This window comes from Parasteatoda tepidariorum, chromosome 2 (assembly GCF_982258835.1).
Source record: "Parasteatoda tepidariorum strain Cologne lab strain chromosome 2, Ptep-v5.0, whole genome shotgun sequence".
Classification (NCBI taxonomy): domain Eukaryota; kingdom Metazoa; phylum Arthropoda; class Arachnida; order Araneae; family Theridiidae; genus Parasteatoda; species Parasteatoda tepidariorum.
The window spans coordinates 111,239,887-111,528,244 of NC_141756.1; the positions used below are offsets into that span (position 1 = coordinate 111,239,887).

Sequence of the window (288,358 nt, forward strand, 5' to 3'; positions counted from 1 at the left end):
CAGGTTAATTCCATCAAAAAGCCTTCCACGAAAGCAAACATTTCTCCCAATATTTGATCTAGGAGTTCCCTTGTCTTCTGGATTGGGTTCAAAATTACAAAGCTACGGAGTTGAACATTAACAGTCGAAGCCCAAAAAATAGAGTCGGCTGTTCAACGACCGTTATAAATTAAATAAAATGAACAATACTCAAATGCATTATACACATAATACATTATACACATATACATTAACAGTGTTGTAAATTTGGCAGTATTATTTTAATTGTTCCTTTTTAAATACTGATAACTTATTTCGTTGTTTGCATTTTGCAGGACATGTCTTCAAAAGAGAAAGATCTGTAGAAAAATATTTTCATTTGCATCATAGTTCTGGTAAGAATTTTTTTAGTTCCTGCTTCAGAAATTTTCAGGATGCTCAAATATAACGAAACTTTGTGGTTTACTTATTTTTCTGACAATGAGGCAAGAAAGCTATAAGTAGTGATGACGCAGGACACTAAAATTTCCTCTATTTTTTCTTGGCTCACGAATTATTACAATACCCTAACATTTGAACGTAGAATACTGACTTGTGTTTCCTGAGTTACAATTTGCATAAACTTTTTGAGTTAAATCTTTTTTGTCTTGGGGGGAGAATTAATAGAAATTTTTGTTGAGATACCAGCTCTAAATATTTTCTAAAAACAATTTAACGTTTGTAGGCAAATTTCAAATTTGTAGTTTTCAGCACGTCCAAGAGAAATTTAGTATAAACTTCCGAGAGCTTGAGACACAAAGAAAAATCCGGAATAGTCCTCGTCTACAACTATTCAAATGCCATGGCCAAAACAAATGTGTAAAATCTGAAGGATAAAAAGTACTTCAGGCTGTAAATTTTATCAAACCAACGTCGAATTACGATTTCTTATAGCATTATCATTAAGAAGAAACATTGCACTTTCTAGGCAAAAAGTTGACTAAAAAATGTTTGTTACTCAGTGTTAGTTGGCTTGCTAAAAGATTTATTTACTTTCACGCTATATCTATTTTACATATGTGGTTTATACATGGAAAAATTTACTAAAATTTTGGTTTGACCAAAGACAAAAGTTAGTCCAAGGTTTTACAAAAGTTAGTTTTGGCCGTTTCTTTTAATTGATGAAGATAAAGCCAAATTTGTTTGTTGGGCTAACAAATTCCTACACTGGACTAGCGCTTGGAAATGAAATTGAAATTTGTAATTAGATCAGAATATCGTGAAAACGTTTTAACGGTAAGGCTAACAAAAGTTTATTCTGCTAACATAGAGCTAACATTTTCTTACAATAAATTAACGTTTGAAGGTAAATATCAAACTTGTGTTTTCTCGAGCATAAAGGAGAAAACATTTGTTCTGGCTTTAACTTATTTTGTTATTTGGATTAATGAAAACTTTTGTTGAGCTAATGATTCCTCAGGCTAAGTTAATGTTTAATGGAAAAATTCGATGATTTTTCTTGGGCTAGCGTATTATTACAATGACATAACGCTGGAAAAAGTTCAAACTTGTCATTTTCAAGTCATAAATTAGCAGAAACTTCTTTGGTCGTAAAATTTTTTTACTGCTTAACTATTGAAAAGAAAATTGATATTCTCATCGTAACGACGTGATTTCTAGATTACGATTCCAAAATTAGTGGGCTATCGTTTGGAAGAAAAATTTAACTTTTATGGTTTAACAAGTTATGGACCTTGTTCTGGATTTTTCACATTCTTCTCCCAAACATAGCGAAATAGTATTGTCGGATACCATGTGATGAAAGCGGAGTCAAGTGCCAACTCCTGGTGAACGAACTATAGTCATGATAAACGGACAGTCCTATTACAGGGACAGACAAGTTCCAATGGAATATTTTGTTCCGTTTTAAGGCTTTATTGAAATAATATTAGTTGGACTTAAAAGACCCATCGGTACGTAAAAGGTTTATGCAGAATCGAAAACTTATAAATATTATTTTGATGAGAAAAAATGAAGAAAAAATTATTCTTAATTCTTAAAGCGAAACTTAAAAGCCAAAAATTTTAGAAAAAAGCGACGATAGAAAAAGTCTGTAAGAAACCACCTAAAAAATGCGCCTGAAAAAAATTACCGTTGAAAACAATAATTTAGAATATAATTCTAATAAAAAAAATTGTTTTTAATTCTTAAAAGAAACCTTTAGCATTGCAACTCTCAGTTTTTCGTATTGCTGCAAGTGGAGAAGATAAAAAAAAACTTTTATTCTTCATTAAAACCTTATTTAGTAATCTTGTAACGTCCACCAAAGAAAGAATACGTGGGTGGATGGAGTAGACTGGTTGGTAGAAAGTTGGACCCTTGTGCAAGTGGTCGTGAGTTCGATCCCCGCCGGCCGAAGACTTCTCGAGTAGTAAATGGTGACTGGTGCACGTTAAATCTGACGGAGAACTAAACTATTCATGTTTCCATCACAAAATATACTTCTGGGAGAACTGAACTGAAATAGATCGTTCTCTGGTTCAGGTCAAAATTATGATTTGTGGATGTGTGAATGGGACCACCCTTTAAACGGGCTATGAGGTGTGCGTGTCTGAATTCGTAATCTTGGCCGTAAATGGCGCTACTGAAAAACAAGAAACGCACTTTCTGCTTTAAAATTCGCTTAGTTACACCCAGCAGGCTACTGGTATGTGCAAGTGACATTAGAAACAACAACAACAAGAATGCGTGGAGCAAAAGTTTCGGTGAAAATAGCACCTTTCTTGCGTAATACAAAAAGTCGAAATTGCTGATTTTGAAGCACATAGCGCAATTTTGGCCGAAAAAAGTCGCGTCAGGTAGCTAATGACAAGCATTTGCAATTTTTTATATATCTAGTTTCCCTGCGGCCGGTGGCGACTGATATTGAGGGGCTAACTTTGGATGACAGAGGTATGGGAAAGAATCGGACTCATATAACAGTTTTGTAATAAAATTTTTCTTTGAACAGTTATGTAATAGTGACCACCTATTCATATGTGTCGTAAATTTATTATTCTTTTAAAAGGCTGATATCTTATTCATATCTTATTGATTACTTTGAATTTTATAGGACAGGATGTTGTCTTAATGATGGAGAATAGTATTTTGTGATTCATCATAGCTCTGGTAAGAATTAAACTCTAGTGCATCAATAAATTTTCGGGCTGTTCAAATATAACAAAAGCGCCTAAAGTCAGAAAGGGATTTGGAATTTGCTCACTTTTTCGGGCAAAGAAGAAGGAAGGTTATGAATGATTTATGATAACAAAAATTGAAATTATTTGAAGCTCAAATTTACTCATATATCATAATTTACTTATGAATATTTCAAACGCATCTTGTAAATAAATAACGTGTAAATTTGGTTTGAAGTTATGACAAGCCCATAAACTGTTCTAACTCAGTCCTTAATTATAAGCTTTGTTAACAGCTTATACTTAAATCCAATTATTTTAGTTTCGAGCTCGAGATACTGCAATGAATTTACGTTTAGAGGTTAAATTCTAATTTGTCGTTTCTGGGTCACAATTTGGCTAAAACTTTTTAGTCTAATTTTTTTGGTGTAAATATTAATGAAAATTTTTGTCAGATTACCAATGCTATTATGTCCTACAACATTCGAATTCAAATTTCAACATTACAGTTTCTAGGACGAAAGTTACCTAACACTTGTTTTGCAAAACTTTTTTTCTTTTAGAAGGGCTAACATTTACTTAAAATGAGTTAAGCGTTTAGTCGCGAAATTCAAACTTGTGATTTCATACATATCAAGTCGTAGAACCGTGGTGGACAGAGCGTTCGTCTTCCAACGAAGTGAACCGGTTTCGAATCCCAGCTAGATCTGGTCGAAACGAATTCCGCATCCAGGTTGCACCGACCACAGTGCTGGAGTAAAACACCTTGACGGATCATGGGTTAGAGTCCCTTTGCCGTCAGGGTAACCATGGTAGATTGTCGCGGTTTGCCTTTCCATGTAACACAAATGCTGGTTAGTTTTGTCAAAAAGTCTTCCACAAAGGTAAATTTCTCCCAATACTTGATCCAGGAGTTCCCTCGTCTTTTGGACTGGATTTAAAATTGCAAGGCCATGGAATATGATCATTTGTAGACATAAACCCGAAAAATTGGCTCAGCTGTTCAACGTTGGTTATAAATATTAAGTTGTACATTTTGAGAAACTTGTATTGGCCATGACTTTTCCTGGTGAAAAAGTTAACAATGCATTTTGTTAAGGTAGCTCTAATAATTTTGTGAAGTGAGCCTATGTTTAGGGACATAATTTCTTTCTTGATTAAAGTTAGCATAAACGTGATTTAGCTATTTTTTTTTCCTACGTGGGCTAAAAAAAATCTTCATCGCACCAACAATTTCCTACAATTTTTAGCAAAATTTCACAGTTTTCATGTAATTATCTAAAATTTATTTTGGCCATACTTTTTAATTATTGATTGGTGTGATAACAAAACTTTTTGTTAAGATAACGATTTCCAACAATGGATGATTATTTGAAAATTTTTCTGACTCTAAAACTTAATTTTTTGTTGATGGAATAATGAAAATTTTCGCTAAGAAGATAATTTTTTTTCAATGGGATAGGTTCTTGATGTGAAATTAATATATGCTGATTCTAGGTCAAAATTAAGGTAAACTTTGCGTTAAATGTTTTCGGATGGTTGCTGTAATGGACAAACATTTGACTGCGAAATTCAAGATTGAAGTTTCTAAATAATAAATTGACTGAAATTTGTTTTAGTCAAAAATAATTTTGTGGACGGGCAATCAAAAATTTACGTGTTGGTCTTCCGATTTCCTTGAAGGGGCAAATGATTGGAAGGGAAATTTAAGAGTGTGGTTTATCGATCAGGAATCAGCTGAAGCATGTTTTGATCATACCCTTTTTGTTTTTACAGTTTCACAAAATTCAAACTTTAGCTATTTTAAAGCATAGAAGCTAAAGTTTTCATTAATTTTGTAGGATGAGATTACTTTTAGGTCTAACGTTTGTTAACAAACTTGTACAAAATGTTGACATTTGGAAACAAAATTCTAGCTTGTGATTTTCAGAACATAAGTTAGTTATAACTTGTTTGCTTAGCTGGCAAACATAGGTTGTCGTAGACTTGACACAAAGTTGCTCATGTGATCTAATTCTTACAGTATTTGTTTTCAAACATATAAATTGTACCGGCAGGAGAATAATCATTATGCGGTACTAAATTTATTAAAAATATTTTTATTTAAAAAAACCTTTTGAAACATTAATAATTTCATGCATTTTACAAAATAGGTTGCTTTTAATGATGAGATTAATTTACGTCATAGAATTGATCGGTATTTTGTAATACAATACATCATAGTTTTAGTAAAAATTTCAACTTAAATGCCTCATCAATTTTAGGGATTTTGCAAAGATAGCGAAAGCTTCTAAGTTTCTTTTTTCAAAGGAGAGGAAGGTAATGAGCAATGCTTATGAAATAGACTAAATTTTCCCTCATTTTTATCGACTAACAACCTACTACAATGAGCTAATGTTAAACACTTGCTGCTGGGGTGAATGTGAGAGATCTTCGTGGTTTTCTTCTACCTGTAACTCAAAAGTAGGTGAGTTCCATCAAAAAGTCGTTCACGAAGGCTATAGTTTGTCCCAATGCTTGATCGGATATTGAACATTGGCTACAGATTCAATGTTCAACGCCAGCAATAAAATAAAATGAGCTGATGTTTAAAGGTAAAATATTAACCTATGTCTTATAGGCCAAAAGTTATCTAAAACTTATTTTCACACGACCATTTTGGCACTTATCACGAGCTAACGTTTGACGGTAAAATACAAATTTGTTGTTTTGGTGTTTAAATAGTGCATTAAAACAAGGAAATTCGAAGACTCTTTTCAATGTTAACTAACGGTAGGGTATCGGACCTTAATATTGACCTAAAATTTTTAAATTGGACCACGTATTATATTACAAGGTGATAGTGTACCCTACCACAGAAAATAATTATAGGTCAATTAGGGGGTACACAGCGTGACCCTAAAGTTTACTATGTATGCCTATGCGAAATAAGGGGTTCTGAGAAGCTTAAAATGAAGAAATAAGCGTTCTAAAATGCTTTAAAAATTCAAAGACATCTTTCAATGGTTAACTAACGCAAGGCGCAATATCAGACCTTAATATTGACCCATAATATTTAAATTGGACAAGGTATTATATTACAGGGTAATAGTGTACTCTACCACAGGAAATAATTATAGGTCAATTAGGGGGTACACTATGTATATTTTAAATAGTGCATTAAAACAAGGAAATACGAAGATACTTTTCTATGTTAACTAACGGCACGGTATCGGACCTTAATATTGACCTATAATTTTCTAAATTGGACCACGTATTATATTACAGGGTAATAGTTTACCCTACCACAGGAAATAATTATAGGTCAATTAGGGGGTACACAGCGTGAACCTAAAGTTTACTATGTATGCCTATGCGAAATAGAGTGTTCTGAGAAGCTTAAAATGAAGAAATAAGCGTTCCAAAATGCTTTAAAAATTCAAAGACATCTTTCAATGGTTAACTAACGCAAGGCGCGATATCAGACCTTAATATGGAACCATAATATTTAAATTGGACCAGGTATTATATTACAGGGTAATAGTGTACCCTACAACAGGAAATAATTATAGGTCAATTAGGGGGTACACTATGTATATTTTAAGGCTACACAGTACCCTAAAATTCGCAAAAATATGCAAAAAAAATATTTTTGCATTTTTGGGTGGCTAATGTGGTTGGGAAGCAAGTTGAAAAATTTTGCATCTGAGATCTAATTAGTTTTAGAGATATTAGGATTTTTCCGAGTTGTGTCAGACTCACAATTTGACAAGCGAGGGGGCGTGGTTAGTTTCGTTTTCTTTTAAATCTAATTTTAAAACTTTTTTTTTCAAAAAAAGACTTATTTTATTTCGATGATTATTAATTTTCACTTTCTCCAAAAGTTATCAAATTTCACTTTCACTTCTTGAAGCATTGTTGTTTATTTATGTTCGGTGTTTGATGGATGCGTTCTAAAGTTGTGTTTTTACTAAATTTTTATTTATAAAAAGTCTTTTTTAAGACTAATATTTTTTAATTTATAAATACATTCGTAACAGAATATTTGTTATACTTGATTGACTGAATATTTATGTAATTATGCTAGCTATTTCTTTAATCCTATTGCTTTGTTTGTCTAAACCATTGTTACGTGTATTTTAGCCGATACAGGTTACATATAAATTTTAAATGTGAAAAAATATAATACTATTAATATTCAAGTAAATTAGTGTTTTTGGACCAGCAATAAGTTTGTTTATAATATATTAAGAAAGTAGGACTGTACAAGCATTTTTAGTTTTGGTTTTATGGTTCTCTTTACTTTAAAAGTCATTTTCTCAGACTTTCTTTTTTGTTGATGCCACTGTTTTCGATTCCCTAAGGCTTTTTTCCCTTTAAAGATAAAGCCTTGAAATTTTTTGTAGAAACTTCTATGTATATACAGACCAAAAGTTAGTATGGATTTCAGTGTGAGATGTATAATTTTTTTTTAATAAAAATTTGAAGTTGGAGTTTTTAGAATTTTCGGGTTTTCCACGTGTTTAGTAACGATAAAAATAATTAAGATTCAACTAAGTATCAGAGCATCAAATCCATACTAACTTTTGTTCCTAATAATCTAAGATATTTATATTATTTAAAATAACTGAAAAATTTTGAAAATTAAAAAAGTTATAAAAATTTAAAAAAATCTTGAATTTTTTAAAAAAATTTAAATTTTTTAAATTGTGGTTTGTCGATTTCCCTTTTCTTTTTGAAAATCAGTTTAATAATATAATACAAATGAAAATCTATTATTACTTTTAATATTACAGGCCTTAAAAAATTTTTTTACAAAAGGGTACCGTGTAGCCTTAAGTGATATAGGTTCTTTATCTAGTTTATAGGTTCTTACGTTAATATCCTCTTGGTGATTTTATAAGCATTTTAACTAGTAATACAATAATTTATTAACGAATTTAAAATAAATCCATACTATTTTATAAGTAAATAAAATTAGCTAAAGTAATGTTCCCTATACAAGGTATCCGCTCACCTGGAAAGTCATGAATTTCGGTATTGAACAAAATTTGTCATGAAATGCCATAATTTTTACTATTTTTTAAAAAAAAAATCATGGAAAGTCCTGGATTTAGGTCTCCGAAAAATCTAATTTTTAAAATGGAATCTCCCTCCCCCCAATTTCATCCTGTTCCGAATATCTGAATTTCTAACAAAATCACCACTCAGTCATATTTTATTTGAATATAAAATGATTTTATCATGTTCTTTAAAAATTATGGTGTTCTTTCAAAAAATGAAAGAAAAAATATCATTTCTGGAGCGAATTATCCTTTAAACTCTCTTCTGTGATTTAAGAATTTTTATTATTTACTTCTTTATTTTAACAATTTAAAATTCTAGTTGAAGCAAACCAGCTATTGGCGATATTTTTTTATTCCGAAATGAACAGAAAAATCAGGAGTATTTCTTTCGTTTCTGATGAAAAAGAAAAGTATCCTTTGAATATAATTCTGCAGGAAAAAAAAATTTGCTTTTGTATTTTTTTCAGCTATTTTATTGTTTCAACTCTTTCCTTACTCTGTTTTTTAAGTTTAAAATCTATAAATATGAAGATGAAGAGCGTAATAGTTTTGGTTATGCCTATTTCGAATAATGTTATTGTAATGCTTTTCTTAATTTATTGTTGCGTTTTTGTTGGAGAAAATAGCAACTTCGTTAAGTCATGAAAAATTCTTGGAATTAGTCATGGAAAATGATGTAAAGTCATAAATTTGAAAATCTGAAATGTAGCAGATTCCCTGTATATAATACGGCTTGACCAAGTATTCGATTTGTACTTTGAATACCGAAAACTATCTTTATAATTTTTTTAATCCTCTTAGAAAAAAAATTTATATTTGATACAGTATATTGCATGGTTGTCATTACTTAAAAGTTGAAACATGAAATGTAAGATTGAAATTGTCTGTAAAAATTGCAAAAAATTGAGAATTTTATCTAAAAGTAAACATATTTTTAAACTCCATAACATTGGTATACACTACAAATGAGAAAAATTCAATTCATATATTCAATATTTGTTTATTAGAGAAATAGATTTATATATCTGTTATATATAGAATGTCATTACATTTTCAACCACAAGCTAGATAAATTTATTAAATTACCTGTGTTTATATGTTTATCATTTTATAAAGAAAAGATTTGGCACGATATAGTAATAGGTTACAAATTTTTTCTTTCTAAATTTAATATTTTTGCTTCTAATTGTTATTGTTAACTGTTTCGAAAGAAACTTTCAACATGTTTCCCAAAGTGCCATTAAAAGACAACCAATGTCGAATATATCTTTTCACCTACACATAAAGCCACAACCTTTGCATCGGGAGAAAAACCACGGAAACCTTACATGATTAACCCGACGGTGGGGGGATTTTAACCCATGACCCATTTACAGTGATGATTTTTTTACTTTAACTTTCAGGTCAGTGCAAGGCGTGATAGAACCCATATACCCCAGTCATCGAACCCAGGAAACCTCGTCGGGAAGGGAATTGTTTTTTCACTGAGTAAACGTGACTCCTCCTTAACAATTTTATTTTATTTTATAACCGTCATATTTATGATTTACGACTACCAATGTTCAACTACGTAGCCTTGTAATTTTGAACCCAATCCAGAAGACAGGGGATCGAGTATTGCAAGGACTTTTTTTTAATGGAATTAGCCAGCATTTGCTTTTCATGGAAAGGAAAACCACGAAAATCTCCCTCAGTTAAGATGATTGCAAGGGGACTCTAAGACGTAATCCGTCTGACACTGAGGATACTTTAGGCTAGCACTGTGGTCGATGCGAGCTTGAATCGACCAGCCATCACCGGGATTCGAACCCGGTTCACCTCACCTATCCCCGGTTACCATCAGGGGATTAAAACTATGTCTTACATATTGCTTTCAAATATACTGATTGGCAATTTCCTTTCAATTTTTTTACTAGTAACATATTAAAACCCGCCATGAATAAAAGGAGCTGTGAGTGAATGTTAAGTATAAAATTATGCTTCGCAAGAGCTTAAAGTTGGTAATGTGGAAACGCCAACATAAGAAAAAAAAAGTGCTTAATTGATCAGATCTTAGATATTAGAAATTCGAATATTATTTTCCCTACCAGCCACTTATCAAAGCAAAAAATTTCAACCCCTTTTAAAAGAAAGTATTTAAATTCTTTTTTGGAGCTTTTTACTAGTTTTGATAAGAAAAATTATATTACTAAGTGTTATTAACTAATTATCCCACGCAAAGGTTACTAATTAATTTCGTGGATAATTGTTTCTCAACATTAGGCTATAAATTTTTAACAAAAAAGTGCGCACGAGTTTGCTCTTAAAAAATAAATGTGTTCAAATTCAATACTTAATCAGTTTCGAAAACGAAAAAAAGTACCGTATTCAAAAATATTTTTAAAAAATTGAAGTATCTAAGACGTTCTCGTTTTTCATATTTTTATTTTTAAGTGATAAAATGTTCGCGACTTTACAGCCATTTCGTACAGATTTATTCCATCAATGCAAGTTATTGTTTACAATTATTATTACAAGTATTGAAATTAATGTTATAAGTATGTGCTATAGTTATTGTTACAAGTATTGTTAATGCAAGTTATTGTTATATTTCCAAACGATAATCTAAGGAATCTTCAAATGAGTTTTTGAAAGATTTTATAAAATGATCAGCAGCAGTGATTATTGTGAAAAAATAGGTTAGACATTTTTGTAATCACCGAATTATAAATAACAATGTTAAATTTAACGTCCTAAAAGGGAATGATGTTTTCTAATAATAAAAAAGCCATTTCGAGATTTATCACCTGTAATATTAATTAAATAAACGTTTCATTCAAATGTCTCGATAAAGAATGTTGCATTATTCAATTAAAATAAAACAGTTTCTAATTAAATCCCAATGTAGCGATGAAACAAATTTATTGAGCTGTGGATAAACCTTGTTCATTTTAACAGTGATAAAATGAGCCAAAAAAATAAAATTAACTATTGTAAAATAAAATAAATGTTTCTGTTTTGCTTATAAATAGCTAAGTAGAATATTTTTTGCGGTATCTTCGAATATGGTTAGATTGTTTCGTGAAAAATGATTAAATCAATGAATTTTAGATTCAAATGTCGTGCTGAAGTGTCCAAATAATAAATGATGCGTAATCAAAGTAAAAAGTTAAGCATTAAATAAAATAAAGCATAAAATTTAAAATCAAGCGTAAAATAAAAATTGCGTACACTAATGCAAAAAATATAAAGTAAAGCGAAAATAGTAAAATATTTAATAAAGTAGAAGATGTATAAAATAAAAAGCATTAAATGAAGTAAACTTAAAATATTAAGTAGAAAATAAGTAGTAGTAAAATGTGAAGTATCAGGAAAAGTTAAAGCGTGAAATATGAAATAAAAACATAAGGCATGTGGGAAGTGTTATGTAAAATGTGAGATATAAAGTGAAGCAAGAAGTGAATTAGGAAAAAGTCAAGCATATGTTAAAAAGAGTTAAACGAAAGCGTAAAATATAAAAGCAAAGCGTAAAGTAAAAAACTGATGGTAAAAATCGAAAAGCATAAAAAGTGAAATCTAGAAAAAAAGTAAAGCATAGCGTAAAGTAGAAAGTATAGTCAAATGTATAATATAGTAAAGAGAAAAAGTAAAGAAGACCCTAAATTTATATATAGTAAAAAGTACAGCATAGTTTAAAGTAAAGTATAAAATAGTAAATAAAATACAATTATAGCGTAAATCAAAGTATAATGTAAGGCTAAATTAATATTGTTTAAAGTCAAGAGTAAAACATAAAGAGAAAAGTAAAGTAGAAGAAATTAGAAGGTGCAATAAAACGTGAAATATAATTTACAACAGTGTTTACCAACTGGCGGCCCAAGGGCTGCATCCAGCCCGCGAAGCCTAAAAAATCTAAATGGATTAGAAGTACTTTTCTTCGTTTAAAAACAACTTAATTTCTTCGTTTCTGTGAAATTGAACACACCAACGGTGCAAAAAAATTTATTTCTCAGGTTAAATTCTACTTCTTATTTAAATTAGTAATTCAATACTTTTGTTTTGTATAACTTCATAAAAATCTAACAGTAATATTTAATGCTCCTTCAAACATGAAACAGTTCTATGTAAAATTTTGATAAAGTAGCGGCCTGCCATTTGACTGGTGTTTTTAATTGCGGCCCCCGGCCTCATGTAAGTTGGAAACCCCTGATTTACAACGTAAGATATAAAGTAAAGCGTGAAACATAAAGTGAATCGTAATGTTCCCATGAGCTTTACGCAAGAATAGTTAAATTATATTCTTTTATTCAGGTTAAAGCTATGCGTAATCAGTTTTATTAATTATCTAAGCTTTAACGAGTTGAATTAATTTTATTTGAAAGTTTTCAATTATTATAAAAGTGGTTCTTTTTCAGGATCTAAAGAAAAAAAATGTATCTGCCTGATATTGTAATAGTAGAATAATATAGGTAAGTTTTAATTTATATTTTCTGATCGACTCTTTAGGCCGGTTCCACTTATTGTTTTATGCATTCACATGATGGTATGTATTTCCTTACATAAGGTTACTTTTACTTTTTGATCAAATAAATTTCTTTTTTCATTTTTTTTTTAAAGTTAGATAACGTTTCTGATGCAATTCTATTAATTCATATTTCTAAAGAGGTAAATAGTTCGTGCGTATTTTACATAGTTAAAAACAATTAACTAAGTTTAGTCCAGTTCTGTTTATACCGGTCTTTAAAATTTTTGTTCAAGCATGTACTCTTTTTTTTTTTTTTTTTTTTTTGTTGGTCAGCCCCTTTTTTGTGCATTCTTCTACTTTTTTTTGTGGCTAAATCATTTTATCATTTTAACGGTAATTTCCGTTCCTTTAGTTTTTTTGACACAAATTTATAAATTTTTTTTTACTACCACTTGAATTATGTGTCTACGTAATTCTTTAACGTCTTTTTTTTCTGTAAAATTCTAATTACGCAGCTACACTTCTTTACTACAATTTTCCATGTTTTTTTACGTTTCCGTGAATTTTATTTTTGTTTCCTTTTTCCATGTTGGTTGTTCCTTATCATTTTATGATAGCAGTGCTCTGCTTTTTGATGTTCGCTTTTTCACTTATTCATTTATCCGGGTTTTTTTTTCTTTTATTTATTTTTTATTTTATTTTCCCTTCTTTAACGCCCCACTTACATTTGTTATGAACATGCAATGTTTTTGGAGGCTATTTTCCTCTTGAATTTCTCACGAGTTCATTTCTTTCCATTTATCCATATTTTAGTTCGTTTCCGTGAGTTTGATGTCTGTTATTCATTGTTTTCAATGTTCGTTTTCCGATGTTTTGCTTTGCGTCTTCAAATTGCGTTTTAGTCTTCCATTTATTCGTAGTGTTTTGTTCATCGCCTTTTCTTAGTGTTTATTTTCCATGCTTTCATTATGTTTGTTTTCCATTTTCTTATTAAGCTTATTTTTCGTTTGCTCGTGGTGGTTCGTTCTTTGCCTTTTCATCTTGTTCGTCATCCGTTTGCTCGTGGTGGTTTCTTTTTTTGCCTTTTCATTGTATCTGTTCTTTCGTTTGTTCACGGTCCCTTTGTTTTTCGTCCTTTCATTGTGTTTTGAGTTTATGGTGTTTTATTTTCCGGTTTCTAATTAATTTTTCTTCTTCATTTTTTTTTTGTTTGCATTTATTTTTTTATTGTTTGCCTCCTGTTTTTCTAACTATTTTATATTTGGTTCATGATATTTACTTTTTCCCTTTTTTAATGTATTTGTTTACTGTTTCTTAATGGTGATTTGTTTTTCGTGTTTTTACAATGTTTGTTTTCGTGCCTTTTCATTGTGTTTGTTTTTGATGTTTTCCAGTTTTTTATCTTGTTTTTCCTGTTTGTGACAGGGGCTTTCAATACTTACTCTTTCAATATGTTTACCTTTATTCACCGCGCTTCGTTTTTCATCTCTCAATTGTGCTCAGTTTCTGTTTGTTCATGGTGTTTTGTTTCCTGCTTTTTAATTATGTTTGTTTTTTCACTTTTTCATTGTTTGTATTAGTTTTTTCATTGTTTCTTATTAGTTTTTTGATTTTCATTGCTTTCTGATTTTATTTATATTTTTTTTTGTTCATGATATTTAGTTTTTTTCTTTTTCAATGTGTTTGTTTTCCGTTTGATCACAGTACTTTTTTTCGCCTTTTCATTGTGTTTGTTCTCCGTTTGTTCTTGGTGTATTCCGTCTTTTTTATCATGCTTTTTCCCATTTGTTCGGGATGGCTTTGATTTTTGCTCTTTCAATGTGTTTCTTTTCCGTTTGTTCATAGTATATTATTTTCCCTTTCACGATGTTCACGATGCTCACATTTCCCTTTCACGATGTTCATATTTGTTCACGATGCTTTGTTTTTCGTCATTTAATTGTGCACGTTTTCTGTTTGTTCTTGGTGTTTGTTTTTTAATTATGTCCATTTTTCATTGTTTCCCGTTTTTTCATTTTTTTTTTCGTATTTCATTGTTTTTTCCGTTTTTTTATTGTTTAATTCTTTTTGTTCATAACGTTTTGCTTTTCGTCCTTTCATTACATTTTTTTCATTTGTCCTCCGCTGCTTATGTTTCGTCTTTTTATTGGTTTTTTTTTATTTGTTTATGGAGTTTTCGTAGTTTTGTTTATTTGTTTACGGAGTTTTTTTCAATATTTGAATTCAGTTTTTTTTTCATTTCCTAATTTATTATTCCCATTTCCTTTGTGGTGTTTTTTAGTTTTCTTTCTATCATTCGTTTTTGCATGTTTCTAGCACTCTATTTTAATCTTTACATAGTTTAATTTTTCCAAGTTTGCTTTCGATCTCCTGCGAAATGAATAATTTTTAACACGTTATGGCATGTTATTTTAATGCAGCTTGTTTCAGTTTTTATAGGATTATTTTGCTCAGTAGTCTAAGTAGTTAGGACCCGTTTGGATGATTCAAGAATGGTTAATCAAGTGTGGAAACTAATGGACATATTTAGATACTGACCTATCAAATTGGATCAATTTTGAAGACTCTAAAATTAAACTATTTATAAAACTTTTGCTGTAAGTATAGCATTTTTATTCCTTCTCATTTTTTAACTGCTTTCGAAAACTACAGTATATAAATTAAACTATTTATAAGCTGTTGAAACCGATTTGTGCAGCCTTAAGCAGCATGAGAGTAAAATAGTTCATTTCTGACCATTCTGGTATGCGTCGAAATCCGAGATGATTGTCTATTATTCTCCTCTAATTCAAAAATAAATCTTACTCTGTTCTGAAAAAAAATGCCGTATTCCAAAGAGTTTATAAGAGTTGGAAGTGCCTGCAGCATTCTCGTTTTTTATATTTTCCTAAAGGTCAAATTGAGAAAACAACAATGAATAATTTAGTTTAATGAATAATAGAATAGATAAAAATTGGAATTTCTAATCCTTTTCAGAATAACGTAGGTTCCGGAAAATATTTAGCTGAAATGTTCCTTCCTTTGTATGACCTTTGACACCTTTTTCAGATAGTTAGGTTAAGAAATAGTGTAGAAACCATTATAAAATTATCAGGGAGAATAATATCGAAAAAAAGTTTATACATTATAAACTTGTTAACTTTTAACATTTTCTGCATTAAAAATTTTGAATCGGCATTTTTCATTGTTATAGTGCCTTCCATCCATTAAGAGTAAACTCTCCTTATTTTCGAATGAACAGAAATTAATTACGAATTTCTATTTCTGTTGTAAATTATTAATAAAATTTGTGTTATTCTCACAATGAACCATGTTTAGAAATAACATCGAAAATAGAAAGGAATGTTTATTGGACTTTTCAAACAAAGTATGCTTGTTCTTTTCTATTCTGGACACCTAGTCACTGAAAATAAGCATATCACATCCTATGCTTAAGTAAGAATTTAACAACGTGGCATCTTGCTCTTGTTTTAGCTATTCTTGAAGTAATCTAATTTTAGAACTCAAATGAACAAGGTAACTTTTCAAAAAAAAATTAGTCGATATTTCAATTCATTTTATAAAATTTTGAGAAGAATATTCATTATTTCTATTAAAACTCTTGATCTCTGAAACACATAACAGCTACTAATGTCCGCCTTTTTCTTTCTTCAAACTTTTATTTTAAATATGAAGTAATTTCAATTCACTATTTTTTTAAGAAAAAAAAATTAATGTGATTTAAAAATAACCCACCCCTTAATATCCTTATATAATGTTTGAAAGATCCCTATAATGTTGCATAAATGTTTATGTAATAATAATAAATATGTGATATTTTTTCAGCTTTCGAAAACTTCATGAAATACAAATTGAACAAAGATTCGACATCCTAGCTTTTTAACGGTAAGTAATATAAAAGAAGAGAGTAATAATTTTCGTATTGATATGAACCAGCATTATTATAAATTTTTAAGGAAACAAAAGGAAACCGCAATATAAATAGAGAGATTAATAGCAAGCAAAATTGCGTACGCTAAAAGGAAATTGAATTCAAGACGTACATTTTCGACAAAAAGACAATATATTCGTCAAAATTTAAAAAGCATTATGAAAAATTTTGAGGCCTTCTAATCATGTTGAAGTCATTTTTAAAAACGTAAGTAATATTAATGCGGAAAATAAATCCACGATATAAGGAAATTAAAATGATTCATTTTTCTGCTGAACGCATTTAAAAATCTTGACGTAGACTTACATAAAATAGGTTAAAAATTTTGAGTTAACGAATTATTAATAGCAAAGTTAACATTAACGTCCTGATAGGGCACGGTGCTTACTGATAATAATAATAAAACTATTTTAAGATTTAATTGCCTGTAATATTAAATAAAATAAACGCTTTATTGAAATATCACGATGCAGAATGGTACATTATCCAATTAAAATAAACGAGTTTCTAAATAAATCTCACAGTAGCGAAAAATTTAACAAGGTAAACTGCAGTTATACCTTCTTCATTTTGACATAGAAGTAAAATGTGGTAAAAAAAAATTCTTGAATACCGTGAAATTAATGCTTTTTTTTTGGCATAAGTAATTAGGTAGCATTTTCTTTATCGTATTTTCGAACATATTCTTATTTTTCATTAAAAAAACTCCAATTGATAAATTTACAGCATAAATGTTTTGCTGAATCATTCCGATATTAAATTGTGCGTAAACCAAGTTAAAGTTAATTTAAGCCTAAAATAAAGAGTAAATTTTTATATAAAGATTAAAATGAAAATTGTGCATAGTAGTAATGTATAAAATACAAAGTAAAGCTAAAAATATAAAGCGTGCACTTTTCTTACGTTACTAAATATTTTGCTCTTAAAAATAAAAATAAAAGCGTAAAATGAAAAGTAGAAATTATAGTGAAGAATAAAGAGAAGTAAAAGTAAAGTACCGGGTAAAGTATAAGCGTAAAGTAAACTAAGCGTAAAATATGAAGTGTAAATTAAAGTGTGAGTAAAGTAAAGTAAAGCGTAAAATGTAAAAAGCAGAAATGCAAAGTATAGAAGAAATAAAGCATAATATAATGTATAACGTAAAGTAATGCATAAAATATCGCAAAACGCCAATAAAGGGTAAAATAATGTAAAAAGTGAACTATACAGGAAAGTGTAAAGTGAAGTGTTAATATAAAGGTAAAATATAGAATAACGTAAGCAATATATAAAATAATGTATCCAAAATGCAAATAATGTAAAACCTGCAATGCAATATAAAATAATAAAGTAATCATGAACATAATATAAACTAATGTAGGGCGTCAAATATAAGCTTAACATACGAAGTAAAACGTTAAGTGAGAAATAAAGTATGAAATAAAGAGCGTGTAAGGTGAAAATTATAAAAATTGTATTATATCATGCATAAAATAGAGCCTTAAATATAAAGTAATGAGCAATGTAAAAAAAAAATATGTATAGTAAAAAGAATACAATAAAATACACTATCGTATAAAGTAAAGCGTAAGGTAAATTTTTAAAACGAAGCGTCATGTAAACTAAGAACAAAGCGTGAAGCAAAACACAAAGTGTATAAATTATATCGTAAAATGAAATGTTGAGAAAAAGGGTGTAAAATAAAGAGCAAAGAATAGCAAAAATCGTGCACAGTATATAGTAAAGTGTAATGTAATTCAATGTGAATAATAATGTAAATTAAAGTAGAAAGTAAATAATTTAACAAAACTAAGTTTGAAGACTATAAAAAAAAAATTTGAAAGATTAAAAAAAAAAACGTAAGTAAAATGTAAAAAATAGAGTATGTGTGGGGTAAACTAAAGCGTGAAATATAAAATGTATACAGTATTTAGTTCAAAGAAAAGTAAAACGCCTATTCAGTAAAAGTTGCTTTCAGTAAAAAATAAAGCGTAAAACGAAAAAAATAGAGAAAAGCTTAAAGCAAATTCCAAGCATAATTTCTAAATGAGAGATAAAAAGTAAAGCAGAAAAAAGTTAAGCGCAAGATAAAATGGGAAATAAAATAATTATAATGCATAAAATAAAGTTTACCGAGAAGTATGAAGTAAAGTAATGCGTGAAAAGTAAACGAAAACATTATCAAAAACTAAAAATATAAAAATGAACTATAAAGTCTGTTAGTAGCGCGTAAAAACAAAATTAACGCATAAAAAGAGTAAACGCGTATAACGTATAAGAAAAGTAAAAGTAACGCATAAAGAAATTAAACGCGTACAAGAAACACATAGAAAAGTAATTGTAATGCAGAAGGTAATAAAGTAATGTAAAGGTAATAAAGAAATGGAAAACGTATATTACATAAAAGAGAATATAGCAAGGCTTGAAAGAAAAGTAAAAGCAACGCATAAATACAGTAAAAAAAAAGTTAATGCGTGAAAAACGCATAAGTGTAAAACAAAGTAAATAGTGTAAACTAAAGAATAAACAAAAGTAAAGCATAAACTAATTACGCGTTAAAGTAACGCTTAAGAAAAGTACCATTTAAAAAAACGCGTGAAATATAACGCGAAAATTAAATGTATACGCAAAATCAACGCACAAAGTATAGGGAAATAAAAAACGCATAGGAGAAATAAGCGCGTAAAAACTACGGTATAACTAAAATAAGAGAGTAAATGTAGCGCATAAAAGTAAAAGTCATTCATAAAAAAAGCAAACAAATAAAAACAATGCATAAAAAAGTAAAAAATCATAAGTAAAAGTAACGCATTAAGAAAAATAAAATATAAAACAGATAGTGTGTAAATTAAGTAAAAATAAATAAAAAAACAATTAAGTGGGTAAGAATAATGTAAAAAAAAAATTAAACGTGAAAAAGTAATGCTTAAGAAAAGAAGCGTAAATGTAGGGCATTAAGAAAAAAAAACCTAAAAATAACAGTAAAGGAAAGCGTAGTTAAAAAAAAGCTACGCGTAATGCGTGTAATACATTAGAAACGAAAACAAGTGAAAGAAAGTAAGACAAAAAAAAGGCGTAAAATATAATAACGCTTAAATTTAAAAGTAACGTATAGGAAAAATAGACGTGTAAATGTAACATATTAAAAAAATGAGTCGTAAAATATCATGACGCATAAAAGTAATATGTAAAAATAAGAGACACGCAAGACAATTTAAAGCGCAAATATAAAGAGTACCTAGTAAAATATAAAGTTTAGAAACGCCTAAAAGTAAGGCTTAAAAATGTTTCTAAAGAAAGCGTAAGAAAGTCAAAGTGCATATGAAACGCATAATGAAAAGAAACACAAAAAATAAAATGCACATAACGGGCGAAGTAAGGCATGAAAATGAACGCTTAAAATTAATGCATAAGAGAAACGCGTAGAAATAACACATTAAAATAAATGTATAAAATAAGAAATGCGCTTCCTAAAGCGTAAAAAAAAAGTAAGAAGTAAAAGCAACGCATAATAAATTAGACACCAAAAAAAAGGATAAAAGAAAGTAAAAGTAAAGCGTAGAAATCACTTAAGAAAGGTAAAACTGCGTAATAATATTAAAAGTGAGGCATACGAAATGCACCGCTGAATCAAAAAATAAAATATAAAGCAGATAGTGTGTAAATTAAGTAAAAAAAAAAAACAATTTAGTGGGTAAGAATAATGTAAAAAAGCATTACCTTTTCACGTTTAATTTTAAGAAAAGAAGCGTAAATATAGGGCATTAAGAAAAAAAAACCTAAAAATAACAGTAAATGAAAGCGTAATTAAAAAAAGCTAGGCGTAAGTGCATGTAATGCATTATAAACAAAAACAAGTAAAAGAAAGTAATACATAAAGGAAAAAAAGAAGTAAAATATAATAACGCTTAAATTTAAAAGTAACGTAGAAGAAAAATAAACGTGTAAATGTAACGTATTAAAAAAATGAGTCGTAAAATATCATACTCATAAAAATAATATGTAAAAATAGGAGACAAGCAAGACAATTTAAAGCGCAGATATAAAAAGTAACTAGCAAAATATTAAGTTTAGGAACGCCTAAATGAAAGGCTTAAAAAAGTTTTTAAAGAAAGCGTAAGAAAGTCAAAGTGTAAAAACAACGAATAATAAAATGTAACACAAAAAATAAAATGCATATAACATGGGAAGTAAGGCATGAAAATGAACGCTTAAAATTAATGCATAAGAGAAACGCGTATAAATAACACATTAAAATAAATGTATAAAATAAGAAATGCGCATCCTAAAGCGTAACAAAAAGTAAAAGCAATGCATAATAAATTAAACACCAAAAAAAGCGTAAAAGAAAGTAAGAATAAAGCGTAGAAAACGCTTTAGAAAGGTAAAACTGCATAATAAAATTAAAAGTAAGGCATCCGAAAAGCACCGCTTAATCAAAAAGAGTGTAAAATATAATATCGCAGCATAAATAGACTTATAAAATTCAAAGTGTAAAAGCAACGCATAATTGAAAGAATCGCAAAAAATAAAATGCATATAACGGGGGAAGTAAGGCATGAAAATGAACGCTTAAAATTAATGCATAAGAGAAACGCGTAGAAATAACACATTAAAATAAATGTATAAAATAAGAAATGCGCATCCTAAAGCGTAACAAAAAGTAAGAAGTAAAAGCAACGCATAATAAATTAAACACCATAAAAAGCATAAAAGAAAGTAAGAGTAAAGCGCAGAAAACGCTTAAGAAAGGTAAAACTGCATAATAAAATTAAAAGAAAGGCATCCGAAAAGCACCGCTTAATCAAAAAATAAAATATAAAGCAGATAGTGTGTAAATTAAGTAGAAAAAAAAAAAAAAAAAAAAAAAAAAAAAAAAAAAACAATTTAGTGGGTGGGAATAATGTAAAAAAGCATTACTTTTTCACGTTTAATTTTAAGAAAAGAAGCGTAAATATAGGGCATTAAGAAAAAAGAACCTAAAAATAGCAGTAAATGAAAGCGTAGTTAAAAAAAGCTTCGCGGAAGTGCATGTAATGCATTATAAACGAAAACAAGTAAAAGAAAGTAATACATAAAGAAAAAAGAGAAATAAAATATAATAACGCTTAAATTTAAGAGTAACGTATAAGAAAAATAAACGTGTAAATGTAACGTATTAAAAAATTGAGTCGTAAAATATTATACTCATAAAAGTAATATGTAAAAATAGGAGACACGCAAGACAATTTAAAGCGCAAATATAAAGAGTAGCTAGTAAAATATTAAGTTTAGGAACGCCAAAATGTAAGGCCTTGAAAAAGTTTTTAAAGAAAGCGTAAGAAAGTCAAAGTGTAAAAACAACGAATAATAAAAAGTAACACAAAAAATAAAATGCATATAACATGGGAAGTAAGGCATGAAAATAAACGCTTAAAATTAATGCATAAGAGAAACGCGTATAAATAACACATTGAAATAAATGTATAAAATAAGAAATGCGCATCCTAAAGCGTAACAAAAAGTAAGAAGTAAAAGCAACGCATAATAAATTAAACACCAAAATAAGCGTAAAAGAAAGTAAGAATAAAGCGTAGAAAACGCTTTAGAAAGGTAAAACTGCATAATAAAATTAAAAGTAAGGCATCCGAAAAGCACCGCTTAATCAAAAAGAGTGTAAAATATAATATCGCAGCATAAATAGACTTATAAAATTCAAAGTGTAAAAGCAACGCATAATTGAAAGAATCGCAAAAAATAAAATGCATATAACGGGGGAAGTAAGGCATGAAAATGAACGCCTTAAATTAATGCATAAGAGAAACGCGTAGAAATAACACATTAAAATAAATGTATAAAATAAGAAATGCGCATCCTAAAGCGTAACAAAAAGTAAGAAGTAAAAGCAACGCATAATAAATTAAACACCATAAAAAGTATAAAAGAAAGTAAAAGTAAAGCGTAGAAAACACTTAAGAAAGGTAAAACTGCATAATGATATTAAAAGTAAGGCATACGAAAAGCACCACTTAATCAAAAAATAAAATATAAAACAGACAGTGTGTAAATTAAGTAAAAAAAAACAATTTGGTGGGTAAGAATAATGTAAAAAAAATTAAACGTGAGAAAGTAATTCTTAAGAAAAGAAGCGTAAATATAGGGCTTTAAGAAGAAAAAAAACATAAAAATAATAGTAAATGAAAGCGTAGTTAAAAAAAAGCTACGCGTAAGTGCATGTAATGCATTATAAACGAAAACAAGTAAAAGAAAGTAATACATAAAGAAAGAAAAGAAATAAAATATAATAACGCTTAAATTTAAAAGTAACGTATAAGAAAAATAAAAGTGCAAATGTAACGTATTAAAAAAATGAGTCGTAAAATACCATTACGCATAAAAGTATTATGTAAAAATAGGAGACAGGCACGAAAATTTTGAAGCGCAAATATAAAGAGTACCTAGTAAAATATAAAGTTTAGAAACGCCTAAATGTAAGGCTTAAAAAAGTTTTTAACGAAAGCGTAAGAAAGTCAAATTGCATAAGAAACGCATAATGAAAAGAAACAAAAAATAAAATGCATATAACGGGGGAAGTAAGGCATGAAAATGAACGCTTAAAATTAATGCATAAGAGAAACGCGTAGAAATAACACATTAAAATAAATGTATAAAATAAGAAATGCCCATCATATAGCGTAACGAAAAGAAAGAAGTAAAAGCAACTCATAATAAATTAAACACCAAAAAAAAAGCGTAAAAGAAAGTAAAAGTAAAGCGTAGAAATCACTTAAGAAAGGTAAAACTGCGTAATAATATTAAAAGTGAGGCATACGAAAAGCACCGCTTAATCAAAAAATAAAATATAAAGCAGATAGTGTGCAAATTAAGAAAAGAAAAAAAAAATTAAGTGGGTAAGAATAATGTAAAAAATATAGAACGTGAAAAAGTAATGCTTAAGAAAAGAAGCGTAAATATAGGGCATTAAGGAAAAAAAACCTAAAAATAACGGTAAAGGAAAGCGTAGTTAAAAAAAAAAGCTACGCGTAAATGCATGTAATGCATAAGAAACGAAAACAAGTGAAAGAAAGTAAGACAAAAAAAAAGGCGTAAAATATAATAACGCTTAAATTTAAAAGTAACGTATAAGAAAAATAAACGTGTAAATGTAACGTATTAAAAAAATTAGTCGTAAAATATCATAACGCATAAAAGTAATATGTAAAAATAAGAGACACGCAAGACAATTGAAAGCGCAAATATAAAGAGTACCTAGTAAAATATTAAGTTTAGGAACGCCTAAATGTAAGGCTTAAAAAAGTTTTTAAGGAAAGCGTAAGAAAGTCAAAGTGTAAAAGCAACGCATAATAAAAAGTACCACAAAAAATAAAATGCATATAACGGGGGAAGTAAGGCATGAAAATGAACGCTTAAAATTAATGCATAAGAGAAAAGCGTAGAAATAACACATTAAAATAAATGTGTAAAAAATGAAATGCGCATCCTAAAGCGAAACAAAAAGTAAGAAGTAAAAGCAACGCATAATAAATTAGACACCAAAAAAAAAGCATAAAAGAAAGTAAAAGTAAAGCGTAGAAAACACTTAAGAAAGGTAAAACTGCATAATAATATTAAAAGTAAGGCATACGAAATGCACCGCTGAATCAAAAAATAAAATATAAAGCAGATAGTGTGTAAATTAAGTAAAAAAAAAAAAAAAAAAAAAAAAAAAAAAAAAAAAAAAACAATTTCGTGGGTAAGAATAATGTACAAAAAATTAAACGAGAAAAAGTAATGCTTAAGAAAAGAAGCGTAAATATAGGGCATGAAGAAAAAATTCCTAAAAATAACAGTAAAGGAAAGCGTAGTTAAAAAAAGCTACGCGTAAATACATGTAATGCATTAGAAACAAAAACAAGTGAAGGTAAGTAATACCTAAAGAAAAAAACGGCTTAAAATATAATAACGCTCCAATTTTAAAAGTAACGTAAAAGAAAAATAAACGTGCAAATGTATCATATTAAAAAAATAAGTCGTAAAATATCATAACGCATAAAAGTATTATGTAAAAATAAGAGACACGCACGACAATTTAAAGCGCAAATATAAAGAGTACCTAGTGAAATATAAAGTTTAGAAACGCGTAAATGTAAGGCTTAAAAAAGTTTTTAAAGAAAGCGTAAGAAAGTCAAAGTGCATAAGAAACGCATAATGAAAAGAAACACAAAAAATAAAATGCACATAACGGGCGAAGTAAGGCATGAAAATGAACGCTTAAAATTAATGCATAAGAGAAACGCGTAGAAATAACACATTAAAATAAATTTATAAAATAAGAAATGCGCTTCCTAAAGCGTAAAAAAAAGTAAGAAGTAAAAGCAACGCATAATAAATTAGACACCAAAAAAAAGGATAAAAGAAAGTAAAAGTAAAGCGTAGAAATCACTTAAGAAAGGTAAAACTGCGTAATAATATTAAAAGTGAGGCATACGAAAATCACCACTAAATCAAAAAATAAAATATAAAGCAGATAGTGTGTAAATTAAGTAAAAAAAAAAAAAAAAACAATTTAGTGGGTAAGAATAATGTAAAAAAGCATTACTTTTCCACGTTTAATTTTAAGAAAAGAAGCGTAAATATAGGGCATTAAGAAAAAAAAAACCTAAAAATAACAGTAAATGAAAGCGTAATTAAAAAAAGCTAGGCGTAAGAGCATGTAATGCATTATAAACAAAAACAAGTAAAAGAAAGTAATACATAAAGGAAAAAAAGAAGTAAAATATAATAACGCTTAAATTTAAAAGTAACGTAGAAGAAAAATAAACGTGTAAATGTAACGTATTAAAAAAATGAGTCGTAAAATATCATACTCATAAAAGTAATATGTAAAAATAGGAGACAAGCAAGACAATTTAAAGCGCAGATATAAAAAGTAACTAGCAAAATATTAAGTTTAGGAACGCCTAAATGAAAGGCTTAAAAAAGTTTTTAAAGAAAGCGTAAGAAAGTCAAAGTGTAAAAACAACGAATAATAAAAAGTAACACAAAAAATAAAATGCATATAACATGGGAAGTAAGGCATGAAAATGAACGCTTAAAATTAATGCATAAGAGAAACGCGTATAAATAACACATTAAAATAAATGTATAAAATAAGAAATGCGCATCCTAAAGCGTAACAAAAAGTAAGAAGTAAAAGCAACGCATAATAAATTAAACACCAAAATAAGCGTAAAAGAAAGTAAGAATAAAGCGTAGAAAACGCTTTAGAAAGGTAAAACTGCATAATAAAATTAAAAGTAAGGCATCCGAAAAGCACCGCTTAATCAAAAAGAGTGTAAAATATAATATCGCAGCATAAATAGACTTATAAAATTGAAAGTGTAAAAGCAACGCATAATTGAAAGAATCGCAAAAAATAAAATGCAGCATATAACGGGGGAAGTAAGGCATGAAAATGAACGCTTAAAATTAATGCATAAGAGAAACGCGTAGAAATAACACATTAAAATAAATGTATAAAATAAGAAATGCGCATCCTAAAGCGTAACAAAGAGTAAGAAGTAAAAGCAACGCATAATAAATTAAGCACCATAAAAAGTATAAAAGAAAGTAAAAGTAAAGCGTAGAAAACACTTAAGAAAGGTAAAACTGCATAATGATATTAAAAGTAAGGCATACGAAAAGCACCACTTAATCAAAAAATAAAATATAAAACAGACAGTGTGTAAATTAAGTAAAAAAAAACAATTTGGTGGGTAAGAATAATGTAAAAAAAATTAAACGTGAGAAAGTAATTCTTAAGAAAAGAAGCGTAAATATAGGGCTTTAAGAAGAAAAAAAACATAAAAATAATAGTAAATGAAAGCGTAGTTAAAAAAAAGCTACGCGTAAGTGCATGTAATGCATTATAAACGAAAACAAGTAAAAGAAAGTAATACATAAAGAAAGAAAAGAAAGAAAATATAATAACGCTTAAATTTAAAAGTAACGTATAAGAAAAATAAACGTGCAAATGTAACGTATTAAAAAAATGAGTCGTAAAATACCATTACGCATAAAAGTATTATGTAAAAATAGGAGACAGGCACGAAAATTTTGAAGCGCAAATATAAAGAGTACCTAGTAAAATATAAAGTTTAGAAACGCCTAAATGTAAGGCTTAAAAAAGTTTTTAACGAAAGCGTAAGAAAGTCAAATTGCATAAGAAACGCATAATGAAAAGAAACAAAAAATAAAATGCATATAACGGGGGAAGTAAGGCATGAAAATGAACGCTTAAAATTAATGCATAAGAGAAACGCGTAGAAATAACACATTAAAATAAATGTATAAAATAAGAAATGCCCATCATATAGCGTAACGAAAAGAAAGAAGTAAAAGCAACTCACAATAAATTAAACACCAAAAAAAAGCGTAAAAGAAAGTAAAAGTAAAGCGTAGAAATCACTTAAGAAAGGTAAAACTGCGTAATAATATTAAAAGTGAGGCATACGAAAAGCACCGCTTAATCAAAAAATAAAATATAAAGCAGATAGTGTGCAAATTAAGAAAAGAAAAAGAAAATTAAGTGGGTAAGAATAATGTAAAAAATATAGAACGTGAAAAAGTAATGCTTAAGAAAAGAAGCGTAAATATAGGGCATTAAGGAAAAAAAACCTAAAAATAACGGTAAGGGAAAGCGTAGTTAAAAAAAAAAGCTACGCGTAAATGCATGTAATGCATAAGAAACGAAAACAAGTGAAAGAAAGTAAGACAAAAAAAAAAGGCGTAAAATATAATAACGCTTAAATTTAAAAGTAACGTATAAGAAAAATAAACGTGTAAATGTAACGTATTAAAAAAATTAGTCGTAAAATATCATAACGCATAAAAGTAATATGTAAAAATAAGAGACACGCAAGACAATTTAAAGCGCAAATATAAAGAGTACCTAGTAAAATATTAAGTTTAGGAACGCCTAAATGTAAGGCTTAAAAAAGTTTTTAAGTAAAGCGTAAGAAAGTCAAAGTGTAAAAGCAACGCATAATAAAAAGTACCACAAAAAATAAAATGCATATAACGGGGGAAGTAAGGCATGAAAATGAACGCTTAAAATTAATGCATAAGAGAAAAGCGTAGAAATAACACATTAAAATAAATGTGTAAAAAATGAAATGCGCATCCTAAAGCGAAACAAGAAGTAAGAAGTAAAAGCAACGCATAATAAATTAGACACCAAGAAAAAAGCATAAAAGAAAGTAAAAGTAAAGCGTAGAAAACACTTAAGAAAGGTAAAACTGCATAATAATATTAAAAGTAAGGCATACGAAATGCACCGCTGAATCAAAAAATAAAATATAAAGCAGATAGTGTGTAAATTAAGTAAAAAAAAAATAAAAATAAAAAATAAAAAAAAAAACAATTTCGTGGGTAAGAATAATGTACAAAAAATTAAACGAGAAAAAGTAATTCTTAAGAAAAGAAGCGTAAATATAGGGCTTTAAGAAGAAAAAAAACATAAAAATAATAGTAAATGAAAGCGTAGTTAAAAAAAAGCTACGCGTAAGTGCATGTAATGCATTATAAACGAAAACAAGTAAAAGAAAGTAATACATAAAGAAAGAAAAGAAAGAAAATATAATAACGCTTAAATTTAAAAGTAACGTATAAGAAAAATAAACGTGCAAATGTAACGTATTAAAAAAATGAGTCGTAAAATACCATTACGCATAAAAGTATTATGTAAAAATAGGAGACAGGCACGAAAATTTTGAAGCGCAAATATAAAGAGTACCTAGTAAAATATAAAGTTTAGAAACGCCTAAATGTAAGGCTTAAAAAAGTTTTTAACGAAAGCGTAAGAAAGTCAAATTGCATAAGAAACGCATAATGAAAAGAAACAAAAAATAAAATGCATATAACGGGGGAAGTAAGGCATGAAAATGAACGCTTAAAATTAATGCATAAGAGAAACGCGTAGAAATAACACATTAAAATAAATGTATAAAATAAGAAATGCCCATCATATAGCGTAACGAAAAGAAAGAAGTAAAAGCAACTCACAATAAATTAAACACCAAAAAAAAGCGTAAAAGAAAGTAAAAGTAAAGCGTAGAAATCACTTAAGAAAGGTAAAACTGCGTAATAATATTAAAAGTGAGGCATACGAAAAGCACCGCTTAATCAAAAAATAAAATATAAAGCAGATAGTGTGCAAATTAAGAAAAGAAAAAGAAAATTAAGTGGGTAAGAATAATGTAAAAAATATAGAACGTGAAAAAGTAATGCTTAAGAAAAGAAGCGTAAATATAGGGCATTAAGGAAAAAAAACCTAAAAATAACGGTAAGGGAAAGCGTAGTTAAAAAAAAAAGCTACGCGTAAATGCATGTAATGCATAAGAAACGAAAACAAGTGAAAGAAAGTAAGACAAAAAAAAAAGGCGTAAAATATAATAACGCTTAAATTTAAAAGTAACGTATAAGAAAAATAAACGTGTAAATGTAACGTATTAAAAAAATTAGTCGTAAAATATCATAACGCATAAAAGTAATATGTAAAAATAAGAGACACGCAAGACAATTTAAAGCGCAAATATAAAGAGTACCTAGTAAAATATTAAGTTTAGGAACGCCTAAATGTAAGGCTTAAAAAAGTTTTTAAGTAAAGCGTAAGAAAGTCAAAGTGTAAAAGCAACGCATAATAAAAAGTACCACAAAAAATAAAATGCATATAACGGGGGAAGTAAGGCATGAAAATGAACGCTTAAAATTAATGCATAAGAGAAAAGCGTAGAAATAACACATTAAAATAAATGTGTAAAAAATGAAATGCGCATCCTAAAGCGAAACAAGAAGTAAGAAGTAAAAGCAACGCATAATAAATTAGACACCAAGAAAAAAGCATAAAAGAAAGTAAAAGTAAAGCGTAGAAAACACTTAAGAAAGGTAAAACTGCATAATAATATTAAAAGTAAGGCATACGAAATGCACCGCTGAATCAAAAAATAAAATATAAAGCAGATAGTGTGTAAATTAAGTAAAAAAAAAATAAAAATAAAAAATAAAAAAAAAAACAATTTCGTGGGTAAGAATAATGTACAAAAAATTAAACGAGAAAAAGTAATGCTTAAGAAAAGAAGCGTAAATATAGGGCATGAAGAAAAAATTCCTAAAAATAACAGTAAAGGAAAGCATAGTTAAAAAAAGCTACGCGTAAATACATGTAATGCATTAGAAACAAAAACAAGTGAAGGTAAGTAATACCTAAAGAAAAAAACGGCTTAAAATATAATAACGCTCCAATTTTAAAAGTAAAGTAAAAGAAAAATAAACGTGCAAATGTATCATATTAAAAAAATAAGTCGTAAAATATCATAACGCATAAAAGTATTATGTAAAAATAAGAGACACGCACGACAATTTAAAGCGCAAATATAAAGAGTACCTAGTGAAATATAAAGTTTAGAAACGCGTAAATGTAAGGCTTAAAAAAGTTTTTAAAGAAAGCGTAAGAAAGTCAAAGTGCATAAGAAACGCATAATGAAAAGAAACACAAAAAATAAAATGCACATAACGGGCGAAGTAAGGCATGAAAATGAACGCTTAAAATTAATGCATAAGAGAAACGCGTAGAAATAACACATTAAAATAAATGTATAAAATAAGAAATGCGCTTCCTAAAGCGTAAAAAAAAGTAAGAAGTAAAAGCAACGCATAATAAATTAGACACCAAAAAAAAGGATAAAAGAAAGTAAAAGTAAAGCGTAGAAATCACTTAAGAAAGGTAAAACTGCGTAATAATATTAAAAGTGTGGCATACGAAAATCACCACTAAATCAAAAAATAAAATATAAAGCAGATAGTGTGTAAATTAAGTAAAAAAAAAAAAAAAACAATTTAGTGGGTAAGAATAATGTAAAAAAGCATTACTTTTTCACGTTTAATTTTAAGAAAAGAAGCGTAAATATAGGGCATTAAGAAAAAAAAACCTAAAAATAACAGTAAATGAAAGCGTAATTAAAAAAAGCTAGGCGTAAGAGCATGTAATGCATTATAAACAAAAACAAGTAAAAGAAAGTAATACATAAAGGAAAAAAAGAAGTAAAATATAATAACGCTTAAATTTAAAAGTAACGTAGAAGAAAAATAAACGTGTAAATGTAACGTATTAAAAAAATGAGTCGTAAAATATCATACTCATAAAAGTAATATGGATAAATAGGAGACAAGCAAGACAATTTAAAGCGCAGATATAAAAAGTAACTAGCAAAATATTAAGTTTAGGAACGCCTAAATGAAAGGCTTAAAAAAGTTTTTAAAGAAAGCGTAAGAAAGTCAAAGTGTAAAAACAACGAATAATAAAAAGTAACACAAAAAATAAAATGCATATAACATGGGAAGTAAGGCATGAAAATAAACGCTTAAAATTAATGCATAAGAGAAACGCGTATAAATAACACATTGAAATAAATGTATAAAATAAGAAATGCGCATCCTAAAGCGTAACAAAAAGTAAGAAGTAAAAGCAACGCATAATAAATTAAACACCAAAAAAAGCGTAAAAGAAAGTAAGAATAAAGCGTAGAAAACGCTTTAGAAAGGTAAAACTGCATAATAAAATTAAAAGTAAGGCATCCGAAAAGCACCGCTTAATCAAAAAGAGTGTAAAATATAATATCGCAGCATAAATAGACTTATAAAATTCAAAGTGTAAAAGCAACGCATAATTGAAAGAATCGCAAAAAATAAAATGCATATAACGGGGGAAGTAAGGCATGAAAATGAACGCTTGAAATTAATGCATAAGAGAAACGCGTAGAAATAACACATTAAAATAAATGTATAAAATAAGAAATGCGCATCCTAAAGCGTAAAAAGAAGTAAGAAGTAAAAGCAACGCATAATAAATTAGACACCAAAAAAAAGGATAAAAGAAAGTAAAAGTAAAGCGCAGAAAACCTTTAAGAAAGGTAAAACTGCATAATAAAATTAAAAGTAAGGCATCCGAAGAGCACCGCTTAATCAAAAAATAAAATATAAAGCAGATAGTGTGTAAATTAAGTAAAAAAAAAAAAAACAATTTAGTGGGTGGGAATAATGTAAAAAAGCATTACTTTTTTACGTTTAATTTTAAGAAAAGAAGCGTAAATATAGGGCATTAAGAAAAAAGAACCAAAAAATAGCAGTAAATGAAAGCGTAGTTAAAAAAAGCTTCGCGGAAGTGCATGTAATGCATTATAAACGAAAACAAGTAAAAGAAAGTAATACATAAAGAAAAAAAAGAAATAAAATATAATAACGCTTAAATTTAAAAGTAACGTATAAGAAAAATAAACGTGTAAATGTAATGTATTAAAAAATTGAGTCGTAAAATATTATACTCATAAGTGTAATATGTAAAAATAGGAGACACGCAAGACAATTTAAAGCGCAAATATAAAGAGTAGCTAGTAAAATATTAAGTTTAGGAACGCCAAAATGTAAGGCTTGAAAAAGTTTTTAAAGAAAGCGTAAGAAAGTCAAAGTGTTAGAGCAACGCATAATAAAAAGTAACACAAAAAATAAAATGCATATAACGAGGGAAGTAAGGCATGAAAATGAACGCTAATAATGAATAAGGCATAAGAGAATCGCGTAGAAATAACACATTAAAATAAATGTATAAAATAAGAAATGCCCATCTTAAAGCGTAACGAAAGGTTAGAAGTAAAAGCAACGAATAATAAATTAAACATAAAAAAAAGCATAAAAGAAAGAAAAAGTAAAGCGTAGAAAACATTTAGGAAAGGTAAAACTGCATAATAATATTAAAAGTAAGGCATACGAAAAGCACCGCTTAATCAAAAAATAAAATATAAAGCAGATAGTGAGTAAATTAAGTAAAAAAAAAAAACAATGGGTAAGAATCATGTACAAAAAATTAAACGAGAAAAAGTAATGCTTAAGAAAAGAAGCATAAATATAGGGCATGAACAAAAAAAACTAAAAATAACAGTAAAGGATAGCGTAGTTAAAAAAAGCTACGCGTAAGTGCATGCAATGCATTAGAAACGAAAACAAGTGAAAGAAAGTAATACATAAAAAAAAGGCTTAAAATATAATAACGGTCCAATTTTAAAAGTAACATAAAAGAAAAATAAACGTGCAAATGTAACATATTAAAAAAATAAGTCGTAAAATATCATAACGCATAAAAGTAATATGTAAAAATAAGAGACACGCAAGACAATTTAAAGCGCAAATATAAAGAGTAACTAGTAAAATATAAAGTTTAGAAACGCCTAAATGTAAGGCTTAAAAAAGCTTTTAAAAACGCGTAAGAAAGTCAAAGTGTATAAGAAACATATAATGAAAAGAAACACAAAAATAAAATGCATATAACGGGGGAAGTAAGGCATGAAAATAAAAGCTAAAAATTAATGCTTAAGAGAAACGCATAGAAATAACACATTAAAATAAATGTATAAAATAAGAAATGCGCAGCCTAAAGCGTAACGAAAAGTAAGAAGTTAAAGCAACGCATAATAAATTAAACACCAAAAAAAGCATAAAAGAAAGTAAAAGTAAAGCGTAGAAAACGCTTAAGAAAGGTAAAACTGCATAATAAAATTAAAAGTAAGGCATATGAAAAGAACCGCTTAATCAAAAAAAGTGTAAATATAATAACGCAGCATAAAGAAACTTATAAAAGTCAAAGTGTAAAAGCAACGCATAATGAAAAGAAACACAAAAAATAAAATGCATAAATAAATTTATAAAAGTCAAAGTGGTAAAGCAACGCATAATGAAAAGAAACACAAAAAATAAAATTCATATAATGGGGAAAGTAAGCGCTGAAAATGAATGCTTAAAATCTGTGCATAAGAGAAACGCGTTGAAATAACACATTAAAATAAATTTATAAAATAAGAAATGCCCATCTTAAAGCGTAACGAAAAGTAAGAAGTAAAAGCAACGCATGATAAATTAGACACCAAAAAAAAGCATAAAAGAAAGTAAAAGTAAAGCGTAGAAAACGCTTAAGAAAGGTAAAACTGCATAATAAAAGTAAAAGTAAGGCACTGCTTAATCAAAAAAAGTGCAAAATATAATAACGCAGCATAAACGCGTAAAAGTAAAGCACACAAAAAGTAAAATCATAAAATTAATCTCATTATGAAGAGAGTAAAATTTGTATCGCATACAAATTGCAGAGGATGAGCATAAATTACGCGTAATAAAGTAAACGCATAATTAAAAGTAACTCGTAAAATGTAAAGGAAATTCTAGATTAAAGTAAAGAATGTAGCATTTAAAGCGTAAATGCAACGCATAAAATGCAATGACATTTAAATTAACGCGTAAAAGTATAAGTAAAGCATTAGAAAAGTAAAAGTAACCAGAGGAAATCTAACGCAGAAAGGAAGTCGCAAAATTTAATAACACGCAAAAAAAAGTCTTGTAATAACGTTTAAGAGTTACGAAACTATGAGAAATAAATGCGCAAAAGTAACCTACGAAGAAATAAATGTAACGTATAGAAAAGTGAAGTAAAAGTATATAACTTAAAAAATAATAAATAAACGTAACACATTAAATAGTAACGGTCAAAAACACGAAAATGCAAAGCTTAAAGAAAAGTAAGGCGTAAAACCTAATTATGCGTTAAATAAAACGTAACGTGTAAGAAGAAAAAAGGGAAAAGTAAAATGTAATTAAGAAGGAAAACAAAAGCAACAACAAAAAAAGTAGGCGTAAAAAATGCCTGTAACAAGTAAAAGTAACGCGGAAAAAATGTAAACGCGTGGAAGTCACGCTGCAAATAAAAGTAAGCATTATAACGCGCAACATTAATTTTAATGCACTTTGTAAGAAAACCCGCTCAATATAAGAAAATTCAAAATAACGCATAAGATTATTCAACACTTAAAAGTAACGCATAAGAAAATCAAACATCTAAAAGTAACGCATATGAAACAAAAGAAAAAGTAACTTATAATTTTTTCATGCGTTAAAGTAAAGAAGGATTGATAAAAATTCGCAAACTAGTTTACTTCGGTTTCAAATGTAGATCTCTATTGATGTGAATAAAAAGCTTTATTGTTTTTACGCCACTGAAACCGGTTTGCACTTGTTTACGTTCGTGTATCAATTGGTTAAGTTAGACGATAGGTAATATAATTTCGACGATTGGACAAATTAGACTATAGATTACATAAATATTTATTATATCCGGTATTATACTAGCATATCATAATATTTAGACCAAATTATTAGACGCATTGCAGTGTTTTAATAATTGCACGAGTGTAAAATACTTTTATATTCATATATACAGGAGATTTTTTTATATATTTCCTATTTGTATTTATTTTTAACTCATTGATACACGAACGTAAATAGGTGCAAGCTGCGTAAAAACAATAAAGCTTTATAGTATATACTGATAATTAAGATTTTACATAGAATCTTATAGTAAGTCTGATAATTTGTCCAGGGACTCTATTATAAATAGGTAAAATAGTGTATTTTTTATTACAGGATCTTAGAAGAAATAGATCCGTAGAAGTGATTGTTAAAATCGATAAGTAGCAGAACTATTTGGAACACTGTGATGCGTCAAGGTATATACCATCCTCGTCGTGATGAAGTTCAACCGTAAAGTGCTCGACTTCGAGCGCAGGTCATCGGACTAACAAAGCAGGGGAGCCATCCCCTCTGCAATGGATCAAAATTACGATAGTGTATGTCTTCGAATCATCCTCAGTGATGTTTGCCAGACGAATGCCCATTGTGAAGGTCTAGTAAATAAAGTACCGGCCTACCTCAAAGCCTATAATAACAAAAAGATATGAGTTGAAAGATTCTTGAACGAGACAAGAAATGTAGAAGATAAAGTGAATTTCGAACCATGTTAAAATACATCCTACGAAATATAATTTTAGAGAATTTTTTTACAGTCTTAGTATATTTGAAATACGATTTAAAAAAAATATGCTGTAACATGATTGAAAAGACCAGATTCAACGATAACCCTGATATTTAGGCTAAACCTTTGTATTACTAATAATATTGTAAAGTATACTTCATATAAGTGATTTTATATTCATGTATGAATTGCGAATAGGGCTAAGGCAGTGATGTAATTAAAAGATTATTTCGTGTGTGTGTCATTTTTACAACTTTTAACAAGGAAAAACTTTCGAACTGAGGAAAAAATAATTGGTGGAGACAGACATGTTTAGATAAGTCAAATTTTAGTGTAAAATTTAATTCAAAAAAGAAATTTGTAAAAAGGTCAGCTTTTGGGAGCAAAATACCCTCTCTAAAATAGAGGTGGCAGCTTAAGAGACAGACATATAGTGTTAGGAAACTAATAATGAGAGCTATAATTAAAATGAAAAAATATCTATTAAATTAAGTTCAAAGGTAACGGTAAAAAACACAAGTAATCGCTGACTGAATTTTCTTTCAGAAAATAAATGTAATATTTTCAATTAGAGAGGACAATAACAGGAGATAGGGGTTTCTCGTAGGGTAATCAGGAGCTTTTTAGTCAGGTTATTTTCTGTTGAAAAGAAAAACAATTTTTTAGAGAGAAAAAAATTAAGTAAGTAATTTTTTTTTCTTACAAAATTCTGTATGCTTAAAACAACTCGATTTATTTACAAGAAAATGTTTTTCACCACTATCTCATTTATTTTAATATGCAGCACACGTCACCTTACCGAAGTGTAACTCACGGTAACAGCCGAAGCAACCCAATCCCACCGTGTTACCAAAATTGACTTGGCTTAAGCAATTATCATATTATAGAAGCATCTAACATTTAAGTAACCCGTATTCGTAAATTTAAAGAAATAGGAGTTTCGATTATTGATCAGATATAGTAAAATCCAGTACCGAAAACAAAGCGTCAGAAAATAATTAAAAGTATTAGTATCAGACAAATATATAAATAATAGGTTACACGTATTTAGCAAATGTGAGCAGGTTAAAAAACTGCTTGAATAACAGTGGAGGACAATACTGATCGGATACAACACGGTTATACTAACTCACCGAACTATAACAGGTTGTATATATATAAAATAGGTACTGATACGTCAGGGCTAAAGAGAATAGAAGGGCTAGTTCACTCCGCTCTTAGAGTTGAAGCTACGATTTCCCTCCTCATGACGTCACTGTGTCCACAGATCTCGGAGATCGCAAGCAAAAATATTATAACTTTGCATCTTTCTTTTTGTAAAAATAAGTTTACGTGATTAACATATTATTTCCGTTCGTAAACATAGTTCAAAAAAATTTAAAATTGAAATTTTTTTTAATTATATTTAAAAAATACCATTTTAAACTTATAAAAATATTTTACTAGTTGGCGAAAATGACACTATAAATACTTGATTTTTAAAAAGTTCAGTTTTAACGTCAGTTAAGAAAAATGAAAGCATATATCGACACTTTTTTGTCTACATATTCTTTTATAACAATAAGTTGAGTTAAATATAGAATCCCTGATTTTAAAATATGCCGTTAATAGCAATTTGTTCATACTTAATCATTAGGAAACATCAACCTTAAACGCTAATTACTGAAACAAAATAATAATTTAGGTACATAATGACATTAGAAATTTTACAATTGCTTATAGATATTTAAGAGGATATAATTTATAGATATTTAAGAGGATATAATTTATAGATATTTAAGTTTAAGAGAATATAATTTTTTTAAAAATCATAAATATTTAGAATAACTACATTAAAAAATATGTTATGAAATTAGGAGAATTTCAACTATACACTATATATTTTATTTATACTTTTTATTTACGTTTTAATTTTCTTTGACTTTATCCATTTTTTAATTTTTTTCACCTGCCTTTCTTTTTGAAGTAACGAGGCTGTTTCTATTTAGATAATGAATTTTTATAAAAGTTCTTAACGATAGAAAAAACGTATTGCTGTTTTATATTAACTGTGTCATTTCGGAATCTATTCTTTACATAGTTGTTCATTTACTTTAAGGAACACGCGGAAAATTATGTTTTTTCCTTTTGTTTTACTATCAAAATTTTTGCAAGTTGAAATCGCGCAAACTGGCATTTCGTTAATAGTTTTAAATTTTTGTAAATTCACTGTAAAAACTGAGGAAAGTCATTATTGAAAATAACAAATGTCTTAGAATATGTCGCAAAAAGAAATGCCCCAATTTTAGTTAGAGCTAGTAAGGCCGAACGCTCTGTACTTGAAGTAAAAGTGCGAGCTTTGCGCCAAAGTGACGTCACTAGAGAAAATCGGAGGGTTGGCGCGGCAAGAGTTTCTTCAAAGGAAATCCTTCCAATCCAGTCCTTCTATTCTCTTTAGCCCTGCTGATACGTACGGTTCAAGTATTAGTCAAAAGAGTTCGTGACAAGTCCGAGAGAAAAGTAGCAAGTTCAAGTATTGAATTAAAAATACTGACCAATTAAGTCTGCGAATCGAATGCAATATAATGGACCTTACCTAACGATAAAGAGTATGCATTAAGCAAAGCCTAGAGTGTTTCAATTCCCTATATACAGATAGCGAGCTTCGATAAAGAGTTCAAACGATAATAGATTAATATAATAACTATAGTACAAACAACGTTTGTGAGTTCGAGCTCGAATGAATAATGATAACAGGTTTGAGAACAGAATAAAATAGAATACTGGCACTATTTTAAGCACAACCTCCTTTTTATCTGTTCTCACAATCGCTATCTGATGACTAGTATTCGCAAACACTATCATTGGTTTTCTAATTCATTTAATCAGTACTCAAACCTATAGGTTTGAGTTGATAGGTTGCGAGTTTATATATAAACTCGCAATCGGTTCTCGAATCTATTCCCTTTTGATCAGTATTCAAAATGGATTGTATTTAAACTCGCAATTGATACTTGATTCTGATATAATTAGTAGCTTTTGAATTATACTCAAAAAACTATCACTTCATCAACCTTTTTTATCGGTGTTCGCTCCCAGTGTGTCCCAGATACTTACCTATCTTCTGTTTGAACGGACTCCCGCCAGTATTTGAATTATAGCGAGATAGAAAGATATTGGGTTTAAATCATGATTAAACAAGATTCGTTTTGAAAATTGAGCGAAGTACAGCAGGTTGAATTACTGATAGATAGTAGTTTCGATCAAAGGAGACTGCATTTGAAAAGTGATCAATTGATAAAAGATTCGAGTGCTGGAATAATAATGTTGTTAATGGGCACGATTGATGAATTAGAGACTAGCTTTGATAACTAAACTAATTGCAGGTTCGAGTATGTATCAGAAGACTAATTTTTGAAAACAACAGTTAATAGCAGGTTCGAATACCGATAGAAACATAATGGGCTCGAGTATTGAACAAAGTGACTGAAGAGAATAATAAAACAATTTGTTATAATCAATCAAGGATACTTAAAATTGAGTAACTAAGTTGGAATTTTAAAAAAAATCTAACTTGAGGCAGAAGTTTCAAGCTCCTTAACTCGGACATTCAGTTGTCAATGCTCTAGAAACTATTAAGAATAAAAGAAGTTTGAGAAGGCAGCTTCGGTAATGACGTTTGGTTCAGAAAAAAGGGATATTTTTTAAATCCCTTATTGAGCAAACGCAACTTACGATACGTATATAAACCGAAATACACCCGCACATATATAGATAAGAGTAACTTTTTTTTAATGTATGACACAAAAAAAAGACATCAAACAGAAGAAAATTATTTTTCACAATCAAAATTATATCTTTTACTAACATTCAATACACAATTATCCAAACTAAAACATCTTGATTCTATGATACATTGCGATGCTTCTTTTAAGAGGGCGCATCGTGCGCCCACCTTCCCCCCTGATGGGGGCCACTGATTGAGAACTTTCGAACCATCTTTATTCTTATCAATGGGGCAAATTATGATTTATTAGGGACGGCAGAATAGAAGAGAGTAAATAAGTTTTCCTTCCTATAAATATAAATATGATAAATAGTGCTAACTAAAATAACAGTATAACGCAATGACTTTTCGACTGATTTATCAAATTCCGCACAAAATTCAGCTGGCGTCTGACGCGACTCTCCCAAGTCCCGCAGCGACAACGATTTGTAGGATTTTTTGCATTAGTAAACCGGCTGCTAAGACTAATCTTGTTTAATTAGATACCTAGGTACTTTGACATTACAGAAATAAGCATTAATGATGAAATTTAAATTCCGTTTTTGGCAACAATCTTTAATATTTCTCAATAAACAAAACCCTAAAATCTATACATACTAAATTTTTTTTATAAAACTAACTCTTTGCTTTGGTTTAAGCAATAATTATTTTCAAGCTTTATTAACTTTATTTTACTACTAGTTAGATGCTAGTTTACTACTGGTTGGCTGCTGTGAAAAAATTTTATTCAATGTCGTGAACGTGAAAATAACTACTTTTAACTGCATTGTATGATTTCCTGACATTTTATTTTTGTTCTTTTTTTTTTCTTCTAATGAAATTTGATGGATTCTAATTATAAAAATAAATACTTAAAACTTTCTTTCATATTTAGATAGAGTCTGAAGAAAATAGCTGTAATATAATGAAAAATAAGTGTAATATGATAGTTAATTGGTAAAATTAAAAAGTGTCAAAAAAAATCCTACATAAAAGTTTGGAACTATGGTGTGTCAATCAACTGAAAAAGAGAAATGTCTTCAAAGTCAGAAACGATTTTTAAATTATTCATATTATGAAATTTTTATTCAGTCATATCGAACACGCGGACCTAACTTGGGGGAGATTTCTGTATCCTGATCTGTGGCAGAATAATCGCCAAGTCTGCGAAACTTCCGAGCAGCGGCTCGCGAGAAACTGAAAAAAAAAGAAAAAAAGAAACATCACAGAAAGGGACCAGCTCGAAAGTCATAACCACCCTGGGGCAACATCTACATGTTTTTTTTTTTTTTTTTTTAATTTGCAAGTTTAAAATTTGTTTGACAACTTGGCGATTGTAGTTGGCGCAGCAGATCACGATATGGATGTCATTTATATGCTGCTTACTCATTTCTTTAAATTACAATTTTAAAGCTAAATAAAATAGTTGCGTTACAGCTCTTAAGTTAGATATTTATTTTAGAAATTATTAATCTTTAGAATGTTAAACATTATCTATGTATTATCAAAAATTGCGAATGTATTTTTATGAAATTGTGAGTTTCTTTTTGCATAAATAAAGGTTATCTGAGTTGGACACTGTACTAAAATAATAATTGCCAAGTTTGGGCAATTGTCAGATAGTCGCATATAAAGTATTAAAAATAAAAAAAAAAACAATCACTGAATGGAGCAAACTCTAAGGGGAGATTTATCTTTCCTTATAAATAACTATTTCTCAAATGCAATTGCCAAGGTGTAAGAAATTTTGCAATCTACACTATGGCCACGTTTTACTTTTAGATTTTGTCTATTCTGTGCAAACTTTTCCCAATTGGCAAATGGGTCATGGTTTGGGTTTCATGGAGTGGATTTTGGATGTCATCACACTTTTTAACTGTGTTCAAGTGTAATAGTAAACAATGCACATGCATCGTCATTGCATGCTTTGCTATGAGGACTGCTGCTGTTTGATAATTTCTTTAGAATTCTTTCTTTCTTTTTATTTTCACCAGCAGTAATGTATTTACATAATAATGATTTAAAGTATTTTTATATTCTTTTTATAAAGTATTTTTATAACTTATAATTACTGTCTTGATGGTGATTTCAATATAAATTTGAATACTGAAGAAGAAAAAGTATTTTGTGACGTCTTGAAACACGTACATTGGCAGGGTATGAAAACCAATCCGACAACAAACATCCATTGAGATAGTTTTAGCAAACCACAATTTGAAATGTTGTGGCGTTTATCGGAGTTAAACCAGAAAAAAAAAGCATTTGACCTATGGGTAACCAGTGATCGTAATAAAGTGATCACAATTGCTTTTTTTTTGTCCTTTTAGTTTTGCACATTGCAATGCTGGGTTTTGGCCTAAACTGATCAATCATATCTTCCTTCCTGGGCAACTATTTAGGCTTTTCATTGCAAGTGCAAAATCTGGACAGTGGCACTGATGTGATTGCAGTTGGCAGAATCAGGATTCTATTGAAAAATGTATTATAGAATGAAATGGAAAAATGCTTTTAAAAATGGTAAAATATAGTGATATAATGATTTATAAAGTATATAAACCTCTCCACTTTTTATTTCAATACCACTTTTATAATAATAATTAAGATTTCTTAAGAAATTTTGGTAATACTATTTTTATTACAGAAGAAACATGGACATTGAAAGAAATCATGAAAGAAATGACAATTTTCATCCTGTTTTGATTCTGAGTGAGGATGAAGAGAAGATAGCTCTTATGAAAGCTGCCTTGAAGGCTTACACTGATGAATATGAACGTCTTTTACTTTCTATGCAGGTATGTATGTAGCAGCAGGAATTTTTTATTTTTGAAAGAAAAAAATTATGGATCGATATCTGTGAAATTCAGGTATAAGCTTGAAAGAAAGGTAAAGTACATTATAAGGATTGGCAATTACTTAGTTACCCATAATCTAAATTGTCATTTTTGACATCCGAGATTGTCGCAGAATATCATTGTCATGGTGCATAGCATTTTTATAAAGTTCTTAAAGGGGCTTATTTTCGTTTTTTAAAAGCCCTTAAAGGTGCTTTTTTCATTGGATGTTTTTAAAAAGTGCTTAATTTCCACTTTTCGAAAATGATTTTTTTTCTTCGTTACCATGTCGATTTTTGCTTTGTACTATACAGAAGTGTAATTTTCACATTGCCCTATTCAACATTTTTACAATTCATTCAACCACAATCGATCTCGGCGTGCCGTCGGTCCTTAGCGTACAAAAGCGTCAATCATGTTATGTGCTTGATGAAATATTTACAAGTCCGCATGTGCGTCTACTGAGTTGGGTTCGGTGAGATTCTTGCACTCTCATCTGCAACTTTGCTCCATTTTGCAAGCCAACTTCAATTTCAGGCTTCCTTATCCACTCTCTGAAATCAAACCGAAAATCTCTAATTTTTTATGGTGGCTAATATAATCAAGAAAGGAGTTCTTTGTCAGAAACAAGTTATTTTCTCATGATCATGTAAAGTCTTTGAAAATTATTTTGCATTTTCCTAATGTATATAGTGCTCAAAAATATTTTTTGAATGCTTGAAAAGTACTTTAAAGGTGCTTATTTTTTGTTGAAAAATTTGGCTATGCACCCTGATCTTAATTTTGAGTCTTCTAATTTGTTAAGAAGATGTAAGAGTGTCGACTCAACTGTGTGTAAACAGCTGGTTCATAATAGGAAGGAGAATCTAGCAGCTTTTTGGTCATGGGTTGCTATGTTATACACATTCTTTATGGTGTGCCCTACCTCATCCTCCTAGTTAGTTTATGTAGTTCAAATGTCGTGCCAGGATTTATTATATCAGAAAAAAAATCAATATTGTTGAATTTTTAGCCACATTTAGTAATATAATACTTTAAAATCAAGAAATAAATAGCTTTTATATCAGAAATAGAAATTATACCTTTTCTTATAAATACTGCAACATTAACAAATTAGTGTAAATTGTGTTATTGCTGTTCCATGCTATATATAAAAATTTATAGTCATAAGATTTACTATATGTATATGGATGATCAAGACTGTATTAAGATTCACCAATTTGAGTCTTTACTTTTGCTACATGATTCATATTGTTCTGTCATGCTATTGAAAATTTGCTTTTCAAATTATAGGTAAAAGGATTAATTATTGGATTAATTTATCATAAAACTTTATAAATTACACATGAGATTAAGGAAACTTTTCAAAGGAATATATTATTACATTAGCAGCTTATAATTTAAACTTATATATTATTAAAAAATTATTTAATGTAAGCTTTAGTATTTCATTATCTATTATATATCAAGCAGAGTTCTCCCTACAAATAAAAATAGGCAGGGTGCTTCCTCGTAGAAAAATGGACTTTGAGTTTTTAAAGGGCACTCACCACCATTAAAATTTTTCAAAATATGTAATATTATGTAATAACTGAATTCAATCCACAATTTTTAGATTACCGTCTTATTTTATGTGTATATTTCAAAAAACGATTCTTCCTCATTCTCAAGGTAACAGAAAAATTTAAAGCTTTTTAGTGATAATTAAAAGCAAGCTAAAAGACAATCTCTGTGTTTATGAACTAAAAATTATGAGAAAATAAACATTTCAAGGTTCATTTTTAAGTAAAAGGTATTTATTTTTTTTAAAAAAATAAATAAATAATGGTAAAATTTAAAACCTCTAAAAAAATCATTACTATTCCCCCTTAAATATAAGATGTGAATATCTCTGGGCCCAAATATCATGCAAGTTTTAACTTTATAGCTTGACAACATAAAGAAAATCTTGCTAAAATGAAGAAATCAAATTAAAGTTAAATAATTATCAATCACTAAATAAATCAGAAGTGAACTTTTCATTGAGACAGGTGGTTAAGAAAACAACCTTTTCTTGAAAAAATAAAATAAAAAGGCAGTGTTTTTAAGGTGACGGTTGGCTTATTTTTGCAAAAAGGCAAGGAGGGTGCATTTATAGGGATCAATGGGCAAGCGAGGCGGGCCGCCCTTCTAAAAACTTTTAGGGTATCAAACGCTAACACTGATTAAGGGCATCTTCGTAGCATTATTTCTTTTCATGAAAATGACAATAATATATATAGAGCTGTGATGGCCTAGGTGATCGAGCGCCTGTCTTCCAATGAGGTGACCGGGTTTGAATCCCAGCAATGGCTGATCGATGCGAATTCTGCATCCCGATTGTACTGAACACAATGCTGATGTAAAATATCCTTAGTGGTAGACAGACCATGGGTTAGAGTACCCTTATCATCAGGCTAACTGTGGGAGGTTTTCCTCTCATGTGATGTAAATGCAGGTTAGTTCCATCAAAAAGTCCTTCTTGAAGGCAAATTTCTCCCAATACTTGATTCAGGAGTTCTGTTGTCTTCTTGACAGGGTAGGGTGCAAAATTACAAGACTGTGGAGTAGGGCTGGACGATATAGAGATTTCTTAAATCGATATAATCAACCCTTTTATATCGCGATATTAGGTTATATCGATTTAACAATCTAAACGACAAAACTAAGAAATAAATCCACAGTACCCCTTCCTCTATTCAAATGTATTGTTTTTTTTTTTTTTTTTTAACTCACTTACAGTCAACTCCTAGTCCACAGAAATTTTGACAAAGTTGTTCTGATTATGAATAATTTTTTGCAGATATTCAAAAGCTTATTTAAATACTACAATTTACTAATTTTACTCTGTAACTTTTCACTAAAGGTATTGGAGAATATTGTTTACCTTTTTCTTTTGCATTTATTTTATTAGTAAAAAAAGTAAAAACTTTCACTTTCTCTGTACATATATAAATAACTATACATTAATATTTTTATTGAAAATATGCTTAAATGAACTAAGACTAGTTTAAAATTCATCATCATGCCTGCGCCCTAGTTTTTAGATTGCACCTGGAAATTTCCCATTCCTATCATAATTTTTTTACTTTAATAAAAAATATACTCTGTAAAAAGTCACTTTTGAAAGTTTGCTGTTAAAATATATATATATATATATATATATATATATATATATTGAAAATTTGAAATTCATATTTTTTTCTGAGCAATGAATCAAACTATCTTACTTGATTTTATAAAGTGTATTACTATTTATAATTTGTACTAAGTGGACAATTTTTAAAAGTATCAGGAATATAGTGCTGGAGAACTTTAAATGGAATTCAGACTTTTTATTATTTCCAAAGTAATTTTAATCATAATAATAAAGATTTTATTTAGTATTCAGCATCTCCAACGACGAAAAAAAGGAAAAAAAAATTTTTAAACAACCAGTATAATCAAAAACTGTAAATGTTTTTAACTTTTACAACATGTTATAGCTTTGATAAAAAAAAGTTTGGATGAATTTCAACAGAAATAGCATGTATTTTCACGAAAATATAAACATTTTTTTTTTATACTTATGTTCATTGCTATCTGTTTGTTTCAACTAAATGATTTTTTCTGTAAAAGGAAGATGCAATTTTCTCTAGTTACCAAAACAGCAATTATATGTTTGGGACACAGAATTTAAAATTTAATGAAGTTAATAGATTTAGTGATAGATTCACCCCCCCCTTCCCGGCAATGACAAAAAAGAAGTATATCAGTAATAAGATGCAATTTCCTTTTATTCCAAATTTAATTTTTTAGTTGTTATTGTTGTTGTTAATTTACGTCGCACTAGAGCTGCACAATGGGCTATTGGCGACGGTCTGGGAAACATCCCGTAGGATGATCCGAAGACATGCCATCACAATTTTGACCCTCTGTAGAGGGGATGGCACCCCCGCTTCGGTAGCCCGACGACCTGCGCGCAAAGGCGAGCACTTTACGGTAGCACAGTTTAACGAGGACCAATACCGCACACCCTCGGTCCCTATGCAGACTGATCGAAGTGGTCACCCACCTGCACACTGACCGTAAACAGTGATGCTTGACTTTGGTGATCTGCTGGGAACCTTGTCTTAACGATCAGTCCTCTGCGGGGCTTAATTTTTTAGTAAAATACGTTTAAGGTAAGATTTTCCATATCAGCACCAAAGTAATCGCTAAGCATCGGTGACTTCCGGCAGCAGCACGCAAGAAACTAAATAAAAACAACACCACAAAAAAAGGCTAATTTGAAAGTTAAAAATCGTTAACTTCCCCTTTCAATATTTTTTTACAATTGATTCCAAGTAAAACAAAACTGCAACTTCAGTTGACGCAAGAAAACAGGTACCGAACAATACGAAAATAGACCAGTAATGCACATGCCTTAAAAAGATAAATCTCTAAACTTAACATTATGCACGCGAGAAAATACAAAAAAAAATAATAAATTTAAAAAAAAAAAAAATCACGATACACGTTTTATTCGAAAGGTGAAATCTTTTAACTGCGCATGCATACCGAACGATACGGAAATAGCCCCGTAATGCGCCATAAAAAGATAAATCTCCCAACATTTATAATAAATACGCAAGAAATTAACAAAAAAGAATAATAATAAATAAAAAGATCACAAAAAAAGGCAGTTACAAAAGATAAAATTAGTAAATTTCCTAAACATTTTTTTACAATTTATTCCAATTAAAACAAAACACCAATTTTATTTAGCGACTTCAGTTAGCGCGAGCAAACAGAAACCGAACGGTACGGAAAGAATTAATGTAACATACACGCTGAAAGAAAACCCGGTAAGATATTTAAAGATATTACGGTAAGAAACTCCACAATGCATGTGCCTTAAAAAAGACAAATCTCTAAATTTTATAATACACACGCGAGACACTGCAAAATGATAATAAATAAAAACATCACAAGAAGAGTTTAATTCGAAAGGTGAAACTCGTTAACTCCTTCCGGACAAGTCACTAAATATTTTTTAACAATTTATTTTAAGTAAATCAAAACACCAATTTTATTTTGCGTTTTCAGTTAGTGCGAGCCATAAAAGATAATGATTTCATGTGCCATAAAAGATAAATATCTCAATTAGATAATAAATATTTTTAATAAGGATTTTATATATAATATTTGAAAAATATTAATTTTTTAACGCTATATTTGTAAGAAATTTCTTTAAATAGTTTGAAATGATTAGTTTAAAAACAAAATTCTCAATGCAAAAGAGGAGAAAAAATATAACAGTTACCTATTTCAGAAATCAGGATATGTAAAATTGAAGATGTAAATTTTCCCTCCTGCACGAGCAAGATATCCTAAAATCGGAATTCTAAAGAGAAGACAATCACATACACTTGGTGGTAAAAAATCCTCCGCAAATATCGATATAAACTTGAAATCTGAATGAGGAGATTCAACCGCACCGATCCCTGCTATATCGATCTGAATGAGGAGATTTAATTGCACCGATCCCTGCTATATCGGAGTTTTTTTTCAACCGCCAAATATCGATATAACCTAGTGAATTAGTTTTGAATGAAGAGATTCAATGGCCCATTCTGATTTAACTATACCAACCCCTGCACCAGATGTGATTTTGGCAAATAGCCAAAGAAGTTGAGCGCACGTGTTACCAAGAGAATGAGTTGATAGTTGACCTTGAATCTTTCCCTTACGCTACGGCAGATCGGACTCTGTTCTGTACATTCTCGCAATGATTAAACCGGTGTTTCACTACATCGGAGAGAGCAACATCGATTTAGCGTTTGCTGTCATGAATAAATCGATTTAGTAGAGTCGAAATGCTCACTCCGGAATTTTGTTGAAGATGAAATGGGTAAATCGGTATTACGATGTTGGAGTTAAATCGATATATTGTCTTACATCGGTATAAAGCCCAGTCCTACTGTGGAGTTGAACATTAGTAATCGTAAACCCGAAAAAATTGGATCGGCTGTGGAACAACGGTTATAAAATAAAATAATGTGTATAAAATTTCTACTGGTAATAAATTTGGCGATTCTCATGTTAGGAGAAAAATTGATAATTTGTTAATATTTTTTAAAAGAGAACGTTATTTTTATAAAATTTAAAAACAAAATCTAATTTACGAATAAATAAATTTATTTTCTCTCTTCTTATAAATAATAATTCTCTAAATTAAAAATATATTGTAAAATAGGTAACTCTGTGCTTGTAAAAGCCAAATATATAAATAAATTTTCTTTGTCTCTAAAGGAAATGTAGGTTCACTTTTTATCAATATATTTATATATTCTTACATGATATCAGATTTGATTTGATTAATTTGTTTCACCTCGGGACTTTTTTAAAATGATTCTATGCATTCCTTGACTGTTTCTTTTTATGTTAGATATAATTTCCAATTGATTACGTTAATATTATATCAGGTTTTGCTTTACCCTAAATTTGACACAACATAGCTACATATAACTCTTGTATCATTGCACTGCACATTCAATCAACTGAATTAATTTAATTATTTTTCTTATGTTTATTTTTTCTTTTAAATATGCTTTCTTTTTCTTACATTAGTTAGTTTTTTAAGACTAATTTGTTAGACTAGGTTTATTGTTGAATTCTTTGCATTGTTATTGGTTATTAAAATCTTTTTTTTTTTTTCTCTTTTCAGAGAAGACTCATAGCTGGTAAGTAATTGGAAATGTTTTCAAAATTGCTCATAGCATTAGTATATTTGATTTTTCTTAAAATTGTGTTTGTGTGTGATACATAGTAATTTTTACAAAATCTTGACACAAGTTAGGACACAAATAATTTATTTTGCTTAATATAACCCAACAGTGAACATTGGAAAAACAACTTCTTTTTTTAAAATTTTATTCCCTTACATTTTTACCACTTATATTTGTGTAAAAACATTTTTCTGTGATGATTATTTTAACTAGTTCATATTTTTAATACATATAGTGCTTATTTTCTGAAATTCTAGTAAAAAGGAATGCAAAAATGGCACAAGATGCATTACATTGGCCCCTTTAGAATGCATTTTTTCTAAAAACAGCAATAATCCTTAATAGTTTATTTTTTTAATTAACATTCATAATAATTTTTTTTTAAAGTTCTCTTTCAAGAAATGTCTTATAAAAAATTTAAACAAACTTCTCTTCTTAAATTAACATCAACTACAAAATAACAAGGGGATTATCATGAACAGCAACATTCAAGATGATCATCATTAACTGCAAAATTGATACATCAATTTTAAGATAGAAATGCTAAATGTTTGATTTGCTGTAATTATGTTTAAAATTACAATTAAAATAAATTTACAATTTTAATTGTTAACAGGTTGGAAGTCAATTAAACAATTATTGTGATTATTTCTCTTTTTAGTACACATTTTCAAAAAACAAATTATGTAAATGAAATTGTTAAGCAAATATTATTTGTCAATTTGAGAAAACTATATAATTCTGCTCTCTCTCTTGCCTCTGACAAAAAGAATAATAAATCATAAAATCTTCTAGACATGTACTATTAAGAAAGGGCATTTTTTATTTTGTTTATGAGACTAGTGCTACAAAAAAATATACAATTATAAAATTGTTGGTTCTTCAAACAAAAATTAGTATTCAATAATTAATAAACTTTCTACTAACTAACAATATGTTTATTGTTTTTAAAGCTCATAAAATATAAAATTACATACAAATATTTCAGCCTAGATCTAGAAATATTAAAGTATTAAGTTTATATTTTTGACTAGGTATGTAATGAATAGTAATTTGGCCGAATATTCGGCCAAGAAAAATCAGCTAAATACCTGGTATTTGACGGCCAAAATAGCAAAATTAAAAAAAGAAAAATAATAATAATAATAATTAATAAATATTCTTTTTTTATATCTAAATAAGTTTTGTCATTATTGAAAATTAATATAAACTTAGCTGTATTATTTTTGGAGGATAAAAGGGGAGGGGGGGAATGTAATAGTTATTTATTAGAAATATTTAAGCTGAATAAAAACTAACAAATAGCTGTTAAAAAAAATTGTTAAGTTAAAAAGAAAAAGAGAAATAGCAAAAAGAAAAAAAATTAAGCTTGTAAGCTAAATGCAATATTTCTCCAAAAAAGCATACATAAAATGTGTTATCAGAAACGCTTTTAAAAATACTGTGCTATAATAAAAATTACACAAAATCAAAAGATTATATTCAAAAGTAAAACAGAAAAAATAAATATCAATCTTAATTTTCGAAAGAAAATTTTAAGCCTTGAGCATCTCAGTTTTCCAATTATACTGCATTTTCAAGAAAAAGTGAAGATAAAAGAATTAAGTCTAATAGAAACCCTTTTAATTGTAAATACGTCAACAACAAAAAAGTGTTGATAAGAATCAAAAGTTTTTTTTTTTTTTTTTTTAAAATAAAGTTAGATTGAAACCAAAACAAAATTCAATCTTAATTTTTTAAAAGAAAATTTAACGCTAAACATCTCCATGGATTTTTTTAACATTGTCAGGGTTTTAGAAAAAAGTGATAATAAGAGAATAATGTTCATTACAAACCCTCTTTAAAAAATGTTGTGTCATAATAAAATCACTAATTATAGAAAATTAAAATAAAGAGAAACGGTGAAAAAGATTCTTATTCTTTAAAATATAACTTAAACCTTGAAAATCACAGCTTTTTTGTTTCTGTATAGAAAAAAAGTAACAATAAAAGAATAAAATATAGCATAAAATGTTCCATTAAAATGCCAGTGTATAATAAAACCAAATAAAAAAAAAAGCATTCTCAATTTTTAAAACAAAGGTGTTGAATATAATATGTTATATATGTACGCCTAAATATAATTGAAAAAATCAGCAGTACAAAACATGTGGTTCAGTATAAAATAATCTAGCTTCATTTCTTGAAATTTTGCTTTTCCGTTTGTCTTCTAGAACATAAATTTGCAAGCACATGAATTTTAAAACTTAACAAATAGGTGTAAAACCTCTATCAGATAATGTATAATAAAAATACTGTTTTAGATTATTTTTTATTTAATCTATTAAAACTCTTCAAAAAACCTTTGTCAAAAAATACGTTTCCAAATAATGCTTGGACGAACATTCGGCGAACCAAATATTCAGAGAATGGGCTGAATACCAAATAGTGGCCGAATATTCGTTACATGCCTGTTTCTGACTGTAATAAATTATTGTAGTATGCTAAATTAAGATTGTTTAAATTAATAATAATAATTTAAACAATTCTTAATAAGTTTTGAGTGTCTAAAAAATTATAATTTTTCTCATGGCATTTTGTAAATTTAGGTAAAAAGAACATTGATATCTGTTGTCAAGAATCAAATGAAATTGAACTACTACTTAATGCATTAGAGAATAAAGTAATTGAAGCACAACTTTTGGCTCAAGATTCCGAGACTGGTATTGAAATGATTTTTCCACTACCCTTTAGTAGTATTATATTGTTTATTTTACATTTTACGCATAATATTTTTTTTTATAACTAATAGGAACTTTTTTCTTAACTTGTAAAAATGCTATTTGTTTCAAAATTATTTCAACTTATTGAATATATGTATATATATCTTAAATTCTGTGTAAGCATATTATATAGGATATGCTCTTGCATATAATGCATTTTTCAAAAACATATTTTAAAGTTAATGATTTGTTTAATGGTACAATTTTCTTCTATATCTAAATATAATGTACTAACTTCATCATCATATCTCTTTCCAGAGGCCCTCCAAACCATTAAAGATAATCGTATGATCAAAAGAAAAATTATTGCTTTGAAGAATGATATTGAAGAACAAGAAAAGTAATCAATCACTATTTGTATTTTTAATCTCTTTAAGACACTATTAACAGTTAACTTATATTTCTTTAAAAAAAAAAAGTACTGTGTATTGTGATTTTGGCAAAGGTGTTAAACATATACTTATAATTAAATTTTACAGAAATAAATAAATGAAAATTTATTATATTTTTACAAATCCTATTATTGAATTGCTTTAAAAGAAACAATATCTTTCTAAAGATTTATTGCGACCAAAAAATCCCTATTTTTTAAAATAAAAATAGCACCAGGCTTCTTAACCTGTGAAATATAGTTTGTTGTGTTTTTTCTAGTGTAGGAAAACACTACTCATGGAGGTAGGCCAAATAAATAGTAGTCTGAAAAGTCTAAATCAGGGTTATACTAGGGATAGTCCAAGTATTTCCCTTTTTAAAGTTCTCAAGTAGTTTATAGGGCCATTGGTCTGAATGACACCTTTCAATAGACAGGGTTCCCACGGGTCAGGGAAAACTTGGAATTGTCAGGGAGTTTTATTTTAACCCCGAGAATCATGGAAAGATGCAATTTTTTCTTTCAAAAACCTGGAATATTCTTATATCATACCTGGAAAGTAACCAGTCTTAAAATTGTCAGTAACAGTAATCAGTTATTGTGATTAGAGTTAAATAATTCTAATATCTATTACAATTATTTGTTGTTAGAGGTTCTCATTTTAGTCAAACAGAAATGTTCCTTTCCTCATTTAATATCATTTTACACCGAAAATCTAATATTTCACATAATAAAAGAATTCCCCTTCATAATACACTCCTAATGACAAATAAAAGAAGTTTCCTGATGAAAATATGGTCTCAATTTTTATTGAAATTTACCTGGTATACCTGGAAAAGTCAGGGAATTTTTTTTCTGTAATTGAGTGGGAACCCTGATAGATGAGAATCTGCTCTGAAATAAGTAGATGAACTTTTAATTTGTCCTAAATAAAATATAGATTAGCATAAAATTATGTACAAGCAAGCCATTATACTTTTATGAACTTGGCCCCAGCAGCACAGAAAATTATTAACTACATAAAAACTCTTGGGTTTTAAAGAGAAACTACAATTTTTAATATAATTTTGTACTGTATACACAGTGACTCTTACCCTAAATGTAAACTGTACCAGTTTACTAATTTCACTATCTTCATATCTCAATAGAAATTATTGAAAAATATCAATTACAATGTTGTAACCTTCATTTCAAGTCATTATTTCCTTATGGCCTGGTTTCTTAGGACAGGACACCGTCAGCTGGAAATCAGCGCTAACCTCTGATTGGTCCATTTGTGACTTTGATAGTATACGTCATCGAACGCTCATCTTGAACTACAATTGCCGTCCAACTTAGCTGCATTACAACGTGACGTTAACCACAGAAGTAATGGCGGACAACATCCAATAGCACATTGAAACCAGCCAAGATTTTGATTTTCACATTAAACATAGCTTCTTCATTAAACATAGCACTCTTCATTTAGCTCGGCTATAATATGTTTTTTCTTGAACAAAGTCATTATTTATTCTCTAAAACACTGGTCCACAATAACAAAATCAATACAAATTCAAAATAAATATTTGTTTACGTTATTAACGCATGTGCAATGAGAGATAACATCTGCGTTGGACCGACTGCTCACGCTGAGCTAACAAAAAAGTATTTTTTTGGGCGTACGTAATTTTTTCGCTGACGCCCAGATAAGGCGCTTGTCCCTTGAAACCAGACCTTTAGATTTCAAAATATGTGCATACTGCAATATATATTTCCAGTAGTTACGCATGAGCTAAAAAGTTGATGTTTTTAGTTTTTGTCAGATCTTCATTAATTATTTTTGTGTCATCTATTAATAATAAAAATATTTTGGAAAATAAGCTATATAACTTTTTATTCTGATTCTGTTAGTTGAAAATGGTTAAATAGTTATCAAGAAATAAAAATGCAGTCTCAAAATTAAATTAATTACAGTTGTATTTTGACATTAAACAGAGTTCCTTGAACCTTAAAACCTACCTCTCCACAATAGTTTTTTTTTATATAACCATTGTTGAACAGCCAACCCACTTGAGGGTTTACGGCTACTAATTTCAACTCCATAGCCCTGCAATTTTGAACCCATTCCAGAAGACAAGGGAACTCGTGGATCAAGTATTGGGGGAAATTTGCCTTTGCGGAGGACTTTTTGATGGAACTAACCCACATTTGCGTTACATGGAGAGAAAAGCCACAAAATGCTTCCACGGTTAGCCTTACGGCAAGGGGACTCTAACCCATGATGCGACTACCACTTAGGATAATTTACGTCAGCATTGTGGTCGGTGCAAGCCGGGTGAGGAATTAGAATTGACTAGCTATTGCTCGAATCGAACCTAGATCGCCTCATTGGGAGCCACTATGGTTTTCTCCACAATATTTATAAAGATGTAATTTAAATTAAGCTAAGTAACCATGTTTTTAAAATTTTGCCAATACTTAAGTATATAACAAATATTAATAAAGCCTATTGAAGTAAATGTAAATATGAATGAAGTTATTAAATGTAGTAGTTTGTCAAAATCATTTAGAAGCAAATGTTGCGTAAATTTTACTGCTTTAATTATTAGGGAATTTATCATTTCTCTAATGAATATAGAATTAAATAATTGTATTGTCTCACAAAGAAATATCTTTTTATTTTTAGATTACTGAAAAGAGCAAATGAAACTATGCAAACGGTGAAGATGACAGCTCTTAACAAAAAGATAAAAGTGCTTAATGATGTCACATAATGTTTTTGTTTTCTAACTTCACTTAATTTTGAAAAAAATATGTGATCTTTAAAATATGAGTTTCTACCATTTTACTTGATTGCACTTTCAATCTGTTATGTTTTTCACTAAATTTATAAATTATATTTCTAGTAATCCTTTGGATTTCTTATTTTGATGAAATAAAATTTCTCAACCATACAAGAGTGGTTAAGTTGTCCAGTTGTAAAATTTATATATGTTTTTTAATTGTAGCTTGGAATGAATATAGATAAAATAACCATAATAAGCAAGCTATATAAAACATATTTGTTACTTTTGCTTCATTTAAAATACTTAAGGCTCACCAACCCTGATGATTATTTTGCAATGATTATAATATTATTTTGCAATAATTATAATAATTATTTCTTAGCAGAAAACAGTTTTTCTACTAAAGTTAAAATTATTCACTTAACATATATGTACTAAAAAGAATTCTGTTTGCTCACGCTTGTGCCTCCACTCCCCACGTCCAAATATTATTATTTTTATTGAAATCTATTGGTGAACAGAAGTAATTTTTCTAAGTAATAATTTTTTAAAATAACATTTATATTGTTCAAACAAATTTGATGAGTTCCCAACTGTAGTTTAATATTTACGCTTACCAAATAGGCGGATCTATGAAATACTGCTTCAGATTTCATTTCATTTTGCATGAAGCTGATCGTTAAGTTCTAAATCGTTTAACAGATCTCTTTTACTGTAATTCATAATAGTATACTAATGCTATTTGCACAAAAATAATAATTATAAAACGGTTAATAAGATTAGACCACCTCCTTTAAAATGTACTGCAGAATTACATTCATTCTCTTAGTTTTAAACTCTAGAATTTAAAGCATAATAATAGCAGTACAGGAAAATATCTTTAAATTAGGGATACAAAAATATTTATAAAGAAACAATAACTGTATGACTTTTATTAATTTTATGCTGATGACAACCATAACAATATTTAAATGAATGAGGAAAAAGTGGATCCTACCACATGATATAACCATAATGGATCCACCAATAAAAATGCATGGACAACAATGGAAAATTGCAACACCATCTTTAGATTTTTATATATTATGTATAGTAAGAAGTAGTTTTATATATTGGTGAAATGTTTTTTTTAACATAGCTTTTATAATAATTTGCTATTATTGCAATATACCATGGTTAAAAAGAGTTAAGTGTTTTTTAAATTTGTGTACATAAAATGTGCCTTTTTTTTCAAAAACAGAAAGAAAATAATACATGTGTCAAAAAATTATATTATTTTTAACTTAAAATTTAGTTGTAATCTTTTCATATAATCAAAAATAAATTCTATTCAGATTACAAATAATAATCTTTTAATGGGAGAAAGAATTTAACTTATGTTATTGTCTTTTTAGGCTATAAGTGGTGAAGGACAAAATTATATCTTGACATGGTTATGATCTAAAATAATTTGATTTCACTAAATTTTATTTCTATTAGTGAAATATTCCATGAAGTGTTATTTATTCTTCAAATACAAGCTTAAAGGGTGGGCAAAACAAAGTAGCTTTTTTTGAACTCTGAAGAAAGTGTAACTAAAGAAGTATAAACAACAAAACAGTTGCCATAATACCACTAGTCTTCTATAACTTTTACGAAGAAAAAATACTAATAATGTTGTTGTCTTATGTCACTTGTCAATACAAACAAGCCTGCCTCAAAAGTAATTACAGAAAATTTATTTTTTAAAGTGACATGACATTTGTAATAAATAATTGGAAGTTTTATAATAAAAACACACAGAACAAAATACTAAGTTTATTTACATAAATAAAATCACAATTTTTTAAATATCTAAAATCAGTCACAACACAATTAATCTCTCTCGATATATATATTTTACATTTTGAGATCACTTCAAAAATGACACTATAAAGTTGTTAAAATATTTATGCAATTTTAATAACAAGATTATGAATATTGTTTGACAAATACATAATGTATGTTTAAAAAAAATTGAGAAAGCTTTCGAGTTTTAAAACTATGAACTTTATTTCTGACACTGTGCCTTTTCTGTATGTAAATATATATATAAATTTTTTAAAAAGACGTATAGCATGAATTTTGGCATTAAAATTAGATAGACAGATTCATTAAATTAAGAAAAATTAGAAGTTTTTTGTCCTTCTGAATCTTTACTCTAAAGACTATTTCAAGCTATAGTATGTTCCACAATCACTTCCCTTAATATCAGGGTATATTTCTTATTTTTATGAATTTTCATAATCAGTGGAATAAATTTTATTAGTAACTTTTCAGTTATTATTCTTATAAATAAAATATATTACAAAACAATTAGACATACTTGCTGTTAAGAGTTGTAAATAAAAATTTTAAAGAAAAAAAAATATGAGCAAATTATTTTGGGGAAAAAATTTAGGAAATTTAGCAACCCCAAACTCAAATTAATTCAATTTCCCTGACTTTTCGGGTCTTTAACTAAAATTCCTGACATTTCCCTGATTTTTAAAGATTGATTAACTTCCCTAACTTCAAAATGTTTTCCCTGATCTGTGGAGCCATCCTGAACTATATATTTTTAGAACCCCTGTCATAAATGATATCAGAAAAAATGCAAAATATATGTAACAAACTAAAATTTAAGCCAAATATAAAAACTTTATTAAAATATAACCCATTAATTTCAGGGCAGGTGGAGTTAAAAACACCAAAACCTGTTTAATTCCCAATCAAAACATGTAGGTGTTTCTAAAATTTATTCTTCAAAATCTTACATTTTCTTTGCAGTAGTCAGGATTTAAAAATGTTGTTTTTTCTTTTCTCATTTAAATAGTAATTAATCCTTAATAAATATATTTTTTGACAAAAACTTTAAAAATATACGTTATCAGTGGTGTGTCCAGACATTTTGTGAAAGGTCCTGTTTTTGTAAAATTGCCAAAAAATTACTCGGATCTTGTGAATATAAAATAAACGTTAAGTCACATTCTTTCAACCAGGGTTCTGCTTTTGTGAATTTGTGAAAGGTTTAGGGTCCAGTTATTGCAAAAAACTTTTTCAAGGAGTTTTTAAATTGTAAATAGATACAAGATTATGCTCAACACTATAAAATTATAATAAAAAAAGTAAAATTTTCAAAAATAAACAGCAATTGCTGCTACTAAATTAGAGATGAAACGAACAAATATTTGGTATTTAGCCTATACTGCTGAATGCAAAATATTCATTTCGGACGAATAAAGGAAGAAGCGTCTGCCGAAGACAAAACTTAGTTCGTTTACATCGGTCTTCCTCCCCCCCCCCCTGGGAAGGGTTTATTTGATTAACAAAACAATAACGAAGATAAACAAATTTGCGAAGGGTCCGATTAAGAGATAAATTATTTCGTGAAGGGTCCGTTTTTAAGTTAAAATATTTTGTGAAGGGTCCGTTTTCAAGTTTTAATATTTCGTGAAGGGTCCATTAACGTACCCAAATTTATTCTAAACAGACCTCTGATTATGGACAGTGATTGGAAGACGCTATGGATACTTGAATGTTATTTTATTAGAAATTTATTTGGAATGTTAAAACACGTGTAAAATTTTAGTAAAGAAGTTTTATTTTTTAAAATTTTTACAAAAGCAAGTCTTACCTTAAGTAAGTAATCAGCACTAGATCTCTTAACACTAACACTAAAAAGTCAACATTGTTTTCTTCCATTTATTGTTCTACGATGCCAGAGAAAAATTAAGAAAGAAATTTTAAGTTTTGTTGATTGTTGTACACTTGAGCTTCTGTACCTTTTACATTTCTGAATTAAACTGTTAACTAACAGATGTCAGAAGCTATTTGTTCCACTTCCCTCTTTTTATAAAGTTTTAAAAACCTGTGTGTGCATATCAGTATTCTAAAAAATAACAAGTATTGTATAAAGAAAAATTAAAGTTTTTTTTAAGCTCCAACTAAATGTAATTACAGAAGAAAAATCAACAAAATTCACAATTTCCAAATATAAATAAGTTGAAGCACTACAAAGGTGAAAACATTAACAAAATGCAGTAAGCTTTAACTCAAATGATTGACATGAAATACTTGAAATGCCACAAGAAAAAAAGGAACAAAAAAGAAGACTTAATTCTTGAATATTCATAAATCCCCTTGAATACGCAACCATTGTGGTATCTTCACACCTTAATTTAAAATGAACTTAATTCAATGAGTCTGGGTTTAAAAAGAGGTTGATATGTTACTTTTTAGAAAGGTGAGTTCATCCCCAATTTGGTACAAAATTCCAGTCGAGCCCTTTTCTGCTGCCGGACATTAATTCTAAAAAAGAAAAGAATGCTTAGTGTACTTCTGTATAATGTACTCTTTATCAATGCCTTAGAAACAAATTTCTAAAGGAATATAATCATAAATGTTTACGTGTTGCAAACTCCTTTGAAGAAAAAACTTTTGGGGGTCAATTTTTACCGACTTTTATTTTGCACCTTCTTATAGGAATAGGTAATATCATAGAAATGATGCTTTTTCTTTAAAGAAACAGTTATAATAACTCACATTTTTAAAATTTCAAAACTCTTTTTCATTGAGCCGACTTAAATGCATGGTTATTGTTATATTTTGTTGCAATGTTATTATTTTTCCCCAGAAACAATGCATAAATTTCAGCAACTGCCTTTTCATAAGTCACAATTGTTGCAACTAGTGCATTGTTTTTCAAAAAATAAAGAAGATTTCTGTTTCTTTTTTTCTTCTTTTTGGTCTTTGATATGAACCAAACATGGCACAAAATCAGGGTGGCTTTATTTAAGTGGGAAACACTGTATAAGAATGTAATCTACATGGAGGCATAAATCTTAAATATGCTTATTAATTATTACAGCCAATATAAGTTACCAAATTAGAAACTAAAACATACTTTTTCTGAATAAACTTACCTTTTTTTTAATGAATTCAATGTTTTGATTCTTATAATATAGGAGTGGCCAAAATAAAGAAAATACAATCTGAATGGTTTGGTCAAATGTTTCACAGGCTGCATAGCCAGATTTTTCAACAAAAAATAAGCACCTTTTAAGTACTTAAGCACTCAAAAAATATTTTTATTCACTTCGCAAAAAAATCATAATTAGGATCTGTACAGTAATAAAAAAAATAATTTTCTTCTATCATTTAAAGTTCTTAATTTATAAACATAAAATCAACAAAATTTAAAAGCATTACGTAATCATGATAAAAGAACTAGTTTCTGATAAATATTGCAGAGAAAGTTGTGAAAATCATACTTTTTTTGTAATTTAGCACGGCAATGAAAAAAATCTATTTTTAAAAGTTAGAAAATTAAGTACTTTTTACAAACCTTGAACAAAAAAAGCACCTTTAAACACTTTTTAAAAACGCTACGCACCCTGGTTTCAGATATCAGGCCTTTATAACCTTTTTATTTTTGCATATTTCTCGATATTATCGGAAGTAATAAATTGTCAGAATTTATGGTAGGAAAAACTTTAAATGGCAAATTTTATATCACATTTATAGGTATTTATAATGCAAGTTTGGAGAAAAGTAAATTCAAGTAAACCTAGGAAACCACCAAAATTTTTAAATGCTGAAAAATGTTTTTAAAATGTCAAAACGCATACAAATTATTGCAGATTAACTTCCCCTTTATATGATCCTTAAAAATCCTGCCATAATTTGTCTGAATTTTAATATTTCAAATTTTTTTCAGCATTTAAAATATTGTTGTTTACCCTGGACTTAATTTTTCTCTATATTAAATTACTAATGTAAGTGAAAAAGGATTTGCCATGAATGGTTTCTCTGGAGGTATATGTTCATCTTAACAACACAAGTGTTTGATTCACATAACCCACCTTAATATATGCTTTAAAGATTATTGAATGTTGTAAAAATGAGGAGAAACTATAAAAATTTGCAAACAAAATGTTTATTAACCTTTTAACTGTCATGCCCGTCACTGCACAGACACAGCACCGGTGTTCTAAAATGTCATGCCTGCATACTCCTCGGTGTAATTTTTTTTTAGTGCATCGTATTGTCATATTTGAATATTATATTAGGAGAAGTTAGAAGTTATTTTGGCTTTATCTCTTTGTCAAACTTGAATCTACCTAGTTAATTTAAATGCTATTTAGAACAATAGATGACAGCACTTTACTGAAGATTACAAAAGATAGAGGTTTATGATTAAAGTGCGCGAAATTTTTTTTTGTTGCAAAATGGCATCCAGTTCTTTGAAACGTTATATAGATATCAATTTTTTTTTTAATTTTTAGAAAATAATGCTCCACTAGAAGCGAACTTTATCACTGCAGCCACCTCAAGCGAATATTCAGTGGCTACAAGATCTAAAAACTTTTCTGCACGTAATTGAAATTATCATTTTTTAACAACTAAGTATATTTATATTTTGTACTAAATATTCGATTTTTGCAACAAAAAAAATTGACAATTTATATACCCAAATTATCAAAATAGCTTGACAGTTAAAAGGAGGCAATTAAAACTTACCTAATTTCATTGCGCTTGACAAGCTCATTTATAGGAAGTACTAAAAATGGCCAAATTGAACACAAAAGCCATACATAATATGGAATATGACTTAAAATGGTGGTAGGTTTAAACTTCATATCAACGTGCAGTGTAATGTCTATCACACTAAACATCAAATGCAGGACAATGCTGGAAAAGAAAAAAAAAAGATTAATTTTTGTTCATAAATAAATAGATTATTTTTATAAAGAGAATTTATACTGAGTGATCCAATGATAATGGGACAAAATTTTGAGGGATGGTTGACCTGTGTTTTTTGTATAACAATGTGGGGTCTAAAGTGATGTGTTGTAAATAAACAAATTTTTTCTCTTGTGACATTTATTGTGTTTGTGCCTAAACACGTCACTTAAGAATCTACATTCTTATACGTAAAATACATGTTTTAGTATACTCAATCAATCCTCTAAGTTTGTGCCACGATTCCTAGAATCATCCTGCGCAACAAATAAGTTTTACACTATAGTATTTTTTTAATCATGAAAAATATGTGTTTTTAAGACAATTTATTGGGAATGCAGATTAAAAATTTACTTGAACATTTTTATGGTCATTATTAAAAGTCATATTTTGATGGAAGTTTAATATTCTTTTAGCAATCTTAGTTATAAAGTTTTGACTATCTTCAACTACTATTTTTCCACTTATATGATAGATTTATTACCGTAAAAAAACTAAGGGATTTGCAATTAGTATTTGTGTGGCTCGTTTTCTTAGATACGTTCAGCATTAGAACTGATTTATTTTAAAAAAGTGCAAATGAAAAAAAAAAATCAATAACTTCAATCTTATCTGTATTTGCAAAGATCCTTATTTATTTATTTGACAACAGAGAATGTTCCTTTGAGATTCTTGGTGAGTTCCAACACAAAATTTTTACTATATAGTAATTTTTTATTATTTACTGTTTAGTAAAAATTTATACATAACTTGGATGTTCAATAAAAATAATAAGCATACTTTGAAATATTTAAAACCACAAAAATTGTAATTTATTACCTAAAATAATAAGAAATCCACATTTACATATGACAGGCTGTTAAATTTTTATCAATGTGTAGAGTAATATAGGCTTAATAAATGATAATAACTAAGGTTATAAGTACTGATTTTACAGGAGTTCTCCAATACTTTTCCATAAGGGTGCTTAATTCCTATCAATAGATCAAATTTGGTTTTAGTAAAATTATACACTTACTTAAAAAAAACTACATGGATTTAGAATCAGCTCATAATGTTTATTTATTTATTTATAAAAATGCAAAATATTTAAACATAAATTTTTTTAGATTGAAAATATTTAGTTACGATGTAAACAAATTTTTTAATTTTCTAACTCTATTAGTTTTACTAAAATAATATGTCTACTAAATAATAATGTCTACTAATAATAATGTCTACTAAAATAATTCCAAGATTTAATTACTTTTAAAAAAATTATTACATTGGATGTTTAGTTAGTAAATTTCAAAAATAATAATTTTTTTTTACTCAAAAGTATTAAGCAATACAACTACATAAAGTGAAATAAAATTGTTGCTGTTTCACTTTGAAGCAGTCAACATTTTATAAATGGTTAACATTCTATAAATTTAATATATGTGAAGTACTTCACAAATCCTTAAACAAAGAAAATATTACTAAGTTTTAATAAGAATAAAAAAAAATCGTAGTTTAAAGGGAAATAAAAAAATATCTATACTCCTCTATATAATATTCGAAATATTTATTTTCTATATTTCCTTAGATTAATTGGAAGGCAAACCCTCAATAGTTTTCAACCAAATAAAAATATTTACAGAGGACTTGATATGATTTTTCTTATTTCATGCACATATTTTTATAAGAAAATATACATATTTTTTTAAAAAATTTTAATTATAAGAGGGAAATTAGCTTATAAATAAGTTTTAATTGTTTTTTTATAATAAACTTTGAATGGTGGCAAATTTAAATAAACAAACAGAAGAAAAACATGAGTACAATACTTAAATCTACAAAAGTTTATTATATAAATGTACAGCAAATATAGTTTTAAATTCTAGAAAGAAAAGTAAATATAAAAAAAGTTCTTTTCATCAGGGAAAACTTTACAAAGAATCTAAGAAATTGGGATTTAAATAAACATTGGAATAATGCATAGTAGAAACTAATCAATGAAACAGAAGTATAATTTTAGTACTCATCATTTTTGGATAAAACATGCAAAAAACGTATTCATTATAAAAAATTTATGCTCAATGTATGATTTAAAATCAGAAACTTGATCAATTTTTTTTTTTAAATATTCACTTTAAGCAAAAATAGTAAAGAGAAATAGAAAAAGGAATGCACAAAGCAATGCTCAAAACATGTGTATTAGTTCTTATAAAGTGTTACTGTGTATACTCTTATCAGTGACAAAACTAAAAATAAGCTACTGACAACAATTCTGAAATCATGCATATGGCCCATTACTCAAAGCCCTGCCTCATTCCTTTTTTTTTTCATGGGTATAAATGTTGTTTGACCCTTCAATTGTTAGTTATCAATTTTATAACTGATAAGAGTTCCAAGAATGTGTTATATGATGACTAAATAAATGGCAGAGGATAATTTATTCCTATTCATCACATGAAGGCAAGACTGAAAAAACTATATTTAATTTTAAAAGTTTCCAAATGGGATTAAAAATCTTAATCTTTTTGGAATTTGGAAATGCTGGACAGTAGACATTGATTTTTCAGTGTAAAAATAAATGTTTCAAACACAGCCATACTTACACAGTGATTGCAGTCAATATCCAATATTTATTCTGGAATGGATTGCTTTTCCATAGGAGATGTGAGCGATGGATGAAACTGATGGATATGAAAACTGGAAACAGAATAAAAATAATATATTACATCTTAGTCATTACAATATGATGTGCATTCATTATTTTTATTTGTTTAGTGATTTTTTTAGCTATCTGAAAATACTTATTCAGATTTAGAAAACTCTTTTATTTATTTAAGACATTTATATGAATGTTTATACATAAGGAATAAGTTTTGTGAAAATTATTTTGCTGAAAATTGTTTAACAGCCTCATTAAATACTAGCATACATTATTTATGTTGCTGTGGATTGCCATTAATTTTTAACTTCTAATATAGATTTTTAACATTGTTCTTTACCATCCTCATCAATGGCTCGACAGCCCAGGGTGGGCCTTGGCCAGAATAACCTTTTTCCTGCTAGTATTTTCCAGTTTTTAAGATCAAAAGGTCTTTTTCTAGGTCATCCATCCATCTCAAACTCGGCCTGCCTCTTTTCGTGTGCCAACTGGTTTGGCATTGAAAACACTTTTTGTGGTACGGTCTTCGTCCATTTTGATAACATGGCCTGACCATTTTATTCTTTGTTGTTTAATAAAGTTAATAATATCAGGTTCATTATATGAGTGATAAAGCTCCAAATTTGTTCTTCTAAGCCACACACTATTTTTTTGAAATTCCTCCAAAAATACTTCTTAAGACCTTTCTCTCAAAGTTACCCAACATAACCCCATCCATACAAGATATGGTCCAGATTTCAAAAGCATAGGTTAAAATTGATCTTAAAAGATATTTATATCATAAAACTTTTGTTTTTCAATGAATTAAATTAGATTTTATGTATTTTCGAATTCCATTAAAACATCTATTGGCCATAGTGATTCTCCTTTGCATTTCCGTTGTAATATTGTTCTTGTTGTTGATTACAGAACCCAAGAAAACAAAACTGTCCACAACCTCAAATTTATATGCTTACTGCGGAACATTCAATATGTAGTTTTTTATGATACTCCCCCACAAAGGTTAGACAAGGATAAGCTGGTAATTACTTTAAAGAAAAGGGGTTGAAAATAAAAAACACAAATTAAACATTAAAAATTCACTTCAAAATTAATATGAAGTTACAACAATTTAAATTCCTTATAGCTTAACCCTTAATTTATCAAAATACTGCTATTTATTCAGCAGAATAAAAAAAGGCAAATTAATTCCCAATTATACTTTAAGCATTTGAATTTAATTTTTATATTATAATGAATTTATAGCACATTTTGTTTCAACTTCCATCTATAGAAAACTGAAAACCAAGCTAAAAATTACCTAAAAGTTTAAATTCAATTTTATTACAAATAAATAGATAATTTTTCACAAATAAATAGCTAAGATTTTTCAGTTTTTATCCTGTAACATGAAAATTATAATCCCTGTAAGATGAGCTGTACTGATTCAAGGGATATAGCATTCACCTCAAAAGGAGGTGTACCTGCTTTGAATCCTAGCAATGGCTGGATTTAACCTCTGATTTTATTCCTTTACTTACTGAATTTATTCATTACGGGGATGTAAGCAATGACTCTATTAAAACATGAATAATGTATTTTATGTCTAAATTATGCTTTTTAGTTTAAAACATCACAACTGTATGATATGAAATTCAAATACATTGTCTCATATAATAAATATTTTATTGTAATACTTCCAAATAATTTCTGGTACCAGAATGATTTTGTTACCAATTTTCATCTTTGGAAACATTCAAAACTCGTTTTATTATGAAAAACAATAGAAAGCAAAATTGAAAATTAAAAGTATTTTCTCTTCTGTCACATAGACAGAAGAAAACTCTAAAATAAAGAAGTATTTCTGCAAATGAGAAAGACTGGGTACGCATGCAATATTAGTAGTAATGTATTTTATAACAAAATTATTTATATATTAATCTTACTTACCAAAGCAAAGAACTAAAAAGAATGAAAGCACATTTTGGCTTACTGTTAATACAGCAAACCAAGATTCAGCACTTATCTTCTTTTCAGGTTTCCTTCATGAAAATAAAAAGTAAAATAGTTAAAAAACAAAACATTTTAAATTAAATAACGTACGTAAAGTAAAATAGAAAATAATTTTTCAATTAGAAATCTTGAGGTAATGAGGCAAGAAAATACGCCCCTCTTGTATGAATTCCATTTATGTGAATTCTAAATATTATTTAAATTCCTTTAAATTAATTTAAATAAAAATTTTTTTGCATCGTAGCAACCCTGTACACTATATTTATAATCCTTATCATTTACATCCAAAGGAGAATGTAAAAGAAATCGCATCAAGAAAAAAAAACAAAAAAAAACATATTGACTCTGAACACTATTGTTATTAAGTAATAAACATAAAATAAAAAACATAAAGACTAAAAAAACATTTTCCTAATTTCAATTATTTTGGAAATAATAAAGTACTAGTAAAAAAATAAAAGAATAAAAAAAAATGCAGATCCAGTTTAGTTTAGTGGAATACACTGTGAAATAAATTAGGAAATAAAATTTCTTTTAAATCATCTGTTTGGTTCTATTTAACCCTAATTGCTAAAGAACACTATTTTTATTTATGTTATTCACCAAAATATATAGAACATATTAAAAATGTGAAATAAATTCTCAAAAAAAAGTAAAATCTCTAATAAGGAAATAAAAACTACTTAATCAAACATCTTGCTACAATCAATTTTAAACAATTAAAAAAATATATTTATTTTAACTATAACAATCCACTTATATATTGACACTACAATTTTATCTTTTGCATGCAAATTGTCTGAGAAAATGAAAGATGCATGTTTACAAAATTTTACGTAAATCAATTAAGATTAAAAATCTTACAAATAATCAATCAGAAAAATTATTAGCAAATTGAATTGATTGTATTAAATCACACTGATTAATGGTTAAAACAAGCAAAAGCTTTATAAAACTTTAGAGGTTTAGAACCCTGACTAACACATAATTATGATAAAAAATATTGCATCATAAATACAGGGTATCTGCTTGCTTTAGATTTTCAAATCCATGACTTTTCGTGATTAGAATTTTCATGACTTATCGAGGTTACTATTTTCTCCGACAAAAACACAACAATAAATTAAAAAAAGCATTATAACAACATTAATTGAAATGATAGGTATAACCAAAACTGTTATACTCTGCATCTTTGTATTTATAGATTTGAAACTTAAGAAACAAAGTTGAGTAAAGAAAGAGTTAAAGCAATAAAATAACTGAAAAAATACAAAAGCAAATAACTAAAATCTGTCAGATATATGTAGTTATTTAAAGCTGTTTTATTTCTTCTTTAAATTAAGTGTAACATAAAAAGCTTAAACTAGAATTTTAAATTGATAAAATAAAAAAATTAAATAATAAATAAATAAAAAAAATTCTGAAATCACAGAAGTTTAAAAGATAATTTGCTCTAGAAATGTTCTTTCTTTCATTCTTTGAAAGAACACCATAATTTTTAAAGAACAGGATAAAAACATTTTATATTTTAATAGAATATGAGTGTGAGTGTATTTTAATAGAATATGAGTGTGAATTTGCGATAAATTCAGATGTTTGGAACATTGGAACACTGTGAAATTGGGAGGAGGGGATAGATTCCGTTTTAAAAATTAGATTTTTAGGCAACTTAAACCCATGATTTTATCAAAAAAATAGTTAAAATCTTGACAAATTTTGTTCAATACCGATATCCATGACTTTCCAGATGTGCAGACACCCTGTAAATAATTGTAATTCGAACAGTATCATTCAAAAAATCTAGGTATTAGAATACATAAAGGCAAAAAAGAACATAAAAGCATTCTTACACTATATCAAGTGTTACCCAACAAACAAGAGCATCACTTTCCAAGTAGATCTTGCAAGCAGTAGACATGACACAAGTAAACATTACAATTGCAATCATCAAAGATGGGCAAAATTTGGCACAATAACAAACAAGGAAGAATAAAATTGCCTGCAAATGATAAAAAATAAAATAAAATAATGATACAATTACACTATTTCATTTTCAAGTCTTACATATTTACATGAAAGTGTTTGCTTTTCTTTGCTCGTTCAAACAAATGTCACAGATAAGTTAAGGAAGGCGGTAATAATTAGTCTCTTTCTTTCCATTTTCCTTTCTGATCAATGAAATAGAATCAAAAAGTATCCAGTTAACAGTTTGTTATAGTTTTGTGTGGGGAGAGTTGATATCGACAATACAACCTTCATTTATGAAAAGGTATCCCAATATAGAATCAAGTTAACATGTCGTAGGGAATTGGAATTGTATTTTCTTAGTGGTAGATACACTACAGTTTCATAAACAAGGTTGTTTCGTAGACAAATACATATTTTATTTAAAAAAAGCATTTTCTTCAACAAGGATGTTTTGTAGACAAGGTGATTATAAAAAAAAATGTATTTACGTTTATGATACATTAATTTAATGCTTTAAGAATCGAGTCCAAGATCAAAATTGTATTGAAATTTCTATACTACACGCTACTTTTCAACTATACAGCAAAAGAAAAACCAGTTTTTAGTTTTAGGAAAGCCACAAAATTTAAGTTTGGAAAAAGCAAAGACTATTATTGCTCAACGATGTGAATTGAAAGAGGATGAGTATTAAAGTTTTTTGTTAAAAACATACTGAATTAAATCATTGATCTACAAAACTTGAATTCTTCAGATGCAATGATTTTAGGTTATGCAATTAAAAAAAATCTGATCTTCCATTCAAATGTTATGTTTCTTATCACTTAAGGTAGTTTTTTCCTTCCAGTTTTTTTATTTTATGGAATTTTGTTATTATGACAATTGCAAACTAAGATACTTTGGAAGTTTTTTACTAGAAGAATTTAATCAAATGTAATGTTTTATAGTACTTAAAAGAGTTTTTTTTTTACATATTTTGTTTATGAATTTTCATTTATTGTAAACTAAGATACTTTGGAGGTTTTTTACTAAATCATTTATAGTATCACATCATTTACCCCCTATTTTGTGCTGAAAATTAATTTTTTTAGACGTTTAGTATTTGCTGACATTTAGAGGGGAAAAAAATTAACAAACTAAAATTTAGGTAACCAGTATTTTTGTTTCCTTTAAAAATTATATAAAAATTACATTTATTAGAGAATAATATTTATTACATGGTTTTTTCCTCTCATAACTTTAATGGATATTTAACTATAATATTAAGGGTAAATATTGGGCCGTGCATAAATGCGGTATATTAAGCAAGAATTTCTTCATTTTAACGCTATTTAACACACTATTATACATATATACCTAGCTACATATAGTGCCACATAGGCCGGGATAGCCCAACTGGTAGGGCAATGGGCCCATGCCCATGAGATTGTGGGATCGATCCCAGTCGGCCGAATACTCCCCGTGTAGTAAATGGTGACTGATGCACGTTAAATTTGTTGACTCGCAAAAGTCCTCCATGTTCCCATAACAAAACAATACCTCTGGGGGTACTGATCCAGGAGTTTCCTTGTCTTCAGGATTGGTTCAAAATTACAAGGCTACAGAGTTGAGCATCAGTAGTCGTAAACTCAAAAATTGGGTCGTCTGTTCAACAGCGGTTGTAAAATAAAATATAGTGCCACATCAAGGGCTCCCTAATTGGCCTACATTTATTTCCTTTGGTATGGTACTATAGTACCTTGTAATATAATACCTGGTCGAGTTTGAATATTATGGATTAATATAGGATGAAATTAAATATGATTCAATTGTGAAAAGTAGGCATGCAATTTTATCACCAGCCACAGACCCTTTCAAATCTTTATGGTCCCCTTATTTTGAAAACACATAACTTTGATAATTTTACACCTTTATTTGAGATTTGATGCAGATTAGTGACAATTGAGGGACTCACTTGCTTGTTGGCAACTTTAACGTTTTTTCCTGTGGCCAACATCATGACTTGAGTATCCAGTGGATGCCCCATAAGGGATAGACTGAGCAGAGGAACTTCCAGGCAGATGAGCCACAGCATATGGGAGAGAGGAAGAGCGAGAGGGAGGAAGAAGAGAACAGCTAGAACTTGGAGGAGGGCGATGCTCAAGAGGCAGCAAAGCATGAACTCCAAAGAATTACGTGCACTGCACATAAAATGGCGGGCCTAAAAAACAAAAATTATAAAATTTATCAAATTATGAAAATCTAGTCATAAATATATAGAGAGAGAGTTAAAGAGCAACGACATCCAAAATGACTTGAAAACCTTAAAGATTAGAAATTGGAAGGGAGTTGCTATGGATAGGAGGTGCTGGCATTTGTCAGCTGTTGAGGCAGCCAAGGCCGGCAAGGGGCTGTTGCGCTGACAAAGAAGAAGAAGTTAAACAGCAAAGATCAATTTTGGAAATACCAATGAACTCCATTCTGAAATTATCATTATATTAGTCATAGGGGGCCATTAAAATTTTATATGAGAACAAAATGAGGGATTGTAATTTGCTTATTTTTGCTGACAAGGAGAAGAAGGGGTATGAATAATGCTTATGTAAGAAAGTAAAATCATCTTAATTTTTAAATTTTTTTTTCTAAAAGCAACAAACAAAAATGGTAAAAAAAAATTAGTAAAAAAGGAGATTTAGGAAAATTTCTTACTAAGTTTGGAAAAAGAATAAAAATTTCTTCTATGACTTTTTAAGGTCAAGAATTTAGAACCACAGTTAAGTTTTTGCTATTAAAAAAATTTAGGTACAGTCTAGGTATGTAACAAATATTCAGTTAGCCGGATATTTGGCCAAATATTCAGCTGAATAATCAACAATTATTCAGGTAATTATATAATGGCAAAGTTTTTTTGAAAGAGATCAGTATCATACAATACATTTTAAAAAACTAGAATTTTTTTTGTATTTTTGGTCTTTCAAAAATAATGTAAAAGATTTAAATTAAGTAAATTTTAAAATACTTAAATGTAACGAACTTTTTCATTCAACAGTGCACATTTCTAAATATTAGCTACCTCAGAAAAACCTTTATTTTTATACATAATTAATAAATTTATAGTAAAATGTTTTTAATTAAAACAATAATTATAAAATTTTTAATTATTTTATAATAATTATTATAAAATAAAAATTTACAAAAACTATTATAATAAACTTATAATAGTATTTTTTAAGAAAATAAATTTCTTCACTTTACAAACTTTTTCAGTCTGCTTGCATTCTAGGGGGCAAGATATGTAATATTACAATACTGAATGTCACTTTTCAGAAAAAAATTTACCCAAGGTCTGTTTTTTCAGAAAATTTACCTGTCCATTATTCCCAATTTATAAACAACCCGATAAGGATTATAAGATTTATAAACAACCCGTTATTATTGAATACATAAGAAATAAATAGAATGAATTGGATGGCCCACGTGTTTCGAATGAGTGATGACAGTACAATAAAAAATATGCTGCTTTTTAAACCCAGTGAAACAAGAAAGAGGGGAAGGTCGCGGTTGAGATGGGCTGACTCGGTGGAGTCTGATTTTCTTCCAATTAATGAAAAGAAATGGAGTTCGAAGATAATTAAGAAAAGAATTCAAAATTTTATAAGCAATTAAAAATAATAATATTTCCTATGAAAAAAACGCGCAAAGCAGCTGTGAATCCAAAAGGAATTGAAACAGGAGAAACAATGATATATGAAAAATATGGAAAAATAATACAACCAAAGCTGACGTCTTTAGGGGGCACCAGCTCCGGAAGACATAAAAGCAAAACCTTTTCTATCAAGAGAGCACAACATAAGTCTAAAATTGCTCTCTCTGTACCCCAAAGGTTTTGCCAAAGTCCAGACAAAGAATATAATACATAATATAAAATCCATAAAGCTAATACAGAAGAATAAAAACAAGACAAATACATAAGAATAGTACATACAAAATCTTACATGAAACAAAAATCCAATAACCAGATAACACAACTGACTGTGAGACATAACTAAATTTGATCAAAGATAAATCGGAAGTCATTATGGAGAACTCTTCAGAGGAAGGCATTGGCCCACATTGGGCTGTCTTGCCAACTATGATGATGATGATAATTATCCCCAATTTAAGATCAACATATTGCATAACATTGTGAAACAATGCAAAGTCTGTGAAGCAAAAATTTTTAAAACCAATTTTTTTCAACAATATTAACTAATGAGTATTAAAGGAAATGCAAAAATATTACCTCTGTTATCAAATGATATAGACTAATGGGATCCTCTCGGTGGAAGATTATTCCACATGGAAGACTGTTTAAGGCAGAGCTAATGTGGTGAAATGCATTTTGTTCACGTGTTCCATTCATTGATTGCTGAACACACAAGTGAGGTAACAAAGGCTGAATTGCAATGCTGAAAAGAAAATTTTCAAAACAAAATTAGTCTGAAAGAAGAACAGAAAGTTGTAATAGTATTTTTTACCAATAACTTTTTTTTACTTTAATGGCAGGTACTTTCGTTCTTCACCTCGAAAGATGACGGAAGTGTTGCTCATGTTTCTCATTTAACGTTACCCAGTGGGCACCTGTGAACCTCAGTCACGAAGGTTAGCAACATTATCCCCGCCACACTGCCACAAATACCCATTCATAGGGTGGGCCACATTCACACAACAGAGGACAACACATAGAGAGAAGCATCCATGCCCAGAGCGGGATTCGAACCCGCAGCCATTGGCCACCTGGTCGGCTTTTTACCAATAATAAATGAAAAGCTGTGATGGCTCAGGGGATAGAGCGTTCGCCTTTCAATGAGGTGGACCAGGTTCGATTCCCAGCGATGGCTGGTTGATATGAATTCTGCACCTGGCTCATACTTAACACAGTGATGACGAAAAATATCCTCAGTTGTAGACGGATCATGGGTTACAGTCCCCTTTCAGCCAGGCTAACCCATAGGAGGCTGTCTTATCCTTGTAACACAAATGAGGGTTAGTTCTGTCAAAAAGTTCACCACAGAGGCAATTTGTTGCTAATGGTTAATCCAAGAGTTCCCGGGTTTCCTGGATTGGGTTCAAAATTTCAAGGTTACAGAGTTGAAGATTAGTAGTCAAAAACCCAGAATTTTGCCGGCTGTACAAGAACGGCTATAAAATAATATTATTAATAGGGGCTGTGGTGGCTCAGGGGGATAGAGCGCTCGCCTCCCAATCAGATGACACGGGTTCAAATCCCATTGATGGCAGGTTGATTCAAATTCCGCACCCAGCTCACACCAACCACATTGTTGACGTAAAATATCCTTAGCGGTAGACAGATCATGGGTTAGAGTTCCATTTCTGACAGGTTAACCGTGGCTAACTAAAATTACAAGGCTACGGAGTTGAACAGTAGTAGTATAAACCCAAAAATTGGGTCGGCTGTTCAACGATGGTTATAAAATATAAAATAAAATATTATTAAATTCAATAATAACAAACAATTATAATTCTTAAATAATTTTTATGACTTAACAGTTAAGTTTTGAGAATACTTAATAAGCAATGTTTTTTTGCCATTACTTTAGAAGTTTTTTAAAGTAATGAAAAGAATCTAAAATTTTCGATTTTAGTTTTAAATATTTATTTTCGCTTTCATTATTTTCTAAATTAATTTTTAAAGAATGGTTGCTTTTGATGAAGTAACAGGATGAAACCATTTTCCTAAATTCCAATTGGATAAAAAGTTTATCAGTACACGAAACAAATACTACAGATGAAATAAGTTGCACAGCAACGATAGAAGTATCTATATTAGAAGAAAACTTAATACTTTACACATAGATGAACATAGAACAGTTCTTGTTAAAAGTAATACAGTTGATGCCATGCTAAAGCCATATTACTGAAATATAAATTTTTTGTGACTGTGTGCAGCCGTACTTTACTAGAAACATTTAAATGCATGTAAGTTGAAAATGATTTAACTTTACTCAATGAAAAATGCATACGGTAATTTTCTAATCAAGAGAAAAAGTACCTGGCATCAGCTTGAAGAAATATAGGAATATTTTCAGTATTAGCAGAACTTCCAAGACAGCAGACAACCTCTCCGTATTCTTGCATAATGCAGATCATTTCTCGTGTTGCTTCTGCAGTGCAATCAGTAAACAAAGAGACTTGCAGTGGAACATTGTCAACATTCTCAATGTGGGGTCGGATGTTTTCAGTCCCCTTTGGCAGTTTTGCCTAATGTAAAAAAACACAATGTTAAAAAACAAACAATTTACTATAAAAATTAATTAAATGAAATATATGGATGAAATATAAAATGACATAATAGCTGGAAATAAATTTAGACTGTTTTCACAATGTCTGATCATATTAATGCCAGTAAAAGTTCAATTCAATGAATCAGAACCCGGTCTTGTCGCGAGAGCAGAGGTTATCAAAACAACAAAACAGAACAAAGCTACTATTGGACTTAACGCTTATCATTTGTTAGGGTTTGAACCTTTAATAAACATGTAATAAGCTGGATAATAATAAACAATAAATAAGGTTAGTTTAAAAACATAAGAACATTAAGGAGTTGATTTAACAACATGGTAGGTCAATTCTCATTTTGACTAGTGAAGTGAAATTAAGAGTTTGTCTGCAAGAAAACTGAACCAATTTAGAGACCATAGAGGTACCCTATCTCCCCTCACTATCTTATCTTACTTGACTCTCCAATCAGGGTGCGTAGCCAAATCTTTTAACAAAAAATAGGCACCCTTTAAGCACTCAAAAAATATTTTCAACCACTATATACATTAACTAACATTTAAAATAATTTTCAAAGACTTTACATGATCATGATAAAATAACTAGTTTCTGACAAAGAACTCTTTTCCTGATTATACTAGCCATTATAAAATGATCAAGAGATTTTTTCGGTTCAATATCAGAGGGTGGAAAATGAAGCCTGAAATTGAGAATCTCTTGCAAAATGTGGCAGAGTTGCACATGAGAGTGCAATAATCTCACCGAAACCAGCTCAGTAGACGCACACGCAGACTTGAAAGCATTTCATCCAGCATGTAAAATGATTGACGCCTTCACACGCAATGGACTGGCGTTACACTGAAATAGAGTGTGGTTGAATGAATTGTGAAAATGTCGAATAGAACAATGTGAAAAGCACACTTTTGCATAATACGTGGTGAAAATCAACATGGTAAAAAAAAATAATAATAATTTTTGAAAAGGGAAAATTAAGCACTTTTTAAAAACACCCAATGAAAAAAAGCACCTTTAAATGCCTTTAAAAAACGAGAATCGAAAATAAGCACTTTTTAAAAACGTTACGTACCATGCCAATATACTATTTACTGATGTGCAACACTATTAATTTAAGAAGACATACCCTATTAGACATGTCAAATGTAACAGGGGCACTCTGGTCAGTACTTTCGGTTATGTGACTAGATCCCCCCTCTTCACATATCATTATGTCCTGCAGAGAGGATTTCCTGTAGGACTGGTCTTCTAGGGAAATATCTTGAAATAGGCTTTCTGTTCCAAGGTGTGTCCTACGAAAACAGACACAAATCATTGCATACATAAGTAACAGCAAATTCAAAAGCAATCTGTAATTCAAAATCATGGGTATTCAATTTAATGCAACCTTTTTCTTTTACTCCTTAGTTGTAACAGTTTCTTTTAATCAAACAATCAGATCTTTACATACTAGAACTCAATAATTTGAGGGTCTTATCTTAAATATGCTAATTAATTAGTGCAGATGATGCTTTAAGTTATGAAATAAAGCACAAAAACTTACTTCTTTCATGAATGTGACTTTCTGACCCTCAAAATAAGGAGGATTAGTTGCAATATGGGAAATATGGTGCCAATGGTTTAGTTAAAGATTCAAAGGAGCAATATTACTCCTTACTCTTATTAAAATAATTATTAAAATTACTCTTTGCATATCCATGCAAAAAGTAATTTTTAAAAATTATTCTTTTATTATTGAATATAATAGTCAAAAAAGTTTTGAATTGTAAGCTATACACATTTTTACACCATTTTAAATAATGTAATTTTACATGGCAAAATATAAAAATTGAACGAAATCTGCCGAATAGTTCTTGAGAAGTCCAATTTCAAATACAGGCATTTTTTTAAAACTTTTACATCTCAGAAACCATTAGACCAATTTTGTCCAAATTTTTCATTTTTCATACAAGCTTACATTCCTAAAAATTATGTAAAAATTTGAATACCTTACAATTCAAATTTTTATACTATTATTATATATATTAATAAAAAAGTAATAAACAATTATTGAAAACTATTTTCGCATGGAATTATCTTTAGAAAAATTAATATCATAAATGAGTGCAAAAATTTTTCAATTCATTGAAAAAGTTCTCAAGATATAATGAAATAAGAACAAATTAAACTTTACATTTAGTGGTCCAAACTTCCGTCTCTTCTTTTGACCGAAGTGTTGGAATCACATTTTCCAAATTGCGAATACCCTCCCCCTCCCATTTTGAGAGTCAGAAATCCAAATCCGCCAAAAAAGGCAAGTTTATTCAGAGAAAGTATGTTTCTTTTTGCCTGATTTTAAAGCTTAAAATAAGCTGGCACAAATTAATTAGCATATTCGAGGTCACTTCTTTAAACCATTAATAATGAATCATAGTAGACGCAAATCTAATCATTAGATCAAAAGTTATTCATCGTGTTCCTTTTTTTGTGCACTTTACAGCATTACAATATGAAATTAAACAACTGTACTACAAAATAAAAGTACTTAAAAAAAATAATAGAACACAATCATTCACTTTTCCAGCAATAATAGCCAAATTAGAATTTTAATTCAAACTAATTACCAGAAAGCTAGAAATTTAATTTCACTTTATGAATCTCAAATAAGAAAAACGGGAGTTTGTGACGCTTTCTGAAGTGAGCTAAACTTTTGAGCCAAAAAGCTACTAATCTTCAGCACATCTTAAGTTTTTACCCTCTAACATCTAAATAACAAATCATATGCCAAACTTAGACTTGAAAAAAATAATTAATCACAGTTTTTTTTCTCATATTGAAAGAGGAATCTTACAAAAAGAGGTTTTCTACTTTATAGAATTAGCTGAGGTATTCTGTTAATCATGTAAGAAGAAAAATTAAGACCACCCTGTTTAGCGTTTTATTTTCCTTTTGATACTAAAGTTTTATTGTTTATTTCTAGTTTCCACAAAGATTGGATTAAGAAAATCATTAAGCGGCCGATTTATTTATTTACATTATTGCTTTCTTGGATTTCAGTAACAAAGCAACAAGAGGTTATGAAAAAGGCCTTTTTTTCAGACAATTTAAAAAACCTATTACTAATAACAAATAGTAATAAATAACGAGAACGCCACATCACCAATGTTAAATTCAATACAGCAAGAAATTTAAAAAAATTATTCCCAAAATAAGGTCAATAATTAATATATACCCTATTTAAACAAAACACTTTTTTTTATAAAACACCAATAAGCTAGCTAGTCACTTTTTCAGCCGCATAATCTTGAGAAATTGAAAAATAGTGATGTTTCAAACACAATCTACAGATTTATATGAAAAAAATATTCCATTTGAAGTTCATACTTGCTTGAAGATATATTATAAAGAGATGTTGAATCTTCACTTTTAGAATGAGTACTTAATTCTTCAGATTTCACTTTATTTGGTTCAAGATTAATCATACTGGGAGCACTCGCATGGCGAATAGGAATCTAAAAACAAATAATGCACTTTAACTGGCAGTATATGTTAATTCAACAAAACCAATTGAAGTCTAGTCAAATGCTATATTTCACATAAAAGAAAATACAGTCAAACCCCGCTATAGTGAACACGGTTTATAGTGATTCAAAAATATATTAAATGCCGGATATAGTGAATAAAATGTTCGCTCCCATGTCTTACTACACTCGTATGTTATTTTTTGTGGATATAGTGAATGAAAAAAAAAGAGAGGAAGTTGGATATTAGGAACTTTTTCATGTCTTCGACTGATTTTCATTTTTTGTAATAATTTTGAAATTTCTACTTCAAAATAAATGCAGATATCGATTTTTAAAATCATCTATAGCATGAAATGTAGCAACAAGCATTTATTCTTGTTTGCTTCATTATTGAATTGGTTCAGCATTCAAAGAAGCTGCTGTCTTCCAGTATGTGGACAAATGTTTAAGTCGAAGCGGATGAATTTGCTAAGCGATTTGGTGGTATTACTTTCGTGTAGGTACTTGAATGGCTGGTTAGACAAGTTTAGAAAGCGGAATAACATAAATTCAGGAAAAATTATCGGAGAGTCGGGAAGTGTTTCCATATCTGATGTTGAGGATTGCTCATAAGCTAAAAAATACTAATTTTTTTTACATGCAAGATGAAGAGTAATAACAAAAAGAAAAGTTAAAACATTTTTTGTTACTACATATTATTTTTCAGTCATTTTTGCAATTGGTGTGGAACCATTAGTTAAAATTGTTTGCTGAACGGATATAGTGAAGTCCCGGTTATAGTGAACCGAAATTTCAGTCCCTTGAAAGTTCATTACAGCGGGGTTTAACCGTACTAACAATCTAAAATATATAATAATATAGAGTATGCAATTATATCAATAATAATATACTTTTATACTTTATCTTTCTTTCCCTTTATAATGCTATTATCTTTAATAATACAGTACAGAACCCGTTATCCGGAAATCAGAAAACTGGAAAACCAAAAGACCGGAACGAAATTCCATAAATTTTCGCGCCATTTTTAAAAAAAAATTTTTTTTTCCTCATAAGATTTTAGGATTTTTTTTTCTTTTTTGAAAGATGTTTACCTTACCATCATTTTGGAAATAATCATTAGTGTATTCCTTCATCGTTTTTTCTTCTTTTTAAGATTATTTCCAAAACAACACATTTTTTGTTAGGTTTAACAATAAACAAACGGCTTTTTGTAGAGATTCAGAAAACTGGAAAAATCAGTTATCCGGAATAGCGATGGTCCCGATTGTTCCGGATAATCGGTTCCCGACTGTACCTAATTTAAATTTTTTATATACGTTTGTAGCAGTTCAAATCAGTTGATTCAAACAAATTAAAGGTAGATATGAAAAATAATACACATATATACAGTGCATATACTAATCTATTATTTAAAACTACTGTGTATTTCAAAAATGATAAAAAGCAAAAGATGGATTGAAAATAAAATTAATGGGAGAAGACCGAAGTAAGATGTGCAGAATTTTGCATAGGAAAGGAGATCCCTATTCTAAACAAATTTCAAACATTTTACAAAGTTCATCACTGAAAAATATACAATAGTATTTTCAGCTGCTTGCCAAAAAATTCAGAAATATTTACATGGATGACCGTTGACTTTGTCTGGTTATTTTATAAGCAATGCTCAACATTTTTTAGTTATCAGCAACATCTGTTGGAAAACTTTGAAACTAATTTTAAAACTTAATGATAGTAAATTCTCTGGTTTTCTCAGAAGAATGCAGCAATTTAAACTATCTCCTTTGGTAATGGATTTTTTGAATCAAAGGGCTTTTTTGAGACATCCAATAATTAATGTATAAATCTTTACACCAAGTGAAAATGTTAGTTCTTTTAATTGATGATCAGAGTCTCAATATGCATATTGTACAGAGCAAAAAATGTACAGTATTAGAGCATACAAACCTCATTTCGAGAATCAGATGCACATGTTTCTTCTGTAGAGGGAGGAAAAGCATAGTGGCGAGAAAACTTCAATGGAGAAACAAGGGAATTTGGACCATTTTTCTCACTGCAAACAATATAACAAAATTAATTAATAAATTAATCTTAACTCTTCCATGGCTTATGCATCAGCAAATTATACACTTTAACATGGTATGACATAAAAACTTTTAAAAAAGAAAAATAATTAATTTTCTTCTTTTTTCTTTTTCTATTTATCTGATTGATGAAATTGATAAACACTGATGTAATGTAACAACCAAAATTTAGAGAAGTAAGCTTGGCGCAACAGTTTTAATAATTATAGTTATCGCTAATAAAAGACAACAGAAGCTGTTCCTTTTAACTACAAAAATTCTTTACTTCTCAACAGATGTTGGAACTAAATTAGATGTTACACTAAAAAGTAATCTTAACATCAGTGTATTAAAATTTCCCAAATATCATGTGCAAAAAAAAAAAAAAAAAACAAATAAACAAACATTTCAACAAATTTATGTTCTAATTTTGTTTAAAAAAACTTGTAAAAGTAACTAAACAATTCTTTCATTTCCCGAACTCTGCTTTTGGGAACAAGCCTCACAATATCAGATAGAAATATTTTGAAGTGCTCCTCCCTTAATTAGATACTTTTTTATAATTATAATAATATTATGAAATAAATATAAGATTATAATTGTTGTTACGCTCACAAATGTATTAAAACACATCAAATTCAAAAATAAAATCTGTTACATAGTGAACATTTTTGAACCTTGTTCATGTAATATAAAGAAATATATGACAAGAGAGGGGTTCAGGGTATAGTGAAGTGTGACACTTGTGTGAAAAAGGAGGGAAGGGGTCAAAAATTTAAAAATAAGGTGACATCATTACGAACCGCTACAAAGATAATAAAAGCAATCTAGTAAAGCTTATTACCATTTATCGTCACTTAGTAAAGAAATATGGCAGTTCCAGCCAGATTCAAGACCCATCTTTTCTGAAAATACCTGAAATGGAAAAATAACATAAGAAAAAAATAAAATATTTAAAAACTCTAAGAACAAAAATATTTTGTTATAGAACACATCTTTCTTTCTGGACATTAAACCACGATCTTTTCTATTAATAGTGTTCTCAGCTTACTATTTCCTTTCGATTTTTTTTTCATCAATTCTTTACAAAAATATCATCATTCCTTTTACTTTTAAGGAAACCTCAGTCATTAAAATTTATTCTTAAGAAAATTTTTACCATTTATTTTATTCCTAAAAAGAGCAATATCATTGATTTTATTCCTAAAAAAAAGCTTTTTATTCACATCACCATACGCATCACCATACCGAAACGCATCACCATACCGTTTCTTTTTTAAAGAAAAAACATTTAACATTCCTTTTGGTTTAAGAACAGCATTTTAATCTTAAAGAAACTATTTCCAAATTTACTTCTTATTTACAGAATAACGAGACAAAAAATTAAAGATGAATGTATACAAAGAAAGTTATTACATCAAAGGCACTATTTCCATTTCATTAAAAACACATACAACGAGCCTTGTTACCGCATGAATAAATCAGTCAACTGGTTTCAGCACAAATGCTTCTTTTATGCTTCTTACAAATGCTTAAGGCTAATGATACCTCTTTATTTAAGTTTTGAAAACAAAAGATTCTTGCACCTATCATTCAGGAATTTTATCCACATTAAAAAAAAGTTAAAAATGTTTTATTTTGAGAATAGTACCTAACTTTTTATTCTAAAGAAAAGGAAGAAAATGATGATTTAACACAGTTTGGGGAGAATGCCTCTAACACCACATTTAATATTTTCACATTTAGTATTTATTCATGAAAATATTGAAACTTGTAGTGTGATGTCAGTCAAAAAAAGGGTTGCAGAAACTGTAGAAGTACAAAATAAAGTGATGAAGATGGTGAAACATAACTACAACATATGCAGAAGGTGTCATAGCTTTTAAAACTATGTGGTACAGAAAAAAAACAGCAATCTATCACCACTGTTGAAAATTTATTACTTTTATTGGGAAGAAAAGAAGTTGTTTAAACCAAAATTTTCTATATGTTTTGAAGAAATAAATATGTTTCTTCTTTTTCTTCTTCTATTAAATAAAAATTTTATTGTTAATTTAATAATTTTCAAATCCATTTTTCATTATTACAAGTCATACTTTTTGAAGTTGCTATTTGATATTTTATGTTGACCTGTATTCTCATACCTATTGTGCCCTATTAAAATGTCACACCTATCATTCACAATGAAAGGTGGTATTGAAAAACGATCAATCATGGTTCTACTGTTCTATGTATTACTTAAAATGGATATCTAACATTTGAAACCTGGCCGCTTATAAACTATGATGACAGTTTATTTAACCAGTTTATTTTTATCAATACTGTTGTCCTATGCGTCCTGTTGTATAAGTCGACCAATTGTATAAATTGACCTGTTGTATAAATCGACCAGTAGTATATATCAACCCATACTATAAGTAGTCCTGTTAAGTTGATCCTCCAATTCTGATTACAAGATAGAAAATTTCTGGTATATCAGGGGCATAAGCAGACTGCTGTCAATAAGTCAATTATTATTACGATAGATGTCATGTGCCAAATGATACTAGATATGACAAAATAGGGATTGAAATATCATTGCAAAATCTTTTAAAAAAGTGTAAAAGTTCTTTATGGTTGCAAAGATGGTGTTTTGTTGGACTCAACAAATGAAAAGTATAATCTATTGTAGAATGAGATTCACACGACAAGACTGTTAACATTAGTGCATCCAACACAGATAATATTGTGGAATCTTTAAATTTGTAGCTTTATGATATGTTTTAAAAGTTTTCATTGCTTCATATTTATGAAATAATCCTGAACAAATTAACTTTTCTTATATATAATTTCAGATTAATTTAAAGTATTAATTTTAATTATTGTTTTTTTTTTAAAAAAAAAAAAACCTTTACGTGTAAAGAAAATTAGATTAGGGAAAAGGGGTAAAATTAATTTCATATAAAATATTAAAAATAATTTTTCAAGTGGGTAAATTGATACAGAGTTATTCATATCCATCTCATTACTTATAATGCATCAATATTTCACAATCAACAGACTTTCATTAATCGAAGGTACTAATTTTCGAAAAAATTTTGGGTTCAAAAAAGTCAACTCATACATCAGGATATATGGTAATTAATTATAGATCTACATAATATATGAAACAATATAAAATATAATCAGGCGTGATTGTGAGTTCAACTAATAATTCCTGAAAATTTCTTGAGTAAAATCATTAATGACACATTTCAAAAAATTAATGTCTTTATAAATTGAAATCATTGATATTTTCAGAACATTAAATTTTAAATAAATTATATACAGCATAATTTAAATGAATGATTATGTATAAGTTTATTTTTATCTTCAATCACATTTATTATTCTACCAGAAAAAATATTTACAAATGAAAGATGCAAAGTATAAATTCTAGTTCCAATATTTTTTAATAAAATATACAAGAATTTTTATACATAAATCTGATTGATGATACATTGAAATTTCTGGACCTAGGATTTCTGGAAACTTCCGAAGCGCGGTTAAGGAAAAATCCGGAAATCCGGATTTTTTCCGGAGCACAATCACCTCTGTATAATTTTATTTTTCAACCAAAATTCAAGGCAAATATACTTTAATGTAACTTAACTTATTTAATTTTAACAAATTATTTATTCCAGGTTTAATTATTATTACCAAAAAATTAAGATTCATACTATTAAAAATACTTACAATCCCTAATGAATAACTGAAACTTTTATTGCACCCTTTTTTCTTTTTTTTAATTAGTACTGTATCACCACATGAATTAAATTCATTCAATCACAAACCCCTATGAATCAGAATCATTCAATGAACATACCCTGCTTCTCAGTTCATTTTCTTTGGAAAAATGTACAAATCGAATGCAAGCCTTATCCAACTGCTCAATCAACCGAACAAAATCCTGAAAATAAAAGATTTTTCATAAACATTCATTGCTTTCAAAAACTTAATAATAATTTTTGCTATTACAGTTTCTTCTTAACTGTTCATTTCTGGTTTAGACAGCAGAAAAAATAATAATCAAAAACGCATCTTAATATACGTAACAATTAACGAAAATAATCGAATTCTTTTGCTGAAAGTTGCAATTCTTATCACTCAAGAAATCCAATATGTTAATTTGTTTGAGCTAATTATAATTAAATTAGATAATTAGACAAAAACAAAATTTTTCTGGATAAAAATGAATTTTCCTTCATGAATTTGTGACTATTAAAGAATAAGAGATATTTAGTAATTATTTTGGATAGTTAAACCAAATATCTAAACCAGAAGAGCTGACTTGAAGCTTAGATCCCCTATGCTATATCTCTAAAGTAAATTTTTGCATTGAGTTTTTGTCTTCCATTTTATATCACTAAAACCTTTTATCATACTCAGAAAATTTTATTGACCGAAGAAAGCCCACTGTAAATTTAAATATTTATAATTATTTATTACTTTTGTTTTCAGAGAAGACAATTTTCACGAAAAAAAAGCTGTGCTAGTTCCAGATCTAACTGAAAAAATTACTCCAAACTCCATAAAAACATAGTGCATACTCCATAAACACATGATTAAATGCCTAATTTAAAAAATTGTCATTTTTTAATTATTCTTTGTCTAATTTAACCTAAATAATTTAAACCAGTTGAAAACCTCGACTCTAAGCTATTCCCCAGTTTACTTAAGCTCTGTCTACTAGAACTAAGTGATCTGAAATATCAATATATTTATTTATTTATTGCTAGAATGATATTCTCACGCTATATCGTAAATACAATAAATGTCAACAATCCTATCAAATAATACCAACACTCGATAGATACCGACGATATCATGACCAAAACTAATTTCTATTAAGAACAGAGAAAAAAATCTTTATCTTCATATAGTGTTTCCTAATTCAAACACAATGACATTTGAACTCTTGGGTGTAGATTTGCTTGGCACTATTTTATGTTTCAAATTGTACTTTTTCTCTTGTTTTTTTTATAATATAGATAAGAAATCAATATTAACTCGAAAAAATACTAATTTGATACTTAAAAATTTGCGATTTTATTTATATATTACCACAAAAATCATGTTCCTTCTGTAGCTCACTTTACATATCTTTAAACTTTTAAAATTTTTCAGTAATTTTTTTAAATTATGACTATTAAAAACATTTTTAGAAAAAAATGTTTTTAATTTTCTTTTAAAAGAAAAAAAATTGTCCAATATAAAGAAAAATATGAATTAGTTACAGTGAAATCTTGATACATAAATCTTGATTGAAAACACATTGAAATCTTGATACATTGTAAATTCTTGATATTTTTTAACAATATTTTGTGATATTAAAAAATTTTATACCACCCATCACTAGGGCCAACATACAATTGACCACCTGTACTTTGAGATCAGCACAAGTGTTTTTACCATGAGTGCAAAAAATTATTTTTAACTCATTCTTTCAAATTTCACAGAATCATCCTTAATTCAATTGCTTCATTATAGATAGTTTTTATATAATAAATAATATTTGCATATTTACACTCTTATATACAGAATGTTTTAAACAGTCTACAATAAATTTTAACAAAAACAGAGAACTTAAAATAACAGAAAAAATCTAACCAACAAGGATTACCAAGGATCAAGGTGCACAGAAAATTAAAATGATACAAAATAAACTTGACAATAACAGACAATGACAATTAATACTCAATGTAATGCGTGCAAACAACAAATACTTAAATTAAAAAAATCAAGCAAATTCAAGCATAAACTTAAGTGTATATATATATATATATATATATATATATATATATATATATATATATATATATATATATATATATATATATATATATATATATATATATATATATATATATATATATATATGTGTGTGTTTAAATTAACAAACAGAAGATTTGCATTACTTTTGATCTAAACATCAGATTTTCATTTACTATCAGGCTTTTTTAACCATTTGAGGAATTGATTTTAAATATGCTGATTAATTTGAGAACCGAATTAAGTTTCACAATCAGAAACAAAATAGCACTTTCTCTAAAAAAAACCCCTTTTTTTTCCAATTAGATTTGGATTCCAGATTCATAAAATTGTAGTGTAACATCAAACTGGAAAATATGGTTCAAGTAGTTAAATCAGAAGAGCAGTCAAAATTCACATCCTTTAGTGTTAATTTCTCTTATTGAATACTTTGCTATATTTTTGTAATTATTTCAGTGAATCAATAAAGTTTTGAAAATAATTATAAGACTTGCATTCTAAAATAATGCAGTCAAGCAAAAGTTAGTTTTTAATAATTTTTCTTATTTAAAGGAATAATGATCAAACAATGTTCAACTTGTAAAAATGGTACAAATTTTAACAAAATTTTAGTTAATTATAACTGACAAAATCTAAAATGTAAATAAAATTAAATGAATAATTCAAGAAACTAAATTAGCAAGATATTACTTTATTAGAGAGAAAAAAGATGAAAAACAGAACAAGAAAAACCATGTTCTTGTTTCGTTTTTCTTCCCTTTTCTCACTCGGCTACTGTGCTTTTTTAAGTCTTGTTTCTCACCTTAAATTTTCTATTTTTGTTGACAACTTTACGTTTTATACTTAAAATCTCTGTTTTTTTTTCCCAATCATGTCTGGCAAATCTTGAATTTTGGGGGGTTATTTTTTGAAAGCTTGAAACATTCTAATTTGTATATTTTTGAAGTGAATTAAGTTTTTAATCAAGTAAAAGAAATTAGTCAAAAACTTCCCCATAAAAGAAAGTTTTAAAATTCATTAAACTTTTTTTTGATGTGAAAAGAGTTGAGTATTACTGAATTACTGTACTCAAGTAGGTGAACAATGTACTGTAAAAAGATTTTTGCATTCATTAAACTGTGTAAATGCAAACAAAATCGGTCAAACAGTTCTCTAAAAAACAACTCTTTCGAAGTGTATTGTTGATCACTGTACAGTTTTTCCTCAGCAAAAAAGAAATGCATTGGGAGGAATTTCCTGATTGTTAGTGTGTGTGGGAGGAGAGAGGGTCAGTTCATACATTGAAAACACCATACCAATAAAACTAAGACATACAGGACAAGCTTGATACTGCATTGTCACCATTCCAATAAATATTTCATTTCCAAGTTGCTGGAGGCAATTGTTCACACCAATATCTTCCAGTTTCTTTTCCTGATCAGGAAGAATCAGGGAGTCGTTGCTCAGGTATCGATTCATCGAATGCTGCTGCTGGTTGCTGATGTTGCTGCCAACGCCCTCAATACTGGAAGGATCCCAGGAGCTGTTCCCGGAAAGATTAATTGAATATACTTCTTATCAAAATTATTAGATTTTTCACTGTATACTTAGGTTAGTAGTTTAAAAAGTTAAAAATAACCATTTTAAGTTAGCTAAATAAATGTCAAGAAATACCAGTTTAAAAGCACTTTTACTAAACTTACAGTGCCTAGTTAAAAAAACTTTTTCTCTGCTATACTCCTCTAATTATCATTCATGGTTAAAATTTCTTTGGTTAATACAATATAAAAAATTTATTAAACATTAATAATACAATTTTTCTGGTTTCGCTCTAAAATGTCTTCTGTGGCAATTCTTTAATTCAATATTCAGCTTTTTTAAAGTTATTTAAAATTTGAGCACATCAAATAATTTTTTTAATGTGGACATAGAGAGAAAAGTCCAGCAAATATGATGAAAGAATAATTGATAGCAAATAAAAATAAAGCACATTTTTAAGGAATGTACATAAAGGGTAGGGTAATGCATTATTTGTTTTTAATAAAGAGTTTTTATATGCAAGGAAATATTATAAATTTATTTTTTTACATTTATTTGAAATAACTATTATAAATTATCAAAAACTACAATTTATACTGTGAACACACCATCAAGTCATGTTTCCATAAGTGACCATAAAATGTTGGTTATGAGTTTTCTCTTCAATTAGAAACTTTACTATTGGTATTTAAAAGGTTACAATACAGTGATCAAATTTAAAAATCAGAATAAGAAAGTCATTTTTTTAAAGTTATAAATTCCTAAGCTTCTAAAAACTTTATATTTCCTTAAATCTTCTTTTTTTCAGGATAATAACTTTTTTAAAGCTAAATTAAAACTCTAACGTTTGTAAGTCATTCAAAATATCGTAAAAGTGATTCATCCAACTGTATTTATAATCAAAGATTTGATTAGCAAAACTTAGATTTTCAATAAATTATAAAGTAAAATGGGCATTTTTACGTATATTATTTTCTAAGAAAAAAAAAAAAAAAACTAACTGCAAAAATAAATAACAAATAACATTTTAAGAACATTGTTAGTTGTTTTTAGCCTTCAGTGAAATGATATCTCCAGTAGGGGAATGTCATACCAAAATAGGCATAACATACTTCCTACACTATAAAAATTAATTTAATATTTCAGTAATCACTTCTCAATAAATACAATTGCTCATACTTTTTCTCAGTAATTTTAGCATGCAAGCATAATATATTACTAATATATTACTAATATATTCTAATAATATATTACTTTAAAAGACATCTTCAACACTCACATAAAAATTCAAACATTAAAAGTCAAGGATAAAATTTTTGCAGCCCAAAGTTTTCCATAAAATCCACCACCACCATCTTCTGAATTCTAAAGTCAAGAAAGGGAAAGAAACTTCGAAAGAAAGAACCTTGGCAATAACAAATTCCATTTTCATTCTTGGTGAAGTGTTTTATAGCATATAAACCACTTAACTTAATAATTTCATAGCAGGCGATGTATGCTATCTCGATTGACACTTCTCTTTAATTGTTAAAATAGGTATTTAGAAATGTTTCCTGGATAAGAATATCTTTTAATTAGTCAACAGAAGTAGATCCTTTCTTTTAGTATTTAGAAAATAAAAGTTTTTTCCTATTAATATTTGCTTCATCAAGAGGTATTTTATTTTCAATATATTATTTTATCCGCAACTTATTTTGCCTCAAACACTGCCAACCAATGACTGCAACATTCTTGGACAGTAAAGACAAAAATTGGCTTCTTTAATTCAAGTCAACGATTTTCTTTTTACCAGCAATAATCTTCTGAATAAGGCAACTTATCCACCTAGTTGCATCCCCACACAAAAAAAAAAAAAAAAAACCAGAATTTAAAAAACTGATTTGCAAAATAAACATCCAATGCATAAATTAAAGAAAAATATTTATGAAATCTGTCAAACACTGAGTTAGAACACAAACAAATATATAATTCCTTAAAAGTAAAAATATTTATCCAGGGTGCATAGCTAATTCTTTCAACAAAAAATAAGCACCTTTTAAGTACTTTTTAAGCACTAAAAATAATATTTTTAAGCACTATATACATTAACAAAATGCAAAATAATTTTCAAAGACTTTACATGATCATAATAAAATAATTAGTTTCTGACAAAAACTCTTTTCTTGATTACATTAGCCATTATAAAATGATCAAGAGATTTTTTGGGTTCGATATCAGAGGGTGGAAAATAATGTCTGGAATTGAGAATATCTAGCAAAATGCAGCAGAGTTGCACATGAGAGTGCAATAATCTCACCGAACGCAGCTCAGCAGACGCACATACGGACTCGCAAGTGTTTCATCATACGTGTAAAATGATTGGCACTTTCATACGCTATGGACTGATGGTACGTCAAAATGGATTGCGGTTCAATGAATAGTGAAAAACGTTTAAAAGAACAATGTGAAAAGATACTTGGTGACATAATACTTGGCGAAAATTGACATGGTAGAGAAAAAAAATATCATTTTCGAAAAGGAAAAATTAAGCACTTTTTAAAACCACCCAATGAAAAAAGCACCTTATAGGGCTTTCAAATAACGAAAATCAAAAATAAGCACCTTTAAGCACTTTTCAAAAACGCTACACATCATGTTATCTATAGTCTCTAAATTATAAATCATTTATCTAATATAGAGAGCATTATTATAGAGTTAAATGAATTTTACCGAGGTGAAGATGAAGAAGCCTCCAAGACTGAGAAAAGATGATACCCTTCTGCTGGAAGCTCAAAGAACCAGTTGGAAAAATCTTTGCTCCGCATAGCATTGCTCAAAGGACTATATGCATAACCCATGCAGTGTGCTGTCAAGCTTGATCTGTGGTAGAAATCTAGAATCCTCTTCCTGAAATCAAGAAAAAAATAATAATGCAACTAAACAAACATGCACAATATGAATAATCAGAAATGATAAGTGCAGTTTTTGTTACAAAATATGATACTGATATGAGAAATTTTGTTAACAAAAATAAAATCAATAAAAAATAGAGTAACGTTCCAAACAATGCAATAGAGGATCTATATAATGCAGTTCTATAAACGTTAATTCTCTATAAGCCACATTAACTTTGTGGGTGTAAAGAATGATAAGCATACTTAAAAAATTTCTGAAACAGAGCAATAACTATTAACAGTTTGCTAAATACAAATTTCCTTCAAATAAGAAATACTTAAGCATGTTTTTAAATTATTCGGACCAAAAAATTATTTTAAAGTATTTAAATATTTATCTTTTCCAGATACATAAATTGCATTTTTTAATGGATGAGCTTAATGATAGGTAAAATAATCTATATAACTATAAAATAATCCATAATCTCTAAATATATATATTTCAAAGTTTTCAATATAAAGACCTTCAACAACATTTTATCTGAATTATTCAAAATCTCAAGGTGTTCTATAATCACAGAGTGTTTCACAAAACTTGTCAATGATGTTAATATCAGATAAAATAAAAATAAATATTTTCAGAATTCTTGTCAAGGTTTGCCAATTGATATTTAAGCAAGCAAGAAACATACACATTGTATAAAACTGATATATCACTATAGAGTAAGGCAAGATTAAAAAGAACAAAACCAGTTAGAAAGACAGGTGACTCTTTAAAATATTTTAAATTATCGTTTCACACTCTCTCTTAGTTTCTTCAAGCAATCAAGAGGGTAAGTCTAAGACAATTGTCCCAGGATCTGCGACTAATAAAAGTCTGGTCAAATTTTCTTACACAAAATGTAAAGATTTTAATTAGATTTTTTTAAAAATATTCCTTTATATATCAACATCAAAACTACAATTTTAAGTAAAAGTTTTTAAAATTTTCTGCAAAATATGAAAATAAGACTTTTTGTGCTTTGAGGAAGAGGGCCACAAAACATTTTGTCCCGCAGATTCTACAGATTTTGATTTATTTTATTTTCCTTGATTTATTTTATTTATTAATTTGTGACTTTTAATATATATACATACCTGCCAACTTTTACGCATTTGGCGTAAAATTTTATTATAATGCATGATTTCTATATATTCTTTGCATTTATAAGCTTAATTTATAATTTTTTTGATCACCACTATTTTTAAAAAAAAATAAGCAATTATGAAAATGTGTAATATTGTCTGTCACTACACATCAGCCCTGTCAAAATACGGCGTAAGTTTCTGCCTAAAATTGAAATCCCATTTTACTACCACTGGTGAAAATCATCCTTGAAAGGATTGAAAGTTGGCAGGTATGTATATATTTACATCATATTTAACAAGAAATTTTAAAAATAAAAATTAAGGGTGGTGAATACAAAACACCATTTCTAGTTTAACTGAAAATAGTAATTAAAATCCTTTCAACATTGGTTTCAACATGCAATGCATCATATAGGAAATGTCTTTAGCAGATACATAAAAATCTGAAATATCAGAGAAGAACTTTTGATATAAAAAAAAAAACTATCTAATTTATTTTCATTATTATTCATCATTATGGCAAATTAAGGAAAGATTTTTTTTACAAATTAAAGAAAAAGATCACAAACATAAGAGTCATTATAAAAACAACAACAACAATGAAATAGACTACATGAATCAAACATTATCATATCATTTATCTTTGAAAACTATTTTTTAGAATGAAATTAAGCCTTGGAAAGAATACTACTGAGTATTTTTGAAAGCTTTCCTCAAGAGCTCAAAACCCTTCAAAATAATTATGGAGTTCTTAAAATTTTGACTATTACTATTTATTTATATGAGAATGAAACATTGAAATAGTTATTTCAACTCTAATCCTTTTTAAATTCATAAGACAAACAATTCAAAGTTTGAATGTGTAATAGAAAAGTTGAAAGTGATGTAATATTTAAACCTTAGCTTTCATAGGTCATGAAAGGGAAGTTTTTCTTCTGCGGAATGGTTTTGGAAACTGGATTTGTTTAGCCAAAGGAAGAAAACTCAGCAAATGAGAAAACCTTTCATAAGTTGAGAAGAGATATATTCAAACAAAATAAATTCTTAGACAATCAAAAGTAATTTTAAGTCACATAACAATCATTTTAGTAAAGTAACTGAAAATAAAAAACCTGTCAGATTCAGTGAGAACTCGTATGTCATTGCCATCCCAGTACTCATAGCAAGCATCTAAAACCAAATCAGCAGTGCCTTGAGAAAATAACTGATTGCTACCTGAAAGCAAAAATGTAAGAAATTAACATCATAATTATCGATTTTTTCTGAATAAAAAGAGTGAGATTTTTTTAAAAAAAGTGTGGTTAAAACAAAACCAAGCATACTTTGCAACTCTATTAATACTAATGTTTTGCAAAATTAAATTGATATTACTTTAACAAACTTTGATAAAAAAGAATCTAATTATGCCAAATTTTACATCATATCTACACAAGTCTCTTGGTGGAACTTGTTATTCCCAGAACTAAATGAAATTCTAGTAACACCTTCATAGTAAACGATTTTATGTCAAAAAGTAAAAGCTTATATGTCTGTTGGGCTAATCAGCACCAAAGCAAGACGTTTGGTTCAACTTAGTTGAACAAAAGAAGAAAATCTATAGACTGTTAAAGACAAATTGATATCAAAATTTTTTTTTCTTTACCAACAAAACTCTTTTTAAAGGATTTTTTGCAATTAAGTGATGAGTAACTATATTTATTAATAATGAAAACTAATATTTAACTAGTTAAACTAATAACTGAAACTCATGATCATCTGCTATAGGTTAATACATATTAGTATTCAAAAAATTTTATATTAGGTTTAAAACTCAAATAAATTAAAATCTCCAACTATCGAAATTAAATAATTTCAAGGAATAAAGCTATACTAAACAAAGTTTGATTTAATAGTTTTCTACTCATAGTGCTACTAAACTATATTTACTTTAAGAGCTGCTATTGGCTAAGATCATACACATCATATACTTAAAAAAGAACAAATGAGTTTCTTTTAATAATGCAGAGTAAAATAACTATGAACGTGTGGGGATAGTTATTATCGCCAATGTCAACCTTCATCTAGGAAAAGGTACTCCAACATAGAATCGAGTTAACATGTCTTATATACTAGTGAATTGGAATTGTATTTTTGTAGTGGTAGACACACTACAAACGTATAAATCACAATAAAATGTGATTTGAACATTACTTTGATTTCCATCACGATAAAATGTGAACAGTGATGATAAATGCTTGTGTTTTTAATCAAATTCGAAACTTATAAAACATGCAACTACAATCAGTGAAACAGTAGTCATGACAGATAAGTGTGATTTCTAATTTATATTCGGGAGAACTTCACTTAATAACAAGGTTTGCTTGAAAGTATGGGATAAGAAAGTGTGAGTAACAGTAATGACTGAAGATGAAAGGATTCGCTTTAACAAAAGAAAAAAAAATTATTAACATTTTTACAAAACAAAACACAACTAAAACATATCACACAAAGAGGAATAATGACAAAAAAAAATTGATAAAAGAAAATGATTACCTCTATGGAGATCTTTCACAATCACACAAGACATATTAGGGAATGGCATTTTTAGACGAGGGAAATTGAGTGATTTAGCCAACTTGCCTTTCTGAACAACTTCTGGGTGCTACAAAGAAGAAATATTTAAATTGAAGCTTAAATATAAATATTTTAAATGCATAACAGAATGTACACATTATGGAAATAATAGATTTTCCAAACTTGCGAGCAAGTCTCCTGTTTTATACTTTTCTGAACATGATTATTTCATATCACTTTATTTTATCAAAGTTTATAATAGCTCGCAATAAGTTGATAAGCTTAAATGGAAATTTGTACCTGGAAAAATACAATCTCAAAATACCCAACTTTGATTTTCATTAATCCACAGGATTAAAGTTTGTTTTACTAGTTTTTAAACATTTACAAAAATGTATGAGAGACTTTTTGGCTGCGTAATTATTTTTCAACTTTCTAAAAACTATAAAAAATCAGAGAATTTAAAAAAAAAATGAATGATAAAAAATGAAGAAATCATGGATCAAAAGAAGAATCTTCTGTAAATTATAAAATTTTGAATTAAAACAAAAACATTTTTTTGAATAATCACAGTAATTAAAACAATCACAATTAAGCAGGGGTGATTGTGAGCCCAAGTCAAAATTCCGGAAAATTTCTTGAGTAAAAAAAAAAAAAAAGTTTAAATCGCAAAAAATTTAAACAAGGCTTTTTCATTTTTCTCAATATTTCTTAGTTTACTTAAAATATATTTAAAATTTTACACATACCTATGATGACCTGGAGAAGTAATTGAAATTTACAAACATGTCTTTCTTTTTTGAGTTTATGATTATAATAACTATTTACTGATAGAAAATGAATATTAATCTAGAATATAAGCTTGTAAAGTGTCTTTCTGGCGCTCCCTTACAAACAAATAAAATAAACTGTGTTTTTAAGTTCCACCTTTGAAAATTTGATTTCCAGAAACTTTTGTGATCAAGGATTTTTTGAAACGTCTGAACCTTCGATCTCCGGATCATGGTTAGCGAAAAATCTGGAAGTCCGGATTTTTTCCGGAGCACAATCAGCCCTGATTAAGTAAAAAAGCATGCAATTTAGAAATTATGCCTTTCTCTATCAAACCACACGCTGTTATTGTCAAAACACAACTTATTATCAGATAAATGATATACTTTATTCCCGATTCTGAATTACAGACAATACATGCTCATGTAAGAGACGATGCACTCCAAAAACACAAATAGGCAGAAACACAACAATAATTATTCACACAGGTGAACTTGATAATTATAATTTTAAAAAAATCCAGTAAAAATACAACACATTGCTAGCTTTGAATACTAATATTATTGTAAATAACTCACCACATGTCTAAATATTCCTAGCTGTTGCTCTAATTCATAAAAATCTACAACTGAATCTGAAAATCCTATTTGCTTTGCTAACACACAGAGGCACCTGAAATAATTATAATAAAATAAAATAAAAATTTCATTTTAAATAAATTAATTTGCAAACTAATTAAAATTAATATACAATAAATTAATGTCTAATAAATTTAACTCAGTATACAATAAATAAATAATACAAATAATTACAATAAATTAATTTACAATAAATTAATTTTAATAAATCAATTTACAATAGATTAATTTTAATAAACTAATTCATAATAAATTAATTTTAATGTGTTATTTGTCAAATAATTTTGAAGTTTCTTATATTTAACTAACTATAGCTTCATCTCTTCACTTTTATAATGTATAACCTACTTATAACTCAATATATTTTAATTACAACCTGATTATAACTTTGTGGAAATTATTTTGTTCCATACATAATTCTTTCAATCAATTTTTAGTAGAACAGTTCTCATAATCAGTTTATAACCTAAAATTTTTATTCAAGATTAATTTGACAGCAATTGTTATGATTAATAGGAATATTTTTAAGACTTAAATATTAGAGAAAATTTCAAAATTTGTAAAACATTTTCATTTTAAAAAAAGACAATATAATACCCATAGGGTAAAATGCAGATTTATTTAACGCTGAAATGCTTGCTAACAATTGGTCTATCAAAATATACTTTCAGCAACTCATTCTATAATTAATTATCATTTTACACAAATAAATAAATAATTTTTCATGACAGTTATTCAATATTTTCATTTTCTAATACCTTTTGTTGACTACAGGTACAGCTGCATCATTATACAAAGATTCACACGCTATGTGATCTGAAAACTTTGTGTAATGTTCTTGCATATTTGGATTACATGTATTCAATAAAATTCCCAACCCCTAGAGAAAAAGAAAGAGAAAGCTATTAGTTTAAAAAAGAAATGATTGATTTTTCTTCGATGAAATAATACTCAGAATAGTGTAAAACATTGCTTCAATAAAAAATATTTAATTCAAATATGTTGCAACAAAAACTTTTAATATGTTGGCAAGTAAGAAAATAGTATTTCTGATAAAAACAACTATGGAAATATAATTTGAATAGTAAGAAACTAAAGAGAAATATCCAACTATAAAACAGTCGTTTTGAGCTTTATATGAGCAAAGCTAAATAATGTTTAAAAAAAATAATAATACAGTCGAGCCTTGCCACAGTGAGCCCCCTTTGGATTCAGCAGTAAGTCCACTATAAACAATGGTTTATATACAAATTCATTTAAATAATATGTCTCCGGATTCTGTTTTTGGAACTAGTAATTTCAATGGCATATAATTTCATTTAATTTATTAATTAACTTCATAAGAACAGGGATGAGAGTAGTCAGATAGTAAAAAAGAGGAAATCCAAGAATATATATATAAACAAAAATTTGACAAAAAAGTGCGATTTTTAAACTTGTAAACCATGTGATTATAAATCCCGATATGAGTCTTTTAAATCACGTGAATATGAAACTCAACATCGAATTTAAAAAATGCGAAAATACAAATCATGATGCGTAATTTTTAGAACACGATGCATAATTTTTAAATCGCGCAATATTACAACCGCAAAAACGAACCCACGACATTGGATTTTAAGCTCGCGTAGCTACATAGAGTTTTAAAAGCTCGTAAATACAAATCACGATATTGGTTTTTTAAATCTCGTAAATAAGAATCGCAATGTACAATATTTAAATCGCCTGAATAAGAATCGCAACGTTCAACTTTTAAATCAGGTAAATACGAAAATCGATGTTCGATAATAAAATCACGATTTTAATAAATACAAAACACGATATTGGACTTTTAAATCTCGTAAATATGAGTCATAATGTACGATATTTAAAAGGCGTAAATAATAATTGCAATGCGCAACTTTTAAATCAGGTAAATACGAAAATCGATGATTGATATTAAAATCGCGTGAATAAAAATCGAGATATTTGCAGAGTCTGAATTTGGGATTTCTAAAAGGCTTGTTCGTATTGTTTTTTGTTTAGACATAATAAATAAAAATTTACAAGATTAATTGAATGAGCATGTAAATATTTTCACCGCAAATCCACCTCTATTTTTTTTCTCTTTTTTTGTTTGCTTTCACTCCAAAATACAAGAAGCAGCGACGTCTGAATTACGAAAACACAAACTATCCCGCCGACGGATAAAAAATACGGAAAATCTTATTTTCTGTGCTTGAAATCGGAGAAATTAGAAAATATAAGTAAAAATGCGGAAGTGTTAGCAGCTAGGACGTAGTTTGAATTTTCTGTTTTTCTTTGAAAATCGTAAATTAGTATAATTATTTTACTTTAACAACTGAATTTTCAAAAAAAAAAAAAGCGGGATACTTATATAAAAAAATTTAAAAAAAACGAAACTTTTAGAGAATCGGAGTTTTTAATAAAAAGGCTGAAATTCGAGAGACAAAAGCGAAAAAAATCTCATCCCTGTATTAAGGTCAACCAGTTTTATCCCAAGGAAATGATTTTTAGAGAAACTTCAGAGGGAGGAATGAGCAGTTCAATAATTTCGCTCTGCGGAAAATTAAATTCCTCATAAAATATTTTAACTTGAGCAAAAAAAAAAAAAAAAAAAAAAAAATCCAGCGGAAATTAGGTGAAAAAATGGAAAAATCTGAAAAAAGGCGGAAATCCGCGGAAGAATCTAATCCCTGTAAGAAGTCCCCAAAAACATTGAAATTCCATAATAACAAATAACAACCTATAGTGAAATTTCAATCGGAGAGTTAAGTAACATGTAAAATATTCTCCATTTAACATAGTATTTGTCTCGCTAAAACAAATTTTTCGGTCACTTATCTTCTCTGATTTTTGACGTATTTTACAAAAGAGAATTCCAAATTATGGATTCTAAATCCTTTATGATAAGTATTACATTATTTTGAATTAAAAGTCACAATTATATATTTCGGAACTTATTGCACCGACTAAAAATTTCGTAATATTTATTTTAAAGGATTGCTAAAAGTAAATTGATACCACTATTAGAATTTAAAAAGAAGTAAACAATGAAAAAATGAATAAATATGACAACCGAAGCTGACGTCGTCAGGGCGTACCAGCCCCTGAAGTCATAAATGCAAAACCTTTTTGATCGAGAGAGCACCACAAATGTCTAAATTGCTCTCTGTGTACACCAAAGGTTTTGCCAAAAGTACAGGTAGAGAGAAATAAAATACAAATTACAAAAAACATATACAAAAGTATAATACTTAAACTAATACAAAAGAAATCAATGTTCAAAAACTTACTTAAAAATAATAAAAGATTAATAAAATAATTAATCTGGAAAGAAAGAGTTTTCCTTTTAATTTCTGTAATATTGAATTTAAAATTAAAAATATTATTAAAAATTATTAGTTCTGTTTTCTTTTAATAGGGCATGATCGAGTCTTAGCTGAGTTGCCCCAGTCAAGCATTTCTAGTAATAATGGCAATTGTTTTCTTGATCCTTTTTTCTTCCTCCTGCGCATTAAATTAGGGGGCGTTGTTTTTTTCTTTTTTTTTTGTAAATTTCAACTTAGTTGAGGACTTGTAGTCTGTTCTGTTCTTCGGTTTCGGATTTATTATTATTTATTACTATATCGGTTTCAATTTTCTTACAAAATTTCTTTTGCGTAGTGCGTTTTTCCACTGGAAATGTAGTTTCTAATTGCTTTTTTAATATTTTCGATTTCTCTTCTTCTATTTATACCACTATAAAGGAACTATCAATTTCTCAGTACTTCACTATAAGCATATTAAACAACATCAGTTAAATAGCATCTTAAAAACAGTACACTACAACTACATGTTTAATACTTATGGGTGCAAGCTTAAACATAAAAAATCTACATCAGTGTCTGAACACGGAAATAGTTCTTTATTACAGAACCAAAACAATTATATATTGTAAGTTACTCTATGAACTTTGTAACGTTATTTAGCTTTAATCAAGAACTACAGCTAAATGCAGCATTAAAGAAAAAATAAATAAAATTTTACATGGAGTTGATACATACTAATGGTTTTAAGTTTCCGAGAAAGAGTTTCCAGTTGGGATCATCAAACTGAATACCAAATGGGCTGTGCAGATTGTGGGTCAAATCTAATACCTCAACCTGGCTGCCTGGATGATAAACTAGTAAAAAAAAATTAAATGGCTTATACTTCCATACATAGGTTTAAATTTAAAAATTAACTAAAAGACTTCACATTGACCATGTCACAGGAATAAGTGATTACTGAATAAAAGAGCTTCTGGCAAATACATTGATCAGTCAGATTTTTAAAGCATTCCAATAAAAAAATTTTAAGAGCAGTTTTGATGATAACTTTATGATTTTTGCATAAACGACAAGTTTTTTTGGTATATTTTGCGGCGAATCAAAGATAAATCAAAATTCCTATTGTGTATCTATCTGAAACTAATACAAAGGGACAGATTGGCTAAAAATGTTGGTTAAGAAAAAAATATGGCTTGATGTGATACATAGTCCCAAGTACATCACTTCATATAAGCATCCCAAGAGACTTCATCCAAGCTGTTTCTTGTCGTATATTCTGCTAAAAACAAAAATCACTTTATGTCAAAAACTACTAGTCATTTAGTTCCTCCTTTAAACTTTTGGAAATATTTTACTGATAAAAACAAGACAACAACAATAATATTTAGTTGCACACATTAAATTTGTGCAATGGCTAATATAAATGTGGCTGCAAAATTTCCTATGAAACAAATTTCAAAATTAATTTCAGTTTTTGAATAATTATAACATCCTGAGAAATGTTGAAATGAAAAACATATACATTCAATATATATATTTAATATTTATTTTGTTTCCTGTCATAGGTATTAGATAGAAAGCATTTTTTTAGAATCAAAATTTGAGAAAAAGATTTTTTAAAGGAAGAAAAATAATTCGAGAATTTGGAGATATCAAAGTAATTTATTTTTAGCCAATCACTATTTATTAGAAAATTCAACAGACAGGAAGGAAGGAGAAGAAAATGAGTGAATTTTATATCTATTATCTGCACACTGAATACATTTTTATGTTTTGAGAATGCCTATAAACATGCAAATAAAAGGATAAATTTACTTGAGAAACTCAGTTTGCTAGCATTATTCTGTTGTATATATTTTAAGCTAATTCGAAAATCTGGTATTTAGAGAACTACCTACCTCTTTCTTTAGTCTCATCGCAACGTAACATTGGCAGTTTGCAAAGAACTAGATTTTTAAATTAGCCCATGACATATACATCTTTTCAGTCATCCTACACATGCTTTAAATCACACAAAATATGATTTAAATTGCTTTTTTAACTTTACATTCATCACTAACAAAAAAGAATACCTGTGGTTTTTAGAGAAAAAAAGCAATTAATAGTTAAGTGCTATTAATCAGCTAAGTTGGTGACTAGGAAAATTAAAAAAAACTCATTTTGACATCAAAATAATTGTTATAATAAGTTTTACATACATACTTATTATCCAATTACATGATATTAGTAATTACATACTTAGTTTATCTATCTTAACTACAAACAGCAAGATACATTCACAAAAATTGAATCATTTTTCAAAGTCATTCAAAGTCATTTTTAAAATTACAGTCAATTTTTACAGGTGCATCCTTTTTTTTTCTCTTACTTTTGCTTGTGGCAAGGATATAATATTCTTAGTTTTGCTTTCTTTTAATAAGTTTCAAAAGTTATATTTTTGAAAGAGAGAGAGAAAAATAAGGCAGATGTGATAATTTTTTGAGGTGATAAATTCTAATATAATGATGGTATAAAGTTAGGTAGGCAAATTTTTGCTTTTATTTTTATAAACTAAAATAACTAAAATTTTCGTTTGACTCACTATGATCTTTAACATCCAATCTTTTATTCATTTTGGTGAATCTTTTAATCTCCAATACTTGTTCATTGAGAGGCTGTAATTCTTCTGATGATTCTTGATCAGCATTTTCACACATTTGGGTGCTGTCTTCTGAGTTCGACTTGCTTTTCGGAGACTTCAGGAAGAAAACTTTTTCAGCTGTAGGATTAGGCCAAGACAGAATTCCCTTTTTATCCACACAGCAGAGAGCCTAATGTAGGAAGATATATTTTTTATGAAATACTATAAAAGTCTGCTTTAATGACCATTTGTAATAGCATATCAATTTGCTGTTATAGTGAGCTTGTCGCTATTAGCAAGTACACATATTTAATATCTAAATAGCAATAAATATTTATTTAAATAGAAAATGAAATAGTTATATCATAGCTGCCAACATGGAAAGGAAAAAAATCCAGTAGATTTCACTAACTAACAGAAATTGCATAATAATTGTTGCATAATGCACTAAATATTTTACACAATTTTAGGGATTTTTATAGTTATTAAAATAGAAAAACTGCAATAATTTCTAATTATGATTAACATTAAATGAACTTGAAATCTTATGTATTATATTGACTCATAATTTCGAATATTAATAGACATTTAATTTATTTAAACATAGTTAAAAAATTTTTAAAATTTATTTTAAAACAGAGTTTTGATTAAAAACAAATTAAACATTTTAGAACAAAAAAAGTTTTGAACTGATTTCTATAAATGAGATACACTTCATTATGTATTAGTAATACTTATTTAAATATCTAAGCAAGCAAAAATCTGTACAAAAATTCCATTTCAATAAAGATTTTTTTAAAAGGAAACTTACTCAATTTTAGAGATTTGTCAAAAAAGTACAAAAACCAGAAGAATTTAAATTCAACCAGTAGACCAGGAGAAACTGACAAAATCGAGTAGTCTACTGGAAAATCCAGTAGAGCTCGCAGCTATGTTATATTTATCTTTTTCTAAATTTTATTTTATTTTGAACAACTATTTTGATTCAAAATACCTATCTAGAGCAGAATGCTTTTGTTACAGATTATAGATTGAATAACGTAGCCTTGTACTTAGAAGGCAGAAATGTCTGGGACAGGAACGTTTGAACAATAAGTTTTAAAATCGTAACAAGTTTGTGCAAGAAGAATATGAAATGAAGGGCAATATCTTTGAACATCATTAATAACATGTTGATTTAAATAGTAAATAGGGAAACTAAGGATTGTAAAGTTATAGTTTGTGGAGAAAGACCATTAGACAATGCCATCCTTCATCTATCAAAAGGTACCTCAAGATTAAATCAAGTTAGCATGTATTATATACTAGTGAATTGATGCTTAATGATCGTAGTGGTAGTTAGGCCACAATACACCCCCACCAGAATTTTATCAGGGATGAAATTCCATGAACGGATACCACTAGTTGCTGTATTTGTGAAAGACCGGGAGAGCTGGATTAAGGTCACCGGGTTTTGAGCTTTAGCCATGAGAGCTGTAATAAGTTCATGGTTGGGCATGAGGACTCTCCTGTGTTATTATGAGTCGAGTGTGGATACCGTTGTGTATAAATGTGACTGAGAAGCAAACGGTGCGAGGAGGACGATGACGCAGTCAGAAATAGAAAGTCAGCTGTTCATTCTGGGCCATCCATTGAAGTAGTCGTGATCAGATCACCAATGTGGGGAAAGACCATTAGAAAATGCCAACTTATTCATCTATCAAAAGGTACCTCAAGATACAATAAACTTGATAGATACAAAAATAAAAATAGATAGAAAACCAAAAATAGGTACAAAATGAAAAAAAATCTTACTGTTATGCTACCAAGTACTTGAAGAAGATTGGCAGATCTCCAAAGATATCCTCCAGTTCCGAAAAGAAGGCAGCAAATGAGGCTTTTTAAGTCAGTCCACTTAACACAGCTTTCTATGACAGATGGTACCTCCGTCTCTTCCATCTCATCAAATGGATCGAGCGGCTTCTAAAGAATTCAATTCAGTTTCAAATTTAGCATAGTAAAAAGAATATCCTAAAAAATATATTTTATCTCACAATAAAAACTGAAAGAAACTATACAGCGACTTACTACTAATAGTACTTATAGTATTAATCAGTACACAGGATCTATTGATTAATACAATTAAATATATAATATCAAAAATATATAATACAATCGATTATAATATTTAATAATGTTAATAAAAATTTACAGTATGTAAGGCTGTAAGGCCCTCCTTGAGGTACATCCATGTACACCCTTATCTCAGCGGTTCCCAATTTTTTTTGGGCCGCAGAACCGTAAATAAACGATCTTCTTTTGGTGGAACCCTTACTTTGTAAATGAAGTATAAAAAGACAATTATGAACTTATTAACCAATATATATTGAAAATATTTAATAAGAGGATTGAATTTTTTCTCTCGTTATACTGTTATGTTTAGGTTATGTATTTTAAATTATGCTTCATGCCCCGACAGTTGAATTCACAGTCTAGAAGCTGAATGTACTCTAGTAATGAATTTGTTTATAGTGTATATGTACAAGGGTAACTATGGTTTTTGTTGAAATGAAAACTTAAAAGAACTTCTATAATGCTTAAAAATGGTTATTAAGGAAACATATTTTCTTATTAACGAATTTAATTACTTTTATTATGATTTGAAAAGCTCAATGGAAAACGTTAACGTAATTATTAAAAAATAAATGATTTCCATAATTAATTTCGATTCCATTTACTGTCATTAAAAAATCATATATTCTTTTAAAAAAATATTACCCTCAACTTTTCATTGGTATTTTACATTAATAATTTCATGAACACAACCGATACACTAAATGAATAATAAATAGGTTTTTAACAGGGTCTAAATGTATTCGTTAATAATTTCTTCAAGTTTCAAAGTTGTCAAAAAAATTCCTAACCATCAGAACCCATATAAGCCTTCAGCGGAACCCTAGAATTCAGCGAAACACCATTTGAAAACTGCTGTCCTAGTTAACACTAAATCCACTACGATTGCAGAATGCAGAGCCATGGCAGGCCAGGGAGAAATTTCAAGATCTCTACAGTCTGTTTGCTTAGTCATTTCAGTTTGTTTAAAGTTCTTTGTTCTTCATGTGATTGTGCATGTGTTACATGTGCTGACTACATACTTATTTAAGTACACCTTTCCCACATGACGGTGTGCATAAGACAAACACATTGTATAATTTATAAAAAATACCTTTATTACTCTCTTTGTTCCACAGCTAAAATTTCTTTGCATATCAGTCGAATGAAACGTACAATACGAAAACTAAAAAACGGAACATTTTAATATCTTTAAATCTAACGACAGAATTTTCACACTGACTTGCAATCTTTGTGGTTTGACCTCAAGTATGCTAATTAATATGGGTTGATGATAATTTAGGTTAGAGAATCAGACAGGAAAAACACACTCTTTCTGAATAAGCATACATTTCGTAGTTGGTTTCAGAGCTTTGACCATCAAAATATTGAATATTGGGGTCTGTGGGGACAGTAGTTATCGACCATGTCAACCTTCATCCATGAAAAGGTACCCCAACATAGAATCGAGTTAACATGTCTTATATACTAGTGAACTGGAATAGTATATTTGTAGTGATAGATACACTACAGTACTCCGCCACCACACCAGAATTATATCTGTGACAGAATTCGATGAACTGATATCACTAGTTGATTCATTGCTGTTTTGCGAGAAACCGGGAGAGCTGTATTAAAATCACCGTGCATTTTGATAACCATGAGAGCTGTATTAAGTTCACGGTCGTGGTTGCTCCTGTGTTGCCATTAGCAGTCGAGTGTATGCAGGCTGACGTTGTGTTTGATTGAGACTGAGTAGCAACAGCGGGAGGAGGTGGATAATGTCGTGGTCACAAGTAGCAAGTCAACTGTTCAATGTGGACAATCCTTCGAAGTAGGCTTGTTCAAATAGAAGTGCGAATTTCTGCCAAGGTAGGCGTGTTTACATCACGTCCGGGTCACCAATGTGGGGACAGTAGTTATCAACCACGTTAACCTTCATCTATGAAAAAGGTACCCCAACATAGAATCGAGTTAACATATCTTATATACTAGTGAACTGGAATAGTATATTTGTAGTGGTAGATACACTACAGGGTTCAAAACAGTTGAGTCAGGTGAGCGGCCGAACGTTTGGCTACATTAATGTTAATTTCTTCGCAAGTTTCTAGATGTCTTTGGAGCGAATCAAAAAAGCTTACATACGATTATTAATTGTAAATTAATTTATCTAAAGATAATTTCATGAAAAATACAGGTACATATATAAGTTCCTTGTAAATTTTTTTCTTATTTATTTTAATAATGATCAAAAAGTTTTTGAATACAAATTTTCGCATCACTTTAAAATATGTAATTTTTAATGACAAAATTCAAAATTTCAAATATAGTTCTTCAGAAATGAATATTTACGAAAATCGATTTTTAAAAATATGAAAGTTGAAATCTTATTACTCTGATACTATTCGATCGATTCAAATGAAATTTTGGAGTTCATCTAAAATTTTACAGTTTAAAATGATGTTAAGCTTTGTGTACTTTACTACTCACATTTTTTTGATTATTATTAAATAATAAGAAATGATAAATACTTTTATTTATTAAAAAAAAAAATTCCGTGAAATTATCTTTGGATAAACGAGTCTTATTTAGTGAGCTAAATTTCTAGATTCATATAAATAATTCTAGAGATACTGAAATATAACTACGTAAAGTTAACATAAGAGGGCTCAAATTTTCAAGCAGAAGCATATTTTTTTAGAATGCTTTTCTAACCCATACTTGGATAATCGAAAATTCGAATTGGAAATCCCATATTGGGATAAACTAAATCCGTCACAAAAAAAAAGAAGCTATGTTTAAATAGAAAAAGTACGTTTTTATATATTATTCCCTATCTTAAAAAATCATCTGCGCAAATTAGTTAACATATTACATCAGGTTAGACAATAAAGAGTGAATGTTACTACATGATAATTCAATAACATAACTGCCAACATGGATACGAAAAAATCCAGTACATTAGGGGTGCACAACCTGCGGCCCGCCGACAATTGAAGTGCGGCCCGTAGAGCTTCTAAACACAATAAAAATTTAACAAAAATTTTAAAAAAATGTCAAAATTTTTTAATCGCACTTTTGAGTCATCACGTTTTGACACGATCAATTTTAACAGATTCTATAGTAAATGTATGTTTAACGCGCTTTCTTTAAGCCGATTTTATGGAAAATATAAATGCTTTTTTAAACAGTTATTTCAGCTTTTCCACATGATTTCGAAAATCCAGAATTTTTATTACGATATTATTACGACACGCGAGTTTCAGATCGACATTTAAATAATCACTTTTTGGTGCAATTTATTTGTGATGTTTTCATTATAAATCTAAGTGATTTTTTCTATCTTTTCTTTTTTGCAATTCTTTCTTCTTTTTTTTTCCAACTATTTTTTTCGGCAGTTACTGCTATGCATTCCCACGTACTGAAAAAAATTTCGATAATTTTATTACGACATGCGAATTTTCAATTGCGTATTTGACACGCTTTATTCGTGCCGAGTTCAGCATATATTCATTAGTTCAGCAGTCATTGTTCAGCTTTCATCATCATCAGTTAAGCATTCATCATCAGCAGTTCAGCATTCATCATCATCAGTTCAGCATTCATCAGTTCATACATTCATCAGTTCAGCATATTTTTTTTTTCAATTTTTGCTATACTTTTCCACGTGATTTTGACGATCCCGTTATTTAACTACAATGTTATTACGAAACGCGAATTTTTCAAACACGCATTTAAATAATCACATTTTGATACGGTATTCCGGTACAGTTTTATTGTAAATCTTAGTTACTTTTCCTTCGCTTTTTCGGCAATGAATACGATTGGGTCGAATGTGGTGATGAATTGTGATTTGGGTCGAAAATCGAATATTCGAAAGAAAAAAAATCGACCAAATACCATTTTTCGGGATCATTTTTTAGCAGCATAGCTACACTCAAACCAAAATTTCAATGCTTAGAATAATATTTTCTGGAAAAACGTATTCATAAATCAATTTGCATTCAACCATTTGACATGATTGCAAAGCAGCAAATCTTTATTTCCTTCAAATAAATTGCACCAGCTGCATTTCAAAAAGCCAACACTTTCCATCTCTTATTTTAATGATAAATTTCACCACAAGTTTGAAATCTTTAACACCGTTCATATATTTTCCACACAATCTTCAGTAATCTTTACGTAATCCACGTAATCTTTCCCACACAAAGCTCCCCGATGAATTATCGGATTTTTTATCTTCTCTAAGCGATCTAGTATATTTTAATAAATGGTACATCCCCTAGGAAAATTTTCGTGGGCTAATTTTGTGGCTTTCGTTTTTACGCTGATTTTCATGGTAACGGAGAAAAATATACGATTGAAATCCAAATAGATTTTCAGGAAAATTTTATCACAATAAAATAACAATCTTTTTAATTATTAATATTTCGGTTCGCAGGTCACCAAAAAAAAAAAGGCATCGTCGGCTGCCAAAGGAATCACTGGTCATCGGATGCAGTGCGAATGGACCCTATAGGCTAACTGGATGGTGGAAGTGTCCACTTTATGAGAACATATGAAAGCTAATTTATTTTATACCTTATTTTATAACCGTCGTTGAAAAACCGACCCAATTTTGGATTTACGACCACTGATGTTTACCTCCGTATATAGCCTAGTGATTTTGAACTAATCCAGAAGCCAAGGAAACTCCTGGATCAGTACCCCCAGAGCAATGATTTGGTATGGGAACATGGGGGACTTAATGACTCATCAGATTTAAAGCGCATCAGTCACCTTCTACTACAAGGGTCTACTATATACAAAATCATTTAAGCTAATGAGGATAGTAATCTCCATTCAAATCAACAATGATCTGCCAGCGTTTTAGCGACATTTCAATCCCTTTTGTGAAGAATTGTGGCGTGCGCGAGTCCAGAAAGCGATCGACCTCATTTATGACCTCATAATTTGAATGGCAGATTGTGCCATCAAGATACAGCTACAGATGTAAAAACAGATAGTAATCCGAAGGCTCCATGTCAGGATTGTAGGGTGGATGTTGCACCCAATCCCACTCCGTGTAGAGCATCCAGTAGGTTACCGCACTAACATGTGGCCAGGCGTTATCATGATGAAAAGAACCACCTTCCTTCTAAACTCGTTTTTTCGTGAATGGCATAGCTAACTTTGATTAGCATATTTCTGTATATTGTACAGCTTATTGTTGCTGTTGTAGTTCATTTACGTCGCACTAGAGCTGCACAATGGGCTATTGGCGACGGTCTGGGAAGCATCCCTGAGGATGATCCGAAGACATGCCATCACAATTTTGATCCTCTGCAGAGGGGATGGCACCTCCGCTTTGGTAGCCCGACGACCAGCACGCGAAGTCGAGCACTCTACGGTAGAACAGTTTAACGAGAACCAATACCACACACCCTCGGTCCCTACGCAGACTGATCCAAGTGGTTACCTACCCGCATACTGACCTCAGCCAGTGATGCTTGACTTCGGTGATCTGCCGGGAACCGAGTCATAACGATCAGTCCACTGCGGGAAAATTTACTGTTGATAGCCTACCCGCTTTTTAGGTACTCCCTATAGATAATTCCACAACAATCCCATCAGATACAGAGAAGCACCTTTTAGTTAGTTAGCATTCGTCTTGCAACTGAACTTACTGATTCCCCGAGTGCTGACCACCCTTCTTTACGGCTTCTATTGTTAGTACACCCATTTTTCATCATAGGTTACAATTCTGTCCAGACTGTTCTCTTTTCTATGATCTCTGAGCAGGGCCAAACAGGTCTCTTTTTTTTCTTGCTCTTGTTTCTTGCTCACCAATCAATTCGTGAGGCACCCAGTGGTTAAACTTAAATGTTAGATTTATGCGTTTGAGAGCATTAACTATTGTTTTTTGGCAAACGTCAAGCACTAACTCAATAGTTCGTCTCGAGCAATGATTTGCTTCAACTAATCACAATAAACCTCAATAGGGCGGCCAGAACGTGGCTCATCTTCAATGTCGAAATTCTCAGCCTTTAAACTTTCGAAACCAAACTTTTACTGCATCATAAAAAAACAGTACTGAAACCTAAACTTTCACAAATTTTTTTGTGGCATTCAATTGCACTGAGCTTAGTTCGAAGTTCATAGTACATAAGCGTTCTGCTCCGTTGACGTGATAGCTCCTTTTTAAACACTTTTATTGAACAAGATGATAAAGTTTTGACAAACAAATAACACAACTGTGTAGTTCGAACTTTCAGCTTTAGAATGCAAAAACCCGTTAGGACAAAGGTTAACTACCACGGTAATGGCTGCTGTTGGCGCGGAGGTATCTCCCTTCGGCGAAAAAGTTTTTACCCTACGCGATATATTAAAAATAATAAAATTGTTGTTTTTTAAATATTAAAAAGAAGAGGAAAAAAAGCAATATTAAATTAATTTGAGCCCGAATGAAGCTTGTGTTCCCCAGAAATTTTGGACACTCGTAAAACAATTGAACGTTCCGAAATGGTTACAGCTTTCCCTTAGAATAAATATTACGAGATGCTGAAAGTACGTGATCTAGAATATATGAAGTGCATTTTTGGCGAATAAAGTGGCGATCGGGTTGCATATGAAACAAACTATTTAATGCCATTTGTCACATTTATTTAAGTGATCGGTTAATTTTGCCCTATGCAAGATTGCTTAGTTCCCGTTATTTTATGGCAAAGTGTTTGTACACAAAGCTAGGCTGATCTGGCAAATACCTTGAAATCGAAGATGCGAAATAGAAGACTATTTGAACTTAAGCAAACTAATTTTTTAAAAATTTCTGAAAGCTACGTACGTCTTCAAAGTTAAAAACAAAAATATAACATGAATTTTGTTACATGAAAACGAGAAATGTAGGGCACATCTTCATTTTTAATTAATTGATATTAAAAAAAATTAAATTTCTGTGTTTTATGAAAGAGGTGTGACAAATATAGAATAATTTTCTTCTTTTTAGGTCACTTGAAAACATAATTTTTATTTTTTTATAATATTATCTATAATAAGTGTGTATAATAAGTTAGTATAGTGTATATATTATCTATAATAAGTTAGTGTGTCTCTCAAAGAACACCAAAGCCATTTGTGCTAATGTCCTGAAATTCATGAGTGGCTACAAGTGGCAATTTTAACCCCCAATCATAAAAAAATCGTTTTAAATTTTCCATTATATCACTCACGAGAGACGATTAAAAAATGGAATTTTCTCCATGGTTTAGTATTAGTAATTGTTAAAAAATAGGTTTTTTATTCATTATGTCAGGTAAAATCACTGATCAACGAGGATGTTATGTGACGGCTACGTCATAGAATCAGTAGTCTTAAAGTTATTTGAAATTCTACATTTATTATGTTAATAGTCTTTTAAAACTCTTTTCCATGAAACTAAATAATTTAAAATCCATTAATAATTAGTAACTAATATGGGAAAAATAATTATGTACTAATAAGCAAAATTAATGCGGGAAAGATAATAAATCTCTTTCTAAAGAACCGTAAAAAATCTCCCCCCCCCCTACAAAGAAAGTTTTTACAAATTAAATTAGAATAATCCTTTTTTTTCTTCTTAAATAATGTACGGGAATTACAACAATATGTAAGTGTAAGGACCAATACAGTGAAGCATTAATGCAACAATGATTAAAAAAATTTTTCTTGCTTAATCGTTTGTTAAAATGAAATTGTTAACAATGACAACCGAAGGTATTAAAAAGCTACTTTTACAATTATTACAACCATTTTGAAAGTTAGCGTCTGACTTTTAAAGCTTTAAGAATTCATTTGATAAAATGAGCGAATTGTACAAAAATACTTTGATACACCACTGGAAGTTGGAGAGAATGAAGCACCCACGACCACGACCCCCGGAATGTAAGTATACATAATATTATTACGTATATTTCATTAAATTTCTAATCTTTCTTAAGAATGATAAGCAAGTGCTTGATTTTCACCAAACATTTTACAAATAAATAAAAAAAAAGGTTTTCAGTTTTTTTTCTTTTCTATTATATGTATCAGGTAATTTATATTTATAGTACAAACTAATGTGACTCTAAGTTATTGAAAATAATTTTATAGAATATGGTCTCACTGATGTACACTAGTTATAATTAAATAAAGGGAAAATTACAAAAATAGCGATAACTCTCCCCGAAATAAGTTCACCCCAATGAAATTTGAACATGCTGTCAAATAAGAATTGCCAAGTAAACCTGCAATATGTAAATTAGTGGCACTGTAATGAGAATAAAATTATATGTACCGCTGCGAATTTCTTTGCGTTTTCGAAATTAGAAGCTTGAGATAGCCAATTTGAAACAATGTCCTCCAGGCGTCATTTGTCTGAAGAACTGCGATGGAGATCTATTGGAAGTCTAGAGGCAGGACAATGTCAGATAGCTAAATGTGAGTCTGTGGCTCATGGACATTGGCGACAATTTCTAACTAGAGGTTCGGCATCCAGAAGGCTCAGCCAAAGACTGCCAAATGCTGTGAAAAACACAGATGATCGACATTTGTTGTTGCGTGCACGACGGAATAGAACCGCAAATCCGAGTCAACTCTGATTTTCCCAACGTCTACTGTGCGTAGACAGCTTCACGAACGATATATTTGTTTACTAGGCAACCAGACATTTGCGTACTACTCTTATCACGCCATAGAAGGGAATACTTGAAGTAGGTGCAACAACATATCCATTAGATGGCTGTTACTTACACAGACGAGTCCAGGTTTAGCTTCTAAAGCGATAGCAGGCTTTCTGTCATTTAAGAGAGAACCTGGAATCAGATATAATCCATCAAACATCCGTAAAAAAGATGCATACCAATGAGGCAGTGTCTCTGTGTGTGGGGTGGTAACACTTTAGGTGGACGCGCATAGACCTGCATATCATCTCTATGCTCACGAGAATAGAGATGACATCCTTGATGTTTATATGCGCTCTTATGCTGGTGCGCAATAGGTAAGGATTAACTAACAGGTCGGTAACCATCGTGGATGACTATCTTCAGCAACAAACAATTCAGCACGTGGAGTAGCCAGCACGATCACAGGACATGAATCCTATCGAGGATGTTTGGATTGCTTTAGGAAGACGTGCATCCGCTCTCAATCACCCGCTTCTGACCCTTGCAACTGCTTTGCAAGAACAATGGCTCGCACTTGTAACGGTTCTTATAGACCGCATAATTGAAAGCATCACTGAAGGCATCACTGTATGTGCTGTAGTTATTTTAGACATTATTATATGCACTATAATGTTCAATTATCTTATTTGTAAGTAATCCAGAATGGAGGAGTAACTTTACCAGGGCACATTTAAAACCTATTTTAAAAAATGTAATTGGAGTTTTGAATTTTTTTTACAGAGTTTTGCACCATACAAAAAGTGCACAAAAATAGCTCGCAAACTTTCTATGGGTCACAGTAAAAAAATTGAATACAGTAGAACCTTAATTTATTGTTTCTCATGGAAGTATTCTTTGCGAACAATAGATATGGGAAACCAATAAATGCTAAATTAAATAATTAATAATAAAAATTCATTACTAACCGATTGTTACGAAAATTCTCAAAAAACGTTTTTTATATTACTCAACCATATTCTAAACTACAAAATCACTATAATTAAGAATAAATCGTAATAGTTGCCACAACTGCATAAGTAATCTTAAACAAGAATTTCTGCTTTTCAGACAAAGGGAGTGCATGGATCGAGGAGATGAAAAGAGCCAAATCACTTGAGCTGAAAAGAACAAATCGAAAACGTCACCAGGACATGGATGAAACAACTCTTATAAACAGCCTCTTTGGCCGTACAAAAGTGGAAAATATCCTGGACGCCTCAACTTTTGAGGAAATTGAGAAAAAACCGAAAAAGAATTGGTTTAGTCGATTGGGCTTTTTATCCAGGAAAAAAGATGAAAAGAAAGTCACAACATCTGACAAAGATGAGCCAATCAATGGATCATCATCTAAAATTGATTCTAAAAAAAGAAAGAGTTGGTTTCATGTTCCAAAAGTCCTTCAACAGAAGAAAGGGAATAAAAAAGTGAACCTACCTGAAGTGTTCACTGCCTTTCAAAATTGGATAAATAAGAGGAGATCCAGAAAGGGTAAATATTAATTTAAAAAAATGAATATTTGTTTAATGTTTGAAATCTAAAAATAGACTAATAAAACGAGGTAATACTATTATTTAAAAGAAATATTGAATAATACTTGATAGACATAAATTTTCTCCAAAAATGCTTGAAAAAAAATTAATATAAGAATAATGTATTACATGTTTTTATACAAATCAAATTTTTTTCTTTTTCAAAGTATTGCAAATAGACTTAAAGCCAAACTTTTTTTCTTTATTGAATGAAATAATGATATTTAAATAAAAAAATTTATTCTTAACCCAGTTTCTTTATTTTGTAGATAAGACGAAATCTAAGAAGTCCAATCAGGAAAATGGAGACATTTTATTGGTTGAAAACAGAAATGTGCTGTTAGACCAAAAGCTAAAAAGCTCTACTGATGAACTTCAATCCGATGACGGTGAGATTAAAATCTATGATGACGAAGAGTACTTGAAGTACACGGAATGGGTTGAAGTGGAGTACGAACGTATCTTGGCCCTTTTTAATAAAGAGGATAACACCAAGAACAAAAACTAGAACATAGACAGCCCAAATATTGACAACCCGAATATTGACATCACGAATAACGACATCTCGAATAATGACACCTTGAATAATGACCTCTCGAATATTGACATCCCGAATAATGACAACTCAAAAATTGAGATTATTGACATCCCGAATATTGACCTCCTGAATATAGACGTCTCGAATAGTGACAGCCCAACTATTAACATCCTGATTATTGACATCCTAAATATTGACAGCCCAATTATTGACATACCGAATATTGACATCTCAAATATTTAGAGCCTGAAGAGTGACTACACAAAAGAATGTGAAAACATTTCAACCATGAGTGAAAAGAATGGGATATTCAGCTCATTAGATGATTTGGATAAACTAAGGTAAAATGAGATTTTCAGTTGCAGTTTGATTAGTTCTAAATATTATTTACTCTTATAATACAAATAAGTACAATATATATGCTATGAAACATAAATAATATGTTAATATTTGTAATGTATCAAATTCTATTTTTTTTTCTTCAAATTTTATATTAATTTCAAAAGATATTAAAATTACAGTACATTTTTCAAATCAAGCAATGAATATTATTTTTTTACTTGAAAATAAAAAAGTACACATTTTTACAATGCTAAAACAAACATTAAGACCTTGAAAAATCTCTATGTAATGGAGGGCAATTATACATGTCATCAGAAATTATCACATTAAATTGTTATACTAAACATGCGCATTTGTGTTAAAAATAGTTTAATATAGAATTGATTTCACAAAGCCTTCAAAAGTTTTATAAATCCAAAAACAATTTTTTTTTTAAATTTCATGAAGTTAAAAAAAAAAACTTTTATTTCACAATATATATAAAACTTATATTATATAAGAAAAATTTAACTTAATTTATCTATTCATAAAGTTAACTTAAAAAATAATAATGTTTTAAACAATTTAAAATTTAATTTTACTACTTATCTCTTTTTTAAAACTCAAAAGGAAAATTATTTAGGCATTCTTCTTTGATTTAATTTTATATTTTAAATGAAACACCTTTAAAAAGTATGACAAAATTGCAGTTTTGCAACATATTTTTAAAACTGTCCTAAATTACTATTACAACTTTGAGAGAATAAAATGTATCAAAATTAGAAACTAAACTAAAATTTTATGTTTGAATTATTTAGATCAATAAATAACGCATCTTTCCTCATGTCCAAATGGATCTTAATCTTTATGTGCTCACCTTAACTAATTGTAATTTTAATTTTTTACTTTTGAAGTACTAGAAAGTTATTTTAAACAAAAATTAAATAAAGATTTATGACATATACTTTAAAAAAAACTTCTAAAAATATCACATTTAGAATTGCAATAAAGGTAATTTTTAACAAAAAGCTCAGATTCTGTATGTCATTTTATATAATGAACCTAGTACTTCGAAATTCGGATAACATATTTCTGTGCAAACTTTTTTTAACAAAAATAAATATGCAAAAATTCAAAAAACAAGATAACTAGGAATTCTATTAGGTATGAATATGCTTTAGAATATATCCTTCATATAATTAGGAATGAACCCTAAAGATTTTTATTTTCAGCACATTTAAAAGCTTTTAATCATTGAATCTAAATTTTAAGATGCTATACATTAATATAAATATTTGCATAAATAAAAATTATAATTAACTTCTTTAATTTCAGTGATAAGGAGAAAAAGTTCATAGTACAACTGACAAATTCATTACAGATTTATATGATGGATAATGAATTGATTCGATGATGAATTTTCATGGATTTATGGATGATTATGAAGTATTTATGGCTTTAGAGAAGGATTTACACAAATAAATTTATACAACGACATTCCTGATTGGAACAATTACTATGAAGGCACACTGATTTATATGAAGACTTAAAAAAAAGCACGACTTTCTGAATCGGTGAAATTTGCATTTTATAGAGAGTGAATTTATACAAGAAAAATTCTATATTCCTGATAGAGACAATAACTATGAGGATATAGTGATTTGCTGAAGCAATGACATTCTGTGTGAATTTATGTGAGGACATTCCTGATAGGGACAATTACTATGAGGACACATGGATTTATACAAAGACCTAAAAAAGTGACATTAATTTTCTGAAATGATGATTTTCATAATTTTACACTGAGTGAAATTATACAAGGGTAATTCTATATTCCTGATAGGGACATTTACTATGAGGAAATATCGAATTACACAAAGGCCTGATGAAGGCAAATTGATTTACTGAATTGGTGACATTTATAATTTTATGCTGAGTGAATTCATATGAGGATATAATTCTATATTCCTTATAGAGACAATTACTATGAGGATATAGTGATTCATCCGAGGACTTGATGAAGGAATACTGATTTTCGAAATTGACAACATTTAGAATTCTCCACAGAGTGACTCTCTATGAAGATCATTCTATATTCCCAATGGAGACAATTGGAAACATTTGTTTAAAAGAGGACCTAAAAAATGCATATAGATTTATCGAATTGATTAAATTTATATCAGATGGATTTATATAAGAATAACTTTATATTACACCTTGAATGCAGTTATGTGGAGATAATTAATTTAAATGAGAATTCAAATAAAGCCATATAGAGGTTACTGTTGTATATGTTTCTTTCATATTTATTTTGTCTGAATTTCTAAAAAACACAAAGTTATATATAAACTAAGTAAATAACAATTAACTAAATAAATAGAATACAAATTTTAAAAACTTTGTTAAACTATGTAACTAGGACCAGGAAAGAAATAATTTTATTTATGCAAAATATTAATAATTTTGCTTTAAAGACAAAAAAATCTTAGAGTTTTATCATTTTCAAAAGACATGGTAATATTTTCAGCAGTGGTTGAACTTTTTTTTAGTACACTTAAAATAAAATAGTTCTTAAAATTTTGTTACATATTTTTTTTCTTTCTTCTTTTTTTGCATACTTGATCAAAGAACTATCTGCAAACCTTTCTTATTTCCAAGTAAATATAAAAGTAAATCCAATATAATGCAGCGTTACCCCTTTACCTTTCAAACTAAAACAACGCATTTCCTAAGACTTTATGATAAAGCATTGTAAAAGCCCTATTTCCCAATTTAATAGTCTAGATTTAATAGTCTAATTCCCAATTTAGAGTCTTTCATTTAAGTTAAACCCATTTACAGCTCAGTTTGATTCATAGCAGGAGTTATACGGGTAGCTGACTCCCACACAAAATTCAGTTTCGTGAAAGTGATACTTTTTATTTTATTTTATAATCGTCGTTGAACAGCCGACACAATTTTAGTGTTTACGACTACTAACGTTCAACTCCGTAACCTTGTAATTTCGAACCCAATCCAGAAGACAAGGAAACTCCTGGATCGAGTATTGGGAGAAATTTGTCTTCGTGGAGGATTTTTTGATGGAACTAACCCGCATTTGCGTTGCATGGAGAGGAAGACCACGAGAGCCAATCACGGATAGCCTGACGGCAAAGGGGACTCTAACCCAGGATCCGTCTACCACTGAGGATTTTTCACGTCAGCACTGTGGTCGGTGCAAGCCGGATGCGGAATTCGTATTGACCAGCCATCGCCGGGATCGAGCCCCGGTTCACCTCATTGGAAGACGAACGCTCTATCCCCATAGACATCGCGGCTCAATGTGATACTTTAACAAAAATCATGTTAAAATAATTACTATTAAATTAAATTATTGAAAATATTGTTTAAAATATTTGTTGAAAAATATGAAAAACGCAAAAGGGTTCATTTCTGAAATTAAGAAAAAATTTATGACCTCCACTAGTGGGTTTATGGCTTATGTAGTGTATATAAAGTTTTTAACAAATAAAATTTAAGGTTCGGAGTTTTGAACTAATAATGAAACATAAAATTCATGTATATTAAACAACATAAAATGTATACGTAACAATCTGAAACAATTATAAACACAATGATCATACTATTTAATCTACTTTTAAATATTAGAAGGTAAATATATTAAAAATAATAAAATTGCTTCTTTTTAAAGATTAAAATTTTTTTTTTACATATTTGAAATCTAAACACTTGAATTAGGGGGGGTAGGCAAAATTTTGAAAAAATTGGGTCGTAAATTGGGTAGCAAAATAAGTTTATATATTTGGCGATAGTCCAGAAAACCGCCAAAAAAAGTCGCCAGCGCAAATGAATATTTTAAGATAACCCATTGACTAATTCAAAAACTTAATGCTTAATTTTACTAGGTTGCTAGGCAACCTAGTGAAAGAACTCTGAATGTAAAAAAAAAAATGAAATAATGTTCTGTGATTGCTGGGAGAGGTTTAATTAATTGTTAATAGAAAATATATCGAAGTTTGAGTATGAATGTGAGAAAATATCTCGAAGTTTGAGTATGAAATGATTTATATTTCACAAATGTCCTAGACATTATATATAATGCCGGATGCTATTTAGGCAAGGTATGAAATAAACGTCCTCATGAGGTTATTATGTAAATGATGTGCATGTTACTGTGAATGACCTAAATCGGTGGTTGTTGACTTTCACCGGTGAATGTTGACAATCACATAGTCGCTTTGGTGAAGGTCTGAAATACGTATATTTATTATATCCGATTTCATATTAATTTATTCGTGGATATAATTACATTTATTCGATATTTCAATACTTACTGACGATATATTGGAAGAAACATCAGTGTTTGGAGTATCGGGCAAATTTATACCGGATAATGATACTTGACCTTAAAAAAATATCAGTGTAGGATATACCGGGCAAATGTATACCGGGCAGTGGCACTTGACCTTAAAAAAACACCAGTGTAGGGTATACCGGGCAATGGCACTGAACCTTAAAAAAACTTCAGTGTAGGATATACCGGGCAGTGGCACTTTACTAGACCTAGTATTACTAGACCTTTGGTAAATGTCCGAAATATATACTAGGTCTAGTTAAGTGCCACTGCCCGGTATACAATTGCCCGGTATATCCTACACTGATGCTTTTTTAGGGTTCAGTGCCATTGCTCGGTATACCCTACACTGATGTTTTTTCAAGGTCAAGTGCCATTTCCCGGTATATATTTGTCTGGTTAATAGATATATAATAGATTAACATATTATTGCAAATCTATGCATACTTTGGTATATTATTGAAATTGTATCAATTATTAAAAGAATAAACGAACAGTTAAAATAAAAAAAGCTGATATATAATTACATTCTACCAGAAACATGCTGTTATAAAACTCAACATTCGTTAATTCGTTTTTATTCAATAAAATGTTTTATTCAAATCTCTTTATTTAATTAAGAATAAATTTTTAGAAAACCAAAAAAAAAAAAAAAAATAACATTTTCATCCACAATGAAATTAAATAATAAAAAATAATAAATAATTATTACAAATTATTTTTTGCATGAAATCATCTTTGGGTAAATGGGTTTTATAAGTGAGTGCAATTTTATTTGAATTGCTTTATTATTTTAAAAACTATGACTAAAAACGCAAAAAGTGAAATTAACATTAAGGGGTCCGAAATTTGGATCGCTCTCCTGACCAAACTATGGGGACTACATTTCCCAGATTGCGGCTACCCCCTATATTTTGAAGGTTAAGAATCCAAATATGTTAAAAAAATAGATGTTTATTCAGAGAAAGTACGTTTTTGTGTCTAATTTTGTAACTTAATTACACTAATTAATTAACATATTTGAGGTCACCCCTAGGAACCATACACTTAGTTCGTGAAAATCCGACCATTAGAACAAAAGTTATTCAGTGTAACTCGTTTTTTTTTTTTTTTTTTTTTTTTTTTTTTTTTTTTTTTTTTTTTTTTTAAGGATTGTACGTTACAAAATACTTTTTCTTCTTCAGTATTCATATTTATATTAAAATAACCGTCAAGCCAGTAATTATACGTTAATAATAAAAAGAATATAAAAATACTTTAAATTATTATTATGCAAATACATTACTGTTAGTGAAAATAAAAAGAGAGCAGCGGTCGTCATAGCAACGCATGCAATGACGACGCTTGCGCATTGATTTCTATTACTCTTGAACACGGTTGAAAAGTGTATGGACGCCATCAAATTCAAACCAAGACCCATTTTGCCAATGGGTAAAAAAAATTCGTTCTAAGTTATCCATTATATCGTTCGAGAGAGACGATTGAAAAATGTAATTTTCTCCATTGCTTAGCCTCAGCATTTCTTAAATTAAATTGTATAAAATTAAATTTTTTAACGCTTACAGCTCTATTTAATAAAAAAAAGTGTAGTGTTCCCCCCCCCACATTTAATTATTTTTTCATTGGTTATTTCAGGTAAGATCACTGATCAACGTGGATGGCATGTGACGGCTATGTGACAGGATGAGTATTACTAAAGTTATGTGTAACTCCACGTTTATTTCGTTAATTGTCTTTTAAAACTCGTTTCTATAATACTAAATAATTTAAAGTCCAATAATAATCAGTAACTGAAATGGGGGAAAAAATTCGTAGGGGAGAGGGGGGCACATGTGAACATGGTATGTTTTACCAATATGATTTGAAATAAATGATAGTTCTAGTCCTGCCTGTCTGCCAAACTTTCAAAACAATGAGCTATTTTGTTGTACTATTCCGACAATTTCTTTGTATCGGCTGGTATTGTATATACTTTTATCACTCGCTTCTTCAAGTGAAAAATTAGTATAAATCAACTAATAAGCTAAAATTAACTATTGCAGACCAGTATATAAACATTTAGGTACGTTTATGACAAGCATTATTATTTTCTACGTAATAAAAAATTATTTATTTTTCAAGTTGGGTTTAAGAAAGATGATGGGGCACTTGTGAACAAAACATCTGGGGCAGATGTGAACAACTCACATATGCCCATACATATTATTAAGATTATTATCCTCATGAATTATAAGTTTAAAAAATATGTACGCATTTAAAATTATTATTATTTAATTTTCCATAATTAATTAATTAATTGTTAATTTTTTCTTTAAAAATTTATGATTACTAATGGTCATTAGTAAATTAAAAATTTACTAATGGTCAGTCAGAAATTGTTGACAATGATCTTAACAGTAGTGCCATCAGTACTTTTCCTACACCAAAATCAATCCGATAATTTCAAAGAGTCCAAGTGAGTAACTTAAAGAAACGAAAACGCGAAAAGGAAAAAATCACGCATATTAACTGATACACCTGAGAAAGATAGAATTACTAAAGCTAAAAATGAAAAGATAGAAAAAATGAAAAAAAAAAGAAAAGAAAATAAGAGTATCAGAGAAGAAAGAAAAAGGCCCATTACAACTCCTGAGGAACATGAAGTAGCGAAAACCCCAATTGATGAAATTAACCCAATAAACTCACATAAACAAATAAACCCAATAAATTCACGTAGTAAGCTACAACCCCTTTAGTATAATGTGTTTCTATATCTGTTATGGATGGGTGGCCTAATGTAAACAATAACAAGCGTCCTTAAACCGGAAGAAATTTAGAAAATTTCCGGTGTATCCCTCCGCTTATGTTATGACTACGAAGCGATGTGTGAACAAGCCTAATATTTTAAGCAGTTTTGTTATTGTAATTTGGGTTCAAATCTAAACATAATTGTACCATTCATAAGAGCTTTCAGAAATGTATTGATTCTCAGAGGTCGTAAGGCCAAAATTTTTTTTGGAAAGTTAATATATCATTGTGAATAAGTCTTAAGGTTTGCCATGTTTTGTATTTTATCCCTTATTTGGCTACATTTGAATAAAATGTCGCCAAAAATATCTTTAAAAATATCTTTTTAAGATAGCCTAATTAGAAAATATTCTAATGATTATAATATTAATATGATAATGATGAAGTTTAAAGGCTGAAAGAAAGAACTCGGTACATGTGAAATACTGCGAAAGATATGATGCAATAATATGATGGCGCGTTTTTTCAATCTGCAGCGTAAAAATATATCGGAAGCAGTAACCCGGAAGTCTTGCGAGAGCAATTAAACCACTAGCGCCACCCCCTTAGCTTTACACGATCACCCATCCAAATTAAATATTTTTTCTTTTAGATACGATGATTGCTTTGTTACTTCAATTGTTCACATGTGCCCCTATAGGGGGGTACATGTGAACAATTGAAGTCATTCTTCTAAAATATCTTAAAGAAAATAAATATTTTATTGAAAAATCTTAAAAAATTTCATAAGACAAAGAAAAAACTATTTAAACACATAGACTTCTTTACTGTGAGAAATTTATGATATTTTTTGAAAAATGAAGAAATAAAAAAATTGTTCACATGTGCTTCCCTCTCCCCTACTAATAAGCAAAATTAATGCGTTAAAGATAAAAACTCGAGGAAGAATTTTAAAAAATCGCCTTGCCATATTGACGCCAATGATATTTAATTAGTTTTGGTGACATGTACTAAGATGATAGAATGGTAATTAGTGCTTCAAATATTCAAATGTAGGTAACAAGAGACCTACTATAGGTATTGAGGAAAAAACTTTATAAAGGGCTCCCTAAAGGGAGCCGTTAAAAAAAAATGATGTGCAAGAGAAAATTGCGTGATTGTTGCAAATTTCGACTATCATGAGCTGGTTTCGAACAACAGCACTGTGCCAAACGTAGTTTATCTTTTTTTCGAGGGGATAGATTTCGAAAACGTGTTTTTCTTAGTCTAATAACATAAAACCACCGTTTTATGGGCAACAAATAAAAATAAAAAATTAACAAATTATTTCAGCTTTATTAATTGAGTCGATTCATGTCTTTCGATTTTGTGCATGATTTTCAAATGTCGGTCGATACTCATTTAGTAGTCATCATCTCTCCCCCCCCCCCATCCCAACAAAGAAAGTTTCTACAAATTAAATTAGAATAATCTTGCTTTTTCTTAAATAATGTACGTGATTTATAACAATACGTTAAGTTTAATGACTGATACAATGAAGCATTGTTGCAACAATGGTTAAAAGTTTTTTTTCAGCTAAAAAATAAATTGTTAACAATGACAACCGAAGGTATTAAAAAGCTACTTTTTCAATTATTACAATCCTTTTGAATGTTAGCGTTTGACGTTTAATGCTAAGATTTAATTTAAGATAAAATGAGCGAATTGTACAAAAATACTTTGATACACCACTGGAAGTTGGAGAGAATGAAGCACCCACGACCACGACCCCCGGAATGTAAGTATACATAATATTATTACGTATATTTTATCAAATTCCTAATCCTTCTTAACAATGATAAGCAAGAGCTTGATTTTCGGCAAAACATTTAACAAATAATACGAAATAAGTCTTCAGTTCCTTTTTCTTATGTATTATATGTGTCAGGTAATTTATTTTTATAGTACAAACTATTGTAACTAGGTTATTGAAAATCTTTTTATAGAATATGTTCTCACTGATATACATTAGTTATCATTAAATTAAGGAAAAATTACAAAAAAGCGATAACTTTCCCCGAAATAAGTCAATTCAAATGAAATGCCGTCAAATAAGAATTGCTAAGCAAAACTGCAATATGCAAATTAGTGGAGCTGCAATGGAATGACTTCATCTGCAATTAGAAAAAAATTTTATGTTTGATCGAAAGGCTACGAATTTCTTTTGTGTTTCCGAAATTAGAAGTTCGAGATAGCCAATTTGAAACAATGTCCTCCAGGCGTTGTTTGTCCGAAGAACTGCGATGCAGATCTACTGGAAGACTAGAGGCAGGACAACGTCAGATAGCTAAATGTGAGTCTGTGGCTCATGGATTTAGGCAACAATTTCTAACTAGAGGTTCGGCATCCAGAAGGCTCAGCCAAAGACTGCCAAATGCTGCGAAGAACACAGATGATCGACATTTGTTGTTATGAGCACGAAGGAATAGAACCGCAATTCCGAGTCAACTCAGATCTTCCCAACGTCTATTGTGCGTAGAAACCTTCAGGAACGATATATTTGTTTGCTAGGCAACAATGTGTACATTTGCGTACCACTCTTGTCACGCCATAGAAGGGAATACTTGAGGTAGGTGCAACAACATATCCATTAAATGGCTGTTACTTACACAGGCGAGTCGAGGTTTAGCTTCCAAAGCGATAGCAGGCTTTCTGTCATTTAAGAGAGAACCTGGTATCACATATAATCCATCAAACATCCATAAAAAAGATGCATACTAATGAGGCAGTGTCTCCGTGTGTGGGGTAGTATCACTTTAGGTGGACGCGCACAGACCTGCATTTCATCTCTATGCTCACGAGGATAGAGATGGCATCCTTGATGTTTATATGCGCTCTTATGCAACACCTCCTAGAAGTCTGAAGGCCTCAGCACGGATCAAGTTAGTAGTCCGATGTGACGAAGTTAACTGCGCAGTTGATGAAAAATAAGAAAGATGTCATTACGTTCGGGGTACTAAGCTGCGCAGTGGTTGAAAATACGAAATATGTCATTACGTTTGGACTACTAAAGGATATTTATGGTAACCCGTGCAGAGGCCTACTCTTTTCTAGGAGGTGTTGTCTTATGCTGGTGCAATAGGTAAGGATTAACTAACAGGACGGTAACGCATCGTGGATGATTATCTTCAGCAACAAACAATTCAGCACGTGGAGTAGCCAGCACGATCACAGGACATGAATCCTATCGAGGATGTTTGGGTTGCTTTAGGAAGACGTGCATCCGTTCTCAATCACCCGCTTCTGACCCTTGCAACTGCTTTGCAAGAACAATGGCTGGCACTTGTAACGGTTCTGATAGACCGCATAATTGAAAGCATCGCTGTATGTCCTGTAGTTATTTTAGACATTATTATATGCACTATAATGTTCAATTATCTTATTTATAAGTAATCCAGAATGGGGGAGTAACTTTACCAGGCACATTTTAAACCTGTTTCAAAAAATGTAATTAGAGTTTTGAATTTTTTTATAGTTTTGCACCATACAAAAAGTGCACAAAAATAGCTCGCAAACTTTCTATGAGTCACAGTAAAAAAACTGAATACAGTAGAACCTTAATTTATTGTTTCTTATGGAAGTATTCTTTGTGAACAATAGATATGGGAAACCAATAAATGCTAAATTAAATTATAATAATAAACATTCATTACTAATCGATTGTTACGGAAATTCTCAAAAAAGTATTTATATTATTATATTACTCAACTGTAATCTAAACTTCGAAATCACAATAATTATGAATAAATTGTAATAGTTAGTACAATAATCTTAATAAGTAATCTTAAACATGTATTTCTGTTTTTCAGACAAAGGGAGTGCATGGATCGAAGAGATGAAAAGAGCCAAATCACTTGAGCTGAAGAGAAAAAATCGAAAACGTCACCAGGACATGGATGAATCAACTCTTATAAACAGCCTCTTTGGCCGTACAAAAGTGGAAAATACCCTTGCCACCTCAACTTTTGAGGAAATTGAGAAAAAACAGAAAAAGAATTGGTTTAGTCGATTGGGCTTTTTATCCAGGAAAAAAGATGAAAAGAAAGTCAAAACATCTGACAAAGATGAGCCAATCAATGGATCATCATCTAAAATTGATTCTAAAAAAAGAAAGAGTTGGTTCCATGTTCCAAAACTCCTTCAACAGAAAAAAGGGAATAAAAAAGTGAACCATCCTGATCTGTTGACTACCTTTCAAAATTGGATAAATAAGAGGAGATCCCGAAGTGGTAAGTATTCATAAAAAAATTGAATATTTGTTTAATGGTTAAATTCCAAAAATAATAATAGACTAATATAACGAGGTAATACTATTATTTAAAACAAATATTGAATGATATTTGTTAAACAAAATTTTCTCTAAAAATGTTTGGAATTTCTTTTTTATTTAAGAATAATGTATTGCATATTTTTATGGAAATCATAATTTTATCTTTTTCAATATTAAGTTATTGCAAATAGACTTAAAGCAAAACATTTTTTTATTGAATGAAATAATGATATTTAAGTTTAAAAAAATGTATTCTTAACCCAGTTTCTTTATTTTGCTGATAAGACAAAATCTAAAAAGTCCAATCAGGTTAATAAGGCCAAGACCGATTCTGCTGAAAATGGAGAAATTTTTCCTCAAACCGAGGACGATGAGTTTAAAATATTTGATGACGAAGAGTACTTAAAGTACACAGAATGGGTGGAAGAGGAATACGAACGTATCTTGGCCCTTTTTAATAAAGAGGATAACACCAAGAACAAAAATGACAAAAAAGACGAATAATGACATCTCGAACATTGACATCCCGAATATTGACACCATAAATAACGACATCTCGAAAATTGACAACTCAAATATTGACATCTTGAATATTGACAGCCTGAATATAAACATCTCGAATATTGACAACCCAGAAATTGACATCCAGAATATTGACATCTTGAATAACGACATCACGAATAATGACATCTCGAATATAGACATTCTGAAAATTGACATCACGAATATTGACATCACGAATAATGACATCCCGAAAATTGACATCACGAATATTGACATCCTGAATAACGACACCTCGAATAATGGCAACTCGAATAATGACATAACGTATATTGACATCCTGAAAAACGACATCACGATTAATGACATCTCAAATATTGACATCCTGAAAACTGACATCCCGAATATTGACATCATGAATAATGACATCACGAATAATGACATCCCGAAAATTGACATCACGAATATTGACATCCTGAATAACGACATCTGGAATATTGACATCTTGAAGAACGACAACTCAAAAATTGACATCTCGAATATTGACTTCGTGAATAATGACATCCCGAATATTGACTTCTTGAATAATGACATCTCAAAAATTGACGCCTGAAATATAGGCATTTTGAATATTGACAGGCTTAATATAGACAGCTAAAATACTGACAATTAGTTTATTGACAGCCTAAATGTCAACTGATCAACTATTAACATCTTCATTATTGACATCCTAAAAATTGACAGACCAAATATTGACATACCGAATATTGACATCTTAAATATTGACATCCTGAAGAGTGACTACAAAAAAGAATGTGAAAACATTTCAACCATGAGTGAAAAAAATGGGATATTCAGCTCATTATATGATTTCAACGAACTAAGGTAAAATGAGATTTTCTATTGTAGTTTGATTAGTTCTAAATTTAATTTAATGCTATAATACAAATAAGTACAATATATATGCCATGAAACATAAATAATATGATAATATTTGCATTAAAACATCGAATTCTTTTTTTTCTACATTTAATATTAATTTTAAAAGATAAAACTTCAGTACATTTTTCAAATCAAGCAATGAATAATATTTTTCTACTTGAAAATAAAAAACGTAGAAATTTTTACTATCTTAAAAACAAACATTACGTTCTTAAAAAATTGCTATGTAATGGATGATAATTATACGCCTTCAGAAAATATCATATTATATTGTTATACTAAAAATGTATATTTGTGTTAAAAAATAGTTCAATATAGAATTGATTTCCCAAAGCCTTTAAAAAAATTTCATGAAGTTAAAAAAAAAACTTAAATTTTAATATATATCTTGGGTGTACGAATTAATTCGCTCTCTTTTTTGTGATCAAAAATGCATTTATTTCAGAACAAAATGAATGAACAGATTAATCAAAGTATTGCCCATCGCTGGCTACTACTTTTTCCCACCTCTCAGGCAATTTTTCGAATTCCATCTTGAAAAAATGTCTCGTCTTTTGAGGCGATCCAAGTTAGGAGCCAATTTTCGATTTTTGCAAACGAAGTGAACTGGTGACCTGCCAAATCGTGCTGCATCTGTCAGAACAACCAGTAATCAGAAGGAGCAATGTTCAACGAATACAACGGGTGTGGTAAAATAACCCACTTGAGTGTTTCCAAATAATTTTTTATGACTTTTGCGGCAACAAGGCCGACTGTTATTTTACAGAAGAATAACTTTGTCATGTCTTTGCTCGTATTCCAGCCGTTTTTCTCACAATGCACGTCTCTCAAACGAATCCACTATAACCGATTTCCCGTAATGGAATCACCAGGTTGTAGCAGCTCATAGAATACAAAACCATTCACCATTCTTGAAGCGTCGAAACCGTTCCCTACATGATTTATCAGTTGGAGCATTGTCACCATAACCTTCTACAAGCATTCATGCGCTTCAGCTGCACTTTTCTTCCAATTAAAGCAGGAACATAAGCTTAGTTATCACAAAATTTGACATATTCAACAAAGTAAAAAACAGGGTTTTTGTATGAAACTCAAAGCGATATAAACTGAATATTATTTACAGATGTTTATAATCTCTGAAACCACCGAAACCAGCCGTCACTTTGAAACATTCATAACAGTCAGAGCCATCTCTTAAAAACGGATCGAACTAATTTGTATTCCCAATATAAAACTTATATGAGAAAAACTTAATCTATCACTTTCATGAAGTTAACTTAAAAAATAATTATGTTTAAATCAATTGAAGATTTAATTTTACTACACATTTATTTTTTAAAACATAAAGAGAAAATTATTTGGGGCTTGTTCTTTGATTTCATTTTATATTTTAAGTGAAACATATTTAAAAAGTACGACAAAATTGCAGTTTTGGCAACATATTTCTAAAACTGTCATAAATTATCATTAGAACTTTGAGAGAATAAAATGTATCAAAATTAGAAACTAAGCTAAAATTTTATGTTTGAATAATTTAGAATAATGCATATTTCTTCACGTCCAAATGGATCTTAATCTTTATATGTTCGCCTTAACTAATTGTAATTTTAATTTTTTTGCTTTTGTAGCACTGGTAAGCTATTTTAAACAAAAATTAAATAAAAATTTATAAGAATTACTTTGAAACAAACATCTAAAAATATCACATTTAGAATCGCAAAAAAGGTAATTTTAAAAAAAAACTCAGATTCTGTATGTCATTTTATATAATGAACGTTTTAAATTCTGATAATATACTTTTGTGCAAACTTTAACAAAAATAAATAAATAAAAATTCAAAAAACATCATAATTAAGAATTCTAATAGGTATGAATATGTTTTGGAATATATTCTTCATATAATTAGGAATAAACTCTAAAGGTTTTTATTTTCAGCACATTTAAAAGCTTTTAATCATTGAATCTAAATTTTAAGATGCTATACATTAATATAAATATTTGCATTAATTAAAATTATAATTAATTTCTTTAATTTCAGTGATATGGAGAAGAAGTTGATAGTAGAAATGACAAATTCATTACAGATTTATATGATGGTTAATATATTGACTAGATGATTTTCAAGTAGATTTATACCACGAGATTCCTGATAGGAACAATTACTATGAGGACACATTGATTTATATGAAGACCTTAAAAAAGAACAATGACTTTCTGAATTGGAGAAATTTGCATTTTATACGGAGTGAATTTATTAATTCTATATTCCTGATGGAGACAATTACTATGGGGATATAGTGATTTGCTGAATTACTGACATCTATAATTTAAGATTGTGTGAATTTATGTGAGGACATTCCTGATAGAGACATTTACTATGAGGACACATTGATTTATACAAAGACCTAAGAAAGGCTTATTAATTTTCTGAATCGATGATTTTTATAATTTTACACTGAGTAAAATTATACAAGGATAATTCTATATTCCTGATAGGGACATTTACTATGAGGAAATATGGAATTATACAAAAAGCTGATAAAGGCATATTGATTTGGTGAATTGAAGACATTTATAATTTTATATTGAGTGAATTTATATGAGGATATAATTCTATATTCCTTTTAGAGACAATTACTATGAGGATATATTGATTTATACGAGACTCTAAAACTGACACGTTACTGAATTGATGACGATGACATTTATAATTTCATAAAGAGCAAATTTATTCAAGGATAATGCTATATTCCTAATAGAGACAATTACTATGAGGATATAGTGATTCATATGAGGACTTGATAAAGGAGTACTGATTTTTGAAATTGACAACATTTATAATTTTACACAGAGTGACTTTCTATGAAGATAATTCTATATTTTCAATGGAGACAACTATTAGGAGGAAACATTTGCTTAAATGAGGACCTAAAAAAACGCACCGAGAATTCAAATAAAGCCATATAGAGGTTACTGCTGTATATGTTTCTTTAATATATTTATTTTGTCTGAATTACTAAGAAACACAAAGTAAGACATAAACTTAGTGAATAACCTGAATAAGTAGAATACAAATATAAAAAAACTATGTTTTTTAGAGGACCAGTAAAGGAAGAAATAATTTTATTTATGCAAATAATAATGTTCTAAAGACAAAAAAAACCTAGTGTTTATCATTTTCAAAAGACATGGTAGTATTTACAGTGGTGATTGATCTTTTTCTAGCACACTTAAAAGTCATAGTTCGTAAATTGTTTTTTTTTTTTTTTTTTTTTTTTTTTTTTTTTTTTTTTTTTGCTTACTTCATCAAGGAACTATCTAGAAACATTTCTTATTTCCAAGTAAATTTAAAAGTAAATCGACTACTAACGTTTAACTTCGTAGTTTTGTAAATTTGAACCCGATCCAGAAGACAAGGGAGCTCCTGGATCATAAACTGGGAGAAATTTGCCTTCGAGGAGGACTTTTGGAGGGAACAAAACCGCATTTGCGTTATGTGAAGAGAAAAAAAACGAAAACCTTCCACGGCTCAAGGCAAATTTTGGACATAATGATAAGTAAACAGTTTAAATTATCAATAACGCAAAGCAATCTACATTCCGCAATTTATTTATTTATTTATTTTTTTTGATCATAAGTAATTCACACAAGCGCCCAAGACTTCTAAACCCAAAATATGATATACCAAGGGAGAAGCTTTTCGGGATAAATTCTGTTTCCCCTCCACTGGAAATTAATTTTTTTTTCTTTTTCGTTTTTAAAACTGAAATTTTTTTCTCTTTAAAGTATCAAAATGCAAACCAATTACGGCCTGATTACTACCCTACTGCATAACCACGAGTAATCCTAACCATAATTTGTTTGCTCTTAAATATTTATAAAAAAAAATAAAAAATAAACATTTGAAACTTCTGGTCCCATATCTCAAAAATAAACTCACCAACTTAATGCATAACAAAATTAAAAGTGAGAAAAAGAATTCTAAAAAAATTATCAGACAGCAGCAGTCGCCATAGCAACGCAAGCAATGACGACGCATGAGCACTGCATATACTATTAATCTTGAAAGTGGCGAATACTTTTGATATTTGGCTAATAATATGAAATCCTTAGCGCAGGCCGTGACAATGAATCTATGGACACAATACAAAGGGTCGTTATAATGAAAAGGTCAGCATAACGAAGTGTTGTACTAAAAAAAAGCATAAACTATATATATTGAACTGGTGAAACTTCATTGGGGGAGAAAAATAATGGGTCATTAGAAGAAAAACAAAGGATCTCTGCTGATGAACCTATTGCTACAAACGAGGACAGCGAATTTAAAATATATAACGATGTTAGGTACTTAAAGTACACCGGATGGATCGAAGATAAATATGACAAAATCTCAGTCCTTTTTCGTAAAAAGGATGATATGGATGAAAACTTGAATATTGACAGTCCTAATTATTGACAACACAAAAGAATGTGGAGACATTTTTGCTGTGAGGAAAAAGAATGAAGAAAAAGTCCATTAGGCAATGCCAACCTTCATCTATCAAAAGGTACATCAAGACTGAATCAAGTTAGCATGTATTTATATACTACTGAATTGATGATTAATAATCGTAGTGGTAGTTACGCCACAATACACCCCCACCAGAATTTTATCAAGGAGAGAACTCTATGAACGGATACCACTAGTAGCTGTATTTGTGAAAAACCGGGAGAGCAGGATTAAGGACACCGGGTTTTGAGCTTAGAGCTGTATTAAGTTCATGGTAATGTATGAAGATTTTCCTGCGTTGCTATTAGCAGTCGAGTGTGTGCAGAAACCAGTTGTGTGTAAATGAGACAGAGAAGCAACAGTGTGATATGGACAATGACGTAGTCACAAATAGCCAGTCAACTATTCAATGTGGACAATACATGGAAGTCATTGTGATCATATCACGTCCGCAGATCACCAATGTGGGAAAAGTCCATTAGACAATGCCAACTTTCATCTATCAAAAGGTACCTCAAGATGAATTGAGTTAGCAAAGCCTTATATACTAGTAAGTTGATATTTAATAATCATAGTGGTAGTTACGCCACAATTCAATTCATTAGATGATTTGGATAGTGAACTAATATAAAATGGGATTTTCAATTGTATTTTGTTCAGCTTTATTTTAATACAAAAATGAACTATATATACGTAATAAAACCTGATTAAAACATGAAAATATAAAAAAAATTAACTTTTCTTAATAGTACAACCTTACTTATAAAAAAAGGGATTGTAAAATTGTAGTACCTAATACGTTTCTTTAAATTAAACAGCGTACATGACACTTTTTTCGCACTTGGAAATAACACACATCAATGATTTAACATATTTCACTCTTTTAACAATATAATTTTAAAATAAACATACAATTGATACAATGTTAAAATAAACATTATTATCTTGACAATTATTCTACGTTACAAAACTATGTTTCTTCTTGTTTTAAGTATACTCTTATAATTAATATACACCGAAGAGCCATTACATTATGCCCACCCTGCTAATAACATGTAAGACCACCTTTAGCCCTCAAAACTGCAAGCACTCGGTGTGGCATTGATTCCACAAGGTGCTGATAGGTAATCTGAGGTATCTGGTACCAAGCTCTCACCAACTGGTCCTGCAATTCCCTCACATTGCAAGGGGGTAGCATGGCAGCACGAATTTGGTTTTCCAAGTAGGACTACAAATGCTCTATTGGATTAAGGTCAGGTGAATTTGGGGGCCAAGACATGACTTGAAAGTCACTGGAATGTTCCTCGAACCAATCCACGACGATTCGACCCTTATGACATGGTGCATTATCCTGTTGGTAAGAACCATCCCCCACAGGAAAAACTGTTGCCATGAATGGGTGAACCTGGTCTGCAACTATGTTCAAGTAACTTACAGACGTCAGGGATTGTTCTATGAGGATTATGGGATCTAATATGCCCCATGAAAACATTGTTCCTGGGCGAGAAACCATGAAAATCTGGGCGAGCCCCAGATGGAGGGTGGTCATAATGTAATGGCTCTTCGGTGTATATAATTATAATATATATAATTATAATATATATAATATAATTAAAATATTATTATTATTCAAAATTTGATATTTTAAACTATATAAAAAAACTTTTTTTTACAAGTTTTACAAATGAATAATCTAATACTATAAATAATATATATCTCATAATGTGTTCATCTTAATTATTTATGTAGTTAATAATTAGTATACGCAAGCATGCGTTAATTTAAGAATCATTCAGTAGAGTATAGTTTGCTTATGTTAAGAACTCCCCTAGCCGTTTGACTGGAATAGTAGCTATGACTATGGGTACGAGGCTTAACTGTTTCAAACAGAGTTGTTAGGCCATAATTTAAGACAGGATCTGACCCGGTTGGGTGAGAGAAAGGGAATCAGGAGTGAAAGAAGCCCCCCTCTTTGAAAGGCGCTACTGTTTGTTTCCATAGAAGGAGACGGCTTTAGACTTTGTGGCGAGGGGAGTTCTTTCTATAGACAAACTATATAGTGCCTACTGCTGCAAATTTGTTTAGAAAATAATAAGGCTGAGATTTTAGAGCAAAAGCGTAAAATAAATTTTGTTAATGGTCAGAGGCCAACAATGGAAATAACATAATACTTTTACAACATACTTTTTTGATAAACATAATTACTTTTGAAGTATTTTTCAAAATATGGAAAATGCTACAGGGTTCATTTCTGAAATTAAGAAAACATTTTCTGACCCCCACAAGTGGGTTTAGGTATTATAATTGTATATAAAGTTTTTAACAAATAAAATTTAAGGTTTGAGTTTTTAAACTAATAATGAAACATAAAATGCATGCATATTAAATAATTATAAACACGAATGATGAAATCATACTGTTTACATTACTTTTAAATACAAAAATATAAATATATTAAAAATAATAAATTTGTTTCTTTTTATATATTAAAAAGAAACAAACCAGACAATATTACATTAACTCTAATGAAGCTTGTGTTCCCCAGAAATTTTGGACCAGCGTAAAAAAATGGAACGTTCCAGGAATGGTTACAGCTTTCCCTTGCAATAAACAATACGAGATGTTGAAAGTACGTGTTTTAGAATTTATGGAGTGCATTTTCGGCCAAAAAAGTGGCGATCGTGTTGCACATGAAACAAACTATATGACGCCATTTGTTATATTTAGTTGCTAAGTGGTCGGTTAAATTCGCCCTACGTAAGATTGTTCAAAGAATAGTTAGTCCCCACTACTTTGTACGCATAACAAAGCTAGGCTGATCTGGAAAATACCTCGAAATCGAAGACTATTTTAACTTAAACTAATTCTTCTGAGAACTACGTCTACAAAATCAAGAACAAAAATATAGCATGAATTTTGTTACATGAAAACAGAAAAATATCGGGAACATCTTCATTTTTAATAAATTGATATAAAAAAAATAATTTAAAAATCGTTCTATGTTTTATGAAAGTAATCAGCCTGTTTTAGAAGAGAAAAATATAGAATATGTTTCTTATTTTTAGGTCACTTGAAAAACATAGTTTTTATTTACTTATTTTTTTATATAATATTATCGATTATAATGAAAGAAAAAATTTGCGTGTCTCTCTAATAACACCAGAACCATTTGAGCTAATGTTCTGAAATTCATCAGTGGCTCATGTGGCAATTTTAACCCCCGATCCAAAAAAAAATCGCTCTAAGTTATCCATTATGTCGTTTGGGAGAGGCGATTGAAAAATGTAATTTTCTCCATGGTTCAGCATTAGCGTTTGTTAAATTAAACTGTATAAAATTAAATTTTCTAACGCTTACAGCTCTATTTAATAAAAGAAGTGTAGTGTTTCCCCCCACATTTAATTATTTTTTCATTGGTTATATGTCAGGTAAGATCACTGATCAACGTGAATGGCATGTGACGGCTATGTCACAGGATGAGTATTACTAAAGTTATGTGTAACTCCACGTTTATTTTGTTAATAGTCTTTTAAAACTAGTTTCTAAAATACCAAATGATTTAAAATCCATTAATAATCAGTAACTGAAATGGGGAAAAAATCATGCACTATCAAGCAAAATTAATGTGGAAAAGATAATAACTCGTTGAAGAACTGTAAAAAACCGCCTTGCCATATTGAGGTCAATGATATTCAATTAATTTTGGTGACATGTACGAAGATGATAGAATGGTAATTAATGCTCCAAATATTCAAATATTGGTAACAAGAGACCTACAATAGATAGTAGGGACTTTTTTTTAACGGTTTCCTAAAGGGATAAGTGCAGGAGAAAATTGTGTGATTGTGGTAAATTTTGACTATCATGAGCTGGTCTCGAACAACAGCACTATGCCAAATGTAGTTAATCTTTATTTTGACGTGATAAATTTCGAAAAACGAGTTTTTCCTTGTCTAAATAACATAAAACCACCGTTATGGGCAACAGATAAGAATTAAAAACTAATAACAAATTATTCAAACTTTATTAATTAAGTCGAATCGTGTCTTTTCGTTTTCTGCATGATTTTCAAATGTACTACTCACTTAGTAGTCATAATCCCCCCCCCCAACAAAGAAAAATTTTATAAATTAAATTAGAATAATCCTTTTTTATTTTAAATAATGCACGCGAATTACAACAATACGTATGTTTAATGGATGATACAATAAAGCATTGTTGCAATAATGTTTAAAAGTTTTTTTTTTATAGCTAAAAATGAAACTGTTAACAATGACATCCGAAGGTTTTAAAAGGCAATTTTTTCAATTATTACAATTCCTTTGAATGTTAGCGTCTGACGTTTAATGCTTAAAGATTTCATTTGAGATAAAATGAGCGAATTGTACAAAAAAACTTTGATACACCACTGGAAGTTGGAGAGAATGAAGCACCCACGACCACGACCCCCGGAATGTAAGTATAAATAATAATATTACGTATATTTCATTAAATTTCTAATCCTTCTTAACAATGATAAGCAAGTACTTGATTTTCACCAAACATTTTACAAATAATAAGAAATAAGTTATCGGCTCTATTTCATATATATTATATTTATCAGGCAATTTATTTTTGTAGTACAAACTAATGTGACTCTTAAGTTATTGAAAATCTTTTTATAGAACATGTTCTCACTGATGTACACTAGTTATAATTAAATAAAGGGAAAATTACAAAAATAGCGATAACTCTCCCCGAAATAAGTTCACCCCAATGAAATTTGAACATGCTGTGGAATAAGAATTCCTAAGTAAAACTGCAATATGTAAATTAGTGGCACTGCAATGGAATGACTTCATCTGCAATGAGAATAAAATTGTATGTTTGATCGCAAGGCTTCGAATTTCTCTGCGTTTCTGAAATTAGAAGCTTGAGATAGCCAATTTGTAACAATGTCCTCTAGTCATCATTTGTCCGAAGAACTGCGATGGAGATCTACTGGAAGACTAGAAACATGACAGTGTCAGATAGCTAAATGCGAAACTGTGGCTCATGGACTTAGGCAACAATTTCTAACTAAAGGTTCGGTATCCAGAAGGCTTAGCCAAGGACTGCCAAATGCTGTAAAGTACACCGTAGATCGATATTTGTTGTTATGTGCACGAAGGAATAGAATCGCAATTCCGAGTCAACTCAGATCATCACAATGTCTACTATACGTTGATATCCACTAGACGGGTACAGGTTTAGCTTCTAAAGCAATAGTAGGCGTTCTGTGGTTTAGAGAGAACCTGGAACCAGATATCAACCACCCGTAAAAAAGATATATACCAATGAGGCAGTGTCTGTGTGTGGGGTGCATACCTGCCAACATTGGAAAAATTATTTAACGGAGATTTTACTAGTGACTTTTTTTAGGCTATGAGTAAAGTTTTGACATATCACGCATAATCATTTAAGTCAGAAAGAGAAACTCAAACTTGGGAATAATATAAGCATTTACAGCTAACGAAGTAAAAAAAATTGTATATAAATCTTAAACTAAAGAAGATTTTTTAAAACCATTATTCTTAAACTATTTTATTTTATAACCGTTGTTGAACAACCGACTCAATTTTGGGTTTACGACTACTAATGATCAACTCCGTAGAAAAACCTTCCCCGGTTAGCCAGAGGGCAAAGAGGCTCTAACCCGTAATCCGTTAACCACTGAGGACATTTTACATCAGCACTGTAGTCTGTGCAAGCTGGATACGGAATTCGTATCAATCAGTCAATGGTGGGATTCGAACCCGGTTCACATCATTGGATGGCGAACGCTCTATCCCCTGAGCCATCACTGCTCGACTTAAACTATTAACACTCAACTTACTGTAGTACTGGCAATAGCACCATGTGTGGAAGAATAAGAGAAGTATTTTTGCCATCAGTGGATATTTTATCACCAAAAATATTTTTAAAAATAATTTCTTTAACAAATGCGGAGAAATTTGAGAATATACGGGAAACGAGTGATAGTTGTAAAATACAGGACTCTTCGTTTAAAAAACAGGCAGATATGGGGGGGGGGGTATCACTTTGGGTGGACGCACAGACCTGCACTTCTTTCCACGTAGAATCGTGAATGCTCACTAGTATAGAGATGACATCCTTGATGTTTATGTGCAATAGGTGAAGATTTCGTGCTATAGGACGCACATGGACTCGCATCGTGGATTATTTCTTCAGCACACGGAATGGCCAACTCGATCACCGGACTTGAGTCCTGTCGAGGATGCTTGGGTTGCTTTAGGAAGTGTGCATCTGCTCTCAATCATCCTCTTCAGATCCTTACAACTGCTTTGCAAATACAATGGCTTGCACTCGGATCTGGTAGAATGCCTAATTGAAAGCATCATACATCGCTAGAAGTGATCATACTCCATACTGAAGATACTTTTTCTATTCTGAACTGACACATCTGATTCATTCACTTCAAATATATGGTGTTTTCTGCACCCCCATAATTGTCTGGTTAATATTTATTTTATACATTATTATTTGCACTATAATGTGTGTCATTTTCATGAAATTCTGTGCCTAACTTTTTGAGTTATGGTCATTTTTGTGATTTTTCCATTATTTATGACAACTATTGAAGATTGGGCCAGGATAGCCTGGTGCGTAGGGCACTGGGCCCAGGTACAAGAGGTCCAGGATCCGATCCCCTACAACTAAAGACTCCCCGTGTAGTAAATGGTGACTGATGCGCGCTAAATCTGTCGAGTCTCAAAGTTCTCCATGTTTCCATAAAGAATCATATCTCTGGGGGTACTGATTCAAGAGTTTCCTTGTCTTCTGGATTGGTACAAAATGACAAGGCTACGGAACTGAACATTAGTAGTCGTAAACCCGAAATTGGGCCGGCTGATTAACGACGGTTGTAAAATAAAATAAACTATTGTACATTACTGGTAATTTTTCCATATGTGCAGATTCAAGGGCCGCTTGGTTCGGCGATAATTTTCGTTCAGTTTCGTGTGAAACCCCGATGGTGGTTACTATGATAATCTTTGCTGCTTTTGCTTTCAATGATGTCACTTTCGGTTAACAGCAACTTTTGCTTGACGTTATGTGATTTTTTTCTTGGTTTACTTTCATATATAATGCATTTTATTTTCATATATAATGCATTTATTTTCATACATTATTTTCATTTCATGTTACCATAAATATCAAATTTCTTTGCGACTGCAACAAAATTACATTTTAACTTTCAATTTCTTTGTGGATGCAACAAATTACTTTATGTCTTTTTTTAAAAAAATTCTTCTGAAAAGTATTAATTAAAGATAGAAAATTGAATTATCAATTAAAAACAACAAGTTAGATTTACTGATTTTACCTCCTGCCATTTTTCGAATACCCTCTTTTTAGGGCAGGGGGAGGTGTTTTCATACTTCTTATTGATTATTTTGTATCTTCCATAACGAAAAAGTATGTAATGTTGCTTTTTAATATTTTTAAATTTTTCAGGTTTAAAAGCTTGTTATAAGTGGCGATATATAGAGCAGTTTGAGCTTAAAAATATAACCTTTTCTTAATGTCAGGATTTCTATATTATAAGTTTTCCAAACATTGAGCCAATTATTGAATAAAGAATTTCCAAATCAAAAATAAAGAGTTTTTAAATTTAATCATAAATTTTGAAATTAAATAACCAGTTTTAAAATTCAATAATCAATTTCAATTTTTAATGGCAAAAATAAATAAATTAATTTAATTTAAAAAAAATAGTAATATAGCACAGTTTAGTCTTAATATTTTGATAAAATCAATGTCTACAATTTTTAACAGCTAGAATAATGGTGCATAATTTGCACGCTATGCGTATGAACTTAAAATCTAAAAATTAAAAAGAAATAAAGAAGCTGCCTTTTAAGTAAGCTATCATAAAAACAACACAATTATGTTCAATTATCTTATCTAACATGTAATCCAGAATTGATGTGGTAACCTTACCAGTACACAATTCCAAAAAACCAGGGCCCTTTTTGAACCTATTTTAAAAAAACGTACTTGGTGCCTTGAAATTTTTTTTTTTTTATAAAGTTGCATTATACAAAAAGAGCACAAAAATAACTGGCTAACTTTCTATGAGCCACTATACAAAAACTTAATACAGTAGAACCTTAATTTATTATTTCTCATGGGAGCATTCTTTGCGGACAATAAATGTGGCAAAACAATAAATGATAAACTAAATAATAATAAAAATTTATGTTTAACCGATTGTTACGAAAATTCTCAAAAAACGTATTTATATTACTCAACTATAATCTAAACTACGAAATCACAATAATTATGAATAAATCGTAATACTTGGCAGAGTTACATAAGTAATCTTAAACAAGGATTTCTGTTTTTCAGACAAAGGGAGTGCATGGATCGAGGAGATGAAAAAAACCAAATCACTTGAGCAAAAAAGAAAAACTCGAAAACGTCACCAGGACATGGATGAAACTCTTATAAATAACCTATTTGGCCGTACTAAAGTGGAAAATACCCTAGACGCCTCAATTTTTGAGAAAATTGAGAAAGAACCGAAAAAGAATTGGTTCAGTCGATTGGGCTTTGCGTCAAGGAAAAAAGATAAAAAGAAAGTCAAAACATCTGACAAAGATGAGCCAATTGATGGATCATCATTTAAAATTGATTCTAAAAAAAGAAAAAGTTGGTTCCATGTTCCAACACTCCCTAAACAGAAAAAAGGGAATAAAAAAGTGAACCTTCCTAAAGTGTTCATTGCTTTTCAAAATTGGATAAATAAGAGGAGATCCCGAAAGGGTAAGTATTCATAAAAAAAATTAATATTTGTTTAATGTTTAAATTCCAAAAATAATAATAGACTAATATAACGAGGTAAAACTATTATTTAAAACAAATATTGAATGATATTTGTTAAATAAAATTTTCTCCAAAAATGTTTGGAATAAAAATTAATATAATTACAATGTATTACACATTTGCATGAAAATCATAATTTCATCTTTTTCAATATTAAGTTATTGAAAATAGACTTAAAGCAAAACTTTTTTCTTATTGAATGAAATAATGATATTTAAATTAAAAAAGTGTATTCTTAATCCGGTTTCATTATTTTGTAGATATGATGAAATTTAAAGAGACCAATGAGGAAAATGGAGACATTGTATTGGTTGAAAACAGAAATATGCTGTTAGACCAAAAGCTAAAATGCTCTACTGATGAACTTCAAATCGATGACGGTGAGATTAAAATCTATGATGACGAGGAGTACTTGAAGTACACAGAATGGGTTGAAGAGGAATATGAACATATCTTGGCCCTCTTTAATAAAGAGGATAACACCAACAACTCGAGAAGTGACAGCTAGAACATAGACAGCCCAAATATTGACAACCCGAATATTGACACCTCGAATAATGACATCTCGAATATTGACAACCTGAATAACGACTTCTCGAATAATGACATCTCGAATATTGACATCTTGAATAATGACATTCCAAATATTGACAGTCAAAATATTGACCACACAAAAGAATGTAAAAACATTTCTATCATGAATGAAAACAATGGGCTCATTAGATGATTTGGATGATGAACTTAGGTAAAGTGGCATTTTCAATTGTATTTCGTTTAGTTCTAAATTTTATTTGGTATTATAATAGATATATGTACAATGCATATGCAATATATATGTACAATATATATGTGCAATATATATTGAATTATGTTAATATTTGTAAATGTATCAAAAATTTTTACTTTTAATATGAAGGATTTTAAAAATACAGTTCATTTTTTTAATCAAGCAATGTTTATTATTTTCTACTTGAAAATAAAAAAATAAGTAACACAAAAAATGAATTAAATAATATATTTTCACAATAATTAATACATTTTTACAATGCTAAACAAAAAACATTGCTTCTTAAAAAATTTCTCGGCAATCGTAAAACATTGTTGTGCAAAAATTGCGTATTTATGTAAAAAATTAGTAGAAATATTTTTAAAAAAATAAAAATTTCTTAAGTTTTTTTTAAAAAAAACTTTAATTAAAAATTTTGAATTCAATTAAAATTACTGGGCTCAAAGATTTAAGGAAATGGATAAAAATCATTTGAAATCCTGGTGCTCTATTAAAACGTGCAATTGTTATGAATTTTTATGCAAGTAGTTTTATAATGATTGACTTGACCTAATACTAACTTTTCTTGATTTAAATATGATTATTCAATTAATATATAAAATAAAATACAACTATATTAATATATGAATATTCTTAATGATTCTTGATACAAAAATTATTCTTAACTCTTAATTTAATCATTATTCTTTGACCCTTAATGGGCATGCTTTTTTAGTTCCACTACTTAAAGACTCTAAAAATCAGTATTTTCAATAGGGGATAATATTGAACAATATGTATACTTAAAAATAAAAGTTTTGTAGTTTAAAATTTTTTGCATGATATTTCGAAAAATTTGAAATAACATTATTAGAACTTAAAAAGAATAAAATGCATCAAAATCAGAAAACTATTAAATGTTTTACATTTGAGTAACATAAATCAAATAAAAATAACGCTTAGTTCAAGCTCAAAGGAATCTTAATCTCTATATGTTTGCTTTAATTAATAATTAATAGTAACTTTAATTTTTATTTTCTGTAGAACTGGATTTAATAAAGCTTTATGACAATTATTTTGTAAAAAAAAATCTTTAGAAAGTATCACATTCAGAATTGCAAGATAGGTTATTTTCAGCAAACTGAATGTCAAATAATTTTATATATTGAGCATAGTACTTTGAAATACTAATAATGTATTCCTGTACAAACTTTTTTTTCGCAAAAAACATTGTATTTAAGAATGATTATGTTTTGGAATATATACTTCATATAATTACAAAAAAAAAGAAACCCAAGGTCTTTATTTAATCTAAATCTATTAATCATTAAATCTAAATTATAAATATTAATATACTACACATTGATAGAAATCTTTGCGTTCCTTCAAACTAAAATTAATTACTTTAATTTCAGTGACATTTCGAAGAAGTTCATTGATGAACTGACAAATTGATTATGGACTGCCCCAATATTGACATCTCGAATATTGACATCCCGAAAATTGACATCCCGAATATTGACATCCTGAATAACGACATCACGACTAATGACATCACGAATAATGACATCTGAATATTGACATCACGACTAATGACATCACGAATAATGACATCTGAATATTGACATCACGAATAATGACACCACGAATAATGACATCCCGAAAATTGACATCACGAATATTGACATCCTGAATAATGATATCTCAAATAATGATATAACGAATATTGACATTCTGAATAACGACATCACGAATATTGACATCCTGAAAATTGACATCACGAATATTGACATTATGAATAATGACATCACGAATAATGACATCACGAATAATGACATCACGAAAATTGACATCATGAATATTGACATCCTGAATAACGACATCTCGAATAATGACATTCCAAATATTGACATCTCGAATATTGACATCTTGAAGAACGACATCTCAAAAATTGACATCCCGAATATTGACTTCTTGAATAATGACATTCCGAATATTGACATCTTGAATAATGACATCCCGAATATTGACTTATTGAATAATGACATCTCAAAAATTGACATCTCGAAAACTGACGCCTGAAATATAGACATTTTGAATATTGACAGGTTTAATATAGACAGCTAAAATATTGACAATCAGTTTATTGACAGCCTAAATGTTGACAGCTCAACTATTAACCTTTCGATTATTGACATCCTAAATATTGACAAGCCCAAATATGGACACACCGAATTATGACATCTCAAATATTGACAACCAGAAGAGTGATTACAAAAAAGAATGTGAAAATATTTCAACCATGAGTGAGAAGAATGAGTTATTCAGCTCATTAGATGATTTGAATGAACTAAGGTAAAATGAGACTTTCAATTTTAGTTTGATTAGTTCTAAATTTAATTTATTGTTATAATACAAATAAGTACAATTAAAGTATCAAATTTCTTTTTTTCTACCCTTAATATTAATTTTAAAAGGATAGTAAAACTGCAGTACATTTTTAAATCAAGCAATGAATACTATTTTCCTACTTGAAAATAAAAAATTATGCATTTTTCCAATGTTAAAACAAACATTACGACCTTGAAAAATTTCTATGCAACGGAAGATAAATTATATATGTCTAGAAAATATCACATTACATTGTTATAGTAAGAATGTGTATATCTACTAAAAATAGTTCAATATAGAATGGATTTCACAAAGACTTTTAAAGTTTTATAGATCCAAAAACAATTTTTTAAACAATTTCTTGAAGTTAAAAAAACTTAAAATAATAATGCTTAAATCAATTTAAAATTGTATTTTATTACATATCTCTTTTTTAAAATCTAAAGTAAAAATTATTTTAGGGACTGTCCTTTGATTTCCTTTTATATTTCAAATGAAACACCTTTAAAAATTATGACAAAATTGCAATTTTGCAACATATTTCTAAAACTGTCCTAAATTATTATTACAACTTTGAGGGAATAAAATTTATCAAAATTAGAAATTAAACTAAAATTTTATGTTTGAATAATTTAGAACAATAATAATGCATATTTCTTCATGTTCAATTCTGTATGTCATTTTATATAATAAACCTAGTATTTTAAAATTCTGATAATATATTCTTGCTCAAACTTTCTTTATATAACAAAAATAAATAAGTAAAAATTCAAAAAAATATATAATTAGGAATTCTAATAGGCTTTAGAATATATCTTTTATATAATTAGGAATAAACCCTAAAGGTTTTTACATTCAGCACATTTAAAAGCTTTTAATCATTGAATCTAAATTTTAAGATGCTATACTTCGATATAAATATTTGCATTTATTAAAATTATAATTAATTTCTTTAATTTCAGTGATATGGAGAAGAAGTTTATAGTAGAACTGACAAATTCATTACAGATTTATACGATGGATAATGGATTGTTATGATGATGAATTTTCATGGATTTATGGATGATTATGAAGTATTTATGGCTTTAGACAAAGATTTACAAGTAGAGTTATACGACGACCTAATAAAGGCATACTGATTTGCTAAATTACTGACATTTATAATTTAAGACTGAGTGAATTCATGTGATGACATTCCTGATAGGGACAATTGCTATGAGGACACGATTTGTATGAAGACTTAACAAAGTGACATTCATTTTCTGAATTGATGATTTTTATAATTTTACACTGAGTGAAATTATACACGGATAATTCTATATTCCTGATAGGGACATTTACTATGAGGATATAGTGATTCATATGAGGACTTGATAAAGGAGTACTGATTTTTGAAATTGGTGACACTTATAACTTTATAGAGTGAATTTATATGAGGATAATTCAATATTCTTAATAGAGACAATTACTATGAGGATATATTGATTTATAAGAGACTCTAAAACTGAAACGTTACTGAATTGAGGATGATGACATTTATAATTTCATTCAGAGCAAATTTATTTAAGGATAATGCTATATTCCTAATAGAGACAATTACTATGAGGATATAGTGATTCATACGAGTACTTGATAAAGGAATACTGATTTTTGAAATTGACAACATTTATAATGCTAGACAGAGTGATTTTCTATGAAGATAACTCTATATTCCCAATGGAGACAATTATTAAGAGGAAATATTGGTTTGAATAAGGACCTAAAAAAAACGCAAATTGATTTGACAAATTTATGACATTCATATCAGATGGATTTATATAAGAATAGCTTTATATTACTACTTGAGTGCAGTTATGTGGGGATAATTGATTTAAATGAGAATTCAAATAAAGCCAAGTTACGGTTGTATATGTTTCTTTCATATTTATTTTGTCTGAATTACTAAAAAACGCAAAGTAATATATAAACTAAGTAAATAGCAATTAACTAAATAAATCAAATACAAATTTTAAAAACTACATTTTTTAGAGGACCAGAAAAGAAGGAAATAATTTTATTTATGCAAATGATAATATTCTAAACATAAAAAAACCTGGTATTTATCATTTTCAAAAGACATGGTAATATTTTCAGTGGTGATAATCTTTTTTTAGCACACTTAAAAATTATGTTTCTTAAAATTTTGTCATATCTTGTTTATTTTTTAATTAGTTAATTAATTCATTTATTTTTTTGCATACTTGATCGAAGAACCATCTGTAAACTTTCCTTATTTCCAAGTAAATGTAAAAGCATTTTCTAAGACTTTATGATAAAGCATTTTAAAATCCCTATTTCCCAATTTAATACGTGTCTTTCATATTAAATTGGGAGTTAAACCCCTTTTCAGCTTAGTTTGATTCATAGCAGGGGTAATTCGGGTAGCTGACTCCCATACAAAATTCAATTTCATGAATCAAAAATCATGTTTAAAAAATTGCTCCTTCACAAAATTAAATTAAATTAAAGAAAACTGCACTTTCATAACTCATAAATGAATTTTTCATATTTTAAAATATGAGTATTTTTAGCAATTTATTAAACTAATGCACATACTAGCTTTTAAATACTTTTGATATTAATTGTATAATATAGATGCTGATAAAACTTAAAGATTTACATGGTTAAGAAATTTTTAGAATAGTATTTATCCCAACTAGATAATTTTTAATTTTAAAAATGAGCCATAAAATTAAAATTTATGACATTTATAACTTTATACTAAGTGAATTTAAACTATATTTCTGATAGAGACAATTACCATAGGGAAGGAAACTTTGATTCATACAAGGACTTAAAAAAGGTACATAAATTGATAACATTTTTTTATTTTATATAGAACAAATTAATATGATACTATCCATACAATTCAACTTTTGAGTCAAGCTTTAAATTTCCATAAAATGTTCAAAATAAGCCAACAGCACGCTTAGCCCTTTTATTTAAACATGAATTTAAATATGGGCATGTATACCCATACATATCATTTCAGCATAGTTGTTTTTAATTTATCACCAATTTATATAGTTTATTTATATAGTTTATCCTTCCATATAGTTTAATTCATCACTTGATACTAAAATGAAATCAGATAATAAGGCTATAAAAAATTTATGCATTTGAACAAATAGTTAATTTTTAATTTTGATTAAAATTTAATTTTGTCTTAGAAGGAAAACGAGCACTTTCTAAGAACAACTAAAGAAAAATAAGTACTTTTCATAGTTCCTCTAATTGGAAGGTTAAAATAAATACATATAAGCACTTTCTAAAGGCCTGTTTATACAGTACATGTTCTTGAAAGTGTCACTGATTGGTTAGGTGGAAAACCAGCACATGCACATTGTTAATATTCAAGATTATTAAAACAATACTTACATGAAGGCAAAATTACAAAATAAAGTTAAATAAAATCGTAATAACAGAAATGGATCCTAACAGATTAATTTATTTAGACTTGAATACATGAAAATTTGCAGCAAAATAAAAGGATCAACAAATGATATCCGCTCGCTGACATCATAAAACATTAGAAGCAGATTAGTTACAGAAGGAAAAACTTGGATGGAAAGAAGAACATCTTCTCTTTTCTTCCAAAGGCTTTGACCAAGAACTTGGATGATCGTTAAAACAATCTAAGCTCCAAGCAAAACATGTTTCCATCCATTTCAAACAATCTTGGACCAATATGTATAAACAAGACTGAATAAACAGGCCTTAAAGGTTTGTTTTATGGTTTCTTTTGGTGTATGGTTTCTTTTAGGCCAAGAATAGAAATTTTATAAAATGTGGTAATATTTTCATTGAAATATGCTTACGTTACATTCATTAAGATACAAAAAAAATTGTGTGTGAAAAATTATATTTTATAAAAGAAATAAAATGCTGCCTATAGGTTGAACACCTGCTTTTTTATGAACTTTGTTTCATTATTTTTTTTATTTACTAACTTACTACTTTAATCCATCATACAAACATATGATGAATTTCAAAAGGAATAATTATTCATTTTCAAAAAATTTTGTTTGTCATTAACTGTTTTAAGTTAAAAAATTTGAATAGTTCGAGTTTTTCTTTTTTGCTCAAGTGATTTGGTTTTTTTCATCTCCTCGATCCATGCACTCCCTTTGTCTGAAAAACAGAAATCCTTGTTTAAGATTACTTATGTAGCTGTGCCAACTATTACGATTTATTCATAATTATAGTGAGTTCGTAGTTTAGATTATAGTTGAGTAATATAAATACGTTTTTTGAGAATTTTCGCAACAATCGGTTAAACATAAATTTTTATTATTAATTATTTAGTTTATCATTTATTGTTTTGCCACATTTATTGTCCGCAAAGAATGCTCCCATGAGAAATAATAAATTAAGCTTCTACTGTATTAAGTTTTTTTATAGTGGCTCATAGAAAGTTAGTCAGTTATTTTTGTGCTATTTTCGTATGATGCAACTCTATAAAAAAAATTTTAAAGCACCAAGGACGTTTTTTTAAAATAGGTTCAAAAAGTGCCCTGGTGTTTTGGAATTGTGTACTGGTAAGGTTACCACATCGAATTCTGGATTACATGTTAAATAAGATAATTGAACATAATTGTGTTGTTTTTATGATAGCTTACTTAAAAAGCAGCTTCTTTATTTCTTTTTAATTTTTAGATTTTAAGTTCATAAGCATAGCGTGAAATTTCTCAACAGAAAGTGGTTATTCCAATTGAATTACTCATAATTTATGGATGTCTTCAGAACCCTCGACAACAGCAGAAAGATGAAATTAGTGAAAAATATATGTCACAGTGTTAATAAATTTTTTTTACTGAAATAGTGCGTTTGCACACCTTTGGCTGAAAATGGGTTAAGACCAGTAGAAACCCACTAAGAATCAAAAAATTTAAAGCAAAGAATTACGTTGCTATGAATAAACTATCAACTTAATTATTTGGTAAGTCTATAATCAAACAAATGTTTATTACTTTTTAGTAGAAGAGATTTAGAACATGTTCCATTGAATCTACGTTACATAAGTTATCATAGAGACAGGGTGCATAGTCAAATCTTTCAACAAAAAATAAGCACCTTTTAAGTACTTTCCAAGCATTCAAAAAATATTTTTAAGCATATACATTAACAAAATGCAAAATAATTTTCAAATACTTTACATGATCATGATAAAATAACTAGTTTCTGACAAAGAACTCTTTTCTTGATTATACTAGCCACCATAAAATAATCAAGAGATTTTTTTGGTTTGATTTCAGAGGGTGGAAAATGACGACACTGAAATTGAGAATATTTTGCAAAATGCAGTAGAATTGCACATGAGAGTGCAATAATCTCACAGAACCCAGCTCAGTAGACGCACACGCAGACTCCCAAGTATTTCATCAAACATGTAAAATGATTGGAGCTTTCACACGCTATGGACCGACGATAGGCCAAAATGGACTCTAGTTGAATGAATTGTGAAAACATTGAATAAAACAATGTGAAAAGCACGCTTTTGCATCATACGTGGCGAAAGTCGACATGGTGAAGAAAACAAACACATTTTCGAACAGGGAAAATTAGCACTTTTTAAAAACACCTAATGAGAAAAGCACCTTTAAAGGCTTTTAAGAAACAAAAATCAAAACGAAGTGCCTTTAAGCACTTTTTAAAAATGTTACGCACCATGAGAGAGGTGACAAAACAAAGAATGCAAGACAATAAATGTTTAAATTTATAATTTATATTTAATACTCACTAGACACTGTTTGGAGTTGACAATGGCTAATAAATATGAGTTTCCAAAAGCATTCAATATAATCCAGCACAAAGGAAAAGAGATGGGGACGAGGGGAAGGAGAGCACAAACGGGGCGAAGTAAGAGATGCTCTGCCCATTCATCATGCTCCGATTCAAAATAAATGCAACGAACAACTCCAATGCACATAGTGACAACCTGCATGTAAAAAGAAATCATTCATATATACATGTTCCGTTGAGAAACGTTCTGCAAAACATATATAAAAAGTAAAGTAAATAGGGAAAAATTAAAATTAAGAGCTTCAGATAACATTAAAAAGAACATGTCAGTATATGTTTAAAAATTTAACTTCAGTTCCTGATCAAATTATTGGACGCACTATGTGATTCCATGTAAATTCTTAATTATCAGGTGATACTACAGAGCTGAATTGTTTTTAAGCGACAGAGACCTTGTTGTTAAACTAGATAATATAAATTATAATATAAATTCGACGATTGGATAAGTTAGACGATATATTATATAAATACAGAATATTTATTATATCAGGTATTATATTAGTATATTACAATAATTCGACCAAATTATTATATGCACTGTAGTTTTTAAATTATTACATGTTTTGCACGAGTTTATAGGCAATACTTTTATATTTAAACATACCTGCAATGGGTTTTTTTTCAGGAGATTTTTTATATACTTCCTTATTGTATTTATTTTTAACGTATTGCATTACAATATTAACCAACTGATACAGGAGCGTAAACAAATGCAAACCGGTTTCATCCGAGTAAAAACAGCACAGCTGCATAGTATCACCTGATAATTATAATTTTACATAGAATCTTAGAATGTCTACATCTTATAATGCTGAATATAGGTCGAGAGTGTTTGGAAACATTTTAAAAATTTGAAGTGCCCTTTCCCCTTCATAAAGCTATTATTATTAGCCACTACTTGACCCATAATTAGATTGTTAACTTTGTAAAATTCTACATGAACACTAACAAAAATACTTTTCTATTGGTTGATTGCTAAACATCACAAAATGGCATCTAGCATAGCACACAACACAATGGCCTGAAATAATAGTTTAACATAAAAAGTCCGCAAAGAAATTTATAATCCAGCAGAATTTTCCTAATTTATCATTAACAAATACATCAAGTTTACTTTCAAGTTTATACAAAGTTTGCTTTAAAAAAAGTTACTTTCTAAATTTAGTTCACTTTCTTATTATCATTTACAGAAAAATAAAAGGAAAACTTTATTTTAATAAAAGTTTCTTTTACCATTCATATTTTGGTAATTTTCAGTTAGCCGGACGTAAGCAAAAAGTTGCCAAAAAAGAAGACCAAATGTTTTTTTCTTTTTTTAAACACATAAAAATTAAATAAAATATAAATTAATTAAAAATCGCACCCATACCTTGCGCTTGACTATCACAAAAATACCCATACATAGCAAAACAAAAAAAAAGCAGAGAATTGTATTGCTGTGATTTCAAAAATTATATTACAAAAAAATTAATCTAGATGGTTTTCTAGAGTCACAAAGAATTGAGTCTTTATATCAATCAATTTTAACTTGATTAGTCTTTAGATTATTTAGAATATTAAATTGCTTTCAAAATTAAAAGGCAAAGTATATGCATAGCATTAAAACTCTTGTATACTTTGTCTGTGTTATCAAAATTAAATTCTAACAGGGTTTCTACTTTCTTTACAGAAAAATTGTTTGCCTCTTTATTTTTAAGATAAATCTTTAAACTAGATGCTTTTTGAACATAATTTGGCTTTAAAAAAATTAAAATGTTCTATGCATAATTTAAATTTAAACACTTTGTCTTTGTTAAAATTCTAAAAGGTTTTCCACTTTCTTTACAATAATATTGCTTGCATCTTCAATTTTTAAATAAATCTGTAAACTACAAATGTTTTGAACATATTTTAGTTAGAGGACAGTTCTTTGAAAAAAATAAAAATGTCAAATGCATGATTTAAACTTTTGCACGATTTGTCTTCATTCTGAAACTTTTGATATTGAAATAAACATTAAAGTACATACATTTGTTTTGAACATGTTTCTATTAAAGAAAATTTCCTTTCAAAAAACTGAAATATTAGAATATTTAAAATTAACATTCTGAATTAAATCATCTACATAAAAAAATTTAAGGTTATAATTTTAGTTTTTTTTTCTTTCTTTTTTTTTTTTTTTTTAAATATTGAAATCAGTTGAAAAACAGTTTAAATTTATTTTTATGCTACTTAGTCTTTTCTAATTAATTATTGGTTAGAAGACAAGGTACTGAAAATTGAACATTCAAGGATTATATTTAATTTTCAGACCACAGATTGCACACCCCTACAATAGGAGATTTTAAGTAATTGATTACATTTCTTTAGTTGCTTCAGTAAGAAAGAAAATTTTAAATGAGTCAATATTATTTATGCAAGCAAACAATTTCTTTAGACTTAGTTATAGGTGACTATCTTTAGAAGGAGGTATACAAATTTAAAAAAAAATATGACAAATTTCAAAAAAAAATCTCAGCAAAATGCAAAAGAAGTAGTAATAATAAAATATAACTTACCAAAACAATTGGTATTAAAATTTTTTCAAAATAAAAAAACACAACTGCTTGATATTCTTTGTTGAAAAGAGTAACAGGTTTTCCAAGAGAATTTTTTAATGCAAACCTGAAAAGTTGGTTAAATTATACATTAATATATGCCAGTGTTAATTTTAATTTGGAAATAGGTATTTTGAAATATAAATAAAGTATAATTCTCAAACACATTATGCAATACTTTGCCAATAAAAAATGATTAATTAAACAACATTGTAATGTACTGTGTGCACAAAGATGCATTTATATTTTGATAATGAAGAGTTAAATCAACAAAACATGTTTCATGTAAAAGCTTATTACGTCTAAAAGCTAAATTCCAGTTACCCAGTTTGAACGAGAACAAGCCCAAATTACATGATAATATAACTGGATAATTAATTAAGTTGCTATTATTAATCATTAGTTATTTTATCAATAGGAAAATAAATGTTATCCCTGAGTGATAATTAATTTGTAAGAAAAAAAATGTTAAATTTAAATAACAAATTAATGAAATTCAGAAACAGTAAATTCTCTCTTTATAGCAGAATTAGTGAAAATATAATTTTTTTTAAATCTTTTTTAATTGATTTGATTAAAATTTTTTTAATTTTATTAATTAGTGTGTACTTTTGAATTGTGTTTCTATATAATTCATTTTTCATAACATTTACATTTCAATTTTTAATTGCTTTTTTTTTATTTCGTTAAGCCATTATGGAACCTCGGGATGCAGTCAGTTTTTGGTATTACCACTGGCGACAGAAAAGCTCCTGTATGTTGGCAGACAGAGACAGCATGCTCCCTGATGAAGTGCTATTTTGCTAACATACATATCTTTAAATATTCTTTGTTTTCTGCTTGATTTGTGTTTCTAACAGTACTGTCTATGTAACACAAACTAATTTTTAAAAATTTTGATGAAAAAAATTATTTTCTTTTCCTTCAACAAATTTGTAATTAGATCAAAAATATTTAATTAATAAAATCTGAATGTAGAAAGGTAGAGCGTACTTGTTGATAATAAATGTAATAATATCAATAATCATGAAATGATTTTTGCTTGTTATACTTGTATTAATCATGTTCTAAACTTAATAATAACTACACAGTTGACAAAAAAAAAATGTGTACTTAATGTACATGTTAATGAAAAGGCATTTTATAATATGAAGACAATTAATTCAATGTTTTATAAATATTGCTTTCAATTATAATCCACTTAAATATGAGAAAATATATTTGAATGGTTCAAATTCATGTGAACCATGTGTGCATCTTATTAACTCAACAAAACAACCACAGAAAAGTAGTTGCAGTATGATTGAACATTAACTGTAAAATCTGTTTGCTTGTTGGTCTTTAAAATTCATTTCATACGTCAGTTAAAAACACAAACAAACGAAAAAATCTTGATTCAGTACAGGTTTTTTTTTCTTTTCTTTTTTTAAAAAAAATTAAAACTTTATTTCTAAATAAAATTACAAAAAATACATATTCTGCTTTAAGCTATTTTAAAAGATCTCTCATATACTCTCAAGTTGCCTTCAATACTATTTGTGGTTGAATATCAGCCTACATTAAAACAACTTTATTCTATTTGATAAATGCGACTACTAATGCTCAACTCTGTACCCTTGAAATTTTGAACCAATGCTGAACGCAGGGAAACTTCTGGATAAGTACCCCCAGAAGTATGATTTGCTATGGGAACATGGAGGACTTTGTGACCTGACAGATATAACGTGCACCAATCACCATTTACTACACGGTAAGTCTTCAACCTGCAGGGAGAAAACCCACAATCTCTTGGACAGGGGGCCAATGCCCTACCAACCAGGCTATCCATGTCCCACTTTAAAATAATTGTAAAAAGGAAAATTTGGAGCAAAAAAAAAAAAATGAAATATTTATACATAAAAATATTAAATTTGGCATTTTGTTGAAACAAGTCCAAAATAGATCATACTGAATGCTTGTGCAAGTACTTTGAAAGATTTCATTGAATTCAAAAGAAATTAATTAAATTTTTCATTTAGTAATAGAAGGTCAGTAAAAGAATCTAAAAATATAATAAATAAATAAAAATAGTATAGTAAGTGAAAATTAAATTCTGCACATAATTATAAAATTGTGGATAAGAATAGTTGTAAGTAAAAAAAGAAATAATAATTAACCTTAATCCATAAATAAAAGGAGTTTCCAGCATCACAAATTCCAATGATTCTGCAGGCTTTCTCAGTCGAGGACTATTGAATTCTTCAGAGAATTCTTCATCAATAGTTGTAAATATTTGACCACGCTTTAGATGCTGCTGCACACCATTTGAGGACTACAATAAAATAGAAAACATTATGCATGTACTTAATTATAAAATCTCTCAACAGTTTAATTTTCTAAACTAGTAATAAGTTTTTCAATTAAAAGAAAAAAAGAATTATATGCAGGGTATCTGCTACATTTCAGATTTTCAAATCAATGACTTTTCAAGACTAATTCTAAAAAATTTTCATGACTTAACGAAGTTACTATTCTCTCTGACAAAAACACAACAATAATTTTAAAAGAAAAAATAATTGAAATGATAAGTATAACCAAAACTGTTATATTCTGCATCTTCATATTTATAGATTTTAAATTTAAGAAAACAGAGTAGAGAAAGAATTGAAGCAATAAAATAGCTGAAAAAAATACAGAAGCAAAAAATTCTTTTTCTGCAGAATTATATTCTAAAGAAACTTTTCTTGTGTATCAGAAAGAAATAGTCCTGATTTTTCTGTTCTCATTTTCAAATAAAAAAATTTCGCCAATGACTGGCTTGCTTCAGCTAGAATTTCAAATTGATAAAATAAAATAAAAAATAACAAAAATTCTGAAATAACAGAAGTTTAAAAGATAGTTCGCTCTAGAAATGATGTTTTTTCGGTTGAAAGAACACCATAATTTTAAATGAGCATGATAAAAATATTTTATAATATTAATAAAATATGACTGTGAGTGGGGATTTTGTTACAAATTCAGATATTCGATATACCATGAAATTAGGGGGGGGGGATTCCATTTTAAAAATTAGACTTTTGGGCTACCTAAATCCATGACCTTTCATGATTTTTTTCTTTAAAAATAGCTAAAATCATGACATTTCATAACAAATTTTAATGAACTTTAAATAAAATTAAAATAAACTTTTTTTTGCTAAAAAAGAACTGAAGAAAAAGATTAAGAAAGCTATTTTTGACTAATTAGGATCCATTAGTAGGTATCATGAAGGTTTGATTAGTCATTCTTTTTGTCCTGTTTGAATGAAAGATATGCATTTGATTAAACAAAAGGATGGCTATGAATGGGTTTGTCTTGGAGAAATGTAAAAATGCTCATTGTTGTAAATGGTCTCTGAGGAAACTGTGGTTATTTGGCATAATTCTTGTAAAGAAGTGTGTATTGATATACGTGTGAAAAAGAGTAAATTTATTGGAGGTCCTGGCATGGCTGTGAAAATTCAAAGTTCAGTAAGAGAAAATATAATTGTGATAGATGAGTGAATGGTAAATATTTTCTGGGGTCTATAGAAGATTTCATGAAAGAGACTTTGCTTGAAATTTGGAATGAAGATTCTCTGCATCAATCTGATAGTGGATAATCATTCATTGAACTCAGCTGATCTTGGGACTGGTGACTATCCCAATAAAATTGAGGGCATGTGAAGCCAAATCAAATGAGAATTATGCAAGCAAAATTTGTGCCAAGAAATCCGAAGAAATCTTTGATTGTGATTTTGTTGAATTTATGTGGAGAGGTTTGTACCCAGATTCGATGGAACTTGAAAGATTGCGAACAAGACTGAAAAGACATTTTAATGAAGTTCATATATAAGATCTATTTTCATTGATTTAAAATGATTTGCGTTAATGATATTTGAGTAATGAAAACAAAATTACAATTTTCTTAACTATTTTATATGGATGTTAAAATAAAATCCATATTAAATTAACAGTCCTATTAAATGTTTTAAATTTTTATTGTAACTATAAAATGCTCTAATGTGTTTTAAACAAATTTGTAAAAAGCATAACGAAAATGTATTACTTTTTGGTGCCAACCTTTGTATAAAAAAAATCACCAAAAATAAGAGGGGATTCCTATTGTAAACTATAACCTTCTACCCTTGGTTTATAATATTCAAAGAATGTCCAATGTTTAATTTAAAAAAATATTGAAATTAACATGCTATTTTTAATGGGATTTAATCTAGATCTTCATTGGAGATGAAAATTGACAATGTTGACTGCATATCATGTGATGAAAAAGCTTAAAAGTTAAGAATAACACTGACTTGGTAAAGAGACCTGCAGTAACCAGGAGCTGGATGCCCAGGTCGCATCAAAATGATATCACCTTCTACTAAGAGAGAGCAAGGTAAATTCAAAAGCTGGCCACTGCGATAAGTCCACTGCAATGAAATACAGGGAGATTGGGGAGCATGCAAATTGAGAAACTGATCACCCTTTGGTTCGACATTTCTGTTTCCTGTAAAATTAAAAAACACAGATGTTTTAAAAGAAAGATTAACTCATAAGGGAAAAAGTAAAGCACAATCAACAAAAAAAATAGATTGTTTTAGTGGGGAGAGTAGATATCGATAATGTCAACTTTCATCTATGAACCCCAAGAGAGAATCGAGTTGACATGTTTTATATACACTTCTGAATTGGAATTTTATTTTTTGTAGTGGTAGATACGCTACAATTTCTTTGTAAAGTGGATAATTACAATCAATATTAAGAAATGAAATCTAAAGACATAAAATCTAAGATGTAAACTCCAAAACGGTTTTATAAAGATTAGAACACAAAATATCAAGTTTCATTTATTTCATAATTAATACACAAAAAACTATTAGTTCGTTATTTTTTATTTCTAACTTGAAATTTCTGAAGTAATTCAAATATTTGTGACGTTATTGTAAATGGATGGAACAAAATGGCAAAGATAAAATAACTAAACTGAAAATACCATTCAACATTTATACTTCCTATTGTAATTGATTGAATAAATAAATGAAATAAACTAGAACACGATAACAAAATTAGCAGTTGAACAATTAAGATGTCTTTATATTTAGACAAAAGTAGTAAAGTTATAATAAAAATTTGATTTTTAATCAAATATACACAGTCTTTTCTTCACAGCATGTGATTAACTTTAATTACTTTCTAATCATCCCAAATTAACTATCATAATGCAATTTAATAATAAACTGATTTTCATCCTTATTAAAAAAATCTGTCCTATTAACTTCTGTAGGAACATATATATAAAACTCATAGAATGACACAAAAATTTAATTCGGGGTTAATAAGCCAAATCTTTCAACAAAAAATAAGCACTCTTTAAGTACTTTTAAAGCACCATACACTTTAACAAAATGCAAAATAATTTTCAAAGACTTCACATGATCATGATAAAATAACCAGTTTCTGACAAAGAACTCGTTTCTTGATTATATTAGCCATTATAAAATGAAGAGATTTTTCAATTCGATATCAGAGGGTGGAAAATGAAGTCTGAAATTGAGAGTATCTTGCAAAATGCAGAAGAGTTGCACATGAGAGTGCGAGAATCTCACCGAATCCAGCTCAGTAAATATGCACACACGGACTCGCAAGTTTTTTATCAAACGTGTAAAATGATGGGCGCTTACATACGCTATGGACCGACGGTAAGCCGTTATAGATTATGGTTGAATGTAATGTTAAAACATTGAATAAAACAATGTGAAAAACACGCTTTTTCATAATACGTGACAAAAATCGACCTGGTAAAGGGGAAAAAAACTCATTTTCGAAAAAGAAAACTAAGCACTTTTTAAAAAATCCCAATGAAAAAAGCATCTTAAACGGCTTTTAAATAACGAAAATTGAAAATAAGCATATCTAAGCACTTTTTAAAAACTCTATGCATCATGTTTAATGGTATGGGAAATACACACATTATAAGCTTTTCAATACTAGAGAGAAACAAATGAGTACCTTCAAGTAATTTCAGCAAAACTTTTATTTTTGACTTCATTTCGGAATGGCGAAGGAAACTATCCAATAGCATCATGCAAACATTTCCAATCAAAAAGACAATGAGAAAAAATATTTGCACTGCCACAGATTTCAACCTAAAACTACAAAAATGAAAAATATAGTAAAAGAAGAAAAAACAAGGAAAAGAAAATTATAGGAAATACCATTACATATCTAGGTTAAGATATTGCTCGACTACATGTACACAAGAAAATAATCTTTTTAAAAAATATTCTTGCTTATGATGCAAAATGACTAAATGCTGTGTAATTCAGTAATTTTACCTTATTTTTGTTTCAATAAATTTGAAAAAATAAAGAAAGTTAAGCATATACTAATTCAAAAATGAAATTTAAAATTAATAATATTTTGTTTACAATGGATTGATTATCTATGCATGATTTTGAAGTCATTTATTTAAAATGCTTTTGTCTGCAGTTTTCATTGTTTTTTTCAAATAGTTATTTCTAATGATTAAAAAATTATAAAATCAATATATTATTGAAATGACATTAAATATTTTTTTCAAGTATGTCAAATGTTTACTTTTTAATTACTTATTAAAATTCAAAGTTACCAGTTTATATAATTAAACTTTTATGTAATAAATTGTTAATAAAATATCAGAAATTCTATAATTTTAATCAAATTCAAGTGGGAGATTTTATAGAAAAATCATACCCAATCACAATAAACATACAAAAGAGTCAATAAAGTTTAAGCTAATTTTTCACATACAATTATAGTCCAATATATAATAGAATCAGACTATAATAAATTAGTGTCTAAGACATTGTTAAAATTTTTGCATCTCAATGTATTACCACTCTAACCAGCATTTATAAATATGATGGATTGAGAAAGGATTGAAAACTTAAGAACAATTGATGCCAAAAACCATGTGTAACTTTCAGGTTTTTTCGTCCACTCAAATTTGGTTTTTTATATTTTTGGGAGAAAGAGAAAAATTTATATAAAAAAAACTCAATTTCTTAGAAAACCTCATGCTTTAAAAAATAATCATGCTGCGAAAAACTCCAATTTAAATATTGGAATGACGATGACTGCATAACATTGATATTTTTTCTAATATATCACACAGTCCTACTTAAGAAATCTAATATTTTTAGTCTCTGTAATATAATTATAATATATATGTTACATTATAATTTTAATTGTGGCAATTTTTTTCAAAGCTAGAAAACATCTAAAGGAAAAATACCTTAAACTACCAACAAAACTATATAAAAATTATATTTTAAATTAATAATAATAATAAATAATGTGGAATAAAATTCTATTGATTCTGCACGGATATAAAATTATATTATATAGACAGTGAAATAAAATTATATTGATATGAAAGTCGAGTATTTTTCCTTAAAATTTACCGTTGACTTCGCTTACCTTAACATCTAACAATTTTATTTTTCACTTTCCTTTAAAAAAAATACAAATTAAATTATTTTTTATAACTTTTCAAAAATTAATATTCTTTATTGGCAAAAACATATGCATAAAATTAATGAAATTGTTCTCGTTGTGTGTGTGTTCCCTTACTAGTACTTAGGGTAATGAGGTTTTATTAGTCTTAAAATTTTATACAACCATTTCATTCATACTAAGATGAATAAAATGGCATGAAGAGCAATCAACTACTTTTCAAAATGTATGTGAAGTCAAATTCAAGTAAAACAATTTGATCTGCGCACATATATTATTTAATAAAGTTATTAAATAATTTTTTGCTTTAAAAATTAAAAAAGCTGATATGCATTAAGATAAATATCTTTATACAGATGAACAATAACTACTGCAGTTTTACTCATAAAAAATTTATGTTAAAATAGCCTTTGTTGGTATTTACACAAAAAATTTCAGCGAAAGACATTTTACAATACTTACAATACAGATTATTAAATGTATAGATTAATAACAGCAGAACAAGATGCTGCTATGATAATAGTTTAGAAAATACTGATTATGGTAAGAAAATATATGATAATAAGTCCCAAGATAAGGAAATAAAATGATGCTAGAAACAATGTCTGATGCAAATACTGAAGAGAGAAGAACCAGCCTCATGAAACCCCTATTAACTTAAGAAGGCACTACATCGTAGGAGAGAAGTTAAATATCAAACTCACTTTTACTGGGATAAGTGATTGAACATTTAAAGTAGAGAGTTCAGGTAAACAAAAATAATTTGAAAATACAAAAAAAATATGGCAGGATAATTTAAGATAATGCAGCGGGGAAGTTATCCTGCAATAATTTGTATTTATTTAATTTGAAAATATTTTTTCAGCATTTGATAGTTGTATAAATCATGATATACTCTTGATTCACCTCAGCTCACTCTTTCCTATACTTTAAATTTTTAATTACCAATTAGAGGAGATTTAGGGGAATTTTCCAAGAAATATTTCTCCCACTTTATAGGGACCTCTTAAATAAACTTTCTGAAGAGTGTAGTGAAGCAAAGACTTTTTATTATCAGGAGTAATTGTATTCCGGGGGTATCCCGGAATTCTGGGCTTTTCGTATTATCCTTCCGGGTGAAAAAATTAAGAGCAGGGCATGTGATTTTTCTGGGAATATTGCGGAATTCTGCGTTTCTCAAGACCGTTGGTTCTCCGACTTTCTCAAATCAAAAACTTATAATCCAAGGAAATATTCCTGGAATTAATCAATTTAAAATCCAAATTTTGAAAAATAAAATAATTTACGATAAAGAGACAATTACATACACGTGATTCTTCTTCCAATGGGCAGAAATCCACCAATTGATTCTTTGGGTTTGGCGGATTTTCGGAAGTTTGAATATTTAAAACTGCTCCGGAATCCACTAATACCGTGATTCATATTCACACAGTTTGAATATCAAACATAGAGTTTCCCATTTACCTCATTTAAAAGCTACACATTGCGATTAGTCTTCATGTGGTTTAAAAATCGTACATCGCGATTCGTTTTCATGCAATTTTAAAATAATACAGTTAGGCAATTTTGAAAATCCGACATCGCGATTCCTGTAAGAACTAAGATTAGTTACTATAAAGATGCAATATTCATCATTAGTAGTTAACTTAATTATAAATCTTATTGAAAAAAAATTTTTGTTAAGTATAAAACATGTATTATAAATAAATTGATATTGATTTTTTGCACATAAAATTTTCAGGGTTTTTCACTCTGCAACACAATTACCACTCTATTATGCAGTTTTATTTATTTTGAAAGTGAATGTGGAAAAATATACATACTTTTGATCTTCATAAATTTGATAAATGGTGAGTAAGAATATATCAAAACACAGGACAGCAGCACTAGTCCAAATAAATGTAGAATGACTGCTTTTATGATGAAAGGCATCTTTAACCCATTCAGGAATCTTTCGTTCAGAGTCATTCTGAAACTGACATAAATCATACGTTCATTCAGGTCTTAATTAGGTCGAAATGACAATACACTGACAAGCACAATTAAGTTTGATCATTGTAAGTGATTATGAGTAGGACTGCACGATGTTAAGATTTTGGCATCGCGATGTATAGTCTGGCTAACCTTGCGATATTTTGACGACGCATCGTGATGTTTCAGTATACTAATGTTTTATATTTAGTAAATTCATAAGTTTTTAAATAGACGTTGCACTTTTAATATTTAAAGATGTAGATGTCTGCAAAATAGCAGCTAAAAAAACATTAAACGACTGGATTGATTGTTAAAAAAAAATCAACAGTATTTGCACACACGCAATTAAAAGAAAACCCTTCCATAACTAAGAGATTCGACAACACTTCACTTCTTATTCGGATTCATCATATCAGCAAAATGATGAGTCACCATGTAAGAAAGAAGGGGAAAGATAACGATCATTGCCACAGCTATCACTGCACACTTACGGAGGAAAATACTCTTGCAGACATCGATGTATTATTGGGAACAATGCTCAACACCCCGTGTGTATACATCCATGTCAACAATACGTCGGGGAATATCGTACCCATCTCAGTAAATCACAATTTCCGATGCTTTGAAAATTTGACAATACAAACATTGGAGCGGCGATGATTGCATAAAATCGATATTTTCAGATGCATCGATTTATCACCCAGTCCTAATTATGAGTAAGGTATTATATGTTAAACTAATAAGCTTGCGGAAGCACGCATGTTAAATTTTTGCGTCAACATTACATTTGACTTCTTCCACTTTTTAGCTTTGTTTTAAAATACCATTTAACCTTCCGTTAGTCGCTCACTTGTTTCCGACATGGTTAATCGCGCTGCACCTATGAGGTGTTTCTGATTTTTTGAAAGCCAATTGAAATTTAATCTAGTTTAAATAGTTAAATGTTACCAATTTAAGACTCTTTAGAGAGATAAATATCAAAAAACTTATTTAGCGAAGTACCGAAGATAAATTTTTCTTACTCCCGCGTCGGATCACTTCCTCCATCACAAGATGTTCAACCAATTGACGCAAGAAGGTTCTGCGGTTTTTTACTCCGTAACCATTTTCTGTGTACATAACTTGACCATTTATACCTGCTACGTTGAGAAGGACAGAAAATGAGATAAAATATATATATTTAATTCATAAAAATATTATATCCATAATACTTGCGTCAATGGTTGCGCTGCACCAGAGGGGTGATTTGAGCGGTTCCAACTCTCCATCGACATGTTCTAAGGTCTTTTTTACACGGACATTTGAGTAATCCAAAGTTAGGAACATAACATTAGGCTCGACCCCCGGAAAAATCTATTGACGGCAAAGGAGGTGGAAGTGCAGTAGGGATGCACCCGTGAGGAGCACGCGACTAACGGAAGGTTAAGGAATAATACGAATAAAATGCACCTTAACATTTAATTACACAAAGATGAACTTTTAACTTTATAACTTCAGGGGTCTGTCTAGGTTTTTCTGAGAGGTATCTTCTATTTTGTGAAAATTTTGACATAATTTGAGAAATTTAAAAATTATATTAAAAAATCAACACAAAAATATGGATTTATCATTTCCTACGGGATACAAAAATGAAATTTTAAGTAAAAGTTGAATTTGTGAAGGTACCGCTAAACGGTAGTAAATTTGGCCTGGACAGACTCCTGAACTTAATGTAGGTACTTCTTTGGTATAATATTAATTTGGCATAAACTTTTTAAGCATGATAACAGACATACTTTAAAAGCGTTTTTTTTTTCTAAAAAAGTAAAAACTTTTTTGCCAAGGAAGTGAAAACTTAAAGCAAAGCACCTAAAGCTATCTTAAAGAAATATATACACATACAGCTATGAAATATACCAGAATGGTATGGAATATATTATAATTTCATAAATAATATTGGTTTTATTATGGACTGGCAACTCTGATATTTTAAAAATTATTAACTTTTCTAAAACTTGCCACTTTGGCTAATTTTTTTAATGTGGATGAAAATTATGGAAATCAATGAAAATTTCTCAATCTCTCACAATTTTATGAGAACGAATAAAGCACTATTAGAGTAACTATTTAAATATTTAAAACACAAACAATTTAAATTTTCAAGAAACTAAGGTTTTTCTTCAGGCTCTTTGGCTCATTTTCAGAGTTGGTGTACAGAACGATAGCTATATTTGATATAGTCAAAAACCATTGATGCAAAATTACAACAGCTATGAAAATAGCTTATTATTAGCAAGAAAACTTTGCTTTATGTCACAACAGAGCCACAACAAACCAGTCATAAATATTTTATCTACATATCTGAATCTACATATTATTAGGAAATCTCACTTTTAAGTCATTTACCCTGTCTTTTGTAAGAATTATAAGAAAATTTCCGAAATAAGAAAGGTTCGAGCAGCGAAGCAAAATTTTATACAAAACATTATTAGGAAATTTACTTTTAAATATGGTATACTTGAATCAGTGTGTAGTTTATTATTTTACCTTGTCTTTTTCCAGTTCTTCTTTAATAGCAGTTTTTAGCTTCACAATTGCTTCCTCATTAGATAAACTATGATCATCCGTAATATTTTGATCCTTTAGTAGCATAACGGCGTCACTGTCTGTGATATAAATAATTTAGACACATTAAAATATATAATTATATTGACCTTTGATCGAAAACTTTTTACAGAAGCTGTTAACTGGAAAAAAATTTATTAATTTGAGTAAATAAAGTCGGTATCAATAAAGAAGTACGTAGAAGAAAAATAAATGTAATACACTAATTTTTACATAGAAAACTTCAACAAATATAATTTTATTTTTTTCTTTTGACTGAGATATATTTATTTATTAAACAGGAAGTATTTGACTACTTTTTTCTGTGCTGAGTAAGCTGCATATCTGTCAATTTTGGCTTACATGAAAGCTAAAAGCGCCTTTAACTGAAGCTCAAAAGTTAGAAAAACAATGCACACCCAACAAGCTGCGAGAGGTTATCACGGAAAACAATGAAAATTTTATTTTGAGTTTAACTAAGTCTAAGTATCATGTCCTTAACTGTGTTACTTAAATCATTTTGTTCCCGAAATGTGAAGCAGTTGTCTTCAGTCACCTGTACTAGTAATGAGTTTTGTGTTTTATAATTTACTTTTGATTTTGTTGATCACAACGTTGGGGATTAGTTCATTAACTTGCTATAATTTATTTGGTTGGGGAGGTGGCTTCGAGTTTGCCCCCTTCTTTAATGATATTTTTCTCCGTTTTTTGCGACTTTGAGATTGTTCTGCCGCTGATCACAATACGGAAATCTAGACAACCGGCATAGGAAGTTCAGCTCTTCTGCATATCTATAAAATCTATTATTATAATGAATAAATGTAATAATTATTAATCTATCAAAAAGTATCTAACTCAACAGTTTTCATTTTTATGTATTTTAATATAAATAAATTAAGAACTACTTTTAAAAAAGAATTCCCTAACTTTTTTTTCATAAATACTCGTTAATATCAAACTCAATAGCATTGAAATCTTATAAAATAGAATTGATTTTTCTTTTTTTCTCCCTCCCTTTAGTATGGTTCATCTGCCCCATTCTATTTTTTGACAATTTTTGTTAAAATTAACTGCACCACTTATTTGGTGTTTCTGACATGATGTGAGTTCCCCGTAGCAGAATTGAGGCAACACGGCGACATTGTCGCAAAACGTTAGAGTTTTTGCAGAAAGATTTTTCATTTGGGAAGGGTAAAACTTTATATGGTTCATTTTGTATAGTCAAAAACAGATTTGTTTAATAAAGGATAATATTTTGTCAATAATAATTAATAATAAATTATTCAATTTATAGGGAGATATTTTTCTACAGATCAACAACCTTCTACCTATAAGAAGAAAGAAGTTAAAACTGAAAAAATTGACAATACTTTAGCTGAGCACAGGTTTTATTTTTTATTCTACACAGTTAAACTATTTCATGTTTTTAGTTTGACAATACTCCTTTTTGCCTGATGCTAAAAATATAATTTTAGGTTTATTTATCCAGAATTTTTGCCAGATCCTAGGTATGAATTTCGAAACAAAATTAGAGAAAAACTTGAACGAGAAGATATGTTAAAAAGACGCAGTGTTATAAATATCCCAGAATTCTATGTTGGTAAGTAAAATATTAGAAGTGCTTTAAAAAAAATATTACTATGCATTTTGAAATTGACATATTCAGAGATTAACTTCCTCAAAATGCAACTTAAACCAGAACTTTTCCAACTCCAAGAATATTTCTTTAAATACATTAACTTTTACATGTTATTAAACTTGTTTTAAGAAGTTTTCAAGTAGTTAAATAAGATTTTTATTATTAGAAATTGGATTATAAAATACAAGATTGTGCCAATGTTTTGCTTTTTTCATATTTCTATTACTATTTTAAAGCAGTTACAACCACCTAAGTGTAACATTCAAAATGTATGTAGATATTTTTTTTTAGATGTGCCAAAAAGAACTGACATTAGAAACTTGAAATTATTGTGAATTAAAATATTTTATCAAGGATTTTTAAGAAATTTTTTTCCCCCGCTTATATCTATAAACTCTGAATTAAATGAGAGTTAGTTGACTTTAACATTCAGTTGACTTTAACATTCAACATAATTTTAAAACTTTATTTTGTTTAAAAGTTTACACTCTTTTTAGATATTTTAAGATAATTAATTGATTATTTGCTCAAGATTCATGAGTGATAAAAATTATAATTTTTATGATTTTATTTTTAATTTTTTTGTCAATTTGCCAAATACATGAAAAATGCCTATGATAATATAAAAAATAATAATTTCGAAATTTCTTAATACTTTGCGTATCCAAAAACTTTTGAAATACCAAATATAATGGAAAGGAAAAAAATTTAATATTAATTAAATTTCTAAAAAAAAAAATTTTTTTAAAAAGAGATAATTTGCATTGTAAGCAAAATGAAACACATTTTTATTTAAATCAAGAATAATTAAAGACAACAAAAATTAAAAGACAACCAATTAAAAGCTATTCAATTTGTTTCAGAGGTGGAACTTACTATTTTATTAATAGATCTATAAGCTGATGCTTTTTAATATACATGGCAATTTTCCAAATTATCACTTTTCATCTGATAAGTTTTCCTTTTCATCTGACAAGTCTGATGTTTGCTGCTGCTTTTCTTGTGATTATAATTAAGAAAGTAGAAATAACTGATAATTGTGTATTATTATTTTAATTGATGAAGTAGTTTTAATATATATATTTACTCAACATGAAAATTCCACTTATTTTATATGAACATTCATTATATCACTCATTGGGATGTATCACATTTTTTTCTGTCTCTCTAAAAATAAGTGATATGAAGAGGGATCTCTATAGTTCTTTTAATACATTGGCTTTATTAACATATTTATGACATAACAATGAGCATCTAAGTGATAATCTATTTAAATGCATTAGTACTTGTATCCTGTATTTGATAGTGTGTGTTGCAGGATCTATTCTGGCTGTAACAGCTTCTGATAAGTATGATCCTGGTAAGCAGAATAGATTTGTGGGAATCTGTATTGCACGAAGCTACGTTGGACTCAGGGCTACTTTTGTCTTAAGAAATGTCGTTGATCATCAGGGTATGAATTCTTTTTTTAAGAGGACTGCTACATACCTGCCAAGTCTCCTGTTTTTTAACAAAGACTCCTGTATTTTACATCTATCTCCTGTTTATTCTCAAATTTCTCCGTATTTGTTGAAGAAATTTTTTAAAAATGAAAAATTAACAATTAAATATCCGCTGAGGACAAAAATCTGTCTCTTATTCCTCAACAGATAGTGCTATTGCCAGTACTGCAGTACGTTAAGTGTTAATAGTTTAAGTAATTATATATAATGGTTTAAAAAAAATTTTTTTAGGTTATGATTTATATACATATTTTTTACTTCACTAAATATAAGTGCTTATATTATTTCCAATTTTGAATTTCTCTTTTTGACATGCATGATGTATCAAAACTTTGCTCTTAGCCTAAAAAATTTCGCTAGTAAAATCTCCGTTATTTTATTTTTCTAATGTTGGCAGGTATGTGCTATGTTTTTACTTGTAATTTTTTCCTTTCTTATTGCAATGTTGAGTCACCTAGTACTTCCTATTGTTCACTATTCAGAGTGAATAGAACCTTCTTAAATTATATAGACTTAAATAGGTAGACAAACTAAGTAACATATTTTGTTTTCATAAAAAAAATTTCTTCCAAAATTTTTTGTGAAAGCTTTTTGTTTAAAATATAAGTTTTTTTTTTTTCTTTATCTATCAATGCATTACATATAAATTTTATTTACGTAAAAGGCAAGCAATTAAACTTTTAGTTTTGTCATTCCTTAATTATTGAAATTGGCATTTTACTATTTAAATCATATTGAAGATGTTTTTCTTACTAAAATTGTCCTTCTGATATTGTAAAAAGTAATATATAATATGTTATTAATTCAACTTCATTGTTTTATGGCATGCATCGTAATTGTATCAGTGTGTTAAATGAAACTTGTTAATAATTATACAATATCATATACATTGTCATCCTGGTGCTAGAGCTCTTGCAGAGAATTAACATGGTGCATGGTGTTTTTTAAAAAGTGCTTAAAGGGGCTTATTTTAATTTTTTAACAGCCTTTAAAGGTGCTTTTTTCATTAGGTGTTTTCAAAAAGTGCTTAATTTTCCCTTTTTGTTAGTGAGATTTTTTCTTTACTTTGTCGATATTTGCCACATATTATGCAAAAGCTTGTCTTTCACATTGTTCTATTCAATGTTTTTACAATTCATTCAACCACAATCCATTTCGGCACACCGTCAGTCCATAGCATGCGAAAGTGCCAATCATTTTACATGTTTGATGAAATACTTGAGAGTTCACATGTGCGTCTACAGAGCTGGGTTCAGTGAGATTGTTGTCAGGCTTCATTTTCCACCCTCTGATATTGAACCGAAAAATCTCTTGATCTTTTTATAATGACTAATATAATCAAGAAAAGAGTTCTTTGTTAGAAACTAGTTATTTTATCATGATCATGCATTGTCTTTGAAAATTATTTTACATTTTGATAATGTATATAGTGCTTAAAATATTTTTTGAATACTTTAAAGGTGCTTATTTTTTGTTGAGAAATTTTGCTATGCACCCTGATTAACATTCTTCAAAATATTGAACTGTTCTTTTCTGTTGATCGCCTTCTGAAGCATTATGAAAAAAGTTATAATGTGGATATATTACCAAAAGTAACCAAATCAAAATTAGAAAAAACTGAAGTCATATACCCAAATCATTTAAATGCCTGTTACCGTTATGGGCAAAATATTGTCGAGCCAATACATGTAGCTAATCATATCCATGTTAACTTGGACCAAGAGTGATCAAATCCTATTGGTCAGAAACTCAACCACTAAAAGTTCTTAATTTTAGTTATGGTATCTAGAGTTTTACACAATTGATTCGTTCTCTTTTGACATGATACCTATGATATGGTTATCCCATTGCTTTATGATATTATGTATGGATTACTTATCATTTTTACTCACACTTATTTTTTTGCATTACTAAGCAAATCTAATTAATAATTATAAAAGTAATAAAACTAAAATGATCATATTTAATAAACATTAATTTATTCATTTAACATGCATTTATTTTCACTCCTATTACCACTTGGTGGCTAAATTAAAAAATAATGATTTACAACTTTGAAATTGTTTTAGGCTTTATTTGAATGTGGCACTATTTTTAGCAATACTACTGTGGGACATCACCCTCAGGGAACTAAACATTAGCGATTTGCCGATGGCACTTTTTTGATTCTGAATGTACCCTACATGCATTATATAATTATTTTTTTAATAAATACAGGATAATGATTATTTATAATCTGAAAATTTCTTTATTCTTAAAAGTTTCTTCACTTTAGAGATGAGCCTTGTGATGATGTTTACCATATTGTGAGATTCAAAAGAAATGCCTTACATTATTAATATCAAATGTTTTTTTTAATTCTAAGAAAACAAATTTTAAAACAGAGTGTGTAGCATTTTTAAAAAGTGCTTAAAGGTGCTTATTTTTTATTTGCGTTTTTAAAAGCCTTTAAAGGTGCTATTTTTATTTGGGGTTTGTACAAATTGCTTAATTTTCTATCTTTTAAAAATCGAATTTTTTCTTTGCCGTATGTATTGCCGTTCTAAATTTCAAAATATTCATAATTTTCGCACTTTTCTCTGCAATATTTAACACAAGCTAGTTATTTTATCATGATTATGTAAAGTTTTCGAAAATGTTTTTGAATTTTATTGATTTTATCTTTATAAATTAAGAAGTTTAAACAATAATAATAAAAAAATTATTACTGCACAGATCCTAATTATGATTTTTTTTTTTTGGAAAGCGAGTAAAAATATTTTTTGAGTGCTTAAAAGGTGCTTATTTTTTGTTGAAAAATCTGGCTATGCACCCTGTAAAAACTGGCCATATGTTTTAGAAAGTGGCTACTGTTAAAAAATTCTACAACTGGCCCCTGTCCTAAATTTCTTAATTTTTCCTTCAGGGCAAAATTAAGAAATACTAATACATACAAAGTACTAATAATAGAAGTAAGAATACGAATACTTAAGAAGTACTATTAGAATCTGGACAGGCAAAAAAATATATTGAAAAGTTTTGATTTTTTAATAATGTTGAAACTGGTTACATTGGCAAAAAATTTTTGTTGTGAATTATTATAATATAAAGTTATTTTTTTTTTGCAGCATTAATTAATATTAGACTTATCTTTCAGGTGTTGAAATTTTGTATGATATGTACAATCCTTCACTGCTATCCATAGAAGTGTTAAGATTGGAGAAGAGACTTGATGATGAGCTTTACTACCTTCGAGATGCACCACCAGAGTTTAGCACCTTCCCTTTCAACATGGAACCGGAGTTTATTGTTCCGGGTGATCCCATTCGTGTCAATCCCTTAAAGGTGTGTAAAAATACTTTTTTTTCCCCAATATGACTCAGAAATTTTCATATTTGCAAAATAATAATTGATTTTTTTCTACTCTGTGATTGTAATTAATACCACTAATTATTAAAATGAAGTAGGGATAATATTCCACTTTGGGTAAAAAATATGAAAATTTCTCCAAACTATTTTTGATGACAATATTGCTTCTGTAACTGGGGATAGTTGTTGTCTAATATAGGTAATTTAGTAAATTATTTTTATGTCCTTCGAAATAGAATGGTACCTAAGTTTCTAAATTAAAGACTGAAAATGTTTTTTTTTTATTTTACTTAGTCGCTTAGTATAATTTTTACTTAGACGCTTAGTATGCTATTTTGTTATTCACAAAATTTCTTTTATTAATTGTTATTTTTTGAAGTGTTTAATTAATAGGCTGTTTGTAAATGAAATTATGATTTGCAAAATAAGTTTAATTTTGATTGTTGAAAATTAGGAATTTCATATTTAATAAATTTGAAAATTTTTTATGTCGAGTCTGTTTATTGATAATCACAATGAGCATTCAGTCATTACTAATTAGATGTACTTTTGGGGTTTTATTTAAATTCAGTTACTGAAAAAAATATTAAAATAGTCGAATAATTTCTAATATTATAGTGGAATAATTTCATATAGTTATATATGAAACTATTCAGCAACTTTTTGAAAAGTATTTGATTGTACTAAAATAAGTTCACTAAAGGGTACAATTAATGTTATCTTCATAATTTTACTGTTTCCTGTATTAGTGACTTTTAAAAACTTTAGTAGTTTTTAGTTATTTTTATAGCTTTTACTGTTATTTCTTGAGAAAAAGAGATTTTTTTGTTTGTTCATTAGTTGTTATTTCAAATTGACAGAATTTCTGATTGATTTTTATTCTCATTCATTTAATTTATTATCATTCTTTTAAATGATGGATGCTGATTATGCTATTTATTTTATATGTTTCATTCTCATTGCTTGGCCCTTTCTTTTGCAGCTTTTTATTTTTTCATTTACTTCATGACTTGAATTTTTTTTTCCATCTGCTCTATGCTGATTTGCAATTTTAATGTACAATTATTAATAATTTTGCAATTTATGTGAAATAAACATACTATATTTGAAAAAAATATTTAAGTAACTTCACTTCTAGTAATGTGAATTCTTACAATAAATTTTTATGTATTGATTCATTAAAGAATGACTTTAAATAGTTTAAAAAATGAAATAAAATTAATTTTATTACATTAATTTTATTTTTTCTGTCGGAAAAATTTCACAAAGAAAGAATCTTAAGAAGGGGGAAAAAAAAAATTAGTTTTTTTCTCTTTGTAATCAGATTATTAGAAAGGTTCTAGATGTAAATATTGCTTTAGAGATAATTTCCATAACATTTTTTTTAAAAAAATAGATTAGTTTGAAGTAGGTTAAAAGAAGATTTATTATGGTAAAGGGTGGTGCATAGTTATTGTTTGTTTTTAAACTCTCTTTTTTTTTAATTTAATTATATATTTATGTAGATATAATATAAAAGCCTTGTAAAATACAATTTGCCATTTGTGACTAATAAATTTAGGGTAGCGACCATATTTATAGCTTTTTCATTACAATCTCACATGCTTTTATATTTTAATACTTATGAAAAAAATCAATCTGAGAATTGACCTTGAACAATTTTTTATGTGTTCTTGTCCGAGTTTTCAACAATCTTTGGAGAAAATCTGTTTTTCCTCATCTTTGCACTGTTGTTTTTAACCAAATTTCTGATTCTGAGTTTTGAAATAATATTGTGTTAAAAAAATAGAAATTTAAAGAATCACATAAAAACCCATAGCAATTATACCTGAATTCTGATCTGACTTCATGGGTATATCTGGCAAAAAATTATTTTAAAAAAAGATAGGGATTCATAATCAAATAATAATCTTTTAAGTAAAGAATGTACAGGAATGATTGATTATATTCCTGGGGTATCCTGGAGTTCCAGATTTTTCGTATTATCCTTCTGGGTCTAAAAATTAGGAGCAGGGAATATGATATTTCTGGAAACATCACGGAATTCCGCATTTTTTAAGACCGTTGGTTCTCAAATTTTCGGCAATCAAAAACTTTTAATTCACCAAAATTTTCCTGGAATTCCTCAATCTAAATTTCAAACTTTGAAAGTTTCGCTGATTCCCACTAATGAGACGCTTACATGCATGTGATTCCTCTGCAAATTGGCGAAATGCGCAATTGATTCCTTTGGTTTCATATATTTTTGCCATTTTCAATATTTGAAACTGCTCCAGAATCATTAAGTATCACGATTCCTATTCAAGCGGTTTGAATATGTAATATGGATTTTCGTATTTACTTAATTTAAGTTCACGTTGCGATTTGTATCCACATGGCATAAAAAAATTTTACGTCATATTCGTATTCACTCGATTTTACAATTCAATATTGTGATTTAAATTCACGCAATTTTTAAAATCTAACATTGCGATTCATATTCACGCAGTTATAAAAATCCAAAATCGTGGTTCTTGTATGAGTAAGTCTTTAGTTACTATAAAGGTGTGATATTCATCACTGGTAGATAATTTATTTATAAATCTTATTTTAAAAAAATTATGTTAAATACGAAACATGTATGGTATATAGATTGATATCAATTTTTTGCTCATAAAATTTTTAGAGCTTTTCATTTTATGTCACTATCACCCCTGAATATAGGAAATGTTCTTTACTTAAATTGCAGAAATGATAATGTGGTTGACAAAAAAGATCTACTTTTTCCTTTGTCTAAAATAAGGGGGCGGCTGAGTAATAAATACTACTTGCTTAGTCTTAGCTTAGCGGCCATTTAAAACTCTTAGAGATTTTAATATTTTTTGCAGACAAGAGGGGTATAGCTGATGCTTTTGCTTAAAAATGTTTTAAAATCAGGATTGTGCTCCGGAAAAAGCGATACGGAAGTTTCTGGAAATCCAAGGTCCAGAAATTTTAAGAAATCATTTATCTGTAAAAATTCTTGTATATTTCATTTAAAAATATTAGAACTAGAATTCATCCTCGGCATCTTTCATTTGTAAATATATTTTTCTGGCATAACAATAGATGTGATTAGAGATAAAAAGTAAACTTATTACATAATTATTCATTTAAATTATGCTGCATTTAATTTATTTAGAATTTCACGTTTTGAAAATATCAATGATTTAAATTTATAAAGACCTTTAATTAAAAATTAAATTTATAAGAAATTTTTTTTGAAATGCGTCAATAATTATTAAACTCATGAAATTTTCGGGATTTTTGAGTTGGGCTAACAGTCACCCCTGCAACAGTAAAGAAAAAAAATGAAACAAGATGGGGTACTTCTTACTTATATAAGCAGGGAGTGGGTTTGTGATTTGCTTATTTTTGGATGAAGTCTGAAATTGAAATTGCCAAAATATGAATAGGTTATATTTAAATGGGCTCTTGGAAGGACAATGTCTTATCATATTCCATTTCTTGGTTCTTTTTTCAGGTGAGGCTGAAACCACCCCCTTGGTGTCACAGGTGGGAAATAAAAAACATGAAAGGCATCGAAAATGTCAAAGAGCATGTCAGCCAGAAAGCAATTGCTCATGCTCGAACTCTCGAGCAACCTTTTGAGGCTTATGACCTTATGAAAGAGTACAGACGTTGCATACCAGAGGAGGACCAGAAGGAAATCTGGGAGGAAGTAGAAAGTCACAGAAAGCAATTCCCTGTGAAGAAACAGGCATGGAAAAGAACTTTGCAGCGAGCAAAGCCTAAAAGGACTTTATGATGTTGATCTTAAAGTGTTTATGTTTTGTTTCCTTTAGAAGAGAAAGAAATATGCTTTTTCATTGATGTGGCTTAGATTATTAATTTTTTTTGATGAAAATGTTTTATTAATCTTTTATATTAAGTTTGATTGATATTAAACATTTAATAATGTCAAAAAATTAGTTTTGTGATTTTGACAAAGAAAAAATATTTTCTCAAAAGCTATTTAATCAACGAGGTTTTTTATAATTTACTTTCTGGTTTAATTTAATTTACTTTCTTTTAATTTAATAATAGGGTAAGATATAAGTTGCAAAGAAATTGAATTTTGTAATAGGGTCATTTACTTTTCTGTGATTAAAATAGTAAAATATTTTATCGAAACTCCTTATGCACTTTATTGGATGCACCAGTTGATTTCATTAAAAAAGTATTTAAAGAATATGCTTCTTGGTTGACAAGTTTTATTTTATTCTCAAATGAAATTCTATGAGTTCAGTAACAAAACTGATATTCTGGTTTTTTTTTTTTTCCTTCAGATTAAATTCATAAAGAAGAAATTCAATAAGAAAAAGCCGTATAATTTTAATTGATTTTCTAGCAATGAATTTTTATTGAAATGCTATATTTTATGATTAGTTTCAACGGTTGGAGTAAACTCTGGTGTTATTTTTATGTTTCCTTTTCTTCTTTGGACCAACCGGATGCTCAGTTGGTGAAGTAAAAATCCACATCCAGTGAAGAGACTGGCAATGAAGAAAGTCTGACGACCTCCAACTAGATCTAGTCCAAGACCGCCAAGAACACAGCCAAAACCTCCACCTGAAAAGCACACCAAACTAAGTGTCATAAAACTTAAGGCAACTTTTAAGTTTTAATTTTTTAGCATCCTTCAGATGAACTATTTTTGCTACTGCTTAAAATTTGATAATATTATAGCTATAAGATCTTTAAAGGTAACTTTTTTCTTCCCTTTTTATTGGAATACAAACCATGGTCATTTTAAAAGAATCAATGATGGGCAATTTTAAATTAATATGAATTCATACTAATGTACACTCTCAATGGTTCTTGAAATCAATATATTAAAATCAATATAATTTTTTATAACTAAAAACCACATTTGTTTGTGGATCCTGTATGCTATATGTGGATCCTGTATATTATAGTACAGGGATGGCGAACCAATGGCACGCGACACAATATTTGGAGCACGCCACCAATCACAAGGTTCACAATGAACATGGTGCGTAGCGTTTTTAAAGAGTGCTTAAAGGTGCTTATTTTTATTTTTTTAAGCCCTTAAAGGTGCTTTTTTCATTGACTGTTTTTAAAAAATGCTTAATTTTTCCTTTGTGAAAATGAGATTTTTTTCTCTGCCATGTCAATTTTTGCCTTGTATTATCAAAAGCGTGCTTTTCACATTGTTCTATTCAACGTTTTCGCAATTCATTTAACCACCATCTGTCCATAGCGTATGAAAGTGCCAATCATTTTACAGGTTTGATTAATTACTTGCGAGTACACATGTGCGTATAGTGAGCTGGGTTCTGTGAGATTATGGCACTCTCACGTGCAACTCTTCTGCATTTTGCATGATATTCTCAATTTCAAGCTTCATTTTCCACCCTCTAAAATCTCTTGCTCATTTTTATTGGATAATATAATCAAAAAAGGAGTTAATCAAAGACTAGTTAATTTATCATGATCATGTAAAGTCTTTATAAATTATTTTGCATTTTGTTAATGTATATAGAGCTTTAAAATGTTTTTTGAGTGCTTGAAAAGTACTTAAAAGGAGATTATTTTTTGTTGCAAGATTTGGCTACGCACCCTGATGGAGCATATTAACATTAAAATTAAAATCTATCTTCAAAGATTTTTTTGATTGCTTGGAAGAAATCAGACTGTTTCTGCCAAATGAGGGAAAAATTGAATAATACCCACAGTTATTGGATGTTATGTGGTTTTTAAAATTGATGTTTTTTACAGACATATGCCAACGTTTCAATGAATTGAATGTGAAGCTTCAATGCACAAATAAAATGATTATCATCAGGATAGATCTCATTCGCTCTTTTGATGCTAAACTGCATGTTTACAGGAATGATATTATTACAAGAAACTACAAGTACTTTCAAACTTGAAAAAAAAGTATCAACGATTTAGATATACATGTGAAAGCAGACGTAGAAACAGTCACTAAAGGATTTGATTCTGTCATTGATTCTTCAATCAAAGAATTTTCAGCGAGATTTTCTCAGTTCAAAGAATTATCGGAAACACTCAAGTTTATTATGTATCCTGATGTGACTTCATTTGATAAATTGAGCTTGTCTCAATTTGATTGGTTGTAAATTGAAGAATTTGAAATGCAGCTGACAGAAAGATTGTCAAGCAATATAAGTAAGAATGCCAATAATTTTTTTTTTTTTTTTGGAAGCATGGAATTCGTTACCAGACACATTTAACTGTTTGAAGAAGCTGAATCGTGCTATTTTAACTATATTTTCATCTAACTATGTGAGCGAGTAATTATTTTCAGAGATGAATAACATTAAACACTGGCTAAGAAACCGTTAGGCAGATGACTCCAGTTCAGCACGCATTCTGCTTAAACTAACATCTTACAACCCTAATATAAGCTATTTGTCATCTGATCTGCAACAACAGAAGTCAAACTGATGTTACTTTAAAGTTGAATTACGCTTAAAACTGGGACATTGCAAATTTTATTACGTAGTAAATGAAGAGTTTTGAGTTGACAATATATAGTATTATTTTCCCAATAATCATGAAGTCGAAATTATTTGATGGAACGTCTATTACCCCATTAAAAATATTTTTAGAAAAAGGGCACGTTGATACATAAAAGTTCGCCACCCCTGTTATAGTACATGACAATCTTTAGGTTCTTATATCTCAAATAATGTTAATTTTTCCCTGCACACTTTGCTCATGATATATTTAGCTTAGGATAACATATAAAACATTATTAAATTGTTTTTTTTTTTTTTTTTTTTTTTGGATTCTATTAAAATTTAATTAAAGAAACATTTGTGAATTAGACACTTTCTTTCTTTCTTTCTTTTTTTAATATTACTCTACAAAATATACTTATTAAAAAAAAATTTTCGAAGTTACTAGCTAACTTAAAGACTTAACCTAAGGAAGGCAAACATCATCAAAAGCCTTGAAAAATTATTGATAAAGAATGTTAATCAATGATAAATATTTCATTTAATTTTTTGGATTCCATTAAAATTCAATTGAAGAAACATTTGTAAATTAGCTACTATTTATTTTTAAAAAAAGATATTCCTGTACAAAATATACTTATTTAAATCGTTATTTTTTGAAATTAACACTAGCTTACTGAAAGACTTAACCTAAGGAAGGCAAACATCATCAAAAACCTTAAAACATTATTGATAAAGAATGTTAATCAACCATTATTTTTTTTTTTTTTTTTGGATTCCATTAAAATTCAATTAAAGAAACATTTGTAAATTAGCCACATTTAAAAAAAAAAAAAAAGATATTCCTGTACAAAATATGCTTATTTAAATCGTTTTGAAGTTAACACTAGCTTACTTAAAAGACTTAACCTAAGGAAAGCAAACATCATCAAAAACCTTAAAAAATTACTGATAAAGAAAAGCTACTTACCTAATCCCTCGTGCGTTCCAAATAGAAGTGATTGTGTAGTTGCTTCAGTTCCTGGCTTTGCACTCTCCTTGCCAAAAGATGCAATATTTGTATACAGTAATCCATACGTGAAGCCGTGGAGTAATTCAACAATCAGAACCAACCATGGGTTGTACAAGTAACTGTACCACAGAAAACGAACTGTGTACAATATCAGAGCTAAAGAACAAACGTTTAAATGTCCCAATTTCTTTATGATTGCTCCAGAAAAGTACATCAATGGTAAAGTGCCTAGGAAGCTTTGCACAGTGAGAGACAATCCACATAACAGTTTGCTGGCACCTATGGATATGAGGAACATCACTAAGTAGCTCCAGATCAGAGCTGCTCCGATGCCGTTCATCAACAAGCCTGCTTCAAAAATCAAGAACTCGCCTGACTTCAGTACAGTTCCGACATCTTTCATGATATTTTTTGAAAAAGTTGGTTTTTCTAATTCTAGTTTCAAAATGTTCCATATCACAAAACACAAACATACTTCCATGAACATCCACGATGGGATGTAGCTCTCCGTGCAGTCGTTCAGAAGTCCACCTAAAGGAGCCAGCAATCCCCATCCGATCGCACCCCACAGTCTTTGGCGTCCGAAGTTGGTGCCAGTTTTCTCCACACTTTCACAGCAGGCTGTATCTGAGAGTGTGAACACTGCATTGTTGCATACCATTCCAAGAGTGTGTATGAAAGCGAATAGCCAGAACTGATAGGATAGAAATTCGTTAATTTGTGTCGCATCTTCCGGTGGTTCCTCGGGGCACGAGCAGTGCATTGTTGTGTGGTTTTTAATATATTCTTGACTGAAATTCCCTCTTTTTTTTAAAGAAAAACAGCATCGGCTATCATTTATCTGGGTGCATAAACACACACGGTCACAAAGATCACGCTCACAATTCAATACAGGGTTTTGTTCCAAGTCCAGCTCGCCACAGAAAGAAATCATTTCATCATCAGTTTTTAAAAATGATAATTCTGGATCGAAGAATTTTTCCAAATGTTCTAGATAACACGATGAGTTGTTAGCAGTGGAAGTAACAGTGTGTTCAATTTTCGGTATGATTAAAATGAGTGCAAAGCTGAGACCTTGTGTAACAGTCAAAATACAGATCATTGCTTTGAGTTGATTGAAATAATCCGCTAGATAACCTATTATAGTCTTTGTGACAATGAATAAAAACTGTTGCACCATAAATATTATGGCAATGGCTGTGAAAGAAATTCCAATATTTTTATTGGCATAATGTGGTAAGTATGGAAACACAGTAGCAATGCCTGGAAAGAAAAAATATATATTTTTATAACTAAGTAAAACAATTTCTTGTTTAACTTTGTTTTTACGTAGTAGACCATATTCTATTGAATCAAAATGAAAAATCGGTATGAAACATGTGATCTTTCACACATTTCCTAGACTTTCTATACAATTACTCGTAAATAAACATACAGGAATTCGATACAATGACTAGGTAAAGTATGAATAGTTAGTCTACTACTAAAAAATAAGATTCCAACCCAAGAGTATATAAGACATGATAAATCGACTTTATGTTGGAGTACCTTTTCATAGATGAAGGTTGACATTGTCGATAACAGCACACCCCCCATTGGTGACCCGGACGTGATGTCAACATGCCTACCTTGACAGAAACTCCCACTTCGATTTGAACACGCCTACTTCGATGGATTGTCCACTTGTGACTGCGACATTGCCCTCGTCACGCTGTTGCTTTGCAGTACACTCGACTGCTAAAGGCAACACAGGAGCAACCACGACCGTGAACTTAATACAGCTCTCACGGTCAGCACTCAAAAATTACGGTGATCTTAATACAGCTCTCCTTGCTTCTCACAAAACAGTAATGAATCAACTAGTGGTATCCGTTCATCGAATTCTATCACAGATATAATTCTGGTGGGGGTGTATTGTAGTGTGTCTACCACTACAAAAGTACAATTCCAATTCCCTTGTATATAAGACACGATAACTCGATTTTACGTTGGGGTGCCTTTTCATAGATGAAGGTTGAAATTGACGAAAACAACACGCCTCTCATATGTCATAATTTTTATACTTTGCCAAACGAACATTTATCATTCTTTAGAGTGCCTAAGCATTCTGTAAAGTGACTCAAGCCCTTCATACATCGATGGTAATGTATACTGTATTAAAAAGTAATAACTTGTGTTAGGTTATTAATGAATTGTAGTGAAACAAATTATTCCTTTGACAAACAGATATTTGTAAGGAAAGTTAAGCAGTAAATGTTATGGACCACATACTCTTATAATGAACTAGCAAATACGCAGTTTTGGTATCGAAATAAACCTTTTTCATTTTAAGACACAGAATATAAATCTTTAATTTGAGATCAGATTCCTTTTTGACAAGGATTCTAAGGCTAGATATTAAGAGCAGTAAACGAAAAGAAAAACCTCTAAAAAAGAAGACCTGGAGGAATATTGAGAACACTTTATTTTTTCTTATCTAACATGGGCTTCGTACTTATGGACATCATTCCTCCGAGCCACTAATAAGCGTGAATATATTATTCGAAACACTTAAAAGTGAATTTTAACCCATATCGCTAATTTTAGTTATGTTAAGGTCATGTTTTTCATAATTTGAAAATCGGGAAAGAAAATATGTTTATTCAGCCTTATGTCTAATTTCGCAACTTAAATAAAATATTAATTAGTACTTATTAATAAATATCTCTACTTATTAATTGGCATATTTAGAGTAAGACCTTCACCTTCAAACCCATTTAATTTTGCTTACATTAGACACTTAAACAAAATCAAATTGAACAATCAGGCAATACCGATTAAACTGAATTGTTTTTTAAAAAAGTTTAACCCACCCGCTTTTACGATATGTGCCATATCACAAACACTTCATCATCAGTCACAACAAAAAAATAATCCAATTTGTCTTTCTTTTTTTTTTTTTAATTTTGTTCATTTATTTATTTTTGATAAACCTGTAATCATTGTAATACTGTACAAAGGTTTCTTCCATCAATTGCTAATGAACTGAGAATTTCATTAATTGCAATTTTATGATGAACCACTCATTTTTCCAAAGGATACATTTTTATATTAAACAGTTCCTTGACATTTTTTTTCTTTTTCAGATTGGTACTTAATATGTTTTGGAGAAAAAATCGTGGTGCTTTTCATCGAAAACGGTCCCTTGATTTGATTGCAATTATTATTATACTACCCCAAATCCCTATATTTATTTTTTTATATAAATTTTTTAAAAAAACTCAATTTTATCTTACAAATCCAAAATAATTGAGAAATTCATAAATTATAGACTTTGATATAAGAAGTGCATGAGCGAAAACACATTACATTTAAGGTTTACATGAGTTTTGAAAAGCAAGATTTTTTTTTTTTTTTTTTTTTGGAAAATGATGTAAGAACTATTTTATATTATTTTTTAACTTGCATATTATTATTCATAAGTTAATAATGGATTTAGTTTTTAACTTATTATTTTTTAACTTTAGAAATATTAAAAAAAAAAAAAAAAAGACATTCACCTAAAAATTTTGTGATTAAAAATAGGCTTTCGAAAATATTTCTACTGACTTATAAAACGTATCCTTGTATTAGACTCGATTGTCTCAAAAGTTTGGTCAAACTGGACCTATTCTGCAATACCAGTAAAAAAACAGGCATCATTTATTTTTTCAAGGTGTATTTATTATTGGAATTTCTACTTTCACGTAGAATATTTTTTTATTATAACTGCATTATATTACTCACCTCCTATAAACAGAAAAAAATGGAGCTTAAAGCGCCACATTTTCTTGTCAATAGCGAAGAACTTTTTCTCTCCCTTCTTTTCATCACCCTTTGTTTTAATTTCATTGTTGCTGACCATTTCTGCTTCAGATTTCATGTTGATTCAATCAGAAGCTGCAATAAACCATCAAGATTCAATGACAAATATTATATTTTTAAAATCTAGTTAAAAACGAAATTTAAGTCGTTGAAATTGCAAAAATAGGATTTACTCTTTTGACGCAGAATTTTTATTACACAGATTTTTAATACATTTTTTCATTATTTTGTATTAATTAGGTCAAGTGAAAAATATTAAATGTATCATTTTTTAATAATTTATCCTTATGAAATACGGTGTCTTTTTCCGCGTTAAAGGTAAAATCTTCCAAACATGGCACCGAAATCAAGCATCACTGGCTGTGGTCAGTGAGCAGGTGGGTGACCACTTGGATCAGTCAGCGTAGGGACCGAGGGTGTGCGGTGGTATGGGTCCTCGTTAAACTTTTCTAACGTAAAGTGGTCGACTTCGCGTGCTGGTCGTTGGGCTACCGAAGCGGGGGTGCTATCCCCTCTGCAGAGGATCAAAATTGTGATGGCATGTCTTCGGATCATCCTCAGGGATGTTTCCCAGATCGTCGCCAATAGCTCATTGTGCAGCTCTAGTGCGACGTAAATGAACTGTAACTCCAAACACTGCTTACTTCCAAACATTAATTTTTCTAATCTGCACTTATTTACAGTTATTTAGATCTAAAAGTAACAGTTATTCATCAACAACAAAAAAATTATAATTTACGAAACCAATTTTTGAATATGAATGAAAAAAAAAATTAAACTACCCTTTTTTTTTTGGATTTTTTATTTTAGAACAAATATAACTCCGATAATCTAGCAGATTTTTTTTCTCATTAAATATTAGATTACAATTAAAAAATACAAAAATATATTTTTAGTAATTAGAGCCCCGGAAAAATATATATAAAAGAGACACCGGTGTCTCATCCGCGTCAAAAGATTAGGCTTGGTGACGAATGAATGTTATTCAATATATCGTTTACAAATTATTATTATTATTTTATATATAATGCTTCGCTGAATATATTTTTAAAAATAATTAAATTTATTATGTAAATTACTTACAAATAATTATTAATTCTGTATGAATCATTTTTTTCTGGAAGTTCCTCATTAAAACTTTTTGAGATAAAAACAATCCTTTTTATACAAAGGATATTCGGAATAAAGAAAAAAAAGAGCCTTTTAAGTTTCTTTTGTCGACTTTCTTTTATAAGTAATCTTTATTGTTATTTTTTTCTGTTAAAATTCTTGAAACGCATGCAGACTTACTTATTTGAAATTTTATTTTTAATAATGTTCATTTCTAAAGGTTTTTTTTAAAGTTTTTGTAATTATGTTTTCGACTTTAGCATGGATGATGATTGGTAGCCAAAACTTACGCTCTGTTTGTAACTAACAAATGCAAAACTAAAAAAAGAAAGTAAAAATGAATCAAAATAAAAATTTTAAATTCTACTTTTTTCAAATAAATTTTAAAAGAGAAAATAGTGTCTTTTCCCATCAGATGTGAAATGTAGGAACTTCACTTTTACTATTTCAGAAAAATATTACTTTTATGAAAAGCTTCTATCACCCCCGAAAATCGTAATATCGTATCATAGAAAATCGCATACATATTTTATAATTATGTATTATAATATTTTTTTTTCGTTGTTTCTATTTTGAGATAAAAACAATTGAGTATATATAATGATTGTTTCACTTACCAGAAATGTATAAATGAGCAATCAAAATCAATAATGTTGGACGTAGTGTTGATGTGGACACAAGAGATGAAGGGAAAAATAAAACAATTTTTGGTGTAAAAGGAAGTTGTCGAGAATATTAATAAATTATAATGTACAGAAGCCAGAGGAAGCTTATCTTTGCCTTCTACTCAAATGAAAGCTAAATTATCTCTCTTTTAATTGCCTATAAATTTACTTTCATTTAGAACTCTTCTTTTTTGACGTATTTACTGCAGATGTTTTCTGAAGAATTATAAAAAAAAAAGAGAAAATTAAAATTATACACATTGCTCGAATTAAAACAAACAAAAAGGAACAAGGGTGGGAAAGCTTCCCCCCCCCCTCCCGTTAATTAAACTTTCATACTCATGACATTGAAAATAAACATTGACATGGAACAGCGCTGATATTCGATCTTAAAAATAACATTGATTATTGACCTGGAACAATGCGGCATTTAAGGGATTATGCACACGTTTTTTGTCTTTAATTTTTTTGCGAGGGCTCTTAAAATGCAGACGAAAGGCTGGGGGCAAAATAAAAATGAGAACTACTGTATATAAAGTTTTCATTTTTACTGTCAATTAGTTCCTTAACATGGTTACGAGATAGCTACTGAACTATTTATTTATTTTATTTTATTTTACAGCCTGCGCTGAAAAGCAGACCCATTTTGGGTTTACGGCTATTGAATATGTTCAGTTCCATAGCCTTTTAGTTTAAACTGAGTACAGAAGACAGGTAGGTAGGTACATAATTTATGTCATACTAGAGCTGCACAATGCTCTATTGGCGACGATCTGGGAAACATCCCCGAGGATGATCCGAAGGTATGCTATCGCAATTTTAATCCTCTGCTGAGGGGATTGCTTCCCTGCTTTGGTAGTCCGACGACCAGCGCTCCAAGTCGAGCACTTCAGGATAAAACAGTTTAGCGAGAACCAATACCGCGCACCCTCGGTCCGTACGGAGGCTGAACGAAGTGGTCACCCACCCGCTTACTGACCGCAGTCAGTGATGCTTGACTTCGGTGATCTGCTGGGAAACGTGTCTTTACGATCAGTCCACTTCTGGACAATCCAGAAGACAAGGAAATTACTGCATAAGGGCAAACTAGCCTTTGTGATATAACTAGCCCGCATTTGCGTTACATGGAGACGAAAACTACGAAATTATCTCACGGTTAGCCCAACAAGATTCTAACTCACGATTTGTTTACCAATAAGATTGTTACAAGCCGGGAGCAGAATTCGTATTGATCAGCCACTGTTGAAATTCGAACCTCAGTCACTTCGTTAGGCTAGCTCTCTATCCCTGTGCCAGCATGGCTTCAGTTTTACTTGTTCAATTTTTTTAATTACCGGCTTTGAAACAGCTGGTTCATTCTATAATGAACGAGTATCAATGCTCAACTACTTAACTAGTATATTTATATCAAGCCAGAAAGCAAGGAAATTTCTGTATCTAGCATTGGGATAAACTAGCTTTCGTGGAGGACTTTATGATGGAATTCACTTCCATTTGTGTTAGAAAAAAAAACCCCAAAACTTCCCCCGGTTAGCCCGATAGAAAGGGGTTTCTAACCCATGATTCGTCTACCATTGAGGATATATTTCATGTCAGTACTGCTGTCGGGGTAAGAGCCATGAGCGAAAATCCTATCGACCAGCCATTGCTGGAATTCGGATCTAAGTCAAATAATTTGGAGGAAAACGCTCTATCCTTTCTTTGCTTTTCATGGAAGAACATCTTTTGATTTTGAGTAGTTAAATATGGAATTTAATGTTTGAAAAAAATAGAGAAAATAAGAAAAACGTGCGTTTATCTTACAAAATAGGATGACCTTTCCCCATCATAAATTCTCAGTTTTATGAAAGAAGCAGGTTGTAAATTCAAGGTGATACGACCCGTGATATTAAGTGCAAAGTCACTCAGTCGACTGTTTCGCCACAAATTCCATATATTTGGAAATGCATTCTTGAGACAACCGCAACATTTTAACCGCTTCCCTCATTATCCCGAGTTAACTCGGGTATGTATATATATTGCAAATATTTATTATCCCGAGTAAACTCGGACGTAAAATACTCGTAAATATCCGTGCTGACGTAAAATATTCTCAGCTGTAGATGGATCATGGGTTAGAGCCCATTGCCTTTAGGCTAATCGTGGGAGGTTTTCCTCTCCATGTAACGCAAATGTGGGTTAGTTCCATCAAAGAGTCCTCCACGATGGCAAATTTCTCCCAATACTTGATACAGGAGTTCCCTTGTCTTCTGGATCAGGGTTCAAAATGACAAGGCTACGGAGTTAAACATTAGTAGTCGTGAACTCAAAAATTGGGTCGATTGTTCAACGACGGTTATGTTCTGCTGCTTTTTAAAAAAAAATAAAAAAGAAACTAAGATTATAATTATTTACTAATGCTATTATAATTTGCCATGCTACCTACCCCATTGGAAAGTTTCTTCCACTGAGGGGGGGGGGAATTAACATTTGAAAAAGGAACGGAAAAAAAAACACTACTGAAATATTACAAATGAGGAAGGAGGATCAGAAAACATAAAACCTGTTTGATTGCTGATGGAGACAGTAGGGCGTTGAAGGGTCGTTGTTTGAAACATCTCTTACCTTAATTAGATTTTGTTGTCAAACAGGTTTTGTTTTCTCTCGTTCTGCTTTCCTCAACTAGTGATTCGATAGAGTTCCCCCCTCCACTTAAATATTTCTTTACGATCGCTAATGTGTATATATTTTTGACAAGGCTTATTAAGATATATATTAAGGAAAGTTTTGTTATTATTAGTTATGTATATTAAGAAGACGCTACACCACAGGAGAAACTTTTCATGGCAAATTCTGTTTTCCCTCCAATGATACTTTAAAATTTAGAATAAAGTGAGCTCTAGTAAACCTAGTGTAAACGATTAAGTTTCAAATGCCGAAAAAAATGTTTTAAAAATATCGAAATAAAATCGCAGGATTATTTCCCCACTGCGAAATTCTGAGTTATCCTGCCATAACTTTGTTTGTATTTTGATGAAGAAGAAAAAAACAACATTTGAAATTTCTTATTTTATCTTAGGTTTATCCGAAATTGACTTTTCCTATTTTAGAAATTTTAAATAACTTATGTAGGTGAAAGAGAATTCGTCATGAAGAGTTTTTCTCTCGGTATAGAGCCCCTTCAAGCCGGGAAACACTTTGTTAAGGCATTAATATTATTGGAATTAAGTCAGTTCTAAATTCACAGTAACTTATCCGTTTAAAAAAAAAAATCCGCCACTGAAGTTAAACAAAATTGAAACATCACCGACTGCTGTCGGCTACAAACAATTATTTCTCCTTTATTTGTTTTAAATGATGATTAAAACAGATTTTTAGCATAGTCTTATCAGATACGGAACCGCAGATAATCATTATATGGTTCTTATTTGAGTTAAACTTTCTCTTTTGTTTTATCAGCTTCTACCGTGCTCCGTGTTTACGATTCTTGTTAGCGCTGCTAACCTTTTCATGCAAAAGGTATTTTAGTTGTCAAATATTTGATTTTGTTCAAAAGTTGCGTAATATTTGTAATAAAAAGTAGATGCAAACGCTGTCGTCATTAAACGTTACTTGTATTTAGAATGGAACTATAATTATCAATTAAAATACAAGGCATTCTACTAATCCAAAACTTTAGGAAAAACTACATGCCTTGGCTTACTTATTTGACTTGAGTAGACAAAACAATAATAATTTCATGCCAATATTGTTAAGTCATCATTTATAGATAAGGGAATTTTAATTTTAAAGTCTCCAAAAATAATTTTCTTTTAAAAGAAATATTGTTAAAAGGGAGAATTAAGAAAATGGAGGCTGTGGATGTCTGAAGTCAGAAATTATAGGTCCAAAATATTTTCTATATTTTACATTTTCCAAAAAATTCGAGGAAGCGACGCATTTTAATAAATATGTTTAAATGTTGCGAAGTTTTAGGCATTTCTTAAAATTGTTTTATAACATTATAATAGAGTTAGAGTACGTTGACTGTAGCAAACATCATGTAACATTACGCGAGAATTATTTAATAATAGAAATTTTACCTAGCGTTTGTCTTAGATTAACTGTACCGCTAACCTTATTTTCCACCTATTAGGGATACTGCAATTTATAAGAAAACTTTCAGGCGTATTGAGCTAAAGTAGCGTTAGTGGGAGCAAAATATCTACTTCTCACTGATATGACGACCATTCGTTTTTATTCCGTATACCAAATCATTTCTTCGTGTATAAAGATGACAGATGTAGAGTTATTTAATGTTTTCCGTTAAAAAACGACCGTTTTCAATTTTGTTTATCATCTATCATCTCGTAAGTGATTCTTAATTAGGAATGAATAAATGAATGAAGTGATTCTTATAAGTGAATGAAACAAGGAAAGGAAGAAAACGAAACAACGAATATGAAAAAAAATTTCTAAATAAAAATTTATTCACTGAATCGACAAATTAGTTTGTAAACAAATAATTAATTTACGAATCTATAATTTTTGATTTGATTGCTGCATTTAACGACCATAATTGTTTCCTTCTTTAGATTTAACAAGAAAAAGAAGATAAAAAAGTACTGATATTTTTTACATTTGTTACCGCTAAAATGTAAAAATCACTTATTCTATAGATTATCTATCTAATGTGCAGAGGGTGATAAATTAAAGTTACAAAAAGTTGTTTCATTAATAAGATCTTTGATGATACAACGTTTCAGTCAGTTTTAAGTAACGTAATGTTATTAATATTTTGCTTCCTAAAAATTAATTTGTTGCTATCAAACAATCAACTTATTAGTTTTTATCAATCACTTTACAAATTGTAATATAAGAAATCAAAAGTTTAAAATATTATTAAAATTAAGTAAATTAACATCATGTTAATAAATGTAATATAACAGAAATGGTTTATTTATTTACCTAATTTAAATTATTACATTGAATTGCGGATGAAAATGTTACAGTTAATTAAGACAAGAAAAAAAAATTCTATTCAATTACCTTTGATTTTAAATAAATAGTTTTGTAGAAAAACGTTTTAAAAGAGACATAAAAAATACGATTCACTACAAAATGGAAGAAAATTGTGATCCTCGCAAGACGATCACAGGTTACCCAACCCATTGGCAAAATGGTTGTTGTCTACTTTTTTTTAAAAAGGGAACTTTATTGTGTTTTCATCTTGGACATCCTTAACTGTTAATCCTGAACTGCTTGGTACACAATTTCGCAGACATATATAAATGCAGCTCAGGCACATTCTGCGTAAATTCTTTTGATGGCTGAATCGACATTGAATAATAGCCAATCGAAGTATCAATATTAACATTTTCGAATGGGTACAATGGTGTTTGGTGGAAAGTTAAACCTGCATCATACACCCGTTTCGAATTCGCGAGTTCATACATGAAATATGATTTGAAGGCTAAGCTTTCTTTTTTTCAATTTTACACGAATCGTGAATGAATCATTTATATTGCGTGGAAGACAGTCTACGGTCTTGAGCAAGTTCTTGGGTACGTTTACAATGAATCTTTTTATCCCTAACTGGTGATCAACACCCAGTTCTCGTATTTGCATGAAAGGGGTTCGGAGAGTCACCATTCGCTCTTTGTTAGAGTTCAATTCTCTCAACCACTTTGGTACTTTTGTGAAGGACGGGCTTCATGCTTGCGTTTGCGAACGGAATCCTTCCGTTTTTTCGTTTGTGTGTAACGCTTAAGGTATTCTCGTCTACGTTCTTTGGCTTTTCAAGCCTCGGTAAGTTTAGGCATTGGCATCGTTTTTCTCTTGCTTCAACTCTAACTTTTGGGACCGTGTCAATCAGTTCGGGACCATCTTTATTTGTGATATTCAACTGAATTAGTATTGCAAACGATGCAGTTTGAACTGTAGATTAGTATTTCTGATTCGTAATTAAATAAAATATAACAATAAAAACAAAATTATCGTTCAAATGATGAAATTCTCTTTTATTCACTACTCAGGAAGTATTTATGGGTTCTCTCTGGTCTCATACCTCAAAAATAAACTCACCAACAGCATAACAAAATTAAAAGTGAAAAATACAGATGTCCCCATAACAACGCATGCGCACTGTTTACTAATACTCTTGATTATTGTAGCTAAAAAATGAGGAGGCCATGAAATCCAAACCAGGACCCATTTTGTCAATAAATTAGTTGATGAAATAAATCATCAATCAATTAAAAACCATAATATGAAGAGTCAAATGGTTTAAAATATTTCGATATCTAAAACTGTAAGTTATACAGTAAGCAGATAAGTTGATAGAATCAAATATCACTCAATCAAATATTTTATTACAAAGCATTTTATTTCAAACTTCAACTTCTGAGCAGAAACAAAAGGAATTCTGAGTTTTGTGCTAATAAATTTAGGTATTATAAGAAACAATAATTTAACTTCTTAGAAATTATTTTGCATTAAATATATTTCTCATAATTTTAAAAAAAAACATGCGAAGAAAAAGATTTACAAATTTAGAAGTCCTCAGAATGTGATGCGTTAAGTCGTCGAGAATATACAATTTTCATAAAGATCTTGAATTATGTGCAAATTTATAACTATTATCATCATATTATTCTACATTTTAACAACTGTTTAAAAAAATGAGCTTTTTTAAAAAATTATTTAAAATTTATGAAAATTTCATTTAAACATTCAAGTATAATTTATGATATGGATTAAAGTTCAGTAAAAAATTTTGCGAAAAGGTAGATAATAATTTAAATACTTTAAATAAAATAGTTTTTGAGAAATCATGCCCGCGAAAGTTTAAAATTTAAAAAAAAAAAAAAACTAATTTTTATACTTTTTAAAGCTTATTAATTTTTAGATTGTTTTTTAATTGAAAGGATATGTGATATTTTTCAAGGATTCAAATCATTTCCAGCAATATTTGTTTTCATTCGATAAAAAAACAACTTAAAACTCTACTTGTTTTATAGAAGTAGAAATGTTATGTGTTTCCTCATGCTTTAAAAGATAATATTCTTAATAAAAATAATGAATAAATACTATACATTGTATTTTTAAAAGATTTTTTTTCTTAAATAGCTTGCAAATGTTTGCTATATATGAAATAGCAAGTTAGAAATAATTTATACAGTTTGCTATAGCCTGTTTTTTGCTTCAGTGATCGGTTTGTTAAAAAAGAAACGTTTCTAGAATCGGATTTGCCGGAGACGAAATGTCGGTAGACTATTTGTTCAGTAACGAAATAACAGCAGCCGCGACCGTCTGTAACCAAGAGATTGTACACAGTAAAAAAAAAAAAAAAGGGGAAAATAGAATGCCTAAGGGTATTTTTCGAAACTTTTTCGCCAAAGGAAATACAGAATCCACAATTTGGAGTTTCCTAAATGCAAGTAGAGCTATATCGTTTTAAACTACTCTGTTGTTCAAAATTAACAGAATTCTTTCATATTTAAAGGATGATTATCTTTAAAACTACTGGACATATTTATTATTAAATTTTATATGAACATTGGTTGATAAACGAATCATTATAAAACGATTCATTAGTAATAATTAACGAAAATAACGATTCATTAGTAATAATAAAAAATATACACTAAAAAGTTGCTGTATTTTGTAGTATTTCAATGTATTAGAGTTTTTTCTTTCTAGATTTTCAAAACATAAAAATTAAGTCATATTATTTCCTATCTGAGTCATTGCTTACCTAAAATTTGCGAAGTCACTTTTAGTGGTTTTTCTATTAGCAGATAGAAATAAATAAAATTATAATGAATTAAAATGAAAAATATATAAATAAAGAAGCGATAACAATTTTCTTTTAAATTTAAAATATTTCTAAGAATATTTCAATTAGATTTCAGAACAGTTGAGGATTCCCTGACGTCCCCTAGAAAAAGAATACAAAATGTTAGACTCATGTAGCTGACGTTTACTAGTAAGGCAACCAGTTTATATATCCTAATGCAGTGTTCCCTAACCCCCGTACCTCTCCGTGGATGCAATTGTATTGGTACTGGTCACGTAAGGAACATTTAAATATCTTCATTTTATTGACTGTGGGGTATTTCCCACTGGTTTGTTAGACTTTTTATGGACGATAGGTTTAACTGGGAGCTGCCGTCACACAACGCAAGTAACTGTATTTTGTTAGGAAGGCATGATTAAATACAATTAAATTAAAAATATTACATTAAAACCATCTAAAATATAAGCAATCAATCCCTCATCCTCAATCACAGTGGTAAAATTATCAAACGCCGATTCACGATGATGAAAAGGTTGCGGAGCACTGTCCTAACGAACTCGATGCCTCGATTGATTTTGCAGCCACTGACAAAATTTCTCTCCACTTTTTACTGCTAACTCTTAGAGTAGCTGCTTTATGTCTCTTCATTGATAGAAAAAAATATTGCATCTCGCAGTGAACTGATCGTTAAGACACGGTTCCCAGCAGATCACCGAAGTCAAGCATCACTGACTGCGGTCAGTGTGCGGGTGGGTGACAACTTGGATTAGTCTGCGTAGGGACCGAGGGTGTGCGGTATCGGTCCTCGTTAAACATGTTCTACCGTGAATTGTTCGACTTCACGTGCAGGTCGTCGGGCTACCGAAGCGGGGGTGCCATCCCCTCTGCAGAAGATCAAAATTTCGATGGCATGTCTTCGGATCATCCTCAGAAATGTTTCCCAGACCGTCGCTAATAGCCCGTTGTGCAGCTCTAGTGTGAAGTAAATTAGCAACAACAAAAAAAATATTGCAATACGCATGCAATTAGAATAGTTGATTAAAAGGAGTGGAAGATTTTTATACGCACAGAGAAAAAAAATATCTGCCAAAATAACCATACTTGTAGGAAGACATCACTGGTGAAAGAAATCACAATTAACCCAAAATATACGGTATTTAAATCATCCTCATGGTAACTTTTCCGGAAATTCTACTTCATAGTTCTTATTACAACTCATTTAGTAACAAATACAAAACTGGAAAGGAAATTTAAACGAAATAGATGATTTTTATACCATGTTCTAACGTAGTGGTCTCCAACCCGCGGCTCAAATGGTACTGGATCGCCCAAGGAAATTAAATTATTTCCTTTTTGTTTAATGCGATGTATTTCACTCGGGTTTGTTCCACGGGGGAGAAGAGAGACGACACCTAAAATCACATCAATATCGCACATGTAACTGTATTTTATTTTGAAGGTATGTTTAATTACAATTAAATTAAAATTATTAAATCAAAGCAATCTAAAATATAAATAATCAATGTACCTCCTCACTCAGCGAGAAAATTATCAAATGCTGACCGGCCCAGCATTGGAACTCTCATGAAGACACGGTTCCCTGTGGGTGCGCGGTATTGGTTCTCGTTAAACTGTTCTACCGTAAAGTGCTCGACTTCACGTGCAGGCCGTCGGACAACCGAAGCAGGGGAGCCATCCCCTTTGCTGGGGATCAAAATTGTGGTGGCAAGTATCGTAATAAATTTTCTAAAATGGTTTTTGAACTGTCGGTCATTTCACCTTTTATTTGGTAAATTTAACCCTTCTATGTCTATAATCTTTTAAAATGGAATGGTAATAATCCGTTTACCCTTGTATGGTTTATTTAAAATGGCGGTTTATTCAAATGGTTAATAGAAGTTAGATAACTGTTAATTATTTCTTATTTTAATATAATTTCTCAGTTATAACAAAGGGATTGTAGCTGTTGTTAATTTACGTCACACTAGAGCTGCACAATGGGCTATTGGCGACGGTCTGGGAAACATCCCTGAGGATGAACCGAAGACATGCCATAACAATTTTGATCCTCTGCAGAAGAGATGGCACTCTCTCTTCGGTTGCCCGACAACCCGCACGCGAAGTCGAACACTTTACGGTAGAACACTTTAACGAGGACCAATACCGCACACCATCAGCCCCTACGGAGACTGATCCAAGTGGTCACCCACCGGCACACTGACCGCAGTCAGTGATGCTTGACTTCGGTGATCTGCTGGAAACCGTGTCTTAACGATCAGTCCACCGCGGAACCATATAACTAGGGGAAAAAGGTGCATTAATGATAGTTTCAAATGTTTAATTAATGTGTTTTGAGGTTACTAAACTCCGATATCTCAAACTAAGGCGACTGTTTTATTCATATTTTATGGGGGTAGTTATTAATGGGCTTCTTTGTAAACAACAATACCGGCTTAAAACTTTTTTCACTATGAAAAACAGATAGTATAATTTTATGAAAGCCAGCAAGAATATACCAGTGTTATAGCGGGTTTCAAACACATTGCATCTATGCTTCAGATCGATTAGCGGAATTGCAATACTGCACTAGAGGTTCAAGTAAGACAATCATACATTATCAGGGACTCCATTGCTGTGCGATTTCGTTCTTCCGCAAAACGTTTTGGAGCATAGAGGTAGCGAGTTCAATATCTTTGTGTTGTTCTTTACCTTTTTGTGCTACCTATTCTGTCATTTGACCGGATACAAGGTATTCTTTGCATAAAGCACATGAGTCTGTACATGTATGTGAACCAAACTTGCATATTTACTGTTGCGCATACATGGTTACGCTTTGATTCGAACCTGTTATCTACGCTTTAAATAGCGTTTGGTGAAAAGAAGTGACAGCTTCAAAAATATAACTGAAAAACCGTCAATATTCCTTGAATGCATTTATTTTTATAGATATCTATCAGCCTTGTGTGCTTATTGCAAAGAACGATTTATTATAAGCCCTTCCCAAGAAGAGATTGCTTAAATTCGAGAAAAAATTTACAAAAATGCATCTATTGTGATGTGGAGGTAACACCATCTCCCCGGATGTATTTTAATGTTTTGTGCTATCAGTATTTCGACATGACTAAAGCTTGACTTCGACTTGACTACCCAGCTTTGAAATAAGAAAACAAGCCTACGAACAAAGTCGAGCCTTGGTGGCTCAGGGGATAGAGCGTCCCCCCCCATAATAAGATGAACCGGGTTCGAATCTCAGCAATGGCTGGTCGATGCGAATTCCGTACACCCGGCTAGTACCGATCACAGTGCTGTCGTAAAATATCCTTAGTGGTAGAAAATCATGAATGAGAGTCCTCTTGCCGACAGACTAACAGTGGGAGGTTTTCGTGGTTTTCATCATCGTGTAACGCAAATGCGGGTTGGTTCCCTCAAAAAGACCACCACGAAGGTAAACTTTCTCCAATGCTTGATCCTGGAGTTCCCTTGCTTTCTGGATAGGGTTCAAAATTACATGGCTGTAGAGTTGAACATTGGTAGTCAAAATTGGGTCGGCTGTTCAACGACGGTTAAAGAATGAAAAGTAAAATAGATGCAGCCATTCATCATTACAAAAGCACTTCGGTAAAAATTACCGTGCTTTTTGGTATTCCTATTGAACCAGAAAAACGGTTAAGTTTTCCATATTCTGGTAGTTTTGACCTTTTTCACAGTGCGGCAATTGGACTTGAATCCTGAGTTCCATTAGTAAGGATAGTTCTTATCAGAAATTCATCTATTTCAGCTTCTCATTTATGGAAGTACTAATTTCTGTTGTAATATTTAAAAAAGAAAATGCAATTGTTTATTATTCTTACAAGCAATGTGCTCGAAACTTTTTTAGCTAAATTTCTGCAACAAAATGAGCCTATCAGCACTTATTTAGTGTGCTAAAATAACTTTTAGAAAGATCTATACCAGGTATTTTGTTTACTGAATTCCAAGTATAAATTTATTCCGGTTTTTAAATCGATCCTTATTTCTTAGATAGCAAATCTCTGATAAGTCAGGTGAATAAATCGAACCCCTGTTTTTTATTACGAGATAGCAAATCTCTAGTATGCCAGGTGTAAAATTCGAACCCCTATTTTCTATTACGGGATAACTAAGTTCTGATATGTTAGGTGTATGAGTCGACCCCCTAATTTTGATTACGGAAAGGAAAATTTCTAGTATATCAGGAGCATAAATCGATCCCCTATTTTTGATTACGAGGTAGCAAATTTCTGGTATGTCAGGTGAATAAATCGGCCACTATTTTTGATTAAAAGACAGCAAATTTCTGGTATGTCAGGTGAATAAATCGGCCACTATTTTTGATTAAAAGATAGCAAACTTCTGGTATGTCAGGTGAATAAATCGGCCACTATTTTTGATTAAAAGATAGCAAATTTCTGGTATGTCAGGTGAATAAATCGGCCACTATTTTTGATTAAAAGATAGCAAACTTCTGGTATGTCAGGTGAATAAATCGGCCACTATTTTTGAGTAAAAGATAGCAAACTTCTGGTATGTCAGGTGAATAAATCGGCCACTGTTTTTGATTAAAAGATAGCAAATTTCTGGTATGTCAGGTGAATAAATCGGCCACTATTTTTGATTAAAAGATAGCAAACTTCTGGTATGTCAGGTGAATAAATCGGCCACTATTTTTGATTAAAAGATAGCAAACTTCTGGTATGTCAGGTGAATAAATCGAGCTCCTATTTTTGATTACGAGATAGCAAATTTCTGATAAGTAAAGTATCTGACAGATCTCTGACAAGAAAAATAAGAAAATTTCTAAAAGTATAAAAACATAATGAAAATATTAAGCCTACAAAATTGTTTCGGATTAAAAATATTTCAAATCGAAAACACTTAACATAAACAGAAAATTTTCGCGCTCACTCATAAACGTCCAATGATACGACTACGAGACGCGTTGCAAAAAGGGGAAGCTATTGTAACTTTTTTTTAAAAAAAAGTATGGAATTTCAAAATTTTTGTATGGGGAAATGGGGGGGGGGGTGAAGACGATTGTTTGCGAAAATCAGCATTCCTTGTTTCAGGGTGTGTTCAAAAAGTTTTCATTGTGATATATTTTTTGAAATACTCTTGAATAAGTTATATCTTAATTTTTATTATTCGTATTTTTTTTTCACAACATAATTTGAAGTTATGTTTTTTTTAAAATTGATATGTAAACAAAATTTGATGAGAATTGCATAAATTAAACTATGCTTGGTAACACAATGTAGGAGTAGGAGATTTATTAGCTCCATAATGTTATATGAATAACGAATGTAAATAAGTTTTCGTAAGGAATTTATTATTTTTCCCTAAGAATATCAAATTTGAACTAAAAGTGTATCACCGAAGCTGTCTCATCGAGTTTCACTTTGTAGTATGTTTACCGTTATATTGTGGTTAGTATCTATATTTCAATTATTATCTTCACTTAATTAACATAATATATTAGTTATAGTATTATTATATTAATATTATCATTATTATTCATTATTAATACTATTTTATTTATTATCCACATTTTCTTTAAAATACTTATTAGTTAACATTTAAATTATGTATTTTTGTATTTTTTTTTTTTTTAGCTACAATTGATGATTCATTTTTCGTAAATTTGAGGAGAATTACAGTCGATATTCTTTTTTTCTCACAATTTTAAAACTCGTGCATGAATTTTAAATCTTCATCTTCAAAGTATTTATGTTTACGTGCAATTAAATTTGTTTCTTCAACATTTAAAGATAGAAATAAAATTTACGATCTATTGCTAAATTATACTGTGTGTCACTAGCCAGGGGTCTGTTTAGAAGAAATTTGGGTCCGTTGACGGACCCTTGACAATTCATAAAAACGGATCCTTCACAAAATAATTTATCTTTTAATCGAACCCTTCACAAATTTGTTTATCTTCATTATTATCTTGTTAATCGAATAAGCCCTTCCGGGAGGGTGGGGGTAGAAAGACGGTTCGAGATAAACTAAATTTCCCTAAGTTTAAATTCCAAATGTAGTATTCTAAGAAAATATTTCTACTTTTACAAACATCGTGTGCGCATTCTTATTGATATTAAATCATATTTTTTTGTAAAGGAATAATTGATCCATTTATATTTATTCTTGAAATTAATTAATTTAATATTATGTAAATAAAAATTAAATTCTGGCAAATTTTTAAATAAAATATTATAAATTTAAGAATCGTTTAAGTTTACTTAATGCGTAACACATTAAAAGTGATACATTACTAAGCTGTGTTATTTAAAATGTGTCAATTGAAATTATTAAAAATGTGAGTGATTTTATTTCCATTGTTTGTCCGAAATGAATATTCTGTGTTGAGCAGTATAAGCTAAATACCAAATATTTGTATGTTGCATCTCTAATTTAGTAGCAGCAATTGTAGAGCAGAATCTTGCATCTATTTACAATTTAGAGACTTCTTGAAAAGGTTTTTAGCAATTTTTGCAATAACAGGACCCTATTTGCACAAATTCACAAATGCAGGACCCTGGGTGAAAGAATGTGACTTAACACTTATTTTATATTCACACATTATGAATAGTTTTTTTTTCTCACGATTTTACAAAAACAGGACCTTTTACAAAATGTCTGGACAGACCCCTGCGTTTGCAATGAGCTGACATCAATGGAGGTTTATATTGCAATGACTGCTCATGCTTTTAAGTCATATTACTTGCTCAATGCTTTTTATTTTAAACCGCTTACATTAAGCTCAGATTAACGGAGGCTTATTATAATGAGCACTTTTGCTTTTATGTTATTTTACTTTGCTCATTGCTTTTTAATTGAAACTGTTTCCATCGAGCTCATATTAACGGAGGCTTATTGTATTGAACACTTTTTCTCTTTTATTATAATGCTCAAGCCATTTTTTTTATATTCTAACACTTTCGCAATGAACGCAAAGTAATGGAGGCTTATTGCAATATATCTGGTTTAACAAAGACTTTTTTTTAAAAAACAAAATTAAATAACTAAAATTAAAACTCCGGTTGAGTTAGCGCTGAATAATTTCTGCTTACGAAATAAAAATTAATAAAGCGTTGAACTGTAGATAATTACTAAATTGTACTAAATTTTCTCTGCTACACAATACTTCTCTCGTTAAATAACGTAAGGGGAAAACAGTTTTTCATGGAGGAATTGAAGCTGAAATTCCGAAAACATATAAAAACTAACGCTCAGTAGTTTACATGGTCAGCCATTTACATAAACAAAAACAAATAAAAATAAATATAAAATCTTAATCACGTGAACAAAAGTTATTTTGATTGTTTTAAGGGTGTCATTTAAATTTTAATAACATTATTCATTTAACAGAAACAATAGTACGTAAATGATTAGTACAAAAAATAAAAAAAACTGAATAATAATTATACTCACAAATTTTTATATTGAAACTTAATATTATAACTCATACATAAGAATTACAATGATTTATTTTAAATTTATTATGCTAACATTGGTCATAATTTACTATTAATTCCTAATTAATAATAAATATGGGAGCTCCTTTACCGTACATGTCGTTTTAAAGCACCGGAAGTGGACAAAGAGTCATTTTAATCCGTCGTTGAACAGCCGACCCGCATTTGGGCACCTACCAATGTTGAACTTCGTAACCTTGTAATTTTGAACTCAATCTAGAAGACGAGGGAACTTCTGGATCAAGTATTGGGTAAAATTTACGTTCGTGTAGGACTTTTTGATGGATCTATCTCACATTTGCGTTACGTGGAAAAGAAAACCATGAAACTCTCTAACGGTTATCCCGCCGGCAAGGAGGCTCAAATCCATCACCCGTCTACCACTGAGTATATTTGTGTTACAATATAGCGTTGAAATATTTCAAATACGCCGACCAGGTGGCCGAGTGATTAGCGCGCCTGACTGCGGAGCCAATGGTCACGGGTTCGAATCCTGCTCAGGGCATGGATGTTTCTTTCTCTCTCTGTGTGTTCTATGTCTTTCTCCTTTGTGTGTATGATTGTGTGAATGTGACCCACCCTATAAACGGGTTTGTGGTTGTGTGACGTGGGCAACGCTGCTCCACCGCTGTGGCTTCGCCACAGGTGTCCACTGGGTAACCAGAAGAGAGTAGCAGTTCTGAGGCCAATGGGTCTACATTCTTGAGGCCAATGGGTCTACATCTCAAGTGCCCGCCATAAAAAAAAGATATTTCAAATACAAAAAAATTTAAAATTCAAATGCTTTTAATTTTCGTAAAACTGTAGCATTCCTTCATATTGACTTTTTGGGCCATTTTCATGATAAACTTCGAAGAGAACTGTGGGTAAAGATGAAAACAAGATATAAAAATAGTATAATATTCATTGAAAAACGTTATTTCACATAACGCTTAACAGTTAAAGAACAGCTTAAATAAGTTATGAATTAATAATTAGATTTTCATACTAACATGCTATATTAATGGTTCAAGAATTTAAATCTTTTTCGGACGGAATTAAGTCTTTAGATCCAAAGTATACAGATAATCGCTTTTTGAAAAATTAAAATATGGTTCTAATCTGATGTCAAAAAAGCACCTAGTTGTAGCGCTTCAGTATTTTTAAAAAACTTCTCCGTATAATTTCACTTCATAAAATTCGCATAGTTTGCATATTCACAAAAATAAATAATGGGAAAACAATTATTTTTATCATTTCTTTGATACTTTTACAAACAATATTCTAATGATTCATAAACAAGGAACTTAATTATTTCAGACGATAATTTAGGTTACAAAATTTGACTCAAAAATGCTCTTTCTCTTAATAAATCTATATTTTTTTTAAGTATTTGGATTTTACATCACAAAATTGCATTTGTTATACAAAATATAAAAAAACGTTTTTTTTTCACCCATTCTAAGATGATATTTTTGAGGCTAATATTTTAATGGTTTAAGGAATACAACTTAATTATTGCAGACGATAATTTAGGTTGCAAGTATATAGAACTCATTAAATAAGTTCAAAATGTAGAGAAAGCATGAAAAAAATTACAGAATAATGAGAAAAAGTGAAGAAGAAAATTATTAAGAGAAAAAAAAGGAGAGCACTCCTTTTAGCGGATATAATCGTGAGAGCTGATAAAGTGATTGTATCTGTTTTTCCCCCCGGTTTTTTATTGAATTCCTTTTTTTAAAAAAATAATTTTCTTCTCTTTTTCATTATTCTGTAATTTTTTCTGTATTTTCTCTGCATTTTGAACTATATATATATATATATATGTAACATAAAAAGCTTCAATTAATCTTTTTATGTCAGTTTCTTTGCTATAAAACAACTCCTACTTTATTCCTAATTAATTATTCTATTTGAAATACTTTCTCACGCTTTTAAAAGCCACATCCTGTTCTTAAATCTATTTTTGGCTCAAGTATGCATTTAATTAAGAGCAGGACATTTTCCCCTTTGCTCTTGTGTGGGAAACGTTCGATCTATCTCATAAACCAATAGCAACTACTAAGATTTCCCTCTTTCCCTAAATTAAGACATTTTACGGATTTTACTTTGCAAGATTTTCCCTAACATATAACCAAGGAGCGCAACTTTTCATGTGCTCTTTCACTCAATCTCATGACTGCTCTTGTCTAATAATTAATAAATAAATTTTGTACCCTCCTTCCCGACCTATGACCTGTTTTAATCCTTCCACTCGGCAACGACGTTATATATATATATATATATATATATATATATATATATATATATATATATATATATATATATATATATATATATATATATATATATATATATATATATATATATATATATATATATATATGTAAAATGATGCAGTCGGACCGAGCAGGAAAACAGACACAGGATTTTAATTAAATCAGACTAACTTTTATTTGATCATTCTTAGTTGAGTGGGAGCGAAGAAGTGATGTTTACTCCATCAGCAAACAGTCTTTCTGGTAGGGAAAATCTTGCAAAAAATCCTAAAATGTCTCTATTTAGGGAAAAGAGGGAAAACTCAGAAATTACTATTGGTTAATTAAATATATCACGCGATTCTCACAAGGTTAAAAGGAAAAATATCTTTATTTAAATTTATGTATAGTTGGCTAAAAATAGATTTAGAAACAGGATGTGGTTTCTTTAAAAGTATCATAAAGTGCTTCGATTCGAAGAATTAAGTAGTAATAAATTAGGAGTTGTTTTATAACGAAGAAACTAACATAAAAAGATTAATTGAAGCTTTTTATGTTACATATATATATATATATATATATATATATATATATATATATATATATATATATATATATATATATGCTATTTTTCCAAAAAGGCAAGCTTCGTCACAAATAATCAATATGGCAGTATGCAGCACCATCGCACCTTTTATGTTTAAAATTTCTACTATTATTTTAGAATGGTCAAAATATAGATAGATTATTACTTCGAAACAAAATTCTTATTTCGAAAAAATAAATACATAATGTAAAACTAACTATTTAACACTACTTAAATTATTACTTAGGGCAACCTAGCAAAATAAATGTGAACAAATAATGAACGCAGGACTAATTTTCGTAACACGACATAAATTATTAAGGCAGCCTTGCAAAATGAATAACAAACTGTAATGTTGCCAATTTATAAAGAAGTACCGGAGTTTATGATGCCACATAAGAGAAATATATATTTCGTTTCTTTTTATCATGATTAAACGTTTTAAAGGAAAAGAAAAATTCTTTTATGCTTTTAATTTTGGTTTCAGGTATTTAGAATCATCGACTTGACTCTCGAGTTTCATTCGAAAAAGAGAATATGGTAACAGAACGAAAATCAAGGACGATTTATGCAAAACACGTAAATCAAAAAAAGAACGAAGACCGGGAAGGCAATTTTTGTAACCTAGTAAGAAAATAATTACAATAAAAATAAAAAAAATGGCGAATTTTTGCAGAATAAATTATTACCTTCTCCCCATAAAACTGCATTTCTTTTTCTTCTACGGGGGTAAGTATCTTGGATTTCATTTTTTATTTATTTATGTGATTATATTCAAATTGCCTGACTATTAAAAAATGACTCTAACTTTTAATGCTGTTTGAAATCAGCAGCTCTGCTCACGGATCGTGTTAAATACGATGATCTTGGGGGTTTAAATCATTACAAACACCTTTAACATAACATATTTAATAACTAAAACATGGAAGATGATCACGATATAGTGCTATAATAGAAACCGATAACAATTAATGATTTTACATTACTGCGCAGAGCGCCATCTGTTGAGTTTTAGAAATTATTATTAACATAGAGAAATATTATTAACACTTCCCCCCGATGAACTCTTTGTTCATAACAAATTAATAATTTCCAAATATTAATCAAAGTTATATTTCTCAAATGTTAGGTACCAATATTTTAAAAAGATCGCTAACGAGATTGGGTGAGTTCGGTCACGCAACGCTAGAAGTGCAGCACGCTCCAAATCATTTGAGTGATTGAAACCGTTAACGTCTTTAAAGTTTCAAAAAGTTCTTATTTTTTCAGAACAGACGACATATTTCCTTCTTCTCTGTTTATTTTTATTTATTTATTTTCTGAAAACAATTAAGTGTTAAATATAACATTTCAAACTAAATCCCTTATTTGCAATGCAAAATATTTTCTAAGTAGTGTCAACTGTATTTTTTCATCGAAGTAAATTTTTTTATTTAAGATGCATTGGGACATTGATAAGGGCAGACGAGATCTATGAGATTTAACGGTTCGTTCAGTTAATTTAATGTTTCTACAACTGCTACATAATTTTTTTTTTTTCATTAACATGTTCACAACTAGTCCTACAAACCTTATGAAAGAATCACAAAAGAAAGTTAAAAGTGAGCCATTTTTTTAACATGTTTTATTTTAGCATTACTAAGTAATTCTTAAAACTCAGCTACTAAATTCGTTTATATAAGAAGAGGGTAATAAATTGCATTTATTTCATAGGGACGATAAAATAATTGTTCAATTCAATACACTTATTTACAGTTATTTAAATTTATGTAATACAAAAAAGTATTGCGTTTTTTTTTCATTTCTCATTTATTTACTTTTATTTCTTATTTATTTATTTTTATTTATTTTTATTTGTTTTTTCATGAAACTTCTAAATATGGAGGTCTTAAATCCTCGAAAAGTTGGAGCACGTTGGACTATTGGTATAATTCAGAGAAACTTTAATTATAAGTATTATTTTATTAGTACTAAAACTTTAATTATAAGTATTTAGTGATGCTTTCAATATAATTTGTATTTTAATTAGTAGAATTTATGCACACTTAAAAAGAAAGTTGTTTATTTTTTTTAAACAAAGCTATTTATAGTTTTTTTCTTCAAAAATGTAAGACATACCAGCCTGAAATTAAGAATAAAGAAATTTCATTAAATAATAGCTAAAAAAATATTTAATAACATTGATAAAAAATTTTTATTAAATTCATCTTGTCTTAAAAATGCATTTTATAAATTTTTATTTACAAAGTTTAAAACAAACTAGTTTTACTTACGTGAAAAAAAGAAATATGCTATTTACCTTCATTTAAAGATATTCAAAATGTATTCTAACTAAAAATAACCGCGTAGAAAAGGGAAGAAATTTTAAATAGAATTTCAAATACACTCATGAAGTTACAATTACTCAATAACATAAGAAATTTCTGTGAATTTATGTATTTAGAGAAAACATTCGATTCTTTTCAAGGAATTATGACTAAGAACAAGGAGTGTTTTCGAATGTCTTAATATTGTATAGGGATTTAAATTTGAGTGATGCAATAAAAAATATTCTAAACATTCAGATGAAGTGTATAAAGAGTATATAATCCTTATTTTTTCTGAAACCCTCTCAGGATGAAGCAGGTTTTATAGCCCGTTAAGCTCTAGTATAGTTTTTTGTTTGATATATCCTTTCATAACTTAAATTTGCTACAAATTATTTTAAACTATTGTCATATTTTATTTTGAAAAATAGAACAATGCTAAGTGCCGAAACTTTTATTTATTTTAATAAAATTCAATAAATAATTTTGTGTAGGTTATTTTGTATTCTTTTACAACAGGTGACTTATTTTATGAATCGATTGATTTCAAAAAACGACATTTTTCATTTAAAATACTGCTAAATTTGATAACATTCATTGCTCGATATTGTTTTTAAATACATTTATATTACATTGTCCAACGTGCTATTTGTGGTATGAACCGAGGCACCCCAACTTAAGGTTAAGATTAAAATGAACTTGTCGCAAATTAATATTTAGGCAGAGAAAAATAAAATTCAAAACCTTCGAATCATAATGGGGAATGAGAGATTAAAAACATTAAAACTTATTTGATTGCAAGAGGAATCTGAAAGAAAATTACTACAGTTTCTGGCCAAATTATTAATTGCACTAAAGATTCTATATAAAATCTTAATTATAATGTAATACTATACAGCTTTATTGTTTATACATGACTGAAACCGGTTTGTACTTGTTTATGTTCGTGTACAAATTGGGGTTAACATTATAACGCAAGACGTTAAAAATAAATACAAATAGTAAGTATATAAAAAATCTCTTGAATAAGAACCCATTACATGTATGTTTAAATATAAAAGTATTGCCTGTAAACTGGCGCAAAACATGTCATTATTAAGAAAGTACAGTGCGTCTAATAATTTGGTCTAATTATTATAATATACTAATATAATACCTGATATTAGAAATATTCTATATTTATATAATATATCGTCTCATTTATTCAATCGTCAAATTTATTTATATATCGTCTAATTTACCCAATTGATACACGAACGTAAACAAGTGCAAACCGGTTTCAGTCGCGTAAAAACAATAAAGCTGTATAGTATTACATGATAATTAAGATCTTACATAGAATCTTTAATGCGTCTAATAATTTGTCCAGGGACTGTAGTATTCGTCAAATCTTAATAACGTTTTTTTCACCCTTTCCTGAAAAAATAATTTGCAGCTCCGAATGTACGTACTTTTTTTAATTTAATTTTTACAAGAATTCTAAGAAGATGTATGAAGGGCTGTGGTCACGGAACACTACTGAAACAAATGTGGGTCGTTCTCACTTGATGCGATCCACACGCCTACGCCATCGAGAGAAAAGAACTTGATATAATTTGTGTAAAATAAGAACTCCCCTAGTCATTCGTCTGGACCCGTGGCGGTGACTATGGTAACGAGATATAACTATTTCAGATAGGGGGGTGGGGTCATTGTTTAGGGCAGATTTTGGTCGTCGGGAGAAAGGGAATCTTTTTCTTTGGTCTATTGAGTTAGCCCTAGAGTGAAGAGAAGCTACCCTCCCTGAAATACGCCATTCTTGTTTCAATAGCAGCAGACTTTGTGGCAGGGGGAGTTCTTACCGTAGACAAACTACAGGTGAGTTTGTTGTTAGAGAGGATATTTTAGCAATCCGATTCTAAATTCCCCTCGATGTGGCGATCAGAGGGGTATACATTGCACGCAATAAGAATGGCCATTGAGTTTTTCTTCTTGATTTTTACAGCTATGGCTGGTGTGAGTCCATTTGTACCCGTAATAGCCAAAGGATTAGGAATCAACGCTGAAGCTTTTGGTCTCGTTTACACTGTGATATCATTCTCCATCTTCCTCTCAAAACCAATCTTCGGTTATTTGGGGGACTATTTCGGAACATAAAAGCCATTGTGTTCCTCCTCGTATTCTTCACAGCGTTCGCATATGTTTCCATTTTATTCATCCCTCAAGTGGCAACACCAACCGATCATCTGACAGCAGATTACAACCAATCCAGAAGAAGAGGCACTGTCTTGTTAAAAGGAATGCTACGGCAACGATTTCCTCAAAATACAAAATTGTCCCTTAAACGTTTCAAATACAGTATCAGAAAGCAATAACTGCAGCAGCTGCGCAGCAACAAAGCTCAACATCAGCATTGAATCTTGCCTTTGTGGTGGGAGTCCATCTTCGCCGAATATTTACGGCGCCTACCAGTTTTGGGTCTTCTCAGTGTTAGCCGTCATCTCGAGCACGGGTTATGCCACAGTGCTTGACAGACGCAGCTTGCTACGAAGTACTGCAGGATCGCCCAGAGCTATACGGGCGACAGAGGGTGTGGGCTACAATAAGTTGGGGAGTCCTCTCATCTCTAGCTGGTTTTCTGAATGATCTCGCAAATCCGCCCAATGCCGAAACGAATTTCTCACCCGGATTCTACATCATGCTCACTTTAGTTGTAATAGACCTACTTCTGTTGCTAAAAATACGATTGGCAAAACCAGAGTTTTCGCTCAGTATTTGCCGGGATGTTGGCAAAATCTTCGCCTCACCCGAAACTGTTATTTTTGCAGTAGTTTACTAGTATATAGTCAGTGCTCTTACCAGCCTCTTATGGAGTAATTAGTTTTGGTATCTGGAGGATTTGGGTGCGCTTCCAACTCTGCTGGGTTTAGCTGTCGGAGTTCAGAGTTTGGTGGCAGAAATTCCAATGACCTACTTCTCTGGGTGGTTCATCAACAACCTTGGTTACTTTTACTGTTTGATTGCTTCGTTTGCAGCATTCACTGTACGCTTTATTCTTTACTCATTTATGAAGAATCCTTGGCTTGTACTGCATGACGGGATATGCCTCCACTAATGCTCCTTCCGGTACAGAAGCAACAATGATGGGGATTCTGGGAGGACTTTTCGAAGGCCTCGGTCAGAATTAGTCTTATTTTATCATTCTTATTTTTGATATTTCGTTGCAAAGAATTTTGGCCCATGTTCTTAAACAAAATAAATAAAACTACATTTCTTAAAACTTAATTTGTTACATACTCCAGGATTTCGATACATTAAGTACGCGATATAACGTTTGCATCGGGCAAAGAATAGCCTCTTTAATCTCTGAGCTATTAAAATCTGCAATAAACAAAATCTTCCCGCTATGCACCACAGCAAGAAACATAATATTCTAAATTATTTAGTATGTTTTTTTTATATATTATGTTAAAAAATAAAACTGTGTTAAAACTTTAAGTATGAGAATATTTGAACTGATCATAGGGGGTCGTGAGCATTAAATTTGTAAATGATTTATGATCATTTAACCACCCTTGCTTAAGTCAAAAACTTTGATCAAATTTTCAACAATTTGATTTACTGGGCTGCTTTCTATAGCTTAGCATGCCTCCTATTTGACTCTGTTTTACTCAATAAGCAGATTATTTTAGAGAAGCAGGAAATTTTTTACAATAGGAGATTTTTCTAGAGAAGCAACAAATCTCTTCAGTGGTTTTTTACAACACTGAGATATATCTTTATACAATCTAGAAGAATGCGTGATTGTTCATGAAATCGAGAAGAATATATGATTATGTAATTGTTAGATTTCGTATTTTGATGATCTAAAAAATTATACACTTTTCGTGTAAGGGTATTTTATGATCGACTAGGTTAACATATAGCAGAAGATACCTCAAGGTAGAATCAAGTTAACATGTCCTATATAACTAATGAATTGGTATGTAATATTTGGTGTGGTAGTCACGCCACGTTGCTCCCCTTCCAGAATTTTATCTGTGATAGAATTCGATGAACGATTACTACGAGTTTATTTTAGCTATTTTTTTATTATTCATTTTTCACTCATTATATTTTTCCTTATTTCTATTTCACCCTTTTTCTTATTATTTGCCCGGTAAATTGTATTTACTTCACCGGATTTTTTTGAGCTCTATTTCGTGAACAAATCAACTGATTAATGTCCATATGAACCATCCAACCATGATGGCAAGTTCATATCACGTCCGGATCACCCATAAGGGGACATATAATATCGAATACGTCCAACTCCATCTAACCAAAAGGTACCTCAAGATAGAATCAAGTTAACATGTCTTATATATTGTTTGTCTAAGCTAAGAACTCCTCCCGCCACAAAGTCTGAAGCCGTCTGGTGCTATGGAAACAAGAATGGTGCATTTTAGGGAGGGTAGCTTCACTCTAAGACTAACACAATAGACCGAAGAGATTCCCTTTCTCTCACAGACTCGAGCCGATACCACTCCAAAACAGTGACCCCGCACCCCTATTTGAAATAGACATACCTCGTTACCATGGTCACCGCCACAGGTCTAGACGAATGTCTGGAGGAGTTTTTATTTTAGACAAATTAAACTAGTGAATTTGTATTTAATATTTGCAGTGGTAGTCACGTCACACGTGTGTACTTGATTTGAACAAGCCATTCTCTGTTGCAGGTGTAGCGACAGGAAGCTTTCTTGGCGGCATAGGATTTAACAAGCTGAGCGGACGCCACCCATTCCTAGCTGCCGCTGCTGTCAGTTTTGTGTGCGTCCCAGTTCTTTTAACAGCACGTTTCCTTCTGCGAAATCGTATAATATCATTCACCGAAGATGAAAAACGTAACATCGAAGCCACAACTCAGAAGAGATATGACGTCGTACCTCCTCCTGACGTCACGCCTCAATTATCTTGTCGGTCTTTTGTATCTTAGCACATTACATCCATTTCTGAATGCATCATCCCACATAGCCGCAAATATCCACAACACATCTTTCAGATGTCTCGTAGATAAAAAAAAAACTGGATATTGCCATATCCATCAGAGATCTCTGAGCATGGTGCGTAGTGTTTTTAAAAAAGTGATTTAAGGTGCTTATTTTCGATTCTCGTTTTTTAAAATCCCTTACAGGTGCTTTTTTTCATCTGGTGTTTTCAAAAAGTGCTTAATTTTCCCTTTTCAAAAATGAGATTTTTTTCTTTACCATGTTTTTCACATTGTTCTATTCAACGTTTTCACAATTCATTCAATCGCAATCCATTTATGCGTTCCGTCGGTCCATAGCATACGAAAGTGCCAATCATTTTACATGTTTGATGAAATACTTGGAAGTCCACATGTGCATCTACTGAACTGGGTTCGGTGAGATTCTTGCACTCTCATGTGCAACTCTGCTACATTTGGCAAGATATTCGTAATTTCATGCAATTTTCACCATTTGATATTGAACTGAAAAATCTCTTGATCATTTTATAATGGCTAATGTAATCAAGAAAAGAGTTTCTTCGTCAGAAACTAGTTATTTTCTCATAATCATGTAAAGTCTTTGAAAATTATTTTGTCTTTTGTTTATGTATATAGTACTTAAAAAAAATTTTTGAGTGCTTATAAAGTACTTACTTTTTGTTGAAAGATTTGGCTGCGCACCCAGCGGAGACATATCCATGAAATATCCAACAGAAATCCAGGGGTCGCATCTGTGTGATGTATAGCAGATATTTGGATATTGATGTCTGCTGCATATCCAAGAGACATCTGTCAGATATCTTTGACCTACCTCAGTTATCCAAGGAATATCCTAAGTTAAACATTGATATCTCACCTACATCTTTTAGATGTCTGTTATATTTAGTTTCTGGATATCCCAAGGATATTCTTTTAGATAACTCAGAGACATATTTCATTTTCGTTTTCTACAGTATTTAGCTATACCAAAGTATTTTCTACAGCTTTACTAAATTTGTGTTATTTAATCTTAAACGATACAAATTTTTAATTGAGCGTTTCTCATTAAATTGAATTTATCTTGTATTATGAGTATATTTAGCTTGTATGTTATGTAAGTTTTGAGAATATTAATTGCAAAATGTTATCATATATGTCAAATATAATACCCGATTTACTTTATTTTACAAATTGTTTCAGAATTCTAATTTGAAATATTTATATACTTTAAATTATATTTTACTTTGATTGCTAGTTCAAGAAATTTGTTAAAACAGTAAATTTTATAAAATACTGAATTTAGTAAAATTTTATTAAAATTAATCTTTTCCACGGTGATTGTAATATTCAGAATAAATGTTTTAAATTAGAAACGTTATTACAATTATGGCATAAACTTTTTTATTGGAAGAAAAGAACTGGTTTTATTTGAAAAATGAATAGTTGAAGGAATAATATAAAAATAGATCAAGATTCTGAATTTTTTCAATTATGAAAAAAATTTGTTAGACATCAATGGTTCATTTTCCAAAATTAAAAAAAAAAGTTAAATTAACTTTAAGAACTGTTAAAATTATTATTATGAGTTTTAATTTAAATTAGAAAAAAAGGAGCATTTCTGAAACCGATTTTTTTAACTGATTTATATATATTAGATAATTAATTTTCAAATTAAAAAGTAATTTTTTTTTCCTTTTTCAAATATCTTTAGTCAGACGATGAACAAAATAATTAAACAAATTCTCATGAATTGATGCATTGTAAATAAGGGCACATTATTCGAGTGGCAGCTCATATGCTTTTGCAATTATTGTTAAATACTAACTCATAAAAATTTTACTTAAGAAATGCAATTTTTTCTTGAAAAAAACGAATAATAAAAAGTGACAGTTAATCTTTTTCTTTCTTCTTAATTTCATGATTTTTTTTCTTCTCTTTATTCATTCTATAATTTTTTTTAACAATGCACAGAAGAAATTAGTTTATGTTTAGAAAAGAATATTATTTTTGTTGAAGTGTAACAGTTGAAGTGTAAAGGCATTTTCAGAGTAGCTGAATAATCAAACTACCAGACATTAATAAAAATAGTAATAAAATGTTGAGAAAGTAGTTTTGAAAAGATTTGAAGAGAAATATTAAATATGCAGTAGAAAACATAAAGTTAGTTTATAATCCAAGGTTTAGGTTATTATTCAGGGATAAAATTATTATCCAAGAATGAAATTACTATTAAGGAATGAAGTAATTGTTTAATGGTTTGTTAAATTAGGATTGGGATAACATCAAGCGTTGTAAATCCCACTTGATAACAGCAGAATTTAAGTTTGTATCTTACTAAAGACTATCGAAGACAGTTTTAAAAGGGAAATATTTCTTTTTCCCTTGGCACCAAGCCAGCTGAAATGTTCTGCAGCAGAATTGCTCAAAAGTTTCGCTAGAGTTCTTTTTACGGTGGCATCCACTGTTCCACCGCCACAAGTAGATAGTCTTTTGATCTAACAAATAAATTCAAATTAGTTGAAACACTTAAAGCAAGACAAATACCATCAATTTACTATTTAAACTAAAATTTCTTGTATCTTGGAATCTGTTAAATCCTTTTTTACTTGATCAATATTCTTCTATTGAAGGTATAGGAAGAATAAATTTTAATTCTTCTTCAGAATTATGCTGTGCGACAGCATTAGCTAGAAGGAAAAAAAATTACTTTTAAAATTTATTATCAGGGCCCGGCTTAGCCTAATTGGGGCCCGGGGCAAAAGCTTCTTTGGGGTCCCCCCTCTGCTTCAGTAATGAAGAACAGAACTTTATAGAGATTTTTAAATTTTTCACCTCATTATAGATAACAAGAAAATTGACTAGAGCTTAAAATAGCTATAAAATCCCCCCCCCCTCCTATGATCAGACGAAATATCGTCCTGTCCATTTTATTGACGATGGTTCAATTAAGCTAAACAGAAGCCTGTATTTTTGACAACATATCGCATCTTGCGATATGTAAAAATACAGGATAGTCAAATTTCAGCATCGTAATTGCGAAAATTTAGCCGAATTCCGCCCCTAGAAAGCCATGGATTTATGAAATATAGATTGTGTTTTTACGTTAGATTAATGAAGAAGCAAACATGAAACTGACGGATTTGTACTGATAAAAAGATGATTAAAGAAGGAAACGTATATTAACTTTCTATTCGATTTGGCCCCTGCCTTAGTCAGGCTCTGTTTATTATCCAATAAATGATGAAATAAGAAAAAAGGCTGAACTGAAAGGCTGAACTTTGGATTTGTAATTCCTTTCAAGAAGTGAAATGTATTTTTTTCAATATCAGAGGATCTTTTTTCTTAAATCTGTCTCTGTGCTCAGTGCCGGATTTAGCGGGGCCCTAGGCCATTCAAATTTTTGGGGCCATTAGATTAAATTTTTTTTCTCGTATATTTTTTATTTATTCAAATCTAAAAGTATTTATAGATCTCTTCATTTAAGAAAGTAATATGATTAACATTAAGCAAAAAAAAAATCGTATATATTTGAAATTGATTTTTTTTTTAAAAATCATTGTTTCTTAATATTTTAAAATTTATTATAAAAAAATCCATTTTAAGGGAGCCCCTAATCATTGGGGCCCCAGGCCCACAAGCAAATTAAGAGCTCTAGAGTATAAGAGAGATGTCAAGAGACTACTTTTATATTTTTAGATTAAAGAAAAATTAAATAAAAGATTAGAAAAATTAAATAAAAGATTAGAAAAATTAAATAAAAGATTAGAAAAATTAAATAAAAGATTAGAAAAATTAAATAAAATATTAGACAAAAGAAGTAAATAAAAATTAGGTAAAAGGAAACATTTAAAAATATTTATTATGGAAAATCCCTCTTTCAAATAATGTAGAGTGGAAATCATTTATAGTACAATTTTAATATCCCTACAAAACAAGGGTCCTTACAGACTTAGTAATTACTTACTTTTTTGCAATAAGAAACTTCATCGCAAAAGCAAAAAACAAATGACTTATTTGTTATTTATTGTTAGGTACTCATTTTTATTGTTGAACTTATTTATATTGAACTTATTTTTATTTTTAGATACTCAAATACTTAATATCATATCTACCTCGTTATAGAACAAACAAGATGTTGAAATAATAACTGAATATCTTAAGACTAATGTCCTAATCTACAACAAACAATATTTCAGTCTAAGTTATTCAGTATTATTTAAGGTAAAATCCTTTCAGTATTATTTAAGGTATAATCCAATTAGAAGAAATGGACTGTTTATTCATTTCCTTGACATTTTGAGACCATGTAGTGTTTGCCATTTAGCGCTTAGTTAATTTTTCTTATGACTATGTTTTTAATTTTTTTTTAAATTTAAACTAAGTATTAGTAAAATTGTTTATAGTTTTTTGCTATAAGTATGCATGTCATATTCAATATATAATTTTTCCCCCAGAAAAATACAACACAATATTTTTAAAAACATATTTTTTAATCATTTATATGCTACACTTTTTATTACTGTTGGCTGTTTCTAAAATAAAAATTATTTTAGTAGCCTATTTCTTTTAATTACATAAACTATGAATATAATATAAACTATGAAGTGAAATACTTCTTTTTTACTTCAAGCATCATGTATAATTTTTATGATATATTGCCACTGATTTCATCTATCCTTTTTATTATGTTAGAATATGAAGCAGTTTATTATGCAGAATTTTTTTGTAATTGTAGTATATTGTATGGTTTTTCTTATTGGGAAAGTTAAAAATAAACAATGAAAATTTTATTTCCCACACAAGAGGTTTATTATCTAGAATTTTTTTTGTAATCGTTATATATTGTATGCTTTTTCCTATTGGGACATTTAAAAATAAACAATAAAAATTTTATTTCCCATACAAGAAGTTTAATTCTGTAGAATTTTTTTGTAATCGTTAAATATTGCATGCTTTTTCCTATTGGGAAAGTTAAAAATAAACAATGAAAATTTTATATCCCATACAAGAGTTTCTACACATTTGTTTAGGTATGGTACTTATGGTAAAAAATAAGATTAAAGTTTGAAATTACCTGTCTCATTAGAATTTTAATGTTTTTTTATTTCAAACTTTTTATTCGATTTACATATAACTTGAACAGGAAGTCTATTGCTACCATTGTAGTTTGTTTTACAAGTAAGTTTATTATTTTTTAAAAATTCTTTATAACGAATTCGCAACATATTGAATGAAAAATTCCCATCCTAATATACCAGTATTTTTTTCCAAGGTTGAAACAAAAGTTTGTCTTAATTTTCGTATTTTTTCTTAAATAGTTTAGCTATTATATATACAGTCGGTCCTCTATTTAACGAAGTCGCTAAATCTCGATAATAAGTTCGTAATATAGAAAATTCGTTAAATAGAAAATCATCTTTTGAAATACTTAAACAGCGCAAAACATGCTTTAAATTCATAAACACTTGACATAATTAAAATAGTAATGTATACACCTTTATCTTGTGATTACTATTTATTTTATAAATCTTAACCATAAAAGAAATCTACAAGAATAGAGCAAAACATTATCCAGTGTTACACTATCATGCTACATACATTTTCAACTAAAAAAAAGCTAAATTTATGTATAAAATTATTGTCATATTTATTATAAAAGCAATTTTAAACATACAACACCACATGCGTTAAGTTTAATTGCTACTGATAAAATCCGTTTTGTCTGAGTTTTCCGTTTGAAATACAAACAAAAAGGGAAAGGGCTTCTTTCTCTAAAAGTTAAGTGACTGCGAAAATCAATTCAGGGTCAATACCCCCCATAAAATGCTTTTACAAGTTTGAAATATTCTGAAATATTTTTCGAAATAGGGAAAGTGGATCTCAAAGAAAAATTCGCTAAGTAGAAAATTCACTTCGCTATTTGTAAGTTATTTTACGAAGAAATTTCCAAACTGTTCTCGGTAGCTCGAAAAAAAAAGTCCGGCTGTAATTTCATTAATATTTAAAACTTTTCAGGGACCAACTTATAAATTTTAGCCCACGGGTCATAGGTCATCTTTGTTTGTATGTTTAAACATAAAATAATTTCCTTTGAGATTATTTTCCTTGATATCATATAATTGTACATTAAAATAACAGAACCTGCGACATCTTTAAATCTCTTAAGCATGCACATATTTTTTGGCTCTTACTAATCAATTAAATTGTACTATTATTTTTTTTATAATTTGGCCTGATTAAATTTTGAATTTCTAAATGAGGTGCAATGCGCAAAATTAGAAAAAAAAAAGGACCACTCTGAATAACTTTTGATCCCTAATGGTTGGATTTTCATGTTCTATGACTCAATCTTAAAGGTTTGAGCGGGTGATTTCAAAGATGCTAACTAATTAGTGCAGACGATATTTTAAGTTACAAAAATGTACTTTCTCAGAATAAACATGACTCTTTTGACGGAATCAAATTTCTGATACCCAAAATGTTAATTTCACTTTTTGCGTATTTCTCTATATCTCAAGAACTTTTTAAGCGAATCGAAAAACTTTGCATGCAATTACAAAATTCATTTATCCAAAGATAATTCCATGCAGAAAATATTTTTTAGTAAATATTTTTAATATTTAATAATGATCGAAAGCATTTTGAGTCACAAGGTATAAAATTTTTTTGCATCATTTTGAAGAATTTAATTTTACATAGCAAAATTGATTGGATAGAAATCAAATTAAAGAAATCAAATTTTAAATATCTGAATTTGGAAATTAAACTTCTCAGGAACTCAACTATTCATTTTTATTGAATTTATTAATCAGTATATTTAATAATGCTTTGAAAAATTTTTAGAAATTATTTAATTACTTTATAAGTTGTTTTTGCTCTCTATACTCAAAATTATAGTTCCTTTCTTTTTTAACTATGATTTGAATCAATCATTTTTTTTTTTTTTAACAGATCAAGTGATATAAATCGTCAGTTTTAATCGTTTGATTCAAATCATTGACATCCTGTAACATAATTGTAATAATTGAAAAGATTTTGAATTGTAGGATAAACAAATTTTTATATTTCTTTTAAACAATGCAATTTTTGATGGCTAAATATGAGCGGATTCTACAGAATAATGTCCAAGAAATAAAAAATGTGAGTCTCAAATATTTTTTTTCATAAAAAATTTAGTTATATGATCTATAAAAAACAATTTTCCGGTATTAAATTATTTAACTTATAAGACTTGTTACTTTACAATTCAATTGTATCGATCATTATTAAATTAAACAAAAAAAAATATTTTTTACGTTGATTTACTTTTAAATAAAGAAGTTTCTCAGGAGCGAAAAAGCGTAATTATTTCTGTAAATATAACAAAAATAGCAAAATATAAAAATATCTAACACCAACGGGATTAAACTAACTAAAATAGTTGGTTTAGCATTAAAAAAAAATAGTAGCATTAAGATATCATTGAAATTATGTTTTATAACCGTCGTTGAACATCCGACCCAATTTTACGGTCTTACGACTACTAATGTTCTACTAATGCCTTGTAATTTTGAACCCAATCCAGAAGACAAGGGAACTTCTGGATCGAGAATTGGGAGAAATTTGCCTTCGTGGAGGACTCTTTTGATCGAGCTAACCCCCGCATTAGCGCTACATGGAGAGGAAGATCACGAGAACCCCCCACGGTTAGTCTGACGGCAAGGGGACTCTCACCCATGATCCGTCTACAACTGAGGTCGGTGCAAGCCGGATGCGGAATTCGTACCGACTGAGATTCGAACCCGGTTCGCCTCATTGGAAGGTGAACGCTCTGAGCCATCGCGGCTGCTGAAATTATGTTTGAAAATTGTTCAGAACTGCAAAAAAAAAAAAAAAAAAAATTTGTTTTTTTATTTAATGTTTTTTTTTCTCCACAAATTCTGAACATTTTTCTGCGCCCGACTTTAGATTAATTTTCATTTTAAGATATAAAGTAAAGATTTACTGGTGCAGTTTTGGTATCGGACTTGTTAGCTTCTGTGACCACTCTAGTTTTCAATCTTTTCCGTGAATTTTTGTTCTACGAATTTCCCTCCACTGGATTCATGGTTGACAAACCCAGCATGAGTATTAAAAACATCAGTTTTTGAATATCACGCGAGTAACGCATTCGAACTTTCAATGTTGGGAACATCTTCAGTAGGCCCTGTCTCCAATCCACATCATTAATTTAAAAATTTCTTTTTCAAAAATTAAAACCTGCCTTCTTTGCTTTAAACGCATAAAGTGAAACGTCTTTACTAAGAAACCGAACGATGATTGACAATAATGGATAGATAAATGAATTATGTGAGATATATTAAGACACATAATAATATGAACCAAAGGAAGGGCCGATACCGCTCACTCTCGGTCCCTACGTAGGCTGATCAAAGTGGTCACCCACCCGCTTACTGACCGCAACCAGTAATGCTTGACTTCGGTGTTCTACTGGGAACCTTGTCTTTACAATCAGTCCACTGCTGGACTGGCATAACAACAGATTTATTATCTTGCTATGTTAATTACTGCAAATGCTTTTGCAAGTTATTAATTCTCTGCATCTGAGTTGTATATCTGGTGTTAAAAATCTTATTGAAAGTATACATTTACATTATCTTCAAATTTAATAAGTCTGACAGTTTTTTTGAATAAAAAACATTTGGTATTGCTTTACACATTAATTTTTAACTTATTTCGGCTCCAGACCTTTTATTTATTTAATTTTATTTACTTTCTTCCCAAAAATTACAAATTATTTTACATAACATTTGATGTCCGTGTCTAATTCATAGATTAGATGCTCTTGAAAAGAAGAAAAAAAAAGGAAGGAAGAGACCTGAAATCTATGTTTTACATATTTTTATGTTATGTAAATGAAAATGATTCTAAAGAAAAAAATATTTTTACAATATAGCATATGTACAGTTTTTCTTTAATGCTAAGAACATTTAAATTTTAAAGCTTTAAAATGCTATTATTAAACTTATTTAAAATTATATTTTGTTCTTCATGAAACATTTCACTGTAGCCAAGTATTTACCTAACTTAAAGTTTCATTTCATAAACAAAATAAGAAAGAGTTTCAAAGTTTCGGTGTCTTTAATCGTTGACCTACAAACCCTTTTTGACATTATTAGTGGCCGTAGTCCACTTTCACCTCTCAATACGGCACTACACGATTAATAAACTACACGGTGACTTTTCCACCTTTATAATTTATGAAGTTGATGAAATATTTACAGTGCATACAGTGTCTGGTTGATCATTATTTCTATTTACTGCCGTGTCAGATCTCGTAACAAAGTCAACTGTATAATAAACAAGCTACACAGTCATAATGCACAATAAACAGTGATGATAAATGAACTACATAGTGGTAATGCACAATAAACTGTGATGATAAGCGAACTACACAGAGTGATAATGCACAATAAACAGCGATGATAAATGAACTAAACAGAGTGATAATGCACAATAAACAGTGATGATAAATGAACTACACAGAGTGATAATACATAATAAACAGTGATGATAAATAAACTAAACATATCATAATATCTGTCATCATAATATCACAGAGATACGCAATAAACAGTGATGATAAATAAGTTAAACAGTTGATCATAATATCTGTTTACTGCCGTGTCAGATCTCGTAACACAGTCAACTGAATAATTAACTACACAGTGGTAATGCACAATAAACAGTGATGATAAATGAACTACACTGAGTGATAATACACAATAAACAGTGATGATAAATAAACTAAACAGTTGATCATATTATATGTCTACTGCTGTGTCAGATCTCGCAACAAAATCAACTGAATAATAAATAAACTAGACAGTGATAATGCACAATAAACAGTGATGATAAATGAACTACAGAGGGATAATGCACAATAAACAGTGATGATAAATGAACTACACAGAGTAATAATATGCAATAAACAGTGATGATAAATAAACTAAACAGTTGATCATAATATCTGTCTACTGCTGTGTCAGATCTCGTAGTAATGCCAAGTACATAATTTATTACTCTCACAGTGTCACAGTATTGATAATTTCTGTTTACTGAGGTGTCAGATCTCGTATCAAAGCCAACTATTTAGTAATAATATGCAATAAACATCTATGGCAAATAAACTATACAGTTGAACATAAAATCTGTCTATTGTTGTGCCAGATTTCTTCGAAATGCCAACTACATAATTGATAATCTCACAGTGTTACAGTTGTCATAATTCCTGTCTAATACTGCGTCAGATCTTGGAGCAAATCCAACTACATGTAGTCCTCGATGCCAACATATAAAATACGATTAAAGAATGCATTTCAAATTTCTTATTAAGATTATTTGCAGAATAAAAAGTACGTTTAAAATTTATGAAGTGAATTAAATACTACTTTTTATTAACAAAATAAATGGCATTGGTTTCCTATTATAACAGCACTTAAGTAATATCGGAGGTTGACACTTCAAGCGGCTTAGAAATTAGTAACGCAGTGTTTGACAAATTTAAATTAGTAAATGAACTTATCCAAAAATAAACTTTTACCTAAATTTGTTTCTTTAAAATTTTCGTCATAACACAACTAGTAAAGAAAGTTACTGACTGGAACGGTGTTTTTATATACGGTTATTTTTCTTAAATGTCCATTTTCTAATTGTAACAATGAATAATATGATGCAGTTTGTTCAACTTTCTTTTTTAAAGTACCTAACTGTACCGACTATGAGTTATTGTTCCCGCTTATTTATTTATTTTTTAAGAGTGTATTGTTTAATTGAACCGGCCCGCATTATGCGGTTGTTTACTTTTTTTTATTAAACTTTAGGTGTAGATGAAAAAACTGAAATTCATCAATTTAAAGATGAGTTCACATTACTCTATCATCACTAGCAGTTTCAGGATGAAGTTTTGGAATTCCTTTTTAGGAAGAAATAGGAGATGAAAATGTACGGGACACACAGAAAACTGATGACAGCTGCAACTAAAAATGTATAGCGTCCACCCAATTTGTCGAATCCAACTCCACCGAGCAAACTGCCGGTAGCGACACCTGTCGGAACATATAATACATGTAATAGTCATACAGTATAACTAAATCATTTTGGCTTAACACATAAAAATCTTATTTAACACGAAAAAGTGATTATAGAAAAAAAACTTACCTAATCCTTCATAGATCCCTCCTAAAATACCCAGCATTGTGGTCTCTGTTCCAGCAGGTGCATTACTCGATGCATATCGCGTCATGCATGCATAGAAAACAGCCCATGTGAAACTATGGGTTAATTCTATGGGTAATACCAGCCATGGGTTTTGTAATAGAAAGTACAATATAAAACGTAAAGCAAAAGCAGCAAACGCACCAGCCAAGCAATAGAAGTAACCGAAAGTTTTGATGAACCAGCCAGAGAAGAAAAACATTGGAACCTCAGCAATCAGGCACTGAATCGCAACAGCTAATCCCAACAAAACTTGCGTAGCACCCAGTTCTTCCAAGTACCAAAACTCGTAGCTCCATATGAGACCAGAGAAAGCTCCACTGAAGTATACCGCCACTGCGAAAACCACAGTTTCAGAAGACGCGAAAATCTTTCTGACATCTTGGAAAATGTTCAGTGAAAAGTTCGTTTTTGTAAGTTTTATTTTAAGTAGCAGCCCTAGATCTAATACAATGAAAGCTATCATGATATAAAATCCCGGTGAATAGTCGTATCTTCCCTTGGACGCAGTGGCTACATCATTCACAAATCCAGCAAACAAAGTGATCAGACCCCAGCTAATGGTAGCCCATAATCTCTGACGTCCATACAGTTCCGGACGCTCTCCAAGCACTTCGTAACAGGCTGCGTCACTTAGAGTGTAAAGCGTGGCTGCGCCAGTTCCGGAAACAACAGTTAGCAACACAAAAATCCAGAATTGAAATTTACCGTACATAGATACATCTTCTTCGGCAGGATAGTATACAACACTGCAGTTTAAATGGGTGGATGAAGGTTCATCGGTGCAATGGCACTTGAAACTCTTAGATCTTTTAATTGAAGAGCACGGTAATTCTTTGGACACAGTATCATTGATGTCAAATGTGTCTGAATCATCGAATACCACCATCATTTTTAGGACTGTACCTCCACATTTTCTATAAAGGACTCGGCAACTTTCGTTAGACTCCGTCTTGCACGATTGGTTGCAGTGTATGGAAAGCTCTTCCGACCGATGGCACTCGTCGGGTTTTTCTACCGAAGGCACGAATAAAATTGCTACGAATGATGCCGATGTGATGACCACGAGAATAAAGACGATCACTTTGATGTTTCGGAAATAGTCGGTGAGGTAGCCGAAGAGGGGTTTTGACAGGAAGACGCAGAAGGGGATGAGGGTGAATATGAAACCAACAGCTGTTGCAGTTATACCTAGCTCTTTCGCATAGACAGGCATGTATGGTACAACTCCTCCCATTGCTGCAGAAAAAAAGATAAGAGAAAAAAAATATTAAAAAATGGTAGTGAAATATTTAAAAAAGATTAAATACATATGTCTCACATGACTTCTACACTAACTATTCCATCTACGGACATGAAGGAATAGTTTCAAGGGTAGTGATAATTCATTGGGTTAAATAAATTAAACGGTTCAAAAGGAATATTGTTACAGCATTAGTTATTCTATCTAGCTAATGTGTAGATTTTCTATGGTAATCCGTTAAAGAGCCAGAAAAAAAATGGTTCCATTTCTCAAATTACGTTCGTAATCTACAAATTACCTATACGCATATGAAATAAAAGGTATAGGTTAAATTGCAAATAAGATCTCAGTAAGTAATTTTCTCAAATTACTTTGGTAATCTACAAATTAACTATACGCATACACCCTAAAAGGTACTGGTTAAACTAAAAATAAATATCTTTGATGGATCGACAGTAACGTTTCTGCACGCTAAAGTAATATAATGTTATTCATTTATTTTCGCTCTTTTAAATATCAAGTAACTACAATTAAACTATCATAGTAGTTGCTAGAATCTATCAATCTAAAAACTGTTATAAAAGTAATGAAATGGTTTAAAATGTTTTCATAAATAAGTAAACTAATATAATGACGGGCACTTTTTGCAATATCTAAAAAATCAAGTCATTAAATACAAACAAATAAACAAATTTCTGAAATTAACCATTAATGCATAACATTACTTTGACGTAAAATGTGGAAAACCCTTGATAACGTTAGTCAATCTACAGATTCCCTAGATAAATTTAACGAATTACCTTAGTTAATCTGTAGATTAGCTAAGTATTGTGCAAAAAAACGGCGTTCGAGTATTCTTGGAAATATATAGAAACAATGTGTTTCGTAATCACTGATGCCTTTATTATTATTTAAAGAATATTGATTAATATTTAAACTGGACAAAAACAAAAACGCCATCAAGACCAGGCTAATTACTATAGAAGTATGCGGTATTTAAAACATCAAAACCAGTTTGCTTGCCTGTTGAAACAAGGTGTATCGAATAATTGTCTTTCCCCTCCTCTGCCCCCCCCCTCCGCAATCAGATAAGTTTCAAACGTTTAAATCGCGCTTCGTTAATAAATATTTTTCTTTTTCTCACTTTTAATATTAGTCTTTGACTTCAAGTGTGCAGTTTTTATTTGTTTTTAAAAAGGATTCTAACAACATAATTATTACGAATTGTCACTGAGTAAAAGATATATATATAGAATTCAGGCATATTTTTTTTTACTTTCGTATTCAGAAAATTAGTGTTATGGTTTATTTAGAGGAAACGAGAAAAAAACCATCTATAAAGCGAGCGGCATCTTTAGAAGAAGGTCATATGCCTCGTTATATGGGGTACAAGTTTTTAAATGATATTAAAAACTGTGATTTTTAAATAAATTTATTAAAAATTAAACTTTGAAAGGAAAGATAATGTTTCGAAAGGGAAATGTTAGCAACTAAAAATTAATTTGAAAAAAAAATTATGATCGCTTTATTGTGATCACTGGTTACCCATTGGTCAAATGATTGTCTTTTTCTGGATTAACTCCGATAAACGCCACAACATTTCAAATCATGGGTCTCAATTGATGTTTGTCGTCGGATTGGTTTTCATATTCTGCCTATGTACGTGTTTCAAGACGTCATAAAACACATATTTATATTGAAATCATCGTCAAGACAGTAATTATAAGTTAATAATAAAAAAAATATATAAAAATGCTTTGAATTATTATTATGTAAATACATTAAAAATGCCTGCTGGGGAAATGAAAAAAACTCACCAACTTAATGCATGAAAAAATTAAAAGTGAAAAAAAGAAATTCTAAAAAAAAAAAAAAACTATCAAACATCTGCGATCAACATAGCAACGCATGCAATGACGATGCGGGCACACTGTTTACTATTACTCTTGAACACAGTTGAAAAGTGTGATGACGTCCAAATGAGGTGCGCACGCCATCAAACCTAAAACAAGACCCATTTTGTCAATGGGTAATAACAAAAGTCAATATCTGAGAGAAATATGTCTTGCAGTTTACGAGAAACCGAATTTTAAATATTCTATATTTAAAAATTGTGAGTTTTTGATAATCTTATATCGAATGTTTTATATCCTCAAAAATAAAAGACTGCCTTTTTGTTCAAAAAGTAATTCTTATAATTTGAAAACCTCTGTTCAACATCAGCATTTGTTATTGGGGGAAAGCTACAAAGCTACAAAAACAACGCAACAAATTCATTTATAACGAAAAACATTAACTAGCATAATGCTCTAAATATGAAAAATATCATTCGAAATTATCAAAAATTACTAAAAAAAAAAAAACCTAAAACGGGACAAAAAAAAAGAAATCATGAATAATGCCCCATATATGACGAAACAGCCAAAAATACATTTATTATCAATATATCTGATAATAATCATAACATAATTTGTCATAATTCTTTTTTAAATACTGCATCATCTTTAAAGCTAATTCATTTATAACGAAAAGCATTAAACAGCATAATGCTCTTAATATGAAAAATAGCATTCAAAATTATCGAAAAATGATTGAAAAAGAAAAAAAAATCGAAAACGCGACAAAAAAACAAAAACAAAAAAAAACCTTGAATAATGCTCCTTAAAGGACGAAGCAGCCAAAGATACATTTATTATTAATATCTTTAAGAAATATTAATAATTTGTCACAGTTTTTTTTAAATTCTCTATTATCTTTGAAGTTTCATAATTAATAATGAAGTTTAATGCAAATATATACATTTTCGTTAATTTAGTTTATTTTATGTTGAAACACTTACCACCATAAAAGAAAAAGAAATGCAACTTGATGGGAAGGAGTTGGCGATTTATTTTGAAAAAACTCGCCATGGTCAGCACTTTCTTAGCACACCATAGAAATAAATCAACCCCACTCTATTCTTGCTCATATGTATTCACTCATATAGAATACACATTGTGTGGTTTCTGAGATTCATGACACGTTTCCCTGAAAATAATAAAAATTGTCGCAATCATTCTGACAAAATAAGATAAAATTACGCCATTTAAAATTGTTAAATAACGAAACAATATTATGTTTTGCGTAACTTTTAATAAGAAACGTAAACATTTGATCCAACAACAAAAAAAAAGAATAACTTAATCAAGTAGATTTGATTCAAGCTTTCTAATTAATAAATATACAGTCGGACCTCTATTTAACAAAGTCGCTAAATCCCGATAATAAGTTCGTTATATGGATAATTTGTTAAGTAGAAAACCACCTTTTGAAATACTTAAGCACAAAACAGGTTTTAAATTCATAAGCACTAGACATAATTAAAATAAAAATTGATGCACCTTCATCTTGTAATATAGCGATACTTGGAGAAGCGAAATATGATACGATTTCGAGTTAATCTGTTTGATTAAATATTTAATGCGCCATCGAGAATTGAAAATAAAATACAATAGATCCAGGTAAAGAAAAAAAAAACAGAAAGTAGATTTTATGTTGGTCTAAAATTTATTTCCTCAGATTATTATTATAATTATTGGGAAGATTTCGGTATCGTGATCTGCGGCAGAACTATCGCCAAATCTGGGAAACTTCCGGGTAGAGGCAGCCAGCAAAAAATTAAATACAAAATATCACAGATGGGGTCCAACTCGAAATCCTTTCTTTTTAATCGCAAATTAAAAATCCATTTGGCACCTTGGCGACTGCGGCTGGTGCGACAGATCACGATACAAAAATATGACCCCTAAACGGAAATTTACATGATAACGAAAATTAATTTGTAAAAGAATTGAGATCAATAAATCTCAGTATTCAAATCTACTATTAGCTTTTCTAATTTTGCTTGTCTGTTTCAGTTGAGCTTGCTTTCATGAAATAAAAACTTATTACTGAGAATACAAAAATCACGATTGGGTGATTGCGAAATTGAGTTTGTAAATGGAATTGAGATTAATAAATAAACTTAATGAATAAAACAGCTTTGATATATTGTTAGTCTAGTGTAATTGGGATAAGAATCAACGCCATCATAGTTATGAGTGAGAATGACGACTGTTGTTTGAGCAGCAAACATTTGAGAATCGCTTTGAGTAATCCTTTTGAGGGTTGGAGAGAAGGGGGCGGAGTTCCCTTGTTTTTCTTTGCATATGCAACATTCAATACCGATAAGAAGTCACGAGATGGATCAGAGATAAGACTAAAGATCACGTGCATATAATCAACCATGGGCAGCTTAAGGAGAAAACAATGTCTAATACATTTAAACTAAAATATACAATGGGCAAAATAAAAAGAAATATCAATATAAATAATTTTCATTCTAATGATTGGATTTTCATGAATTCCAATGGTTTTAGAGGGTGACCTTAAATATTATATTTAATTCGTGATGACTCATTATTAAGTTACGGAATCGGGCACCAAAAATATACTTTCTCTGAAAACACATTCCTCTGAAAAAAAAAAAACGGATTTGAATTATTAAAATATAGAGGGGATAGCCGCAATCTGAAAAACATGGTCCTAATAGAGTGCATTAGAGATCGAAAGTTTGGTAATTTTATTGGTTTCACTTTTTGAGCATTTTGCGATATCTCACGAAATTTTGAAGCGTGAGCACATTTATGAAATTCGCTTATCTAAAGATAATGACATGCAAAAATAATTTTTTAACAATTATTGTTAAGGAGTCGCGATGGCTCAGGGGATAGAACATTCGCAATCCAATGAGGTAAACCGGGTTCGAATTCCAGCGATGGTTGGTTGATACGAATCCGCATCCGGCTTGCACCGACCACAGTGCTGACGTGAAATATCCTCAGTGGTAAACGGATCATGGGTTAGAGTCCCTTTGCTGTCAGGCTAACCGTGGGAGGTTCTCGTGGTCTTCCTCTCCGTGTAACGCAAATGCGGGTTAGTTTCATCAAAAAGTCCTCCACGAAGGCAAATTTCTCCCAATACTTGATACAGGAGTTCCCTTGTCTTCTGGATTGGGTTCAAAATTACGAGGCTACGGAGTTGAACAGTAGTAATCATAAACCCATAAATCGGGTTAACCCATAATCATAAACCCATAATAAGGTTCAGAATTATCTTTAATTAAAAAGTATGCAAGTTTTGGCTGCGTAATTTTTAAGTAGAGAATACAAAATTTGAACGATTGATTCAGAGTGGCTATCTTTTCTAATTTGCGCAATGTGAAAATCACTTGAAACGAAACATAAAAAGAGGTGTTTTTAAATTTGTAATATTTAAATTTGTTTTAGCTTAAGACATATAACATTACTTTTTCAAAAGTATATTTGCAAATTCTATAAATTAATTTTTCCGTAAAAAATGTACCGAAATAAAGTGAAGAAAACGTGTATGATTGTTCGAAGAAGAAATTAAAGAATGCGGGTAAGTTCTCCTCTTCGAACAAAAATTTAACGGAAGTTTCACTTTCCGAGTATAAATATTTCAGAACTACCTTGACATTTATCTCTTGGATAGCAGAATTATGGTATGATATCGTGTAAATCCGTTTGATGCATTTTTAAATACATTATTGATACTTGAATGCTATTTTAGACAACTTAACTTAAAGCTAATTAATTATTTAATTTTTAGATACTTTATCATTACTTTTAAGTCACTTAAAGAAAATAGAATACAGCGCATTCAAATAAAAATTCGATCATATTTAAACTAGCCATATCTATCATTTTAATGAGTCAAAAATCTCACGTAGTTTGTTGCTATTTTTTAAAAATTACATAAAATGGTTAGTTTATAAATCATAAAACGTTATTTTTTTAATTTATTTATTTATTCATATTTTTAATTTCAGCACTTCGGTTTAAAAACGCTTAGAGTAAAACGTCAATAAAATTGATAATTCAGAAAATGTTTTTTAGTTTTCTTTAAAGTGTTAGTTCATTAAAGAACGTTATTAAAATATTCTTTCCATGAGCATTACATAACTTTTTAAAACAGTAGTTCGTAAATGAGTATCACAATAGCAAACAGGTTTTTGTTAATTTATTTTAAAGAGCTTAAGAGATTACATATATAATACTCTAATTCTTTTCTTTATTGTAACAGATGAATTTTTAGGTAATAGTGCTATAGAAGTAGTTATTTCTGTAATAATATTGCAGTTATTACATGCAAACACTAAAGATGTAGCTAAAAATCAGAAACACGAAAGTAATGAAGCACCTTCAGTTTGATATTGATGTAGAAGGTTAAAGTCGACTAAGTTTTTCTTTTTATTAAGGTCGAAGTTAAAAATACTGATTAAGTTAAATATTTTTCACGCTTTTAAGAAAGATTGCACAAGAAATAAGAAAATAACTGATTACCTTCATTATGACATGGACGGCTATATAATGTCTATATAATCTAAGCATTTTTTGTCTTGTATATTAAGTTAAGAGTAAAAATACTAATTAAGGCTGAACATTTCCTACGCTTTCATAAAAACAAAAGAATACCACTAATGAACTGTGTTTTTGAAAAGAGAGACTGGGTCGAGAAATAACGACTGATAATACCGGTTCGCCACCTGGTGTTTGCGATTGCGAAAGTTCAAAACAATTCATCGTTGATGCATCTTCGTCTCAAAGTTGTAAAATATAATTGATGACGAACGAATTTCTTCTCAAATATATGGCTGAATATTTAAATATTTAGTTGACCATAAAAAAAGTTAAGAAAGAGCTCATACGTTACGAAAATACGAGTTAATGTCAGAAAGATCGTAAAAACATTCAGAGCTAGATCCATAAAAGTGCCCATAGCATATAGTCGGAATATAGGGACTAGTAGAAAGATGTGACTTTCTATCAATATATAGCTATATCGGACTAGTATCAATACATCTTTCATAATATTTGAAAACCAGAACTGAAAATTCAATGATTTCAACATCAAATGATATTAATGGCTCAACATCTTTCCTCACTATCTTGGAATTAAAGTTAAAATTCTTATTTTATTTTCATTTCCCAGTTGATTTTTTGGGTGCTTTATAAATTTTTGATTATAGAGTATCATTTGGTTCGTTTGATTGATTTGGTTAGAGAATCATTGGAGATATCATACTTTATCCTTTCGAAAAAGGTTGAAAGAGAAGTAGAGCTTGATAATTTTTGCAATTTATATGTATTTTTCTTTTTTTTCTTCGAAAATTGAGAGCAAAAAAGTGATGAGATTTCTGGTTTTAAGTAATTAATCAAAAACTGTACTTTTGTCTTTTTTTTCCAGATTTCTTATAACTTAATTTGAACTTATGAAAATCTATTCGGATCAAAATTGAATTGCACAAAAATCGATTTTTTTTTGAAAATTGAAACAGAAAACAGAAATGTTTATTAAATATTTAAAAATAGATAAATATATAATAATTAACTACCGTTCATAAAAATGATAAGTGCATATTTGCGTTGGTAGGTTTTTCTCAGAAATTTTTTTTTACAATTATTTTTTTAGGGGGGGGGGGAATTAAGTAAAGAGAATTTGTCGAAGAGAAGAGCACAAAAAATCAGTTGATTTTTCATGCTTTACAAATTTTTGATTATAGAGTATCATTTGGTTCATTCGGTTAAAGTATCATTGGAGATATCCTTTATCCATTCAAAAAAGATTGAAAGAGAAATAGAGCTTGATAATTTTTAGAATTTCTATGGATTTTTCTCAAAAATTAATTTGACCTTGCAAAAGTTGATTGGGATGATGTAGTAAATTTCTTTATCTAAATTACTTACAAAACAGAGAAGTTTACCAAAAATTTAAAAACAGATAAATGTATAATACTAAGCTAAACTAAACTCAGTGGCACGACAGCCAATAGAGGGTCAAGGCCTACTGTGCCCATCTCAGTTTTCTTGACCTTGGGCTCAATGTATAATACTATCTTTCATAAAAATAATAAGTGCACAATTGTGTTAGTACGTTTTTGTCAGAATTATTTTTTTACAAAAATTTCTACTTCTGCGAAAATTGTGTAAAGGGAATTTTTAATTTTCACATTGGTTTTTGTTAATTTAAACATTATAAGTAAGTTTTAAAAAATGTAATTAACACAGACAAATTTGCAGTATTAGATTATTTAGATTATTAACTTCATAATTTTGTTTCCTTACAATTTTAAGAAAAAAAATCTACAGAATTTTCCTTACCTAATAAAGAAACCTCTTTATTTTTCCACTGTTTTGATTTTTGAAAGATCGAATAAATGCTCTATCATCAAAAGTTTGTTAATAACATCTAGAAAACGAAAATCAAAAATTTAACCCAAAAATCATATCTAGAGTAAGAGGCTTCTTAAAAAGATGAGAGGATTGAAGAAGTCGAAATATTTTAAAGTTCTTAGTGGTAATGCTTTCCAGCATTACCACTAAAATTACTACCATCTTTAAGAAGTAAACATATTGATTGTGATGCCACAAAAGGCATTACATATTTCCCAGCTTTTGAAATTTCTTTAATTTCTTTTTTTAATCATTCTTAATCAAATTTTAAATAAATTAAACCAATTATTTAATTTTTATTACATTTTATAAAACGCTAATATGAATATATTATTATTCTCTTAACAATCAATGTTACGGCTAACTTTTTATTTCAATACAAAAGTAGAACTCATTAATCCACTGTCGCGACTAAACCGAAAACAAAAATCTATTTCTAACTCTTTAATCTTTATTTTTTGCCACAAAATTGTTTGTTACATGGTTACACTAATTCTCACAGTCTTTTTGACGATTAGCTTTCGCCCAAACTATTTTCAAATTTAATATTGATTACAGGAGGTTGGTTTCGTTTTTGGCTTTTTTATCTTTTGATAAATCGCCAACCTCTACGTTGTGGATCTCTGCGCTAACTGCGCGTTGCGATTTGCGAACAACACTTAACTTTTAATTTTGAATTCTTGGCATGGAGACTACCGCAACCGTTAAATTTTTATCTTTACAGAAATTCTTGATGTTAAGAGAATGATTCTCTTGATACTTTTGAAGGAATATTTCATTATTTCTAAGTATGGCCATATTCTCTAAATAATAAACTATTTTTTCTCAAATGAATTTGTTTGTTTTTCTGCGATAAATATCCCTTCATAACAAAATTAGAATGTATCTCACACGGCCTAAAATTATGCATAAATTCTGCAAAGAAACTACATCCACTATACATTAAAGAATTAAGACTAAACTGCTGTGAAATTGATATTGATACATGATGATTGATATTGATATTGTATCTTCTGCCGAAAAATTTACATTTTGATTCAATCAAAAATTCAATCCTGCATCCTTAATGGACCATCAATCCAAATTTTGATGTCGTCGAGGCCACAGAAGATATTCCAGATATAATTCTAAAAAATTTTCGAGTATTTTTAAATAATTTTACTGCTAAGTCTTTAAGAAAATCAATAAGAAAACAAAATTCTATAAACAACTTCCTGCTGTTCAAAATAATTCTAATTTTTGATTTTCCTTTTCTTGGTGTTGTTTATTCTAAACAAATTTTTGATGATAGAGTTATTCGACAGTCTTTCAAAAGATGAAAAATAAAGGCGTTTCTTTATTGAGTTAGGAAAAATGATTAGTTTTAGTATTTTTATGGATTTATTCACGAATATGTAAGGAAATAAAATGTTTATAATTTAGGTGCTTTCTCTAGCCGATCAACAAAATCTATGGTTTTTGTTTTATATATTTTTTTTCAATTTCATGCATTTTTAAATTTGGCCCGCTGTGGCTGCAGAAGATATAATTTTAAAGTTATCAGATTTTGTATACTTCTTAATAACAATAATTGACGACTTTTACATTCTTCCGCAGAAATATTTAAGATACTTCGACTTCCTTCTACTCTAACAAAGACCTTTTGTGAAAGAATGTTCTAAATAATCATTTTAGTGATATTATCTTAATAAAACAGCAGGAAGCTGTTCATATAATACCTTCTCTTATAGCTTTACTTAAAGATTTGGCAGTAAATAAAAAGAACTCTGAAGAGGACACAAAGGATTTTCGGGACATAACTAGTATAAATATTAAACCATATTTTAGTAAAGTATATTTAGAAAACTATATATAGTATTAATATTTAACTATATATACATTACTATACTATGACTACTTTTACTTAAAGATTTGGCAGTAAATAAAATGAATGCTTTAAATAGTAGACAAAGGATTTTCGGATTTCTCATAACAAGAATAAATAGTAAACTATATTTTAGTAAAGTATATTCAGTAGACTATATTCAGTAGACTATATTTAGTAGTAATATTAAACTATATCTGAATATAATTATTTTAGTGAATTTAATGATATTATCTTAATAAAACAGCAGGAAGCTATTCATGTAATAACTTTTCTTTCAGCTTTACTTAAAAGATTTGGCAGTAAATAGAACGAATGCTCTTTAGAGGAGACAAATGATTTTCGGGTCACAACTAGAATAAATATTAAACTATATTTTTTTTAAGACTCTCAGCATTCATTTGTCATGCAATTTCTGAGAACCATGTCCTCCATAAATGTTTTGTCCATGTTCTAACTGCAGGTTTTATTCAGCTAATTTTATCTTGATTCCCGATTTCAGCTAATTTTATTCTGCGGGAATTTCCAATTTTTGATGATCGAAATTCTTTTAAAAATTTTAAATAGAGTATTTTGAATATCTTCGTTATTTTTATCTATTTTTTTATTCCTTTTTCAATTTATTAAACAGAATAAAATTAGTTTGAGCTGTCATGGCGTAGGTATTGACGCGTCATTGTGAAAGATTCATCTCGTGTGCTATCATCTCGGGGGATAAAGGCGGCTGGCACGCAATAAACGACTACATTGCATTCACCATGCAGTTGATCTTGAAATTGTAGAACATTGATTTCCATGACATTTATACTAAGTTGTGAGAGTATTTTTACTTTACCAACTAGATTAGCTAAGGTCAATGATACAGTATACTAATTCTTACTCTTTAACAATTCTACTTAAATTTTCATTTTTTTTTGAAAAAAATTCTCATTTATTTTTCTTAAACATAAATGCGTTAAGGTGACATTATTCTTTTTGCGCGTGGACACATGGTCTCGAGTATTAAATTACATGGAAGTTTAATAAAGTTTGAATTAACAGTAGTGCCTATTTTATTCAAACAATTACGTACTTTACTACGTAAATGCAAAATCTGTTTCCCAGATAATTAAAAGTAATTTTATTTCCTTTGCTTAGGCAAATTTTAAGGTTTTTTTTATATTCATTAAATTTTTCGCTGATTTACATTCATTCGTTCTTTTCTGATTAAAATTAAAAACTAGATTTCGTAAGAATTTTTTTTTTACGTTTTGGGAGACTGACTAAGCGATAACTTCACGAAATACAATATTAAATCAATTTATACAATACATTTTTCTATTTTAAATATGCTTTGAGATATTCAGGATTCAATCTATAGGATAGGTCTTTGTGTAATTTTTCAATCAGACGAAATGTGCTGTAAAATAATTCCAAGATGAGAAATAATTCCAAATTGAAAATTTCTAGTATTGACTCTAAAGTTTGGAAAGGGATACAATTGAGTTATGAGATACAATAAGAAATATTAGAATTTTTTTTTAATATTTTTCTTCCTTCTTTAAAAAAGGAAAATTATATATCTTTGCATTTTTAAGAAACTGATTAGAAATAAAAGCATTTTAAAAATCTTTTTTATTTATAAGAGTATAAAAACGTCGAAATTGAAGCATGTTTTTCGTTTATAATATACTCTTAGATAATCTATGTCATAGATACCCAGCGTGAGCACTATTGTCCCCCCCCCCTGAAAAAAAGGGTAGTCACTGGATTTTTAGAGGGGCGGCATTAGGAATTTTTAGAAGATATGCAAAAACATAAAAAAAAAATTTTTTTTTTTAAATAACGAGTACATTTTAGAGTTAGTATTTCATATAAAATTAAAAAAACCAATGCACATTCAACTTCGCATATACTATGCGTTATTAAAATAGTCATAAATTAAGAAATTTATTGAGAAGAAAAATACTGACCAATTTTATAGCGAAAATGATACTTGACGTCCCTGAATTCTCTACTAAAAATGATTGGTCCGTTTATAAATTAACTAAAGTTACTTATTTATTTATTTATTTTGAAATACCAATTTGTTCGAAAGATTTTGCAGTTTTAAGTGCTTTTTTTTGATAATTTTTCCTTCCCCCCCCCCCCCCGCATTTTACATCTTCTTTTGTCGGCAAAAACAATGAAATGAAGGTATGTAGGCATGTACAGTCCCTGTCCAAATTATTAGACGCACTTTAAGATTCTATGTAAAACGTTATTATCAGGTGATACTCTATACATCTTTATTATTTTTACGAGACTGAAATCGGTTTTAACTTGCTTACGTTCGTGTATCAATGGGTTAAATTCGACGATGCATAATATAAAATCGACAATTGGATAAATTGAATGATATAATATACAAATGTAGAATATTTATTATATCAGGTATTATATTAGTATATTATAATAAATAGACCAAATTATTCGACACACTGTAGTTTTTTTTAATCATTACATGTTTTGCACGAGTTTATAGGCAATACTTTTATATTTAAACGGGAATTGTTATTTATTCAGAAGATTTTTTACACGCTTCTTATTTGTATTTATTTTTAACGTATTGCATTACAATGTTAACCCATTGATATAGGAGCATAAACAAATGCAAACCGGTTTCATCCGATTAAAAACAATAAAGCTGTCGCATGAAAATTATCACCTGAAAATTAGGATTTTACGTAGAATCTTATAGTGCGCTTAATAACATGACCAGGGACTGTATAATAAGTCCAATGCTAAACTTTCATAAATTACTATTTATTAAAATTGAATAAACTTACCCAATTATTTCTCTTCATTTTAATTACAAGCGCCCCTTTCAAAGAAATGTTTGAAAGTGTATAAAACTGATGAAGAATTCGTCGCGAAAGTAAACGAGAGAGAGATTATCGAATGCCGTTATTCGACATTTTTACTGCATTTCGATCAGACGCTGCGTCATCAGAATCACTATTTGCAAGAGTTTTTCTCTGAAAATCTATACTTTTAAACTATAGTTGACCTTGAAAGCGGATAAATGTAAAGAAAAAAAAATAATAATAAATAACATAAATATAGACATAGATTGTTACTTTTGTTGCTCTGTAGATAAAAAAAGGAAATGACCCAGAAATTATATTTATATATCATTCTTATCAAACTGAATGTTTTCATTTCGACAACGACAGAGATTTGGATTCTCTTCGCGGCATGTCTTAGTACTGTTCAACTCAGATGATTTTGCCCAGTACTTTTCTTTTTATTTAAACACAAAACATACCAACACTTAATCTATATCTATTTCTACCATAACCGTACTTCTTGTTTCTTCATTGAATGTATGAAATATGGATGTTAGGAAGGAAATAAACTAAAAAAAACTTTATTATAATTAAACAAAATCGTATAGTGCCAATTTTTATGTATTACAAACGCAAAGAATAAGAATTTTAAAAATATTGTTTTTTTTTTACATATACAGGGTGTTTCCATCGTACATTTTCCGTAAAACATATATCTTATTATTATTTCTATAATTCTTATAATTATTCTTACAATTATAAGAATATTTACGAATTACAACTCTTATAATTATGCTTATTATTAATATTATTTCTTCTAAGAACTTGCGCTATCTTGATGGTTTCGACATTTTTTTGGGTTAAAACTAACAGTTACTTAGAAATGAAGTAAATATATCAACATAAAATCTAAGCTACATACCAAAAACATTTAGTTTTTGTCACTTTTTCTGACACAAAAGTGTCAATCAATAAATGTTAGGTACTTTCTTGAAATTTGAATTCACAGTTATTCTGATTGAACTCACTACGCAACAGTCTTTGCAGAAATGTGCAACTCATCGAATGCAATGCGTTGAACACGCATTGCATCGTAATTTCTGACCAGATTACCTTATAAAGCGATAAATTGTTCTCCCGATCAGATGATCGGTTGAGGTAGAAATAGGTATACGACGCGTATTATTAGAAATAAACAAAATACAAAAAGAATAATAATAGAATACTAACTGTATATAATTGTTAGAAAAAGTCATGAAGTCAAATGTGCAAAAACGATAAGATGATATGCGGATTTTCCATGCAAAATGTTCTTAAACGGTCATTTGACCGGTTTAGTGTGAAACAAAACAGGCGAAGTAACTTCGTTTTGTTGTTGTCATGACTCATAAGTTCCAAATAGAAATTCTCGCCAAAATCTGAAAATCACGACGCGAAAGGAATAATAATAAAAATAATACAAGACTAAATTGTGATGCATGAAGTTATAATAGAAAGTCTGTTTACTTGTGTGCTGTTAAGGAGATGGGAAATCAAATTATAAAGATTATTCATGATTCGTGTTCAAAATAGATGATCAGGTAATTTCTCATTGTCTTCAAATGGAAAAACATAGAAATTACGTAAAAAAGAAAATTTTGTTTTCTGATTATTAAAGAGAGGCATTTATCAAATTTTCTTTTAATTACTACAAATAAAGTTAAAATTTATATACAGTCCCTGGCCAAATTATTAGACGCACTATAAGATTCTATGTAAAATCTTAATTATCAAGTGATACTTATCTCTTATCCTCTACGTGCCTTGGGCACTTAAGGCCTCTAGCATATCCCTCCAACGCCTCCTGTCTTTAGCAATAGATCTTGCTTCCTCCCAGCCAGATATTCTACATTCTTTTAATTCGCCCAAAAACATGCGCTGGATGGTAAGTCTGGGTCTTCCTCTTGTTCTTTTACCATCAGGGGCCCATGTAAGCGCAACAGATGAAATTTTTTCTTTGGGCATTCTAAGGATATGTCCGAGCCAGCTCCATCTTCGTTTCTTAATTTCATCTTCGATTGTTTTTATTTTAGCTTTCTTTAATAGATTTTGATTTGATACTTTGTAATGCCAGAAAATTTCAAAAATAAATTTTAAACATTTGTTTTGAAAGGTTTCTAATTTTTGTATTTCGATCTTAGTCTGTTTCCAGGTTTCTGCGACCTGGTTCAAGTGATACTATACAGCTTTATTCTTTTTACCCGACTGAAACCGGTTTGCACTTGTTGACGCTCCTGTATCAATTGGTTAACATTGTAATGCAATATGTTAAAAATAAATACAAATAGGAAGCATATAAAATAATCTCCTGAATAAAAACCATTACATGTATGTTTAAATATAAAAGTATTCCATATAAACTCGTGCAAAACATTCAATTATTAAAACACTAAAGTGCGTCTAATAATTTGGTCTAACTATTATAATATACTAATATAATACCTGATATAAAAAATATTCTATATTTATATAATATATCGCCTAATTATCCAATCGTCTAATTTATATTATATATCGTCTAATTTAACCAATTGATACACGAACATAAACAAGTGTAAACCGGTTTCAGTGGCGTAAAAAGAATAAAGCTGTATAGTATCACCTGATAACTAGGATTTTACATAGAATCTTAGAGTGCGCCTAATCATTTGGGCATGGACTGTAATTCAAATATATAATTTTTAAAGAGAAACTTCTACATTTTTTAACGAGGATTCCGCAGAACAAAAAGTTCGACAAGGTTTAGCTGCAAGGTAATGATGTATGTAACATAAAAAGCTTCAATTAATCTTTTTATGTTAGTTTCTTCGTTATGAAACAACTCCTAATTTATTACTACTTAATTCTTCGAATCGAAGCACTTTATGATACTTTTAAGAAACCACATCCTGTTTCTAAATCTATTTTTAGCCAACTATACATAAATTTAAATAAAGATATTTTTTCCTTTTAAGCCTTGTGAGAATCGCGTGATATATTTAATTAACCAATAGTAATTTCTGAGTTTTCCCTCTTTTCCCTAAATAGAGGCATTTTAGGATTTTTTGCATGATTTTCCCTACCAGAAAGACTGTTTGCTGATGGAGTAAACATCACTTATTCGCTCCCACTCAACTAAGAATGATCAAATAAAAGTTTCTCTGATTTAATTTAAATCCTGTGTCTGTTTTCCTGCTCGGTCCGACTGCATCATTTTACATGTATACTAATCTTTATCCGGTTGCAGCTATGTAGATCTCCGTACTTATTTTATTCTTTTTAATTTTTCAAATGAAATTCATGAACCTATGGAAAAATAATGATTTAAAAAATGTTGAGTAACTTCTCTTAAAAGTAGAGTTTGATTTTAACATAATGACGCTTTTGTCCCTTCTAATAATGTTAAGGCCCGATTCACAGAGCTGGCACGAAGCCAAAGTCTTTTGTGGACGAAGTATTCAAATAAGGCAACGTAGTTGAAATGCGTTTCCGGGGAAAAAAAGTTTAAAAAAAATTGTTTTACTTGTAAAGAAATGCTTTTAGTTATTTATTTAAAAAAGCTTTTAAAAGTTTGAGTTTCTTTAATTTTGCAAGTAAAAGAGTTTAAGAGTTCCTTCAAAATAATTTTGTAGCAAGCAATTTAATTTTTCTTTTACGCAAAAATTATATGAATCAAAGGAAATTATCTTCAATTATTTATAATTTTTATGACATAATTTAGTTTTTATTATTTTTTTTAAATTTTATAAGTTGCATTTTACCAATGCAGTTACCTGTTTCTATTTTGAAATTAGAAAGATAATTTTATTTTATGATATAACCGTCGTTGAACAGTCGACCCAATTTTTGGGTCTACGACTACTAATGTTAAACTCCGTATCTTTGTAATTTTGAGCCCAATCCGGGAAAACAAGGGAACTACTGGATCAAGTATTGGGAGAAATCGGCCTTCTTGGAGGACTTTTCTGATGGAACTAACCCGCATTTGCGTTACATGGAGAGGAAGACCGCGAGAACCTTAGCCTGACGGCAAAGGGACTCTAACCCTTTGCCGTCAGACGTCCATGATTCGTCTACCACTGAAGATATTACACGTCGGCACTGTGGTCGGTGCAAGCCGGATGCGGATTCGTATCGACTAGCCATCGCTGGGATCGAATCCGCTTCACCTCATTGGAAGGCGAAAGCTTTATCCCCTGAGCCATCGCAGCTCATCAAGGTAATTTGATTTTTTTTTAAAAAAGAGTTACATTAGTTATCTTAAACTAAAATAAATTCAGTTGCACGACAGCCCATGGAGGGCCAAGGCCTACTGTGCCCATCTCAGTTTTCGTGACCTTGGGAGCTGGGGTGCAGGTGCAGATGTTCCGTCGGTATGGTAAGCTAAATACAGAACCCCCAGTGTTTAGTTCCGAAGTATGATTGATACTCATTTTATCGATCCACTGAGGGATGAAAGGCTGAGTCAACCTTGCCCGGTCAGAGGATCGAACCCAGGACCTGTGGCACAAGAGCGAAAAGCTAGATATCTTAATATTTCATAAAGTTTACTACTTTTAATAAAAATGTAATATAAATATATACTGCAGATTAAATACACATCATTACAAAGCATAATTTTTGTTAAAGGGAAATTTTATAGAGGAGAAGAACTTTATGGCGAACTTGGGGTTGCAAATTGATGAAAAATAATAGCTAATAGATAAGCTTCTGAAGACACTTTTCCACAAACAGTGTTTATTTTAATGTCCTGCTATTTCATTTCTCGAGTTAAAAAATTTTCAAATAAAAAAACAAATCTACAAATCATTAAACCTTGAGCGAAATGGAAATTGGATGATTTTATTCGAAATTTTATATTTAAAAGTAGTGATGACCTGAGAGATTTTTTAAAAAAATAGTTTTAAATGTATTTTTAGGTACCAAAATTGGGTTAAATTTGATTTTTAAGGAAAAAAAATTAAGCGTTTAATTTCAGTGCAGAACGTTTTATATTATTCGTTTTGCTGGTTAAATTTATAATTGCTAAATTGACTATTATTATTTTACACTTTTATAAAATTAAAGTTTGAAAATTGAATTGTAAAAAAAAATTAGCGTAATGACCAGCAATTGCACTGCTTAGAAAAAAAATTATATGATCTAAAAATCCTTAAACAAGTAAGAAAGAAATGGAAATTAGATGATTTGATTCAAAATTTTGTATTTAAACATAATGATGACCTAAGAGATTTTTAAAAAATAATTTTAAATATATTTTTAAGTGCAGAAATTTGATTAAATTTGGGTACAAAGAAAAAAAAAATTAAAGGTCCAATTTCAATGCAAAATTTTTTACATTATTTGTTTTGCGAGTTGATTTTATATATGATTGCTAAACCGACAATTTTATATTATTTTATAACCGTCGTTGAACAGCCTACCTAATTTTTGGGTTTACGACTACTAATGTTCAACTCCGTAGCCTTGTCCTTTTGATCCCAATCCAGAAGACAAGGGAACTCCTGGAATCAAGCAATTAGGAGAAATTTGCCTTCGTAGAGGGCTTTTTGATGAAACTAACCAGCATTTGCGTTTCATGGGGAGGAAGACCACGAGAACCTCCCACGATTAGCCTGACGGCAAGGAGACTCTAACACATGATCCGTCTACCACTGAGGATATTTCACGTCAGCACTGTGGTCGGTGCAAGCCGAATGCGGAATTCGTATCGACCAGCCATTGCTGGGATCGAACTCCGGTTCACTTCATTGAAAGTCGAACGCTCTATCCCCTGAGCCATCGCGGCTCTTAAACCCACTATTATAATTTTACACTTTTATGAAATTAAAGTTTCAAAAATAAAATGTTAAAAAAAAAAATCTCTGACTGTGTGATATTTTACACGATATGGAGAGTTAAATTCGAGAACGACATTTACTATTCTCTAAAATTAAAACGCCTATATCAGGTAAATTAAGTTGGATAATATCTGAACAATAACTTTTCTTATCTGAAAACATTTACTGATATTGTAAAAAAAAATGACTGCGTGATGTTTGAATGAGCATAAGAATCGACAAGAAGTAAGAAAAAGAAAAAAAGTGAAAGGGTATTGTTGTTGTGAGTAGGAATGATGGGGAGAAACCGGTCACATTGAAGAAGGAATGGGGACAGGTACCAAAGACCCAGTTTCGGAAAGAGTAAATCCTCCTTCTGTCGTTTAAACCGGATATTGAAAAGTGATTCACAAAAAAACCATTACTTTTCAACTTTATTCCATCCACACAGTCAACACGTTTCTCACGTCTTCAAAATAACCTTCCAAGAATACTTCGTTTGCTTTATCTTATTTATTTATTTAGTTTTAATCTTTAAAGTAAGTATTCATTTTCTCATTTAAGAGTGGCTTTTCTATCTATCCTAATAAGTTTGTGAATTAATTTCGTTTAAAAAATCATGACTATTTTCTAAAGATAAAAAAAAAAGTTATGAAACATTCACACAATTTTTGACATCTCTTTTAGATTTTTAGGTCTAACGTGGTTTTGAGACAGTGTCAAAGACTATTTATTTAAAATTGATTCTAATCTTAAATTCGTAAATGAAGTCAGATACACGAATCATAATTTTTTTCTTTTCTTTCGAAACCATCACAAGTGATTAGCTGTTTAGTTTTAATCCGTTAGCGTTGTTGTTACTTGCCGTGGTACATGCAAATGCAACTTGACGTGGAAAAATAGCCAAATAGTTTCTATGTACTTTGTACTGGAGAACAAATCCTATTTCTTTCCTCAACAGATTGCAGTTTATAGTGTTTAATGAGCATTGATGACTGTTAAGTGTGAGTGTTATTTGCCGAGAGAAAATATCAGATCAGTTTTTGTACAATGTGTATTTGTTTGAATAACTTCCTCTTGAACAAAAAATAACCGTTTATGGTGCTTAAAGACTACAGATGACATTTGCGTAATTATTATTATTTGTCGAGTAAAAATAATGAAGTTAACCACACACTACGTAGTGCGTTTTCTATCATCGTCTTGCGCAGGAATGTCTCGCGTTTATAATGTTTAAAGAACACTGGTGTGAAATTTTTAAAGATTGAATTTCTTTGGATTTTAATGATGTTCGGCGAGGTTTTAAAAAGGAAGCAGTGGTTGGCTTCCTTCATCTTCACGTCGATCCTCCTCTTCAATTTAGTGTTGATTGTGAGCCGGCGTCGATCTTCTCTTGTTTTGGTGAGAGAAACTCAGTGCTCATCAGGGTGTTACATTCACGTTGCCTTCTTCGGGAAGTATGCCTTCAAAAAGATGAAGATCGTACGTGGAATGGCCAGGACATACGGCAGTATTTTGGAACACACGCATTCTCCTGTATATCTTCACGTCATGCTGGACCGAATGAGCAGGAAAAGAGTCTCCCGGACCCTGAAGAAGGTGGCCAGACAATTCAAGAGGAAGACCAATGTATGTTTTTCCTTTTTATTCTTATTTTCTATTCAACCCTTGAGAAAAATTAACTGACTTGATTCAAAATATGTTACTGTAGCTCACGTTTTATATAACGACCCTCGTGACCCGAGTGAAAGTGGTAAACGGATCATGGGTTAGAGTTCCCTTGCCGTCAGCCTAGCCGTGGATTTTTTTCGTGGTTTTCCTCTCCATGTAACACAAATGCGGGTTAGTTTAATCAAAAAGTTCACCACGAAGACAAATTTATCCCAATAGTTGATCCAGGAGTTCCCTTGTCTTCTGGATTGGGTTCAAAATGTCAAGGCTACGAAGTTGAACGTTAATAGTCATAAACCCGAAAATTGGGTCAGCTGTTCAACGACGATTCTAAAATAAAATGTAAAATTAACTTTATAAATAACAGAATTACAGTGTATGGGATGTTTATTTACAGCAGCTGGCGTTGTCGTATCTTATACTTTCGAGTCAATTGTACTTATTTTACAGAGCCACAATTTCCCGAATCAAAATAAAAATTATTAAAAAAAAATGCGCAAACATACCGATAACGGTTTCGAAGACGCAACGACGCAGATAAAGCTGAGAAGTAGCTATATTTCTTATTTTAAAAATTTATATATAAATTATATGAATAAATAGTCAGCAGGAATTTATAAAACTAGAATGAAAAAAAAATTATTATAAAATTCAGTTAGTCGAGTCGCAAAATCCTCCATATTCCCATAACAAATCAAAACCTCTGGGGGTACTGATCCAGGAGTTTCCTTGTCTTCTGGATTGGTTCAAAATTACAAGGCTACGGAGTTGAACATTAGTAGTCGTATACCCCACAAACTTGGGTCGGCTGATCAACGACGAATATGTAAAAAAAGTTTTAAAAAAACTAAAATACAGTGTGATGGTATGTTTATTAATGTATATAATAATAATGCATGACGTGTTTATTTACAGCAAAGGGCGTCGTCGTCTTTAAAACTTCCGAGTCATTCCACCCATTTTACAGACCCTCCCTTTCCGGAATAGAAATAAAAATTGGAAAGAAATTTGCAAGCATACCGAATAAAGCCGAAAAAATAGCTACAACATACCGGCCTTTTTTTAAAAAATTAGTCCATAAATTTTTTGAATAAATATTCACTAGGAATTTATAAAAATAGAATAAAAAAATATTATAAAAATCAAAGTGAATTTTACATCCCGAACTCATAATTTGTGTCTACGATAGTGGGATAAAGAAACCTTTACCCAGCATGGAAAACAGAATACGTCATTTGTTAAATTAAAATGCGTACTTGAAGATTAATGATATGAAAATGGGACCTTGTTGTTTCAGAAATTTACATCCATTATCTGTAAAAAATAAGGTTATTTGAAAACTTGAAAAACAGTTTAAACTGGATGTGGATTATTGAACTTTGTAAAGATATTTTAGTTTTCCTTCTAAATCTATTTTAAAATTCCTTTTGAATTACATGATTTGCTTAATTTTTTATTTATTTTTTCCAGTGTATTTCTTTTTTTCTTCTTTTTTTTCGCTTTATAGAACATAAAAAAACGGAAAATTTGCAAGGATTCTTTCCGTTAAGTAAAAAGCATTATGCAATTATTTTAGTGCCCTTAAATCTTTAAATAAGTATAAAAAATGTGAAAAAGAATTCAATAATTAATCTGGGAATGTGGTATACCTGTGTCCTATTGTGGCATTTCAGTTTTTAAGCTGATAATTACAGAAAAGAAATTAATGAAAACAATTCCCATGTGTACTTCATTTATTCGAACCTAACATATATTTTTGCTGGAATTTTAGTTTAAGTATTTTAGTACAAAAAAGAACAAAAAAAGTGGTAATCGAACCTAGGTACATCACTAGTAGCGCAACTTAGTCTTTTGGGTGGTGAACCTTGGACCCAGTTGAAAATAAAATTTATTCCACAGTCAACAAAAATGACACGTCAACATGAAACGTGAGTTTTTCTACCGGCCTTTGGGATCCTCCTAATGACATGGGATTATAGTTTGTCTACGCAAAGAACTCCCCTAGCCATTCTTCTATAGTGGCGGTAACTCTGGTTACGAAGTTTAACTCTTTCAAGCGGGGGTGTTGGGTCATAATTTGAGACAAGATTTGGCTCGTGTTGATGAGAGAAAGGGAATCAGGGGAGATTGAAGCTCCCCTCTTTGAAATGAGCTATTTCTTGTTTTCATTGTAGCAGACGGCTTTAGACTTTGTGGCGAGGGGTGTTCTTTCTATGGACAGACTATAGGTAATTTGAAGATAATGTTAGAAATATCAACTTCATAAGTTGCAAGATCTTGCCTTGTGAATTAGGATTTTTTTTTGAGATATTCAACTTCAACTGAGATGTTAACCATGCAACTTTTGTTCCGTGGCATCTAAAATATGAAATAGAATCATCACATTAATCATGTATACATGTATTTCAGCTCTATTAGCCTATATGGGCGTTATTTAAAATAATATGTTAGGCAACTAAATCCTTTTAATCACCGGAGGTTCAGCTCTTTTCATGTTTTTACAAATATTTTTATTTTGACATTCATCAACACTTTGTTAATGGTCTCTAATGTAAAATTTAGTTACAGGATCTTTATTTTACTTTTGTACAATTTCTGATTAATTTTTGCAATTTTTTGGTCTTTATTTTCCGCGTGCCTTTTTGTTTTGAATTATATTCTATATTCTACTTTGTGGCTCCGCATATAAGTATATGAATTCATTTTTAGTGAGATGATAGCGTACCTTTTTATTTTATTTTATTTTATTATAACCGTCGTTGAACGGCCAACCCAATTTTTGAGTAATTTTCTCATAATTTTGCAATCTTGTACCCGATCCAGAGGACAAGGGAACTCCTGAATCAAGAATTGGGAGAAATTTTTGCCTTTTTGCAGGAACTAACCGACATTTGCGTAACATGGAGAGGAAACCCACGAAAACCTCCGACGGTTAGTCTGACGGCAAGGGGACTCTAACCTATGATCCATCTACCACGGATTATATTGTGATTATACGTCAGCACTGTGGTTGGTGCAAGTCGGATGCGGAATCCGTATCGTCCAGCCATTGCTGGGATTCGAACCCGGTTCACCTCATTCAAAGGCGAACGCTCTATCCCCTGAGCCATCACAGCTCATGTAGGTGTACCTTGTACCTATCCATGGTACGCAACTCTCTGTAGGTTCAAGGTACACCACATGATCATCTACTAAAATAAATCTGATAGCCTTGTAGAGCTTAAGCCCAGTATTATTATAGCTAAAACAATAAAACATTTTTTGTTATTTACTCACAGAAAAACAGTCTTCATTGATTATAAACTATAACACAAAAAAGAAAGAGGAAGAACTTACTTTTAATAGGTGCATCCAATCTTTAATTAATATCATTTTAACACAATATCTCAGCAAAAAACCAAGTTTTTTTCCACTAAAGGTGCTGGTGGCAAGTACATAAACAATACATGTTGTGTTATCACATCACTGTAAATAAATCTAAAATTGAATTACGACCGAGGTACACATAAGTACAAGATACATAACCTTCATCTATATTGTTTTTAAAAAAAATTAAGTTAACACTAAAAATACTATCTTTAGTTGTCCTAATTTATTATGCGTTTAAAGTAAATTTAAAAAATAAGTTCTGAAGCTTCCACTATTCAATCTAATTTGTTATATGCAACATTTTATTTATTTTATATACAAGCGTTAACAATTTAAACAATTTTCGGAAATGATTTAAAAATAAACCTTATTGTCGTTTTAAGGAAAAATAAGTTCAACTACATTAAGCTCTGAATTTTTTTTTCCGAAGAAAAGCTGTATATGATAAGGTTTTAAATTATTTTTCCAATGATTGATTCATGCATATTTTTAAAAAATAAAACTGACTTATTACAAATATCACAAAAAATAATTTTAAGTAATTAAAACACATTGTTTATCCAAAGACTATTCCGCATAAAAATATTTAAAAAAAATTATATTTATTATTTATTTCAATAATTGAACATTGAATGTAAGCAGCAACTCACATTTTAAATAGAAAAGTCGATATACCTTAAAACATAGTCGACCGAAGATAATGTGCTTAAACAGCATTTATGCTACAAGGCTTAAGGTAATATTAAGCTATATTTTCAAATTATTCAAAAGAGCCTTATCGCAAATATAATTATGAAATATAACGGTTTCCAAGCAGGCTTCTGTACATTGTCCTTAGTGGAAATTTTAAAAAAAAGTTTGATGTTAAAATGTCACCATTGAAAAAAGTGTGGCTTACCACTGTAAGCCTACTACTACCTCAAGTCCTTCAATCGGTCTGATTTTGGAAAAAATGTTTTCACTACTTTCGACACTTTTAATAATTATGTTTGTCTTCATCAGGATTCGAAAACTATAAAATAGATACTCAGGGTGGTAATTAGGAAGCACTTGGTATAGACAATTTCTAGTAAGGTCAACTTCGCTACGAAATTGAATATCGATATCGATATTCAACTTTGATATCAAAGAATTGATTCAACAGAGAATTCAACACTATGAAAAAATAAATAAAAGTTACATAGAAGTGTGCCTTTTATAAGGACATTTTATTTTGTAACCGTAGTTGAATAGTTGACCCAATTTCGGGTTTGCGGTTACTAATGTTCAACTCCGCAGCCTTACAATTTTGAACCCAATCCAGAAGACAAGGAAACTTCTGGATAAGGCGGTAATGGGAGAAATTTGCCATCGTGGAGGACTTTTTGATGAAACTAACTTCCATTTGCCTTACGTAGAAGGGGCAACACTGAAAACCTCCCACGGTTAGCCTGTGGCAAGGAGACTCTAATTCATGATCCGTCTATAGTTTGTCTACGCTAAGAACTCCTCCCGCGACAAAGTCTGAGGCCGTCTGGTGCTATGGGAACAAGAATGACGCATTTTAGGGAGGGTAGCTTCGCTCTAGGACTAACACAATACACCGAATAAAGCGATTCCCTTTTTCTCGCCGACACGACTCCAAAACAGTGACCCCGCACCCCTGCTTGAAATAGTCATACCTCGTTACCATAGTCACCGCCACAGGTCCAGACGAATGTCTCGGGGAGTTCTTTTTTTAGACACACTATACCACTGCGAATATTTTTGTCAGAACTGTGGTCGGGGCGAGTCGGGTGCGGTGGTCGTATCGATCAGCACGTATGAACCACCACAGCTGTTATAAGGACATGAGCGTTATAAAATACAAAAATACTAGAAAAATTAGAAACTCACATTTTTCTAAATTTCTCCTTGAAATAAACAAATTTCAGAGCTGCTTTTCGAAAATAATAAGAGGAAATACGTTCGAAATGCATTCGAAGTTCACCGTCATAATATCACTATGGTAGCTCGAAGAACAAATATTGTATAGCAAATACTAGGGTAGTTCTCGACACACTTTGTCGTTCTTTACCTATGGTTATTAATCATTGATTATTCATCTTGAAGAAATATAGTTTTGAATACAATGCGTTGTATCACTATATTACAAAACCCCTTACAAAACACATCGCGTAGAAAAATTAGTCGCCGAATATGGAATCGTGATTATAGCGCCACAAGAATCGATGCATATAAATTCTGAAATTTGAAATGGTGAAGAAAATAACATTATTTTATTGACACGATTCGTCTGATCACGAGGCTGTGAGATAGTAATTCTTGTAGATTTTCTTTTGTATACCATAAACAATGTTGGAGAGCCATAGACTTGCTGTCAGTCCTCTTTAAAATAGTGAAAATAGTTTTTTCTGGACAATAGGAGATAAGATTTAAGTTAAATTTTTTTCCTCCATTTAACTACAAGTGATACCCAAGTTTTGAAGGCGTTTTTTTTTTCGTGATAAATTTTTCTTCACATTTTTACGATAACGATACGATTTTTACGATATATTCACTTTAAAACGATAATAATGTCCAAAATTTAAAAAAAAGGTGAAATTTAGGTTTATATTAGATATTTTACTTTAATTTGTTTTCAGGAAATTAACGTTTTGTATCCATGAATTTTTGTTTTAAAAAGTAAACATGCAATGTCAACCGCAAAAGAAACTTTTTGAATGCTAACCTAAAAAATGAAGATCAGTTAAAGTTTAAATAATTTCAATACAAATAAATTAAAAATTATTAATATTAAAGCATAATATTTAATTTTTTTTCAAAAGATTAATACGCATTCACGGAAGATTAATTAAACTCATTTTGTTAATTTATGAAATAAATCCAGAATGTATTTAAGGTTTTCGTAAATCAAATTAAAATCACGTGAGCCTTCCTGTTACTGAAAGTTGATTGATTATAATTTAAATAGTTGATGATATCTACAGTTTTTATTATCTTAAAAACTATAGCTCTATAACGCAATTTTACATACCATTACGTACGTCAACCATAAAAGAAGAACGATACAGGGCTGAGCTAACCATCACGTTGGGATATACTGAGAAACCATATCATTTTCTACGCATCGTTTCCGTTTTTATACAACTCCCGTTTTAATTAATAGACTTGTATCATCATTATTCGACCTTCTTTACCTTCTTACGGTGGACTCCAGTTTAAGAGGACGCCATGCAGTGAGAGAAGATTTTCGTGGCAAATTCTCTTTTTCCTTCATAACTAATTTAAAATTTAAAGTGTAGAAAAATTTTAAAATTTGAAAAAGAAATCGTTTAAAACTGTGCAAAATATAAGTAATTATCAATTTTATCAACATTCAGTTTTTTTTATTGATTCGCCTTGAATTTAACCCCTTCTCGCTCTCGTGAAAATGACGGGGTGAGTTATCGCTCGCTATTTCTCGCTCCCGTGATATTGACGGGCTGGAATGTTCAGTAGTAATGCGCCAATAAGAATAAAACTAATTCATTTCTTTTGCCCGGAAAACATTTTATTTCTCCTTTTACACACCAGATAGTAATACCAGGATATTTTTAAGGTAATTGTAAATAGTTAGTTTATTTTAAACTAGACTCTAGCACTAATCAAATACGCGTGTTTGGCAAAATAGACACTTTTATGACAGTTTTCTTGAAAATTAACCGATCGTTAAGGGGTTAAAACCTTTTTCAGTTATCGAAATAAATTTAAAAAAGAAGTCTTTGTTGTCTCAATCATATGTAGCATACGATTTATCCGTAGTGGTAATCCTTCAGTCATGAAATATTTCAGTTCTACGTATAGAGAGAGAGATAATAGTCATAGAGTCATAGAGATAATAGTCAAAATAACTGTACTATTAAAAACCTAGAGAAGTGTATGTGTTGCGCATGTCTCTCTGTATGTGTTGTTGTCTGTTGTGTGAATGTGGCTCACCCCATGAACGGGTATCTGTGACAGTGTGGCGTGGGTAATGTTGCTCGCCTCCGAGACTTAGGTTCACTGCTGTTAAAGAAAAAAAAATAGAGTTATTTCGCACGTGGTTAAATAGCATATTTAAAAATAGCGTTAAAATAGCTTAAAGCATTAATTCATACCAAATTTTATAATAATTACGAGTACAGATGAATATTGAAATTAAAATTCAAACTGAATTCTGTCTCGTAATAAATATTATTTTTAATACTGCTCCCATTTTTTTTACTATTAATCCATAACTATTGTGAAATTCTAATTTATTTGCATTTTAAAATACTTAAATTAACATTGTATTTTTAATTAAATATTAATTCTGCATTTTTCAATTTTGCCTCGAAAATTGAACTTGAAGAAAAGTGGTAAGAAATTTTATGCTTAGCAGCGAAAGAAAAATAGTTTGTATATTGTGATAAATACTTTATGAAATGCGAAAATGTTATTAATTCTGAATTCCAGTTAAATAAAAGCTTAAAACAGGATAGAAACAGAAAAAGTCAAAATACTATTTAATTTCTTCAAATATAATATTTTCCACCTTTTTTTGAATGATATATTTATAATAAAATGCATAGAACATCTGAATATACAGATTTGAATGAACAGATCTTACAAATGTGAACTTTCATAAATTAAAGACAGTCAATTTCATTACTAGGAAGTAATTTAAATAACAAAAATTATAGACTGTATTAGCAATAAATTATTTCGTAAATATCTTTTATAAAAGAAGTATAGAATGATATGAAATCAATTATACACAAATGTTTTGTACCAAAACTATACATCAAAAAAACTGAAACATGGACATAAATTTATTATATTAAAATAAAATCTTATAACTTTAATATGACATCTGAAAAAATTCAAAAACTCTTTACAGATATAATATATCACCAGATATAATATAACGATTCTAGCATGGAATCAGATTTTTTTAATATTCCATGATCATCCATATTTAACACTTTAAATTTATAAAAAAAAATTTTGGCAAATAATTTAAATAAATAATATTTTATTTAAAAATGCTGAAAAACAGCTAATTTAAATGGAAAGTGCATATAACACATTCTAAATAAAAGTATTTAAAAGAAAGCATTTTAAAAATAAAAACAGCAAAGTATATTTACTTACCAAAAGGTAAAACAGCATCGTCTTCAGAAATACCGCTGTTAACTAAAAGTTGTTTTAATTCTTCTTAATTCAAAATATTAAGTGACATATTCTCCAGAAAAAAAATCATACGTAGAATAAAAGCAAAACCATAATCTATTTAGATCGCAGAACAAAACAATTTTATTTAGATTTATTATCGTTTGCTTTTTAAAATAAAACGATAGAAAATCCAACTTATAGCTCACACACAATTAAATAATAAATAAATCACTGATGTTTAAGCGAAAACCACTCAAGTATTGCTTAAGTAAATACCACTCAAGTTCGAGTGAACGCAAAGCAAGAATTTCGCTCAAATATTGGTGTATTTCACTCAAGTTGAGATAAAAAAAATTTCACTCTTTTTTGAGTAGGGGAAATCACTATTTCATTTTAAGAGAGTATATACACTGGATTTTAATTAGATTTTTTAAGATTGATTAAATGTCATAACCTGCTAAGATTGATTGTCGCAATCTGTATCGGCGACTACTGGAAATATACTTCATACACTGGATTTTAATTAGATTTTTATTAGTTTAAAAATGAGAAAGATTAAACACAGACATTGTAAAAATATGAACCTAATTGATTTGATCGAAATTCACAATAAAAAATCGTCCCGCAGTGAACTGATCGTAAAGACACGGTTCCCAGTCAAGCATCTCTGGCTGCGGTCAGTGTGCGGGTGGGTGACCACTTCGATAAGTCTGCGTAGGGACCGAGGGTGTGCGGTATCGGTCCTCGTTAAACAGTTCTACCGTAAATTACTCACTTCGCGAGCAGGTGTCCGGGCTACCGAAACGGGGATGTCATCCCCTCTGCAGAGGATCAAAATTGTGATGGTATGTCTTCGGATCATCCTCAGGGATGTTTCCCAGACCGTCGCCAATAGCCCATTGTGCAGCTCTAGTGATGATTGCGTAAATGAACTACAGCAACAACAATAAAAAATCTCTAGTTAGAAATATTTGATTGCGAATTTTAAAAATTTCTAACTGGAGATCTTTGAAATTCTTCAGTTATAGTAAAAAAATTATTTAACGCCTTTGTAAAAATTTCTTCTCTTTCTTTCAGGTAACTTTCTACGATGTTGAAGACATGGCTTTAGAGAACAGAGAATCGATTTCCGTCATCAGGAAATATTTCTTCAGCAAGAACGTAGGGAAGTACGACGACGATATATTCTTTTTATCCGAAGTTCTCCACACTGCACTTCCCAAAAGACTGCAGAAGTTGATATTCTTGGACGTAGATCTCGAATTTCAAACCGACATCCTTCAACTGCATCAAAAGTTCGAAGATTTCAGCGAAGAAAACGTCATGGGGATAGCTCCCGATCTGCAGCCCCAGTATCGCGTGGATTTCACCGAATTTCGAATTCGCAATCCCGGAACTCCAGTCGGATCTCCAGGCTTTCAAGGTTTCAACACTGGCGTCGTCCTCTTCCATTTGCAGAAGATGAGAAATTCCCAACTTTACAACTCTCTGTTGAATGAAACGATCCTGGCCAATCTCTGTTCGAAGTACCGTTTCCATGGTTACCTAGGACATCAGGACTTCTACACGCTTACTGGTATGGAACATCCGGAACTCTACTACAAATTGGATTGCTCCTGGAATCGTCAGCTGGACACTGGGTGGAAGAATGAAGTCGAGCGGAGTATATTTGATTCCTACCACAACTGTACCGGTAAAATAAATGTACTTCACGCCAATGGTGATGCAGTTTTTCCCCATGAACGGATCATATAAAAGCTCTACAATATTGATTGAATTTTGACTTAAAAACCGATTTTTTTTTTAAAATTTTGATTTCAAACATTAAGATGATATTGCAAAATAGCTGTGATAAATAAATATTTATTTTATTTTTACTCAATTTGTTTCTGTATAATTTACGACATTGTTGATCTAATGCAATACTTAAATTCAAAACTTCATTTGAATATCAGCAAGTTAAAATTAGAAGAAGTTTAGTATTGATCAACCTTAATATGTAATTATTTTTTAAAATTTTTTTTATAAGAATTGTGCCATGAATTAAGTCATGAATTTTTACTTAAATGAGAAAACAAAAAATTTTCAAAACTCAGATCTATTTGTATTTATATTGATAAGCATCGTTTAAAAACCAACCCAATTTTTGCGGTTTACGACTATTAATGTTCAACTCCGTTGACTTGTCATTTTGAACCCAATCCAGAAGACAAGGAAGCTTCTGGTTCAAGGATTAGGAGAAATGTTGCCCTCGTGGAAGATTTTTTGATGGAACGTAGCCGCATTTGCGTCACATGGAGAGGAAAACCACCAAAGCCTGCCACGGTTAGCCTGACGGCAAGGGGACTCTAACCCATGATCCGTCTACCACTGCGGATATTTTTGTCAGCATTGTGGTCGGTACGAGCCGTGTGGAGTTCGTATCGATCAGCACGTATGAACCACCAGGGCTCTTATAAGGACATTAACGTGACCACATTTGCGTTACATAGTGACAAAATCACGAAAGAACCTTCCTCGATTAGCCTACCGGCAGAGGCCTGGATGAATTTAAAAATTATCTGGTCGAGTTTAAAAGTTATAGGTGGATATTAAGGGGAGGTATGAGGTCACTTATATGCATGAGCAACTATTTTTCCATTCTTTAACTATTATTAGTTGTTATAAAAAAGAAAAATAATAATTTAAGGAAAATGAATATTTTATTTACGTTACAATATTGAAAAAAAATATTTTTGATCCTTTTGTTATATACGTTCTGGAGTTAGCGAATTTTCAACTAAATAATATTTTTCTAAATTTTCACTAAATACTTCCAGAGATTTTCGGAATGTTAATATGACGTAAATTAATATGATATGCTTCAAATTAATAAAGCAGTATAAAAATTACAGAAAACTCGCAAAGTGCTCATACTTTAGTTAATGTAATAAACGCTGTGGAATTTGCGTGCTATGGATTAAATACTATGTTTATTTTTTACATTTCCAATAGAATCTTCCAAACACATACAAGAATTTTCAGAAAATATGAAGCGCATCCATAAATATAAGACCAATTTCAACTTAATGAAATTGGACGAAAAAAAATTATTAAAAGAAATAGAAAACTGTCAATCTTTTTGTTAAGTGTAATATTACGCTCTAATATTACACATATTTTGGAATAAATAATATATATTTTCCAAAAATATTTTCAAACATATATGGGTAATTTAAGAAACTATGACTCAAAGGCTTTAAATCAGTTTTAAATTAATAAAGTGGTGCAAAAAGAAATTCGCACCCTTATGGAAGAGTAAAATAAGCTGCGAAATTTGCATATTTTAGACTAAATATTTTTTGTAAAAATTATAATATTAGCTTCCAGACACGTATGGAAATTTGCCTAAAATGTGACGCACTTGGATTAATATGAAATCTGTTTAAAATGTATAAAGCAGTATAAGAAACTATAAAAAATTTCCAAATGGTCCATCCTTACGCTAATATAGTGCAACTTCTGAAATACATGTGTTTGGTCAAAATAATTTTAAAACGTTTTCGATAAATATTTCCAAACAAATATGGATATTTTTCAAAAATATACTGCACATGCATAAACAGTTAAGAAGTTTAAAATTAAAATAATAAAGGGAGATATGGGGTCATGCATAGCAGGACTAAGTAAAAAAGCGCTCTCTTTCCCCTGTATAGGAGCAACAATTTTTCCAATTCTAAGCTATTAGTCGCTCTTATAAAATAATAATAATAATTTAAAGAAAAGAGATATTTTATTTAAGTGGAAATGTAGAAAAAAATTATCAAATGTATTTTTTTTTTTTAGAAATTGACCATTAGGGGGTTCGAACACTGAACCGTCGGGTCTAGTAATTTGTCGCTTCCTAACACGTAACATTAACGACAAGGCCAGACACGGATTTCCCAGTTACATAAAGCTTCAAGTGTTTTTCCGCGCTTTTACAAAAACCATATTGTGTATCTTCGTGGACCCCTTAATTTATCTATAACTATGTCCTTTGGTACGATTGTATAGTATAATACAATTTAATATCTGGTCGAGTTCAAAAACTGCAGGAAAATATTAAAGGGATATATATCATCATTTATATGTATAGTATAGGAGCAAAAATTTCTCAATTTTGAAGCTATAATTCTCTCAATTATAAAAAAAGGAGAAAATATAGGGTAAGGAAAAGGAACATTTTATTTACGTTACAATATTGAATAAAAAATTGAAATAATTATGAAATATAATTTTTTAAATATTGAAAATTAACACAGTTCGAACCTTGGACCCTCGGGTCTAGCAATTTGTCACGTAACACTGAAGGCAAGTCTACGTAACCCCACGGCTTCCCCACTTATCTAAAGGTTAAGTGGTTTTACCCGTTTTTACAATGGAACTATATTGTGTCCCCTCGTGGGTCCCCTAATTTGTCTAAAATTATTTCTTTCAATACGATTGTATAATATAATATAATATAATATAATATAATATAATATAATATAATATAATATAATATAATATAATATAATATAATATAATATAATATAATATAATATAATATAATATAATATAATATAATATAATATAATATAATATAATATAATATAATATAATATAATATAATATAATATAATATAATATCTGGTCGAGTTCTGAATTTATTGGTATATATTAAAAGGAGATATCTGATCATTTATATGCATAGTATATGAGCAACAATTTCTCTATTTTCAAGCTATTATTCGAGCTTATAAAAAAAATTAATTAAAAGAAATATTTTATTTCGTTACAATATTGAAAAAAATGTAAAAAAAATTATGAAATACAACTTTTAGAATATTGAACATTAGCGGGGATTGAACAGCTGATCCTTAGGTTGTAGCAATTTGTTGCTTCCTATGACGTAACAGTAATGGCCACGCCGCACTCGGCTTTGTCACTGCCATTAGGCTTTAAATTCTTTTCTTCGCTTTTGCAATGGAACCATATTGTAATCTCTCGAAGCCCCCTAATTAATCTAAAATAATTTTCTTTGGTACGATTGTGTAACATATCATAAAATAATATCTGGACGAGTTTGAAAATTATAGGTAAATATTAAGGGGAGATATAATATCATTTATCTGCATAGTATATGAGCAGCAATTTCTATATTTTTTTACCTATTTTTCGCTCGTGAAATAAGTAGAAAAAATATTTTAAGGAAAACGAAAATTTTATATACATTACAATGAGGAAGAAAAAAAAGAAAATTTATGAGCTACACTCTTTAGAACATTGTCCATCAAATAACGGAGCCTCGGCTCTAGCAATTTATTGTGTCCCATCTCTTAATACTTATGGCCCTGCCACACACAGCTTTGCCGCTTTTATTAGGCCTTAAATGCTCTCCCGAGCTTTTTTAATAGATCCATACATTGCCCACCAATAGATTTTTCTACAATTATTTCCCTCGAAGCAATTGTATAGTATGTTAAAGGGATCATTTATATGCATAGTATATGAGCAACAAATTCTCCATTTTTCAGCCATTATTCGCTCTTTTAAAAATGAAAAATATTAATTTAGGGAAAAGAAAGATTTTATTTAATTTTCAATTTTGAAAGAAAATTATGAAACATAATTTTTAAAATGATCGCCTATAAGGGGGTTTGAACCCCGGACCCAACAATTTGTTGCAATTCTAGAAATTATCACGTCACACTAAACCCCAAATGGCTACGGCACTTATATTAAACTTTAAGTGCTTTTCCGCATAAGTGCTTGTATAGTTTAAAATTGTGTAATATCTGGTCGACCAGTGTTGAACTAAAATGGATAAATTTCGACTCCGGAGCTACGTACGCGACTCACGCCGGAACTCCCTTTAATATTAACTTATAATTTTCAAAGTCGGCCAGAAATTAGAGTTTTATATACGAAGACGTAATAATAGCTAAAAAACGTATAAATTTCAACTCCAAAGCTACGCAAACGACTCACCGAGTAACTCCCTTTAATATTAACTTATGAATTCCAAACTCGGCAAGATATTAGATTTTTATATAACAAACAATCGAACCGAAGGGAATTTTTATACACTAATTAGGGCACATAATGAGCCAAAATAGATTTTGTTAATTAACCGGAAGGAAGTTGTTTAAGCTATATATTCGTGGAAGCGACTTATGAGCAGTGGTGTGGTTGTTAGAGCCACGGGTAAAGAAGTTTGTAGACCCGGAGATCAGGGGTTCGGTCCTGGTCACTGGTTATTTTTTAATTTTTTATTTATTTATTTTATTTTATTCTTTTAAATATATTGTTCGACATTTTAACATAAATAAAGTCTTCTACAAATAAAAGTACAATTCTTCTTTTGAGAAAGAACGAATAAAAGCAAAAAAACAAATAAATTTCGACTCCGGAGCTACGCACACGACTCACTCCATAACTCCATTTAATATTAACTTATAATTTTCAAACTCTGCCAGAAATTAGAGTTTTATATACTAAACAATCGTACGAAGGGAAATTTTTATAGACTACTTAGAGGGCACATAATGGGCCAAAATAGAATTCGTAAATTAACCGGAAGGAAGTTCTTTAAGCTATATATTCGTGGAAGTAACGTGTGAATCGTGGTGTGGTTGTTTGTGCCATGTGTAAAGAAGGTTGTAGACTCGGTGGTCAGGGGTTCGGTCCTGGTCACGGATTAAGTTTTAGTTTTTTTTCTATTAACATTATTTTATTTTTTAAAATTTATTTTTCGATATTTCAACGTGAATAAAGTGCTATATATATCAAAATAATTATTTTTCTTTGGAAAAGTGGGAATATTAGCTAAAAAACGGATAAATTTCGACTCAGGAGCTACGCACATGACTCACTACGAAACTCCCTTTAATATTAACTTATAATTTTCAAACTCTGCCAGAAATTAGAGTTTTATATACTAAACAATCGTACCAAGGGATATTTTTATACACTAATTAGGGAGCACATAATGGGCCAAAATAGATTTCGTAAATTAACCGGAACGAAGTTCTTTAAGCTATAGATTCGCGGAAGCAACGTGTGAATCGTGATGTCGTTGTTTGTGCCATGTGTAACGAAGGTTGTAAACTCAGTAGTCAGGGATTCGGTCCTGGACACAGAATAATTTTTAATTTTTTTTTCTATTTACTTTATTTTATTTTTTAAAATTTATTTTTCGATATATCAACGTGAATAAAGTGTTATATATGGGTCATTCTCACGAAAACTGTCATTTTTCAGTTCATAAAATCCCAAAAAAGTAAATTGAATAAAAAGCTCTGAAACTTTTTATATTAATAGAAATATGTAAGGGCATTGTAAAGAAAGTATACGTCCCATAAATTATACTTAATATTTAGATTAATTAATTCTTAAAATAATTAATTTATAATTAATTAATTTATAATAATTAATAATTAATTAAATTAATAAATAAATTAGTTAATATAATAAATTAATTTATTAATTTTTCAATTTATTTTTCAAATTAATTAATAAGTAAATTAATTATTTTCACTATATAAAAAGTGAGGGAATGACACTAATAGTGAGGGAATGATATTTTATTTTAATACATGTTTTTATCTAAGTTACATCTACCTAAAGTTTGAAAATGATAACATACTAAGTATATCTAATATTTATTATAATTTAGTCTTATATATTTAATAGTTTTTACAGGTTTGGGAAATAAAATTGGCTGGCACGATTGAACAAAAATTTTTTTTATAATATACTCATCTTGAATCATTCCCTCACTTCAGCGTCATTCCCTCGCTTTATACACTAGTGAGGGAATGACGAATTCAATAAAATTTAAAAATAACAGTTAGGCCTAATTAATTTCTGAAGTCAATCACATACAATTATATTCATACAAGATAGCAACATATAACTATCCACTTTCTCGATGAAGTTGTATTTTATTTTACTCTAAAAAATGACATGAGGGAATGACAAATGTAAAAAATTTTACCTGGTTTGATTCATTCAAATTTATTCCACAACAAAGCTTCTTTAAGTTGAAGATGGAAACATACTGCAATTTTGTTCTATGATGCCAGTTGTTAACTTTTGAAGTTTTTATTAAAATATTTTTATTCTAAGAAGATTGCAGGTAATAAGAACATTGTTGTGAGGGAATGACGCGAAACACTGGGGACAAAGTTTAAAATAGTGCTGTGTTAATATTTTTATCAGAAATTAAATTTAAAATTGATTTTCTGAATTCTATATTTCAGTATTCTGAAATAAAAAACAAGAATTTTTAAAAAAAAAAATTTTATTTCAGAAACAATTTTTTTCTTTTTTTAAATCAGCAGTGGGGACAAGTGAGGGAATGACTTATTGGTATATTTTAATTACCTAAAATACATAAAAAAAAGAAATGATAATTTTATTTTTATTCTTTTGTTAGCCTGCATTCTGAAGGACACTTTCCCTGAATTTTTTTTTTCGTAAGCTGTAAAACAAACATAAAATATATTGGGGACATGAAAATGAGTGTTTTTGTGAGAATGACACATATATAAAAATAATTATTTTTCTTTGGGAAAGAGGGAATATTAGCTCAAAAATGAATAAATTTCGACTCCGGAGCTACGCACACGACTCACTACATAACTCCATTTAATATTAACTTATAATTTTCAAACTCTGCCAGAAATTAGAGTTTTATATACTAAACAATCGTACCAAGGGAAATTTTTATACACTACTTAGAGGGCACATAATGGGCCAAAATAGATTTCGTAAATTAACCGGAAGGAAGTTCTTTAAGCTATATATTCGTGGAAGTAACGTGTGAATCGTGGTGTGGTTGTTTGTGCCATGTGTAAAGAAGGTTGTGGGCTCGGTGGTCAGGGGTTCGGTCCTGGTCACGGATTAATTTTTAATTTTTTTTTCTATTTACTATATTTTATTTTTTAAAATTTATTTTTCGATATATCAACGTGAATAAAGTGTTATATATATAAAAATAATTATTTTTCTTCGGGATAGAGGGAATATTAGCTGAAAAATGAATAAATTTCGACTCCGGACCTACGCACAAGACTCACTACATAACTCCACTTAATATTAACTTATAATTTTCAAACTCTGCCAGAAATTAGGGTTTTATATGCTAAACAATCGTACCAAGGGAAATTTTCATACACAAATTAGAGGGCACATAATGGGCCAAAATAGATTTCGTAAATTAACCGGAAGCAAGTTCTTTAAGCTATACATTCGTGGAAGTAACGTGTGAATCGAGGTGTGGTTGTTTGCGCCTTGGGTAAAGGAGTTTGTAGACTCGGTGGTCAGGGGTTCGGTCCTGGTCATGGATTAATTTTTAATTTTTTTTTTCTATTTACTTTATTTTATTTTTTAAAATTTTTGTTTCGATATTTCAACGTGAATAAAGTGCTATATATATCAAAATAATTATTTTTCTTTATGAAAGAGAGAATATTAGCTAAAAAACGGATAAATTTCGACTCCGGAGCTACGCACATGACTCACTACGTAACTCCCTCTAATATTAACTTATAATTTTCAAACTCTGCCAGAAATTAGGGTTTTATATGCTAAATAATCGTACCAAGGGAAAGTTTTATACACAAATTAGGGAGCACATTATGGGCCAAAATATATTTCGTAAATTAACCGGAAGGAAGTTCTTTAAGCTATAGATTCGTGGTCGCAACGTGCGAATCGTGGTGTGGTTGTTTGTGCCATGTGTAAAGAAGGTTGTAGACTCGGTGGTCAGGGGTTCGGTCCTGGTCACGGATTAATTTTAAATTTTTTTTTCTATTTACTATATTTCATTTTTTAAAATTTATTTTTCAATATATCAACGTGAATAAAGTGTTATATATATTAAAATAATTATTTTTCTTCGGGATCCACTTAATATTAGCTTATAATTTTCAAACTCTGCCAGAAATTAGGGTTTTATATGCTAAACAATCGTACTAAGGGAAATTTTTATACACTAATTAGAGGGCACATAATGGGTCAAAATAAATTTCGTAAATTAACCGGAAGGAAGTTCTTTAAGCTATACATTCGTGGGAGTAACGTGTGAATCGGGGTGTGGTTGTTTGCTCCTTGGGTAAAGAAGTTTGTAGACTCGGTGGTCAGGGGTTTGGTCCTGGTCACGGATTAATTTTTAATTTTTTTTTCTATTTACTTTATTTTATTTTTTAAAATCTTTGTTTCGATATTTCAACGTGAATAAAGTGCTATATATATCAAATTATTATTTTTCTTTATGAAAGAGAGAATATTAGCTAAAAAACGGATAAATTTCGACTTCGGAGCTACGCACATGACTCACTACGTAACTCCCTCTAATATTAAATTATAATTTTCAAACTCTGCCAGAAATTAGAGTTTTATATACTAAACAATCGTATCCAACAAAATTTTTATACACTAATTAGGGGGCACATAATGGGCCAAAATAGATTTTGTAAATTAACCGGAAGGAAGTTCTTTAAGCTATAGATTCGGGGAAGTAACGTGTGAATCGTGGTGTGGATGTTTGTGCCATGTGTATAGAAGGTTGTAGACTCGGTGGTCAGGGGTTCGGTCCAGGTCACTGATTAATTTTTAGTTTTTTTTCTATTTACATTATTTTATTTTTTAAATTTATTTTTCGATATTTCAACCTGAATAAAGTGCTATATATATCAAAATAATTATTTTTCTACGGGATAGAGGGAATATTAGCTGAAAAATGAATAAATTTCGACTCCGGAGCAACGCACACGACTCACTACATAACTCCACTTAATATTAGCTTATAATTTTCAAACTCTGCCAGAAATTAGTGTTTAATATGCTAAACAATCGTACCAAGGGAAATTTTTATACACTAATTAGGGGGCACATAATGGGCCAAAATAGATTTCGTAATTTAACCGGAAGTAAGTTCTTTAAGCTATACATTCGTGGAAGTAACGTGAGAATCGTGGTGTGGTTGTTTGTGCCATGTGTAAAGAAGGTTGTAAACTCGTTGGTCAGGAGTTCGGTCCAGGTCACGGATTAATTTTTTTGTTTTTTTTTCTATTTACATTATTTTATTTTTTTAAATTTATTTTTCGACATTTCAACGTGAATAAAGTGTTATATATATCAAAATAATTATTTTTCTTTGGTAAAGAGGGAATATTAGCTGAAAAACGGATAAATTTCGACTCAGGAGCTACGCACATAATTCACTATGAAACTCCCTTCAATATTAACTTATAATTTTCAAACTCTGCCAGAAATTCGAGTTTTATATACTAAACAATCGTTCCCAGGGAAATTTTTATACACTAATTAGGGGGCACATAATGGGCCAAAATAGATTTTGTTAATTTACCGAAGGCAAGTTCTTTAAGCTATATATTCGTGGAAGCAACGTGGGAATCTAGGTGTGGTTGTTTGCGCCTTGGGTAAAGAAGTTTGTAGACTCGGTGGTCAGGGGTTCAGTCCTGGTCACAGATTAATTTTTAATTTTTTTTCTATTTACTTTATTCTATTTTTTAAAATTTTTGTTTCGATATATCACCGTGAATAAAGTGCTATATATATCAAAATAATTATTTTTCTTTATGAAAGAGAGAATATTAGCTAAAAAACGGATAAATTTCGACTCCGGAGCTACGCACATGACTCACTACGTAACTCCCTCTAATATTAACTTATAATTTTCAAACTCTGCCAGAAATTAGGGTTTTATATGCTAAATAATCGTACCAAGGGAAAGTTTTATACACAAATTAGGGAGCACATTATGGGCCAAAATATATTTCGTAAATTAACCGGAAGGAAGTTCTTTAAGCTATAGATTCGTGGTCGCAACGTGCGAATCGTGGTGTGGTTGTTTGTGCCATGTGTAAAGAAGGTTGTAGACTCGGTGGTCAGGGGTTCGGTCCTGGTCACGGATTAATTTTAAATTTTTTTTTCTATTTACTATATTTCATTTTTTAAAATTTATTTTTCAATATATCAACGTGAATAAAGTGTTATATATATTAAAATAATTATTTTTCTTCGGGATCCACTTAATATTAGCTTATAATTTTCAAACTCTGCCAGAAATTAGGGTTTTATATGCTAAACAATCGTACTAAGGGAAATTTTTATACACTAATTAGAGGGCACATAATGGGTCAAAATAAATTTCGTAAATTAACCGGAAGGAAGTTCTTTAAGCTATACATTCGTGGGAGTAACGTGTGAATCGGGGTGTGGTTGTTTGCTCCTTGGGTAAAGAAGTTTGTAGACTCGGTGGTCAGGGGTTTGGTCCTGGTCACGGATTAATTTTTAATTTTTTTTTCTATTTACTTTATTTTATTTTTTAAAATCTTTGTTTCGATATTTCAACGTGAATAAAGTGCTATATATATCAAATTATTATTTTTCTTTATGAAAGAGAGAATATTAGCTAAAAAACGGATAAATTTCGACTTCGGAGCTACGCACATGACTCACTACGTAACTCCCTCTAATATTAAATTATAATTTTCAAACTCTGCCAGAAATTAGAGTTTTATATACTAAACAATCGTATCCAACAAAAATTTATACACTAATTAGGGGGCACATAATGGGCCAAAATAGATTTTGTAAATTAACCGGAAGGAAGTTCTTTAAGCTATAGATTCGGGGAAGTAACGTGTGAATCGTGGTGTGGATGTTTGTGCCATGTGTATAGAAGGTTGTAGACTCGGTGGTCAGGGGTTCGGTCCAGGTCACTGATTAATTTTTAGTTTTTTTTCTATTTACATTATTTTATTTTTTAAATTTATTTTTCGATATTTCAACCTGAATAAAGTGCTATATATATCAAAATAATTATTTTTCAACGGGATAGAGGGAATATTAGCTGAAAAATGAATAAATTTCGACTCCGGAGCAACGCACATGACTCACTACGTAACTCCACTTAATATTAGCTTATAATTTTCAAACTCTGCCAGAAATTAGTGTTTAATATGCTAAACAATCGTACCAAGGGAAATTTTTATACACTAATTAGGGGGCACATAATGGGCCAAAATAGATTTCGTAAATTAACCGGAAGTAAGTTCTTTAAGCTATACATTCGTGGAAGTAACGTGAGAATCGTGGTGTGGTTGTTTGTGCCATGTGTAAAGAAGGTTGTAAACTCGTTGGTCAGGAGTTCGGTCCAGGTCACGGATTAATTTTTTTGTTTTTTTTTCTATTTACATTATTTTATTTTTTTAAATTTATTTTTCGACATTTCAACGTGAATAAAGTGTTATATATATCAAAATAATTATTTTTCTTTGGTAAAGAGGGAAGATTAGCTGAAAAACGGATAAATTTCGACTCAGGAGCTACGCACATAACTCACTATGAAACTCCCTTCAATATTAACTTATAATTTTCAAACTCTGCCAGAAATTCGAGTTTTATATACTAAACAATCGTTCCCAGGGAAATTTTTATACACTAATTAGGGGGCACATAATGGGCCAAAATAGATTTTGTTAATTTACCGAAGGCAAGTTCTTTAAGCTATATATTCGTGGAAGCAACGTGGGAATCTAGGTGTGGTTGTTTGCGTCTTGGGTAAAGAAGTTTGTAGACTCGGTGGTCAGGGGTTCAGTCCTGGTCACAGATTAATTTTTAATTTTTTTTCTATTCACTTTATTCTATTTTTTAAAATTTTTGTTTCGATATATCACCGAGAATAAAGTGCTATATATATCAAAATAATTATTTTTCTTTATGAAAGAGAGAATATAAGCTATAAAACGGATAAATTTCGACTCCGGAGCTACGCACATGACTCACTACATAACTCCACTTAATATTAGCTTATAATTTTCAAACTCTGCCTGAAATTAGGGTTTTAAATGCTAAACAATCGTACCAAGGGAAATTTTTATACACTAATTAGAGGGCACATAATGGGCCAAAATAGATTTCGTAAATTGACCGGAAGGAAGTTCTTTAAGCTATACATTCGTGGAAGTAACGTGTGAATCTAGGTGTGGTTGTTTGCGCCTTGGGTAAAGAAGTTTGTAGACTCGGTGGTAAGGGGTTCGGTCCTGGTCACGGATTAATTTTTAAATTTTTTTTTTATTTACTTTATTTTTTTTTTTTAAATTTTTGTTTCGATATTTCAACGTGAATAAAGTGCTATATATAAAAAAATAATTATTTTTCTACGGGATAGAGGGAATATTAGCTGGAAAAAAAATAAATTTCGACTCCAGAGCAACGCACATGACTCACTACATAACTCCACTTAATATTAGCTTATAATTTTCGAACTCTGCCAGAAATTAGTGTTTTATATACTAAACAATCGTACCAAGGGAAATTTTTATGCACTAATTAGAGGGCACATAATGGGCCAAAATATATTTCGTAAATTAACCGGAAGGAAGTTCTTTAAGCTATACATTCGTGGAAGTAACGTGTGAATCTAGGTGTGGTTGTTTGCGCCTTGGGTAAAGAAGTTTGTAGACTCGGTGGTAAGGGGTTCGGTCCTGGTCACGGATTAATTTTTAAATTTTTTTTTTATTTACTTTATTTTTTTTTTTTAAATTTTTGTTTCGATATTTCAACGTGAATAAAGTGCTATATATAAAAAAATAATTATTTTTCTACGGGATAGAGGGAATATTAGCTGGAAAAAAAATAAATTTCGACTCCAGAGCAACGCACATGACTCACTACATAACTCCACTCAATATTAGCTTATAATTTTCAAACTCTGCCAGAAATTAGTGTTTTATATGCTAAACAATCGTACCAAGGGAAATTTTTATACACTAATTAGAGGGCACATAATGGGTCAAAATAGATTTCGTAAATTAACCGGAAGGAAGTTCTTTAAGCTATACATTCGTGGAAGTAACGTTTGAATCTTGGTGTGGTTGTTTGCGCCTTGGGTAAAGAAGTTTGTAGACTCGGTGGTCAGGGGTTCGGTCCTGGTCACGGATTAATTTTTTTTTTCTATATACTTTATTTTATTTTTCAAAATTTTTGTTTCGATAGTTAAACGTGAATAAAGTGCTTTATATATATCAAAATAACTTTTTTTCTTTGGGAAAGAGAGACTCCTAGCTAAAAAACGGATAAATTTCGACTCCGGAGCTACGCACATGACTCACTACGTAACTCCCTTTAATATTAACTAATAATTTTCAAACTCTGAACGAAATTAGAGTTTTATATACTAAACAATCGTACCATAGGAAATTTTTATACACTAATTAGGGGGCACATAATGGGCCAAAATAGATTTCGTAAATTAACCGGAAGTAAGTTCTTTAAGCTATACATTCGTGGAAGTAACGTGTGAATCGTGGTGTGGTTATTTGTGCCATGTGTATAGAAGGTTGTAAACTCGTTGGTCAGGGGTTCGGTCCAGGTCACGGATTAATTTTTTGTTTTTTTTTTCTATTTACATTATTTTATTTTTTTAAATTTATTTTTCGATATTTCAATGTGAATAAAGTGTTATATACATCAAAATAATTATTTTTCTTTGGGAAAGAGGGAATATTAGCTGAAAAACGGATAAATTTCGACTCAGGAGCTACGCACATGACTCACTACGAAACTCCCTTCAATATTAACTTATAATTTTCAAACTCTGCCAGAAATTAGAGTTTTATATACTAAACAATCGTACCAAGGGAAATTTTTATACACTAATTAGGGGGCACATAATGGGCCAAAATAGATTTTGTTAATTTACCGAAGGCAAGTTCTTTAAGCTATATATTCGTGGAAGCAACGTGTGAATCCAGGTGTGGTTGTTTGCTCCTTGGGTAAAGAAGTTTGTAGACTCGGTGGTCAGGGGTTCGGTCCTGGTCACGGATTAATTTTTTTTTCTATATACTTTATTTTATTTTTCAAAATTTTTGTTTCGATAGTTCAACGTGAATAAAGTACTACATATATCAAAATAATTTTTTTTCCTTGGGAAAGAGAGACTCTTAGCTAAAAAACGGATAAATTTCGACCCTGGAGCTACGCACATGACTCACTACGTAACTCCCTTTAATATTAACTTATAATTTTCAAACTCTGCCAGAAATTCGAGTTTTATATACTAAACAATCGTTCCAAGGGAAATTTTTATACACTAATTAGGGAGCACATAATGTGCCAAAATAGATTTTGTAAATTAACCGGAAGGAAGTTCTTTAAGCTATAGATTCGGGGAAGTAACGTGTGAATCGTGGTGTGGTTGTTTGTGCCATGTGTATAGAAGGTTGTAGATTCGGTGGTCAGGGGTTCGGTCCAGGTTACTGATTAATTTTTAGTTTTTTTTCTATTTTCATTATTTTATTTTTTAAATTTATTTTTCGATATTTCAACGTGAATAAAGTGTTATATATATAAAAATAATTATTTTTCTTCGGGATAGAGGGAATATTTGCTGAAAAATGAATAAATTTCGTCTCCGGAGCTACGCACACGACTCACTACATAACTCCACTTAATATTAGGTTATAATTTTCAAACTCTGCCAGAAATTAGGGTTTTATATGCTAAACAATCGTACCAAGGAAAATTTTTATACACTAATTACAGGGCACATAATGGGCCAAAATAGATTTCGTAAATTAACCGGAAGGAAGTTCTTTAAGCTATAGATTCGGGGAAGTAACGTGTGAATCGTGGTGTGGTTGTTTGTGCCATGTGTATAGAAGGTTGTAGATTCGGTGGTCAGTGGTTCGGTCCAGGTTACTGATTAATTTTTAGTTTTTTTTCTATTTTCATTATTTTATTTTTTAAATTTATTTTTCGATATTTCAACGTGAATAAAGTGTTATATATATAAAAATAATTATTTTTCTTCGGGATAGAGGGAATATTTGCTGAAAAATGAATAAATTTCGTCTCCGGAGCTACGCACATAACTCACTATGAAACTCCCTTCAATATTAACTTATAATTTTCAAACTCTGCCAGAAATTCGAGTTTTATATACTAAACAATCGTTCCCAGGGAAATTTTTATACACTAATTAGGGGGCACATAATGGGCCAAAATAGATTTTGTTAATTTACCGAAGGCAAGTTCTTTAAGCTATATATTCGTGGAAGCAACGTGGGAATCTAGGTGTGGTTGTTTGCGCCTTGGGTAAAGAAGTTTGTAGACTCGGTGGTCAGGGGTTCGGTCCTGGTCACGGATTAATTTCTTTTTTCTATATACTTTATTTTATTTTTCAAAATTTTTGTTTCGATAGTTAAACGTGAATAAAGTGCTTTATATATATCAAAATAACTTTTTTTCTTTGGGAAAGAGAGACTCCTAGCTAAAAAACAGATAAATTTCGACTCCGGAGCTACGCACATGACTCACTACCTAACTCCCTTTAATATTAACTAATAATTTTCAAACTCTGAACGAAATTAGAGTTTTATATACTAAACAATCGTACCATAGGAAATTTTTATACACTAATTAGGGGGCACATAATGGGCCAAAATAGATTTCGTAAATTAACCGGAAGTAAGTTCTTTAAGCTATACATTCGTGGAAGTAACGTGTGAATCGTGGTGTGGTTATTTGTGCCATGTGTATAGAAGGTTGTAAACTCGTTGGTCAGGGGTTCGGTCCAGGTCACGGATTAATTTTTTGTTTTTTTTTCTATTTACATTATTTTATTTTTTTAAATTTATTTTTCGATATTTCAATGTGAATAAAGTGTTATATATATCAAAATAATTATTTTTCTTTGGGAAAGAGGGAATATTAGCTGAAAAACGGATAAATTTCGACTCAGGAGCTACGCACATGACTCACTACGAAACTCCCTTCAATATTAAGTTATAATTTTCAAACTCTGCCAGAAATTAGAGTTTTATATACTAAACCATCGTACCAAGGGAAATTTTTATACACTATATAGGGGGCACATACTGGGCCAAAATAGATTTCGTAAATTGACCGGAAGGAAGTTCTTTAAGCTATACATTCGTGAAAGTAACGTGTGAATCGTGGTGTGGTTGTATGCGCCTTGGGTAAAGAAGTTTGTAGACTCGGTGGTCAGGGGTTCGGTCCTGGTCACAGATTAATTTTTAATTTTTTTTTATTTACTTTATTTTTTTTCTTCAAATTTTTGTTTCGATATTTCAACGTGAATAAAGTGCTATATATAAAATAATAATTATTTTTCTACGGGATAGAGGGAATATTAGCTGAAAAATGAATAAATTTCGACTCCTGAGCAACGCACACGACTCACTACATAACTCCACTTAATATTAGCTTATAATTTTCAAACTCTGCCAGAAATTAGGGTTTTATATGCTAAACAATCGTACCAAGGGAAATTTTTATACACTAATTAGAGGGCACATAATGGGCCAAAATGGATTTCGTAAATTAACCGGAAGGAAGTTCTTTAAGCTATACATTCGTGGAAGTAACGTGTGAATCTTGGAGTGGTTGTTTGCGGCTTGGGTAAAGAAGGTTGTAGACTCGGTTGTCAGGGGTTCGGTCCAGGTCACGGATTAATTTTTTTTATTCTTTTCTATTTACATTATTTTATTTTTTTAAATTTATTTTTCGATATTTCAACGTGAATAAAGTGTTATATACATCAAAATAATTATTTTTCTTTGGGAAAGAGGGAATATTAGCTGAAAAACGGATAAATTTTGACCCTGGAGCTACGCACATGACTCACTACGTAACTCCCTTTAATATTAACTTATAATTTTCAAACTCTGCCAGAAATTCGAGTTTTATATACTAAACAATCGTTCAAAGGGAAATTTTTATACACTAATTAGGGAGCACATAATGTGCCAAAATAGATTTCGTAAATTAACCGTAAGGAAGTTCTTTAAGTTATAGATTCGGGGAAGCAACGTGTGAATCGTGGTGTGATTGTTTGTGCCATGTGTATAGAAGGTTGTAGACTCGGTGGTCAGGGGTTCGGTCCAGGTCACTGATTAATTTTTAGTTTTTTTTCTATTTACATTATTTTATTTTTTAAATTTATTTTTCGATATTTCAACGTGAATAAAGTGTTATATATATAAAAATAATTATTTTTCTTCGGGATAGAGGGAATATTAGCTGAAAAATGAATAAATTTCGTCTCCGGAGCTACGCACACGACTCACTACATAACTCCACTTAGTATTAGCTTATAATTTTCAAACTCTGCCAGAAATTAGGGTTTTATATGCTAAACAATCGTACCAAGGGAAATTTTTATACACTAATTAGAGGGCGCATAATGGGCCAAAATGGATTTCGTAAATTGACCGGAAGGAAGTTCTTTAAGCTATACATTCGTGGAAGTAACGTGTGAATCTAGGTGTGGTTGTTTGCGCCTTGGGTAAAGAAGTTTGTAGACTCGGTGGTCAGGGGTTCGGTACTGGTCACGGATTAATTTTTAATTTTTTTTTTATTTACTTTATTTTTTTTTTTGAATTTTTGTTTCGATAATTCAACGTGAATAAAGAGCTATATATAAAAAAATAATTATTTTTCTACGGGATAGAGGGAATATTAGCTGAAAAATGAATAAATTTCGACTCCGGAGCAACGCACATGACGCACTACGTAACTCCCTTGAATATTTACTTATAATTTTCAAACTCTGCCAGAAATTAGTGTTTAATATGCTAAACAATCGTACCAAGGGAAATTTTTATACACTAATTAGGGGGCACATAATGGGTCAAAATAGATTTCGTAAATTAACCGGAAGGAAGTTCTTTAAGCTATACATTCGTGTAAGTAACGTGTGAATCTTGGTGTGGTTGTTTGCGCCTTGGGTAAAGAAGTTTGTAGACTCGGTGGTCAGGGGTTCGGTCCTGGTCACGGATTAATTTTTTTTTTTCTATATACTTTATTTTATTTTTCAAAATTTTTGTTTCGATAGTTCAACCTGAATAAAGTGCTATATATATCAAAATAATTATTTTTCTACGGGATAGAGGGAATATTAGCTGAAAAATGAATAAATTTCGACTCCGGAGCAACGCACACGACTCACTACATAACTCCACTTAATATTAGCTTATAATTTTCAAACTCTGCCAGAAATTAGTGTTTAATATGCTAAACAATCGTACCAAGGGAAATTTTTATACACTAATTAGGGGGCACATAATGGGCCAAAATAGATTTCGTAAATTAACCGGAAGTAAGTTCTTTAAGCTATACATTCGTGGAAGTAACGTGAGAATCGTGGTGTGGTTGTTTGTGCCATGTGTAAAGAAGGTTGTAAACTCGTTGGTCAGGGGTTCGGTCCAGGTCACGGATTAATTTTTTTGTTTTTTTTTTCTATTTACATTATTTTATTTTTTTAAATTTATTTTTCGACATTGCAACGTGAATAAAGTGTTATATATATCAAAATAATTATTTTTCTTTGGGAAAGAGGGAATATTAGCTGAAAATCGGATAAATTTCGACTCAGGAGCTACGCACATAACTCACTATGAAACTCCCTTCAATATTAACTTATAATTTTCAAACTCTGCCAGAAATTCGAGTTTTATATACTAAACAATCGTTCCCAGGGAAATTTTTATACACTAATTAGGGGGCACATAATGGGCCAAAATAGATTTTGTTAATTTACCGAAGGCAAGTTCTTTAAGCTATATATTCGTGGAAGCAACGTGGGAATCTAGGTGTGGTTGTTTGCGCCTTGGGTAAAGAAGTTTGTAGACTCGGTGGTCAGGGGTTCAGTCCTGGTCACAGATTAATTTTTAATTTTTTTTCTATTTACTTTATTTTATTTTTTAAAATTTTTGTTTCGATATATCACCGAGAATAAAGTGCTATATATATCAAAATAATTATTTTTCTTTATGAAAGAGAGAATATAAGCTATAAAACGGATAAATTTCGACTCCGGAGCTACGCACATGACTCACTACATAACTCCACTTAATATTAGCTTATAATTTTCAAACTCTGCCTGAAATTAGGGTTTTAAATGCTAAACAATCGTACCAAGGGAAATTTTTATACACTAATTAGAGGGCACATAATGGGCCAAAATAGATTTCGTAAATTGACCGGAAGGAAGTTCTTTAAGCTATACATTCGTGGAAGTAACGTGTGAATCTAGGTGTGGTTGTTTGCGCCTTGGGTAAAGAAGTTTGTAGACTCGGTGGTCAGGGGTTCGGTACTGGTCACGGATTAATTTTTAATTTTTTTTTTATTTACTTTATTTTTTTTTTTGAATTTTTGTTTCGATAATTCAACGTGAATAAAGAGCTATATATAAAAAAATAATTATTTTTCTACGGGATAGAGGGAATATTAGCTGAAAAATGAATAAATTTCGACTCCGGAGCAACGCACACGACTCACTACTTAACTCCACTTAATATTAGCTTATAATTTTCAAACTCTGCCAGAAATTAGGGTTTTATATGCTAAACAATCGTACCAAGGGAAATTTTTATACACTAATTAGGGGGCACATAAAGGGCCAAATTATATTTCGTAAATTAACCGGAAGTAAGTTCTTTAAGCTATATATTCGTGGAAGCAACGTGTGAATCGTGGTGTGGTTGTTTGTGCCATGTGTATAGAAGGTTGTAGACTCGGTGGTCAGGGGTTCGGTCCAGGTCACGGATTAATTTTTTGTTTTTTTTTCTATTTTCATTATTTTATTTTTTTAAATTTATTTTTCGATATTTCAACGTGAATAAAGTGTTATATATATCAAAATAATTATTTTTCTTTGGGAAAGAGGGAATATTAGCTGAAAAACGGATAAATTTCGACTCAGGAGCTACGCACATGACGCACTACGTAACTCCCTTGAATATTTACTTATAATTTTCAAACTCTGCCAGAAATTAGTGTTTAATATGCTAAACAATCGTACCAAGGGAAATTTTTATACACTAATTAGGGGGCACATAATGGGTCAAAATAGATTTCGTAAATTAACCGGAAGGAAGTTCTTTAAGCTATACATTCGTGTAAGTAACGTGTGAATCTTGGTGTGGTTGTTTGCGCCTTGGGTAAAGAAGTTTGTAGACTCGGTGGTCAGGGGTTCGGTCCTGGTCACGGATTAATTTTTTTTTTTTCTATATACTTTATTTTATTTTTCAAAATTTTTGTTTCGATAGTTCAACCTGAATAAAGTGCTATATATATCAAAATAATTATTTTTCTACGGGATAGAGGGAATATTAGCTGAAAAATGAATAAATTTCGACTCCGGAGCAACGCACACGACTCACTAACTCCACTTAATATTAGCTTATAATTTTCAAACTCTGCCAGAAATTAGTGTTTAATATGCTAAACAATCGTACCAAGGGAAATTTTTATACACTAATTAGGGGGCACATAATGGGCCAAAATAGATTTCGTAAATTAACCGGAAGTAAGTTCTTTAAGCTATACATTCGTGGAAGTAACGTGAGAATCGTGGTGTGGTTGTTTGTGCCATGTGTAAAGAAGGTTGTAAACTCGTTGGTCAGGGGTTCGGTCCAGGTCACGGATTAATTTTTTTGTTTTTTTTTTCTATTTACATTATTTTATTTTTTTAAATTTATTTTTCGACATTTCAACGTGAATAAAGTGTTATATATATCAAAATAATTATTTTTCTTTGGGAAAGAGGGAATATTAGCTGAAAATCGGATAAATTTCGACTCAGGAGCTACGCACATAACTCACTATGAAACTCCCTTCAATATTAACTTATAATTTTCAAACTCTGCCAGAAATTCGAGTTTTATATACTAAACAATCGTTCCCAGGGAAATTTTTATACACTAATTAGGGGGCACATAATGGGCCAAAATAGATTTTGTTAATTTACCGAAGGCAAGTTCTTTAAGCTATATATTCGTGGAAGCAACGTGGGAATCTAGGTGTGGTTGTTTGCGCCTTGGGTAAAGAAGTTTGTAGACTCGGTGGTCAGGGGTTCAGTCCTGGTCACAGATTAATTTTTAATTTTTTTTCTATTTACTTTATTTTATTTTTTAAAATTTTTGTTTCGATATATCACCGAGAATAAAGTGCTATATATATCAAAATAATTATTTTTCTTTATGAAAGAGAGAATATAAGCTATAAAACGGATAAATTTCGACTCCGGAGCTACGCACATGACTCACTACATAACTCCACTTAATATTAGCTTATAATTTTCAAACTCTGCCTGAAATTAGGGTTTTAAATGCTAAACAATCGTACCAAGGGAAATTTTTATACACTAATTAGAGGGCACATAATGGGCCAAAATAGATTTCGTAAATTGACCGGAAGGAAGTTCTTTAAGCTATACTTTCGTGGAAGTAACGTGTGAATCTAGGTGTGGTTGTTTGCGCCTTGGGTAAAGAAGTTTGTAGACTCGGTGGTAAGGGGTTCGGTCCTGGTCACGGATTAATTTTTAAATTTTTTTTTTATTTACTTTATTTTTTTTTTTTTAATTTTTGTTTCGATATTTCAACGTGAATAAAGTGCTATATATAAAAAAATAATTACTTTTCTACGGGATAGAGGGAATATTAGCTGGAAAAAAAATAAATTTCGACTCCGGAGCAACGCACACGACTCACTACATAACTCCACTTAATATTAGCTTATAATTTTCAAACTCTGAAAGAAATTAGTGTTTTATATACTAAACAATCGGACCAAGGGAAATTTTTATGCACTAATTAGAGGGCACATAATGGGCCAAAATAGATTTCGTAAATTAACCGGAAGGAAGTTCTTTAAGCTATACATTCGTGAAAGTAACGTGTGAATCGTGGTGTGGTTGTTTGCGCCTTGGGTAAAGAAGTTTGAAGACTCGGTGGTCAGGGGTTCGGTCCTGGTCACGGATTAATTTGTAATTTTTTTTTTATTTGCTTTATTTATTTTTTTTTTTTAAATTTTTGATTCGATATTTCAACGTGAATAAAGTGCTATATATAAAAAAATAATTATTTTTCTACGGGATAGAGGGAATATTAGCTGAAAAATGAATAAATTTCGACTCCTGAGCAACGCACACGACTCACTACATAACTCCACTTAATATTAGCTTATAATTTTCAAACTCTGCCAGAAATTAGTGTTTTATATGCTAAACAATCGTACCAAGGGAAATTTTTATACACTAATTAGAGGGCACATAATGGGTCAAAATAGATTTCATAAATTAACCGGAAGGAAGTTCTTTAAGCTATACATTCGTGGAAGTAACGTGTGAATCTTGGTGTGGTTGTTTGCGCCTTGGGAAAAGAAGTTTGTAGACTCGGTGGTCAGGGGTTCGGTCCTGGTCACGGATTAATTTCTTTTTTCTATATACTTTATTTTATTTTTCAAAATTTTTGTTTCGATAGTTAAACGTGAATAAATTGCTTTATATATATCAAAATAACTTTTTTTCTTTGGGAAAGAGAGACTCCTAGCTAAAAAACAGATAAATTTCGACTCCGGAGCTACGCACATGACTCACTACCTAACTCCCTTTAATATTAACTAATAATTTTCAAACTCTGAACGAAATTAGAGTTTTATATACTAAACAATCGTACCATAGGAAATTTTTATACACTAATTAGGGGGCACATAATGGGCCAAAATAGATTTCGTAAATTAACCGGAAGTAAGTTCTTTAAGCTATACATTCGTGGAAGTAACGTGTGAATCGTGGTGTGGTTATTTGTGCCATGTGTATAGAAGGTTGTAAACTCGTTGGTCAGGGGTTCGGTCCAGGTCACGGATTAATTTTTTGTTTTTTTTTCTATTTACATTATTTTATTTTTTTAAATTTATTTTTCGATATTTCAATGTGAATAAAGTGTTATATATATCAAAATAATTATTTTTCTTTGGGAAAGAGGGAATATTAGCTGAAAAACGGATAAATTTCGACTCAGGAGCTACGCACATGGCTCACTACGAAACTCCCTTCAATATTAAGTTATAATTTTCAAACTCTGCCAGAAATTAGAGTTTTATATACTAAACCATCGTACCAAGGGAAATTTTTATACACTATATAGGGGGCACATACTGGGCCAAAATAGATTTCGTAAATTGACCGGAAGGAAGTTCTTTAAGCTATACATTCGTGAAAGTAACGTGTGAATCATGGTGTGGTTGTATGCGCCTTGGGTAAAGAAGTTTGTAGACTCGGTGGTCAGGGGTTCGGTCCTGGTCACAGATTAATTTTTAATTTTTTTTTATTTACTTTATTTTTTTTCTTCAAATTTTTGTTTCGATATTTCAACGTGAATAAAGTGCTATATATAAAATAATAATTATTTTTCTACGGGATAGAGGGAATATTAGCTGAAAAATGAATAAATTTCGACTCCTGAGCAACGCACACGACTCACTACATAACTCCACTTAATATTAGCTTATAATTTTCAAACTCTGCCAGAAATTAGGGTTTTATATGCTAAACAATCGTACCAAGGGAAATTTTTATACACTAATTAGAGGGCACATAATGGGCCAAAATGGATTTCGTAAATTAACCGGAAGGAAGTTCTTTAAGCTATACATTCGTGGAAGTAACGTGTGAATCTTGGAGTGGTTGTTTGCGGCTTGGGTAAAGAAGGTTGTAGACTCGGTTGTCAGGGGTTCGGTCCAGGTCACGGATTAATTTTTTTTATTCTTTTCTATTTACATTATTTTATTTTTTTAAATTTATTTTTCGATATTTCAACGTGAATAAAGTGTTATATACATCAAAATAATTATTTTTCTTTGGGAAAGAGGGAATATTAGCTGAAAAACGGATAAATTTTGACCCTGGAGCTACGCACATGACTCACTACGTAACTCCCTTTAATATTAACTTATAATTTTCAAACTCTGCCAGAAATTCGAGTTTTATATACTAAACAATCGTTCAAAGGGAAATTTTTATACACTAATTAGGGAGCACATAATGTGCCAAAATAGATTTCGTAAATTAACCGTAAGGAAGTTCTTTAAGTTATAGATTCGGGGAAGCAACGTGTGAATCGTGGTGTGATTGTTTGTGCCATGTGTATAGAAGGTTGTAGACTCGGTGGTCAGGGGTTCGGTCCAGGTCACTGATTAATTTTTAGTTTTTTTTCTATTTACATTATTTTATTTTTTAAATTTATTTTTCGATATTTCAACGTGAATAAAGTGTTATATATATAAAAATAATTATTTTTCTTCGGGATAGAGGGAATATTAGCTGAAAAATGATTAATTTCGTCTCCGGAGCTACGCACACGACTCACTACATAACTCCACTTAGTATTAGCTTATAATTTTCAAACTCTGCCAGAAATTAGGGTTTTATATGCTAAACAATCGTACCAAGGGAAATTTTTATACACTAATTAGAGGGCGCATAATGGGCCAAAATGGATTTCGTAAATTGACCGGAAGGAAGTTCTTTAAGCTATACATTCGTGGAAGTAACGTGTGAATCTAGGTGTGGTTGTTTGCGCCTTGGGTAAAGGAGTTTGTAGACTCGGTGGTCAGGGGTTCGGTACTGGTCACGGATTAATTTTTAATTTTTTTTTTATTTACTTTATTTTTTTTTTTTTGAATTTTTGTTTCGATAATTCAACGTGAATAAAGAGCTATATATAAAAAAATAATTATTTTTCTACGGGATAGAGGGAATATTAGCTGAAAAATGAATAAATTTCGACTCCGGAGCAACGCACACGACTCACTACTTAACTCCACTTAATATTAGCTTATAATTTTCAAACTCTGCCAGAAATTAGGGTTTTATATGCTAAACAATCGTACCAAGGGAAATTTTTATACACTAATTAGGGGGCACATAAAGGGCCAAATTATATTTCGTAAATTAACCGGAAGTAAGTTCTTTAAGCTATATATTCGTGGAAGCAACGTGTGAATCGTGGTGTGGTTGTTTGTGCCATGTGTATAGAAGGTTGTAGACTCGGTGGTCAGGGGTTCGGTCCAGGTCACGGATTAATTTTTTGTTTTTTTTTCTATTTTCATTATTTTATTTTTTTAAATTTATTTTTCGATATTTCAACGTGAATAAAGTGTTATATATATCAAAATAATTATTTTTCTTTGGGAAAGAGGGAATATTAGCTGAAAAACGGATAAATTTCGACTCAGGAGCTACGCACATGACGCACTACGTAACTCCCTTGAATATTTACTTATAATTTTCAAACTCTGCCAGAAATTAGTGTTTAATATGCTAAACAATCGTACCAAGGGAAATTTTTATACACTAATTAGGGGGCACATAATGGGTCAAAATAGATTTCGTAAATTAACCGGAAGGAAGTTCTTTAAGCTATACATTCGTGTAAGTAACGTGTGAATCTTGGTGTGGTTGTTTGCGCCTTGGGTAAAGAAGTTTGTAGACTCGGTGGTCAGGGGTTCGGTCCTGGTCACGGATTAATTTTTTTTTTTATATATACTTTATTTTATTTTTCAAAATTTTTGTTTCGATAGTTCAACCTGAATAAAGTGCTATATATATCAAAATAATTATTTTTCTACGGGATAGAGGGAATATTAGCTGAAAAATGAATAAATTTCGACTCCGGAGCAACGCACACGACTCACTACATAACTCCACTTAATATTAGCTTATAATTTTCAAACTCTGCCAGAAATTAGTGTTTAATATGCTAAACAATCGTACCAAGGGAAATTTTTATACACTAATTAGGGGGCACATAATGGGCCAAAATAGATTTCGTAAATTAACCGGAAGTAAGTTCTTTAAGCTATACATTCGTGGAAGTAACGTGAGAATCGTGGTGTGGTTGTTTGTGCCATGTGTAAAGAAGGTTGTAAACTCGTTGGTCAGGGGTTCGGTCCAGGTCACGGATTAATTTTTTTGTTTTTTTTTTCTATTTACATTATTTTATTTTTTTAAATTTATTTTTCGACATTTCAACGTGAATAAAGTGTTATATATATCAAAATAATTATTTTTCTTTGGGAAAGAGGGAATATTAGCTGAAAATCGGATAAATTTCGACTCAGGAGCTACGCACATAACTCACTATGAAACTCCCTTCAATATTAACTTATAATTTTCAAACTCTGCCAGAAATTCGAGTTTTATATACTAAACAATCGTTCCCAGGGAAATTTTTATACACTAATTAGGGGGCACATAATGGGCCAAAATAGATTTTGTTAATTTACCGAAGGCAAGTTCTTTAAGCTATATATTCGTGGAAGCAACGTGGGAATCTAGGTGTGGTTGTTTGCGCCTTGGGTAAAGAAGTTTGTAGACTCGGTGGTCAGGGGTTCAGTCCTGGTCACAGATTAATTTTTAATTTTTTTTCTATTTACTTTATTTTATTTTTTAAAATTTTTGTTTCGATATATCACCGAGAATAAAGTGCTATATATATCAAAATAATTATTTTTCTTTATGAAAGAGAGAATATAAGCTATAAAACGGATAAATTTCGACTCCGGAGCTACGCACATGACTCACTACATAACTCCACTTAATATTAGCTTATAATTTTCAAACTCTGCCTGAAATTAGGGTTTTAAATGCTAAACAATCGTACCAAGGGAAATTTTTATACACTAATTAGAGGGCACATAATGGGCCAAAATAGATTTCGTAAATTGACCGGAAGGAAGTTCTTTAAGCTATACATTCGTGGAAGTAACGTGTGAATCTAGGTGTGGTTGTTTGCGCCTTGGGTAAAGAAGTTTGTAGACTCGGTGGTAAGGGGTTCGGTCCTGGTCACGGATTAATTTTTAAATTTTTTTTTTATTTACTTTATTTTTTTTTTTTAAATTTTTGTTTCGATATTTCAACGTGAATAAAGTGCTATATATAAAAAAATAATTACTTTTCTACGGGATAGAGGGAATATTAGCTGGAAAAAAAATAAATTTCGACTCCGGAGCAACGCACACGACTCACTACATAACTCCACTTAATATTAGCTTATAATTTTCAAACTCTGCCAGAAATTAGTGTTTTATATACTAAACAATCGGACCAAGGGAAATTTTTATGCACTAATTAGAGGGCACATAATGGGCCAAAATAGATTTCGTAAATTAACCGGAAGGAAGTTCTTTAAGCTATACATTCGTGAAAGTAACGTGTGAATCGTGGTGTGGTTGTTTGCGCCTTGGGTAAAGAAGTTTGAAGACTCGGTGGTCAGGGGTTCGGTCCTGGTCACGGATTAATTTGTAATTTTTTTTTTATTTGCTTTATTTATTTTTTTTTTTAAATTTTTGATTCGATATTTCAACGTGAATAAAGTGCTATATATAAAAAAATAATTATTTTTCTACGGGATAGAGGGAATATTAGCTGAAAAATGAATAAATTTCGACTCCTGAGCAACGCACACGACTCACTACATAACTCCACTTAATATTAGCTTATAATTTTCAAACTCTGCCAGAAATTAGTGTTTTATATGCTAAACAATCGTACCAAGGGAAACTTTTATACACTAATTAGAGGGCCCATAATGGGTCAAAATAGATTTCATAAATTAACCGGAAGGAAGTTCTTTAAGCTATACATTCGTGGCAGTAACGTGTGAATCTTGGTGTGGTTGTTTGCGCCTTGGGAAAAGAAGTTTGTAGACTCGGTGGTCAGGGGTTCGGTCCTGGTCACGGATTAATTTCTTTTTTCTATATACTTTATTTTATTTTTCAAAATTTTTGTTTCGATAGTTAAACGTGAATAAAGTGCTTTATATATATCAAAATAACTTTTTTTCTTTGGGAAAGAGAGACTCCTAGCTAAAAAACAGATAAATTTCGACTCCGGAGCTACGCACATGACTCACTACCTAACTCCCTTTAATATTAACTAATAATTTTCAAACTCTGAACGAAATTAGAGTTTTATATACTAAACAATCGTACCATAGGAAATTTTTATACACTAATTAGGGGGCACATAATGGGCCAAAATAGATTTCGTAAATTAACCGGAAGTAAGTTCTTTAAGCTATACATTCGTGGAAATAACGTGTGAATCGTGGTGTGGTTATTTGTGCCATGTGTATAGAAGGTTGTAAACTCGTTGGTCAGGGGTTCGGTCCAGGTCACGGATTAATTTTTTGTTTTTTTTTCTATTTACATTATTTTATTTTTTTAAATTTATTTTTCGATATTTCAATGTGAATAAAGTGTTATATATATCAAAATAATTATTTTTCTTTGGGAAAGAGGGAATATTAGCGTAAAAACGGATAAATTTCGACTCAGGAGCTACGCACATGACTCACTACGAAACTCCCTTCAATATTAAGTTATAATTTTCAAACTCTGCCAGAAATTAGAGTTTTATATACTAAACCATCGTACCAAGGGAAATTTTTATACACTATATAGGGGGCACATACTGGGCCAAAATAGATTTCGTAAATTGACCGGAAGGAAGTTCTTTAAGCTATACATTCGTGAAAGTAACGTGTGAATCGTGGTGTGGTTGTATGCGCCTTGGGTAAAGAAGTTTGTAGACTCGGTGGTCAGGGGTTCGGTCCTGGTCACAGATTAATTTTTAATTTTTTTTTATTTACTTTATTTTTTTTCTTCAAATTTTTGTTTCGATATTTCAACGTGAATAAAGTGCTATATATAAAATAATAATTATTTTTCTACGGGATAGAGGGAATATTAGCTGAAAAATGAATAAATTTCGACTCCTGAGCAACGCACACGACTCACTACATAACTCCACTTAATATTAGCTTATAATTTTCAAACTCTGCCAGAAATTAGGGTTTTATATGCTAAACAATCGTACCAAGGGAAATTTTTATACACTAATTAGAGGGCACATAATGGGCCAAAATGGATTTCGTAAATTAACCGGAAGGAAGTTCTTTAAGCTATACATTCGTGGAAGTAACGTGTGAATCTTGGAGTGGTTGTTTGCGGCTTGGGTAAAGAAGGTTGTAGACTCGGTTGTCAGGGGTTCGGTCCAGGTCACGGATTAATTTTTTTTATTCTTTTCTATTTACATTATTTTATTTTTTTAAATTTATTTTTCGATATTTCAACGTGAATAAAGTGTTATATACATCAAAATAATTATTTTTCTTTGGGAAAGAGGGAATATTAGCTGAAAAACGGATAAATTTTGACCCTGGAGCTACGCACATGACTCACTACGTAACTCCCTTTAATATTAACTTATAATTTTCAAACTCTGCCAGAAATTCGAGTTTTATATACTAAACAATCGTTCAAAGGGAAATTTTTATACACTAATTAGGGAGCACATAATGTGCCAAAATAGATTTCGTAAATTAACCGTAAGGAAGTTCTTTAAGCTATAGATTCGGGGAAGCAACGTGTGAATCGTGGTGTGATTGTTTGTGCCATGTGTATAGAAGGTTGTAGACTCGGTGGTCAGGGGTTCGGTCCAGGTCACTGATTAATTTTTAGTTTTTTTTCTATTTACATTATTTTATTTTTTAAATTTATTTTTCGATATTTCAACGTGAATAAAGTGTTATATATATAAAAATAATTATTTTTCTTCGGGATAGAGGGAATATTAGCTGAAAAATGAATAAATTTCGTCTCCGGAGCTACGCACACGACTCACTACATAACTCCACTTAGTATTAGCTTATAATTTTCAAACTCTGCCAGAAATTAGGGTTTTATATGCTAAACAATCGTACCAAGGGAAATTTTTATACACTAATTAGAGGGCGCATAATGGGCCAAAATGGATTTCGTAAATTGACCGGAAGGAAGTTCTTTAAGCTATACATTCGTGGAAGTAACGTGTGAATCTAGGTGTGGTTGTTTGCGCCTTGGGTAAAGAAGTTTGTAGACTCGGTGGTCAGGGGTTTGGTACTGGTCACGGATTAATTTTTAATTTTTTTTTTATTTACTTTATTTTTTTTTTTTTGAATTTTTGTTTCGATAATTCAACGTGAATAAAGAGCTATATATAAAAAAATAATTATTTTTCTACGGGATAGAGGGAATATTAGCTGAAAAATGAATAAATTTCGACTCCGGAGCAACGCACACGACTCACTACTTAACTCCACTTAATATTAGTTTATAATTTTCAAACTCTGCCAGAAATTAGGGTTTTATATGCTAAACAATCGTACCAAGGGAAATCTTTATACACTAATTAGGGGGCACATAAAGGGCCAAATTATATTTCGTAAATTAACCGGAAGTAAGTTCTTTAAGCTATATATTCGTGGAAGCAACGTGTGAATCGTGGTGTGGTTGTTTGTGCCATGTGTATAGAAGGTTGTAGACTCTGTGGTCAGGGGTTCGGTCCAGGTCACGGATTAATTTTTTGTTTTTTTTTCTATTTTCATTATTTTATTTTTTTAAATTTATTTTTCGATATTTCAACGTGAATAAAGTGTTATATATATCAAAATAATTATTTTTCTTTGGGAAAGAGGGAATATTAGCTGAAAAACGGATAAATTTCGACTCAGGAGCTACGCACATGACGCACTACGAAACTCCCTTCAATATTAACTTATAATTTTCAAACTCTGCCAGAAATTAGTGTTTTATATACTAAACAATCGTACCAAGGGAAATTTTTATACACTAATTAGAGGGCACATAATGGGCCAAAATAGATTTCGTAAATTAACCGGAAGGAAGTTCTTTAAGCTATACATTCGTGGAAGTAACGTGTGAATCGTGGTGTGGTTGTTTGCGCCTTGGGTGAAGAAGTTTGAAGACTCGGTGGTCAGGGGTTCGGTCCTCGTCACGGATTAATTTTTAATTTATTTACATTATTTTATTTTTTTAAATTTATTTTTCGATATTTCAACGTGAATAAAGTGTTATATATATCAAAATAATTATTTTTCTTTGGGAAAGAGGGAATATTAGCTGAAAAATGGATAAATTTCGACTCAGGAGCTACGCACATGACTCACTACGAAACTCCCTTCAATATTAACTTATAATTTTCAAACTCTGCCAGAAATTAGAGTTTTATATACTAAACAATCGTACCAAGGGAAATTTTTATACACTAATTAGGGGGCACATACTGGGCCAAAATAGATTTCGTAAATTGACCGGAAGGAAGTTCTTCAAGCTATACATTCGTGGAAGTAACGTGTGAATCTAGGTGTGGTTGTTTGCGCCTTGGGTAAAGAAGCTCATAGACTCGGTGGTCAGGGGTTCGGTCCTGGTCACGGATTAATTTTTAATTTTTTTTTTATTTACTTTATTTCTTTTTTAAATTTTTTGTTTCGATATTTCAACGTGAACAAAGAGCTATATATAAAAAAATAATTATTTTTCTACGGGATAGAGGGAATATTAGCTGAAAAATGAATAAATTTCGACTCCGGAGCAACGCACACGACTCACTACATAACTCCACTTAATATTAGCTTATAATTTTCAAACTCTGCCAGAAATTAGTGTTTTATATACTAAACAATCGTACCAAGGGAAATTTTTATACACTAATTAGAGGGCACATAATGGGCCAAAATAGATTTCGTAAATTAAGTGGAAGGAAGTTCTTTAAGCTATTTATTCGTGGAAGTAACGTGTGAATCGTGGTGTGGTTGTATGCGCCTTGGGTAAAGAAGTTTGTAAACTCGGTTGTCAGGGGTTCGGTCCTGGTCACAGATTAATTTTTAATTTTTTTTTATTTACTTTATTTTTTTTTTTAAATTTTTGTTTCGATATTTCAACGTGAATAAAGTGTTATATATATCAAAATAATTTTTTTTCCTTGGGAAAGAGAGACTCTTAGCTAAAAAACGGATAAATTTCGACCCTGGAGCTACGCACATGACTCACTACGTAACTCCCTTTAATATTAACTTATAATTTTCAAACTCTGCCAGAAATTCGAGTTTTATATACTAAACAATCGTTCCAAGGGAAATTTTTATACACTAATTAGGGAGCACATAACGTGCCAAAATAGATTTCGTAAATTAACAGGAAGGAAGTTCTTTAAGCTATTTATTCGGGGAAGCAACGTGTGAATCGTGGTATGGTTGTTTGTGCCATGTGTATAGAAGGTTGTAGACTCGTGGTCAGGGGTTCGGTCCAGGTCACTGATTAATTTTAAGTTTTTTTTCTATTTACATTATTTTATTTTTTAAATTTATTTTTCGATATTTCACCGTGAATAAAGTGTTATATATATAAAAATAATTATTTTTCTTCGGGATAGAGGGAATATTAGCTGAAAAATGAATAAATTTCGTCTCCGGAGCTACGCACATGACTCACTACATAACTCCACTTAATATTAGCTTATAATTTTGAAACTCTGCCGGAAATTAGGGTTTTATATGCTAAACAATCGTACCAAGGGAAATTTTTATACACTAATTAGAGGGCACATAATGGGCCAAAATAGATTTCGTAAATTGACCGGAAGGAAGTTCTTTAAGCTATACATTCGTTGAAGTAACGTGTGAATCTAGGTGTGGTTGTTTGCGCCTTGGGTAAAGAAGTTTGCAGACTCGGTGATCAGGGGTTCGGTCCTGGTCACGGATTAATTTTTTTTTTTTTTTTAATTTTTGTTTCGATATTTCAACTTGAATAAAGAGCTATATATAAAAAAATAATTATTTTTCTTCGGGATAGAGGGAATATTAGCTGAAAAATGAATAAATTTCGACTCCGGAGCAACGCACACGACTCACTACATAACCCCACTTAATATTAGCTTATAATTTTCAAACTCTGCCAGAAATTAGTGTTTTATATGCTAAACAATCGTACCAAGGGAAATTTTTATACACGAATTAGAGGGCACATAATGGGCCAAAATAGATTTCGTAAATTGACCGGAAGGAAGTTCTTTAAGCTATACATTCGTGGAAGTAACGTGTGAATCGTGGTGTATTTGTTTGCGCCTTGGGTAAAGAAGTTTGTAGACTCGGTGGTCAGGGGTTCGGTCCTGGTCACGGATTAATTTTTTATTTTTTTTTTTATTTTATTTATTTTTTTTTTTTTTAAAAAATTTTTGTTTCGATATTTCGACGTGAATAAAGAGCTATGTATAAGAAAATAATTATTTTTCTACGGGATAGAGGGAATATTAGCTGAAAAATGAATAAATTTCGACTCCGGAGCAACGCACACGACTCACTACATAACTCCACTTAATATTAGCTTATAATTTTTAAACTCTGCCAGAAATTAGTGTTTTATATGCTAAACAATCGTACCAAGGGAAATTTTTATACACTAATTAGAGGGCACATAATGGGCCAAAATAGATTTCGTAAATTAACCGGAAGAAAGTTCTTTAAGCCATATAATCGTAGAAGTAACGTGTGAATCGTGGTGTGGTTGTTTGCGCTTTGGGTAAAGAAGTTTGTAGACTCGGTGGTCAGGGGTTCTGTCCTGGTCACGTATTAATTTTTTTTTTTTTTATTTACTTTATTATTTTTTTTAAATTTTTGTTTCGATATTTCAACGTGAATAAAGTGCTATATATAAAAAAATAATTATTTTTCTACGGGATAGAGGGAATATTAGCTGAAAAATGAATAAATTTCGACTCCGGAGCAACGCACACGACTCACTACATAACCCCACTTAATATTAGCTTATAATTTTCAAACTCTGCCAGAAATTAGAGTTTTATATACTAAACAATCGTACCAAGGGAAATTTTTATACACTAATTAGAGGGCACATAATGGGCCAAAATAGATTTCGTAAATTAAGTGGAAGGAAGTTCTTTAAGCTATACATTCGTGGAAGTAACGTGTGAATCGTGGTGTGGTTGTATGCGCCTTGGGTAAAGAAGTTTGTAAACTCGGTTGTCAGGGGTTCGGTCCTGGTCACAGATTAATTTTTAATTTTTTTTTATTTACTTTATTTTTTTTTTTAAATTTTTGTTTCGATATTTCAACGTGAATAAAGTGTTATATATATCAAAATAATTTTTTTTCCTTGGGAAAGAGAGACTCTTAGCTAAAAAACGGATAAATTTCGACCCTGGAGCTACGCACATGACTCACTACGTAACTCCCTTTAATATTAACTTATAATTTTCAAACTCTGCCAGAAATTCGAGTTTTATATACTAAACAATCGTTCCAAGGGAAATTTTTATACACTAATTAGGGAGCACATAACGTGCCAAAATAGATTTCGTAAATTAACAGGAAGGAAGTTCTTTAAGCTATTTATTCGGGGAAGCAACGTGTGAATCGTGGTATGGTTGTTTGTGCCATGTGTATAGAAGGTTGTAGACTCGTGGTCAGGGGTTCGGTCCAGGTCACTGATTAATTTTAAGTTTTTTTTCTATTTACATTATTTTATTTTTTAAATTTATTTTTCGATATTTCACCGTGAATAAAGTGTTATATATATAAAAATAATTATTTTTCTTCGGGATAGAGGGAATATTAGCTGAAAAATGAATAAATTTCGTCTCCGGAGCTACGCACATGACTCACTACATAACTCCACTTAATATTAGCTTATAATTTTGAAACTCTGCCGGAAATTAGGGTTTTATATGCTAAACAATCGTACCAAGGGAAATTTTTATACACTAATTAGAGGGCACATAATGGGCCAAAATAGATTTCGTAAATTGACCGGAAGGAAGTTCTTTAAGCTATACATTCGTTGAAGTAACGTGTGAATCTAGGTGTGGTTGTTTGCGCCTTGGGTAAAGAAGTTTGCAGACTCGGTGATCAGGGGTTCGGTCCTGGTCACGGATTAATTTTTTTTTTTTTTTTAATTTTTGTTTCGATATTTCAACTTGAATAAAGAGCTATATATAAAAAAATAATTATTTTTCTTCGGGATAGAGGGAATATTAGCTGAAAAATGAATAAATTTCGACTCCGGAGCAACGCACACGACTCACTACATAACCCCACTTAATATTAGCTTATAATTTTCAAACTCTGCCAGAAATTAGTGTTTTATATGCTAAACAATCGTACCAAGGGAAATTTTTATACACGAATTAGAGGGCACATAATGGGCCAAAATAGATTTCGTAAATTGACCGGAAGGAAGTTCTTTAAGCTATACATTCGTGGAAGTAACGTGTGAATCGTGGTGTATTTGTTTGCGCCTTGGGTAAAGAAGTTTGTAGACTCGGTGGTCAGGGGTTCGGTCCTGGTCACGGATTAATTTTTTATTTTTTTTTTTATTTTATTTATTTTTTTTTTTTTTAAAAAATTTTTGTTTCGATATTTCGACGTGAATAAAGAGCTATGTATAAGAAAATAATTATTTTTCTACGGGATAGAGGGAATATTAGCTGAAAAATGAATAAATTTCGACTCCGGAGCAACGCACACGACTCACTACATAACTCCACTTAATATTAGCTTATAATTTTTAAACTCTGCCAGAAATTAGTGTTTTATATGCTAAACAATCGTACCAAGGGAAATTTTTATACACTAATTAGAGGGCACATAATGGGCCAAAATAGATTTCGTAAATTAACCGGAAGAAAGTTCTTTAAGCCATATAATCGTAGAAGTAACGTGTGAATCGTGGTGTGGTTGTTTGCGCTTTGGGTAAAGAAGTTTGTAGACTCGGTGGTCAGGGGTTCTGTCCTGGTCACGTATTAATTTTTTTTTTTTTTATTTACTTTATTATTTTTTTTAAATTTTTGTTTCGATATTTCAACGTGAATAAAGTGCTATATATAAAAAAATAATTATTTTTCTACGGGATAGAGGGAATATTAGCTGAAAAATGAATAAATTTCGACTCCGGAGCAACGCACACGACTCACTACATAACCCCACTTAATATTAGCTTATAATTTTCAAACTCTGCCAGAAATTAGAGTTTTATATACTAAACAATCGTACCAAGGGAAATTTTTATACACTAATTAGGGGGCACAAAATGGGCCAAAATAGATTTCGTAAATTAACCGGAAGTTAATTCTTTAAGCTATATATTCGTGGAAGTAACGTGTGAATCGTGGTGTGGTTGTTTGTGCCATGTGTAAAGAAGGTTGTAAACTCGTTGGTCAGGGGTTCGGTCCAGGTCACGGATTAATTTTTTTTTTTTCTATTTACATTATTTTATTTTTTTAAATTTATT

The 288,358-nt window shown here is 29.9% G+C and overlaps 6 protein-coding genes, 1 long non-coding RNA gene and 1 pseudogene across 11 annotated transcripts; 5 read left to right on the plus strand and 3 right to left on the minus strand.

Annotated features, from left to right (window-relative positions):
* Positions 1-313: 313 nt before the first annotated feature.
* LOC107452043 (uncharacterized) lies at positions 314-36,666 on the plus strand. The gene is made up of 5 exons (XR_015431612.1): positions 314-374; positions 3,071-3,126; positions 12,574-15,220; positions 16,449-16,508; positions 35,011-36,666. It is a non-coding gene; the product is annotated as an uncharacterized LOC107452043 (long non-coding RNA).
* Positions 36,667-39,573: 2,907 nt separating this feature from the next.
* On the plus strand, positions 39,574-54,814 carry LOC107452049 (uncharacterized). Its single transcript, XM_016068330.5, has 6 exons — positions 39,574-39,932; positions 41,785-41,935; positions 48,681-48,696; positions 51,330-51,443; positions 51,762-51,843; positions 54,539-54,814. Exons 2-6 carry the CDS (start codon positions 41,792-41,794, stop codon positions 54,624-54,626), a joined length of 444 nt encoding a protein of 147 aa, XP_015923816.1. The 5' UTR covers positions 39,574-39,932; positions 41,785-41,791; the 3' UTR covers positions 54,627-54,814.
* A 1,607-nt stretch (positions 54,815-56,421) lies between these two features.
* Positions 56,422-164,280, minus strand: LOC107452042 (transmembrane protein 94-like protein l(2)k05819). The gene is made up of 29 exons (XM_043052039.3): positions 163,909-164,280; positions 161,232-161,383; positions 157,924-158,066; positions 156,228-156,421; positions 154,072-154,226; positions 151,877-151,982; positions 149,278-149,475; positions 102,807-102,974; positions 100,974-101,202; positions 99,128-99,246; positions 95,840-95,961; positions 95,022-95,115; positions 93,652-93,760; positions 92,232-92,334; positions 89,828-90,004; positions 86,915-87,122; positions 83,655-83,738; positions 80,655-80,725; positions 79,695-79,800; positions 77,611-77,738; positions 75,374-75,539; positions 74,006-74,214; positions 72,236-72,401; positions 69,929-70,174; positions 67,860-68,008; positions 65,947-66,038; positions 63,962-64,055; positions 61,158-61,328; positions 56,422-58,946 (listed from the first exon to the last, which is right to left on the minus strand). The coding sequence occupies exons 1-29, from the start codon at positions 164,011-164,013 to the stop codon at positions 58,874-58,876; spliced, it is 4,137 nt and encodes a 1,378-aa protein (XP_042907973.2). The 5' UTR covers positions 164,014-164,280; the 3' UTR covers positions 56,422-58,873.
* Positions 164,281-164,367: 87 nt separating this feature from the next.
* On the plus strand, positions 164,368-174,664 carry mRpL19 (mitochondrial ribosomal protein L19). Of its 2 annotated transcripts, none has more exons than XM_016068324.4 (6): positions 164,368-164,523; positions 165,260-165,350; positions 165,441-165,565; positions 166,923-167,057; positions 170,243-170,430; positions 173,957-174,664. In XM_016068324.4, the coding sequence occupies exons 1-6, from the start codon at positions 164,457-164,459 to the stop codon at positions 174,239-174,241; spliced, it is 891 nt and encodes a 296-aa protein (XP_015923810.1). In that variant the 5' UTR covers positions 164,368-164,456; the 3' UTR covers positions 174,242-174,664. The 2 variants fall into 2 exon arrangements, with proteins under 2 accessions (XP_015923810.1, XP_015923809.1); XM_016068323.4 differs by having other exon boundaries at positions 164,369-164,529.
* Positions 174,665-174,774: 110 nt separating this feature from the next.
* LOC107452045 (major facilitator superfamily domain-containing protein 6) lies at positions 174,775-192,601 on the minus strand. 2 transcript variants are annotated; one of them, XM_043052038.3, is made up of 4 exons: positions 192,584-192,601; positions 181,699-181,851; positions 177,892-179,196; positions 174,775-175,044 (listed from the first exon to the last, which is right to left on the minus strand). In XM_043052038.3, the coding sequence occupies exons 2-4, from the start codon at positions 181,832-181,834 to the stop codon at positions 174,845-174,847; spliced, it is 1,641 nt and encodes a 546-aa protein (XP_042907972.1). In that variant the 5' UTR covers positions 181,835-181,851; positions 192,584-192,601; the 3' UTR covers positions 174,775-174,844. The 2 variants fall into 2 exon arrangements, with proteins under 2 accessions (XP_042907972.1, XP_015923808.1); XM_016068322.5 differs by lacking the exon at positions 192,584-192,601 and adding an exon at positions 183,504-183,680.
* Positions 192,602-205,876: 13,275 nt separating this feature from the next.
* On the plus strand, positions 205,877-208,883 carry LOC122271278 (major facilitator superfamily domain-containing protein 6-like; annotated as a pseudogene).
* An 8,944-nt stretch (positions 208,884-217,827) lies between these two features.
* Positions 217,828-250,463, minus strand: LOC107452047 (major facilitator superfamily domain-containing protein 6). Of its 3 annotated transcripts, XM_043052036.3 has the most exons (5): positions 250,349-250,463; positions 245,183-245,311; positions 224,234-224,421; positions 220,095-221,390; positions 217,828-219,982 (listed from the first exon to the last, which is right to left on the minus strand). In XM_043052036.3, the coding sequence occupies exons 3-5, from the start codon at positions 224,301-224,303 to the stop codon at positions 219,828-219,830; spliced, it is 1,521 nt and encodes a 506-aa protein (XP_042907970.2). In that variant the 5' UTR covers positions 224,304-224,421; positions 245,183-245,311; positions 250,349-250,463; the 3' UTR covers positions 217,828-219,827. The 3 variants fall into 3 exon arrangements, with proteins under 3 accessions (XP_042907970.2, XP_042907971.2, XP_015923811.3); XM_043052037.3 differs by lacking the exons at positions 245,183-245,311; positions 250,349-250,463 and adding an exon at positions 234,339-234,501; XM_016068325.4 differs by lacking the exons at positions 245,183-245,311; positions 250,349-250,463 and adding an exon at positions 227,778-227,977.
* On the plus strand, positions 240,495-252,244 carry LOC107452048 (xyloside xylosyltransferase 1). Its single transcript, XM_016068329.4, has 2 exons — positions 240,495-241,804; positions 251,447-252,244. Exons 1-2 carry the CDS (start codon positions 241,460-241,462, stop codon positions 252,122-252,124), a joined length of 1,023 nt encoding a protein of 340 aa, XP_015923815.3. The 5' UTR covers positions 240,495-241,459; the 3' UTR covers positions 252,125-252,244.
* The last annotated feature ends 36,114 nt before the right edge of the window (positions 252,245-288,358 follow it).

Excerpts from the sequence above, each read along its gene's own strand:
- LOC107452049 (XM_016068330.5), top strand. The coding sequence starts at position 41,792 with ATGGACATTGAAAGAAATCATGAAAGAAATGACAATTTTCATCCTGTT. Across the intron at positions 51,444-51,761 it reads GGCTCAAGATTCCGAGACTG|AGGCCCTCCAAACCATTAAA; the intron begins GTATTGAAATGA and ends ATCTCTTTCCAG. Across the intron at positions 51,844-54,538 it reads GATATTGAAGAACAAGAAAA|ATTACTGAAAAGAGCAAATG; the intron begins GTAATCAATCAC and ends TTTTATTTTTAG.
- LOC107452047 (XM_043052036.3), bottom strand. The coding sequence starts at position 224,303 with ATGGCGAGTTTTTTCAAAATAAATCGCCAACTCCTTCCCATCAAGTTG. Across the intron at positions 221,391-224,233 it reads TTTCTTTTTCTTTTATGGTG|CAATGGGAGGAGTTGTACCA; the intron begins GTAAGTGTTTCA and ends TTTTTTCTGCAG. Across the intron at positions 219,983-220,094 it reads AGGGATCTATGAAGGATTAG|GTGTCGCTACCGGCAGTTTG; the intron begins GTAAGTTTTTTT and ends ATGTTCCGACAG.
- LOC107452042 (XM_043052039.3), bottom strand. The coding sequence starts at position 164,013 with ATGCTACTAAAGGATCAAAATATTACGGATGATCATAGTTTATCTAAT. Across the intron at positions 151,983-154,071 it reads CCTTTTATTTATGGATTAAG|GTTTGCATTAAAAAATTCTC; the intron begins GTTAATTATTAT and ends CCAACTTTTCAG. Across the intron at positions 58,947-61,157 it reads GTCAAGCGCAATGAAATTAG|AATTAATGTCCGGCAGCAGA; the intron begins GTAAGTTTTAAT and ends TTTCTTTTTTAG.
- mRpL19 (XM_016068323.4), top strand. The coding sequence starts at position 164,457 with ATGTCCTTAACTGTGTTACTTAAATCATTTTGTTCCCGAAATGTGAAG. Across the intron at positions 165,566-166,922 it reads TATCCCAGAATTCTATGTTG|GATCTATTCTGGCTGTAACA; the intron begins GTAAGTAAAATA and ends TGTGTGTTGCAG. Across the intron at positions 170,431-173,956 it reads TTCGTGTCAATCCCTTAAAG|GTGAGGCTGAAACCACCCCC; the intron begins GTGTGTAAAAAT and ends TTCTTTTTTCAG.
- LOC107452048 (XM_016068329.4), top strand. The coding sequence starts at position 241,460 with ATGATGTTCGGCGAGGTTTTAAAAAGGAAGCAGTGGTTGGCTTCCTTC. Across the intron at positions 241,805-251,446 it reads AATTCAAGAGGAAGACCAAT|GTAACTTTCTACGATGTTGA; the intron begins GTATGTTTTTCC and ends TCTTTCTTTCAG.
- LOC107452045 (XM_043052038.3), bottom strand. The coding sequence starts at position 181,834 with ATGAAATCTGAAGCAGAAATGGTCAGCAACAATGAAATTAAAACAAAG. Across the intron at positions 179,197-181,698 it reads TTTTTTTCTGTTTATAGGAG|GCATTGCTACTGTGTTTCCA; the intron begins GTGAGTAATATA and ends TTTTCTTTCCAG. Across the intron at positions 175,045-177,891 it reads TGGAACGCACGAGGGATTAG|GTGGAGGTTTTGGCTGTGTT; the intron begins GTAAGTAGCTTT and ends TGTGCTTTTCAG.